Source organism: Eschrichtius robustus, chromosome 19, assembly GCF_028021215.1.
Source record: "Eschrichtius robustus isolate mEscRob2 chromosome 19, mEscRob2.pri, whole genome shotgun sequence".
NCBI lineage: Eukaryota > Metazoa > Chordata > Mammalia > Artiodactyla > Eschrichtiidae > Eschrichtius > Eschrichtius robustus.
In genome coordinates, this window is record NC_090842.1 from 41,096,261 (window position 1) to 41,384,618 (window position 288,358).

The window sequence follows — 288,358 nt, forward strand, 5'->3', positions numbered from 1 at the left end:
CAGTCATATTCCCAGGCCACAGGGTTCCAGAATCAACCCGATATCATGTTCCCTGGCCACATTCTTCCATAATCAAACCTCAGTCATGTTGCCAGGCCATAGGTTTCCACCATCAAACCTCAGACATATTCCCAAGCCACAGGGTTCTAGAATAAAACCATTCTCATGTTCCCAGGCCACAGGGTTCCAGAATCCACCGATGACATGTTCCCAGGCAACAGGGATCCAGAATCAATCCTCAGTTAGGTTCCCAGGCTACAGGGTTCCAGAATAAAACCTCAGTCATGTTCCCAGTCCACAGGGTTCCAGAACCAAGGCTCAGTCAGGTTCCCAGGGCAAAGTATTCCACAATCTAAACAGATGTCATGTTCCCAGGCCACAGTTTTCCAGAATCACGCCTCAGTCATGTACCCAGGCCTCAGGGATCCAGAATCAAACCTCAGTCATGTTGCCAGGCCATAGGGTTCCAGAATCAAGGCTCAGTCAGGTTCCCAGGGCACAGTATTCCACAATCTAAACAGATGTCATGTTCCCAAGCCACAATTTTCAAGAATCACGCCTCAGTCATTTTCCCAGGCCACAGGGATCAAGAATCAAACCTCAGTCATTTTGCCAGGCCACAGGTTTCCACCATCAAACCTTAGACATGTTCCCAGTCCACAAGGCTCCAGAATAAAACCGTTCTCATGTTCCCAGGCCACAGGATTCCACAAGCAAACCTCAGTCTTTTTCCCAGGCCACAGGGTTCCAGAATCCACCGATGTCATGTTCCCAGGCCACAGGGTTCCAGAATCAATCCTCAGTTATGTTCCCAGGCTACAGGGTTCCAGAATAAAACCTCAGTCATGTTCCCAGTCCACAGGGTTCCAGAACCAAAGCTCAGCCAGTTTCCCAGGGCAGAGTATTCCACAATCTAAACAGATGTCATGTTCCCCGCCACAGTTTTCCAGAATCACGCCTCAGTCATGTTCCCAGGCCACAGGGATCCAGAATCAAACCTCAGTCATGTTGCCAGGCCGTAGGGTACCACCAGCAAACCTCAGTCATATTACCATGCCACAAGTTTCCAGAATCAAACCGATGTCATGTTCCCAGGCCACAGGGTTCCAGAATCCACCGATGTCATGTTCCCAGTCCACAGGGTTCCAGAACCAAGGCTCAGTCAGGTTCCCAGGGCACAGTATTCCACAATCTAAACAGATGTCATGTTCCCAGGCCACAGTTTTCCAGAATCACGTCTGAGTCATGTTCCCAGGCCACAGTGATCCAGAATCAAACCTCAGTCATGTTGCCATGACATAGGGTACCACCATCAAACCTCAGTCATATTCCCAGGCCACAATTTTCCAGAATCAAGCCTGAGTCATGTTCCCAGGCCGAAGGGATCCAGAATCAAACCTCAGTCATATTCCCAGGCCACAGGTTTCCAGAATCCACCGATGTCTTGTTCCCAGGCCACAGGTTTCCCGAATCAATCCTCAGTCAGGTTCCCAGTCTACAGGGTTCCAGAATAAAACCTCAGTCATGTTCCAAGTCCACAGGGTTCCAGAATGAATCCTCAGTTAGGTTCCCAGGCTACAGGGTTCAAGAATAAAACCTCAGTCATGTTCCCAGTCCACAGTGTTCCAGAACCTAGGCTCAGTCAGATTCCCAGGGCACAGTTTTCCACAATCTACACAGATGTCATGTTCCCAGGCCACAGTTTTCCAGAAACACGCCTCAGTTATGTTCCCAGGCCACAGGGATCCTGAATCAAACCTCAGTCATGTTGCCAGGCCATAGGGTACCACCATCAAACCTCAGTCATATTCCCAGGCCACAAGTTTCCAGAATCAAACCGATGTCATGTTCCCAGGCAACAGGTTTCCACAATCTAACATCAGTCATGTTCCCAGGCCAATGGTTTCCAGAATCAAACCTCAGTCATATTCCCAGGGCACAGGGTTCCAGAATCAACCCGATATCATGTTCCCTGGCCACATTCTTCCATAATCAAACCTCAGTCATGTTGCCAGGCCATAGGTTTCCACCATCAAACCTCAGACATGTTCCCAGGCCACAGGGTTCTAGAATAAAACCGTTCTCATGTTCCCAGGCCACAGGGTTCCAGAATCCACCGATGACATGTTTCCAGGCAACAGGGATCCAGAATCAATCCTCAGTTAGGTTCCCAGGCTACAGGGTTCCAGAATAAAACCTCAGTCATGTTCCAAGTCCACAGGGTTCCAGAACCAAGGCTCAGTCAGTTTCCCAGGGCAAAGTATTCCACAATCTAAACAGATGTCATGTTCCCAGGCCACAGTTTTCCAGAATCCACCGATGTCTTGTTCCCAGGCCACAGGGTTCCAGAATCAATCCTCAGTCAGGTTCCCAGTCTACAGGGTTCCAGAATAAAACCTCAGTCATGTTCCAAGTCCACAGGTTTCCAGAATGAATCCTCAGTTAGGTTCCCAGTCTACAGGGTTCAAGAATAAAACCTCAGTCAAGTTCCCAGTCCACAGTGTTCCAGAACCTAGGCTCAGTCAGATTCCCAGGGCACAGTATTCCACAATCTAAACAGATGTCATATTCCCAAGCCACAGTTCTCCAGAATCTCGCCTCAGTCATGTTCCCAGGCCACAGGGATCCAGAATCAAACCTCAGTCATGTTCCCAGGCCATAGGGTACCACCATCAAACCTCAGTCATATTCCCACGCCTCAGGCTTCCAGAATCAAACGGATTTCATGTTCCCAGGCAACACGGTTCCACAATCCAAACCAATGTCATGTTCCCAGGCCACAGGATTCCACAATCTAACCTCAGTCATGTTCCCAGGTCAATGGTTTCCAGAATCAAACATCAGTCATATTCCCAGGGCACAGGGTTCCAGAATCCACCGATGTCATGTTCCCAGGCCACAGGGTTCCAGAATCAATACTCAGTTATGTTCCCAGGCTACAGGGTTCCAGAATAAAACCTCCGTCATGTTCCCAGTCCACAGGGTTCCAGAGCCAAGGCTCAGTCAGTTTCCCAGGGCATAGTATTCCACAATCTAAACAGATGTCATGTTCCCAGGCCACAGTTTTCCAGAATCACGCCTCAGTCATGTTCCCAGACCACAGAGATCCAGAATCAAACCTCAGTCATGTTGCCAGGCCATAGGGTACCACCATCAAACCTCAGTCATATTCCCAGGCCACAAGTTTCCAGAATCAAACCGATGTCACGTTCCCAGGCCACAGGTTTCCACAATCTATCATCAGTCATGTTCCCAGGCCACAGGATTCCAGAAGCAAACCTCAGTATTTTTCCCAGGACACAGGTTTCCAGAATCAACCAGATATCATGTTCCCTGGCCACAGTCTTCCAGAATCAAACCTCAGTCATGTTCCAGGCCACAGGGTTCCAGAACCTAGAATCAGTCAGGTTCCCAGGGCACAGTATTCCACAATCTACACAGATGTCATGTTCCCAGGCCACAGTTTTCCAGAAACACGCCTCAGTTATGTTCCCAGGCCACAGGGATCCTGAATCAAACCTCAGTCATGTTGCCAGGCCATAGGGTACCACCATCAAACCTCAGTCATATTCCCAGGCCACAAGTTTCCAGAATCAAACCGATGTCATGTTCCCAGGCCGCAGGTTTCCACAATCTAACATCAGTCATGTTCCCAGGCCACAGGATTCCAGAATCAAACCTCAGTCATATTCCCAGGCCACAGGGTTCCAGAATCAACCCGATATCATGTTCCCTGGACACATTCTTCCATAATCAAACCTCAGTCATGTTGCCAGGCCACAGGTTTCCACCATCAAACCTCAGACATGTTCCCAGGCCACAGGGTTCTAGAATAAAACCGTTTTCATGTTCCCAGGCCACAGGGTTCCAGAATCCACCGATGACATGTTCCCAGGCAACAGGGATCCAGAATCAATCCTCAGTTAGGTTCCCAGGCTACAGGGTTCCAGAATAAAACCTCAGTCATGTTCCCAGTCCACAGGGTTCCAGAACCAAGGCTCAGTCAGGTTCCCAGGGCAAAATATTCCACAATCTAAAAAGATGTTATGTTCCCAGGCCACAGTTTTCCAGAATCACGCCTCAGTCATGTACCCAGGCCACAGGGATCCAGAATCAAACCTCAGTCATGTTGCCAGGCCATAGGGTTCCAGAATCAAGGCTCAGTCAGGTTCCCAGGGCACAGTATTCCACAATCTAAACAGATGTCATGTTCCCAAGCCACAATTTTCCAGAATCACGCCTCAGTCATGTTCCCAGGCCACAGGGATCAAGAATCAAACCTCAGTCATGTTGCCAGGCCACAGGTTTCCACCATCAAACCTTAGACATGTTCCCAGTCCACAAGGCTCCAGAATAAAACCGTTCTCATGTTTCCAGGCCTCAGGGTACCAGAATCCACCGATGACATGTTCCCAGGCAAAAGGGTTCCAGAATCAATCCTCAGTTAGGTTCCCAGGCTACAGGGTTCCAGAATAAAACCTCAGTCATGTTCCCAGTCCACAGGGTTCCAGAACCTAGGCTCAGTCAGGTTCCCAGGGCACAGTATTCCACAATGTAAACAGATGTCATTTTCCCAAGCCACAGTTTTCCAGAATCTCGCCTCAGACTTGTTCCCAGGCCACAGGGATGCAGAATCAAACCTCAGTCATGTTGCCAGGCCACAGGTTTCCACCATCAAACCTCAGACATGTTCCCAGGCCACAGGGTTCCAGAATAAAACCGTTCTCATGTTCCCAGGCCACAGGATTCCACAAGCAAACCTCAGTCTTTTTCCCAGGCCACAGGGTTCCCGAATCCACCGATGACATGTTCCCAGGCAACAGGGTTCCAGAGTCAATCCTCAGTTAGGTTCCCAGGCTACAGGGTTCCAGAATAAAACCTCAGTCATGTTCCACGTCCACAGGGTTCCAGAATCAATCCTCAGTTAGGTTCCCAGGCTACAGGGTTCCCGAATAATACCTCAGTCATGTTCCCTGTCCACAGGGTTCCACAACTAAGGCTCAGTCAGGTTCCCAGGGCACAGTATTCCACAATCTAAACAGATGTCATGTTCCCAGGCCCCAGTTTTCCAGAATCAGGTCTGAGTCATTATTCCAGGCCACAGGGATCCAGAATCAAACCTCAGTCATGTTGCCATGCCATAGGGTACCACCATCAAACCTCAGTCATATTCCCAGGCACATTTTTCCAGAATCACGCCTGAGTCATGTTCTCAGGCCAGAGGGATCCAGAATCAAACCTCAGTCATGTTGCCAGGCCATAGGCTAACATCATCAAACCTCAGTCATATTCCCAGGCCACAGGATTCCAGAATCAAACCGATTTCATGTTCCCAAGCAACAGGGTACCAGAATCCAAAACGATGTCATGTTCCTAGGCCACAGGATTCCACAATCTAACCTCAGTCATGTTCCCAGGCAAATGGCTTCCAGAATCAAACCTCAGACATGTTCCCAGGCCACAGGGTTCCAGAATAAAACCGTTCTCATGTTCCCAGGCCACAGGATTCCACAAGCAAACCTCAGTCTTTTTCCCAGGCCACAGGGTTCCAGAATCCACCGATGTCATGTTCCCAGGCCACAGGGTTCCAGAATCAATCCTCAGTTATGTTCCCAGGCTACAGGGTTCCAGAATAAAACCTCAGTCATGTTCCCAGTCCACAGGGTTCCAGAACCAAAGCTCAGCCAGTTTCCCAGGGCAGAGTATTCCACAATCTAAACAGATGTCATGTTCCCCGCCACAGTTTTCCAGAATCACGCCTCAGTCATGTTCCCAGGCCACAGGGATCCAGAATCAAACCTCAGTCATGTTGCCAGGCCGTAGGTTACCACCAGCAAACCTCAGTCATATTCCCAGGCCACAAGTTTCCAGAATCAAACCGATGTCACGTTCCCAGGCCACAGGTTTCCACAATCTATCATCAGTCATGTTCCCAGGCCAATGGTTTCCAGAATCAAACCTCAGTCATATTCCCAGGCCACAGTGTTCCAGAATCCAACCGATGTCGTGTTCCCAGGCCACAGGATTCCACAAGCAAACCTCAGTCGTGTTCCCAGGACACAGGTTTCCAGAATCAACCAGATATCATGTTCCCTGGCCACAGTCTTCCAGAATCAAACCTCAGTCATGTTCCAGGCCACAGGGTTCCAGAACCTAGAATCAGTCAGGTTCCCAGGGCACAGTATTCCACAATCTACACAGATGTCATGTTCCCAGGCCACAGTTTTCCAGAAACACGCCTCAGTTATGTTCCCAGGCCACAGGGATCCTGAATCAAACCTCAGTCATGTTGCCAGGCCATAGGGTACCACCATCAAACCTCAGTCATATTCCCAGGCCACAAGTTTCCAGAATCAAACCGATGTCATGTTCCCAGGCCGCAGGTTTCCACAATCTAACATCAGTCATGTTCCCAGGCCACAGGATTCCAGAATCAAACCTCAGTCATATTCCCAGGCCGCAGGCTTCCAGAATCAACCCGATATCATGTTCCCTGGCCACATTCTTCCATAATCAAACCTCAGTCATGTTGCCAGGCCACAGGTTTCCACCATCAAACCTCAGACATGTTCCCAGGCCACAGGGTTCCAGAATCCACCGATGACATGTTCCCAGGCAACAGGGATCCAGAATCAATCCTCAGTTAGGTTCCCAGGCTACAGGGTTCCAGAATAAAACCTCAGTCATGTTCCCAGTCCACAGGGTTCCAGAACCAAGGCTCAGTCAGGTTCCCAGGGCAAAGTAGTCCACAATCTAAACAGATGTCATGTTCCCAGGCCACAGTTTTCCAGAATCACGCCTCAGTCATGTACCCAGGCCAGAGGGATCCAGAATCAAACCTCAGTCATGTTGCCAGGCCATAGCGTTCCAGAATCAAGGCTCAGTCAGGTTCCCAGGGCACAGTATTCCACAATCTAAACAGATGTCATGTTCCCAAGCCACAATTTTCCAGAATCACGCCTCAGTCATGTTCCCAGGCCACAGGGATCAAGAATCAAACCTCAGTCATGTTGCCAGGCCACAGGTTTCCACCATCAAACCTTAGACATGTTCCCAGTCCACAAGGCTCCAGAATAAAACCGTTCTCATGTTTCCAGGCCTCAGGGTACCAGAATCCACCGATGACATGTTCCCAGGAAAAAGGGTTCCAGAATCAATCCTCAGTTAGGTTCCCAGGCTACAGGGTTCCAGAATAAAACCTCAGTCATGTTCCCAGTCCACAGGGTTCCAGAACCTAGGCTCAGTCAGGTTCCCAGGGCACAGTATTCCACAATCTAAACAGATGTCATTTTCCCAAGCCACAGTTTTCCAGAATCTCGCCTCAGACTTGTTCCCAGGCCACAGGGATGCAGAATCAAACCTCAGTCATGTTGCCAGGCCACAGGTTTCCACCATCAAACTTCAGACATGTTCCCAGGCCACAGGGTTCCAGAATAAAACCGTTCTCATGTTCCCAGGCCACAGGATTCCACAAGCAAACCTCAGTCTTTTTCCCAGGCCACAGGGTTCCAGAATCCACCGATGACATGTTCCCAGGCAACAGGGTTCCAGAGTCAATCCTCAGTTATGTTCACAGGCTACAGGGTTCCAGAATAAAACCTCAGTCATGTTCCCAGTCCACAGGGTTCCAGAACCAAGGCTCAGTCAGTTTCCCAGGGCACAGTATTCCACAATCTAAACAGATGTCATGTTCCCAGGCCACAGTTTTCCAGAATCACACTTCAGTTATGTTCCAAGGCCACAGGGATCCAGAATCAAACCTCAGTCATGTTGCCAGGCCATACGGTATCACCATCAAACATCAGTCATATTCCCAGGCCACAAGATTCCAGAATCAAACCGATGTCATGTTCCCAGGCCACAGGTTTCCACAATCTAACATCAGTCATGTTCCCAGGCCACAGGATTCCAGAAGCAAACCTCAGTCTTGTTCCCAGGACACAGGTTTCCAGAATAAACCCGATATCATGTTCCCTGGCCACAGTCTTCCAGAATCAAACCTCAGTCATTTTACCAGGCCACAGGTTTCCACCATCAAACCTCAGACATGTTCCCAGGCCACAGGGTTCCAGAATAAAACCGTTCTCATGTTCCCAGGCAAAAAGATTCCAGAATCCACCGATGACATGTTCCCAGGCAACAGGGTTCCAGAATCAATCCTCAGTCAGGTTCCCAGGCTACAGGGTTCCAGAATAAAACCTCAGTCATGTTCCAAGTCCACAGGGTTCCAGAATCAATCCTCAGTTAGGTTCCCAGGCTACAGGGTTCCAGAATAAAACCTCAGTCATGTTCCCAGTCCACAGGGTTCCAGAACCTAGGCTCAGTTAGATTCTCAGGGCACAGTATTCCACAATCTAAACAGATGTCATGTTCCCAAGCCACAATTTTCCAGAATCACGCCTCAGTCATGTACCCAGGCCACAGGGATCCAGAATCAAACTTCAGTCATGTTGCCAGGCCATAGGGTACCACCATCAAACCTCAGTCATATTCCCAGGCCACAGGCTACCAGAATCAAACGGATTTCATGTTCCCAGGCAACAGGGTTCCAGAATCCAAACCGATGTCATGTTCCCAGGCCACAGGATTCCACAATCTAACCTCAGTCATGTTCCCTGGTCAAAGGTTTCCAGAATCAAACCTCAGTCATATTCCCAGGCCACAGGGTTCCAGAATCCACCGATGTCATGTTCCCAGGCCACAGGGTTAGAGAATCAATCCTCAGTTATGTTCCCAGGCTACAGGTATCCAGAATAAAACCTCAGTCATGTTCCCAGTCCACAGGGTTCCAGAACCAAGGCTCAGTCACGTTCCCAGGGCACATTATTCCACAATCTACACAGATGTCATGTTCCCAGTCCACAGTTTTCCAGAAACACGCCTCAGTTATGTTCCCAGGCCACAGGGAACCTGAATCAAACCTCAGTCATGTTGCCAGGCCATAGGGAACCACCATCAAACCTCAGTCATATTCCCAGGCCACAAGTTTCCAGAATCAAACCGATGTCATGTTCCCAGGCAACAGGTTTCCACAATCTAACATCAGTCATGTTCCCAGGCCAATGGTTTCCAGAATCAAACCTCAGTCATATTCCCAGGCCACAGGGTTCCAGAATCAACCCGGTATCATGTTCCCTGGCCACATTCTTCCATAAACAAACCTCAGTCATGTTGCCAGGCCACAGGTTTCCACCATCAAACCTCAGACATGTTCCCAGGCCACAGGGTTCTAGAATAAAACCGTTCTCATGTTCCCAGGCCACAGGGTCCCAGAATCCACCGATGACATGTTCCCAGGCAACAGGGATCCAGAATCTATCCTCAGTTAGATTCCCAGGCTACAGGGTTCCAGAATAAAACCTCATTCATGTTCCAAGTACACAGGGTTCCAGAATGAATCCTCAGTTAGGTTCCCAGGCTACAGGGTTCCAGAATAAAACCTCAGTCATGTTCCCAGGCCACAGAGTTCCAGAATCCACCGATGTCATGTTCCCAGTCCACAGGATTCCAGAATCAATCCTCAGTCATGTACCCAGGCCACAGGGGTCCAGAATCAAACCTCAGTCATGTTGCCAGGCCATAGGGTACCACCATCAAACCTGAGTCATATTCCCAGGCCACAGGCTTCCAGAATCAAACGGATTTCATGTTCCCAGTACACAGGGTTCCAGAATCAATCCTCAGTTATGTTCCCAGGCTACAGGGTTCCAGAATAAAACCTCAGTCATGTTCCCAGTCCACAGGGTTCCAGAACCAAGGCTCAGTCAGTTTCCCAGGGCACAGTATTCCACAATCTAAACAGATGTCATGTTCCCAGGCCACAGTTTTCCAGAATCACACTTCAGTCTTGTTCCAAGGCCACAGGGATCCAGAATCAAACCTCAGTCATGTTGCCAGGCCATACGGTATCACCATCAAATCTCAGTCATATTCCCAGGCCACAAGTTTCCAGAATCAAACCGATGTCATGTTCCCAGGCCACAGGTTTCCACAATCTAACATCAGTCATGTTCCCAGGCCACAGGATTCCAGAAGCAAACCTCAGTCTTGTTCCCAGTACACAGGTTTCCAGAATCAACCCGATATCATGTTCCCTGGCCACAGTCTTCCAGAATCAAACCTCAGTCATGTTACCAGGCCACAGGTTTCCACCATCAAACCTCAGACATGTTCCCAGGCCACAGGGTTCCAGAATAAAACCGTTCTCATGTTCCCAGGCCACAGGTTTCCAGAATAAAACCGTTCTCATGTTCCCAGGCAAAAAGATTCCAGAATCCACCGATGACATGTTCCCAGGCAACAGGGTTCCAGAATCAATCCTCAGTCAGGTTCCCAGGCTACAGGGTTCCAGAATGAAACCTCAGTCATGTTCCAAGTCCACAGGGTTCGAGAATCAATCCTCAGTTAGGTTCCCAGGCCACAGGGTTCCAGAATAAAAACGTTCTCATGTTCCCAGGCCACAGGATTCCACAAGCAAACCTCAGTCTTTTTCCCAGGCCACAGGGTTCCAGAATCCACCGATGTCATGTTCCCAGGCCACAGGGTTCCAGAATCAATCCTCAGTTATGTTCCCAGGCTACAGGGTTCCTGAATAAAACCTCAGTCATGTTCCCAGTCCACAGGGTTCCAGAACCAAAGCTCAGCCAGTTTCCCAGGGCAGAGTATTCCACAATCTAAACAGATGTCATGTTCCCCGCCACAGTTTTCCAGAATCACGCCTCAGTCATGTTCCCAGGCCACAGGGATCCAGAATCAAACCTCAGTCATATTGCCAGGCCATAGGGTACCACCAGCAAACCTCAGTCATATTACCAGGCCACAAGTTTCCAGAATCAAACCGATGTCATGTTCCCAGGCCACAGGGTTCCAGAATCCACCGATGTCATGTTCCCAGTCCACAGGGTCCCAGAACCAAGGCTCAGTCAGGTTCCCAGGGTACAGTATTCCACAATCTAAACAGATGTCATGTTCCCAGGCCACAGTTTTCCAGAATCACGTCTGAGTCATGTTCCCAGGCCACAGGGATCCAGAATCAAACCTCAGTCATGTTGCCATGACATAGGGTAACACCATCAAACCTCAGTCATATTCCCAGGCCACAATTTTCCAGAATGAAGCCTGAGTCATGTTCCCAGGCCGAAGGGATCCAGAATCAAACCTCAGTCATATTCCCAGGCCACAGGTTTCCAGAATCCACCGATGTCTTGTTCCCAGGCCACAGGGTTCCAGAATCAATCCTCAGTCAGGTTCCCAGTCTACAGGGTTCCAGAATAAAACCTCAGTCATGTTCCAAGTCCACAGGGTTCCAGAATGAATCCTCACTTAGGTTCCCAGGCCACAGGGTTCAAGAATAAAACCTCAGTCATGTTCCCAGTCCACAGTGTTCCAGAACCTAGGCTCAGTCAGATTCCCAAGGCACAGTATTCCACAATCTACACAGATGTCATGTTCCCAGGCCACAGTTTTCCAGAAACACGCCTCAGTTATGTTCCCAGGCCACAGGGATCCTGAATCAAACCTCAGTCATGTTGCCAGGCCATAGGGTACCACCATCAAACCTCAGTCATATTCCCAGGCCACAAGTTTCCAGAATCAAACCGATGTCATGTTCCCAGGCAACAGGTTTCCACAATCTAACATCAGTCATGTTCCCAGGCCAACGGTTTCCAGAATCAAACCTCAGTTATATTCCCAGGCCACAGGGTTCCAGAATCAACCCGATATCATGTTCCCTGGCCACATTCTTCCATAATCAAACCTCAGTCATGTTGCCAGGCCATAGGTTTCCACCATCAAACCTCAGACATGTTCCCAGGCCACAGGGTTCTAGAATAAAACCGTTCTCATGTTCCCAGGCAACACGGTTCCAGAATCCAAACCAATGTCATGTTCCCAGGCCACAGGATTCCACAATCTAACCTCAGTCATGTTCCCAGGTCAATGGTTTCCAGAATCAAACCTCAGTCATATTCCCAGGGCACAGGGTTCCAGAATCCACCGATGTCATGTTCCCAGGCCACAGGGTTCCAGAATCAATAATCAGTTATGTTCCCAGGCTACAGGGTTCCAGAATAAAACCTCCATCATGTTCCCAGTCCACAGGGTTCCAGAGCCAAGGCTCAGTCAGTTTCCCAGGGCACAGTATTCCACAATCTAAACAGATGTCATGTTCCCAGGCCACAGTTTTCCAGAATCACGCCTCAGTCATGTTCCCAGACCACAGAGATCCAGAATCAAACCTCATTCATGTTGCCAGGCCATAGGGTACCACCATCAAACCTCAGTCATATTCCCAGGCCACAAGTTTCCAGAATCAAACCGATGTCACGTTCCCAGGCCACAGGTTTCCACAATCTATCATCAGTCATGTTCCCAGGCCACAGGATTCCAGAAGCAAACCTCAGTCTTGTTCCCAGGACACAGGTTTCCAGAATCAACCAGATATCATGTTCCCTGGCCACAGTCTTCCAGAATCAAACCTCAGTCATGTTCCAGGCCACAGGGTTCCAGAACCTAGAATCAGTCAGGTTCCCAGGGCACAGTATTCCACAATCTACACAGATGTCATGTTCCCAGGCCACATTTTTCCAGAAACACGCCTCAGTTATGTTCCCAGGCCACAGGGATCCTGAATCAAACTTCAGTCATGTTGCCAGGCCATAGCGTACCACCATCAAACCTCAGTCATATTCCCAGGCCACAATTTTCCAGAATCAAACCGATGTCATGTTCCCAGGCCCCAGGTTTCCACTATCTAACATCAGTCATGTTCCCAGGTCACAGGATTCCAGAATCAAACCTCAGTCATATTCCCAGGCCACAGGGTTCCAGAATCAACCCGATATCATGTTCCCTGGCCACATTCTTCCATAATCAAACCTCAGTCATGTTGCCAGGCCATAGGTTTCCACCATCAAACCTCAGACATGTTCCCAGGCCACAGGGTTCTAGAATAAAACCGTTCTCATGTTCCCAGGCCACAGGGTTCCAGAATCCACCGATGACATGTTCCCAGGCAAAAGGGATCCAGAATCAATCCTCAGTTAGGTTCCCAGGCTACAGGGTTCCAGAATAAAATCTCAGTCATGTTCCCAGTCCACAGGGTTCCAGAACCAAGGCTCAGTCAGGTTCCCAGGGCAAAGTATTCCACAATCTAAACAGATGTCATGTTCCCAGGCCACAGTTTTCCAGAATAACGCCTCAGTCATGTACCCAGGCCACAGGGATCCAGAATCAAACCTCAGTCATGTTGCCAGGCCATAGGGTTCCAGAATCAAGGCTCAGTCATGTTCCCAGGGCACAGTATTCCACAATCTAAACAGATGTCATGTTCCCAAGCCACAATTTTCAAGAATCACGCCTCAGTCATGTTCCCAGGCCACAGGGATCAAGAATCAAACCTCAGTCATGTTGCCAGGCCACAGGTTTCCACCATCAAACCTTAGACATGTTCCCAGTCCACAAGGCTCCAGAATAAAACCGTTCTCATTTTCCCAGGCCTCAGGGTACCAGAATCCACCGATGACATGTTCCCAGGCAAAAGGGTTCCAGAATCAATTCTCAGTTAGGTTCCCAGGCTACAGGGTTCCAGAATAAAACCTCAGTCATGTTCCCAGTCCACAGGGTTCCAGAACCTAGGCTCAGTCAGGTTCCCAGGGCACAGTATTCCACAATGTAAACAGATGTCATTTTCCCAAGCCACAGTTTTCCAGAATCTCGCCTCAGACTTGTTCCCAGGCCACAGGGATGCAGAATCAAACCTCAGTCATGTTGCCAGGTCACAGGTTTCCACCATCAAACCTCAGACATGTTCCCAGGCCACAGGGTTCCAGAATAAAACCGTTCTCATGTTCCCAGGCCACAGGATTCCACAAGCAAACCTCAGTCTTTTTCCCAGGCCACAGGGTTCCAGAATCCACCGATGTCATGTTCCCAGGCCACAGGGTTCCAGAATCAATCCTCAGTTATGTTCCCAGGCTACAGGGTTCCAGAATAAAACCTCAGTCATGTTCCCAGTCCACAGGGTTCCAGAACCAAAGCTCAGCCAGTTTCCCAGGGCAGAGTATTCCACAATCTAAACAGATGTCATGTTCCCCGCCACAGTTTTCCAGAATCACGCCTCAGTCATGTTCCCAGGCCACAGGGATCCAGAATCAAACCTCAGTCATGTTGCCAGGCCGTAGGGTACCACCAGCAAACCTCAGTCATATTACCAGGCCACAAGTTTCCAGAATCAAACCGATGTCATGTTCCCAGGCCACAGGGTTCCAGAATCCACCGATGTCATGTTCCCAGTCCACAGGGTTCCAGAACCAAGGCTCAGTAAGGTTCCCAGGGCACAGTATTCCACAATCTAAACAGATGTCATGTTCCCAGGCCACAGTTTTCCAGAATCACGTCTGAGTCATGTTCCCAGGCCACAGTGATCCAGAATCAAACCTCAGTCATGTTGCCATGACATAGGGTACCACCATCAAACCTCAGTCATATTCCCAGGCCACAATTTTCCAGAATCAAGCCTGAGTCATGTTCCCAGGCCGAAGGGATCCAGAATCAAACCTCAGTCATATTCCCAGGCCACAGGTTTCCAGAATCCACCGATGTCTTGTTCCCAGGCCACAGGTTTCCAGAATCAATCCTCAGTCAGGTTCCCAGTGTACAGGGTTCAAGAATAAAACCTCAGTCATGTTCCAAGTCCACAGGGTTCCAGAATGAATCCTCAGTTAGGTTCCCAGGCTACAGGGTTCAAGAATAAAACCTCAGTCATGTTCCCAGTCCACAGTGTTCCAGAACCTAGGCTCAGTCAGATTCCCAGGGCACAGTATTCCACAATCTACACAGATGTCATGTTCCCAGGCCACAGTTTTCCAGAAACACGCCTCAGTTATGTTCCCAGGCCACAGGGATCCTGAATCAAACCTCAGTCATGTTGCCAGGCCATAGGGTACCACCATCAAACCTCAGTCATATTCCCAGGCCACAAGTTTCCAGAATCAAACCGATGTCATGTTCCCAGGCAACAGGTTTCCACAATCTAACATCAGTCATGTTCCCAGGCCAATGGTTTCCAGAATCAAACCTCAGTCATATTCCCAGGCCACAGGGTTCCAGAATCAACCCGATATCATGTTCACTGGCCACATTCTTCCATAATCAAACCTCAGTCATGTTGCCAGGCCATAGGTTTCCACCATCAAACCTCAGACATGTTCCCAGGCCACAGGGTTCTAGAATAAAACCGTTCTCATGTTCCCAGGCCACAGGGTTCCAGAATCCACCGATGACATGTTTCCAGGCAACAGGGATCCAGAATCAATCCTCAGTTAGGTTCCCAGGCTACAGGGTTCCAGAATAAAACCTCAGTCATGTTCCCAGTCCACAGGGTTCCAGAACCAAGGCTCAGTCAGGTTCCCAGGGCAAAGTATTCCACAATCTAAACAGATGTCATGTTCCCAGGCCACAGTTTTCCAGAATCCACCGATGTCTTGTTCCCAGGCCACAGGGTTCCAGAATCAATCCTCAGTCAGGTTCCCAGTCTACAGGGTTCCAGAATAAAACCTCAGTCATGTTCCAAGTCCACAGGGTTCCAGAATGAATCCTCAGTTAGGTTCCCAGTCTACAGGGTTCAAGAATAAAACCTCAGTCATGTTCCCAGTCCACAGTGTTCCAGAACCTAGGCTCAGTCAGATTCCCAGGGCACAGTATTCCACAATCTAAACAGATGTCATGTTCCCAAGCCACAGTTCTCCAGAATCTCGCCTCAGTCATGTTCCCAGGCCACAGGGATCCAGAATCAAACCTCAGTCATGTTCCCAGGCCATAGGGTACCACCATCAAACCTCAGTCATATTCCCACGCCTCAGGCTTCCAGAATCAAACGGATTTCATGTTCCCAGGCAACACGGTTCCAGAATCCAAACCAATGTCATGTTCCCAGGCCACAGGATTCCACAATCTAACCTCAGTCATGTTCCCAGGTCAATGGTTTCCAGAATCAAACATCAGTCATATTCCCAGGGCACAGGGTTACAGAATCCACCGATGTCATGTTCCCAGACCACAGGGTTCCAGAATCAATACTCAGTTATGTTCCCAGGCTACAGGGTTCCAGAATAAAACCTCCGTCATGTTCCCAGTCCACAGGGTTCCAGAGCCAAGGCTCAGTCAGTTTCCCAGGGCATAGTATTCCACAATCTAAACAGATGTCATGTTCCCAGGCCACAGTTTTCCAGAATCACGCCTCAGTCATGTTCCCAGACCACAGAGATCTAGAATCAAACCTCAGTCATGTTGCCAGGCCATAGGGTACCACCATCAAACCTCAGTCATATTCCCAGGCCACAAGTTTCCAGAATCAAACCGATGTCACGTTCCCAGGCCACAGGTTTCCACAATCTATCATCAGTCATGTTCCCAGGCCACAGGATTCCAGAAGCAAACCTCAGTATTGTTCCCAGGACACAGGTTTCCAGAATCAACCAGATATCATGTTCCCTGGCCACAGTCTTCCAGAATCAAACCTCAGTCATGTACCAGGCCACAGGGTTCCAGAACCTAGAATCAGTCAGGTTCCCAGGGCACAGTATTCCACAATCTACACAGATGTCATGTTCCCAGTCCACAGTTTTCCAGAAACACGCCTCAGTTATGTTCCCAGGCCACAGGGAACCTGAATCAAACCTCAGTCATGTTGCCAGGACATAGGGAACCACCATCATACCTCAGTCATATTCCCAGGCCACAAGTTTCCAGAATCAAACCGATGTCATGTTCCCAGGCAACAGGTTTCCACAATCTAACATCAGTCATGTTCCCAGGCCAATGGTTTCCAGATTCAAACCTCAGTCATATTCCCAGGCCACAGGGTTCCAGAATCAACCCGATATCATGTTCCCTGGCCACATTCTTCCATAAACAAACCTCAGTCATGTTGCCAGGCCACAGGGTTCTAGAATAAAACCGTTCTCATGTTCCCAGGCCACAGGGTCCCAGAATCCACCGATGACATGTTCCCAGGCAACAGGGATCCAGAATCTATCCTCAGTTAGATTCCCAGGCTACAGGGTTCCAGAATAAAACCTCATTCATGTTCCAAGTACACAGGGTTCCAGAATGAATCCTCAGTTAGGTTCCCAGGCTACAGGGTTCCAGAATAAAACCTCAGTCATGTTCCCAGGCCACAGAGTTCCAGAATCCACCGATGTCATGTTCCCAGTCCACAGGGTTCCAGAATCAATCCTCAGTTATGTTCCCAGGCTACAGGTTTCCAGAATAAAACCTCAGTCATGTTCCCAGTCCACAGGGTTCCAATACCAAGGCTCAGTCAGGTTCCCAGGGCACAGTATTCCACAATCTAAACAGATGTCATGTTCCCAGGCCACAGTTTTCCAGAATCACGCCTCCGTCATGTACCCAGGCCACAGGGATCCAGAATCAAACCTCAGTCATGTTGCCAGGCCATAGGGTACCACCATCAAACCTGAGTCATATTCCCAGGCCACAGGCTTCCAGAATCAAACGGATTTCATGTTCCCAGGCCACAGGGTTCCAGAATCCAACCGATGTCGTGTTCCCAGGACACAGGTTTCCACAAGAAAACCTCAGTCGTGTTCCCAGGACACAGCTTTCCAGAATCAACCCGGTATCATGTTCCCTGGCGACAGTCTTCCAGAATCTAACCTCAGTCATATTGCCAGGCCACAGGTTTCCACCATCAAACCTCAGACATGATCCCAGGCCACAGGGTTCCAGAATAAAACCGTTCTCATGTTCCCAGGCAAAATGATTCCAGAATCCACCGATGACATGTTCCCAGGCAACAGGGTTCCAGAATCAATCCTCAGTCAGGTTCCCAGGCTACAGGGTTCCAGAATAAAACCTCAGTCATGTTCCAAGTCCACAGGGTTCCAGAATCAATCCTCAGTTATGTTCCCAGGCTACAGGGATCCAGAATAAAACCTCAGTCATGTTCCCAGTCCACAGGGTTCCATAACCTAGGCTCAGTTAGATTCTCAGGGCACAGTATTCCACAATCTAAACAGATGTCATGTTCCCAGGCCACAGTTTTCCAGAATCACACTTCAGTCATGTTCCAAGGCCACAGGGATCCAGAATCAAACCTCAGTCATGTTGCCAGGCCATACGGTATCACCATCAAACCTCAGTCATATTCCCAGGACACAGGCTTCCAGAATCAAACGGATTTCATGTTCCCAGGCAACAGGTTTCCAGAATCCAAACCGATGTCATGTTCCCAGGCCACAAGATTCCACAATCTAACCTCAGTCATGTTCCCTAGCAAATGGCTTCCAGAATCAAACCTCAGTCATATTCCCAGGCCACAGGGTTCCAGAATCCACCGATGTCATGTTCCCAGGCCACAGGGTTACAGAATCAATCCTCAGTTATGTTCCCAGGCTACAGGTATCCAGAATAAAACCTCAGTCATGTTCCCAGTCCACAGGGTTCCAGAACCAAGGCTCAGTCCGGTTCCCAGGGCACAGTATTACACAATCTACACAGATGTCATGTTCCCAGGCCACAGTTTTCCAGAAACACGCCTCAGTTATGTTCCCAGGCACAGGGATCCTGAATCAAACCTCAGTCATGTTGCCAGGCCATAGGGGACCACCATCAAACCTCAGTCATATTCCCAGGCCACAAGTTTCCAGAATCAAACCGATGTCATATTCCCAGGCAACAGGTTTCCACAATCTAACATCAGTCATGTTCCCAGGCCAATGGTTTCCAGAATCAAACCTCAGTCATATTCCCAGGCCACAGGGTTCCAGAATCAACCCGATATCATGTTCCCTGGCCACATTCTTCCATAAACAAACCTCAGTCATGTTGCCAGGCCACAGGTTTCCACCATCAAACCTCAGACATGTTCCCAGGCCACAGGGTTCTAGAATAAAACCGTTCTCATGTTCCCAGGCCACAGGGTCCCAGAATCCACCGATGACATGTTCCCAGGCAACAGGGATCCAGAATCAATCCTCAGTTAGGTTCCCAGGCTACAGGGTTCCAGAATAAAACCTCATTCATGTTCCAAGTCCACAGGGTTCCAGAATGAATCCTCAGTTAGGTTCCCAGGCTACAGGGTTCCAGAATAAAACCTCAGTCATGTTCCCAGGCCACAGAGTTCCAGAATCCACCGATGTCATGTTCCCAGTACACAGGGTTCCAGAATCAATCCTCAGTTATGTTCCCAGGCTACAGGGTTCCAGAATAAAACCTCAGTCATGTTCCCAGTCCACAGGGTTCCAGAACCAAGGCTCAGTCAGTTTCCCAGGGCACAGTATTCCACAATCTAAACAGATGTCATGTTCCCAGGCCACAGTTTTCCAGAATCACACTTCAGTCATGTTCCAAGGCCACAGGGATCCAGAATCAAACCTCAGTCATGTTGCCAGGCCATACGGTATCACCATCAAACCTCAGTCATATTCCCAGGCCACAAGTTTCCAGAATCAAACCGATGTCATGTTCCCAGGCCACAGGTTTCCACAATCTAACATCAGTCATGTTCCCAGGCCACAGGATTCCAGAAGCAAACCTCAGTCTTGTTCCCAGGACACAGGTTTCCAGAATCAACCCGATATCATGTTCCCTGGCCACAGTCTTCCAGAATCAAACCTCAGTCATGTTACCAGGCCACAGGTTTCCACCATCAAACCTCAGACATGTTCCCAGGCCACAGGGTTCCAGAATAAAACCGTTCTCATGTTCCCAGGCCACAGGTTTCCAGAATAAAACCGTTCTCATGTTCCCAGGCAAAAAGATTCCAGAATCCACCGATGACATGTTCCCAGGCAACAGGGTTCCAGAATCAATCCTCAGTCAGGTTCCCAGGCTACAGGGTTCCAGAATAAAACCTCAGTCATGTTCCAAGTCCACAGGGTTCCAGAATCAATCCTCAGTTAGGTTCCCAGGCCACAGGGTTCCAGAATAAAAACGTTCTCATGTTCCCAGGCCACAGGATTCCACAAGCAAACCTCAGTCTTTTTCCCAGGCCACAGGGTTCCAGAATCCACCGATGTCATGTTCCCAGGCCACAGGGTTCCAGAATCAATCCTCAGTTATGTTCCCAGGCTACAGGGTTCCAGAATAAAACCTCAGTCATGTTCCCAGTCCACAGGGTTCCAGAACCAAAGCTCAGCCAGTTTCCCAGGGCACAGTATTCCACAATCTAAACAGATGTCATGTTCCCCGCCACAGTTTTCCAGAATCACGCCTCAGTCATGTTCCCAGGCCACAGGGATCCAGAATCAAACCTCAGTCATATTGCCAGGCCATACGGTACCACCAGCAAACCTCAGTCATATTACCAGGCCACAAGTTTCCAGAATCAAACCGATGTCATGTTCCCAGGCCACAGGGTTCCAGAATCCACCGATGTCATGTTCCCAGTCCACAGGGTTCCAGAACCAAGGCTCAGTCAGGTTCCCAGGGCACAGTATTCCACAATCTAAACAGATGTCATGTTCCCAGGCCACAGTTTTCCAGAATCACGTCTGAGTCATGTTCCCAGGCCACAGGGATCCAGAATCAAACCTCAGTCATGTTGCCATGACATAGGGTAACACCATCAAACCTCAGTCATATTCCCAGGCCACAATTTTCCAGAATGAAGCCTGAGTCATGTTCCCAGGCCGAAGGGATCCAGAATCAAACCTCAGTCATATTCCCAGGCCACAGGTTTCCAGAATCCACCGATGTCTTGTTCCCAGGCCACAGGGTTCCAGAATCAATCCTCAGTCAGGTTCCCAGTCTACAGGGTTCCAGAATAAAACCTCAGTCATGTTCCAAGTCCACAGGGTTCCAGAATGAATCCTCACTTAGGTTCCCAGGCCACAGGGTTCAAGAATAAAACCTCAGTCATGTTCCCAGTCCACAGGGTTCCAGAACCTAGGCTCAGTCAGATTCCCAAGGCACAGTATTCCACAATCTACACAGATGTCATGTTCCCAGGCCACAGTTTTCCAGAAACACGCCTCAGTTATGTTCCCAGGCCACAGGGATCCTGAATCAAACCTCAGTCATGTTGCCAGGCCATAGGGTACCACCATCAAACCTCAGTCATATTCCCAGGCCACAAGTTTCCAGAATCAAACCGATGTCATGTTCCCAGGCAACAGGTTTCCACAATCTAACATCAGTCATGTTCCCAGGCCAATGGTTTCCAGAATCAAACCTCAGTTATATTCCCAGGCCACAGGGTTCCATAATCAACCCGATATCATGTTCCCTGGCCACATTCTTCCATAATCAAACCTCAGTCATGTTGCCAGGCCATAGGTTTCCACCATCAAACCTCAGACATGTTCCCAGGCCACAGGGTTCTAGAATAAAACCGTTCTCATGTTCCCAGGCAACACGGTTCCAGAATCCAAACCAATGTCATGTTCCCAGGCCACAGGATTCCACAATCTAACCTCAGTCATGTTCCCAGGTCAATGGTTTCCAGAATCAAACCTCAGTCATATTCCCAGGGCACAGGGTTCCAGAATCCACCGATGTCATGTTCCCAGGCCACAGGGTTCCAGAATCAATAATCAGTTATGTTCCCAGGCTACAGGGTTCCAGAATAAAACCTCCGTCATGTTCCCAGTCCACAGGGTTCCAGAGCCAAGGCTCAGTCAGTTTCCCAGGGCACAGTATTCCACAATCTAAACAGATGTCATGTTCCCAGGCCACAGTTTTCCAGAATCACGCCTCAGTCATGTTCCCAGACCACAGAGATCCAGAATCAAACCTCATTCATGTTGCCAGGCCATAGGGTACCACCATCAAACCTCAGTCATATTCCCAGGCCACAAGTTTCCAGAATCAAACCGATGTCACGTTCCCAGGCCACAGGTTTCCACAATCTATCATCAGTCATGTTCCCAGGCCACAGGATTCCAGAAGCAAACCTCAGTCTTGTTCCCAGGACACAGGTTTCCAGAATCAACCAGATATCATGTTCCCTGGCCACAGTCTTCCAGAATCAAACCTCAGTCATGTTCCAGGCCACAGGGTTCCAGAACCTAGAATCAGTCAGGTTCCCAGGGCACAGTATTCCACAATCTACACAGATGTCATGTTCCCAGGCCACATTTTTCCAGAAACACGCCTCAGTTATGTTCCCAGGCCACAGGGATCCTGAATCAAATCTCAGTCATGTTGCCAGGCCATAGCGTACCACCATCAAACCTCAGTCATATTCCCAGGCCAAAATTTTCCAGAATCAAACCGATGTCATGTTCCCAGGCCGCAGGTTTCCACAATCTAACATCAGTCATGTTCCCAGGCCACAGGATTCCAGAATCAAACCTCAGTCATATTCCCAGGCCACAGGGTTCCAGAATCAACCCGATATCATGTTCCCTGGCCACATTCTTCCATAATCAAACCTCAGTCATGTTGCCAGGCCATAGGTTTCCACCATCAAACCTCAGACATGTTCCCAGGCCACAGGGTTCTAGAATAAAACCGTTCTCATGTTCCCAGGCCACAGGGTTCCAGAATCCACCGATGACATGTTCCCAGGCAAAAGGGATCCAGAATCAATCCTCAGTTAGGTTCCCAGGCTACAGGGTTCCAGAATAAAATCTCAGTCATGTTCCCAGTCCACAGGGTTCCAGAACCAAGGCTCAGTCAGGTTCCCAGGGCAAAGTATTCCACAATCTAAACAGATGTCATGTTCCCAGGCCACAGTTTTCCAGAATCACGCCTCAGTCATGTACCCAGGCCACAGGGATCCAGAATCAAACCTCAGTCATGTTGCCAGGCCATAGGGTTCCAGAATCAAGGCTCAGTCAGGTTCCCAGGGCACAGTATTCCACAATCTAAACAGATGTCATGTTCCCAAGCCAGAATTTTCAAGAATCACGCCTCAGTCATGTTCCCAGGCCACAGGGATCAAGAATCAAACCTCAGTCATGTTGCCAGGCCACAGGTTTCCACCATCAAACCTTAGACATGTTCCCAGTCCACAAGGCTCCAGAATAAAACCGTTCTCATGTTCCCAGGCCTCAGGGTACCAGAATCCACCGATGACATGTTCCCAGGCAAAAGGGTTCCAGAATCAATTCTCAGTTAGGTTCCCAGGCTACAGGGTTCCAGAATAAAACCTCAGTCATGTTCCCAGTCCACAGGGTTCCAGAACCTAGGCTCAGTCAGGTTCCCAGGGCACAGTATTCCACAACGTAAACAGATGTCATTTTCCCAAGCCACAGTTTTCTAGAATCTCGCCTCAGACTTGTTCCCAGGCCACAGGGATGCAGAATCAAACCTCAGTCATGTTGCCAGGCCACAGGTTTCCACCATCAAACCTCAGACATGTTCCCAGGCCACAGGGTTCCAGAATAAAACCGTTCTCATGTTCCCAGGCCACAGGATTCCACAAGCAAACCTCAGTCTTTTTCCCAGGCCACAGGGTTCCAGAATCCACCGATGTCATGTTCCCAGGCCACAGGGTTCCAGAATCAATCCTCAGTTATGTTCCCAGGCTACAGGGTTCCAGAATAAAACCTCAGTCATGTTCCCAGTCCACAGGGTTCCAGAACCAAAGCTCAGCCAGTTTCCCAGGGCAGAGTATTCCACAATCTAAACAGATGTCATGTTCCCCGCCACAGTTTTCCAGAATCACGCCTCAGTCATGTTCCCAGGCCACAGGGATCCAGAATCAAACCTCAGTCATGTTGCCAGGCCGTAGGTTACCACCAGCAAACCTCAGTCATATTACCAGGCCACAAGTTTCCAGAATCAAACCGATGTCATGTTCCCAGGCCACAGGGTTCCAGAATCCACCGATGTCATATTCCCAGTCCACAGGGTTCCAGAACCAAGGCTCAGTCAGGTTCCCAGGGCACAGTATTCCACAATCTAAACAGATGTCATGTTCCCAGGCCACAGTTTTCCAGAATCACGTCTGAGTCATGTTCCCAGGCCACAGTGATCCAGAATCAAACCTCAGTCATGTTGCCATGACATAGGGTACCACCATCAAACCTCAGTCATATTCCCAGGCCACAATTTTCCAGAATCAAGCCTGAGTCATGTTCCCAGGCCGAAGGGATCCAGAATCAAACCTCAGTCATATTCCCAGGCCACAGGTTTCCAGAATCCACCGATGTCTTGTTCCCAGGCCACAGGTTTCCAGAATCAATCCTCAGTCAGGTTCCCAGTGTACAGGGTTCCAGAATAAAACCTCAGTCATGTTCCAAGTCCACAGGGTTCCAGAATGAATCCTCAGTTAGGTTCCCAGGCTACAGGGTTCAAGAATAAAACCTCAGTCATGTTCCCAGTCCACAGTGTTCCAGAACCTAGGCTCATTCAGATTCCCAGGGCACAGTATTCCACAATCTACACAGATGTCATGTTCCCAGGCCACAGTTTTCCAGAAACGCGCCTCAGTTATGTTCCCAGGCCACAGGGATCCTGAATCAAACCTCAGTCATGTTGCCAGGCCATAGGGTACCACCATCAAACCTCAGTCATATTCCCAGGCCACAAGTTTCCAGAATCAAACCGATGTCATGTTCCCAGGCAACAGGTTTCCACAATCTAACATCAGTCATGTTCCCAGGCCAATGGTTTCCAGAATCAAACCTCAGTCATATTCCCAGGCCACAGGGTTCCAGAATCAACCCGATATCATGTTCCCTGGCCACATTCTTCCATAAACAAACCTCAGTCATGTTGCCAGGCCACAGGTTTCCACCATCAAACCTCAGACATGTTCCCAGGCCACAGGGTTCTAGAATAAAACCGTTCTCATGTTCCCAGGCCACAGGGTTCCAGAATCCACCGATGACATGTTTCCAGGCAACAGGGATCCAGAATCAATCCTCAGTTAGGTTCCCAGGCTACAGGGTTCCAGAATAAAACCTCAGTCATGTTCCCAGTCCACAGGGTTCCAGAACCAAGGCTCAGTCAGGTTCCCAGGGCAAAGTATTCCACAATCTAAACAGATGACATGTTCCCAGGCCACAGTTTTCCAGAATCCACCGATGTCTTGTTCCCAGGCCACAGGGTTCCAGAATCAATCCTCAGTCAGGTTCCCAGGCTACAGGGTTCCAGAATAAAACCTCAGTCATGTTCCAAGTCCACAGGGTTCCAGAATGAATCCTCAGTTAGGTTCCCAGTCTACAGGGTTCAAGAATAAAACCTCAGTCATGTTCCCAGTCCACAGTGTTCCAGAACCTAGGCTCAGTCAGATTCCCAGGGCACAGTATTCCACAATCTAAACAGATGTCATGTTCCCAAGCCACAGTTCTCCAGAATCTCGCCTCAGTCATGTTCCCAGGCCACAGGGATCCAGAATCAAACCTCAGTCATGTTCCCAGGCCATAGGGTACCACCATCAAACCTCAGTCATATTCCCACGCCTCAGGCTTCCAGAATCAAACGGATTTCATGTTCCCAGGCAACACGGTTCCAGAATCCAAACCAATGTCATGTTCCCAGGCCACAGGATTCCACAATCTAACCTCAGTCATGTTCCCAGGTCAATGGTTTCCAGAATCAAACATCAGTCATATTCCCAGGGCACAGGGTTCCAGAATCCACCGATGTCATATTCCCAGACCACAGGGTCCCAGAATCATTACTCAGTTATGTTCCCAGGCTACAGGGTTCCAGAATAAAACCTCCGTCATGTTCCCAGTCCACAGGGTTCCAGAGCCAAGGCTCAGTCAGTTTCCCAGGGCATAGTATTCCACAATCTAAACAGATGTCATGTTCCCAGGCCACAGTTTTCCAGAATCACGCCTCAGTCATGTTCCCAGACCACAGAGATCCAGAATCAAACCTCAGTCATGTTGCCAGGCCATAGCGTACCACCATCAAACCTCTGTCATATTCCCAGGCCACAAGTTTCCAGAATCAAACCGATGTCACGTTCCCAGGCCACAGGTTTCCACAATCTATCATCAGTCATGTTCCCAGGCCACAGGATTCCAGAAGCAAACCTCAGTATTGTTCCCAGGACACAGGTTTCCAGAATCAACCAGATATCATGTTCCCTGGCCACAGTCTTCCAGAATCAAACCTCAGTCATGTTCCAGGCCACAGGGTTCCAGAACCTAGAATCAGTCAGGTTCCCAGGGCACAGTATTCCACAATCTACACAGATGTCATGTTCCCAGGCCACAGTTTTCCAGAAACACGCCTCAGTTATGTTCCCAGGCCACAGGGATCCTGAATCAAACCTCAGTCATGTTGCCAGGCCATAGGGTACCACCATCAAACCTCAGTCATATTCCCAGGCCACAAGTTTCCAGAATCAAACCGATGTCATGTTCCCAGGCAACAGGTTTCCACAATCTAACATCAGTCATGTTCCCAGGCCACAGGATTCCAGAATCAAACCTCAGTCATATTCCCAGGCCACAGGGTTCCAGAATCAACCCGATATCATGTTCCCTGGCCACATTCTTCCATAAACAAACCTCAGTCATGTTGCCAGGCCACAGGTTTCCACCATCAAACCTCAGACATGTTCCCAGGCCACAGGTTTCTAGAATAAAACCGTTCTCATGTTCCCAGGCCACAGGTTTCCAGAATCCACCGATGACATGTTTCCAGGCAACAGGAATCCAGAATCAATCCTCAGTTAGGTTCCCAGGCTACAGGGTTCCAGAATAAAACCTCAGTCATGTTCCCAGTCCACAGGGTTCCAGAACCAAGGCTCAGTCAGGTTCCCAGGGCAAAGTATTCCACAATCTAAACAGATGACATGTTCCCAGCCACAGTTTTCCAGAATCCACCGATGTCTTGTTCCCAGGCCACAGGGTTCCAGAATCAATCCTCAGTCAGGTTCCCAGTCTACAGGGTTCCAGAATAAAACCTCAGTCATGTTCCAAGTCCACAGGGTTCCAGAATGAATCCTCAGTTAGGTTCCCAGTCTACAGGGTTCAAGAATAAAACCTCAGTCATGTTCCCAGTCCACAGTGTTCCAGAACCTAGGCTCAGTCAGATTCCCAGGGCACAGTATTCCACAATCTAAACAGATGTCATGTTCCCAAGCCACAGTTCTCCAGAATCTCGCCTCAGTCATGTTCCCAGGCCACAGGGATCCAGAATCAAACCTCCGTCATGTTCCCAGGCCATAGGGTACCACCATCAAACCTCAGTCATATTCCCACGCCTCAGGCTTCCAGAATCAAACGGATTTCATGTTCCCAGGCAACACGGTTCCAGAATCCAAACCAATGTCATGTTCCCAGGCCACAGGATTCCACAATCTAACCGCAGTCATGTTCCCAGGTCAATGGTTTCCAGAATCAAACATCAGTCATATTCCCAGGGCACAGGGTTCCAGAATCCACCGATGTCATATTCCCAGACCACAGGGTCCCAGAATCATTACTCAGTTATGTTCCCAGGCTACAGGGTTCCAGAATAAAACCTCCGTCATGTTCCCAGTCCACAGGGTTCCAGAGCCAAGGCTCAGTCAGTTTCCCAGGGCATAGTATTCCACAATCTAAACAGATGTCATGTTCCCAGGCCACAGTTTTCCAGAATCACGCCTCAGTCATGTTCCCAGACCACAGAGATCCAGAATCAAACCTCAGTCATGTTGCCAGGCCATAGCGTACCACCATCAAACCTCTGTCATATTCCCAGGCCACAAGTTTCCAGAATCAAACCGATGTCACGTTCCCAGGCCACAGGTTTCCACAATCTATCATCAGTCATGTTCCCAGGCCACAGGATTCCAGAAGCAAACCTCAGTATTGTTCCCAGGACACAGGTTTCCAGAATCAACCAGATATCATGTTCCCTGGCCACAGTCTTCCAGAATCAAACCTCAGTCATGTTCCAGGCCACAGGGTTCCAGAACCTAGAATCAGTCAGGTTCCCAGGGCACAGTATTCCACAATCTACACAGATGTCATGTTCCCAGGCCACAGTTTTCCAGAAACACTCCTCAGTTATGTTCCCAGGCCACAGGGATCCTGAATCAAACCTCAGTCATGTTGCCAGTCCATAGGGTACCACCATCAAACCTCAGTCATATTCCCAGGCCACAAGTTTCCAGAATCAAACCGATGTCATGTTCCCAGGCCGCAGGTTTCCACAATCTACCATCAGTCATGTTCCCAGGCCACAGGATTCCAGAATCAAACCTCAGTCATATTCCCAGGCCACAGGGTTCCAGAATCAACCCGATATCATGTTCCCTGGCCACATTCTTCCATAATCAAACCTCAGTCATGTTGCCAGGCCACAGGTTTCCACCATCAAACCTCAGACATGTTCCCAGGCCACAGGGTTCTAGAATAAAACCGTTTTCATATTCCCAGGCCACAGGGTTCCAGAATCCACCGATGACATGTTCCCAGGCAACAGGGATCCAGAATCAATCCTCAGTTAGGTTCCCAGGCTACAGGGTTCAGAATAAATCCTCAGTCATGTTCCCAGTCCACAGGGTTCCAGAACTAAGGCTCAGTCAGGTTCCCAGGGCAAAGTATTCCACAATCTAAACAGATGTCATGTTCCCAGGCCACAGTTTTCCAGAATCACGCCTCAGTCATGTACCCAGGCCACAGGGATCCAGAATCAAACCTCAGTCATGTTGCCAGGCCATAGGGTTCCAGAATCAAGGCTCAGTCAGGTTCCCAGGGCACAGTATTCCACAATCTAAACAGATGTCATGTTCCCAAGCCACAATTTTCCAGAATCACGCCTCAGTCATGTTCCCAGGCCACAGGGATCAAGAATCAAACCTCAGTCATGTTGCCAGGCCACAGGTTTCCACCATCAAACCTTAGACATGTTCCCAGTCCACAAGGCTCCAGAATAAAACCGTTCTCATGTTTCCAGGCCTCAGGGTACCAGAATCCACCGATGACATGTTCCCAGGCAAAAGGGTTCCAGAATCAATCCTCAGTTAGGTTCCCAGGCTACAGGGTTCCAGAATAAAACCTCAGTCATGTTCCCAGTCCACAGGGTTCCAGAACCTAGGCTCAGTCAGGTTCCCAGGGCACAGTATTCCACAATGTAAACAGATGTCATTTTCCCAAGCCACAGTTTTCCAGAATCTCGCCTCAGACTTGTTCCCAGGCCACAGGGATGCAGAATCAAACCTCAGTCATGTTGCCAGGCCACAGGTTTCCACCATCAAACCTCAGACATGTTCCCAGGACACAGGGTTCCAGAATAAAACCGTTCTCATGTTCCCAGGCCACAGGATTCCACAAGCAATCCTCAGTCTTTTTCCCAGGCCACAGGGTTCCCGAATCCACCGATGACATGTTCCCAGGCAACAGGGTTCCAGAGTCAATCCTCAGTCAGGTTCCCAGGCTACAGGGTTACAGAATAAAACCTCAGTCATGTTCCCAGTACACAGGGTTCCAGAACCTAGGCTCAGTCAGATTCCCAGGGCACCTTATTCCACAATCTAAACAGATGTCATGTTCCCAGGCCACAATTTTCCAGAATCACGCCTCAGTCATGTACCCAGGCCACAGGGATTCAGAATCAAACTTCAGTCATGTTGCCAGGCCATAGGGTACCACCATCAAACCTCAGTCATATTCCCAGGCCACAGTTTTCCAGAATCAAGCCTGAGTCATGTTCCTAGGCCGAAGGGATCCAGAATCAAACCTCAGTCATATTCCCAGGCCACAGGTTTCCAGAATCCACCGATGTCTTGTTCCCAGGCCACAGGGTTCCAGAATCAATCCTCAGTCAGGTTCCCAGTCTACAGGGTTCCAGAATAAAACCTCAGTCATGTTCCAAGTCCACAGGGTTCCAGAATGAATCCTCAGTTAGGTTCCCAGGCTACAGGGTTCAAGAATAAAACCTCAGTCATGTTCCCAGTCCACAGTGTTCCAGAACCTAGGCTCAGTCAGATTCCCAGGGCACAGTATTCCACAATCTAAACAGATGTCATGTTCCCAAGCCACAGTTCTCCAGAATCTCGCCTCAGTCATGTTCCCAGGCCACAGGGATCCAGAATCAAACCTCAGTCATGTTCCCAGGCCATAGGGTACCACCATCAAACCTCAGTCATATTCCCACGCCTCAGGCTTCCAGAATCAAACGGATTTCATGTTCCCAGGCAACACGGTTCCAGAATCCAAACCAATGTCATGTTCCCAGGCCACAGGATTCCACAATCTAACCTCAGTCATGTTCCCAGGTCAATGGTTTCCAGAATCAAACCTCAGTCATATTCCCAGGGCACAGGGTTCCAGAATCCACCGATGTCATGTTCCCAGGCCACAGGGTTCCATCATCAATACTCAGTTATGTTCCCAGGCTACAGGGTTCCAGAATAAAACCTCCATCATGTTCCCAGTCCACAGGGTTCCAGAGCCAAGGCTCAGTCAGTTTCCCAGGGCATAGTATTCCACAATCTAAACAGATGTCATGTTCCCAGGCCACAGTTTTCCAGAATCACGCCTCAGTCATGTTCCCAGACCACAGAGATCCAGAATCAAACCTCAGTCATGTTGCCAGGCCACAGGGTACCACCATCAAACCTCAGTCATATTCCCAGGCCACAAGTTTCCAGAATCAAAACCGATGTCACGTTCCCAGGCCACAGGTTTCCACAATCTATCATCAGTCATGTTCCCAGGCCAATGGTTTCCAGAATCAAACCTCAGTCATATTCCCAGGCCACAGTGTTCTAGAATCCAACCGATGTCGTGTTCCCAGGCCACAGGATTCCACAAGCAAACCTCAGTCGTGTTCCCAGGACACAGGTTTCCAGAATCAACCAGATATCATGTTCCCTGGCCACAGTCTTCCAGAATCAAACCTCAGTCATGTTCCAGGCCACAGGGTTCCAGAACCTAGAATCAGTCAGGTTCCCAGGGCACAGTATTCCACAATCTACACAGATGTCATGTTCCCAGGCCACAGTTTTCCAGAAACACGCCTCAGTTATGTTCCCAGGCCACAGGGATCCTGAATCAAATCTCAGTCATGTTGCCAGGCCATAGGGTACCACCATCAAACCTCAGTCATATTCCCAGGCCACAAGTTTCCAGAATCAAACCGATGTCATGTTCCCAGGCCGCAGGTTTCCACAATCTAACATCAGTCATGTTCCCAGGCCACAGGATTCCAGAATCAAACCTCAGTCATATTCCCAGGCCACAGGGTTCCAGAATCAACCCGATATCATGTTCCCTGGCCACATTCTTCCATAATCAAACCTCAGTCATGTTGCCAGGCCACAGGTTTCCACCATCAAACCTCAGACATGTTCCCAGGCCACAGGGTTCCAGAATCCACCGATGACATGTTCCCAGGCAACAGGGATCCAGAATCAATCCTCAGTTAGGTTCCCAGGCTACAGGGTTCCAGAATAAAACCTCAGTCATGTTCCCAGTCCACAGGGTTCCAGAACCAAGGCTCAGTCAGGTTCCCAGGGCAAAGTATTCCACAATCTAAACAGATGTCATGTTCCCAGGCCACAGTTTTCCAGAATCACGCCTCAGTCATGTACCCAGGCCAGAGGGATCCAGAATCAAACCTCAGTCATGTTGCCAGGCCATAGCGTTCCAGAATCAAGGCTCAGTCAGGTTCCCAGGGCACAGTATTCCACAATCTAAACAGATGTCATGTTCCCAAGCCACAATTTTCCAGAATCACGCCTCAGTCATGTTCCCAGGCCACAGGGATCAAGAATCAAACCTCAGTCATGTTGCCAGGCCACAGGTTTCCACCATCAAACCTTAGACATGTTCCCAGTCCACAAGGCTCCAGAATAAAACCGTTCTCATGTTTCCAGGCCTCAGGGTACCAGAATCCACCGATGACATGTTCCCAGGAAAAAGGGTTCCAGAATGAATCCTCAGTTAGGTTCCCAGGCTACAGGGTTCCAGAATAAAACCTCAGTCATGTTCCCAGTCCACAGGGTTCCAGAACCTAGGCTCAGTCAGGTTCCCAGGGCACAGTATTCCACAATGTAAACAGATGTCATTTTCCCAAGCCACAGTTTTCCAGAATCTCGCCTCAGACTTGTTCCCAGGCCACAGGGATGCAGAATCAAACCTCAGTCATGTTGCCAGGCCACAGGTTTCCACCATCAAACTTCAGACATGTTCCCAGGCCACAGGGTTCCAGAATAAAACCGTTCTCATGTTCCCAGGCCACAGGATTCCACAAGCAAACCTCAGTCTTTTTCCCAGGCCACAGGGTTCCAGAATCCACCGATGACATGTTCCCAGGCAACAGGGTTCCAGAGTCAATCCTCAGTTAGGTTCCCAGGCTACAGGGTTCCAGAATAAAACCTCAGTCATGTTCCCAGTCCACAGGGTTCCAGAACCAAGGCTCAGTCAGTTTCCCAGGGCACAGTATTCCACAATCTAAACAGATGTCATGTTACCAGGCCACAGTTTTCCAGAATCACACTTCAGTCATGTTCCAAGGCCACAGTGATCCAGAATCAAACCTCAGTCATGTTGCCAGGCCATACGGTATCACTATCAAACCTCAGTCATATTCCCAGGCCACAAGTTTCCAGAATCAAACCGATGTCATGTTCCCAGGCCACAGGTTTCCACAATCTAACATCAGTCATGTTCCCAGGCCACAGGATTCCAGAAGCAAACCTCAGTCTTGTTCCCAGGACACAGGTTTCCAGAATCAACCCGATATCATGTTCCCTGGCCACAGTCTTCCAGAATCAAACCTCAGTCAGGTTACCAGGACACAGGTTTCCACCATCAAACCTCAGACATGTTCCCAGGCCACAGGTTTCCAGAATAAAACCGTTCTCATGTTCCCAGGCCACAGGTTTCCAGAATAAAACCGTTCTCATGTTCCCAGGCAAAAAGATTCCAGAATCCACCGATGACATGTTCCCAGGCAACAGGGTTCCAAAATCAATCCTCAGTCAGGTTCCCAGGCTACAGGGTTCCAGAATAAAACCTCAGTCATGTTCCAAGTCCACAGGGTTCCAGAATCAATCCTCAGTTAGGTTCCCAGGCTACAGGGTTCCAGAATAAAACCTCAGTCATATTCCCAGTCCACAGGGTTCCAGAACCTAGGCTCAGTTAGATTCTCAGGGCACAGTATTCCACAATCTAAACAGATGTCATGTTCCCAAGCCACAATTTTCCAGAATCACGCCTCAGTCATGTACCCAGGCCACAGGGATCCAGAATCAAACTTCAGTCATGTTGCCAGGCCATAGGGTACCACCATCAAACCTCAGTCATATTCCCAGGCCACAGGCTACCAGAATCAAACGGATTTCATGTTCCCAGGCAACAGGGTTCCAGAATCCAAACCGATGTCATGTTCCCAGGCCACAGGATTCCACAATCTAACCTCAGTCATGTTCCCTGGTCAAAGGTTTCCAGAATCAAACCTCAGTCATATTCCCAGGCCACAGGGTTCCAGAATCCACCGATGTCATGTTCCCAGGCCACAGGGTTACAGAATCAATCCTCAGTTATGTTCCCAGGCTACAGGTATCCAGAATAAAACCTCAGTCATGTTCCCAGTCCACAGGGTTCCAGAACCAAGGCTCAGTCACGTTCCCAGGGCACAGTATTCCACAATCTACACAGATGTCATGTTCCCAGTCCACAGTTTTCCAGAAACACGCCTCAGTTATGTTCCCAGGCCACAGGGAACCTGAATAAAACCTCAGTCATGTTGCCAGGCCATAGGGAACCACCATCAAACCTCAGTCATATTCCCAGGCCACAAGTTTCCAGAATCAAACCGATGTCATGTTCCCAGGCAACAGGTTTCCACAATCTAACATCAGTCATGTTCCCAGGCCAATGGTTTCCAGAATCAAACCTCAGTCATATTCCCAGGCCACAGGGTTCCAGAATCAACCCGATATCATGTTCCCTGGCCACATTCTTCCATAAACAAACCTCAGTCATGTTGCCAGGCCACAGGTTTCCACCATCAAACCTCAGACATGTTCCCAGGCCACAGGGTTCTAGAATAAAACCGTTCTCATGTTCCAAGGCCACAGGGTCCCAGAATCCACCGATGGCATGTTCCCAGGCAACAGGGATCCAGAATCTATCCTCAGTTAGATTCCCAGGCTACAGGGTTCCAGAATAAAACCTCATTCATGTTCCAAGTACACAGGGTTCCAGAATGAATCCTCAGTTAGGTTCCCAGGCTACAGGGTTCCAGAATAAAACCTCAGTCATGTTCCCAGGCCACAGAGTTCCAGAATCCACCGATGTCATGTTCCCAGTCCACAGGGTTCCAGAATCAATCCTCAGTTATGTTCCCAGGCTACAGGGTTCCAGAATAAAACCTCAGTCATGTTCCCAGTCCACAGGGTTCCAATACCAAGGCTCAGTCAGGTTCCCAGGGCACAGTATTCCACAATCTAAACAGATGTCATGTTCCCAGGCCACAGTTTTCCAGAATCACGCCTCCGTCATGTACCCAGGCCACAGGGATCCAGAATCAAACCTCAGTCAGGTTGCCAGGCCATAGGGTACCACCATCAAACCTGAGTCATATTCCCAGGCCACAGGCTTCCAGAATCAAACGGATTTCATGTTCCCAGGCCACAGGGTTCCAGAATCCAACCGATGTCGTGTTCCCAGGCCACAGGTTTCCACAAGAAAACCTCAGTCGTGTTCCCAGGACACAGCTTTCCAGAATCAACCCGGTATCATGTTCCCTGGCGACAGTCTTCCAGAATCTAACCTCAGTCATGTTGCCAGGCCACAGGTTTCCACCATCAAACCTCAGACATGTTCCCAGGCCACAGGGTTCCAGAATAAAACCGTTCTCATGTTCCCAGGCAAAAAGATTCCAGAATCCACCGATGACATGTTCCCAGGCAACAGGGTTCCAGAATCAATCCTCAGTCAGGTTCCCAGGCTACAGGGTTCCAGAATAAAACCTCAGTCATGTTCCAAGTCCACAGGGTTCCAGAATCAATCCTCAGTTAGGTTCCCAGGCTACAGGGTTCCAGAATAAAATCTCAGTCATGTTCCCAGTCCACAGGGTTCCAGAACCTAGGCTCAGTTAGATTCTCAGGGCACAGTATTCCACAATCTAATCAGATGTCATGTTCCCAGGCCACAGTTTTCCAGAATCACACTTCAGTCATGTTCCAAGGCCACAGGGATCCAGAATCAAACCTCAGTCATGTTGCCAGGCCATACGGTATCACCATCAAACCTCAGTCATATTCCCAGGCCACAAGTTTCCAGAATCAAACCGATGTCATGTTCCCAGGCCACAGGTTTCCACAATCTAACATCAGTCATGTTCCCAGGCCACAGGATTCCAGAAGCAAACCTCAGTCTTGTTCCCAGGACACAGGTTTCCAGAATCAACCCGATATCATGTTCCCTGGCCACAGACTTCCAGAATCAAACCTCAGTCATGTTACCAGGCCACAGGTTTCCACCATCAAACCTCATACATGTTCCCAGGCCACAGGGTTCCAGAATAAAACCGTTCTCATGTTCCCAGGCCACAGGGTTCCAGAATAAAACCGTTCTCATGTTCCCAGGGCACAGGTTTCCAGAATCCACCGATGACATGTTCCCAGGCAACAGGGTTCCACAATGAATCCTCAGTTAGGTTCCCAGGCTACAGGGTTCCAGAATAAAACCTCAGTCATGTTCCAAGTCCACAGGGTTCCAGAATCAATCCTCTGTTAGGTTCCCAGGCTACAGGTTTCCAGAATAAAACCTCAGTCATGTTCCCAGTCCACAGGGTTCCAGAACCTAGGCTCAGTCAGATTCCCAGGGCACCTTATTCCACAATCTAAACAGATGTCATGTTCCCAAGCCACAGTTTTCCAGAATCTCACCTCAGTCATGTTCCCAGGCCACAAGGATCCAGAATCAAACCTCAGTCATGTTGCCAGGCCATAGGGTACCAGCATCAAACCTCAGTCATATTCCCAGGCCACAGGCTTCCAGAATCAAACGGATTTCATGTTCCCAGGCAACAGGTTTCCAGAATCCAAACCGATGTCATGTTCCCAGGCCACAAGATTCCACAATCTAACCTCAGTCTTGTTCCCCGGCAAATGGCTTCCAGAATCAAACCTCAGTCATATTCCCAGGCCACAGGGTTCCAGAATCCACCGATGTCATGTTCCCAGGCCACAGGGTTACAGAATCAATCCTCAGTTATGTTCCCAGGCTACAGGTATCCAGAATAAAACCTCAGTCATGTTCCCAGTCCACAGGGTTCCAGAACCAAGGCTCAGTCAGGTTCCCAGGGCACAGTATTCCACAATCTACACAGATGTCATGTTCCCAGGCCACAGTTTTCCAGAAACACGCCTCAGTTATGTTCCCAGGCACAGGGATCCTGAATCAAACCTCAGTCATGTTGCCAGGCCATAGGGTACCACCATCAAACCTCAGTCATATTCCCAGGCCACAAGTTTCCAGAATCAAACCGATGTCATATTCCCAGGCAACAGGTTTCCACAATCTAACATCAGTCATGTTCCCAGGCCAATGGTTTCCAGAATCAAACCTCAGTCATATTCCCAGGCCACAGGGTTCCAGAATCAACCCGATATCATGTTCCCTGGCCACATTCTTCCATAAACAAACCTCAGTCATGTTGCCAGGCCACAGGTTTCCACCATCAAACCTCAGACATGTTCCCAGGCCACAGGGTTCTAGAATAAAACCGTTCTCATGTTCCCAGGCCACAGGGTCCCAGAATCCACCGATGACATGTTCCCAGGCAACAGGGATCCAGAATCAATCCTCAGTTAGGTTCCCAGGCTACAGGGTTCCAGAATAAAACCTCATTCATGTTCCAAGTCCACAGGGTTCCAGAATGAATCCTCAGTTAGGTTCCCAGGCTACAGGGTTCCAGAATAAAACCTCAGTCATGTTCCCAGGCCACAGAGTTTCAGAATCCACCGATGTCATGTTCCCAGTCCACAGGGTTCCAGAATCAATCCTCAGTTATGTTCCCAGGCTACAGGGTTCCAGAATAAAACCTCAGTCATGTTCCCAGTCCACAGGGTTCCAGAACCAAGGCTCATTCAGTTTCCCAGGGCACATTATTCCACAATCTAAATAGATGTCATGTTCCCAGGCCACAGTTTTCCAGAATCACACTTCAGTCATGTTCCAAGGCCACAGGGATCCAGAATCAAACCTCAGTCATTTTGCCAGGATATACGGTATCACCATCAAACCTCAGTCATATTCCCAGGCCACAAGTTTCCAGAATCAAACCGATGTCATGTTCCCAGGCCACAGGTTTCCACAATCTAACATCAGTCATGTTCCCAGGCCACAGGATTCCAGAAGCAAACCTCAGTCTTGTTCCCAGGACACAGGTTTCCAGAATCAACCCGATATCATGTTCCCTGGCCACAGTCTTCCAGAATCAAACCTCAGTCATGTTACCAGGCCACAGGTTTCCACCATCAAACCTCAGACATGTTCCCAGGCCACAGGGTTCCAGAATAAAACCGTTCTCATGTTCCCAGGCCACAGGTTTCCAGAATAAAACCGTTCTCATGTTCCCAGGCAAAAAGATTCCAGAATCCACCGATGACATGTTCCCAGGCAACAGGGTTCCAGAATCAATCCTCAGTCAAGTTCCCAGGCTACAGGGTTCCAGAATAAAACCTCAGTCATGTTCCAAGTCCACAGGGTTCCAGAATCAATCCTCAGTTAGGTTCCCAGGACACAGGGTTCCAGAATAAAACCGTTCTCATGTTCCCAGGCCACAGGATTTCACAAGCAAACCTCAGTCTTTTTCCCAGGCCACAGGGTTCCAGAATCCACCGATGTCATGTTCCCAGGCCACAGGGTTCCAGAATCAATCCTCAGTTATGTTCCCAGGCTACAGGGTTCCAGAATAAAACCTCAGTCATGTTCCCAGTCCACAGGGTTCCAGAACAAAAGCTCAGCCAGTTTCCCAGGGCAGAGTATTCCACAATCTAAACAGATGTCATGTTCCCCGCCACAGTTTTCCAGAATCACGCCTCAGTCATGTTCCCAGGCCACAGGGATCCAGAATCAAACCTCAGTCATGTTGCCAGGCCATAGGGTACCACCAGCAAACCTCAGTCATATTACCAGGCCACAAGTTTCCAGAATCAAACCGATGTCATGTTCCCAGGCCACAGGGTTCCAGAATCCACCGATGTCATGTTCCCAGTCCACAGGGTTCCAGAACCAAGGCTCAGTCAGGTTCCCAGGGCACAGTATTCCACAATCTAAACAGATGTCATGTTCCCAGGCCACAGTTTTCCAGAAACACGCCTCAGTCATGTTGCCAGCCCACAGGGTCCCACCATCAAATCTCAGTCATATTCCCAGACCACAATTTTCCAGAATGAAGCCTGAGTCATGTTCCCAGGCCGAAGGGATCCAGAATCAAACCTCAGTCATATTCCCAGGCCACAGGTTTCCAGAATCCACCGATGTCTTGTTCCCAGGCCACAGGGTTCCAGAATCAATCCTCAGTCAGGTTCCCAGTCTACAGGGTTCCAGAATAAAACCTCAGTCATGTTCCAAGTCCACAGGGTTCCAGAATGAATCCTCACTTAGGTTCCCAGGCCACAGGGTTCAAGAATAAAACCTCAGTCATGTTCCCAGTCCACAGTGTTCCAGAACCTAGGCTCAGTCAGATTCCCAGGGCACAGTATTCCACAATCTACACAGATGTCATGTTCCCAGGCCACAGTTTTCCAGAAACACGCCTCAGTTATGTTCCCAGGCCACAGGGATCCTGAATCAAACCTCAGTCATGTTGCCAGGCCATAGGGTACCACCATCAAACCTCAGTCATATTCCCAGGCCACAAGTTTCCAGAATCAAACCGATGTCATGTTCCCAGGCAACAGGTTTCCACAATCTAACATCAGTCATGTTCCCAGGCCAATGGTTTCCAGAATCAAACCTCAGTCATATTCCCAGGCCACAGGGTTCCAGAATCAACCCGATATCATGTTCCCTGGCCACATTCTTCCATAATCAAACCTCAGTCATGTTGCCAGGCCATAGGTTTCCACCATCAAACCTCAGACATGTTCCCAGGCCACAGGGTTCTAGAATAAAACCGTTCTCATGTTCCCAGGCAACACGGTTCCAGAATCCAAACCAATGTCATGTTCCCAGGCCACAGGATTCCACAATCTAACCTCAGTCATGTTCCCAGGTCAATGGTTTCGAGAATCAAACCTCAGTCATATTCCCAGGGAACAGGGTTCCAGAATCCACCGATGTCATGTTCCCAGGCCACAGGGTTCCAGAATCAATACTCAGTTATGTTCCCAGGTTACAGGGTTCCAGAATAAAACCTCAGTCATTTTCCCAGTCCACAGGGTTCCAGAACCAAGGCTCAGTCAGGTTCCCATGGCACAGTATTCCACAATCTACACAGATGTCATGTTCCCAGGCCACAGTTTTCCAGAATCACGCCTCAGTCATGTACCCAGGCCACAGGGATCCAGAATCAAACCTCAGTCATGTTACCAGGCCATAGGGTACCACCATCAAACCTCAGTCATATTCCCAGGCCACAAGTTTCCAGAATCAAACCGATGTCATGTTCCCAGGCAACAGGTGTCCACAATCTAACATCAGTCATGTTCCCAGGCCAATGGTTTCCAGAATCAAACCTCAGTCATATTCCCAGGCCACAGGGTTCCAGAATCAACCCGATATCATGTTCCCTGGCCACATTCTTCCATAAACAAACCTCAGTCATGTTGCCAGGCCACAGGTTTCCACCATCAAACCTCAGACATGTTCCCAGGCCACAGGGTTCCAGAATAAAACCGTTCTCATGTTCCCAGGCCACAGGGTTCCAGAATCCACCGATGACATGTTCCCAGGCAACAGGGATCCAGAATCAATCCTCAGTTAGGGTCCCAGGCTACAGGGTTCCAGAATAAAACCTCAGTCATGTTCCCAGTCCACAGGGTTCCAGAACCAAGGCTCAGTCAGGTTCCCAGGGCAAAGTATTCCACAGTCTAAACAGATGTCATGTTCCCAGGCCACAGTTTTCCGGAATCACGCCTCAGTCATGTACCCAGGCCACAGTGATCGAGAATCAAACCTCAGTCATGTTGCCAGGACATAGGGTTCCAGAATCAAGGCTCAGTCAGGTTCCCAGGGCACGGTATTCCACAATCTAAACAGATGTCATGTTCCCAAGCCACAATTTTCCAGAATCACGCCTCAGTCATGTTCCCAGGCCACAGGGATCAAGAATCAAACCTCAGTCATGTTGCCAGGCCACAGGTTTCCACCATCAAACCTTAGACATGTTCCCAGTCCACAAGGCTCCAGAATAAAACCGTTCTCATGTTTCCAGGCCTCAGGGTACCAGAATCCACCGATGACATGTTCCCAGGCAAAAGGGTTCCAGAATCAATCCTCAGTTAGGTTCCCAGGCTACAGGGTTCCAGAATAAAACCTCAGTCATGTTCCCAGTCCACAGGGTTCCAGAACCTAGGCTCAGTCAGGTTCCCAGGGCACAGTATTCCACAATCTAAACAGATGTCATTTTCCCAAGCCACAGTTTTCCAGAATCTCGCCTCAGACTTGTTCCCAGGCCACAGGGATGCAGAATCAAACCTCAGTCATGTTGCCAGGCCACAGGTTTCCACCATCAAACTTCAGACATGTTCCCAGGCCACAGGGTTCCAGAATAAAACCGTTCTCATGTTCCCAGGCCACAGGATTCCACAAGCAAACCTCAGTCTTTTTCCCAGGCCACAGGGTTCCAGAATCCACCGATGACATGTTCTCAGGCAACAGGGTTTCAGAGTCAATCCTCAGTTAGGTTCCCAGGCTACAGGGTTCCAGAATAAAACCTCAGTCATGTTCCACGTCCACAGGGTTCCAGAATCAATTCTCAGTTAGGTTCCCAGGCTACAGGGTTCCCGAATAATACCTCAGTCATGTTCCCTGTCCACAGGGTTCCACAACCAAGGCTCAGTCAGGTTCCCAGGGCACAGTATTCCACAATCTAAACAGATGTCATGTTCCCAGGCCCCAGTTTTCCAGAATCAGGTTTGAGTCATTATTCCAGGCCACAGGGATCCAGAATCAAACCTCAGTCATGTTGCCATGCCATAGGGTACCACCATCAAACCTCAGTCATATTCCCAGGCACATTTTTCCAGAATCACGCCTGAGTCATGTTCTCAGGCCACAGGGATCCAGAATCAAACCTCAGTCATGTTGCCAGGCCATAGGCTAACATCATCAAACCTCAGTCATATTCCCAGGCCACAGGATTCCAGAATCAAACCGATTTCATGTTCCCAGGCAACAGGGTACCAGAATCCAAAACGATGTCATGTTCCTAGGCCACAGGATTCCACAATCAAACCTCAGTCATGTTCCCAGGCAAATGGCTTCCAGAATCAAACCTCAGTCATGTTGCCAGGCCACAGGTTTCCACCATCAAACCTTAGACATGTTCCCAGTCCACAAGGCTCCAGAATAAAACCGTTCTCATGTTTCCAGGCCTCAGGGTACCAGAATCCACCGATGACATGTTCCCAGGCAAAAGGGTTCCAGAATCAATCCTCAGTTAGGTTCCCAGGCTACAGGGTTCCAGAATAAAACCTCAGTCATGTTCCCAGTCCACAGGGTTCCAGAACCAAGGCTCAGTCAGTTTCCCAGGGCACAGTATTCCACAATCTAAACAGATGTCATGTTCCCAGGCCACAGTTTTCCAGAATCACACTTCAGTCATGTTCCAAGGCCACAGGGATCCAGAATCAAACCTCAGTCATGTTGCCAGGCCATACGGTATCACCATCAACCTCAGTCATATTACCAGGCAACAAGTTTCCAGAATCAAACCGATGTCATGTTCCCAGGCCACAGGTTTCCACAATCTAACATCAGTCATGTTCCCAGGCCACAGGATTCCAGAAGCAAACCTCAGTCTTGTTCCCAGGACACAGGTTTCCAGAATCAACCCGATATCATGTTCCCTGGCCACAGTCTTCCAGAATCAAACCTCAGTCATGTTACCAGGCCACAGGTTTCCACCATCAAACCTCAGACATGTTCCCAGGCCACAGGGTTCCAGAATAAAACCGTTCTCATGTTCCCAGGCCACAGGGTTCCAGAATAAAACTATTCTCATGTTCCCAGGCAAAAAGATTCCAGAATCCACCGATGACATGTTCCCAGGCAACAGGGTTCCAGAATCAATCCTCAGTCAGGTTCCCAGGCTACAGGGTTCCAGAATAAAACCTCAGTCATGTTCCAAGTCCACAGGGTTCCAGAATCAATCCTCAGTTAGGTTCCCAGGCTACAGGGTTCCAGAATAAAACCTCAGTCATGTTCCCAGTCCACAGGGTTCCAGAACCTAGGCTCAGTTAGATTCTCAGGGCACATTATTCCACAATCTAAACAGATGTCATGTTCCCAAGCCACAATTTTCCAGAATCACGCCTCAGTCATGTACCCAGGCCACAGGGATCCAGAATCAAACTTCAGTCATGTTCCCAGGTCAAAGGTTTCCAGAATCAAACCTCAGTCATATTCCCAGGCCACAGGGTTCCAGAATCCACCGATGTCATGTTCCCAGGCCACAGGGTTACAGAATCAATCCTCAGTTATGTTCCCAGGCTACAGGTATCCAGAATAAAACCTCAGTCATGTTCCCAGTCCACAGGATTCCAGAACCAAGGCTCAGTCACGTTCCCAGGGCACAGTATTCCACAATCTACACAGATGTCATGTTCCCAGTCCACAGTTTTCCAGAAACACGCCTCAGTTATGTTCCCAGGCCACAGGGAACCTGAATCAAACCTCAGTCATGTTGCCAGGCCATAGGGAACCACCATCAAACCTCAGTCATATTCCCAGGCCACAAGTTTCCAGAATCAAACCGATGTCATGTTCCCAGGCAACAGGTTTCCACAATCTAACATCAGTCATGTTCCCAGGCCAATGGTTTCCAGAAACAAACCTCAGTCATATTCCCAGGCCACAGGGTTCCAGAATCAACCCGATATCATGTTCCCTGGCCACATTCTTCCATAAACAAACCTCAGTCATGTTGCCAGGCCACAGGTTTCCACCATCAAACCTCAGACATGTTCCCAGGCCACAGGGTCCCAGAATCCACCGATGACATGTTCCCAGGCAACAGGGATCCTGAATCAATCCTCAGTTAGGTTCCCAGGCTACAGGGTTCCAGAATAAAACCTCATTCATGTTCCAAGTCCACAGGGTTCCAGAATGAATCCTCAGTTAGGTTCCCAGGCTACAGGGTTCCAGAATAAAACCTCAGTCATGTTCCCAGGCCACAGAGTTCCAGAAATCACCGATGTCATGTTCCCAGTCCTCAGGGTTCCAGAATCAATCCTCAGTTATGTTCCCAGGCTACAGGGTTCCAGAATGAAACCTCAGTCATGTTCCCAGTCCACAGGGTTCCAAAACCAAGGCTCAGTCAGGTTCCCAGGGCACAGTATTCCACAATCTAAACAGATGTCATGTTCCCAGGCCACAGTTTTCCAGAATCACGCCTCAGTCATGTACCCAGGCCACAGGGATCCAGAATCAAACCTCAGTCATGTTGCCAGGCCATAGGGTACCACCATCAAACCTGAGTCATATTCCCAGGCCACAGGCTTCCAGAATCAAACGGATTTCATGTTCCCAGGCCACAGGGTTCCAGAATCCAACCGATGTCGTGTTCCCAGGCCACAGGTTTCCCAAGAAAACCTCAGTCGTGTTCCCAGGACACAGCTTTCCAGAATCAACCCGGTATCATGTTCCCTGGGGACAGTCTTCCAGAATCTAACCTCAGTCATGTTGCCAGGACACAGGTTTCCACCATCAAACCTCAGACATGTTCCCAGGCCACAGGGTTCCAGAATAAAACCGTTCTCATGTTCCCAGGCCACAGGGTTCCAGAATCCACCGATGACATGTTCCCAGGCAACAGGGTTCCAGAATCAATCCTCAGTCAGGTTCCCAGGCTACAGGGTTCCAGAATAAAACCTCAGTCATGTTCCCAGTCCACAGGGTTCCAGAACCTAGGCTCAGTCAGATTCCCAGGGCACCTTATTCCACAATCTAAACAGATGTCATTTTCCCAAGCCACAGTTTTCCAGAATCTCACCTCAGTCATGTTCCCAGGCCACAAGGATCCAGAATCAAACCTCAGTCATGTTGCCAGGCCATAGGGTACCAGCATCAAACCTCAGTCATATTCCCAGGCCACAGGCTTCCAGAATCAAACGGATTTCATGTTCCCAGGCAACAGGTTTCCAGAATCCAAACCGATGTCATGTTCCCAGGCCACAAGATTCCACAATCTAACCTCAGTCTTGTTCCCCGGCAAATGGCTTCCAGAATCAAACCTCAGTCATATTCCCAGGCCACAGGGTTCCAGAATCCACCGATGTCATGTTCCCAGGCCACAGGGTTACAGAATCAATCCTCAGTTATGTTCCCAGGCTACAGGTATCCAGAATAAAACCTCAGTCATGTTTCCAGTCCACAGGGTTCCAGAACCAAGGCTCAGTCAGGTTCCCAGGGCACAGTATTCCACAATCTACACAGATGTCATGTTCCCAGGCCACAGTTTTCCAGAAACACGCCTCAGTTATGTTCCCAGGCACAGGGATCCTGAATCAAACCTCAGTCATGTTGCCAGGCCATAGGGTACCACCATCAAACCTCAGTCATATTCCCAGGCCACAAGTTTCCAGAATCAAACCGATGTCATATTCCCAGGCAACAGGTTTCCACAATCTAACATCAGTCATGTTCCCAGGCCAATGGTTTCCAGAATCAAACCTCAGTCATATTCCCAGGCCACAGGGTTCCAGAATCAACCCGATATCATGTTCCCTGGCCACATTCTTCCATAAACAAACCTCAGTCATGTTGCCAGGCCACAGGTTTCCACCATCAAACCTCAGACATGTTCCCAGGCCACAGGGTTCTAGAATAAAACCGTTCTCATGTTCCCAGGCCACAGGGTCCCAGAATCAATCCTCAGTTAGGTTCCCAGGCTACAGGGTTCCAGAATAAAACCTCATTCATGTTCCAAGTCCACAGGGTTCCAGAATGAATCCTCAGTTAGGTTCCCAGGCTACAGGGTTCCAGAATAAAACCTCAGTCATGTTCCCAGGCCACAGAGTTTCAGAATCCACCGATGTCATGTTCCCAGTCCACAGGGTTCCAGAATCAATCCTCAGTTATGTTCCCAGGCTACAGGGTTCCAGAATAAAACCTCAGTCATGTTCCCAGTCCACAGGGTTCCAGAACCAAGGCTCATTCAGTTTCCCAGGGCACATTATTCCACAATCTAAATAGATGTCATGTTCCCAGGCCACAGTTTTCCAGAATCACACTTCAGTCATGTTCCAAGGCCACAGGGATCCAGAATCAAACCTCAGTCATTTTGCCAGGATATACGGTATCACCATCAAACCTCAGTCATATTCCCAGGCCACAAGTTTCCAGAATCAAACCGATGTCATGTTCCCAGGCCACAGGTTTCCACAATCTAACATCAGTCATGTTCCCAGGCCACAGGATTCCAGAAGCAAACCTCAGTCTTGTTCCCAGGACACAGGTTTCCAGAATCAACCCGATATCATGTTCCCTGGCCACAGTCTTCCAGAATCAAACCTCAGTCATGTTACCAGGCCACAGGTTTCCACCATCAAACCTCAGACATGTTCCCAGGCCACAGGGTTCCAGAATAAAACCGTTCTCATGTTCCCAGGCCACAGGTTTCCAGAATAAAACCGTTCTCATGTTCCCAGGCAAAAAGATTCCAGAATCCACCGATGACATGTTCCCAGGCAACAGGGTTCCAGAATCAATCCTCAGTCAAGTTCCCAGGCTACAGGGTTCCAGAATAAAACCTCAGTCATGTTCCAAGTCCACAGGGTTCCAGAATCAATCCTCAGTTAGGTTCCCAGGACACAGGGTTCCAGAATAAAACCGTTCTCATGTTCCCAGGCCACAGGATTTCACAAGCAAACCTCAGTCTTTTTCCCAGGCCACAGGGTTCCAGAATCCACCGATGTCATGTTCCCAGGCCACAGGGTTCCAGAATCAATCCTCAGTTATGTTCCCAGGCTACAGGGTTCCAGAATAAAACCTCAGTCATGTTCCCAGTCCACAGGGTTCCAGAACAAAAGCTCAGCCAGTTTCCCAGGGCAGAGTATTCCACAATCTAAACAGATGTCATGTTCCCCGCCACAGTTTTCCAGAATCACGCCTCAGTCATGTTCCCAGGCCACAGGGATCCAGAATCAAACCTCAGTCATGTTGCCAGGCCATAGGGTACCACCAGCAAACCTCAGTCATATTACCAGGCCACAAGTTTCCAGAATCAAACCGATGTCATGTTCCCAGGCCACAGGGTTCCAGAATCCACCGATGTCATGTTCCCAGTCCACAGGGTTCCAGAACCAAGGCTCAGTCAGGTTCCCAGGGCACAGTATTCCACAATCTAAACAGATGTCATGTTCCCAGGCCACAGTTTTCCAGAAACACGCCTCAGTCATGTTGCCAGCCCACAGGGTCCCACCATCAAATCTCAGTCATATTCCCAGACCACAATTTTCCAGAATGAAGCCTGAGTCATGTTCCCAGGCCGAAGGGATCCAGAATCAAACCTCAGTCATATTCCCAGGCCACAGGTTTCCAGAATCCACCGATGTCTTGTTCCCAGGCCACAGGGTTCCAGAATCAATCCTCAGTCAGGTTCCCAGTCTACAGGGTTCCAGAATAAAACCTCAGTCATGTTCCAAGTCCACAGGGTTCCAGAATGAATCCTCACTTAGGTTCCCAGGCCACAGGGTTCAAGAATAAAACCTCAGTCATGTTCCCAGTCCACAGTGTTCCAGAACCTAGGCTCAGTCAGATTCCCAGGGCACAGTATTCCACAATCTACACAGATGTCATGTTCCCAGGCCACAGTTTTCCAGAAACACGCCTCAGTTATGTTCCCAGGCCACAGGGATCCTGAATCAAACCTCAGTCATGTTGCCAGGCCATAGGGTACCACCATCAAACCTCAGTCATATTCCCAGGCCACAAGTTTCCAGAATCAAACCGATGTCATGTTCCCAGGCAACAGGTTTCCACAATCTAACATCAGTCATGTTCCCAGGCCAATGGTTTCCAGAATCAAACCTCAGTCATATTCCCAGGCCACAGGGTTCCAGAATCAACCCGATATCATGTTCCCTGGCCACATTCTTCCATAATCAAACCTCAGTCATGTTGCCAGGCCATAGGTTTCCACCATCAAACCTCAGACATGTTCCCAGGCCACAGGGTTCTAGAATAAAACCGTTCTCATGTTCCCAGGCAACACGGTTCCAGAATCCAAACCAATGTCATGTTCCCAGGCCACAGGATTCCACAATCTAACCTCAGTCATGTTCCCAGGTCAATGGTTTCGAGAATCAAACCTCAGTCATATTCCCAGGGAACAGGGTTCCAGAATCCACCGATGTCATGTTCCCAGGCCACAGGGTTCCAGAATCAATACTCAGTTATGTTCCCAGGTTACAGGGTTCCAGAATAAAACCTCAGTCATTTTCCCAGTCCACAGGGTTCCAGAACCAAGGCTCAGTCAGGTTCCCATGGCACAGTATTCCACAATCTACACAGATGTCATGTTCCCAGGCCACAGTTTTCCAGAATCACGCCTCAGTCATGTACCCAGGCCACAGGGATCCAGAATCAAACCTCAGTCATGTTACCAGGCCATAGGGTACCACCATCAAACCTCAGTCATATTCCCAGGCCACAAGTTTCCAGAATCAAACCGATGTCATGTTCCCAGGCAACAGGTGTCCACAATCTAACATCAGTCATGTTCCCAGGCCAATGGTTTCCAGAATCAAACCTCAGTCATATTCCCAGGCCACAGGGTTCCAGAATCAACCCGATATCATGTTCCCTGGCCACATTCTTCCATAAACAAACCTCAGTCATGTTGCCAGGCCACAGGTTTCCACCATCAAACCTCAGACATGTTCCCAGGCCACAGGGTTCCAGAATAAAACCGTTCTCATGTTCCCAGGCCACAGGGTTCCAGAATCCACCGATGACATGTTCCCAGGCAACAGGGATCCAGAATCAATCCTCAGTTAGGGTCCCAGGCTACAGGGTTCCAGAATAAAACCTCAGTCATGTTCCCAGTCCACAGGGTTCCAGAACCAAGGCTCAGTCAGGTTCCCAGGGCAAAGTATTCCACAGTCTAAACAGATGTCATGTTCCCAGGCCACAGTTTTCCGGAATCACGCCTCAGTCATGTACCCAGGCCACAGGGATCGAGAATCAAACCTCAGTCATGTTGCCAGGACATAGGGTTCCAGAATCAAGGCTCAGTCAGGTTCCCAGGGCACGGTATTCCACAATCTAAACAGATGTCATGTTCCCAAGCCACAATTTTCCAGAATCACGCCTCAGTCATGTTCCCAGGCCACAGGGATCAAGAATCAAACCTCAGTCATGTTGCCAGGCCACAGGTTTCCACCATCAAACCTTAGACATGTTCCCAGTCCACAAGGCTCCAGAATAAAACCGTTCTCATGTTTCCAGGCCTCAGGGTACCAGAATCCACCGATGACATGTTCCCAGGCAAAAGGGTTCCAGAATCAATCCTCAGTTAGGTTCCCAGGCTACAGGGTTCCAGAATAAAACCTCAGTCATGTTCCCAGTCCACAGGGTTCCAGAACCTAGGCTCAGTCAGGTTCCCAGGGCACAGTATTCCACAATCTAAACAGATGTCATTTTCCCAAGCCACAGTTTTCCAGAATCTCGCCTCAGACTTGTTCCCAGGCCACAGGGATGCAGAATCAAACCTCAGTCATGTTGCCAGGCCACAGGTTTCCACCATCAAACTTCAGACATGTTCCCAGGCCACAGGGTTCCAGAATAAAACCGTTCTCATGTTCCCAGGCCACAGGATTCCACAAGCAAACCTCAGTCTTTTTCCCAGGCCACAGGGTTCCAGAATCCACCGATGACATGTTCTCAGGCAACAGGGTTTCAGAGTCAATCCTCAGTTAGGTTCCCAGGCTACAGGGTTCCAGAATAAAACCTCAGTCATGTTCCACGTCCACAGGGTTCCAGAATCAATTCTCAGTTAGGTTCCCAGGCTACAGGGTTCCCGAATAATACCTCAGTCATGTTCCCTGTCCACAGGGTTCCACAACCAAGGCTCAGTCAGGTTCCCAGGGCACAGTATTCCACAATCTAAACAGATGTCATGTTCCCAGGCCCCAGTTTTCCAGAATCAGGTTTGAGTCATTATTCCAGGCCACAGGGATCCAGAATCAAACCTCAGTCATGTTGCCATGCCATAGGGTACCACCATCAAACCTCAGTCATATTCCCAGGCACATTTTTCCAGAATCACGCCTGAGTCATGTTCTCAGGCCACAGGGATCCAGAATCAAACCTCAGTCATGTTGCCAGGCCATAGGCTAACATCATCAAACCTCAGTCATATTCCCAGGCCACAGGATTCCAGAATCAAACCGATTTCATGTTCCCAGGCAACAGGGTACCAGAATCCAAAACGATGTCATGTTCCTAGGCCACAGGATTCCACAATCAAACCTCAGTCATGTTCCCAGGCAAATGGCTTCCAGAATCAAACCTCAGTCATATTCCCAGGCCACAGGGTTCCAGAATCCACCGATGTCATGTTCCCAGGGCACAGGGTTCCAGAATCAATCCTCAGTTATGTTCACAGGCTACAGGGTTCCAGAATAAAACCTCAGTCATGTTCCCAGTCCACAGGGTTCCAGAACCAAGGCTCAGTCAGTTTCCCAGGGCACAGTATTCCACAATCTAAACAGATGTCATGTTCCCAGGCCACAGTTTTCCAGAATCACACTTCAGTCATGTTCCAAGGCCACAGGGATCCAGAATCAAACCTCAGTCATGTTGCCAGGCCATACGGTATCACCATCAACCTCAGTCATATTACCAGGCAACAAGTTTCCAGAATCAAACCGATGTCATGTTCCCAGGCCACAGGTTTCCACAATCTAACATCAGTCATGTTCCCAGGCCACAGGATTCCAGAAGCAAACCTCAGTCTTGTTCCCAGGACACAGGTTTCCTGAATCAACCCGATATCATGTTCCCTGGCCACAGTCTTCCAGAATCAAACCTCAGTCATGTTACCAGGCCACAGGTTTCCACCATCAAACCTCAGACATGTTCCCAGGCCACAGGGTTCCAGAATAAAACCGTTCTCATGTTCCCAGGCCACAGGGTTCCAGAATAAAACCATTCTCATGTTCCCAGGCAAAAAGATTCCAGAATCCACCGATGACATGTTCCCAGGCAACAGGGTTCCAGAATCAATCCTCAGTCAGGTTCCCAGGCTACAGGGTTCCAGAATAAAACCTCAGTCATGTTCCAAGTCCACAGGGTTCCAGAATCAATCCTCAGTTAGGTTCCCAGGCTACAGGGTTCCAGAATAAAACCTCAGTCATGTTCCCAGTCCACAGGGTTCCAGAACCTAGGCTCAGTTAGATTCTCAGGGCACATTATTCCACAATCTAAACAGATGTCATGTTCCCAAGCCACAATTTTCCAGAATCACGCCTCAGTCATGTACCCAGGCCACAGGGATCCAGAATCAAACTTCAGTCATGTTCCCAGGTCAAAGGTTTCCAGAATCAAACCTCAGTCATATTCCCAGGCCACAGGGTTCCAGAATCCACCGATGTCATGTTCCCAGGCCACAGGGTTACAGAATCAATCCTCAGTTATGTTCCCAGGCTACAGGTATCCAGAATAAAACCTCAGTCATGTTCCCAGTCCACAGGATTCCAGAACCAAGGCTCAGTCACGTTCCCAGGGCACAGTATTCCACAATCTACACAGATGTCATGTTCCCAGTCCACAGTTTTCCAGAAACACGCCTCAGTTATGTTCCCAGGCCACAGGGAACCTGAATCAAACCTCAGTCATGTTGCCAGGCCATAGGGAACCACCATCAAACCTCAGTCATATTCCCAGGCCACAAGTTTCCAGAATCAAACCGATGTCATGTTCCCAGGCAACAGGTTTCCACAATCTAACATCAGTCATGTTCCCAGGCCAATGGTTTCCAGAAACAAACCTCAGTCATATTCCCAGGCCACAGGGTTCCAGAATCAACCCGATATCATGTTCCCTGGCCACATTCTTCCATAAACAAACCTCAGTCATGTTGCCAGGCCACAGGTTTCCACCATCAAACCTCAGACATGTTCCCAGGCCACAGGGTCCCAGAATCCACCGATGACATGTTCCCAGGCAACAGGGATCCTGAATCAATCCTCAGTTAGGTTCCCAGGCTACAGGGTTCCAGAATAAAACCTCATTCATGTTCCAAGTCCACAGGGTTCCAGAATGAATCCTCAGTTAGGTTCCCAGGCTACAGGGTTCCAGAATAAAACCTCAGTCATGTTCCCAGGCCACAGAGTTCCAGAAATCACCGATGTCATGTTCCCAGTCCTCAGGGTTCCAGAATCAATCCTCAGTTATGTTCCCAGGCTACAGGGTTCCAGAATAAAACCTCAGTCATGTTCCCAGTCCACAGGGTTCCAAAACCAAGGCTCAGTCAGGTTCCCAGGGCACAGTATTCCACAATCTAAACAGATGTCATGTTCCCAGGCCACAGTTTTCCAGAATCACGCCTCAGTCATGTACCCAGGCCACAGGGATCCAGAATCAAACCTCAGTCATGTTGCCAGGCCATAGGGTACCACCATCAAACCTGAGTCATATTCCCAGGCCACAGGCTTCCAGAATCAAACGGATTTCATGTTCCCAGGCCACAGGGTTCCAGAATCCAACCGATGTCGTGTTCCCAGGCCACAGGTTTCCCAAGAAAACCTCAGTCGTGTTCCCAGGACACAGCTTTCCAGAATCAACCCGGTATCATGTTCCCTGGGGACAGTCTTCCAGAATCTAACCTCAGTCATGTTGCCAGGACACAGGTTTCCACCATCAAACCTCAGACATGTTCCCAGGCCACAGGGTTCCAGAATAAAACCGTTCTCATGTTCCCAGGCCACAGGGTTCCAGAATCCACCGATGACATGTTCCCAGGCAACAGGGTTCCAGAATCAATCCTCAGTCAGGTTCCCAGGCTACAGGGTTCCAGAATAAAACCTCAGTCATGTTCCCAGTCCACAGGGTTCCAGAACCTAGGCTCAGTCAGATTCCCAGGGCACCTTATTCCACAATCTAAACAGATGTCATTTTCCCAAGCCACAGTTTTCCAGAATCTCACCTCAGTCATGTTCCCAGGCCACAAGGATCCAGAATCAAACCTCAGTCATGTTGCCAGGCCATAGTGTACCAGCATCAAACCTCAGTCATATTCCCAGGCCACAGGCTTCCAGAATCAAACGGATTTCATGTTCCCAGGCAACAGGTTTCCAGAATCCAAACCGATGTCATGTTCCCAGGCCACAAGATTCCACAATCTAACCTCAGTCATGTTCCCCGGCAAATGGCTTCCAGAATCAAACCTCAGTCATATTCCCAGGCCACAGGGTTCCAGAATCCACCGATGTCATGTTCCCAGGCCACAGGGTTACAGAATCAATCCTCAGTTATATTCCCAGGCTACAGGTATCCAGAATAAAACCTCAGTCATGTTCCCAGTCCACAGGGTTCCAGAACCAAGGCTCAGTCAGGTTCCCAGGGCACAGTATTCCACAATCTACACAGATGTCATGTTCCCAGGCCACAGTTTTCCAGAAACACGCCTCAGTTATGTTCCCAGGCACAGGGATCCTGAATCAAACCTCAGTCATGTTGCCAGGCCATAGGGTACCACCATCAAACCTCAGTCATATTCCCAGGCCACAAGTTTCCAGAATCAAACCGATGTCATATTCCCAGGCAACAGGTTTCCACAATCTAACATCAGTCATGTTCCCAGGCCAATGGTTTCCAGAATCAAACCTCAGTCATATTCCCAGGCCACAGGGTTCCAGAATCAACCCGATATCATGTTCCCTGGCCACATTCTTCCATAAACAAACCTCAGTCATGTTGCCAGGCCACAGGTTTCCACCATCAAACCTCAGACATGTTCCCAGGCCACAGGGTTCTAGAATAAAACCGTTCTCATGTTCCCAGGCCACAGGGTCCCAGAATCCACCGATGACATGTTCCCAGGCAACAGGGATCCAGAATCAATCCTCAGTTAGGTTCCCAGGCTACAGGGTTCCAGAATAAAACCTCATTCATGTTCCAAGTCCACAGGGTTCCAGAATGAATCCTCAGTTAGGTTCCCAGGCTACAGGGTTCCAGAATAAAACCTCAGTCATGTTCCCAGGCCACAGAGTTCCAGAATCCACCGATGTCATGTTCCCAGTCCACAGGGTTCCACAATCAATCCTCAGTTAGGTTCCCAGTCTACAGGGTGCCAGAATAAAACCTCAGTCATGTTCCAAGTCCACAGGGTTCCAGAATCAATCCTCTGTTAGGTTCCCAGGCTACAGGGTTCCAGAATAAAACCTCAGTCATGTTCCCAGTCCACAGGGTTCCAGAACCTAGGCTCAGTCAGATTCCCAGGGCACCTTATTCCACAATCTAAAGAGATGTCATGTTCCCAAGCCACAGTTTTCCAGAATCTCACCTCAGTCATGTTCCCAGGCCACAAGGATACAGAATCAAACCTCAGTCATGTTGCCAGGCCATAGGGTACCAGCATCAAACCTCAGTCATATTCCCAGGCCACAGGCTTCCAGAATCAAACGGATTTCATGTTCCCAGGCAACAGGTTTCCAGAATCCAAACCGATGTCATGTTCCCAGGCCACAAGATTCCACAATCTAACCTCAGTCATGTTCCCCGGCAAATGGCTTCCAGAATCAAACCTCAGTCATATTCCCAGGCCACAGGGTTCCAGAATCCACCGATGTCATGTTCCCAGGCCACAGGGTTACAGAATCAATCCTCAGTTATGTTCCCAGGCTACAGGTATCCAGAATAAAACCTCAGTCATGTTCCCAGTCCACAGGGTTCCAGAACCAAGGCTCAGTCAGGTTCCCAGGGCACAGTATTCCACAATCTACACAGATGTCATGTTCCCAGGCCACAGTTTTCCAGAAACACGCCTCAGTTATGTTCCCAGGCACAGGGATCCTGAATCAAACCTCAGTCATGTTGCCAGGCCATAGGGTACCACCATCAAACCTCAGTCATATTCCCAGGCCACAAGTTTCCAGAATCAAACCGATGTCATGTTCCCAGGCAACAGGTTTCCACAATCTAACATCAGTCATGTTCCCAGGCCAATGGTTTCCAGAATCAAACCTCAGTCATATTCCCAGGCCACAGGGTTCCAGAATCAACCCGATATCATGTTCCCTGGCCACATTCTTCCATAAACAAACCTCAGTCATGTTGCCAGGCCACAGGTTTCCACCATCAAACCTCAGACATGTTCCCAGGCCACAGGGTTCTAGAATAAAACCGTTCTCATGTTCCCAGGCCACAGGGTCCCAGAATCCACCGATGACATGTTCCCAGGCAACAGGGATCCAGAATCAATCCTCAGTTAGGTTCCCAGGCTACAGGGTTCCAGAATAAAACCTCATTCATGTTCCAAGTCCACAGGGTTCCAGAATGAATCCTCAGTTAGGTTCCCAGGCTACAGGGTTCCAGAATAAAACCTCAGTCATGTTCCCAGGCCACAGAGTTCCAGAATCCACCGATGTCATGTTCCCAGTCCACAGGGTTCCACAATCAATCCTCAGTTAGGTTCCCAGTCTACAGGGTGCCAGAATAAAACCTCAGTCATGTTCCAAGTCCACAGGGTTCCAGAATCAATCCTCTGTTAGGTTCCCAGGCTACAGGGTTCCAGAATAAAACCTCAGTCATGTTCCCAGTCCACAGGGTTCCAGAACCTAGGCTCAGTCAGATTCCCAGGGCACCTTATTCCACAATCTAAAGAGATGTCATGTTCCCAAGCCACAGTTTTCCAGAATCTCACCTCAGTCATGTTCCCAGGCCACAAGGATCCAGAATCAAACCTCAGTCATGTTGCCAGGCCATAGGGTACCAGCATCAAACCTCAGTCATATTCCCAGGCCACAGGCTTCCAGAATCAAACGGATTTCATGTTCCCAGGCAACAGGTTTCCAGAATCCAAACCGATGTCATGTTCCCAGGCCACAAGATTCCACAATCTAACCTCAGTCATGTTCCCCGGCAAATGGCTTCCAGAATCAAACCTCAGTCATATTCCCAGGCCACAGGGTTCCAGAATCCACCGATGTCATGTTCCCAGGCCACAGGGTTACAGAATCAATCCTCAGTTATGTTCCCAGGCTACAGGTATCCAGAATAAAACCTCAGTCATGTTCCCAGTCCACAGGGTTCCAGAACCAAGGCTCAGTCAGGTTCCCAGGGCACAGTATTCCACAATCTACACAGATGTCATGTTCCCAGGCCACAGTTTTCCAGAAACACGCCTCAGTTATGTTCCCAGGCACAGGGATCCTGAATCAAACCTCAGTCATGTTGCCAGGCCATAGGGTACCACCATCAAACCTCAGTCATATTCCCAGGCCACAAGTTTCCAGAATCAAACCGATGTCATGTTCCCAGGCAACAGGTTTCCACAATCTAACATCAGTCATGTTCCCAGGCCAATGGTTTCCAGAATCAAACCTCAGTCATATTCCCAGGCCACAGGGTTCCAGAATCAACCCGATATCATGTTCCCTGGCCACATTCTTCCATAAACAAACCTCAGTCATGTTGCCAGGCCACAGGTTTCCACCATCAAACCTCAGACATGTTCCCAGGCCACAGGGTTCTAGAATAAAACCGTTCTCATGTTCCCAGGCCACAGGGTCCCAGAATCCACCGATGACATGTTCCCAGGCAACAGGGATCCAGAATCAATCCTCAGTTAGGTTCCCAGGCTACAGGGTTCCAGAATAAAACCTCATTCATGTTCCAAGTCCACAGGGTTCCAGAATGAATCCTCAGTTAGGTTCCCAGGCTACAGGGTTCCAGAATAAAACCTCAGTCATGTTCCCAGGCCACAGAGTTCCAGAATCCACCGATGTCATGTTCCCAGTCCACAGGGTTCCACAATCAATCCTCAGTTAGGTTCCCAGGCTACAGGGTGCCAGAATAAAACCTCAGTCATGTTCCAAGTCCACAGGGTTCCAGAATCAATCCTCTGTTAGGTTCCCAGGCTACAGGGTTCCAGAATAAAACCTCAGTCATGTTCCCAGTCCACAGGGTTCCAGAACCTAGGCTCAGTCAGATTCCCAGGGCACCTTATTCCACAATCTAAAGAGATGTCATGTTCCCAAGCCACAGTTTTCCAGAATCTCACCTCAGTCATGTTCCCAGGCCACAAGGATCCAGAATCAAACCTCAGTCATGTTGCCAGGCCATAGGGTACCAGCATCAAACCTCAGTCATATTCCCAGGCCACAGGCTTCCAGAATCAAACGGATTTCATGTTCCCAGGCAACAGGTTTCCAGAATCCAAACCGATGTCATGTTCCCAGGCCACAAGATTCCACAATCTAACCTCAGTCATGTTCCCCGGCAAATGGCTTCCAGAATCAAACCTCAGTCATATTCCCAGGCCACAGGGTTCCAGAATCCACCGATGTCATGTTCCCAGGCCACAGGGTTACAGAATCAATCCTCAGTTATGTTCCCAGGCTACAGGTATCCAGAATAAAACCTCAGTCATGTTCCCAGTCCACAGGGTTCCAGAACCAAGGCTCAGTCAGGTTCCCAGGGCACAGTATTCCACAATCTACACAGATGTCATGTTCCCAGGCCACAGTTTTCCAGAAACACGCCTCAGTTATGTTCCCAGGCACAGGGATCCTGAATCAAACCTCAGTCATGTTGCCAGGCCATAGGGTACCACCATCAAACCTCAGTCATATTCCCAGGCCACAAGTTTCCAGAATCAAACCGATGTCATGTTCCCAGGCAACAGGTTTCCACAATCTAACATCAGTCATGTTCCCAGGCCAATGGTTTCCAGAATCAAACCTCAGTCATATTCCCAGGCCACAGGGTTCCAGAATCAACCCGATATCATGTTCCCTGGCCACATTCTTCCATAAACAAACCTCAGTCATGTTGCCAGGCCACAGGTTTCCACCATCAAACCTCAGACATGTTCCCAGGCCACAGGGTTCTAGAATAAAACCGTTCTCATGTTCCCAGGCCACAGGGTCCCAGAATCCACCGATGACATGTTCCCAGGCAACAGGGATCCAGAATCAATCCTCAGTTAGGTTCCCAGGCTACAGGGTTCCAGAATAAAACCTCATTCATGTTCCAAGTCCACAGGGTTCCAGAATGAATCCTCAGTTAGGTTCCCAGGCTACAGGGTTCCAGAATAAAACCTCAGTCATGTTCCCAGGCCACAGAGTTCCAGAATCCACCGATGTCATGTTCCCAGTCCACAGGGTTCCAGAATCAATCCTCAGTTATGTTCCCAGGCTACAGGGTTCCAGAATAAAACCTCAGTCATGTTCCCAGTCCACAGGGTTGCAGAACCAAGGCTCAGTCAGTTTCCCAGGGCACAGTATTCCACAATCTAAACAGATGTCATGTTCCCAGGCCACAGTTTTCCAGAATCACACTTCAGTCATGTTCCAAGGCCACAGGGATCCAGAATCAAACCTCAGTCATGTTGCCAGGATATACGGTATCACCATTAAACCTCAGTCATATTCCCAGGCCACAAGTTTCCAGAATCAAACCGATGTCATGTTCCCAGGCCACAGGTTTCCACAATCTAACATCAGTCATGTTACCAGGCCACAGGATTCCAGAAGCAAACCTCAGTCTTGTTCCCAGGACACAGGTTTCCAGAATCAACCCGATATCATGTTCCCTGGCCACAGTCTTCCAGAATCAAACCTCAGTCATGTTACCAGGACACAGGTTTCCACCATTAAACCTCAGACATGTTCCCAGGCCACAGGGTTCCAGAATAAAACCGTTCTCATGTTCCCAGGCCACAGGGTTCCAGAATCCACCGATGACATGTTCCCAGGCAACAGGGATCCAGAATCAATCCTCAGTTAGGTTCCCAGGCTACAGGGTTCCAGAATAAAACCTCATTCATGTTCCAAGTCCACAGGGTTCCAGAATGAATCCTCAGTTAGGTTCCCAGGCTACAGGGTTCCAGAATAAAACCTCAGTCATGTTCCCAGGCCACAGAGTTCCAGAATCCACCGATGTCATGTTCCCAGTCCACAGGGTTCCACAATCAATCCTCAGTTAGGTTCCCAGTCTACAGGGTGCCAGAATAAAACCTCAGTCATGTTCCAAGTCCACAGGGTTCCAGAATCAATCCTCTGTTAGGTTCCCAGGCTACAGGGTTCCAGAATAAAACCTCAGTCATGTTCCCAGTCCACAGGGTTCCAGAACCTAGGCTCAGTCAGATTCCCAGGGCACCTTATTCCACAATCTAAAGAGATGTCATGTTCCCAAGCCACAGTTTTCCAGAATCTCACCTCAGTCATGTTCCCAGGCCACAAGGATCCAGAATCAAACCTCAGTCATGTTGCCAGGCCATAGGGTACCAGCATCAAACCTCAGTCATATTCCCAGGCCACAGGCTTCCAGAATCAAACGGATTTCATGTTCCCAGGCAACAGGTTTCCAGAATCCAAACCGATGTCATGTTCCCAGGCCACAAGATTCCACAATCTAACCTCAGTCATGTTCCCCGGCAAATGGCTTCCAGAATCAAACCTCAGTCATATTCCCAGGCCACAGGGTTCCAGAATCCACCGATGTCATGTTCCCAGGCCACAGGGTTACAGAATCAATCCTCAGTTATGTTCCCAGGCTACAGGTATCCAGAATAAAACCTCAGTCATGTTCCCAGTCCACAGGGTTCCAGAACCAAGGCTCAGTCAGGTTCCCAGGGCACAGTATTCCACAATCTACACAGATGTCATGTTCCCAGGCCACAGTTTTCCAGAAACACGCCTCAGTTATGTTCCCAGGCACAGGGATCCTGAATCAAACCTCAGTCATGTTGCCAGGCCATAGGGTACCACCATCAAACCTCAGTCATATTCCCAGGCCACAAGTTTCCAGAATCAAACCGATGTCATGTTCCCAGGCAACAGGTTTCCACAATCTAACATCAGTCATGTTCCCAGGCCAATGGTTTCCAGAATCAAACCTCAGTCATATTCCCAGGCCACAGGGTTCCAGAATCAACCCGATATCATGTTCCCTGGCCACATTCTTCCATAAACAAACCTCAGTCATGTTGCCAGGCCACAGGTTTCCACCATCAAACCTCAGACATGTTCCCAGGCCACAGGGTTCTAGAATAAAACCGTTCTCATGTTCCCAGGCCACAGGGTCCCAGAATCCACCGATGACATGTTCCCAGGCAACAGGGATCCAGAATCAATCCTCAGTTAGGTTCCCAGGCTACAGGGTTCCAGAATAAAACCTCATTCATGTTCCAAGTCCACAGGGTTCCAGAATGAATCCTCAGTTAGGTTCCCAGGCTACAGGGTTCCAGAATAAAACCTCAGTCATGTTCCCAGGCCACAGAGTTCCAGAATCCACCGATGTCATGTTCCCAGTCCACAGGGTTCCAGAATCAATCCTCAGTTATGTTCCCAGGCTACAGGGTTCCAGAATAAAACCTCAGTCATGTTCCCAGTCCACAGGGTTGCAGAACCAAGGCTCAGTCAGTTTCCCAGGGCACAGTATTCCACAATCTAAACAGATGTCATGTTCCCAGGCCACAGTTTTCCAGAATCACACTTCAGTCATGTTCCAAGGCCACAGGGATCCAGAATCAAACCTCAGTCATGTTGCCAGGATATACGGTATCACCATTAAACCTCAGTCATATTCCCAGGCCACAAGTTTCCAGAATCAAACCGATGTCATGTTCCCAGGCCACAGGTTTCCACAATCTAACATCAGTCATGTTACCAGGCCACAGGATTCCAGAAGCAAACCTCAGTCTTGTTCCCAGGACACAGGTTTCCAGAATCAACCCGATATCATGTTCCCTGGCCACAGTCTTCCAGAATCAAACCTCAGTCATGTTACCAGGACACAGGTTTCCACCATTAAACCTCAGACATGTTCCCAGGCCACAGGGTTCCAGAATAAAACCGTTCTCATGTTCCCAGGCCACAGGGTTCCAGAATCCACCGATGACATGTTCCCAGGCAACAGGGATCCAGAATCAATCCTCAGTTAGGGTCCCAGGCTACAGGGTTCCAGAATAAAACCTCAGTCATGTTCCCAGTCCACAGGGTTCCAGAACCAAGGCTCAGTCAGGTTCCCAGGGCAAAGTATTCCACAGTCTAAACAGATGTCATGTTCCCAGGCCACAGTTTTCCGGAATCACGCCTCAGTCATGTACCCAGGCCACAGGGATCGAGAATCAAACCTCAGTCATGTTGCCAGGACATAGGGTTCCAGAATCAAGGCTCAGTCAGGTTCCCAGGGCACGGTATTCCACAATCTAAACAGATGTCATGTTCCCAAGCCACAATTTTCCAGAATCACGCCTCAGTCATGTTCCCAGGCCACAGGGATCAAGAATCAAACCTCAGTCATGTTGCCAGGCCACAGGTTTCCACCATCAAACCTTAGACATGTTCCCAGTCCACAAGGCTCCAGAATAAAACCGTTCTCATGTTTCCAGGCCTCAGGGTACCAGAATCCACCGATGACATGTTCCCAGGCAAAAGGGTTCCAGAATCAATCCTCAGTTAGGTTCCCAGGCTACAGGGTTCCAGAATAAAACCTCAGTCATGTTCCCAGTCCACAGGGTTCCAGAACCTAGGCTCAGTCAGGTTCCCAGGGCACAGTATTCCACAATCTAAACAGATGTCATTTTCCCAAGCCACAGTTTTCCAGAATCTCGCCTCAGACTTGTTCCCAGGCCACAGGGATGCAGAATCAAACCTCAGTCATGTTGCCAGGCCACAGGTTTCCACCATCAAACTTCAGACATGTTCCCAGGCCACAGGGTTCCAGAATAAAACCGTTCTCATGTTCCCAGGCCACAGGATTCCACAAGCAAACCTCAGTCTTTTTCCCAGGCCACAGGGTTCCAGAATCCACCGATGACATGTTCTCAGGCAACAGGGTTCCAGAGTCAATCCTCAGTTAGGTTCCCAGGCTACAGGGTTCCAGAATAAAACCTCAGTCATGTTCCACGTCCACAGGGTTCCAGAATCAATTCTCAGTTAGGTTCCCAGGCTACAGGGTTCCCGAATAATACCTCAGTCATGTTCCCTGTCCACAGGGTTCCACAACAAAGGCTCAGTCAGGTTCCCAGGGCACAGTATTCCACAATCTAAACAGATGTCATGTTCCCAGGCCCCAGTTTTCCAGAATCAGGTTTGAGTCATTATTCCAGGCCACAGGGATCCAGAATCAAACCTCAGTCATGTTGCCATGCCATAGGGTACCACCATCAAACCTCAGTCATATTCCCAGGCACATTTTTCCAGAATCACGCCTGAGTCATGTTCTCAGGCCACAGGGATCCAGAATCAAACCTCAGTCATGTTGCCAGGCCATAGGCTAACATCATCAAACCTCAGTCATATTCCCAGGCCACAGGATTCCAGAATCAAACCGATTTCATGTTCCCAGGCAACAGGGTACCAGAATCCAAAACGATGTCATGTTCCTAGGCCACAGGATTCCACAATCAAACCTCAGTCATGTTCCCAGGCAAATGGCTTCCAGAATCAAACCTCAGTCATATTCCCAGGCCACAGGGTTCCAGAATCCACCGATGTCATGTTCCCAGGGCACAGGGTTCCAGAATCAATCCTCAGTTATGTTCACAGGCTACAGGGTTCCAGAATAAAACCTCAGTCATGTTCCCAGTCCACAGGGTTCCAGAACCAAGGCTCAGTCAGTTTCCCAGGGCACAGTATTCCACAATCTAAACAGATGTCATGTTCCCAGGCCACAGTTTTCCAGAATCACACTTCAGTCATGTTCCAAGGCCACAGGGATCCAGAATCAAACCTCAGTCATGTTGCCAGGCCATACGGTATCACCATCAACCTCAGTCATATTACCAGGCAACAAGTTTCCAGAATCAAACCGATGTCATGTTCCCAGGCCACAGGTTTCCACAATCTAACATCAGTCATGTTCCCAGGCCACAGGATTCCAGAAGCAAACCTCAGTCTTGTTCCCAGGACACAGGTTTCCAGAATCAACCCGATATCATGTTCCCTGGCCACAGTCTTCCAGAATCAAACCTCAGTCATGTTACCAGGCCACAGGTTTCCACCATCAAACCTCAGACATGTTCCCAGGCCACAGGGTTCCAGAATAAAACCGTTCTCATGTTCCCAGGCCACAGGGTTCCAGAATAAAACCATTCTCATGTTCCCAGGCAAAAAGATTCCAGAATCCACCGATGACATGTTCCCAGGCAACAGGGTTCCAGAATCAATCCTCAGTCAGGTTCCCAGGCTACAGGGTTCCAGAATAAAACCTCAGTCATGTTCCAAGTCCACAGGGTTCCAGAATCAATCCTCAGTTAGGTTCCCAGGCTACAGGGTTCCAGAATAAAACCTCAGTCATGTTCCCAGTCCACAGGGTTCCAGAACCTAGGCTCAGTTAGATTCTCAGGGCACATTATTCCACAATCTAAACAGATGTCATGTTCCCAAGCCACAATTTTCCAGAATCACGCCTCAGTCATGTACCCAGGCCACAGGGATCCAGAATCAAACTTCAGTCATGTTCCCAGGTCAAAGGTTTCCAGAATCAAACCTCAGTCATATTCCCAGGCCACAGGGTTCCAGAATCCACCGATGTCATGTTCCCAGGCCACAGGGTTACAGAATCAATCCTCAGTTATGTTCCCAGGCTACAGGTATCCAGAATAAAACCTCAGTCATGTTCCCAGTCCACAGGATTCCAGAACCAAGGCTCAGTCACGTTCCCAGGGCACAGTATTCCACAATCTACACAGATGTCATGTTCCCAGTCCACAGTTTTCCAGAAACACGCCTCAGTTATGTTCCCAGGCCACAGGGAACCTGAATCAAACCTCAGTCATGTTGCCAGGCCATAGGGAACCACCATCAAACCTCAGTCATATTCCCAGGCCACAAGTTTCCAGAATCAAACCGATGTCATGTTCCCAGGCAACAGGTTTCCACAATCTAACATCAGTCATGTTCCCAGGCCAATGGTTTCCAGAAACAAACCTCAGTCATATTCCCAGGCCACAGGGTTCCAGAATCAACCCGATATCATGTTCCCTGGCCACATTCTTCCATAAACAAACCTCAGTCATGTTGCCAGGCCACAGGTTTCCACCGTCAAACCTCAGACATGTTCCCAGGCCACAGGGTCCCAGAATCCACCGATGACATGTTCCCAGGCAACAGGGATCCTGAATCAATCCTCAGTTAGGTTCCCAGGCTACAGGGTTCCAGAATAAAACCTCATTCATGTTCCAAGTCCACAGGGTTCCAGAATGAATCCTCAGTTAGGTTCCCAGGCTACAGGGTTCCAGAATAAAACCTCAGTCATGTTCCCAGGCCACAGAGTTCCAGAAATCACCGATGTCATGTTCCCAGTCCTCAGGGTTCCAGAATCAATCCTCAGTTATGTTCCCAGGCTACAGGGTTCCAGAATAAAACCTCAGTCATGTTCCCAGTCCACAGGGTTCCAAAACCAAGGCTCAGTCAGGTTCCCAGGGCACAGTATTCCACAATCTAAACAGATGTCATGTTCCCAGGCCACAGTTTTCCAGAATCACGCCTCAGTCATGTACCCAGGCCACAGGGATCCAGAATCAAACCTCAGTCATGTTGCCAGGCCATAGGGTACCACCATCAAACCTGAGTCATATTCCCAGGCCACAGGCTTCCAGAATCAAACGGATTTCATGTTCCCAGGCCACAGGGTTCCAGAATCCAACCGATGTCGTGTTCCCAGGCCACAGGTTTCCCAAGAAAACCTCAGTCGTGTTCCCAGGACACAGCTTTCCAGAATCAACCCGGTATCATGTTCCCTGGGGACAGTCTTCCAGAATCTAACCTCAGTCATGTTGCCAGGACACAGGTTTCCACCATCAAACCTCAGACATGTTCCCAGGCCACAGGGTTCCAGAATAAAACCGTTCTCATGTTCCCAGGCCACAGGGTTCCAGAATCCACCGATGACATGTTCCCAGGCAACAGGGTTCCAGAATCAATCCTCAGTCAGGTTCCCAGGCTACAGGGTTCCAGAATAAAACCTCAGTCATGTTCCCAGTCCACAGGGTTCCAGAACCTAGGCTCAGTCAGATTCCCAGGGCACCTTATTCCACAATCTAAACAGATGTCATTTTCCCAAGCCACAGTTTTCCAGAATCTCACCTCAGTCATGTTCCCAGGCCACAAGGATCCAGAATCAAACCTCAGTCATGTTGCCAGGCCATAGTGTACCAGCATCAAACCTCAGTCATATTCCCAGGCCACAGGCTTCCAGAATCAAACGGATTTCATGTTCCCAGGCAACAGGTTTCCAGAATCCAAACCGATGTCATGTTCCCAGGCCACAAGATTCCACAATCTAACCTCAGTCATGTTCCCCGGCAAATGGCTTCCAGAATCAAACCTCAGTCATATTCCCAGGCCACAGGGTTCCAGAATCCACCGATGTCATGTTCCCAGGCCACAGGGTTACAGAATCAATCCTCAGTTATATTCCCAGGCTACAGGTATCCAGAATAAAACCTCAGTCATGTTCCCAGTCCACAGGGTTCCAGAACCAAGGCTCAGTCAGGTTCCCAGGGCACAGTATTCCACAATCTACACAGATGTCATGTTCCCAGGCCACAGTTTTCCAGAAACACGCCTCAGTTATGTTCCCAGGCACAGGGATCCTGAATCAAACCTCAGTCATGTTGCCAGGCCATAGGGTACCACCATCAAACCTCAGTCATATTCCCAGGCCACAAGTTTCCAGAATCAAACCGATGTCATATTCCCAGGCAACAGGTTTCCACAATCTAACATCAGTCATGTTCCCAGGCCAATGGTTTCCAGAATCAAACCTCAGTCATATTCCCAGGCCACAGGGTTCCAGAATCAACCCGATATCATGTTCCCTGGCCACATTCTTCCATAAACAAACCTCAGTCATGTTGCCAGGCCACAGGTTTCCACCATCAAACCTCAGACATGTTCCCAGGCCACAGGGTTCTAGAATAAAACCGTTCTCATGTTCCCAGGCCACAGGGTCCCAGAATCCACCGATGACATGTTCCCAGGCAACAGGGATCCAGAATCAATCCTCAGTTAGGTTCCCAGGCTACAGGGTTCCAGAATAAAACCTCATTCATGTTCCAAGTCCACAGGGTTCCAGAATGAATCCTCAGTTAGGTTCCCAGGCTACAGGGTTCCAGAATAAAACCTCAGTCATGTTCCCAGGCCACAGAGTTCCAGAATCCACCGATGTCATGTTCCCAGTCCACAGGGTTCCACAATCAATCCTCAGTTAGGTTCCCAGTCTACAGGGTGCCAGAATAAAACCTCAGTCATGTTCCAAGTCCACAGGGTTCCAGAATCAATCCTCTGTTAGGTTCCCAGGCTACAGGGTTCCAGAATAAAACCTCAGTCATGTTCCCAGTCCACAGGGTTCCAGAACCTAGGCTCAGTCAGATTCCCAGGGCACCTTATTCCACAATCTAAAGAGATGTCATGTTCCCAAGCCACAGTTTTCCAGAATCTCACCTCAGTCATGTTCCCAGGCCACAAGGATCCAGAATCAAACCTCAGTCATGTTGCCAGGCCATAGGGTACCAGCATCAAACCTCAGTCATATTCCCAGGCCACAGGCTTCCAGAATCAAACGGATTTCATGTTCCCAGGCAACAGGTTTCCAGAATCCAAACCGATGTCATGTTCCCAGGCCACAAGATTCCACAATCTAACCTCAGTCATGTTCCCCGGCAAATGGCTTCCAGAATCAAACCTCAGTCATATTCCCAGGCCACAGGGTTCCAGAATCCACCGATGTCATGTTCCCAGGCCACAGGGTTACAGAATCAATCCTCAGTTATGTTCCCAGGCTACAGGTATCCAGAATAAAACCTCAGTCATGTTCCCAGTCCACAGGGTTCCAGAACCAAGGCTCAGTCAGGTTCCCAGGGCACAGTATTCCACAATCTACACAGATGTCATGTTCCCAGGCCACAGTTTTCCAGAAACACGCCTCAGTTATGTTCCCAGGCACAGGGATCCTGAATCAAACCTCAGTCATGTTGCCAGGCCATAGGGTACCACCATCAAACCTCAGTCATATTCCCAGGCCACAAGTTTCCAGAATCAAACCGATGTCATGTTCCCAGGCAACAGGTTTCCACAATCTAACATCAGTCATGTTCCCAGGCCAATGGTTTCCAGAATCAAACCTCAGTCATATTCCCAGGCCACAGGGTTCCAGAATCAACCCGATATCATGTTCCCTGGCCACATTCTTCCATAAACAAACCTCAGTCATGTTGCCAGGCCACAGGTTTCCACCATCAAACCTCAGACATGTTCCCAGGCCACAGGGTTCTAGAATAAAACCGTTCTCATGTTCCCAGGCCACAGGGTCCCAGAATCCACCGATGACATGTTCCCAGGCAACAGGGATCCAGAATCAATCCTCAGTTAGGTTCCCAGGCTACAGGGTTCCAGAATAAAACCTCATTCATGTTCCAAGTCCACAGGGTTCCAGAATGAATCCTCAGTTAGGTTCCCAGGCTACAGGGTTCCAGAATAAAACCTCAGTCATGTTCCCAGGCCACAGAGTTCCAGAATCCACCGATGTCATGTTCCCAGTCCACAGGGTTCCACAATCAATCCTCAGTTAGGTTCCCAGGCTACAGGGTGCCAGAATAAAACCTCAGTCATGTTCCAAGTCCACAGGGTTCCAGAATCAATTCTCTGTTAGGTTCCCAGGCTACAGGGTTCCAGAATAAAACCTCAGTCATGTTCCCAGTCCACAGGGTTCCAGAACCTAGGCTCAGTCAGATTCCCAGGGCACCTTATTCCACAATCTAAAGAGATGTCATGTTCCCAAGCCACAGTTTTCCAGAATCTCACCTCAGTCATTTTCCCAGGCCACAAGGATCCAGAATCAAACCTCAGTCATGTTGCCAGGCCATAGGGTACCAGCATCAAACCTCAGTCATATTCCCAGGCCACAGGCTTCCAGAATCAAACGGATTTCATGTTCCCAGGCAACAGGTTTCCAGAATCCAAACCGATGTCATGTTCCCAGGCCACAAGATTCCACAATCTAACCTCAGTCATGTTCCCCGGCAAATGGCTTCCAGAATCAAACCTCAGTCATATTCCCAGGCCACAGGGTTCCAGAATCCACCGATGTCATGTTCCCAGGCCACAGGGTTACAGAATCAATCCTCAGTTATGTTCCCAGGCTACAGGTATCCAGAATAAAACCTCAGTCATGTTCCCAGTCCACAGGGTTCCAGAACCAAGGCTCAGTCAGGTTCCCAGGGCACAGTATTCCACAATCTACACAGATGTCATGTTCCCAGGCCACAGTTTTCCAGAAACACGCCTCAGTTATGTTCCCAGGCACAGGGATCCTGAATCAAACCTCAGTCATGTTGCCAGGCCATAGGGTACCACCATCAAACCTCAGTCATATTCCCAGGCCACAAGTTTCCAGAATCAAACCGATGTCATGTTCCCAGGCAACAGGTTTCCACAATCTAACATCAGTCATGTTCCCAGGCCAATGGTTTCCAGAATCAAACCTCAGTCATATTCCCAGGCCACAGGGTTCCAGAATCAACCCGATATCATGTTCCCTGGCCACATTCTTCCATAAACAAACCTCAGTCATGTTGCCAGGCCACAGGTTTCCACCATCAAACCTCAGACATGTTCCCAGGCCACAGGGTTCTAGAATAAAACCGTTCTCATGTTCCCAGGCCACAGGGTCCCAGAATCCACCGATGACATGTTCCCAGGCAACAGGGATCCAGAATCAATCCTCAGTTAGGTTCCCAGGCTACAGGGTTCCAGAATAAAACCTCATTCATGTTCCAAGTCCACAGGGTTCCAGAATGAATCCTCAGTTAGGTTCCCAGGCTACAGGGTTCCAGAATAAAACCTCAGTCATGTTCCCAGGCCACAGAGTTCCAGAATCCACCGATGTCATGTTCCCAGTCCACAGGGTTCCAGAATCAATCCTCAGTTATGTTCCCAGGCTACAGGGTTCCAGAATAAAACCTCAGTCATGTTCCCAGTCCACAGGGTTGCAGAACCAAGGCTCAGTCAGTTTCCCAGGGCACAGTATTCCACAATCTAAACAGATGTCATGTTCCCAGGCCACAGTTTTCCAGAATCACACTTCAGTCATGTTCCAAGGCCACAGGGATCCAGAATCAAACCTCAGTCATGTTGCCAGGATATACGGTATCACCATTAAACCTCAGTCATATTCCCAGGCCACAAGTTTCCAGAATCAAACCGATGTCATGTTCCCAGGCCACAGGTTTCCACAATCTAACATCAGTCATGTTACCAGGCCACAGGATTCCAGAAGCAAACCTCAGTCTTGTTCCCAGGACACAGGTTTCCAGAATCAACCCGATATCATGTTCCCTGGCCACAGTCTTCCAGAATCAAACCTCAGTCATGTTACCAGGACACAGGTTTCCACCATTAAACCTCAGACATGTTCCCAGGCCACAGGGTTCCAGAATAAAACCGTTCTCATGTTCCCAGGCCACAGGGTTCCAGAATCCACCGATGACATGTTCCCAGGCAACAGGGATCCAGAATCAATCCTCAGTTAGGGTCCCAGGCTACAGGGTTCCAGAAAAAAACCTCAGTCATGTTCCCAGTCCACAGGGTTCCAGAACCAAGGCTCAGTCAGGTTCCCAGGGCAAAGTATTCCACAGTCTAAACAGATGTCATGTTCCCAGGCCACAGTTTTCCGGAATCACGCCTCAGTCATGTACCCAGGCCACAGGGATCGAGAATCAAACCTCAGTCATGTTGCCAGGACATAGGGTTCCAGAATCAAGGCTCAGTCAGGTTCCCAGGGCACGGTATTCCACAATCTAAACAGATGTCATGTTCCCAAGCCACAATTTTCCAGAATCACGCCTCAGTCATGTTCCCAGGCCACAGGGATCAAGAATCAAACCTCAGTCATGTTGCCAGGCCACAGGTTTCCACCATCAAACCTTAGACATGTTCCCAGTCCACAAGGCTCCAGAATAAAACCGTTCTCATGTTTCCAGGCCTCAGGGTACCAGAATCCACCGATGACATGTTCCCAGGCAAAAGGGTTCCAGAATCAATCCTCAGTTAGGTTCCCAGGCTACAGGGTTCCAGAATAAAACCTCAGTCATGTTCCCAGTCCACAGGGTTCCAGAACCTAGGCTCAGTCAGGTTCCCAGGGCACAGTATTCCACAATCTAAACAGATGTCATTTTCCCAAGCCACAGTTTTCCAGAATCTCGCCTCAGACTTGTTCCCAGGCCACAGGGATGCAGAATCAAACCTCAGTCATGTTGCCAGGCCACAGGTTTCCACCATCAAACTTCAGACATGTTCCCAGGCCACAGGGTTACAGAATAAAACCGTTCTCATGTTCCCAGGCCACAGGATTCCACAAGCAAACCTCAGTCTTTTTCCCAGGCCACAGGGTTCCAGAATCCACCGATGACATGTTCTCAGGCAACAGGGTTCCAGAGTCAATCCTCAGTTAGGTTCCCAGGCTACAGGGTTCCAGAATAAAACCTCAGTCATGTTCCACGTCCACAGGGTTCCAGAATCAATTCTCAGTTAGGTTCCCAGGCTACAGGGTTCCCGAATAATACCTCAGTCATGTTCCCTGTCCACAGGGTTCCACAACAAAGGCTCAGTCAGGTTCCCAGGGCACAGTATTCCACAATCTAAACAGATGTCATGTTCCCAGGCCCCAGTTTTCCAGAATCAGGTTTGAGTCATTATTCCAGGCCACAGGGATCCAGAATCAAACCTCAGTCATGTTGCCATGCCATAGGGTACCACCATCAAACCTCAGTCATATTCCCAGGCACATTTTTCCAGAATCACGCCTGAGTCATGTTCTCAGGCCACAGGGATCCAGAATCAAACCTCAGTCATGTTGCCAGGCCATAGGCTAACATCATCAAACCTCAGTCATATTCCCAGGCCACAGGATTCCAGAATCAAACCGATTTCATGTTCCCAGGCAACAGGGTACCAGAATCCAAAACGATGTCATGTTCCTAGGCCACAGGATTCCACAATCAAACCTCAGTCATGTTCCCAGGCAAATGGCTTCCAGAATCAAACCTCAGTCATATTCCCAGGCCACAGGGTTCCAGAATCCACCGATGTCATGTTCCCAGGGCACAGGGTTCCAGAATCAATCCTCAGTTATGTTCACAGGCTACAGGGTTCCAGAATAAAACCTCAGTCATGTTCCCAGTCCACAGGGTTCCAGAACCAAGGCTCAGTCAGTTTCCCAGGGCACAGTATTCCACAATCTAAACAGATGTCATGTTCCCAGGCCACAGTTTTCCAGAATCACACTTCAGTCATGTTCCAAGGCCACAGGGATCCAGAATCAAACCTCAGTCATGTTGCCAGGCCATACGGTATCACCATCAACCTCAGTCATATTACCAGGCAACAAGTTTCCAGAATCAAACCGATGTCATGTTCCCAGGCCACAGGTTTCCACAATCTAACATCAGTCATGTTCCCAGGCCACAGGATTCCAGAAGCAAACCTCAGTCTTGTTCCCAGGACACAGGTTTCCAGAATCAACCCGATATCATGTTCCCTGGCCACAGTCTTCCAGAATCAAACCTCAGTCATGTTACCAGGCCACAGGTTTCCACCATCAAACCTCAGACATGTTCCCAGGCCACAGGGTTCCAGAATAAAACCGTTCTCATGTTCCCAGGCCACAGGGTTCCAGAATAAAACCATTCTCATGTTCCCAGGCAAAAAGATTCCAGAATCCACCGATGACATGTTCCCAGGCAACAGGGTTCCAGAATCAAGCCTCAGTCAGGTTCCCAGGCTACAGGGTTCCAGAATAAAACCTCAGTCATGTTCCAAGTCCACAGGGTTCCAGAATCAATCCTCAGTTAGGTTCCCAGGCTACAGGGTTCCAGAATAAAACCTCAGTCATGTTCCCAGTCCACAGGGTTCCAGAACCTAGGCTCAGTTAGATTCTCAGGGCACATTATTCCACAATCTAAACAGATGTCATGTTCCCAAGCCACAATTTTCCAGAATCACGCCTCAGTCATGTACCCAGGCCACAGGGATCCAGAATCAAACTTCAGTCATGTTCCCAGGTCAAAGGTTTCCAGAATCAAACCTCAGTCATATTCCCAGGCCACAGGGTTCCAGAATCCACCGATGTCATGTTCCCAGGCCACAGGGTTACAGAATCAATCCTCAGTTATGTTCCCAGGCTACAGGTATCCAGAATAAAACCTCAGTCATGTTCCCAGTCCACAGGATTCCAGAACCAAGGCTCAGTCACGTTCCCAGGGCACAGTATTCCACAATCTACACAGATGTCATGTTCCCAGTCCACAGTTTTCCAGAAACACGCCTCAGTTATGTTCCCAGGCCACAGGGAACCTGAATCAAACCTCAGTCATGTTGCCAGGCCATAGGGAACCACCATCAAACCTCAGTCATATTCCCAGGCCACAAGTTTCCAGAATCAAACCGATGTCATGTTCCCAGGCAACAGGTTTCCACAATCTAACATCAGTCATGTTCCCAGGCCAATGGTTTCCAGAAACAAACCTCAGTCATATTCCCAGGCCACAGGGTTCCAGAATCAACCCGATATCATGTTCCCTGGCCACATTCTTCCATAAACAAACCTCAGTCATGTTGCCAGGCCACAGGTTTCCACCATCAAACCTCAGACATGTTCCCAGGCCACAGGGTCCCAGAATCCACCGATGACATGTTCCCAGGCAACAGGGATCCTGAATCAATCCTCAGTTAGGTTCCCAGGCTACAGGGTTCCAGAATAAAACCTCATTCATGTTCCAAGTCCACAGGGTTCCAGAATGAATCCTCAGTTAGGTTCCCAGGCTACAGGGTTCCAGAATAAAACCTCAGTCATGTTCCCAGGCCACAGAGTTCCAGAAATCACCGATGTCATGTTCCCAGTCCTCAGGGTTCCAGAATCAATCCTCAGTTATGTTCCCAGGCTACAGGGTTCCAGAATAAAACCTCAGTCATGTTCCCAGTCCACAGGGTTCCAAAACCAAGGCTCAGTCAGGTTCCCAGGGCACAGTATTCCACAATCTAAACAGATGTCATGTTCCCAGGCCACAGTTTTCCAGAATCACGCCTCAGTCATGTACCCAGGCCACAGGGATCCAGAATCAAACCTCAGTCATGTTGCCAGGCCATAGGGTACCACCATCAAACCTGAGTCATATTCCCAGGCCACAGGCTTCCAGAATCAAACGGATTTCATGTTCCCAGGCCACAGGGTTCCAGAATCCAACCGATGTCGTGTTCCCAGGCCACAGGTTTCCCAAGAAAACCTCAGTCGTGTTCCCAGGACACAGCTTTCCAGAATCAACCCGGTATCATGTTCCCTGGGGACAGTCTTCCAGAATCTAACCTCAGTCATGTTGCCAGGACACAGGTTTCCACCATCAAACCTCAGACATGTTCCCAGGCCACAGGGTTCCAGAATAAAACCGTTCTCATGTTCCCAGGCCACAGGGTTCCAGAATCCACCGATGACATGTTCCCAGGCAACAGGGTTCCAGAATCAATCCTCAGTCAGGTTCCCAGGCTACAGGGTTCCAGAATAAAACCTCAGTCATGTTCCCAGTCCACAGGGTTCAAGAACCTAGGCTCAGTCAGATTCCCAGGGCACCTTATTCCACAATCTAAACAGATGTCATTTTCCCAAGCCACAGTTTTCCAGAATCTCACCTCAGTCATGTTCCCAGGCCACAAGGATCCAGAATCAAACCTCAGTCATGTTGCCAGGCCATAGTGTACCAGCATCAAACCTCAGTCATATTCCCAGGCCACAGGCTTCCAGAATCAAACGGATTTCATGTTCCCAGGCAACAGGTTTCCAGAATCCAAACCGATGTCATGTTCCCAGGCCACAAGATTCCACAATCTAACCTCAGTCATGTTCCCCGGCAAATGGCTTCCAGAATCAAACCTCAGTCATATTCCCAGGCCACAGGGTTCCAGAATCCACCGATGTCATGTTCCCAGGCCACAGGGTTACAGAATCAATCCTCAGTTATATTCCCAGGCTACAGGTATCCAGAATAAAACCTCAGTCATGTTCCCAGTCCACAGGGTTCCAGAACCAAGGCTCAGTCAGGTTCCCAGGGCACAGTATTCCACAATCTACACAGATGTCATGTTCCCAGGCCACAGTTTTCCAGAAACACGCCTCAGTTATGTTCCCAGGCACAGGGATCCTGAATCAAACCTCAGTCATGTTGCCAGGCCATAGGGTACCACCATCAAACCTCAGTCATATTCCCAGGCCACAAGTTTCCAGAATCAAACCGATGTCATATTCCCAGGTAACAGGTTTCCACAATCTAACATCAGTCATGTTCCCAGGCCAATGGTTTCCAGAATCAAACCTCAGTCATATTCCCAGGCCACAGGGTTCCAGAATCAACCCGATATCATGTTCCCTGGCCACATTCTTCCATAAACAAACCTCAGTCATGTTGCCAGGCCACAGGTTTCCACCATCAAACCTCAGACATGTTCCCAGGCCACAGGGTTCTAGAATAAAACCGTTCTCATGTTCCCAGGCCACAGGGTCCCAGAATCCACCGATGACATGTTCCCAGGCAACAGGGATCCAGAATCAATCCTCAGTTAGGTTCCCAGGCTACAGGGTTCCAGAATAAAACCTCATTCATGTTCCAAGTCCACAGGGTTCCAGAATGAATCCTCAGTTAGGTTCCCAGGCTACAGGGTTCCAGAATAAAACCTCAGTCATGTTCCCAGGCCACAGAGTTCCAGAATCCACCGATGTCATGTTCCCAGTCCACAGGGTTCCACAATCAATCCTCAGTTAGGTTCCCAGTCTACAGGGTGCCAGAATAAAACCTCAGTCATGTTCCAAGTCCACAGGGTTCCAGAATCAATCCTCTGTTAGGTTCCCAGGCTACAGGGTTCCAGAATAAAACCTCAGTCATGTTCCCAGTCCACAGGGTTCCAGAACCTAGGCTCAGTCAGATTCCCAGGGCACCTTATTCCACAATCTAAAGAGATGTCATGTTCCCAAGCCACAGTTTTCCAGAATCTCACCTCAGTCATGTTCCCAGGCCACAAGGATCCAGAATCAAACCTCAGTCATGTTGCCAGGCCATAGGGTACCAGCATCAAACCTCAGTCATATTCCCAGGCCACAGGCTTCCAGAATCAAACGGATTTCATGTTCCCAGGCAACAGGTTTCCAGAATCCAAACCGATGTCATGTTCCCAGGCCACAAGATTCCACAATCTAACCTCAGTCATGTTCCCCGGCAAATGGCTTCCAGAATCAAACCTCAGTCATATTCCCAGGCCACAGGGTTCCAGAATCCACCGATGTCATGTTCCCAGGCCACAGGGTTACAGAATCAATCCTCAGTTATGTTCCCAGGCTACAGGTATCCAGAATAAAACCTCAGTCATGTTCCCAGTCCACAGGGTTCCAGAACCAAGGCTCAGTCAGGTTCCCAGGGCACAGTATTCCACAATCTACACAGATGTCATGTTCCCAGGCCACAGTTTTCCAGAAACACGCCTCAGTTATGTTCCCAGGCACAGGGATCCTGAATCAAACCTCAGTCATGTTGCCAGGCCATAGGGTACCACCATCAAACCTCAGTCATATTCCCAGGCCACAAGTTTCCAGAATCAAACCGATGTCATGTTCCCAGGCAACAGGTTTCCACAATCTAACATCAGTCATGTTCCCAGGCCAATGGTTTCCAGAATCAAACCTCAGTCATATTCCCAGGCCACAGGGTTCCAGAATCAACCCGATATCATGTTCCCTGGCCACATTCTTCCATATACAAACCTCAATCATGTTGCCAGGCCACAGGTTTCCACCATCAAACCTCAGACATGTTCCCAGGCCACAGGGTTCTAGAATAAAACCGTTCTCATGTTCCCAGGCCACAGGGTCCCAGAATCCACCGATGACATGTTCCCAGGCAACAGGGATCCAGAATCAATCCTCAGTTAGGTTCCCAGGCTACAGGGTTCCAGAATAAAACCTCATTCATGTTCCAAGTCCACAGGGTTCCAGAATGAATCCTCAGTTAGGTTCCCAGGCTACAGGGTTCCAGAATAAAACCTCAGTCATGTTCCCAGGCCACAGAGTTCCAGAATCCACCGATGTCATGTTCCCAGTCCACAGGGTTCCACAATCAATCCTCAGTTATGTTCCCAGGCTACAGGGTTCCAGAATAAAACCTCAGTCATGTTCCAAGTCCACAGGGTTCCAGAATCAATCCTCTGTTAGGTTCCCAGGCTACAGGGTTCCAGAATAAAACCTCAGTCATGTTCCCAGTCCACAGGGTTCCAGAACCTAGGCTCAGTCAGATTCCCAGGGCACCTTATTCCACAATCTAAAGAGATGTCATGTTCCCAAGCCACAGTTTTCCAGAATCTCACCTCAGTCATGTTCCCAGGCCACAAGGATCCAGAATCAAACCTCAGTCATGTTGCCAGGCCATAGGGTACCAGCATCAAACCTCAGTCATATTCCCAGGCCACAGGCTTCCAGAATCAAACGGATTTCATGTTCCCAGGCAACAGGTTTCCAGAATCCAAACCGATGTCATGTTCCCAGGCCACAAGATTCCACAATCTAACCTCAGTCATGTTCCCCGGCAAATGGCTTCCAGAATCAAACCTCAGTCATATTCCCAGGCCACAGGGTTCCAGAATCCACCGATGTCATGTTCCCAGGCCACAGGGTTACAGAATCAATCCTCAGTTATGTTCCCAGGCTACAGGTATCCAGAATAAAACCTCAGTCATGTTCCCAGTCCACAGGGTTCCAGAACCAAGGCTCAGTCAGGTTCCCAGGGCACAGTATTCCACAATCTACACAGATGTCATGTTCCCAGGCCACAGTTTTCCAGAAACACGCCTCAGTTATGTTCCCAGGCACAGGGATCCTGAATCAAACCTCAGTCATGTTGCCAGGCCATAGGGTACCACCATCAAACCTCAGTCATATTCCCAGGCCACAAGTTTCCAGAATCAAACCGATGTCATGTTCCCAGGCAACAGGTTTCCACAATCTAACATCAGTCATGTTCCCAGGCCAATGGTTTCCAGAATCAAACCTCAGTCATATTCCCAGGCCACAGGGTTCCAGAATCAACCCGATATCATGTTCCCTGGCCACATTCTTCCATAAACAAACCTCAGTCATGTTGCCAGGCCACAGGTTTCCACCATCAAACCTCAGACATGTTCCCAGGCCACAGGGTTCTAGAATAAAACCGTTCTCATGTTCCCAGGCCACAGGGTCCCAGAATCCACCGATGACATGTTCCCAGGCAACAGGGATCCAGAATCAATCCTCAGTTAGGTTCCCAGGCTACAGGGTTCCAGAATAAAACCTCATTCATGTTCCAAGTCCACAGGGTTCCAGAATGAATCCTCAGTTAGGTTCCCAGGCTACAGGGTTCCAGAATAAAACCTCAGTCATGTTCCCAGGCCACAGAGTTCCAGAATCCACCGATGTCATGTTCCCAGTCCACAGGGTTCCAGAATCAATCCTCAGTTATGTTCCCAGGCTACAGGGTTCCAGAATAAAACCTCAGTCATGTTCCCAGTCCACAGGGTTGCAGAACCAAGGCTCAGTCAGTTTCCCAGGGCACAGTATTCCACAATCTAAACAGATGTCATGTTCCCAGGCCACAGTTTTCCAGAATCACACTTCAGTCATGTTCCAAGGCCACAGGGATCCAGAATCAAACCTCAGTCATGTTGCCAGGATATACGGTATCACCATCAAACCTCAGTCATATTCCCAGGCCACAAGTTTCCAGAATCAAACCGATGTCATGTTCCCAGGCCACAGGTTTCCACAATCTAACATCAGTCATGTTACCAGGCCACAGGATTCCAGAAGCAAACCTCAGTCTTGTTCCCAGGACACAGGTTTCCAGAATCAACCCGATATCATGTTCCCTGGCCACAGTCTTCCAGAATCAAACCTCAGTCATGTTACCAGGACACAGGTTTCCACCATTAAACCTCAGACATGTTCCCAGGCCACAGGGTTCCAGAATAAAACCATTCTCATGTTCCCAGGCCACAGGGTTCCAGAATAAAACCGTTCTCATGTTCCCAGGGCATAGGTTTCCAGAATCCACCGATGACATGTTCCCAGGCAACAGGGTTCCACAATCAATCCTCAGTTAGGTTCCCAGGCTACAGGGTTCCAGAATAAAACCTCAGTCATGTTCCAAGTCCACAGGGTTCCAGAATCAATCCTCTGTTAGGTTCCCAGGCTACAGGGTTCCAGAATAAAACCTCAGTCATGTTCCCAGTCCACAGGGTTCCAGAACCTAGGCTCAGTCAGATTCCCAGGGCACCTTATTCCACAATCTAAACAGATGTCATGTTCCCAAGCCACAGTTTTCCAGAATCTCACCTCAGTCATGTTCCCAGGCCACAAGTATCCAGAATCAAACCTCAGTCATGTTGCCAGGCCATAGGGTACCAGCATCAAACCTCAGTCATATTCCCAGGCCACAGGCTTCCAGAATCAAACGGATTTCATGTTCCCAGGCAACAGGTTTCCAGAATCCAAACCGATGTCATGTTCCCAGGCCACAAGACACCACAATCTAACCTCAGTCATGTTCCCCAGCAAATGGCGTCCAGAATCAAACCTCAGTCTTGTTCCCAGGACACAGGTTTCCAGAATCAAACCTCAGACATGTTCCCAGGCCACAGGGTTCCAGAATCCCCCGATGTCATGTTCCCAGGCCACAGGGTTACAGAATCAAACCTCAGTTATGTTCCCAGGCTACAGGTATCCAGAATAAAACCTCAGTCATGTTCCCAGTCCACAGGGTTCCAGAACCAAGGCTCAGTCAGGTTCCCAGGGCACAGTATTCCATAATCTACACAGATGTCATGTTCCCAGGCCACAGTTTTCCAGAAACACGCCTCAGTTATGTTCCCAGGCCACAGGGATCCTGAATCAAACCTCAGTCATGTTGCCAGGCCATAGGGTACCACCATCAAACCTCAGTCATATTCCCAGGCCACAAGTTTCCAGAATCAAACCGATGTCATGTTCCCAGGCAACAGGTTTCCACAATCTAACATCAGTCATGTTCCCAGGCCAATGGTTTCCAGAATCAAACCTCAGTCATATTCCCAGGCCACAGGGTTCCAGAATCAACCCGATATCATGTTCCCTGGCCACATTCTTCCATAAACAAACCTCAGTCATGTTGCCAGGCCACAGGTTTCCACCATCAAACCTCAGACATGTTCCCAGGCCACAGGGTTCTAGAATAAAACCGTTCTCATGTTCCCAGGCCACAGGGTCCCAGAATCCACCGATGACATGTTCCCAGGCAACAGGGATCCAGAATCAATCCTCAGTTAGGTTCCCAGGCTAAAGGGTTCCAGAATAAAACCTCATTCATGTTCCAAGTCCACAGGGTTCCAGAATGAATCCTCAGTTAGGTTCCCAGGCTACAGGGTTCCAGAATAAAACCTCAGTCATGTTCCCAGGCCACAGAGTTCCAGAATCCACCGATGTCATGTTCCCAGTCCACAGGGTTCAAGAATCAATCCTCAGTTATGTTCCCAGGCTACAGGGTTCCAGAATAAAACCTCAGTCATGTTCCCAGTCCACAGGGTTCCAAAACCAAGGCTCAGTCAGGTTCCCAGGGCACAGTATTCCACAATCTAAACAGATGTCATGTTCCCAGGCCACAGTTTTCCAGAATCACGCCTCAGTCATGTACCCAGGCCACAGGGATCCAGAATCAAACCTCAGTCATGTTGCCAGGCCATAGGGTACCACCATCAAACCTGAGTCATATTCCCAGGCCACAGGCTTCCAGAATCAAACGGATTTCATGTTCCCAGGCCACAGGGTTCCAGAATCCAACCGATGTCGCGTTCCCAGGCCACAGGTTTCCACAAGCAAACCTCAGTCGTGTTCCCAGGACACAGCTTTCCAGAATCAACCCGGTATCATGTTCCCTGGCGACAGTCTTCCAGAATCTAACCTCAGTCATGTTGCCAGGCCACAGGTTTCCACCATCAAACCTCAGACATGTTCCCAGGCCACAGGGTTCCAGAATAAAACCGTTCTCATGTTCCCAGGCAAAAAGATTCCAGAATCCACCGATGACATGTTCCCAGGCAACAGGGTTCCAGAATCAATCCTCAGTCAGGTTCCCAGGCTACAGGGTTCCAGAATAAAACCTCAGTCATGTTCCAAGTCCACAGGGTTCCAGAATCGATCCTCAGTTAGGTTCCCAGGCTACAGGGTTCCAGAATAAAACCTCAGTCATGTTCCCAGTCCACAGGGTTCCAGAACCTAGGCTCAGTTAGATTCTCAGGGCACAGTATTCCAGAATCTAAACACATGTCAGGTTCCCAAGCCACAATTTTCCAGAATCACGCCTCAGTCATGTACCCAGGCCACAGGGATCCAGAATCAAACTTCAGTCATGTTGCCAGGCCATAGGGTACCACCATCAAACCTCGGTCATATTCCCAGGCCTCAGGCTACCAGAATCAAACGGATTTCATGTTCCCAGGCAACAGGGTTCCAGAATCCAAACCGATGTCATGTTCCCAGGCCACAGGATTCCACAATCTAACCTCAGTCATGTTCCCAGGTCAAAGGTTTCCAGAATCAAACCTCAGTCATATTCCCAGGCCACAGGGTTCCAGAATCCAACGATGTCATGTTCCCAGGCCACAGGGTTACAGAATCAATCCTCAGTTATGTTCCCAGGCTACAGGTATCCAGAATAAAACCTCAGTCATGTTTCCAGTCCACAGGGTTACAGAACCAAGGCTCAGTCACGTTCCCAGGGCACAGTATTCCACAATCTACACAGATGTCATGTTCCCAGGCCACAGTTTTCCAGAAACACGCCTCAGTTTTGTTCCCAGGCCACAGGGATCCTGAATCAAACCTCAGTCATGTTGCCAGGCCATAGGGTACCACCATCAAACCTCAGTCATATTCCCAGGCCACAAGTTTCCAGAATCAAACTGATGTCATGTTCCCAGGCAACAGGTTTCCACAATCTAACATCAGTCATGTTCCCAGGCCAATGGTTTCCAGAATCAAACCTCAGTCATATTCCCAGGCCACAGGGTTCCAGAATCAACCCGATATCATGTTCCCTGGCCACATTCTTCCATAATCAAACCTCAGTCATGTTGCCAGGCCATAGGTTTCCACCATCAAACTTCAGACATGTTCCCAGTCCACAGGGTTCTAGAATAAAACCGTTCTCATCATCCCAGGCCACAGGGTTCCAGAATCCACCGATGACATGTTCCCAGGCAACAGGGATCCAGAATCAATCCTCAGTTAGGTTCCCAGCCTACAGGGTTCCAGAATAAAACCTCAGTCATGTTCCCAGTACACAGGGTTCCAGAACCTAGGCTCAGTTAGATTCTCAGGGCACAGTACTCCACAATCTAAACAGATGTCATGTTCTCAGGCCACAGTTTTCCAGAATCACACTTCAGTCATGTTCCAAGGCCACAGGGATCCAGAATCAAACCTCAGTCATGTTGCCAGGCCATACGGTATCACCATCAAACCTCAGTCATATTCCCAGGCCACAAGTTTCCAGAATCAAACCGATGTCATGTTCCCAGGCCACAGGTTTCCACAATCTAACATCAGTCATGTTCCCAGGCCACAGGATTCCAGAAGCAAACCTCAGTCTTGTTCCCAGGACACAGGTTTCCAGAATCAACCCGATATCATGTTCCCTGGCCACAGTCTTCCAGAATCAAACCTCAGTCAAGTTACCAGGCCACAGGTTTCCACCATCAAACCTCAGACATGTTCCCAGGCCACAGGGTTCCACAATAAAACCGTTCTCATGTTCCCAGGCCACAGGTTTCCAGAATAAAACCGTTCTCATGTTCCCAGGGCACAGGGTTCCAGAATCCACCGATGACATGTTCCCAGGCAACAGGGTTCCACAATCAATCCTCAGTTAGGTTCCCAGGCTACAGGGTTCCAGAATAAAACCTCAGTCATGTTCCAAGTCCACAGGGTTCCAGAATCAATCCTCTGTTAGGTTCCCAGGCTACAGGGTTCCAGAATAAATCCTCAGTCATGTTCCCAGTCCACAGGGTTCCAGAACCTAGGCTCAGTCATATTCCCAGGGCACCTTATTCCACAATCTAAACAGATGTCATGTTCCCAAGCCACAGTTTTCCAGAATCTCACCTCAGTCATGTTCCCAGGCCACAAGGATCCAGAATCAAACCTCAGTCATGTTGCCAGGCCATAGGATACCAGCATCAAACCTCAGTCATATTCCCAGGCCGCAGGCTTCCAGAATCAAACGGATTTCATGTTCCCAGGCAACAGGTTTCCAGAATCCAAACCGATGTCATGTTCCCAGGCCACAAGATACCACAATCTAACCTTAGTCATGTTCCCCGGCAAATGGCTTCCAGAATCAAACCTCAGTCATATTCCCAGGCCACAGGGTTCCAGAATCCACCGATGTCATGTTCCCAGGCCACAGGGTTACAGAATCAATCCTCAGTTATGTTCCCAGGCTACAGGTATCCAGAATAAAACCTCAGTCATGTTCCCAATCCACAGGGTTCCAGAACCAAGGCTCAGTCAGGTTCCCAGGGCACAGTATTCCACAATCTACACAGATGTCATGTTCCCAGGCCACAGTTTTCCAGAAACACGCCTCAGTTATGTTCCCAGGCCACAGGGATCCTGAATCAAACCTCAGTCATGTTGCCAGGCCATAGGGTACCACCATCAAACCTCAGTCATATTCCCAGGCCACAAGTTTCCAGAATCAAACCGATGTCATGTTCCCAGGCAACAGGTTTCCACAATCTAACATCAGTCATGTTCCCAGGCCAATGGTTTCCAGAATCAAACCTCAGTCATATTCCCAGGCCACAGGGTTCCAGAATCAACCCGATATCATGTTCCCTGGCCACATTCTTCCATAAACAAACCTCAGTCATGTTGCCAGGCCACAGGTTTCCACCATCAAACCTCAGACATGTTCCCAGGCCACAGGGTTCCAGAATAAAACCGTTCTCATGTTCCCAGGCAAAAAGATTCCAGAATCCACCGATGACATGTTCCCAGGCAACAGGGTTCCAGAATCAATCCTCAGTCAGGTTCCCAGGCTACAGGGTTCCAGAATAAAACCTCAGTCATGTTCCAAGTCCACAGGGTTCCAGAATCGATCCTCAGTTAGGTTCCCAGGCTACAGGGTTCCAGAATAAAACCTCAGTCATGTTCCCAGTCCACAGGGTTCCAGAACCTAGGCTCAGTTAGATTCTCAGGGCACATTATTCCAGAATCTAAACACATGTCAGGTTCCCAAGCCACAATTTTCCAGAATCACGCCTCAGTCATGTACCCAGGCCACAGGGATCCAGAATCAAACTTCAGTCATGTTGCCAGGCCATAGGGTACCACCATCAAACCTCAGTCATATTCCCAGGCCTCAGGCTACCAGAATCAAACGGATTTCATGTTCCCAGGCAACAGGGTTCCAGAATCCAAACCGATGTCATGTTCCCAGGCCACAGGATTCCACAATCTAACCTCAGTCATGTTCCCAGGTCAAAGGTTTCCAGAATCAAACCTCAGTCATATTCCCAGGCCACAGGGTTCCAGAATCCAACGATGTCATGTTCCCAGGCCACAGGGTTACAGAATCAATCCTCAGTTATGTTCCCAGGCTACATGTATCCAGAATGAAACCTCAGTCATGTTCCCAGTCCACAGGGTTACAGAACCAAGGCTCAGTCACGTTCCCAGGGCACAGTATTCCACAATCTACACAGATGTCATGTTCCCAGGCCACAGTTTTCCAGAAACACGCCTCAGTTATGTTCCCAGGCCACAGGGATCCTGAATCAAACCTCAGTCATGTTGCCAGGCCATAGGGTACCACCATCAAACCTCAGTCATATTCCCAGGCCACAAGTTTCCAGAATCAAACCGATGTCATGTTCCCAGGCAACAGGTTTCCACAATCTAACATCAGTCATGTTCCCAGGCCAATGGTTTCCAGAATCAAACCTCAGTCATATTCCCAGGCCACAGGGTTCCAGAATCAACCCGATATCATGTTCCCTGGCCACATTCTTCCATAATCAAACCTCAGTCATGTTGCCAGGCCATAGGTTTCCACCATCAAACTTCAGACATGTTCCCAGTCCACAGGGTTCTAGAATAAAACCGTTCTCATGATCCCAGGCCACAGGGTTCCAGAATCCACCGATGACATGTTCCCAGGCAACAGGGATCCAGAATCAATCCTCAGTTAGGTTCCCAGCCTACAGGGTTCCAGAATAAAACCTCAGTCATGTTCCCAGTACACAGGGTTCCAGAACCTAGGCTCAGTTAGATTCTCAGGGCACAGTACTCCACAATCTAAACAGATGTCATGTTCTCAGGCCACAGTTTTCCAGAATCACACTTCAGTCATGTTCCAAGGCCACAGGGATCCAGAATCAAACCTCAGTCATGTTGCCAGGCCATACCGTATCACCATCAAACCTCAGTCATATTCCCAGGCCACAAGTTTCCAGAATCAAACCGATGTCATGTTCCCAGGCCACAGGTTTCCACAATCTAACATCAGTCATGTTCCCAGGCCACAGGATTCCAGAAGCAAACCTCAGTCTTGTTCCCAGGACACAGGTTTCCAGAATCAACCCGATATCATGTTCCCTGGCCACAGTCTTCCAGAATCAAACCTCAGTCAAGTTACCAGGCCACAGGTTTCCACCATCAAACCTCAGACATGTTCCCAGGCCACAGGGTTCCAGAATAAAACCGTTCTCATGTTCCCAGGCCACAGGTTTCCAGAATAAAACCGTTCTCATGTTCCCAGGGCACAGGGTTCCAGAATCCACCGATGACATGTTCCCAGGCAACAGGGTTCCACAATCAATCCTCAGTTAGGTTCCCAGGCTACAGGGTTCCAGAATAAAACCTCAGTCATGTTCCAAGTCCACAGGGTTCCAGAATCAATCCTCTGTTAGGTTCCCAGGCTACAGGGTTCCAGAATAAATCCTCAGTCATGTTCCCAGTCCACAGGGTTCCAGAACCTAGGCTCAGTCATATTCCCAGGGCACCTTATTCCACAATCTAAACAGATGTCATGTTCCCAAGCCACAGTTTTCCAGAATCTCACCTCAGTCATGTTCCCAGGCCACAAGGATCCAGAATCAAACCTCAGTCATGTTGCCAGGCCATAGGATACCAGCATCAAACCTCAGTCATATTCCCAGGCCACAGGCTTCCAGAATCAAACGGATTTCATGTTCCCAGGCAACAGGTTTCCAGAATCCAAACCGATGTCATGTTCCCAGGCCACAAGATACCACAATCTAACCTTAGTCATGTTCCCCGGCAAATGGCTTCCAGAATCAAACCTCAGTCATATTCCCAGGCCACAGGGTTCCAGAATCCACCGATGTCATGTTCCCAGGCCACAGGGTTACAGAATCAATCCTCAGTTATGTTCCCAGGCTACAGGTATCCAGAATAAAACCTCAGTCATGTTCCCAATCCACAGGGTTCCAGAACCAAGGCTCAGTCAGGTTCCCAGGGCACAGTATTCCACAATCTACACAGATGTCATGTTCCCAGGCCACAGTTTTCCAGAAACACGCCTCAGTTATGTTCCCAGGCCACAGGGATCCTGAATCAAACCTCAGTCATGTTGCCAGGCCATAGGGTACCACCATCAAACCTCAGTCATATTCCCAGGCCACAAGTTTCCAGAATCAAACCGATGTCATGTTCCCAGGCAACAGGTTTCCACAATCTAACATCAGTCATGTTCCCAGGCCAATGGTTTCCAGAATCAAACCTCAGTCATATTCCCAGGCCACAGGGTTCCAGAATCAACCCGATATCATGTTCCCTGGCCACATTCTTCCATAAACAAACCTCAGTCATGTTGCCAGGCCACAGGTTTCCACCATCAAACCTCAGACATGTTCCCAGGCCACAGGGTTCCAGAATAAAACCGTTCTCATGTTCCCAGGCCACAGGGTCCCAGAATCCACCGATGACATGTTCCCAGGCAACAGGGATCCAGAATCAATCCTCAGTTAGGTTCCCAGGCTACAGGGTTCCAGAATAAAACCTCATTCATGTTCCAAGTCCACAGGGTTCCAGAATGAATCCTCAGTTAGGTTCCCAGGCTACAGGGTTCCAGAATAAAACCTCAGTCATGTTCCCAGGCCACAGAGTTCCAGAATCCACCGATGTCATGTTCCCAGTCCACAGGGTTCCAGAATCAATCCTCAGTTATGTTCCCAGGCTACAGGGTTGCAGAATAAAACCTCAGTCATGTTCCCAGTCCACAGGGTTCCAAAACCAAGGCTCAGTCAGGTTCCCAGGGCACAGTATTCCACAATCTAAACAGATGTCATGTTCCCAGGCCACAGTTTTCCAGAATCACGCCTCAGTCATGTACCCAGGCCACAGGGATCCAGAATCAAACCTCAGTCATGTTGCCAGGCCATAGGGTACCACCATCAAACCTGAGTCATATTCCCAGGCCACAGGCTTCCAGAATCAAACGGATTTCATGTTCCCAGGCCACAGGGTTCCAGAATCCAACCGATGTCGTGTTCCCAGGCCACAGGATTCCACAAGCAAACCTCAGTCGTGTTCCCAGGACACAGCTTTCCAGAATCAACCCGGTATTATGTTCCCTGGCGACAGTCTTCCAGAATCTAACCTCAGTCATGTTGCCAGGCCACAGGTTTCCACCATCAAACCTCAGACATGTTCCCAGGCCACAGGGTTCCAGAATAAAACCGTTCTCATGTTCCCAGGCAAAAAGATTCCAGAATCCACCGATGACATGTTCCCAGGCAACAGGGTTCCAGAATCAATCCTCAGTCAGGTTCCCAGGCTACAGGGTTCCAGAATAAAACCTCAGTCATGTTCCAAGTCCACACGGTTCCAGGATCAATCCTCAGTTAGGTTCCCAGGCTACAGGGTTCCAGAATAAAACCTCAGTCATGTTCCCAGTCCACAGGGTTCCAGAACCTAGGCTCAGTTAGATTCTCAGGGCACAGTATTCCAGAATCTAAACACATGTCATGTTCCCAAGCCACAATTTTCCAGAATCACGCCTCAGTCATGTACCCAGGCCACAGGGATCCAGAATCAAACTTCAGTCATGTTGCCAGGCCATAGGGTACCACCATCAAACCTCAGTCATATTCCCAGGCCACAGGCTACCAGAATCAAACGGATTTCATGTTCCCAGGCAACAGGGTTCCAGAATCCAAACCGATGTCATGTTCCCAGGCCATAGGATTCCACAATCTAACCTCAGTCATGTTCCCAGGTCAAAGGTTTCCAGAATCAAACCTCAGTCATATTCCCAGGCCACAGGGTTCCAGAATCCACCGATGTCATGTTCCCAGGCCACAGGGTTACAGAATCAATCCTCACTTATGTTCCCAGGCTACAGGTATCCAGAATAAAACCTCAGTCATGTTCCCAGTCCACAGGGTTCCAGAACCAAGGCTCAGTCACATTCCCAGGGCACAGTATTCCACAATCTACACAGATGTCATGTTCCCAGGCCACAGTTTTCCAGAAACACGCCTCAGTTATGTTCCCAGGCCACAGGGATCCTGAATCAAACCTCAGTCATGTTGCCAGGCCATAGGGTACCACCATCAAACCTCAGTCATATTCCCAGGCCACAAGTTTCCAGAATCAAACCGATGTCATGTTCCCAGGCAACAGGTTTCCACAATCTAACATCAGTCATGTTCCCAGGCCAATGGTTTCCAGAATCAAACCTCAGTCATATTCCCAGGTCACAGGGTTCCAGAATCAACCCGATATCATGTTCCCTGGCCACATTCTTCCATAATCAAACCTCAGTCATGTTGCCAGGCCATAGGTTTCCACCATCAAACCTCAGACATGTTCCCATGCCACAGGGTTCTAGAATAAAACCGTTCTCATGATCCCAGGCCACAGGGTTCCAGAATCCACCGATGACATGTTCCCAGGCAACAGGGATCCAGAATCAATCCTCAGTTAGGTTCCCAGCCTACAGGGTTCCAGAATAAAACCTCAGTCATGTTCCCAGTCCACAGGGTTCCAGAACCTAGGCTCAGTTAGATTCTCAGGGCACAGTACTCCACAATCTAAACAGATGTCATGTTCCCAGGCCACAGTTTTCCAGAATCACACTTCAGTCATGTTCCAAGGCCACAGGGATCCAGAATCAAACCTCAGTCATGTTGCCAGGCCATACGGTATCACCATCAAACCTCAGTCATATTCCCAGGCCACAAGTTTCCAGAATCAAACCGATGTCATGTTCCCAGGCCACAGGTTTCCACAATCTAACATCAGTCATGTTCCCAGGCCACAGGATTCCAGAAGCAAACCTCAGTCTTGTTCCCAGGACACAGGTTTCCAGAATCAACCCGATATCATGTTCCCTGGCCACAGTCTTCCAGAATCAAACCTCAGTCATGTTACCAGGCCACAGGTTTCCACCATCAAACCTCAGACATGTTCCCAGGCCACAGGGTTCCAGAATAAAACCGTTCTCATGTTTCCAGGCCACAGGGTTCCAGAATAAAACTGTTCTCATGTTCCCAGGGCACAGGGTTCCAGAATCCACCGATGACATGTTCCCAGGCAACAGGGTTCCACAATCAATCCTCATTAGGTTCCTAGGCTACAGGGTTCCAGAATAAAACCTCAGTCATGTTCCAAGTCCACAGGGTTCCAGAATCAATCCTCTGTTAGGTTCCCAGGCTACAGGGTTCCAGAATAAAACCTCAGTCATGTTCCCAGGCCACAGAGTTCCAGAATCCACCGATGTCATGTTCCCAGTCCACAGGGTTCCAGAATCAATCCTCAGTTATGTTCCCAGGCTACAGGGTTCCAGAATAAAACCTCAGTCATGTTCCCAGTCCACAGGGTTCCAAAACCAAGGCTCAGTCAGGTTCCCAGGGCACAGTATTCCACAATCTAAACAGATGTCATGTTCCCAGGCCACAGTTTTTCAGAATCACGCCTCAGTCATGTACCCAGGCCACAGGGATCCAGAATCAAACCTCAGTCATGTTGCCAGGCCATAGGGTACCACCATCAAACCTGAGTCATATTCCCAGGCCACAGGCTACCAGAATCAAACGGATTTCATGTTCCCAGGCCACAGGGTTCCAGAATCCAACCGATGTCGCGTTCCCAGGCCACAGGTTTCCACAAGCAAACCTCAGTCGTGTTCCCAGGACACAGCTTTCCAGAATCAACCAGGTATCATGTTCCCTGGCGACAGTCTTCCAGAATCTAACCTCAGTCATGTTGCCAGGCCACAGGTTTCCACCATCAAACCTCAGACATGTTCCCAGGCCACAGGGTTCCAGAATAAAACCGTTCTCATGTTCCCAGGCAAAAAGATTCCAGAATCCACCGATGACATGTTCCCAGGCAACAGGGTTCCAGAATCAATCCTCAGTCAGGTTCCCAGGCTACAGGGTTCCAGAATAAAACCTCAGTCATGTTCCAAGTCCACAGGGTTCCAGAATCAATCCTCAGTTAGGTTCCCAGGCTACAGGGTTCCAGAATAAAACCTCAGTCATGTTCCCAGTCCACAGGGTTCCCGAACATAGGCTCAGTTAGATTCTCAGGGCACAGTGTTCCAGAATCTAAACACATGTCATGTTCCCAAGCCACAATTTTCCAGAATCACGCCTCAGTCATGTACCCAGGCCACAGGGATCCAGAATCAAACTTCAGTCATGTTGCCAGGCCATAGGGTACCACCATCAAACCTCAGTCATATTCCCAGGCCACAGGCTACCAGAATCAAACGGATTTCATGTTCCCAGGCAACAGGGTTCCAGAATTCAAACCGATGTCATCTTCCCAGGCCACAGGATTCCACAATCTAACCTCAGTCATGTTCCCAGGTCAAAGGTTTCCAGAATCAAACCTCAGTCATATTCCCAGGCCAAAGGGTTCCAGAATCCACCGATGTCATGTTCCCAGGCCACAGGGTTACAGAATCAATCCTCAGTTATGTTCCCAGGCTACAGGTATCCAGAATAAAACCTCAGTCATGTTCCCAGTCCACAGGGTTCCAGAACCAAGGCTCAGTCAGGTTCCCAGGGCACAGTATTCCACAATCTACACAGATGTCATGTTCCCAGGCCACAGTTTTCCAGAAACACGCCTCAGTTATGTTCCCAGGCACAGGGATCCTGAATCAAACCTCAGTCATGTTGCCAGGCCATAGGGTACCACCATCAAACCTCAGTCATATTCCCAGGCCACAAGTTTCCAGAATCAAACCGATGTCATGTTCCCAGGCAACAGGTTTCCACAATCTAACATCAGTCATGTTCCCAGGCCAATGGTTTCCAGAATCAAACCTCAGTCATATTCCCAGGCCACAGGGTTCCAGAATCAACCCGATATCATGTTCCCTGGCCACATTCTTCCATAAACAAACCTCAGTCATGTTGCCAGGCCACAGGTTTCCACCATCAAACCTCAGACATGTTCCCAGGCCACAGGGTTCTAGAATAAAACCGTTCTCATGTTCCCAGGCCACAGGGTCCCAGAATCCACCGATGACATGTTCCCAGGCAACAGGGATCCAGAATCAATCCTCAGTTAGGTTCCCAGGCTACAGGGTTCCAGAATAAAACCTCATTCATGTTCCAAGTCCACAGGGTTCCAGAATGAATCCTGAGTTAGGTTCCCAGGCTACAGGGTTCCAGAATAAAACCTCAGTCATGTTCCCAGGCCACAGAGTTCCAGAATCCACCGATGTCATGTTCCCAGTCCACAGGGTTCCAGAATCAATCCTCAGTTATGTTCCCAGGCTACAGGGTTCCAGAATAAAACCTCAGTCATGTTCCCAGTCCACAGGGTTGCAGAACCAAGGCTCAGTCAGTTTCCCAGGGCACAGTATTCCACAATCTAAACAGATGTCATGTTCCCAGGCCACAGTTTTCCAGAATCACACTTCAGTCATGTTCCAAGGCCACAGGGATCCAGAATCAAACCTCAGTCATGTTGCCAGGATATACGGTATCACCATCAAACCTCAGTCATATTCCCAGGCCACAAGTTTCCAGAATCAAACCGATGTCATGTTCCCAGGCCACAGGTTTCCACAATCTAACATCAGTCATGTTACCAGGCCACAGGATTCCAGAAGCAAACCTCAGTCTTGTTCCCAGGACACAGGTTTCCAGAATCAACCCGATATCATGTTCCCTGGCCACAGTCTTCCAGAATCAAACCTCAGTCATGTTACCAGGACACAGGTTTCCACCATTAAACCTCAGACATGTTCCCAGGCCACAGGGTTCCAGAATAAAACCGTTCTCATGTTCCCAGGCCACAGGGTTCCAGAATAAAACCGTTCTCATGTTCCCAGGGCATAGGTTTCCAGAATCCACCGATGACATGTTCCCAGGCAACAGGGTTCCACAATCAATCCTCAGTTAGGTTCCCAGGCTACAGGGTTCCAGAATAAAACCTCAGTCATGTTCCAAGTCCACAGGGTTCCAGAATCAATCCTCTGTTAGGTTCCCAGGCTACAGGGTTCCAGAATAAAACCTCAGTCATGTTCCCAGTCCACAGGGTTCCAGAACCTAGGCTCAGTCAGATTCCCAGGGCACCTTATTCCACAATCTAAACAGATGTCATGTTCCCAAGCCACAGTTTTCCAGAATCTCACCTCAGTCATGTTCCCAGGCCACAAGGATCCAGAATCAAACCTCAGTCATGTTGCCAGGCCATAGGGTACCAGCATCAAACCTCAGTCATATTCCCAGGCCACAGGCTTCCAGAATCAAACGGATTTCATGTTCCCAGGCAACAGGTTTCCAGAATCCAAACCGATGTCATGTTCCTAGGCCACAAGATTCCACAATCTAACCTCAGTCATGTTCCCCGGCAAATGGCTTCCAGAATCAAACCTCAGTCATATTCCCAGGCCACAGGGTTCCAGAATCCACCGATGTCATGTTCCCAGGCCACAGGGTTACAGAATCAATCCTCAGTTATGTTCCCAGGCTACAGGTATCCAGAATAAAACCTCAGTCATGTTCCCAGTCCACAGGGTTCCAGAACCAAGGCTCAGTCAGGTTCCCAGGGCACAGTATTCCATAATCTACACAGATGTCATGTTCCCAGGCCACAGTTTTCCAGAAACACGCCTCAGTTATGTTCCCAGGCCACAGGGATCCTGAATCAAACCTCAGTCATGTTGCCAGGCCATAGGGTACCACCATCAAACCTCAGTCATATTCCCAGGCCACAAGTTTCCAGAATCAAACCGATGTCATGTTCCCAGGCAACAGGTTTCCACAATCTAACATCAGTCATGTTCCCAGGCCAATGGTTTCCAGAATCAAACCTCAGTCATATTCCCAGGCCACAGGGTTCCAGAATCAACCCGATATCATGTTCCCTGGCCACATTCTTCCATAAACAAACCTCAGTCATGTTGCCAGGCCACAGGTTTCCACCATCAAACCTCAGACATGTTCCCAGGCCACAGGGTTCTAGAATAAAACCGTTCTCATGTTCCCAGGCCACAGGGTCCCAGAATCCACCGATGACATGTTCCCAGGCAACAGGGATCCAGAATCAATCCTCAGTTAGGTTCCCAGGCTAAAGGGTTCCAGAATAAAATCTCATTCATGTTCCAAGTCCACAGGGTTCCAGAATGAATCCTCAGTTAGGTTCCCAGGCTACAGGGTTCCAGAATAAAACCTCAGTCATGTTCCCAGGCCACAGAGTTCCAGAATCCACCGATGTCATGTTCCCAGTCCACAGGGTTCAAGAATCAATCCTCAGTTATGTTCCCAGGCTACAGGGTTCCAGAATAAAACCTCAGTCATGTTCCCAGTCCACAGGGTTCCAAAACCAAGGCTCAGTCAGGTTCCCAGGGCACAGTATTCCACAATCTAAACAGATGTCATGTTCCCAGGCCACAGTTTTCCAGAATCACGCCTCAGTCATGTACCCAGGCCACAGGGATCCAGAATCAAACCTCAGTCATGTTGCCAGGCCATAGGGTACCACCATCAAACCTGAGTCATATTCCCAGGCCACAGGCTTCCAGAATCAAACGGATTTCATGTTCCCAGGCCACAGGGTTCCAGAATCCAACCGATGTCGCGTTCCCAGGCCACAGGTTTCCACAAGCAAACCTCAGTCGTGTTCCCAGGACACAGCTTTCCAGAATCAACCCGGTATCATGTTCCCTGGCGACAGTCTTCCAGAATCTAACCTCAGTCATGTTGCCAGGCCACAGGTTTCCACCATCAAACCTCAGACATGTTCCCAGGCCACAGGGTTCCAGAATAAAACCGTTCTCATGTTCCCAGGCAAAAAGATTCCAGAATCCACCGATGACATGTTCCCAGGCAACAGGGTTCCAGAATCAATCCTCAGTCAGGTTCCCAGGCTACAGGGTTCCAGAATAAAACCTCAGTCATGTTCCACGTCCACAGGGTTCCAGAATCGATCCTCAGTTAGGTTCCCAGGCTACAGGGTTCCAGAATAAAACCTCAGTCATGTTCCCAGTCCACAGGGTTCCAGAACCTAGGCTCAGTTAGATTCTCAGGGCACAGTATTCCAGAATCTAAACACATGTCAGGTTCCCAAGCCACAATTTTCCAGAATCACGCCTCAGTCATGTACCCAGGCCACAGGGATCCAGAATCAAACTTCAGTCATGTTGCCAGGCCATAGGGTACCACCATCAAACCTCAGTCATATTCCCAGGCCTCAGGCTACCAGAATCAAACGGATTTCATGTTCCCAGGCAACAGGGTTCCAGAATCCAAACCGATGTCATGTTCCCAGGCCACAGGATTCCACAATCTAACCTCAGTCATGTTCCCAGGTCAAAGGTTTCCAGAATCAAACCTCAGTCATATTCCCAGGCCACAGGGTTCCAGAATCCACCGATGTCATGTTCCCAGGCCACAGGGTTACAGAATCAATCCTCAGTTATGTTCCCAGGCTACAGGTATCCAGAATAAAACCTCAGTCATGTTCCCAGTCCACAGGGTTACAGAACCAAGGCTCAGTCACGTTCCCAGGGCACAGTATTCCACAATCTACACAGATGTCATGTTCCCAGGCCACAGTTTTCCAGAAACACGCCTCAGTTATGTTCCCAGGCCACAGGGATCCTGAATCAAACCTCAGTCATGTTGCCAGGCCATAGGGTACCACCATCAAACCTCAGTCATATTCCCAGGCCACAAGTTTCCAGAATCAAACCGATGTCATGTTCCCAGGCAACAGGTTTCCACAATCTAACATCAGTCATGTTCCCAGGCCAATGGTTTCCAGAATCAAACCTCAGTCATATTCCCAGGCCACAGGGTTCCAGAATCAAACCGATATCATGTTCCCTGGCCACATTCTTCCATAATCAAACCTCAGTCATGTTGCCAGGCCATAGGTTTCCACCATCAAACTTCAGACATGTTCCCAGTCCACAGGGTTCTAGAATAAAACCGTTCTCATGATCCCAGGCCACAGGGTTCCAGAATCCACCGATGACATGTTCCCAGGCAACAGGGATCCAGAATCAATCCTCAGTTAGGTTCCCAGCCTACAGGGTTCCAGAATAAAACCTCAGTCATGTTCCCAGTACACAGGGTTCCAGAACCTAGGCTCAGTTAGATTCTCAGGGCACAGTACTCCACAATCTAAACAGATGTCATGTTCTCTGGCCACAGTTTTCCAGAATCACACTTCAGTCATGTTCCAAGGCCACAGGGATCCAGAATCAAACCTCAGTCATGTTGCCAGGCCATACGGTATCACCATCAAACCTCAGTCATATTCCCAGGCCACAAGTTTCCAGAATCAAACCGATGTCATGTTCCCAGGCCACAGGTTTCCACAATCTAACATCAGTCATGTTCCCAGGCCACAGGATTCCAGAAGCAAACCTCAGTCTTGTTCCCAGGACACAGGTTTCCAGAATCAACCCGATATCATGTTCCCTGGCCACAGTCTTCCAGAATCAAACCTCAGTCAAGTTACCAGGCCACAGGTTTCCACCATCAAACCTCAGACATGTTCCCAGGCCACAGGGTTCCAGAATAAAACCGTTCTCATGTTCCCAGGCCACAGGGTTCAAGAATAAAACCGTTCTCATGTTCCCAGGGCACAGGGTTCCAGAATCCACCGATGACATGTTCCCAGGCAACAGGGTTCCACAATCAATTCTCAGTTAGGTTCCCAGGCTACAGGGTTCCAGAATAAAACCTCAGTCATGTTCCAAGTCCACAGGGTTCCAGAATCAATCCTCTGTTAGGTTCCCAGGCTACAGGGTTCCAGAATAAATCCTCAGTCATGTTCCCAGTCCACAGGGTTCCAGAACCTAGGCTCAGTCAGATTCCCAGGGCACCTTATTCCACAATCTAAACAGATGTCATGTTCCCAAGCCACAGTTTTCCAGAATCTCACCTCAGTCATGTTCCCAGGCCACAAGGATCCAGAATCAAACCTCAGTCATGTTGCCAGGCCATAGGATACCAGCATCAAACCTCAGTCATATTCCCAGGCCACAGGCTTCCAGAATCAAACGGATTTCATGTTCCCAGGCAACAGGTTTCCAGAATCCAAACCGATGTCATGTTCCCAGGCCACAAGATACCACAATCTAACCTTAGTCATGTTCCCCGGCAAATGGCTTCCAGAATCAAACCTCAGTCATATTCCCAGGCCACAGGGTTCCAGAATCCACCGATGTCATGTTCCCAGGCCACAGGGTTACAGAATCAATCCTCAGTTATGTTCCCAGGCTACAGGTATCCAGAATAAAACCTCAGTCATGTTCCCAGTCCACAGGGTTCCAGAACCTAGGCTCAGTTAGATTCTCAGGGCACAGTATTCCAGAATCTAAACACATGTCATGTTCCCAAGCCACAATTTTCCAGAATCACGCCTCAGTCATGTACCCAGGCCACAGGGATCCAGAATCAAACTTCAGTCATATTGCCAGGCCATAGGGTACCACCATCAAACCTCAGTCATATTCCCAGGCCACAGGCTACCAGAATCAAACGGATTTCATGTTCCCAGGCAACAGGGTTCCAGAATCCAAACCGATGTCATGTTCCCAGGCCATAGGATTCCACAATCTAACCTCAGTCATGTTCCCAGGTCAAAGGTTTCCAGAATCAAACCTCAGTCATATTCCCAGGCCACAGGGTTCCAGAATCCACCGATGTCATGTTCCCAGGCCACAGGGTTACAGAATCAATCCTCACTTATGTTCCCAGGCTACAGGTATCCAGAATAAAACCTCAGTCATGTTCCCAGTCCACAGGGTTCCAGAACCAAGGCTCAGTCACATTCCCAGGGCACAGTATTCCACAATCTACACAGATGTCATGTTCCCAGGCCACAGTTTTCCAGAAACACGCCTCAGTTATGTTCCCAGGCCACAGGGATCCTGAATCAAACCTCAGTCATGTTGCCAGGCCATAGGGTACCACCATCAAACCTCAGTCATATTCCCAGGCCACAAGTTTCCAGAATCAAACCGATGTCATGTTCCCAGGCAACAGGTTTCCACAATCTAACATCAGTCATGTTCCCAGGCCAATGGTTTCCAGAATCAAACCTCAGTCATATTCCCAGGTCACAGGGTTCCAGAATCAACCCGATATCATGTTCCCTGGCCACATTCTTCCATAATCAAACCTCAGTCATGTTGCCAGGCCATAGGTTTCCACCATCAAACCTCAGACATGTTCCCATGCCACAGGGTTCTAGAATAAAACCGTTCTCATGATCCCAGGCCACAGGGTTCCAGAATCCACCGATGACATGTCCCCAGGCAACAGGGATCCAGAATCAATCCTCAGTTAGGTTCCCAGCCTACAGGGTTCCAGAATAAAACCTCAGTCATGTTCCCAGTCCACAGGGTTCCAGAACCTAGGCTCAGTTAGATTCTCAGGGCACAGTACTCCACAATCTAAACAGATGTCATGTTCCCAGGCCACAGTTTTCCAGAATCACACTTCAGTCATGTTCCAAGGCCACAGGGATCCAGAATCAAACCTCAGTCATGTTGCCAGGCCATACGGTATCACCATCAAACCTCAGTCATATTCCCAGGCCACAAGTTTCCAGAATCAAACCGATGTCATGTTCCCAGGCCACAGGTTTCCACAATCTAACATCAGTCATGTTCCCAGGCCACAGGATTCCAGAAGCAAACCTCAGTCTTGTTCCCAGGACACAGGTTTCCAGAATCAACCCGATATCATGTTCCCTGGCCACAGTCTTCCAGAATCAAACCTCAGTCATGTTACCAGGCCACAGGTTTCCACCATCAAACCTCAGACATGTTCCCAGGCCACAGGGTTCCAGAATAAAACCGTTCTCATGTTTCCAGGCCACAGGGTTCCAGAATAAAACTGTTCTCATGTTCCCAGGGCACAGGGTTCCAGAATCCACCGATGACATGTTCCCAGGCAACAGGGTTCCACAATCAATCCTCATTTAGGTTCCTAGGCTACAGGGTTCCAGAATAAAACCTCAGTCATGTTCCAAGTCCACAGGGTTCCAGAATCAATCCTCTGTTAGGTTCCCAGGCTACAGGGTTCCAGAATAAAACCTCAGTCATGTTCCCAGGCCACAGAGTTCCAGAATCCACCGATGTCATGTTCCCAGTCCACAGGGTTCCAGAATCAATCCTCAGTTATGTTCCCAGGCTACAGGGTTCCAGAATAAAACCTCAGTCATGTTCCCAGTCCACAGGGTTCCAAAACCAAGGCTCAGTCAGGTTCCCAGGGCACAGTATTCCACAATCTAAACAGATGTCATGTTCCCAGGCCACAGTTTTTCAGAATCACGCCTCAGTCATGTACCCAGGCCACAGGGATCCAGAATCAAACCTCAGTCATGTTGCCAGGCCATAGGGTACCACCATCAAACCTGAGTCATATTCCCAGGCCACAGGCTTCCAGAATCAAACGGATTTCATGTTCCCAGGCCACAGGGTTCCAGAATCCAACCGATGTCGCGTTCCCAGGCCACAGGTTTCCACAAGCAAACCTCAGTCGTGTTCCCAGAACACAGCTTTCCAGAATCAACCAGGTATCATGTTCCCTGGCGACAGTCTTCCAGAATCTAACCTCAGTCATGTTGCCAGGCCACAGGTTTCCACCATCAAACCTCAGACATGTTCCCAGGCCACAGGGTTCCAGAATAAAACCGTTCTCATGTTCCCAGGCAAAAAGATTCCAGAATCCACCGATGACATGTTCCCAGGCAACAGGGTTCCAGAATCAATCCTCAGTCAGGTTCCCAGGCTACAGGGTTCCAGAATAAAACCTCAGTCATGTTCCAAGTCCACAGGGTTCCAGAATCAATCCTCAGTTAGGTTCCCAGGCTACAGGGTTCCAGAATAAAACCTCAGTCATGTTCCCAGTCCACAGGGTTCCCGAACATAGGCTCAGTTAGATTCTCAGGGCACAGTGTTCCAGAATGTAAACACATGTCATGTTCCCAAGCCACAATTTTCCAGAATCACGCCTCAGTCATGTACCCAGGCCACAGGGATCCAGAATCAAACTTCAGTCATGTTGCCAGGCCATAGGGTACCACCATCAAACCTCAGTCATATTCCCAGGCCACAGGCTACCAGAATCAAACGGATTTCATGTTCCCAGGCAACAGGGTTCCAGAATTCAAACCGATGTCATGTTCCCAGGCCACAGGATTCCACAATCTAACCTCAGTCATGTTCCCAGGTCAAAGGTTTCCAGAATCAAACCTCAGTCATATTCCCAGGCCAAAGGGTTCCAGAATCCACCGATGTCATGTTCCCAGGCCACAGGGTTACAGAATCAATCCTCAGTTATGTTCCCAGGCTACAGGTATCCAGAATAAAACCTCAGTCATGTTCCCAGTCCACAGGGTTCCAGAACCAAGGCTCAGTCAGGTTCCCAGGGCACAGTATTCCACAATCTACACAGATGTCATGTTCCCAGGCCACAGTTTTCCAGAAACACGCCTCAGTTATGTTCCCAGGCACAGGGATCCTGAATCAAACCTCAGTCATGTTGCCAGGCCATAGGGTACCACCATCAAACCTCAGTCATATTCCCAGGCCACAAGTTTCCAGAATCAAACCGATGTCATGTTCCCAGGCAACAGGTTTCCACAATCTAACATCAGTCATGTTCCCAGGCCAATGGTTTCCAGAATCAAACCTCAGTCATATTCCCAGGCCACAGGGTTCCAGAATCAACCCGATATCATGTTCCCTGGCCACATTCTTCCATAAACAAACCTCAGTCATGTTGCCAGGCCACAGGTTTCCACCATCAAACCTCAGACATGTTCCCAGGCCACAGGGTTCTAGAATAAAACCGTTCTCATGTTCCCAGGCCACAGGGTCCCAGAATCCACCGATGACATGTTCCCAGGCAACAGGGATCCAGAATCAATCCTCAGTTAGGTTCCCAGGCTACAGGGTTCCAGAATAAAACCTCATTCATGTTCCAAGTCCACAGGGTTCCAGAATGAATCCTCAGTTAGGTTCCCAGGCTACAGGGTTCCAGAATAAAACCTCAGTCATGTTCCCAGGCCACAGAGTTCCAGAATCCACCGATGTCATGTTCCCAGTCCACAGGGTTCCAGAATCAATCCTCAGTTATGTTCCCAGGCTACAGGGTTCCAGAATAAAACCTCAGTCATGTTCCCAGTCCACAGGGTTGCAGAACCAAGGCTCAGTCAGTTTCCCAGGGCACAGTATTCCACAATCTAAACAGATGTCATGTTCCCAGGCCACAGTTTTCCAGAATCACACTTCAGTCATGTTCCAAGGCCACAGGGATCCAGAATCAAACCTCAGTCATGTTGCCAGGATATACGGTATCACCATCAAACCTCAGTCATATTCCCAGGCCACAAGTTTCCAGAATCAAACCGATGTCATGTTCCCAGGCCACAGGTTTCCACAATCTAACATCAGTCATGTTACCAGGCCACAGGATTCCAGAAGCAAACCTCAGTCTTGTTCCCAGGACACAGGTTTCCAGAATCAACCCGATATCATGTTCCCTGGCCACAGTCTTCCAGAATCAAACCTCAGTCATGTTACCAGGACACAGGTTTCCACCATTAAACCTCAGACATGTTCCCAGGCCACAGGGTTCCAGAATAAAACCGTTCTCATGTTCCCAGGCCACAGGGTTCCAGAATAAAACCGTTCTCATGTTCCCAGGGCATAGGTTTCCAGAATCCACCGATGACATGTTCCCAGGCAACAGGGTTCCACAATCAATCCTCAGTTAGGTTCCCAGGCTACAGGGTTCCAGAATAAAACCTCAGTCATGTTCCAAGTCCACAGGGTTCCAGAATCAATCCTCTGTTAGGTTCCCAGGCTACAGGGTTCCAGAATAAAACCTCAGTCATGTTCCCAGTCCACAGGGTTCCAGAACCTAGGCTCAGTCAGATTCCCAGGGCACCTTATTCCACAATCTAAACAGATGTCATGTTCCCAAGCCACAGTTTTCCAGAATCTCACCTCAGTCATGTTCCCAGGCCACAAGGATCCAGAATCAAACCTCAGTCATGTTGCCAGGCCATAGGGTACCAGCATCAAACCTCAGTCATATTCCCAGGCCACAGGCTTCCAGAATCAAACGGATTTCATGTTCCCAGGCAACAGGTTTCCAGAATCCAAACCGATGTCATGTTCCTAGGCCACAAGATTCCACAATCTAACCTCAGTCATGTTCCCCGGCAAATGGCTTCCAGAATCAAACCTCAGTCATATTCCCAGGCCACAGGGTTCCAGAATCCACCGATGTCATGTTCCCAGGCCACAGGGTTACAGAATCAATCCTCAGTTATGTTCCCAGGCTACAGGTATCCAGAATAAAACCTCAGTCATGTTCCCAGTCCACAGGGTTCCAGAACCAAGGCTCAGTCAGGTTCCCAGGGCACAGTATTCCATAATCTACACAGATGTCATGTTCCCAGGCCACAGTTTTCCAGAAACACGCCTCAGTTATGTTCCCAGGCCACAGGGATCCTGAATCAAACCTCAGTCATGTTGCCAGGCCATAGGGTACCACCATCAAACCTCAGTCATATTCCCAGGCCACAAGTTTCCAGAATCAAACCGATGTCATGTTCCCAGGCAACAGGTTTCCACAATCTAACATCAGTCATGTTCCCAGGCCAATGGTTTCCAGAATCAAACCTCAGTCATATTCCCAGGCCACAGGGTTCCAGAATCAACCCGATATCATGTTCCCTGGCCACATTCTTCCATAAACAAACCTCAGTCATGTTGCCAGGCCACAGGTTTCCACCATCAAACCTCAGACATGTTCCCAGGCCACAGGGTTCTAGAATAAAACCGTTCTCATGTTCCCAGGCCACAGGGTCCCAGAATCCACCGATGACATGTTCCCAGGCAACAGGGATCCAGAATCAATCCTCAGTTAGGTTCCCAGGCTAAAGGGTTCCAGAATAAAATCTCATTCATGTTCCAAGTCCACAGGGTTCCAGAATGAATCCTCAGTTAGGTTCCCAGGCTACAGGGTTCCAGAATAAAACCTCAGTCATGTTCCCAGGCCACAGAGTTCCAGAATCCACCGATGTCATGTTCCCAGTCCACAGGGTTCAAGAATCAATCCTCAGTTATGTTCCCAGGCTACAGGGTTCCAGAATAAAACCTCAGTCATGTTCCCAGTCCACAGGGTTCCAAAACCAAGGCTCAGTCAGGTTCCCAGGGCACAGTATTCCACAATCTAAACAGATGTCATGTTCCCAGGCCACAGTTTTCCAGAATCACGCCTCAGTCATGTACCCAGGCCACAGGGATCCAGAATCAAACCTCAGTCATGTTGCCAGGCCATAGGGTACCACCATCAAACCTGAGTCATATTCCCAGGCCACAGGCTTCCAGAATCAAACGGATTTCATGTTCCCAGGCCACAGGGTTCCAGAATCCAACCGATGTCGCGTTCCCAGGCCACAGGTTTCCACAAGCAAACCTCAGTCGTGTTCCCAGGACACAGCTTTCCAGAATCAACCCGGTATCATGTTCCCTGGCGACAGTCTTCCAGAATCTAACCTCAGTCATGTTGCCAGGCCACAGGTTTCCACCATCAAACCTCAGACATGTTCCCAGGCCACAGGGTTCCAGAATAAAACCGTTCTCATGTTCCCAGGCAAAAAGATTCCAGAATCCACCGATGACATGTTCCCAGGCAACAGGGTTCCAGAATCAATCCTCAGTCAGGTTCCCAGGCTACAGGGTTCCAGAATAAAACCTCAGTCATGTTCCACGTCCACAGGGTTCCAGAATCGATCCTCAGTTAGGTTCCCAGGCTACAGGGTTCCAGAATAAAACCTCAGTCATGTTCCCAGTCCACAGGGTTCCAGAACCTAGGCTCAGTTAGATTCTCAGGGCACAGTATTCCAGAATCTAAACACATGTCAGGTTCCCAAGCCACAATTTTCCAGAATCACGCCTCAGTCATGTACCCAGGCCACAGGGATCCAGAATCAAACTTCAGTCATGTTGCCAGGCCATAGGGTACCACCATCAAACCTCAGTCATATTCCCAGGCCTCAGGCTACCAGAATCAAACGGATTTCATGTTCCCAGGCAACAGGGTTCCAGAATCCAAACCGATGTCATGTTCCCAGGCCACAGGATTCCACAATCTAACCTCAGTCATGTTCCCAGGTCAAAGGTTTCCAGAATCAAACCTCAGTCATATTCCCAGGCCACAGGGTTCCAGAATCCACCGATGTCATGTTCCCAGGCCACAGGGTTACAGAATCAATCCTCAGTTATGTTCCCAGGCTACAGGTATCCAGAATAAAACCTCAGTCATGTTCCCAGTCCACAGGGTTACAGAACCAAGGCTCAGTCACGTTCCCAGGGCACAGTATTCCACAATCTACACAGATGTCATGTTCCCAGGCCACAGTTTTCCAGAAACACGCCTCAGTTATGTTCCCAGGCCACAGGGATCCTGAATCAAACCTCAGTCATGTTGCCAGGCCATAGGGTACCACCATCAAACCTCAGTCATATTCCCAGGCCACAAGTTTCCAGAATCAAACCGATGTCATGTTCCCAGGCAACAGGTTTCCACAATCTAACATCAGTCATGTTCCCAGGCCAATGGTTTCCAGAATCAAACCTCAGTCATATTCCCAGGCCACAGGGTTCCAGAATCAACCCGATATCATGTTCCCTGGCCACATTCTTCCATAATCAAACCTCAGTCATGTTGCCAGGCCATAGGTTTCCACCATCAAACTTCAGACATGTTCCCAGTCCACAGGGTTCTAGAATAAAACCGTTCTCATGATCCCAGGCCACAGGGTTCCAGAATCCACCGATGACATGTTCCCAGGCAACAGGGATCCAGAATCAATCCTCAGTTAGGTTCCCAGCCTACAGGGTTCCAGAATAAAACCTCAGTCATGTTCCCAGTACACAGGGTTCCAGAACCTAGGCTCAGTTAGATTCTCAGGGCACAGTACTCCACAATCTAAACAGATGTCATGTTCTCTGGCCACAGTTTTCCAGAATCACACTTCAGTCATGTTCCAAGGCCACAGGGATCCAGAATCAAACCTCAGTCATGTTGCCAGGCCATACGGTATCACCATCAAACCTCAGTCATATTCCCAGGCCACAAGTTTCCAGAATCAAACCGATGTCATGTTCCCAGGCCACAGGTTTCCACAATCTAACATCAGTCATGTTCCCAGGCCACAGGATTCCAGAAGCAAACCTCAGTCTTGTTCCCAGGACACAGGTTTCCAGAATCAACCCGATATCATGTTCCCTGGCCACAGTCTTCCAGAATCAAACCTCAGTCAAGTTACCAGGCCACAGGTTTCCACCATCAAACCTCAGACATGTTCCCAGGCCACAGGGTTCCAGAATAAAACCGTTCTCATGTTCCCAGGCCACAGGGTTCCAGAATAAAACTGTTCTCATGTTCCCAGGGCACAGGGTTCCAGAATCCACCGATGACATGTTCCCAGGCAACAGGGTTCCACAATCAATCCTCAGTTAGGTTCCCAGGCTACAGGGTTCCAGAATAAAACCTCAGTCATGTTCCAAGTCAACAGGGTTCCAGAATCAATCCTCTGTTAGGTTCCCAGGCTACAGGGTTCCAGAATAAATCCTCAGTCATGTTCCCAGTCCACAGGGTTCCAGAACCTAGGCTCAGTCAGATTCCCAGGGCACCTTATTCCACAATCTAAACAGATTTCATGTTCCCAAGCCACAGTTTTCCAGAATCTCACCTCAGTCATGTTCCCAGGCCACAAGGATCCAGAATCAAACCTCAGTCATGTTGCCAGGCCATAGGATACCAGCATCAAACCTCAGTCATATTCCCAGGCCACAGGCTTCCAGAATCAAACGGATTTCATGTTCCCAGGCAACAGGTTTCCAGAATCCAAACCGATGTCATGTTCCCAGGCCACAAGATACCACAATCTAACCTTAGTCATGTTCCCCGGCAAATGGCTTCCAGAATCAAACCTCAGTCATATTCCCAGGCCACAGGGTTCCAGAATCCACCGATGTCATGTTCCCAGGCCACAGGGTTACAGAATCAATCCTCAGTTATGTTCCCAGGCTACAGGTATCCAGAATAAAACCTCAGTCATGTTCCCAATCCACAGGGTTCCAGAACCAAGGCTCAGTCAGGTTCCCAGGGCACAGTATTCCACAATCTACACAGATGTCATGTTCCCAGGCCACAGTTTTCCAGAATCACGCCTCAGTTATGTTCCCAGGCCACAGGGATCCTGAATCAAACCTCAGTCATGTTGCCAGGCCATAGGGTACCACCATCAAACCTCAGTCATATTCCCAGGCCACAAGTTTCCAGAATCAAACCGATGTCATGTTCCCAGGCAACAGGTTTCCACAATCTAACATCAGTCATGTTCCCAGGCCAATGGTTTCCAGAATCAAACCTCAGTCATATTCCCAGGCCACAGGGTTCCAGAATCAACCCGATATCATGTTCCCTGGCCACATTCTTCCATAAACAAACCTCAGTCATGTTGCCAGGCCACAGGTTTCCACCATCAAACCTCAGACATGTTCCCAGGCCACAGGGTTCCAGAATAAAACCGTTCTCATGTTCCCAGGCCACAGGGTCCCAGAATCCACCGATGACATGTTCCCAGGCAACAGGGATCCAGAATCAATCCTCAGTTAGGTTCCCAGGCTACAGGGTTCCAGAATAAAACCTCATTCATGTTCCAAGTCCACAGGGTTCCAGAATGAATCCTCAGTTAGGTTCCCAGGCTACAGGGATCCAGAATAAAACCTCAGTCATGTTCCCAGGCCACAGAGTTCCAGAATCCACCGATGTCATGTTCCCAGTCCACAGGGTTCCAGAATCAATCCTCAGTTATGTTCCCAGGCTACAGGGTTCCAGAATAAAACCTCAGTCATGTTCCCAGTCCACAGGGTTCCAAAACCAAGGCTCAGTCAGGTTCCCAGGGCACAGTATTCCACAATCTAAACAGATGTCATGTTCCCAGGCCACAGTTTTCCAGAATCACGCCTCAGTCATGTACCCAGGCCACAGGGATCCAGAATCAAACCTCAGTCATGTTGCCAGGCCATAGGGTACCACCATCAAACCTGAGTCATATTCCCAGGCCACAGGCTTCCAGAATCAAACGGATTTCATGTTCCCAGGCCACAGGGTTCCAGAATCCAACCGATGTCGTGTTCCCAGGCCACAGGATTCCACAAGCAAACCTCAGTCGTGTTCCCAGGACACAGCTTTCCAGAATCAACCCGGTATTATGTTCCCTGGCGACAGTCTTCCAGAATCTAACCTCAGTCATGTTGCCAGGCCACAGGTTTCCACCATCAAACCTCAGACATGTTCCCAGGCCACAGGGTTCCAGAATAAAACCGTTCTCATGTTCCCAGGCAAAAAGATTCCAGAATCCACCGATGACATGTTCCCAGGCAACAGGGTTCCAGAATCAATCCTCAGTCAGGTTCCCAGGCTACAGGGTTCCAGAATAAAACCTCAGTCATGTTCCAAGTCCACAGGGTTCCAGAACCTAGGCTCAGTTAGATTCTCAGGGCACAGTATTCCAGAATCTAAACACATGTCATGTTCCCAAGCCACAATTTTCCAGAATCACGCCTCAGTCATGTACCCAGGCCACAGGGATCCAGAATCAAACTTCAGTCATATTGCCAGGCCATAGGGTACCACCATCAAACCTCAGTCATATTCCCAGGCCACAGGGTTCCAGAATCCACCGATGTCATGTTCCCAGGCCACAGGGTTACAGAATCAATCCTCACTTATGTTCCCAGGCTACAGGTATCCAGAATAAAACCTCAGTCATGTTCCCAGTCCACAGGGTTCCAGAACCAAGGCTCAGTCACGTTCCCAGGGCACAGTATTCCACAATCTACACAGATGTCATGTTCCCAGGCCACAGTTTTCCAGAAACACGCCTCAGTTATGTTCCCAGGCCACAGGGATCCTGAATCAAACCTCAGTCATGTTGCCAGGCCATAGGGTACCACCATCAAACCTCAGTCATATTCCCAGGCCACAAGTTTCCAGAATCAAACCGATGTCATGTTCCCAGGCAACAGGTTTCCACAATCTAACATCAGTCATGTTCCCAGGCCAATGGTTTCCAGAATCAAACCTCAGTCATATTCCCAGGTCACAGGGTTCCAGAATCAACCCGATATCATGTTCCCTGGCCACAGTCTTCCAGAATCAAACCTCAGTCATGTTACCAGGACACAGGTTTCCACCATTAAACCTCAGACATGTTCCCAGGCCACAGGGTTCCAGAATAAAACCGTTCTCATGTTCCCAGGCCACAGGTTTCCAGAATAAAACCGTTCTCATGTTCCCAGGGCATAGGTTTCCAGAATCCACCGATGACATGTTCCCAGGCAACAGGGTTCCACAATCAATCCTCAGTTAGGTTCCCAGGCTACAGGGTTCCAGAATAAAACCTCAGTCATGTTCCAAGTCCACAGGGTTCCAGAATCAATCCTCTGTTAGGTTCCCAGGCTACAGGGTTCCAGAATAAAACCTCAGTCATGTTCCCAGTCCACAGGGTTCCAGAACCTAGGCTCAGTCAGATTCCCAGGGCACCTTATTCCACAATCTAAACAGATGTCATGTTCCCAAGCCACAGTTTTCCAGAATCTCACCTCAGTCATGTTCCCAGGCCACAAGGATCCAGAATCAAACCTCAGTCATGTTGCCAGGCCATAGGGTACCAGCATCAAACCTCAGTCATATTCCCAGGCCACAGGCTTCCAGAATCAAACGGATTTCATGTTCCCAGGCAACAGGTTTCCAGAATCCAAACCGATGTCATGTTCCTAGGCCACAAGATTCCACAATCTAACCTCAGTCATGTTCCCCGGCAAATGGCTTCCAGAATCAAACCTCAGTCATATTCCCAGGCCACAGGGTTCCAGAATCCACCGATGTCATGTTCCCAGGCCACAGGGTTACAGAATCAATCCTCAGTTATGTTCCCAGGCTACAGGTATCCAGAATAAAACCTCAGTCATGTTCCCAGTCCACAGGGTTCCAGAACCAAGGCTCAGTCAGGTTCCCAGGGCACAGTATTCCATAATCTACACAGATGTCATGTTCCCAGGCCACAGTTTTCCAGAAACACGCCTCAGTTATGTTCCCAGGCCACAGGGATCCTGAATCAAACCTCAGTCATGTTGCCAGGCCATAGGGTACCACCATCAAACCTCAGTCATATTCCCAGGCCACAAGTTTCCAGAATCAAACCGATGTCATGTTCCCAGGCAACAGGTTTCCACAATCTAACATCAGTCATGTTCCCAGGCCAATGGTTTCCAGAATCAAACCTCAGTCATATTCCCAGGCCACAGGGTTCCAGAATCAACCCGATATCATGTTCCCTGGCCACATTCTTCCATAAACAAACCTCAGTCATGTTGCCAGGCCACAGGTTTCCACCATCAAACCTCAGACATGTTCCCAGGCCACAGGGTTCTAGAATAAAACCGTTCTCATGTTCCCAGGCCACAGGGTCCCAGAATCCACCGATGACATGTTCCCAGGCAACAGGGATCCAGAATCAATCCTCAGTTAGGTTCCCAGGCTAAAGGGTTCCAGAATAAAATCTCATTCATGTTCCAAGTCCACAGGGTTCCAGAATGAATCCTCAGTTAGGTTCCCAGGCTACAGGGTTCCAGAATAAAACCTCAGTCATGTTCCCAGGCCACAGAGTTCCAGAATCCACCGATGTCATGTTCCCAGTCCACAGGGTTCAAGAATCAATCCTCAGTTATGTTCCCAGGCTACAGGGTTCCAGAATAAAACCTCAGTCATGTTCCCAGTCCACAGGGTTCCAAAACCAAGGCTCAGTCAGGTTCCCAGGGCACAGTATTCCACAATCTAAACAGATGTCATGTTCCCAGGCCACAGTTTTCCAGAATCACGCCTCAGTCATGTACCCAGGCCACAGGGATCCAGAATCAAACCTCAGTCATGTTGCCAGGCCATAGGGTACCACCATCAAACCTGAGTCATATTCCCAGGCCACAGGCTTCCAGAATCAAACGGATTTCATGTTCCCAGGCCACAGGGTTCCAGAATCCAACCGATGTCGCGTTCCCAGGCCACAGGTTTCCACAAGCAAACCTCAGTCGTGTTCCCAGGACACAGCTTTCCAGAATCAACCCGGTATCATGTTCCCTGGCGACAGTCTTCCAGAATCTAACCTCAGTCATGTTGCCAGGCCACAGGTTTCCACCATCAAACCTCAGACATGTTCCCAGGCCACAGGGTTCCAGAATAAAACCGTTCTCATGTTCCCAGGCAAAAAGATTCCAGAATCCACCGATGACATGTTCCCAGGCAACAGGGTTCCAGAATCAATCCTCAGTCACGTTCCCAGGCTACAGGGTTCCAGAATAAAACCTCAGTCATGTTCCACGTCCACAGGGTTCCAGAATCGATCCTCAGTTAGGTTCCCAGGCTACAGGGTTCCAGAATAAAACCTCAGTCATGTTCCCAGTCCACAGGGTTCCAGAACCTAGGCTCAGTTAGATTCTCAGGGCACAGTATTCCAGAATCTAAACACATGTCAGGTTCCCAAGCCACAATTTTCCAGAATCACGCCTCAGTCATGTACCCAGGCCACAGGGATCCAGAATCAAACTTCAGTCATGTTGCCAGGCCATAGGGTACCACCATCAAACCTCAGTCATATTCCCAGGCCTCAGGCTACCAGAATCAAACGGATTTCATGTTCCCAGGCAACAGGGTTCCAGAATCCAAACCGATGTCATGTTCCCAGGCCACAGGATTCCACAATCTAACCTCAGTCATGTTCCCAGGTCAAAGGTTTCCAGAATCAAACCTCAGTCATATTCCCAGGCCACAGGGTTCCAGAATCCACCGATGTCATGTTCCCAGGCCACAGGGTTACAGAATCAATCCTCACTTATGTTCCCAGGCTACAGGTATCCAGAATAAAACCTCAGTCATGTTCCCAGTCCACAGGGTTACAGAACCAAGGCTCAGTCACGTTCCCAGGGCACAGTATTCCACAATCTACACAGATGTCATGTTCCCAGGCCACAGTTTTCCAGAAACACGCCTCAGTTATGTTCCCAGGCCACAGGGATCCTGAATCAAACCTCAGTCATGTTGCCAGGCCATAGGGTACCACCATCAAACCTCAGTCATATTCCCAGGCCACAAGTTTCCAGAATCAAACCGATGTCATGTTCCCAGGCAACAGGTTTCCACAATCTAACATCAGTCATGTTCCCAGGCCAATGGTTTCCAGAATCAAACCTCAGTCATATTCCCAGGCCACAGGGTTCCAGAATCAACCCGATATCATGTTCCCTGGCCACATTCTTCCATAATCAAACCTCAGTCATGTTGCCAGGCCATAGGTTTCCACCATCAAACTTCAGACATGTTCCCAGTCCACAGGGTTCTAGAATAAAACCGTTCTCATGATCCCAGGCCACAGGGTTCCAGAATCCACCGATGACATGTTCCCAGGCAACAGGGATCCAGAATCAATCCTCAGTTAGGTTCCCAGCCTACAGGGTTCCAGAATAAAACCTCAGTCATGTTCCCAGTACACAGGGTTCCAGAACCTAGGCTCAGTTAGATTCTCAGGGCACAGTACTCCACAATCTAAACAGATGTCATGTTCTCTGGCCACAGTTTTCCAGAATCACACTTCAGTCATGTTCCAAGGCCACAGGGATCCAGAATCAAACCTCAGTCATGTTGCCAGGCCATACGGTATCACCATCAAACCTCAGTCATATTCCCAGGCCACAAGTTTCCAGAATCAAACCGATGTCATGTTCCCAGGCCACAGGTTTCCACAATCTAACATCAGTCATGTTCCCAGGCCACAGGATTCCAGAAGCAAACCTCAGTCTTGTTCCCAGGACACAGGTTTCCAGAATCAACCCGATATCATGTTCCCTGGCCACAGTCTTCCAGAATCAAACCTCAGTCAAGTTACCAGGCCACAGGTTTCCACCATCAAACCTCAGACATGTTCCCAGGCCACAGGGTTCCAGAATAAAACCGTTCTCATGTTCCCAGGCCACAGGGTTCCAGAATAAAACCGTTCTCATGTTCCCAGGGCACAGGGTTCCAGAATCCACCGATGACATGTTCCCAGGCAACAGGGTTCCACAATCAATCCTCAGTTAGGTTCCCAGGCTACAGGGTTCCAGAATAAAACCTCAGTCATGTTCCAAGTCAACAGGGTTCCAGAATCAATCCTCTGTTAGGTTCCCAGGCTACAGGGTTCCAGAATAAATCCTCAGTCATGTTCCCAGTCCACAGGGTTCCAGAACCTAGGCTCAGTCAGATTCCCAGGGCACCTTATTCCACAATCTAAACAGATGTCATGTTCCCAAGCCACAGTTTTCCAGAATCTCACCTCAGTCATGTTCCCAGGCCACAAGGATCCAGAATCAAACCTCAGTCATGTTGCCAGGCCATAGGATACCAGCATCAAACCTCAGTCATATTCCCAGGCCACAGGCTTCCAGAATCAAACGGATTTCATGTTCCCAGGCAACAGGTTTCCAGAATCCAAACCGATGTCATGTTCCCAGGCCACAAGATACCACAATCTAACCTTAGTCATGTTCCCCGGCAAATGGCTTCCAGAATCAAACCTCAGTCATATTCCCAGGCCACAGGGTTCCAGAATCCACCGATGTCATGTTCCCAGGCCACAGGGTTACAGAATCAATCCTCAGTTATGTTCCCAGGCTACAGGTATCCAGAATAAAACCTCAGTCATGTTCCCAATCCACAGGGTTCCAGAACCAAGGCTCAGTCAGGTTCCCAGGGCACAGTATTCCACAATCTACACAGATGTCATGTTCCCAGGCCACAGTTTTCCAGAATCACGCCTCAGTTATGTTCCCAGGCCACAGGGATCCTGAATCAAACCTCAGTCATGTTGCCAGGCCATAGGGTACCACCATCAAACCTCAGTCATATTCCCAGGCCACAAGTTTCCAGAATCAAACCGATGTCATGTTCCCAGGCAACAGGTTTCCACAATCTAACATCAGTCATGTTCCCAGGCCAATGGTTTCCAGAATCAAACCTCAGTCATATTCCCAGGCCACAGGGTTCCAGAATCAACCCGATATCATGTTCCCTGGCCACATTCTTCCATAAACAAACCTCAGTCATGTTGCCAGGCCACAGGTTTCCACCATCAAACCTCAGACATGTTCCCAGGCCACAGGGTTCCAGAATAAAACCGTTCTCATGTTCCCAGGCCACAGGGTCCCAGAATCCACCGATGACATGTTCCCAGGCAACAGGGATCCAGAATCAATCCTCAGTTAGGTTCCCAGGCTACAGGGTTCCAGAATAAAACCTCATTCATGTTCCAAGTCCACAGGGTTCCAGAATGAATCCTCAGTTAGGTTCCCAGGCTACAGGGATCCAGAATAAAACCTCAGTCATGTTCCCAGGCCACAGAGTTCCAGAATCCACCGATGTCATGTTCCCAGTCCACAGGGTTCCAGAATCAATCCTCAGTTATGTTCCCAGGCTACAGGGTTCCAGAATAAAACCTCAGTCATGTTCCCAGTCCACAGGGTTCCAAAACCAAGGCTCAGTCAGGTTCCCAGGGCACAGTATTCCACAATCTAAACAGATGTCATGTTCCCAGGCCACAGTTTTCCAGAATCACGCCTCAGTCATGTACCCAGGCCACAGGGATCCAGAATCAAACCTCAGTCATGTTGCCAGGCCATAGGGTACCACCATCAAACCTGAGTCATATTCCCAGGCCACAGGCTTCCAGAATCAAACGGATTTCATGTTCCCAGGCCACAGGGTTCCAGAATCCAACCGATGTCGTGTTCCCAGGCCACAGGATTCCACAAGCAAACCTCAGTCGTGTTCCCAGGACACAGCTTTCCAGAATCAACCCGGTATTATGTTCCCTGGCGACAGTCTTCCAGAATCTAACCTCAGTCATGTTGCCAGGCCACAGGTTTCCACCATCAAACCTCAGACATGTTCCCAGGCCACAGGGTTCCAGAATAAAACCGTTCTCATGTTCCCAGGCAAAAAGATTCCAGAATCCACCGATGACATGTTCCCAGGCAACAGGGTTCCAGAATCAATCCTCAGTCAGGTTCCCAGGCTACAGGGTTCCAGAATAAAACCTCAGTCATGTTCCAAGTCCACACGGTTCCAGGATCAATCCTCAGTTAGGTTCCCAGGCTACAGGGTTCCAGAATAAAACCTCAGTCATGTTCCCAGTCCACAGGGTTCCAGAACCTAGGCTCAGTTAGATTCTCAGGGCACAGTATTCCAGAATCTAAACACATGTCATGTTCCCAAGCCACAATTTTCCAGAATCACGCCTCAGTCATGTACCCAGGCCACAGGGATCCAGAATCAAACTTCAGTCATATTGCCAGGCCATAGGGTACCACCATCAAACCTCAGTCATATTCCCAGGCCACAGGGTTCCAGAATCCACCGATGTCATGTTCCCAGGCCACAGGGTTACAGAATCAATCCTCACTTATGTTCCCAGGCTACAGGTATCCAGAATAAAACCTCAGTCATGTTCCCAGTCCACAGGGTTCCAGAACCAAGGCTCAGTCACGTTCCCAGGGCACAGTATTCCACAATCTACACAGATGTCATGTTCCCAGGCCACAGTTTTCCAGAAACACGCCTCAGTTATGTTCCCAGGCCACAGGGATCCTGAATCAAACCTCAGTCATGTTGCCAGGCCATAGGGTACCACCATCAAACCTCAGTCATATTCCCAGGCCACAAGTTTCCAGAATCAAACCGATGTCATGTTCCCAGGCAACAGGTTTCCACAATCTAACATCAGTCATGTTCCCAGGCCAATGGTTTCCAGAATCAAACCTCAGTCATATTCCCAGGTCACAGGGTTCCAGAATCAACCCGATATCATGTTCCCTGGCCACATTCTTCCATAATCAAACCTCAGTCATGTTACCAGGACACAGGTTTCCACCATTAAACCTCAGACATGTTCCCAGGCCACAGGGTTCCAGAATAAAACCGTTCTCATGTTCCCAGGCCACAGGGTTCCAGAATAAAACCGTTCTCATGTTCCCAGGGCATAGGTTTCCAGAATCCACCGATGACATGTTCCCAGGCAACAGGGTTCCACAATCAATCCTCAGTTAGGTTCCCAGGCTACAGGGTTCCAGAATAAAACCTCAGTCATGTTCCAAGTCCACAGGGTTCCAGAATCAATCCTCTGTTAGGTTCCCAGGCTACAGGGTTCCAGAATAAAACCTCAGTCATGTTCCCAGTCCACAGGGTTCCAGAACCTAGGCTCAGTCAGATTCCCAGGGCACCTTATTCCACAATCTAAACAGATGTCATGTTCCCAAGCCACAGTTTTCCAGAATCTCACCTCAGTCATGTTCCCAGGCCACAAGGATCCAGAATCAAACCTCAGTCATGTTGCCAGGCCATAGGGTACCAGCATCAAACCTCAGTCATATTCCCAGGCCACAGGCTTCCAGAATCAAACGGATTTCATGTTCCCAGGCAACAGGTTTCCAGAATCCAAACCGATGTCATGTTCCTAGGCCACAAGATTCCACAATCTAACCTCAGTCATGTTCCCCGGCAAATGGCTTCCAGAATCAAACCTCAGTCATATTCCCAGGCCACAGGGTTCCAGAATCCACCGATGTCATGTTCCCAGGCCACAGGGTTCCAGAATCAATCCTCAGTTATGTTCCCAGGCTACAGGTATCCAGAATAAAACCTCAGTCATGTTCCCAGTCCACAGGGTTCCAGAACCAAGGCTCAGTCAGGTTCCCAGGGCACAGTATTCCATAATCTACACAGATGTCATGTTCCCAGGCCACAGTTTTCCAGAAACACGCCTCAGTTATGTTCCCAGGCCACAGGGATCCTGATTCAAACCTCAGTCATGTTGCCATGCCATAGGGTACCACCATCAAACCTCAGTCATATTCCCAGGCCACAAGTTTCCAGAATCAAACCGATGTCATGTTCCCAGGCAACAGGTTTCCACAATCTAACATCAGTCATGTTCCCAGGCCAATGGTTTCCAGAATCAAACCTCAGTCATATTCCCAGGCCACAGGGTTCCAGAATCAACCCGATATCATGTTCCCTGGCCACATTCTTCCATAAACAAACCTCAGTCATGTTGCCAGGCCACAGGTTTCCACCATCAAACCTCAGACATGTTCCCAGGCCACAGGGTTCTAGAATAAAACCGTTCTCATGTTCCCAGGCCACAGGGTCCCAGAATCCACCGATGACATGTTCCCAGGCAACAGGGATCCAGAATCAATCCTCAGTTAGGTTCCCAGGCTAAAGGGTTCCAGAATAAAATCTCATTCATGTTCCAAGTCCACAGGGTTCCAGAATGAATCCTCAGTTAGGTTCCCAGGCTACAGGGTTCCAGAATAAAACCTCAGTCATGTTCCCAGGCCACAGAGTTCCAGAATCCACCGATGTCATGTTCCCAGTCCACAGGGTTCAAGAATCAATCCTCAGTTATGTTCCCAGGCTACAGGGTTCCAGAATAAAACCTCAGTCATGTTCCCAGTCCACAGGGTTCCAAAACCAAGGCTCAGTCAGGTTCCCAGGGCACAGTATTCCACAATCTAAACAGATGTCATGTTCCCAGGCCACAGTTTTCCAGAATCACGCCTCAGTCATGTACCCAGGCCACAGGGATCCAGAATCAAACCTCAGTCATGTTGCCAGGCCATAGGGTACCACCATCAAACCTGAGTCATATTCCCAGGCCACAGGCTTCCAGAATCAAACGGATTTCATGTTCCCAGGCCACAGGGTTCCAGAATCCAACCGATGTCGCGTTCCCAGGCCACAGGTTTCCACAAGCAAACCTCAGTCGTGTTCCCAGGACACAGCTTTCCAGAATCAACCCGGTATCATGTTCCCTGGCGACAGTCTTCCAGAATCTAACCTCAGTCATGTTGCCAGGCCACAGGTTTCCACCATCAAACCTCAGACATGTTCCCAGGCCACAGGGTTCCAGAATAAAACCGTTCTCATGTTCCCAGGCAAAAAGATTCCAGAATCCACCGATGACATGTTCCCAGGCAACAGGGTTCCAGAATCAATCCTCAGTCAGGTTCCCAGGCTACAGGGTTCCAGAATAAAACCTCAGTCATGTTCCACGTCCACAGGGTTCCAGAATCGATCCTCAGTTAGGTTCCCAGGCTACAGGGTTCCAGAATAAAACCTCAGTCATGTTCCCAGTCCACAGGGTTCCAGAACCTAGGCTCAGTTAGATTCTCAGGGCACAGTATTCCAGAATCTAAACACATGTCAGGTTCCCAAGCCACAATTTTCCAGAATCACGCCTCAGTCATGTACCCAGGCCACAGGGATCCAGAATCAAACTTCAGTCATGTTGCCAGGCCATAGGGTACCACCATCAAACCTCAGTCATATTCCCAGGCCTCAGGCTACCAGAATCAAACGGATTTCATGTTCCCAGGCAACAGGGTTCCAGAATCCAAACCGATGTCATGTTCCCAGGCCACAGGATTCCACAATCTAACCTCAGTCATGTTCCCAGGTCAAAGGTTTCCAGAATCAAACCTCAGTCATATTCCCAGGCCACAGGGTTCCAGAATCCAACGATGTCATGTTCCCAGGCCACAGGGTTACAGAATCAATCCTCAGTTATGTTCCCAGGCTACAGGTATCCAGAATAAAACCTCAGTCATGTTCCCAGTCCACAGGGTTACAGAACCAAGGCTCAGTCACGTTCCCAGGGCACAGTATTCCACAATCTACACAGATGTCATGTTCCCAGGCCACAGTTTTCCAGAAACACGCCTCAGTTATGTTCCCAGGCCACAGGGATCCTGAATCAAACCTCAGTCATGTTGCCAGGCCATAGGGTACCACCATCAAACCTCAGTCATATTCCCAGGCCACAAGTTTCCAGAATCAAACCGATGTCATGTTCCCAGGCAACAGGTTTCCACAATCTAACATCAGTCATGTTCCCAGGCCAATGGTTTCCAGAATCAAACCTCAGTCATATTCCCAGGCCACAGGGTTCCAGAATCAACCCGATATCATGTTCCCTGGCCACATTCTTCCATAATCAAACCTCAGTCATGTTGCCAGGCCATAGGTTTCCACCATCAAACCTCAGACATGTTCCCAGGCCACAGGGTTCTAGAATAAAACCGTTCTCATGTTCCCAGGCAACAGGGATCCAGAATCAATCCTCAGTTAGGTTCCCAGGCTACAGGGTTCCAGAATAAAACCTCAGTCATGTTCCCAGTCCACAGGGTTCCAGAACCTAGGCTCAGTCAGGTTCCCAGGGCAAAGTATTCCACAATCTAAACAGATGTCATGTTGCCATGCCATAGGGTACCACCATCAAACCTCAGTCATATTGCCAGGCACATTTTTCCAGAATCACGCCTGAGTCATGTTCTCAGGCCACAGGGATACAGAATCAAACCTCAGTCATGTTGCCAGGCCATAGGCTAACATCATCAAACCTCAGTCATATTCCCAGGCCACAGGATTCCAGAATCAAACCGATTTCATGTTCCCAGGCAACAGGGTACCAGAATCCAAAACGATGTCATGTTCCTAGGCCACAGGATTCCACAATCTAACCTTAGTCATGTTCTCAGGCAAATGGCTTCCAGAATCAAACCTCAGTCATATTCCCAGGCCACAGGGTTCCAGATTCCACCGATGTCATGTTCCCAGGGCACAGGGTTCCAGAATCAATCCTCAGTTATGTTCACAGGCTACAGAGTTCCAGAATAAAACCTCAGTCATGTTCCCAGTCCACAGGTTTCCAGAACCAAGGCTCAGTCAGGTTCCCAGGGCACAGTATTCCACAATTTAAACAGATGTCATGTTCCCAGGCCACAGTTTTCCAGAATCACACTTCAGTCATGTTCCAAGGCCACAGGGATCCAGAATCAAACCTCAGTCATGTTGCCAGGCCATACGGTATCACCATCAAACCTCAGTCATATTCCCAGGCCACAAGTTTCCAGAATCAAACCGATGTCATGTTCCCAGGCCACAGGTTTCCACAATCTAACATCAGTCATGTTCCCAGGCCACAGGATTCCAGAAGCAAACCTCAGTCTTGTTCCCAGGACACAGGTTTCCAGAATCAACCCGATATCATGTTCCCTGGCCACAGTCTTCCAGAATCAAACCTCAGTCATGTTACCAGGCCACAGGTTTCCACCATCAAACCTCAGACATGTTCCCAGGCCACAGGGTTCCAGAATAAAACCGTTCTCATGTTCCCAGGCCACAGGATTACAGAATAAAACCGTTCTCATGTTCCCAGGGCACAGGGTTCCAGAATCCACCGATGACATGTTCCCAGGCAACAGGGTTCCACAATCAATCCTCAGTTAGGTTCCCAGGCTACAGGGTTCCAGAATAAAACCTCAGTCATGTTCCAAGTCCACAGGGTTCCAGAATCAATCCTCTGTTAGGTTCCCAGGCCACAGGCTTCCAGAATCAAACGGATTTCATGTTCCCAGGCAACAGGTTTCCAGAATCCAAACCGATGTCATGTTCCCAGGCCACAAGACACCACAATCTAACCTCAGTCATGTTCCCCAGCAAATGGCGTCCAGAATCAAACCTCAGTCATATTCCCAGGCCACAGGGTTCCAGAATCCACCGATGTCATGTTCCCAGGCCACAGGGTTACAGAATCAATCCTCAGTTATGTTCCCAGGCTACAGGTATCCAGAATAAAACCTCAGTCATGTTCCCAGTCCACAGGGTTCCAGAACCAAGGCTCAGTCAGGTTCCCAGGGCACAGTATTCCACAATCTACACAGATGTCATGTTCCCAGGCCACAGTTTTCCAGAAACACGCCTCAGTTATGTTCCCAGGCCACAGGGATCCTGAATCAAACCTCAGTCATGTTGCCAGGCCATAGGGTACCACCATCAAACCTCAGTCATATTCCCAGGCCACAAGTTTCCAGAATCAAACCGATGTCATGTTCCCAGGCAACAGGTTTCCACAATCTAACATCAGTCATGTTCCCAGGCCAATGGTTTCCAGAATCAAACCTCAGTCATATTCCCAGGGCACAGGGTTCCAGAATCAACCCGATATCATGTTCCCTGGCCACATTCTTCCATAAACAAACCTCAGTCATGTTGCCAGGCCACAGGTTTCCACCATCAAACCTCAGACATGTTCCCAGGCCACAGGGTTCCAGAATAAAACCGTTCTCATGTTCCCAGGCCACAGGGTCCCAGAATCCACCGATGACATGTTCCCAGGCAACAGGGATCCAGAATCAATCCTCAGTTAGGTTCCCAGGCTACAGGGTTCCAGAATAAAACCTCATTCATGTTCCAAGTCCACAGGGTTCCAGAATGAATCCTCAGTTAGGTTCCCAGTCTACAGGGTTCCAGAATAAAACCTCAGTCATATTCCCAGGCCACAGAGTTCCAGAATCCACCGATGTCATGTTCCCAGTCCACAGGGTTCCAGAATCAATCCTCAGTTATGTTCCCAGGCTACAGGGTTCCAGAATAAAACCTCAGTCATGTTCCCAGTCCACAGGGTTCCAAAACCATGGCTCAGTCAGGTTCCCAGGGCACAGTATTCCACAATCTAAACAGATGTCCTGTTCCCAGGCCACAGTTTTCCAGAATCACGCCTCAGTCATGTACCCAGGCCACAGGGATCCAGAATCAAACCTCAGTCATGTTGCCAGGCCATAGGGTACCACCATCAAACCTGAGTCATATTCCCAGGCCACAGGCTTCCAGAATCAAACGGATTTCATGTTCCCAGGCCACAGGGTTCCAGAATCCAACCGATGTCGTGTTCCCAGGCCACAGGTTTCCACAAGCAAACCTCAGTCGTGTTCCCAGGACACAGCTTTCCAGAATCAACCCGGTATCATGTTCCCTGGCGACAGCCTTCCAGAATCTAACCTCAGTCATGTTGCCAGGCCACAGGTTTCCACCATCAAACCTCAGACATGTTCCCAGGCCACAGGGTTCCAGAATAAAACCGTTCTCATGTTCCCAGGCAAAAAGATTCCAGAATCCACCGATGACATGTTCCCAGGCAACAGGGTTCCAGAATCAATCCTCAGTCAGGTTCCCAGGCTACAGGGTTCCAGAATAAAACCTCAGTCATGTTCCAAGTCCACAGGGTTCCAGAATCGATCCTCAGTTAGGTTCCCAGGCTACAGGGTTCCAGAATAAAACCTCAGTCATGTTCCCAGTCCACAGGGTTCCAGAACCTAGGCTCAGTTAGATTCTCAGGGCACAGTATTCCAGAATCTAAACACATGTCAGGTTCCCAAGCCACAATTTTCCAGAATCACGCCTCAGTCATGTACCCAGGCCACAGGGATCCAGAATCAAACTTCAGTCATGTTGCCAGGCCATAGGGTACCACCATCAAACCTCAGTCATATTCCCAGGCCTCAGGCTACCAGAATCAAACGGATTTCATGTTCCCAGGCAACAGGGTTCCAGATTCCAAACCGATGTCATGTTCCCAGGCCACAGGATTCCACAATCTAACCTCAGTCATGTTCCCAGGTCAAAGGTTTCCAGAATCAAACCTCAGTCATATTCCCAGGCCACAGGGTTCCAGAATCCACCGATGTCATGTTCCCAGGCCACAGGGTTACAGAATCAATCCTCAGTTATGTTCCCAGGCTACAGGTATCCAGAATAAAACCTCAGTCATGTTCCCAGTCCACAGGGTTACAGAACCAAGGCTCAGTCACGTTCCCAGGGCACAGTATTCCACAATCTACACAGATGTCATGTTCCCAGGCCACAGTTTTCCAGAAACACGCCTCAGTTATGTTCCCAGGCCACAGGGATCCTGAATCAAACCTCAGTCATGTTGCCAGGCCATAGGGTACCACCATCAAACCTCAGTCATATTCCCAGGCCACAAGTTTCCAGAATCAAACCGATGTCATGTTCCCAGGCAACAGGTTTCCACAATCTAACATCAGTCATGTTCCCAGGCCAATGGTTTCCAGAATCAAACCTCAGTCATATTCCCAGGCCACAGGGTTCCAGAATCAACCCGATATCATGTTCCCTGGCCACATTCTTCCATAAACAAACCTCAGTCATGTTGCCAGGCCATAGGTTTCCACCATCAAACTTCAGACATGTTCCCAGTCCACAGGGTTCTAGAATAAAACCGTTCTCATGATCCCAGGCCACAGGGTTCCAGAATCCAACGATGACATGTTCCCAGGCAACAGGGATCCAGAATCAATCCTCAGTTAGGTTCCCAGCCTACAGGGTTCCAGAATAAAACCTCAGTCATGTTCCCAGTACACAGGGTTCCAGAACCTAGGCTCAGTTAGATTCTCAGGGCACAGTACTCCACAATCTAAACAGATGTCATGTTCTCAGGCCACAGTTTTCCAGAATCACACTTCAGTCATGTTCCAAGGCCACAGGGATCCAGAATCAAACCTCAGTCATGTTGCCAGGCCATACGGTATCACCATCAAACCTCAGTCATATTCCCAGGCCACAAGTTTCCAGAATCAAACCGATGTCATGTTCCCAGGCCACAGGTTTCCACAATCTAACATCAGTCATGTTCCCAGGCCACAGGATTCCAGAAGCAAACCTCAGTCTTGTTCCCAGGACACAGGTTTCCAGAATCAACCCGATATCATGTTCCCTGGCCACAGTCTTCCAGAATCAAACCTCAGTCAAGTTACCAGGCCACAGGTTTCCACCATCAAACCTCAGACATGTTCCCAGGCCACAGGGTTCCAGAATAAAACCGTTCTCATGTTCCCAGGCCACAGGGTTCCAGAATAAAACCGTTCGCATGTTCCCAGGGCACAGGGATCCAGAATCCACCGATGACATGTTCCCAGGCAACAGGGTTCCACAATCAATCCTCAGTTAGGTTCCCAGGCTACAGGGTTCCAGAATAAAACCTCAGTCATGTTCCAAGTCCACAGGGTTCCAGAATCAATCCTCTGTTAGGTTCCCAGGCTACAGGGTTCCAGAATAAATCCTCAGTCATGTTCCCAGTCCACAGGGTTCCAGAACCTAGGCTCAGTCATATTCCCAGGGCACCTTATTCCACAATCTAAACAGATGTCATGTTCCCAAGCCACAGTTTTCCAGAATCTCACCTCAGTCATGTTCCCAGGCCACAAGGATCCAGAATCAAACCTCAGTCATGTTGCCAGGCCATAGGATACCAGCATCAAACCTCAGTCATATTCCCAGGCCACAGGCTTCCAGAATCAAACGGATTTCATGTTCCCAGGCAACAGGTTTCCAGAATCCAAACCGATGTCATGTTCCCAGGCCACAAGATACCACAATCTAACCTTAGTCATGTTCCCCGGCAAATGGCTTCCAGAATCAAACCTCAGTCATATTCCCAGGCCACAGGGTTCCAGAATCCACCGATGTCATGTTCCCAGGCCACAGGGTTCCAGAATCAATCCTCAGTTATGTTCCCAGGCTACAGGTATCCAGAATAAAACCTCAGTCATGTTCCCAATCCACAGGGTTCCAGAACCAAGGCTCAGTCAGGTTCCCAGGGCACAGTATTCCACAATCTACACAGATGTCATGTTCCCAGGCCACAGTTTTCCAGAATCACGCCTCAGTTATGTTCCCAGGCCACAGGGATCCTGAATCAAACCTCAGTCATGTTGCCAGGCCATAGGGTACCACCATCAAACCTCAGTCATATTCCCAGGCCACAAGTTTCCAGAATCAAACCGATGTCATGTTCCCAGGCAACAGGTTTCCACAATCTAACATCAGTCATGTTCCCAGGCCAATGGTTTCCAGAATCAAACCTCAGTCATATTCCCAGGCCACAGGGTTCCAGAATCAACCCGATATCATGTTCCCTGGCCACATTCTTCCATAAACAAACCTCAGTCATGTTGCCAGGCCACAGGTTTCCACCATCAAACCTCAGACATGTTCCCAGGCCACAGGGTTCCAGAATAAAACCGTTCTCATGTTCCCAGGCCACAGGGTCCCAGAATCCACCGATGACATGTTCCCAGGCAACAGGGATCCAGAATCAATCCTCAGTTAGGTTCCCAGGCTACAGGGTTCCAGAATAAAACCTCATTCATGTTCCAAGTCCACACGGTTCCAGAATGAATCCTCAGTTAGGTTCCCAGGCTACAGGGTTCAAGAATAAAACCTCAGTCATATTCCCAGGCCACAGAGTTCCAGAATCCACCGATGTCATGTTCCCAGTCCACAGGGTTCCAGAATCAATCCTCAGTTATGTTCCCAGGCTACAGGGTTCCAGAATAAAAACTCAGTCATGTTCCCAGTCCACAGGGTTCCAAAACCAAGGCTCAGTCAGGTTCCCAGGGCACAGTATTCCACAATCTAAACAGATGTCATGTTCCCAGGCCACAGTTTTCCAGAATCACGCCTCAGTCATGTACCCAGTCCACAGGGATCCAGAATGAAACCTCAGTCAAGTTGCCAGGCCATAGGGTACCACCATCAAACCTGAGTCATATTCCCAGGCCACAGGCTTCCAGAATCAAACGGATTTCATGTTCCCAGGCCACAGGGTTCCAGAATCCAACCGATGTCGTGTTCCCAGGCCACAGGATTCCACAAGCAAACCTCAGTCGTGTTCCCAGGACACAGCTTTCCAGAATCAACACGGTATCATGTTCCCTGGCGACAGTCTTCAAGAATCTAACCTCAGTCATGTTGCCAGGCCACAGGTTTCCACCATCAAACCTCAGACATGTTCCCAGGCCACAGGGTTCCAGAATAAAACCGTTCTCATGTTCCCAGGCAAAAAGATTCCAGAATCCACCGATGACATGTTCCCAGGCAACAGGGTTCCAGAATCAATCCTCAGTCAGGTTCCCAGGCTACAGGGTTCCAGAATAAAACCTCAGTCATGTTCCAAGTCCACAGGGTTCCAGAATCGATCCTCAGTTAGGTTCCCAGGCTACAGGGTTCCAGAATAAAACCTCAGTCATGTTCCCAGTCCACAGGGTTCCAGAACCTAGGCTCAGTTAGATTCTCAGGGCACAGTATTCCAGAATCTAAACACATGTCAGGTTCCCAAGCCACAATTTTCCAGAATCACGCCTCAGTCATGTACCCAGGCCACAGGGATCCAGAATCAAACTTCAGTCATGTTGCCAGGCCATAGGGTACCACCATCAAACCTCAGTCATATTCCCAGGCCTCAGGCTACCAGAATCAAACGGATTTCATGTTCCCAGGCAACAGGGTTCCAGAATCCAAACCGATGTCATGTTCCCAGGCCACAGGATTCCACAATCTAACCTCAGTCATGTTCCCAGGTCAAAGGTTTCCAGAATCAAACCTCAGTCATATTCCCAGGCCACAGGGTTCCAGAATCCACCGATGTCATGTTCCCAGGCCACAGGGTTACAGAATCAATCCTCAGTTATGTTCCCAGGCTACAGGTATCCAGAATAAAACCTCAGTCATGTTCCCAGTCCACAGGGTTACAGAACCAAGGCTCAGTCACGTTCCCAGGGCACAGTATTCCACAATCTACACAGATGTCATGTTCCCAGGCCACAGTTTTCCAGAAACACGCCTCAGTTATGTTCCCAGGCCACAGGGATCCTGAATCAAACCTCAGTCATGTTGCCAGGCCATAGGGTACCACCATCAAACCTCAGTCATATTCCCAGGCCACAAGTTTCCAGAATCAAACCGATGTCATGTTCCCAGGCAACAGGTTTCCACAATCTAACATCAGTCATGTTCCCAGGCCAATGGTTTCCAGAATCAAACCTCAGTCATATTCCCAGGCCACAGGGTTCCAGAATCAACCCGATATCATGTTCCCTGGCCACATTCTTCCATAATCAAACCTCAGTCATGTTGCCAGGCCATAGGTTTCCACCATCAAACTTCAGACATGTTCCCAGTCCACAGGGTTCTAGAATAAAACCGTTCTCATGATCCCAGGCCACAGGGTTCCAGAATCCACCGATGACATGTTCCCAGGCAACAGGGATCCAGAATCAATCCTCAGTTAGGTTCCCAGCCTACAGGGTTCCAGAATAAAACCTCAGTCATGTTCCCAGTACACAGGGTTCCAGAACCTAGGCTCAGTTAGATTCTCAGGGCACAGTACTCCACAATCTAAACAGATGTCATGTTCTCAGGCCACAGTTTTCCAGAATCACACTTCAGTCATGTTCCAAGGCCACAGGGATCCAGAATCAAACCTCAGTCATGTTGCCAGGCCATACGGTATCACCATCAAACCTCAGTCATATTCCCAGGCCACAAGTTTCCAGAATCAAACCGATGTCATGTTCCCAGGCCACAGGTTTCCACAATCTAACATCAGTCATGTTCCCAGGCCACAGGATTCCAGAAGCAAACCTCAGTCTTGTTCCCAGGACACAGGTTTCCAGAATCAACCCGATATCATGTTCCCTGGCCACAGTCTTCCAGAATCAAACCTCAGTCAAGTTACCAGGCCACAGGTTTCCACCATCAAACCTCAGACATGTTCCCAGGCCACAGGGTTCCAGAATAAAACCGTTCTCATGTTCCCAGGCCACAGGGTTCCAGAATAAAACCGTTCGCATGTTCCCAGGGCACAGGGATCCAGAATCCACCGATGACATGTTCCCAGGCAACAGGGTTCCACAATCAATCCTCAGTTAGGTTCCCAGGCTACAGGGTTCCAGAATAAAACCTCAGTCATGTTCCAAGTCCACAGGGTTCCAGAATCAATCCTCTGTTAGGTTCCCAGGCTACAGGGTTCCAGAATAAATCCTCAGTCATGTTCCCAGTCCACAGGGTTCCAGAACCTAGGCTCAGTCATATTCCCAGGGCACCTTATTCCACAATCTAAACAGATGTCATGTTCCCAAGCCACAGTTTTCCAGAATCTCACCTCAGTCATGTTCCCAGGCCACAAGGATCCAGAATCAAACCTCAGTCATGTTGCCAGGCCATAGGATACCAGCATCAAACCTCAGTCATATTCCCAGGCCACAGGCTTCCAGAATCAAACGGATTTCATGTTCCCAGGCAACAGGTTTCCAGAATCCAAACCGATGTCATGTTCCCAGGCCACAAGATACCACAATCTAACCTTAGTCATGTTCCCCGGCAAATGGCTTCCAGAATCAAACCTCAGTCATATTCCCAGGCCACAGGGTTCCAGAATCCACCGATGTCATGTTCCCAGGCCACAGGGTTCCAGAATCAATCCTCAGTTATGTTCCCAGGCTACAGGTATCCAGAATAAAACCTCAGTCATGTTCCCAATCCACAGGGTTCCAGAACCAAGGCTCAGTCAGGTTCCCAGGGCACAGTATTCCACAATCTACACAGATGTCATGTTCCCAGGCCACAGTTTTCCAGAATCACGCCTCAGTTATGTTCCCAGGCCACAGGGATCCTGAATCAAACCTCAGTCATGTTGCCAGGCCATAGGGTACCACCATCAAACCTCAGTCATATTCCCAGGCCACAAGTTTCCAGAATCAAACCGATGTCATGTTCCCAGGCAACAGGTTTCCACAATCTAACATCAGTCATGTTCCCAGGCCAATGGTTTCCAGAATCAAACCTCAGTCATATTCCCAGGCCACAGGGTTCCAGAATCAACCCGATATCATGTTCCCTGGCCACATTCTTCCATAAACAAACCTCAGTCATGTTGCCAGGCCACAGGTTTCCACCATCAAACCTCAGACATGTTCCCAGGCCACAGGGTTCCAGAATAAAACCGTTCTCATGTTCCCAGGCCACAGGGTACCAGAATCCACCGATGACATGTTCCCAGGCAACAGGGATCCAGAATCAATCCTCAGTTAGGTTCCCAGGCTACAGGGTTCCAGAATAAAACCTCATTCATGTTCCAAGTCCACAGGGTTCCAGAATGAATCCTCAGTTAGGTTCCCAGGCTACAGGGTTCCAGAATAAAACCTCAGTCATATTCCCAGGCCACAGAGTTCCAGAATCCACCGATGTCATTTTCCCAGTCCACAGGGTTCCAGAATCAATCCTCAGTTATGTTCCCAAGCTACAGGGTTCCAGAATAAAAACTCAGTCATGTTCCCAGTCCACAGGGTTCCAAAACCAAGGCTCAGTCAGGTTCCCAGGGCACAGTATTCCACAATCTAAACAGATGTCATGTTCCCAGGCCACAGTTTTCCAGAATCACGCCTCAGTCATGTACCCAGTCCACAGGGATCCAGAATGAAACCTCAGTCAAGTTGCCAGGCCATAGGGTACCACCATCAAACCTGAGTCATATTCCCAGGCCACAGGCTTCCAGAATCAAACGGATTTCATGTTCCCAGGCCACAGGGTTCCAGAATCCAACCGATGTCGTGTTCCCAGGCCACAGGATTCCACAAGCAAACCTCAGTCGTGTTCCCAGGACACAGCTTTCCAGAATCAACACGGTATCATGTTCCCTGGCGACAGTCTTCAAGAATCTAACCTCAGTCATGTTGCCAGGCCACAGGTTTCCACCATCAAACCTCAGACATGTTCCCAGGCCACAGGGTTCCAGAATAAAACCGTTCTCATGTTCCCAGGCAAAAAGATTCCAGAATCCACCGATGACATGTTCCCAGGCAACAGGGTTCCAGAATCAATCCTCAGTCAGGTTCCCAGGCTACAGGGTTCCAGAATAAAACCTCAGTCATGTTCCAAGTCCACAGGGTTCCAGAATCGATCCTCAGTTAGGTTCCCAGGCTACAGGGTTCCAGAATAAAACCTCAGTCATGTTCCCAGTCCACAGGGTTCCAGAACCTAGGCTCAGTTAGATTCTCAGGGCACAGTATTCCAGAATCTAAACACATGTCAGGTTCCCAAGCCACAATTTTCCAGAATCACGCCTCAGTCATGTACCCAGGCCACAGGGATCCAGAATCAAACTTCAGTCATGTTGCCAGGCCATAGGGTACCACCATCAAACCTCAGTCATATTCCCAGGCCACAGGCTACCAGAATCAAACGGATTTCATGTTCCCAGGCAACAGGGTTCCAGAATCCAAACCGATGTCATGTTCCCAGGCCATAGGATTCCACAATCTAACCTCAGTCATTTTCCCAGGTCAAAGGTTTCCAGAATCAAACCTCAGTCATATTCCCAGGCCACAGGGTTCCAGAATCCACCGATGTCATGTTCCCAGGCCACAGGGTTACAGAATCAATCCTCACTTATGTTCCCAGGCTACAGGTATCCAGAATAAAACCTCAGTCATGTTCCCAGTCCACAGGGTTCCAGAACCAAGGCTCAGTCACGTTCCCAGGGCACAGTATTCCACAATCTACACAGATGTCATGTTCCCAGGCCACAGTTTTCCAGAAACACGCCTCAGTTATGTTCCCAGGCCACAGGGATCCTGAATCAAACCTCAGTCATGTTGCCAGGCCATAGGGTACCACCATCAAACCTCAGTCATATTCCCAGGCCACAAGTTTCCAGAATCAAACCGATGTCATGTTCCCAGGCAACAGGTTTCCACAATCTAACATCAGTCATGTTCCCAGGCCAATGGTTTCCAGAATCAAACCTCAGTCATATTCCCAGGCCACAGGGTTCCAGAATCAACCCGATATCATGTTCCCTGGCCACATTCTTCCATAATCAAACCTCAGTCATGTTGCCAGGCCATAGGTTTCCACCATCAAACCTCAGACATGTTCCCAGTCCACAGGGTTCTAGAATAAAACCGTTCTCATGATCCCAGGCCACAGGGTTCCAGAATCCACCGATGACATGTTCCCAGGCAACAGGGATCCAGAATCAATCCTCAGTTAGGTTCCCAGCCTACAGGGTTCCAGAATAAAACCTCAGTCATGTTCCCAGTCCACAGGGTTCCAGAACCTAGGCTCAGTTAGATTCTCAGGGCACAGTACTCCACAATCTAAACAGATGTCATGTTCCCAGGCCACAGTTTTCCAGAATCACACTTCAGTCATGTTCCAAGGCCACAGGGATCCAGAATCAAACCTCAGTCATGTTGCCAGGCCATACGGTATCACCATCAAACCTCAGTCATATTCCCAGGCCACAAGTTTCCAGAATCAAACCGATGTCATGTTCCCAGGCCACAGGTTTCCACAATCTAACATCATTCATGTTCCCAGGCCACAGGATTCCAGAAGCAAACCTCAGTCTTGTTCCCAGGACACAGGTTTCCAGAATCAACCCGATATCATGTTCCCTGGCCACAGTCTTCCAGAATCAAACCTCAGTCATGTTACCAGGCCACAGGTTTCCACCATCAAACCTCAGACATGTTCCCAGGCCACAGGGTTCCAGAATAAACCTTTCTCATGTTTCCAGGCCACAGGGTTCCAGAATAAAACTGTTCTCATGTTCCCAGGGCACAGGGTTCCAGAATCCACCGATGACATGTTCCCAGGCAACAGGGTTCCACAATCAATCCTCAGTTAGGTTCCTAGGCTACAGGGTTCCAGAATAAAACCTCAGTCATGTTCCAAGTCCACAGGGTTCCAGAATCAATCCTCTGTTAGGTTCCCAGGCTACAGGGTTCCAGAATAAAACCTCAGTCATGTTCCCAGGCCACAGAGTTCCAGAATCCACCGATGTCATGTTCCCAGTCCACAGGGTTCCAGAATCAATCCTCAGTTATGTTCCCAGGCTACAGGGTTCCAGAATAAAACCTCAGTCATGTTCCCAGTCCACAGGGTTCCAGAACCTAGGCTCAGTCATATTCCCAGGGCACCTTATTCCACAATCTAAACAGATGTCATGTTCCCAAGCCACAGTTTTCCAGAATCTCACCTCAGTCATGTTCCCAGGCCACAAGGATCCAGAATCAAACCTCAGTCATGTTGCCAGGCCATAGGATACCAGCATCAAACCTCAGTCATATTCCCAGGCCACAGGCTTCCAGAATCAAACGGATTTCATGTTCCCAGGCAACAGGTTTCCAGAATCCAAACCGATGTCATGTTCCCAGGCCACAAGATACCACAATCTAACCTTAGTCATGTTCCCCGGCAAATGGCTTCCAGAATCAAACCTCAGTCATATTCCCAGGCCACAGGGTTCCAGAATCCACCGATGTCATGTTCCCAGGCCACAGGGTTCCAGAATCAATCCTCAGTTATGTTCCCAGGCTACAGGTATCCAGAATAAAACCTCAGTCATGTTCCCAATCCACAGGGTTCCAGAACCAAGGCTCAGTCAGGTTCCCAGGGCACAGTATTCCACAATCTACACAGATGTCATGTTCCCAGGCCACAGTTTTCCAGAATCACGCCTCAGTTATGTTCCCAGGCCACAGGGATCCTGAATCAAACCTCAGTCATGTTGCCAGGCCATAGGGTACCACCATCAAACCTCAGTCATATTCCCAGGCCACAAGTTTCCAGAATCAAACCGATGTCATGTTCCCAGGCAACAGGTTTCCACAATCTAACATCAGTCATGTTCCCAGGCCAATGGTTTCCAGAATCAAACCTCAGTCATATTCCCAGGCCACAGGGTTCCAGAATCAACCCGATATCATGTTCCCTGGCCACATTCTTCCATAAACAAACCTCAGTCATGTTGCCAGGCCACAGGTTTCCACCATCAAACCTCAGACATGTTCCCAGGCCACAGGGTTCCAGAATAAAACCGTTCTCATGTTCCCAGGCCACAGGGTCCCAGAATCCACCGATGACATGTTCCCAGGCAACAGGGATCCAGAATCAATCCTCAGTTAGGTTCCCAGGCTACAGGGTTCCAGAATAAAACCTCATTCATGTTCCAAGTCCACAGGGTTCCAGAATGAATCCTCAGTTAGGTTCCCAGGCTACAGGGTTCCAGAATAAAACCTCAGTCATGTTCCCAGGCCACAGAGTTCCAGAATCCACCGATGTCATGTTCCCAGTCCACAGGGTTCCAGAATCAATCCTCAGTTATGTTCCCAGGCTACAGGTATCCAGAATAAAACCTCAGTCATGTTCCCAGTCCACAGGGTTCCAAAACCAAGGCTCAGTCAGGTTCCCAGGGCACAGTATTCCACAATCTAAACAGATGTCATGTTCCCAGGCCACAGTTTTCCAGAATCACGCCTCAGTCATGTACCCAGGCCACAGGGATCCAGAATCAAACCTCAGTCATGTTGCCAGGCCATAGGGTACCACCATCAAACCTGAGTCATATTCCCAGGCCACAGGCTTCCAGAATCCAACGGATTTCATGTTCCCAGGCCACAGGGTTCCAGAATCCAACCGATGTCGTGTTCCCAGGCCACAAGATTCCACAAGCAAACCTCAGTCGTGTTCCCAGGACACAGCTTTCCAGAATCAACCCGGTATCATGTTCTCTGGCGACAGTCTTCCAGAATCTAACCTCAGTCATGTTGCCAGGCCACAGGTTTCCACCATCAAACCTCAGACATGTTCCCAGGCCACAGGGTTCCAGAATAAAACCGTTCTCATGTTCCCAGGCAAAAAGATTCCAGAATCCACCGATGACATGTTCCCAGGCAACAGGGTTCCAGAATCAATCCTCAGTCAGGTTCCCAGGCTACAGGGTTCCAGAATAAAACCTCAGTCATGTTCCAAGTCCACACGGTTCCAGGATCAATCCTCAGTTAGGTTCCCAGGCTACAGGGTTCCAGAATAAAACCTCAGTCATGTTCCCAGTCCACAGGGTTCCAGAACTTGGGCTCAGTTAGATTCTCAGGGCACAGTATTCCAGAATCTAAACACATGTCATGTTCCCAAGCCACAATTTTCCAGAATCACGCCTCAGTCATGTACCCAGGCCACAGGGATCCAGAATCAAACTTCAGTCATATTGCCAGGCCATAGGGTACCACCATCAAACCTCAGTCATATTCCCAGGCCACAGGCTACCAGAATCAAACGGATTTCATGTTCCCAGGCAACAGGGTTCCAGAATCCAAACCGATGTCATGTTCCCAGGCCATAGGATTCCACAATCTAACCTCAGTCATGTTCCCAGGTCAAAGGTTTCCAGAATCAAACCTCAGTCATATTCCCAGGCCACAGGGTTCCAGAATCCACCGATGTCATGTTCCCAGGCCACAGGGTTACAGAATCAATCCTCACTTATGTTCCCAGGCTACAGGTATCCAGAATAAAACCTCAGTCATGTTCCCAGTCCACAGGGTTCCAGAACCAAGGCTCAGTCACGTTCCCAGGGCACAGTATTCCACAATCTACACAGATGTCATGTTCCCAGGCCACAGTTTTCCAGAAACACGCCTCAGTTATGTTCCCAGGCCACAGGGATCCTGAATCAAACCTCAGTCATGTTGCCAGGCCATAGGGTACCACCATCAAACCTCAGTCATATTCCCAGGCCACAAGTTTCCAGAATCAAACCGATGTCATGTTCCCAGGCAACAGGTTTCCACAATCTAACATCAGTCATGTTCCCAGGCCAATGGTTTCCAGAATCAAACCTCAGTCATATTCCCAGGCCACAGGGTTCCAGAATCAACCCGATATCATGTTCCCTGGCCACATTCTTCCATAATCAAACCTCAGTCATGTTGCCAGGCCATAGGTTTCCACCATCAAACCTCAGACATGTTCCCAGTCCACAGGGTTCTAGAATAAAACCGTTCTCATGATCCCAGGCCACAGGGTTCCAGAATCCACCGATGACATGTTCCCAGGCAACAGGGATCCAGAATCAATCCTCAGTTAGGTTCCCAGCCTACAGGGTTCCAGAATAAAACCTCAGTCATGTTCCCAGTCCACAGGGTTCCAGAACCTAGGCTCAGTTAGATTCTCAGGGCACAGTACTCCACAATCTAAACAGATGTCATGTTCCCAGGCCACAGTTTTCCAGAATCACACTTCAGTCATGTTCCAAGGCCACAGGGATCCAGAATCAAACCTCAGTCATGTTGCCAGGCCATACGGTATCACCATCAAACCTCAGTCATATTCCCAGGCCACAAGTTTCCAGAATCAAACCGATGTCATGTTCCCAGGCCACAGGTTTCCACAATCTAACATCATTCATGTTCCCAGGCCACAGGATTCCAGAAGCAAACCTCAGTCTTGTTCCCAGGACACAGGTTTCCAGAATCAACCCGATATCATGTTCCCTGGCCACAGTCTTCCAGAATCAAACCTCAGTCATGTTACCAGGCCACAGGTTTCCACCATCAAACCTCAGACATGTTCCCAGGCCACAGGGTTCCAGAATAAAACTGTTCTCATGTTCCCAGGGCACAGGGTTCCAGAATCCACCGATGACATGTTCCCAGGCAACAGGGTTCCACAATCAATCCTCAGTTAGGTTCCTAGGCTACAGGGTTCCAGAATAAAACCTCAGTCATGTTCCAAGTCCACAGGGTTCCAGAATCAATCCTCTGTTAGGTTCCCAGGCTACAGGGTTCCAGAATAAAACCTCAGTCATGTTCCCAGGCCACAGAGTTCCAGAATCCACCGATGTCATGTTCCCAGTCCACAGGGTTCCAGAATCAATCCTCAGTTATGTTCCCAGGCTACAGGGTTCCAGAATAAAACCTCAGTCATGTTCCCAGTCCACAGGGTTCCAAAACCAAGGCTCAGTCAGGTTCCCAGGGCACAGTATTCCACAATCTAAACAGATGTCATGTTCCCAGGCCACAGTTTTTCAGAATCACGCCTCAGTCATGTACCCAGGCCACAGGGATCCAGAATCAAACCTCAGTCATGTTGCCAGGCCATAGGGTACCACCATCAAACCTGAGTCATATTCCCAGGCCACAGGCTTCCAGAATCAAACGGATTTCATGTTCCCAGGCCAAAGGGTTCCAGAATCCAACCGATGTCGCGTTCCCAGGCCACAGGTTTCCACAAGCAAACCTCAGTCGTGTTCCCAGGACACAGCTTTCCAGAATCAACCCGGTATCATGTTCCCTGGCGACAGTCTTCCAGAATTTAACCTCAGTCATGTTGCCAGGCCACAGGTTTCCACCATCAAACCTCAGACATGTTCCCAGGCCACAGGGTTCCAGAATAAAACCGTTCTCATGTTCCCAGGCAAAAAGATTCCAGAATCCACCGATGACATGTTCCCAGGCAACAGGGTTCCAGAATCAATCCTCAGTCAGGTTCCCAGGCTACAGGGTTCCAGAATAAAACCTCAGTCATGTTCCAAGTCCACAGGGTTCCAGAATCAATCCTCAGTTAGGTTCCCAGGCTACAGGGTTCCAGAATAAAACCTCAGTCATGTTCCCAGTCCACAGTGTTCCCGAACATAGGCTCAGTTAGATTCTCAGGGCACAGTATTCCAGAATCTAAACACATGTCATGTTCCCAAGCCACAATTTTCCAGAATCACGCCTCAGTCATGTACCCAGGCCACAGGGATCCAGAATCAAACTTCAGTCATGTTGCCAGGCCATAGGGTACCACCATCAAACCTCAGTCATATTCCCAGGCCACAGGCTACCAGAATCAAACGGATTTCATGTTCCCAGGCAACAGGGTTCCAGAATTCAAACCGATGTCATGTTCCCAGGCCACAGGATTCCACAATCTAACCTCAGTCATGTTCCCAGGTCAAAGGTTTCCAGAATCAAACCTCAGTCATATTCCCAGGCCACAGGGTTCCAGAATCCACCGATGTCATGTTCCCAGGCCACAGGGTTACAGAATCAATCCTCAGTTATGTTCCCAGGCTACAGGTATCCAGAATAAAACCTCAGTCATGTTCCCAGTCCACAGGGTTCCAGAACCAAGGCTCAGTCACGTTCCCAGGGCACAGTATTCCACAATCTACACAGATGTCATGTTCCCAGGCCACAGTTTTCCAGAAACACGCCTCAGTTATGTTCCCAGGCCACAGGGATCCTGAATCAAACCTCAGTCATGTTGCCAGGCCATAGGGTACCACCATCAAACCTCAGTCATATTCCCAGGCCACAAGTGTCCAGAATCAAACCGATGTCATGTTCCCAGGCAACAGGTTTCCACAATCTAACATCAGTCATGTTCCCAGGCCAATGGTTTCCAGAATCAAACCTCAGTCATATTCCCAGGCCACAGGGTTCCAGAATCAACCCGATATCATGATCCCTGGCCACATTCTTCCATAATCAAACCTCAGTCATGTTGCCAGGCCATAGGTTTCCACCATCAAACCTCAGACATGTTCCCAGTCCACAGGGTTCTAGAATAAAACCGTTCTCATGTTCCCAGGCAACAGGGATCCAGAATCAATCCTCAGTTAGGTTCCCAGGCTACAGGGTTCCAGAATAAAACCTCAGTCATGTTCCCAGTGCACAGGGTTCCAGAACCAAGGCTCAGTCAGGTTCCCAGGGCAAAGTATTCCACAATCTAAACAGATGTCATGTTCCCAGGCCACAGTTTTCCAGAATCACGCCTCAGTCATGTACCCAGGCCACAGGGATCCAGAATCAAACCTCAGTCATGTTGCCAGGCCATAGGGTTCCAGAATCAAGGCTCAGTCAGGTTCCCAGGGCACAGTATTCCACAATCTAAACAGATGTCATGTTCCCAAGCCACAATTTTCCAGAATCACGCCTCAGTCATGTTCCCAGGCCACAGGGATCAAGAATCAAACCTCAGTCATGTTGCCAGGCCACAGGTTTCCACCATCAAACCTTAGACATGTTCCCAGTCCCCAAGGCTCCAGAATAAAACCGTTCTCATGTTTCTAGGCCTCAGGGTACCAGAATCCACCGATGACATGTTCCCAGGCAAAAGGGTTCCAGAATCAATCCTCAGTTAGGTTCCCAGGCTACAGGGTCCCAGAATAAAACCTCAGTCATGTTCCCAGTCCACAGGGTTCCAGAACCTAGGCTCAGTCAGGTTCCCAGGGCACAGTATTCCACAATCTGAACAGATGTCATTTTCCCAAGCCACAGTTTTCCATAATCTCGCCTCAGACTTGTTCCCAGGCCACAGGGATGCAGAATCAAACCTCAGTCATGTTGCCAGGCCACAGGTTTCCACCATCAAACCTCAGACATGTTCCCAGGCCACAGGGTTCCAGAATAAAACCGTTCTCATGTTCCCAGGCCACAGGATTCCACAAGCAAACCTCAGTCTTTTTCCCAGGCCACAGGGTTCCAGAATCCACTGATGACATGTTCCCAGGCAACAGGGTTCCAGAGTCAATCCTCAGTTAGGTTCCCAGGCTACAGGGTTCCAGAATAAAACCTCAGTCATGTTCCACGTCCACAGGGTTCCAGAATCAATCCTCAGTTAGGTTCCCAGGCTACAGGGTTCCAGAATAATACCTCAGTCATGTTCCCTTTCCACAGGGTTCCACAACCAAGGCTCAGTCAGGTTCCCAGGGCACAGTATTCCACAATCTAAACAGATGTCATGTTCCCAGGCCCCAGTTTTCCAGAATCAGGTCTGAGTCATTATTCCAGGCCACAGGGATCCAGAATCAAACCTCAGTCATGTTGCCATGCCATAGGGTACCACCATCAAACCTCAGTCATATTCCCAGGCACATTTTTCCAGAATCACGCCTGAGTCATGTTCTCAGGCCACAGGGATCCAGAATCAAACCTCAGTCATGTTGCCAGGCCATAGGCTAACATCATCAAACCTCAGTCATATTCCCAGGCCACAGGATTCCAGAATCAAACCGATTTCATGTTCCCAGGCAACAGGGTACCAGAATCCAAAACGATGTCATGTTCCTAGGCCACAGGATTCCACAATCTAACCTCAGTCATGTTCCCAGGCAAATGGCTTCCAGAATCAAACCTCAGTCATATTCCCAGGCCACAGGGTTCCAGATTCCACCGATGTCATGTTCCCAGGGCACAGGGTTCCAGAATCAATCCTCAGTTATGTTCACAGGCTACAGGGTTCCAGAATAAAACCTCAGTCATGTTCCCAGTCCACAGGGTTCCAGAACCAAGGCTCAGTCAGGTTCCCAGGGCACAGTATTCCACAATTTAAACAGATGTCATGTTCCCAGGCCACAGTTTTCCAGAATCACACTTCAGTCATGTTCCAAGGCCACAGGGATCCAGAATCAAACCTCAGTCATGTTGCCAGGCCATACGGTATCACCATCAAACCTCAGTCATATTCCCAGGCCACAAGTTTCCAGAATCAAACGGATTTCATGTTCCCAGGCAACAGGTTTCCACAATCTAACATCAGTCATGTTCCCAGGCCACAGGATTCCAGAAGCAAACCTCAGTCATATTCCCAGGACACAGGTTTCCAGAATCAACCCGATATCATGTTCCCTGGCGACAGCCTTCCAGAATCTAACCTCAGTCATGTTGCCAGGCCACAGGTTTCCACCATCAAACCTCAGACATGTTCCCAGGCCACAGGGTTCCAGAATAAAACCGTTCTCATGTTCCCAGGCAAAAAGTTTCCAGAATCCACCGATGACATGTTCCCAGGCAACAGGGTTCCAGAATCAATCCTCAGTCCGGTTCCCAGGCTACAGGGTTCCAGAATAAAACCTCAGACATGTTCCCAGGCCACAGGGTTCCAGAATAAAACCGTTCTCATGTTCCCAGGCAAAAAGATTCCAGAATCCACCGATGACATGTTCCCAGGCAACAGGGTTCCAGAATCAATCCTCAGACATGTTCCCAGGCCACAGGTTTCCAGAATAAAACCGTTCTCATGTTCCCAGGCCACAGGATTCCAGAAAAAAACCGTTCTCATGTTCCCAGGGCACAGGGTTCCAGAATCCACCGATGACAGGTTCCCAGGCAACAGGGTTCCACAATCAATCCTCAGTTAGGTTCCCAGGCTACAGGGTTCCAGAATAAAACCTCAGTCATGTTCCAAGTCCACAGGGTTCCAGAATCAATCCTCTGTTAGGTTCCCAGGCTACAGGGTTCCAGAATAAAACCTCAGTCATGTTCCCAGTCCACAGGGTTCGAGAACCTAGGCTCAGTCAGATTCCCAGGGCACCTTATTCCACAATCTAAACAGATGTCATGTTCCCAAGCCACAGTTTTCCAGAATCTCACCTCAGTCATGTTCCCAGGCCACAAGGATCCAGAATCAAACCTCAGTCATGTTGCCAGGCCATAGGGTACCAGCATCAAACCTCAGTCATATTCCCAGGCCACAGGCTTCCAGAATCAAACGGATTTCATGTTCCCAGGCAACAGGTTTCCAGAATCCAAACCGATGTCATGTTCCCAGGCCACAAGACACCACAATCTAACCTCAGTCATGTTCCCCAGCAAATGGCGTCCAGAATCAAACCTCAGTCATATTCCCAGGCCACAGGGTTCCAGAATCCACCGATGTCATGTTCCCAGGCCACAGGGTTACAGAATCAATCCTCAGTTATGTTCCCAGACTACAGGTATCCAGAATAAAACCTCAGTCATGTTCCCAGTCCACAGGGTTCCAGAACCAAGGCTCAGTCAGGTTCCCAGGGCACAGTATTCCACAATCTACACAGATGTCATGTTCCCAGGCCACAGTTTTCCAGAAACACGCCTCAGGTATGTTCCCAGGCCACAGGGATCCTGAATCAAACCTCAGTCATGTTGCCAGGCCATAGGGTACCACCATCAAACCTCAGTCATATTCCCAGGCCACAAGTTTCCAGAATCAAACCGATGTCATGTTCCCAGGCAACAGGTTTCCACAATCTAACATCAGTCATGTTCCCAGGCCAATGGTTTCCAGAATCAAACGTCAGTCATATTCCCAGGCCACAGGGTTCCAGAATCAACCCGATATCATGTTCCCTGGCCACATTCTTCCATAAACACACCTCAGTCATGTTGCCAGGCCACAGGTTTCCACCATCAAACCTCAGACATGTTCCCAGGCCACAGGGTTCTAGAATAAAACCGTTCTCATGTTCCCAGGCCACAGGGGCCCAGAATCCACCAATGACATGTTCCCAGGTAACAGGGATCCAGAATCAATCCTCAGTTAGGTTCCCAGGCTACAGGGTTCCAGAATAAAACCTCAGTCATGTTCCAAGTCCACAGGGTTCCAGAATGAATCCTCAGTTAGGTTCCCAGGCTACAGGGTTCCAGAATAAAACCTCAGTCATGTTCCCAGGCCACAGAGTTCCAGAATCCACCGATGTCATGTTCCCAGTCCACAGGGTTCCAGAATCAATCCTCAGTTATGTTCCCAGGCTACAGGGTTCCAGAATAAAACCTCAGTCATGTTCCCAGTCCACAGGGTTCCAAAACCAAGGCTCAGTCAGGTTCCCAGGGCACAGTATTCCACAATCTAAACAGATGTCATGTTCCCAGGCCACAGTTTTCCAGAATCACGCCTCAGTCATGTACCCAGGCCACAGGGATCCAGAATCAAACCTCAGTCATGTTGCCAGGCCATAGGGTACCACCATCAAACCTGAGTCATATTCCCAGGCCACAGGCTTCCAGAATCAAACGGATTTCATGTTCCCAGACCACAGGGTTCCAGAATCCAACCGATGTCGTGTTCCCAGGCCACAGGTTTCCACAAGCAAACCTCAGTCGTGTTCCCAGGACACAGCTTTCCAGAATCAACCCGGTATCATGTTCCCTGGCGACAGTCTTCCAGAATCTAACCTCAGTCATGTTGCCAGGCCACAGGTTTCCACCATCAAACCTCAGACATGTTCCCAGGCCACAGGGTTCCAGAATAAAACCGTTCTCATGTTCCCAGGCAAAAAGATTCCAGAATCCACCGATGACATGTTCCCAGGCAACAGGGTTCCAGAATCAATCCTCAGTCAGGTTCCCAGGCTACAGGGTTCCAGAATAAAACCTCAGTCATGTTCGAGGTCCACAGGGTTCCAGAATCAATCCTCTGTTAGGTTCCCAGGCTACAGGGTTCCAGAATAAAACCTCAGTCATGTTCCCAGTCCACAGGGTTCCAGAACCTAGGCTCAGTTAGATTCTCAGGGCTCAGTATTCCAGAATCTAAACACATGTCATGTTCCCAAGCCACAATTTTCCAGAATCACGCCCCAGTCATGTACCCAGGCCACAGGGATCCAGAATCAAACTTCAGTCATGTTGCCAGGCCATAGGGTACCACCATCAAACCTCAGTCATATTCCCAGGCCACAGGCTACCAGAATCAAACGGATTTCATGTTCCCAGGCAACAGGGTTCCAGAATCCAAACCGATGTCATGTTCCCAGGCCACAGGATTCCACAATCTAACCTCAGTCATGTTCCCAGGTCAAAGGTTTCCAGAATCAAACCTCAGTCATATTCCCAGGCCACAGGGTTCCAGAATCCACCGATGTCATGTTCCCAGGCCACAGGGTTACAGAATCAATCCTCAGTTATGTTCCCAGGCTACAGGTATCCAGAATAAAACCTCAGTCATGTTCCCAGTCCACAGGGTTCCAGAACCAAGGCTCAGTCACGTTCCCAGGGCACAGTATTCCACAATCTACACAGATGTCATGTTCCCAGGCCACAGTTTTCCAGAAACACGCCTCAGTTATGTTCCCAGGCCACAGGGATCCTGAATCAAACCTCAGTCATGTTGCCAGGCCATAGGGTACCACCATCAAACCTCAGTCATATTCCCAGGCCACAAGTTTCCAGAATCAAACCGATGTCATGTTCCCAGGCAACAGGTTTCCACAATCTAACATCAGTCATGTTCCCAGGCCAATGGTTTCCAGAATCAAACCTCAGTCATATTCCCAGGCCACAGGGTTCCAGAATCAACCCGATATCATGTTCCCTGGCCACATTCTTCCATAATCAAACCTCAGTCATGTTGCCAGGCCACAGGTTTCCACCATCAAACCTCAGACATGTTCCCAGGCCACAGGGTTCTAGAATAAAATTGTTCTCATGATCCCAGGCCACAGGGTTCCAGAATCCACCGATGACATGTTCCCAGGCAACAGGGATCCAGAATCAATCCTCAGTTAGGTTCCCAGGCTACAGGGTTCCAGAATAAAACCTCAGTCATGTTCCAAGTCCACAGGGTTCCAGAATGAATCCTCAGTTAGGTTCCCAGGCTACAGGGTTCCAGAATAAAACCTCAGTCATGTTCCCAGGCCACAGAGTTCCAGAATCCACCGATGTCATGTTCCCAGTCCACAGGGTTCCAGAATCAATCCTCAGTTATGTTCCCAGGCTACAGGGTTCCAGAATAAAACCTCAGTCATGTTCCCAGTCCACAGGGTTCCAAAACCAAGGCTCAGTCAGGTTCCCAGGGCACAGTATTCCACAATCTAAACAGATGTCATGTTCCCAGGCCACAGTTTTCCAGAATCACGCCTCAGTCATGTACCCAGGCCACAGGGATCCAGAATCAAACCTCAGTCATGTTGCCAGGCCATAGGGTACCACCATCAAACCTGAGTCATATTCCCAGGCCACAGGCTTCCAGAATCAAACGGATTTCATGTTCCCAGGCCACAGGGTTCCAGAATCCAACCGATGTCGCGTTCCCAGGCCACAGGTTTCCACAAGCAAACCTCAGTCGTGTTCCCAGGACACAGCTTTCCAGAATCAACCCGGTATCATGTTCCCTGGCGACAGTCTTCCAGAATCTAACCTCAGTCATGTTGCCAGGCCACAGGTTTCCACCATCAAACCTCAGACATGTTCCCAGGCCACAGGGTTCCAGAATTAAACCGTTCTCATGTTCCCAGGCAAAAAGATTCCAGAATCCACCGATGACATGTTCCCAGGCAACAGGGTTCCAGAATCAATCCTCAGTCAGGTTCCCAGGCTACAGGGTTCCAGAATAAAACCTCAGTCATGTTCCAAGTCCACAGGGTTCCAGAATCGATCCTCAGTTAGGTTCCCAGGCTACAGGGTTCCAGAATAAAACCTCAGTCATGTTCCCAGTCCACAGGGTTCCAGAACCTAGGCTCAGTTAGATTCTCAGGGCACAGTATTCCAGAATCTAAACACATGTCAGGTTCCCAAGCCACAATTTTCCAGAATCACGCCTCAGTCATGTACCCAGGCCACAGGGATCCAGAATCAAACTTCAGTCATGTTGCCAGGCCATAGGGTACCACCATCAAACCTCAGTCATATTCCCAGGCCTCAGGCTACCAGAATCAAACGGATTTCATGTTCCCAGGCAACAGGGTTCCAGAATCCAAACCGATGTCATGTTCCCAGGCCACAGGATTCCACAATCTAACCTCAGTCATGTTCCCAGGTCAAAGGTTTCCAGAATCAAACCTCAGTCATATTCCCAGGCCACAGGGTTCCAGAATCCACCGATGTCATGTTCCCAGGCCACAGGGTTACAGAATCAATCCTCAGTTATGTTCCCAGGCTACAGGTATCCAGAATAAAACCTCAGTCATGTTCCCAGTCCACAGGGTTACAGAACCATGGCTCAGTCACGTTCCCAGGGCACAGTATTCCACAATCTACACAGATGTCATGTTCCCAGGCCACAGTTTTCCAGAAACACGCCTCAGTTATGTTCCCAGGCCACAGGGATCCTGAATCAAACCTCAGTCATGTTGCCAGGCCATAGGGTACCACCATCAAACCTCAGTCATATTCCCAGGCCACAAGTTTCCAGAATCAAACCGATGTCATGTTCCCAGGCAACAGGTTTCCACAATCTAACATCAGTCATGTTCCCAGGCCAATGGTTTCCAGAATCAAACCTCAGTCATATTCCCAGGCCACAGGGTTCCAGAATCAACCCGATATCATGTTCCCTGGCCACATTCTTCCATAATCTAACCTCAGTCATGTTGCCAGGCCATAGGTTTCCACCATCAAACCTCAGACATGTTCCCAGTCCACAGGGTTCTAGAATAAAACCGTTCTCATGATCCCAGGCCACAGGGTTCCAGAATCCACCGATGACATGTTCCCAGGCAACAGGGATCCAGAATCAATCCTCAGTTAGGTTCCCAGCCTACAGGGTTCCAGAATAAACCCTCAGTCATGTTCCCAGTACACAGGGTTCCAGAACCTAGGCTCAGTTAGATTCTCAGGGCACAGTACTCCACAATCTAAACAGATGTCATGTTCTCAGGCCACAGTTTTCCAGAATCACACTTCAGTCATGTTCCAAGGCCACAGGGATCCAGAATCAAACCTCAGTCATGTTGCCAGGCCATACGGTATCACCATCAAACCTCAGTCATATTCCCAGGCCACAAGTTTCCAGAATCAAACCGATGTCATGTTCCCAGGCCACAGGTTTCCACAATCTAACATCAGTCATGTTCCCAGGCCACAGGATTCCAGAAGCAAACCTCAGTCTTGTTCCCAGGACACAGGTTTCCAGAATCAACCCGATATCATGTTCCCTGGCCACAGTCTTCAAGAATCAAACCTCAGTCAAGTTACCAGGCCACAGGTTTCCACCATCAAACCTCAGACATGTTCCCAGGCCACAGGGTTCCAGAATAAAACCGTTCTCATGTTCCCAGGCCACAGGGTTCCAGAATAAAACCGTTCTCATGTTCCCAGGGCACAGGGTTCCAGAATCCACCGATGACATGTTCCCAGGCAACAGGGTTCCACAATCAATCCTCAGTTAGGTTCCCAGGCTACAGGGTTCCAGAATAAAACCTCAGTCATGTTCCAAGTCCACAGGGTTCCAGAATCAATCCTCTGTTAGGTTCCCAGGCTACAGGGTTCCAGAATAAAACCTCAGTCATGTTCCCAGTCCACAGGGTTCCAGAACCTAGGCTCAGTCATATTCCCAGGGCACCTTATTCCACAATCTAAACAGATGTCATGTTCCCAAGCCACAGTTTTCCAGAATCTCACCTCAGTCATGTTCCCAGGCCACAAGGATCCAGAATCAAACCTCAGTCATGTTGCCAGGCCATAGGATACCAGCATCAAACCTCAGTCATATTCCCAGGCCACAGGCTTCCAGAATCAAACGGATTTCATGTTCCCAGGCAACAGGTTTCCAGAATCCAAACCGATGTCATGTTCCCAGGCCACAAGATACCACAATCTAACCTTAGTCATGTTCCCCGGCAAATGGCTTCCAGAATCAAACCTCAGTCATATTCCCAGGCCACAGGGTTCCAGAATCCACCGATGTCATGTTCCCAGGCCACAGGGTTCCAGAATCAATCCTCAGTTATGTTCCCAGGCTACAGGTATCCAGAATAAAACCTCAGTCATGTTCCCAGTCCACAGGGTTCCAGAACCAAGGCTCAGTCAGGTTCCCAGGGCACAGTATTCCACAATCTACACAGATGTCATGTTCCCAGGCCACAGTTTTCCAGAATCACGCCTCAGTTATGTTCCCAGGCCACAGGGATCCTGAATCAAACCTCAGTCATGTTGCCAGGCCATAGGGTACCACCATCAAACCTCAGTCATATTCCCAGGCCACAAGTTTCCAGAATCAAACCGATGTCATGTTCCCAGGCAACAGGTTTCCACAATCTAACATCAGTCATGTTCCCAGGCCAATGGTTTCCAGAATGAAACCTCAGTCATATTCCCAGGCCACAGGGTTCCAGAATCAACCCGATATCATGTTCCCTGGCCACATTCTTCCATAAACAAACCTCAGTCATGTTGCCAGGCCACAGGTTTCCACCATCAAACCTCAGACATGTTCCCAGGCCACAGGGTTCCAGAATAAAACCGTTCTCATGTTCCCAGGCCACAGGGTCCCAGAATCCACCGATGACATGTTCCCAGGCAACAGGGATCCAGAATCAATCCTCAGTTAGGTTCCCAGGCTACAGGGTTCCAGAATAAAACCTCATTCATGTTCCAAGTCCACAGGGTTCCAGAATGAATCCTCAGTTAGGTTCCCAGGCTACAGGGTTCCAGAATAAAACCTCAGTCATGTTCCCAGGCCACAGAGTTCCAGAATCCACCGATGTCATGTTCCCAGTCCACAGGGTTCCAGAATCAATCCTCAGTTATGTTCCCAGGCTACAGGGTTCCAGAATAAAACCTCAGTCATGTTCCCAGTCCACAGGGTTCCAAAACCAAGGCTCAGTCAGGTTCCCAGGGCACAGTATTCCACAATCTAAACAGATGTCATGTTCCCAGGCCACAGTTTTCCAGAATCACGCCTCAGTCATGTACCCAGGCCACAGGGATCCAGAATCAAACCTCAGTCATGTTGCCAGGCCATAGGGTACCACCATCAAACCTGAGTCATATTCCCAGGCCACAGGCTTCCAGAATCAAACGGATTTCATGTTCCCAGGCCACAGGGTTCCAGAATCCAACCGATGTCGTGTTCCCAGGCCACAGGATTCCACAAGCAAACCTCAGTCGTGTTCCCAGGACACAGCTTTCCAGAATCAACCCGGTATCATGTTCCCTGGCGACAGTCTTCCAGAATCTAACCTCAGTCATGTTGCCAGGCCACAGGTTTCCACCATCAAACCTCAGACATGTTCCCAGGCCACAGGGTTCCAGAATAAAACCGTTCTCATGTTCCCAGGCAAAAAGATTCCAGAATCCACCGATGACATGTTCCCAGGCAACAGGGTTCCAGAATCAATCCTCAGTCAGGTTCCCAGGCTACAGGGTTCCAGAATAAAACCTCAGTCATGTTCCAAGTCCACACGGTTCCAGGATCAATCCTCAGTTAGGTTCCCAGGCTACAGGGTTCCAGAATAAAACCTCAGTCATGTTCCCAGTCCACAGGGTTCCAGAACCTAGGCTCAGTTAGATTCTCAGGGCACAGTATTACAGAATCTAAACACATGTCATGATCCCAAGCCACAATTTTCCAGAGTCACGCCTCAGTCATGTACCCAGGCCACAGGGATCCAGAATCAAACTTCAGTCATATTGCCAGGCCATAGGGTACCACCATCAAACCTCAGTCATATTCCCAGGCCACAGGCTACCAGAATCAAACGGATTTCATGTTCCCAGGCAACAGGGTTCCAGAATCCAAACCGATGTCATGTTCCCAGGCCATAGGATTCCACAATCTAACCTCAGTCATGTTCCCAGGTCAAAGGTTTCCAGAATCAAACCTCAGTCATATTCCCAGGCCACAGGGTTCCAGAATCCACCGATGTCATGTTCCCAGGCCACAGGGTTACAGAATCAATCCTCAGTTATGTTCCCAGGCTACAGGTATCCAGAATAAAACCTCAGTCATGTTCCCAGTCCACAGGGTTCCAGAACCAAGGCTCAGTCACGTTCCCAGGGCACAGTATTCCACAATCTACACAGATGTCATGTTCCCAGGCCACAGTTTTCCAGAAACACGCCTCAGTTATGTTCCCAGGCCACAGGGATCCTGAATCAAACCTCAGTCATGTTGCCAGGCCATAGGGTACCACCATCAAACCTCAGTCATATTCCCAGGCCACAAGTTTCCAGAATCAAACCGATGTCATGTTCCCAGGCAACAGGTTTCCACAATCTAACATCAGTCATGTTCCCAGGCCAATGGTTTCCAGAATCAAACCTCAGTCATATTCCCAGGCCACAGGGTTCCAGAATCAACCCGATATCATGTTCCCTGGCCACATTCTTCCATAATCAAACCTCAGTCATGTTGCCAGGCCATAGGTTTCCACCATCAAACCTCAGACATGTTCCCATGCCACAGGGTTCTAGAATAAAACCGTTCTCATGATCCCAGGCCACAGGGTTCCAGAATCCACCGATGACATGTTCCCAGGCAACAGGGATCCAGAATCAATCCTCAGTTAGGTTCCCAGCCTACAGGGTTCCAGAATAAAACCTCAGTCATGTTCCCAGTCCACAGGGTTCCAGAACCTAGGCTCAGTTAGATTCTCAGTGCACAGTACTCCACAATCTAAACAGATGTCATGTTCCCAGGCCACAGTTTTCCAGAATCACACTTCAGTCATGTTCCAAGGCCACAGGGATCCAGAATCAAACCTCAGTCATGTTGCCAGGCCATACGGTATCACCATCAAACCTCAGTCATATTCCCAGGCCACAAGTTTCCAGAATCAAACCGATGTCATGTTCCCAGGCCACAGGTTTCCACAATCTAACATCATTCATGTTCCCAGGCCACAGGATTCCAGAAGCAAACCTCAGTCTTGTTCCCAGGACACAGGTTTCCAGAATCAACCCGATATCATGTTCCCTGGCCACAGTCTTCCAGAATCAAACCTCAGTCATGTTACCAGGCCACAGGTTTCCACCATCAAACCTCAGACATGTTCCCAGGCCACAGGGTTCCAGAATAAAACCGTTCTCATGTTTCCAGGCCACAGGGTTCCAGAATAAAACTGTTCTCATGTTCCCAGGGCACAGGGTTCCAGAATCCACCGATGACATGTTCCCAGGCAACAGGGTTCCACAATCAATCCTCAGTTAGGTTCCTAGGCTACAGGGTTCCAGAATAAAACCTCAGTCATGTTCCAAGTCCACAGGGTTCCAGAATCAATCCTCTGTTAGGTTCCCAGGCTACAGGGTTCCAGAATAAAACCTCAGTCATGTTCCCAGGCCACAGAGTTCCAGAATCCACCGATGTCATGTTCCCAGTCCACAGGGTTCCAGAATCAATCCTCAGTTATGTTCCCAGGCTACAGGGTTCCAGAATAAAACCTCAGTCATGTTCCCAGTCCACAGGGTTCCAAAACCAAGGCTCAGTCAGGTTCCCAGGGCACAGTATTCCACAATCTAAACAGATGTCATGTTCCCAGGCCACAGTTTTTCAGAATCACGCCTCAGTCATGTACCCAGGCCACAGGGATCCAGAATCAAACCTCAGTCATGTTGCCAGGCCATAGGGTACCACCATCAAACCTGAGTCATATTCCCAGGCCACAGGCTTCCAGAATCAAACGGATTTCATGTTCCCAGGCCACAGGGTTCCAGAATCCAACCGATGTCGCGTTCCCAGGCCACAGGTTTCCACAAGCAAACCTCAGTCGTGTTCCCAGGACACAGCTTTCCAGAATCAACCAGGTATCATGTTCCCTGGCGACAGTCTTCCAGAATCTAACCTCAGTCATGTTGCCAGGCCACAGGTTTCCACCATCAAACCTCAGACATGTTCCCAGGCCACAGGGTTCCAGAATAAAACCGTTCTCATGTTCCCAGGCAAAAAGATTCCAGAATCCACCGATGACATGTTCCCAGGCAACAGGGTTCCAGAATCAATCCTCAGTCAGGTTCCCAGGCTACAGGGTTCCAGAATAAAACCTCAGTCATGTTCCAAGTCCACAGTGTTCCAGAATCAATCCTCAGTTAGGTTCCCAGGCTACAGGGTTCCAGAATAAAACCTCAGTCATGTTCCCAGTCCACAGGGTTCCCGAACATAGGCTCAGTTAGATTCTCAGGGCACAGTATTCCAGAATCTAAACACATGTCATGTTCCCAAGCCACAATTTTCCAGAATCACGCCTCAGTCATGTACCCAGGCCACAGGGATCCAGAATCAAACTTCAGTCATGTTGCCAGGCCATAGGGTACCACCATCAAACCTCAGTCATATTCCCAGGCCACAGGCTACCAGAATCAAACGGATTTCATGTTCCCAGGCAACAGGGTTCCAGAATTCAAACCGATGTCATGTTCCCAGGCCACAGGATTCCACAATCTAACCTCAGTCATGTTCCCAGGTCAAAGGTTTCCAGAATCAAACCTCAGTCATATTCCCAGGCCTCAGGGTTCCAGAATCCACCGATGTCATGTTCCCAGGCCACAGGGTTACAGAATCAATCCTCAGTTATGTTCCCAGGCTACAGGTATCCAGAATAAAACCTCAGTCATGTTCCCAGTCCACAGGGTTCCAGAACCAAGGCTCAGTCACGTTCCCAGGGCACAGTATTCCACAATCTACACAGATGTCATGTTCCCAGGCCACAGTTTTCCAGAAACACGCCTCAGTTATGTTCCCAGGCCACAGGGATCCTGAATCAAACCTCAGTCATGTTGCCAGGCCATAGGGTACCACCATCAAACCTCAGTCATATTCCCAGGCCACAAGTGTCCAGAATCAAACCGATGTCATGTTCCCAGGCAACAGGTTTCCACAATCTAACATCAGTCATGTTCCCAGGCCAATGGTTTCCAGAATCAAACCTCAGTCATATTCCCAGGCCACAGGGTTCCAGAATCAACCCGATATCATGATCCCTGGCCACATTCTTCCATAATCAAACCTCAGTCATGTTGCCAGGCCATAGGTTTCCACCATCAAACCTCAGACATGTTCCCAGTCCACAGGGTTCTAGAATAAAACCGTTCTCATGTTCCCAGGCAACAGGGATCCAGAATCAATCCTCAGTTAGGTTCCCAGGCTACAGGGTTCCAGAATAAAACCTCAGTCATGATCCCAGTCCACAGGGTTCCAGAACCAAGGCTCAGTCAGGTTCCCAGGGCAAAGTATTCGACAATCTAAACAGATGTCATGTTCCCAGGCCACAGTTTTCCAGAATCACGCCTCAGTCATGTACCCAGGCCACAGGGATCCAGAATCAAACCTCAGTCATGTTGCCAGGCCATAGGGTTCCAGAATCAAGGCTCAGTCAGGTTCCCAGGGCACAGTATTCCACAATCTAAACAGATGTCATGTTCCCAAGCCACAATTTTCCAGAATCACGCCTCAGTCATGTTCCCAGGCCACAGGGATCAAGAATCAAACCTCAGTCATGTTGCCAGGCCACAGGTTTCCACCATCAAACCTTAGACATGTTCCCAGTCCACAAGGCTCCAGAATAAAACCGTTCTCATGTTTCTAGGCCTCAGGGTACCAGAATCCACCGATGACATGTTCCCAGGCAAAAGGGTTCCAGAATCAATCCTCAGTTAGGTTCCCAGGCTACAGGGTCCCAGAATAAAACCTCAGTCATGTTCCCAGTCCACAGGGTTCCAGAACCTAGGCTCAGTCAGGTTCCCAGGGCACAGTATTCCACAATCTAAACAGATATCATTTTCCCAAGCCACAGTTTTCCATAATCTCGCCTCAGACTTGTTCCCAGGCCACAGGGATGCAGAATCAAACCTCAGTCATGTTGCCAGGCCACAGGTTTCCACCATCAAACCTCAGACATGTTCCCAGGCCACAGGGTTCCAGAATAAAACCGTTCTCATGTTCCCAGGCCACAGGATTCCACAAGCAAACCTCAGTCTTTTTCCCAGGCCACAGGGTTCCAGAATCCACTGATGACATGTTCCCAGGCAACAGGGTTCCAGAGTCAATCCTCAGTCAGGTTCCCAGGCTACAGGGTTCCAGAATAAAACCTCAGTCATGTTCCACGTCCACAGGGTTCCAGAATCAATCCTCAGTTAGGTTCCCAGGCTACAGGGTTCCAGAATAATACCTCAGTCATGTTCCCTTTCCACAGGGTTCCACAACCAAGGCTCAGTCAGGTTCCCAGGGCACAGTATTCCACAATCTAAACAGATGTCATGTTCCCAGGCCCCAGTTTTCCAGAATCAGGTCTGAGTCATTATTCCAGGCCACAGGGATCCAGAATCAAACCTCAGTCATGTTGCCATGCCATAGGGTACCACCATCAAACCTCAGTCATATTCCCAGGCACATTTTTCCAGAATCACGCCTGAGTCATGTTCTCAGGCCACAGGGATCCAGAATCAAACCTCAGTCATGTTGCCAGGCCATAGGCTAACATCATCAAACCTCAGTCATATTCCCAGGCCACAGGATTCCAGAATCAAACCGATTTCATGTTCCCAGGCAACAGGGTACCAGAATCCAAAACGATGTCATGTTCCTAGGCCACAGGATTCCACAATCTAACCTCAGTCATGTTCCCAGGCAAATGGCTTCCAGAATCAAACCTCAGTCATATTCCCAGGCCACAGGGTTCCAGATTCCACCGATGTCATGTTCCCAGGGCACAGGGTTCCAGAATCAATCCTCAGTTATGTTCACAGGCTACAGGGTTCCAGAATAAAACCTCAGTCATGTTCCCAGTCCACAGGGTTCCAGAACCAAGGCTCAGTCAGGTTCCCAGGGCACAGTATTCCACAATTTAAACAGATGTCATGTTCCCAGGCCACAGTTTTCCAGATTCACACTTCAGTCATGTTCCAAGGCCACAGGGATCCAGAATCAAACCTCAGTCATGTTGCCAGGCCATACGGTATCACCATCAAACCTCAGTCATATTCCCAGGCCACAAGTTTCCAGAATCAAACCGATGTCATGTTCCCAGGCCACAGGTTTCCACAATCTAACATCAGTCATGTTCCCAGGCCACAGGATTCCAGAAGCAAACCTCAGTCTTGTTCCCAGGACACAGGTTTCCAGAATCAACCCGATATCATGTTCCCTGGCCACAGTCTTCCAGAATCAAACCTCAGTCATGTTACCAGGCCACAGGTTTCCACCATCAAACCTCAGACATGTTCCCAGGCCACAGGGTTCCAGAATAAAACCGTTCTCATGTTCCCAGGCCACAGGATTACAGAAAAAAACCGTTCTCATGTTCCCAGGGCACAGGGTTCCAGAATCCACCGATGACAGGTTCCCAGGCAACAGGGTTCCACAATCAATCCTCAGTTAGGTTCCCAGGCTACAGGGTTCCAGAATAAAACCTCAGTCATGTTCCAAGTCCACAGGGTTCCAGAATCAATCCTCTGTTAGGTTCCCAGGCTACAGGGTTCCAGAATAAAACCTCAGTCATGTTCCCAGTCCACAGGGTTCGAGAACCTAGGCTCAGTCAGATTCCCAGGGCACCTTATTCCACAATCTAAACAGATGTCATGTTCCCAAGCCACAGTTTTCCAGAATCTCACCTCAGTCATGTTCCCAGGCCACAAGGATCCAGAATCAAACCTCAGTCATGTTGCCAGGCCATAGGGTACCAGCATCAAACCTCAGTCATATTCCCAGGCCACAGGCTTCCAGAATCAAACGGATTTCATGTTCCCAGGCAACAGGTTTCCAGAATCCAAACCGATGTCATGTTCCCAGGCCACAAGACACCACAATCTAACCTCAGTCATGTTCCCCAGCAAATGGCGTCCAGAATCAAACCTCAGTCATATTCCCAGGCCACAGGGTTCCAGAATCCACCGATGTCATGTTCCCAGGCCACAGGGTTACAGAATCAATCCTCAGTTATGTTCCCAGGCTACAGGTATCCAGAATAAAACCTCAGTCATGTTCCCAGTCCACAGGGTTCCAGAACCAAGGCTCAGTCAGGTTCCCAGGGCACAGTATTCCACAATCTACACAGATGTCATGTTCCCAGGCCACAGTTTTCCAGAAACACGCCTCAGTTATGTTCCCAGGCCACAGGGATCCTGAATCAAACCTCAGTCATGTTGCCAGGCCATAGGGTACCACCATCAAACCTCAGTCATATTCCCAGGCCACAAGTTTCCAGAATCAAACCGATGTCATGTTCCCAGGCAACAGGTTTCCACAATCTAACATCAGTCATGTTCCCAGGCCAATGGTTTCCAGAATCAAACCTCAGTCATATTCCCAGGCCACAGGGTTCCAGAATCAACCCGATATCATGTTCCCTGGCCAAATTCTTCCATAAACACACCTCAGTCATGTTGCCAGGCCACAGGTTTCCACCATCAAACCTCAGACATGTTCCCAGGCCACAGGGTTCTAGAATAAAACCGTTCTCATGTTCCCAGGCCACAGGGTCCCAGAATCCACCGATGACATGTTCCCAGGTAACAGGGATCCAGAATCAATCCTCAGTTAGGTTCCCAGGCTACAGGGTTCCAGAATAAAACCTCAGTCATGTTCCAAGTCCACAGGGTTCCAGAATGAATCCTCAGTTAGGTTCCCAGGCTACAGGGTTCCAGAATAAAACCTCAGTCATGTTCCCAGGCCACAGAGTTCCAGAATCCACCGATGTCATGTTCCCAGTCCACAGGGTTCCAGAATCAATCCTCAGTTATGTTCCCAGGCTACAGGGTTCCAGAATAAAACCTCAGTCATGTTCCCAGTCCACAGGGTTCCAAAACCAAGGCTCAGTCAGGTTCCCAGGGCACAGTATTCCACAATCTAAACAGATGTCATGTTCCCAGGCCACAGTTTTCCAGAATCACGCCTCAGTCATGTACCCAGGCCACAGGGATCCAGAATCAAACCTCAGTCATGTTGCCAGGCCATAGGGTACCACCATCAAACCTGAGTCATATTCCCAGGCCACAGGCTTCCAGAATCAAACGGATTTCATGTTCCCAGGCCACAGGGTTCCAGAATCCAACCGATGTCGTGTTCCCAGGCCACAGGTTTCCACAAGCAAACCTCAGTCGTGTTCCCAGGACACAGCTTTCCAGAATCAACCCGGTATCATGTTCCCTGGCGACAGTCTTCCAGAATCTAACCTCAGTCATGTTGCCAGGCCACAGGTTTCCACCATCAAACCTCAGACATGTTCCCAGGCCACAGGGTTCCAGAATAAAACCGTTCTCATGTTCCCAGGCAAAAAGATTCCAGAATCCACCGATGACATGTTCCCAGGCAACAGGGTTCCAGAATCAATCCTCAGTCAGGTTCCCAGGCTACAGGGTTCCAGAATAAAACCTCAGTCATGTTCGAGGTCCACAGGGTTCCAGAATCAATCCTCTGTTAGGTTCCCAGGCTACAGGGTTCCAGAATAAAACCTCAGTCATGTTCCCAGTCCACAGGGTTCCAGAACCTAGGCTCAGTTAGATTCTCAGGGCTCAGTATTCCAGAATCTAAACACATGTCATGTTCCCAAGCCACAATTTTCCAGAATCACGCCCCAGTCATGTACCCAGGCCACAGGGATCCAGAATCAAACTTCAGTCATGTTGCCAGGCCATAGGGTACCACCATCAAACCTCAGTCATATTCCCAGGTCACAGGCTACCAGAATCAAACGGATTTCATGTTCCCAGGCAACAGGGTTCCAGAATCCAAACCGATGTCATGTTCCCAGGCCACAGGATTCCACAATCTAACCTCAGTCATGTTCCCATGTCAAAGGTTTCCAGAATCAAACCTCAGTCATATTCCCAGGCCACAGGGTTCCAGAATCCACCGATGTCATGTTCCCAGGTCACAGGGTTACAGAATCAATCCTCAGTTATGTTCCCAGGCTACAGGTATCCAGAATAAAACCTCAGTCATGTTCCCAGTCCACAGGGTTCCAGAACCAAGGCTCAGTCACGTTCCCAGGGCACAGTATTCCACAATCTACACAGATGACATGTTCCCAGGCCACAGTTTTCCAGAAACACGCCTCAGTTATGTTCCCAGGCCACAGGGATCCTGAATCAAACCTCAGTCATGTTGCCAGGCCATAGGGTACCACCATCAAACCTCAGTCATATTCCCAGGCCACAAGTTTCCAGAATCAAACCGATGTCATGTTCCCAGGCAACAGGTTTCCACAATCTAACATCAGTCATGTTCCCAGGCCAATGGTTTCCAGAATCAAACCTCAGTCATATTCCCAGGCCACAGGGTTCCAGAATCAACCCGATATCATGTTCCCTGGCCACATTCTTCCATAATCAAACCTCAGTCATGTTGCCAGGCCACAGGTTTCCACCATCAAACCTCAGACATGTTCCCAGGCCACAGGGTTCTAGAATAAAATTGTTCTCATGATCCCAGGCCACAGGGTTCCAGAATCCACCGATGACATGTTCCCAGGCAACAGGGATCCAGAATCAATCCTCAGTTAGTTTCTCAGGCTACAGGGTTCCAGAATAAAACCTCAGTCATGTTCCAAGTCCACAGGGTTCCAGAATGAATCCTCAGTTAGGTTCCCAGGCTACAGGGTTCCAGAATAAAACCTCAGTCATGTTCCCAGGCCACAGAGTTCCAGAATCCACCGATATCTTGTTCCCAGTCCACAGGGTTCCAGAATCAATCCTCAGTTATGTTCCCAGGCTACAGGGTTCCAGAATAAAACCTCAGTCATGTTCCCAGTCCACAGGGTTCCAAAACCAAGGCTCAGTCAGGTTCCCAGGGCACAGTATTCCACAATCTAAACAGATGTCATGTTCCCAGGCCACAGTTTTTCAGAATCACGCCTCAGTCATGTACCCAGGCCACAGGGATCCAGAATCAAACCTCAGTCATGTTGCCAGGCCATAGGGTACCACCATCAAACCTGAGTCATATTCCCAGGCCACAGGCTTCCAGAATCAAACGGATTTCATGTTCCCAGGCCACAGGGTTCCAGAATCCAACCGATGTCGCGTTCCCAGGCCACAGGTTTCCACAAGCAAACCTCAGTCGTGTTCCCAGGACACAGCTTTCCAGAATCAACCCGGTATCATGTTCCCTGGCGACAGTCTTCCAGAATCTAACCTCAGTCATGTTGCCAGGCCACAGGTTTCCACCATCAAATCTCAGACATGTTCCCAGGCCACAGGGTTCCAGAATAAAACCGTTCTCATGTTCCCAGGCAAAAAGATTCCAGAATCCACCGATGACATGTTCCCAGGCAACAGGGTTCCAGAATCAATCCTCAGTCAGGTTCCCAGGCTACAGGGTTCCAGAATAAAACCTCAGTCATGTTCCAAGTCCACAGGGTTCCAGAATCAATCCTCAGTTAGGTTCCCAGGCTACAGGGTTCCAGAATAAAACCTCAGTCATGTTCCCAGTCCACAGGGTTCCAGAACCTAGGCTCAGTTAGATTCTCAGGGCACAGTATTCCAGAATCTAAACACATGTCATGTTCCCAAGCCACAATTTTCCAGAATCACGCCTCAGTCATGTACCCAGGCCACAGGGATCCAGAATCAAACTTCAGTCATGTTGCCAGGCCATAGGGTACCACCATCAAACCTCAGTCATATTCCCAGGCCACAGGCTACCAGAATCAAACGGATTTCATGTTCCCAGGCAACAGGGTTCCAGAATTCAAACCGATGTCATGTTCCCAGGCCACAGGATTCCACAATCTAACCTCAGTCATGTTCCCAGGTCAAAGGTTTCCAGAATCAAACCTCAGTCATATTCCCAGGCCACAGGGTTCCAGAATCCACCGATGTCATGTTCCCAGGCCACAGGGTTACAGAATCAATCCTCAGTTATGTTCCCAGGCTACAGGTATCCAGAATAAAACCTCAGTCATGTTCCCAGTCCACAGGGTTCCAGAACCAAGGCTCAGTCACGTTCCCAGGGCACAGTATTCCACAATCTACACAGATGTCATGTTCCCAGGCCACAGTTTTCCAGAAACACGCCTCAGTTATGTTCCCAGGCCACAGGGATGCTGAATCAAACCTCAGTCATGTTGCCAGGCCATAGGGAACCACCATCAAACCTCAGTCATATTCCCAGGCCACAAGTTTCCAGAATCAAACCGATGTCATGTTCCCAGGCCACAGGTTTCCACAATCTAACATCAGTCATGTTCCCAGGCCAATGGTTTCCAGAATCAAACCTCAGTCATATTCCCAGGCCACAGGGTTCCAGAATCAACCCGATATCATGTTCCCTGGCCACATTCTTCCATAATCAAACCTCAGTCATGTTGCCAGGCCATAGGTTTCCACCATCAAACCTCAGACATGTTCCCAGGCCACAGGGTTCTAGAATAAAACCGTTCTCATGTTCCCAGGCAACAGGGATCCAGAATCAATCCTCAGTTAGGTTCCCAGGCTACAGGGTTCCAGAATAAAACCTCAGTCATGTTCCCAGTCCACAGGGTTCCAGAACCAAGGCTCAGTCAGGTTCCCAGGGCAAAGTATTCCACAATCTAAACAGATGTCATGTTCCCAGGCCACAGTTTTCCAGAATCACGCCTCAGTCATGTACCCAGGCCACAGGGATCCAGAATCAAACCTCAGTCATGTTGCCAGGCCATAGGGTTCCAGAATCAAGGCTCAGTCAGGTTCCCAGGGCACAGTATTCCACAATCTAAACAGATGTCATGTTCCCAAGCCACAATTTTCCAGAATCACGCCTCAGTCATGTTCCCAGGCCACAGGGATCAAGAATCAAACCTCAGTCATGTTGCCAGGCCACAGGTTTCCACCATCAAACCTTAGACATGTTCCCAGTCCACAAGGCTCCAGAATAAAACCGTTCTCATGTTTCTAGGCCTCAGGGTACCAGAATCCACCGATGACATGTTCCCAGGCAAAAGGGTTCCAGAATCAATCCTCAGTTAGGTTCCCAGGCTACAGGGTCCCAGAATAAAACCTCAGTCATGTTCCCAGTCCACAGGGTTCCAGAACCTAGGCTCAGTCAGGTTCCCAGGGCACAGTATTCCACAATCTGAACAGATGTCATTTTCCCAAGCCACAGTTTTCCATAATCTCGCCTCAGACTTGTTCCCAGGCCACAGGGATGCAGAATCAAACCTCAGTCATGTTGCCAGGCCACAGGTTTCCACCATCAAACCTCAGACATGTTCCCAGGCCACAGGGTTCCAGAATAAAACCGTTCTCATGTTCCCAGGCCACAGGATTCCACAAGCAAACCTCAGTCTTTTCCCAGGCCACAGGGTTCCAGAATCCACCGATGACATGTTCCCAGGCAACAGGGTTCCAGAGTCAATCCTCAGTTAGGTTCCCAGGCTACAGGGTTCCAGAATAAAACCTCAGTCATGTTCCACGTCCACAGGGTTCCAGAATCAATCCTCAGTTAGGCTCCCAGGCTACAGGTTTCCAGAATAATACCTCAGTCATGTTCCCTTTCCACAGGGTTCCACAACCAAGGCTCAGTCAGGTTCCCAGGGCACAGTATTCCACAATCTAAACAGATGTCATGTTCCCAGGCCCCAGTTTTCCAGAATCAGGTCTGAGTCATTATTCCAGGCCACAGGGATCCAGAATCAAACCTCAGTCATGTTGCCATGCCATAGGGTACCACCATCAAACCTCAGTCATATTCCCAGGCACATTTTTCCAGAATCACGCCTGAGTCATGTTCTCAGGCCACAGGGATCCAGAATCAAACCTCAGTCATTTTGCCAGGCCATAGGCTAACATCATCAAACCTCAGTCATATTCCCAGGCCACAGGATTCCAGAATCAAACCGATTTCATGTTCCCAGGCAACAGGGTACCAGAATCCAAAACGATGTCATGTTCCTAGGCCACAGGATTCCACAATCTAACCTCAGTCATGTTCCCAGGCAAATGGCTTCCAGAATCAAACCTCAGTCATATTCCCAGGCCACAGGGTTCCAGATTCCACCGATGTCATGTTCCCAGGGCACAGGGTTCCAGAATCAATCCTCAGTTATGTTGACAGGCTACAGGGTTCCAGAATAAAACCTCAGTCATGTTCCCAGTCCACAGGGTTCCAAAACCAAGGCTCAGTCAGGTTCCCAGGGCACAGTATTCCACAATTTAAACAGATGTCATGTTCCCAGGCCACAGTTTTCCAGAATCACACTTCAGTCATGTTCCAAGGCCACAGGGATCCAGAATCAAACCTCAGTCATGTTGCCAGGCCATACGGTATCACCATCAAACCTCAGTCATATTCCCAGGCCACAAGTTTCCAGAATCAAACCGATGTCATGTTCCCAGGCCACAGGTTTCCACAATCTAACATCAGTCATGTTCCCAGGCCACAGGATTCCAGAAGCAAACCTCAGTCTTGTTCCCAGGACACAGGTTTCCAGAATCAACCCGATATCATGTTCCCTGGCCACAGTCTTCCAGAATCAAACCTCAGTCATGTTACCAGGCCACAGGTTTCCACCATCAAACCTCAGACATGTTCCCAGGCCACAGGGTTCCAGAATAAAACCGTTCTCATGTTCCCAGGCCACAGGATTACAGAAAAAAACCGTTCTCATGTTCCCAGGGCACAGGGTTCCAGAATCCACCGATGACAGGTTCCCAGGCAACAGGGTTCCACAATCAATCCTCAGTTAGGTTCCCAGGCTACAGGGTTCCAGAATAAAACCTCAGTCATGTTCCAAGTCCACAGGGTTCCAGAATCAATCCTCTGTTAGGTTCCCAGGCTACAGGGTTCCAGAATAAAACCTCAGTCATGTTCCCAGTCCACAGGGTTCGAGAACCTAGGCTCAGTCAGATTCCCAGGGCACCTTATTCCACAATCTAAACAGATGTCATGTTCCCAAGCCACAGTTTTCCAGAATCTCACCTCAGTCATGTTCCCAGGCCACAAGGATCCAGAATCAAACCTCAGTCATGTTGCCAGGCCATAGGGTACCAGCATCAAACCTCAGTCATATTCCCAGGCCACAGGCTTCCAGAATCAAACGGATTTCATGTTCCCAGGCAACAGGTTTCCAGAATCCAAACCGATGTCATGTTCCCAGGCCACAAGACACCACAATCTAACCTCAGTCATGTTCCCCAGCAAATGGCGTCCAGAATCAAACCTCAGTCATATTCCCAGGCCACAGGGTTCCAGAATCCACCGATGTCATGTTCCCAGGCCACAGGGTTACAGAATCAATCCTCAGTTATGTTCCCAGGCTACAGGTATCCAGAATAAAACCTCAGTCATGTTCCCAGTCCACAGGGTTCCAGAACCAAGGCTCAGTCAGGTTCCCAGGGCACAGTATTCCACAATCTACACAGATGTCATGTTCCCAGGCCACAGTTTTCCAGAAACACGCCTCAGTTATGTTCCCAGGCCACAGGGATCCTGAATCAAACCTCAGTCATGTTGCCAGGCCATAGGGTACCACCATCAAACCTCAGTCATATTCCCAGGCCACAAGTTTCCAGAATCAAACCGATGTCATGTTCCCAGGCAACAGGTTTCCACAATCTAACATCAGTCATGTTCCCAGGCCAATGGTTTCCAGAATCAAACCTCAGTCATATTCCCAGGCCACAGGGTTCCAGAATCAACCCGATATCATGTTCCCTGGCCAAATTCTTCCATAAACACACCTCAGTCATGTTGCCAGGCCACAGGTTTCCACCATCAAACCTCAGACATGTTCCCAGGCCACAGGGTTCTAGAATAAAACCGTTCTCATGTTCCCAGGCCACAGGGTCCCAGAATCCACCGATGACATGTTCCCAGGTAACAGGGATCCAGAATCAATCCTCAGTTAGGTTCCCAGGCTACAGGGTTCCAGAATAAAACCTCAGTCATGTTCCAAGTCCACAGGGTTCCAGAATGAATCCTCAGTTAGGTTCCCAGGCTACAGGGTTCCAGAATAAAACCTCAGTCATGTTCCCAGGCCACAGAGTTCCAGAATCCACCGATGTCATGTTCCCAGTCCACAGGGTTCCAGAATCAATCCTCAGTTATGTTCCCAGGCTACAGGTTTCCAGAATAAAACCTCAGTCATGTTCCCAGTCCACAGGGTTCCAGAACCTAGGCTCAGTCAGGTTCCCAGGGCACAGTATTCCACAATCTAAACAGATGTCATGTTCCCAGGCCACAGTTTTCCAGAATCACGCCTCAGTCATGTACCCAGGCCACAGGGATCCAGAATCAAACCTCAGTCATGTTGCCAGGCCATAGGGTACCACCATCAAACCTGAGTCATATTCCCAGGCCACAGGCTTCCAGAATCAAACGGATTTCATGTTCCCAGGCCACAGGGTTCCAGAATCCAACCGATGTCGTGTTCCCAGGCCACAGGTTTCCACAAGCAAACCTCAGTCGTGTTCCCAGGACACAGCTTTCCAGAATCAACCCGGTATCATGTTCCCTGGCGACAGTCTTCCAGAATCTAACCTCAGTCATGTTGCCAGGCCACAGGTTTCCACCATCAAACCTCAGACATGTTCCCAGGCCACAGGGTTCCAGAATAAAACCGTTCTCATGTTCCCAGGCAAAAAGATTCCAGAATCCACCGATGACATGTTCCCAGGCAACAGGGTTCCAGAATCAATCCTCAGTCAGGTTCCCAGGCTACAGGGTTCCAGAATAAAACCTCAGTCATGTTCGAGGTCCACAGGGTTCCAGAATCAATCCTCTGTTAGGTTCCCAGGCTACAGGTTTCCAGAATAAAACCTCAGTCATGTTCCCAGTCCACAGGGTTCCAGAACCTAGGCTCAGTTAGATTCTCAGGGCTCAGTATTCCAGAATCTAAACACATGTCATGTTCCCAAGCCACAATTTTCCAGAATCACGCCCCAGTCATGTACCCAGGCCACAGGGATCCAGAATCAAACTTCAGTCATGTTGCCAGGCCATAGGGTACCACCATCAAACCTCAGTCATATTCCCAGGCCACAGGCTACCAGAATCAAACGGATTTCATGTTCCCAGGCAACAGGGTTCCAGAATCCAAACCGATGTCATGTTCCCAGGCCACAGGATTCCACAATCTAACCTCAGTCATGTTCCCAGGTCAAAGGTTTCCAGAATCAAACCTCAGTCATATTCCCAGGCCACAGGGTTCCAGAATCCACCGATGTCATGTTCCCAGGCCACAGGGTTACAGAATCAATCCTCAGTTATGTTCCCAGGCTACAGGTATCCAGAATAAAACCTCAGTCATGTTCCCAGTCCACAGGGTTCCAGAACCAAGGCTCAGTCACGTTCCCAGGGCACAGTATTCCACAATCTACACAGATGTCATGTTCCCAGGCCACAGTTTTCCAGAAACACGCCTCAGTTATGTTCCCAGGCCACAGGGATCCTGAATCAAACCTCAGTCATGTTGCCAGGCCATAGGGTACCACCATCAAACCTCAGTCATATTCCCAGGCCACAAGTTTCCAGAATCAAACCGATGTCATGTTCCCAGGCAACAGGTTTCCACAATCTAACATCAGTCATGTTCCCAGGCCAATGGTTTCCAGAATCAAACCTCAGTCATATTCCCAGGCCACAGGGTTCCAGAATCAACCCGATATCATGTTCCCTGGCCACATTCTTCCATAATCAAACCTCAGTCATGTTGCCAGGCCACAGGTTTCCACCATCAAACCTCAGACATGTTCCCAGGCCACAGGGTTCTAGAATAAAATTGTTCTCATGATCCCAGGCCACAGGGTTCCAGAATCCACCGATGACATGTTCCCAGGCAACAGGGATCCAGAATCAATCCTCAGTTAGGTTCCCAGGCTACAGGGTTCCAGAATAAAACCTCAGTCATGTTCCAAGTCCACAGGGTTCCAGAATGAATCCTCAGTTAGGTTCCCAGGCTACAGGGTTCCAGAATAAAACCTCAGTCATGTTCCCAGGCCACAGAGTTCCAGAATCCACCGATATCATGTTCCCAGTCCACAGGGTTCCAGAATCAATCCTCAGTTATGTTCCCAGGCTACAGGGTTCCAGAATAAAACCTCAGTCATGTTCCCAGTCCACAGGGTTCCAAAACCAAGGCTCAGTCAGGTTCCCAGGGCACAGTATTCCACAATCTAAACAGATGTCATGTTCCCAGGCCACAGTTTTTCAGAATCACGCCTCAGTCATGTACCCAGGCCACAGGGATCCAGAATCAAACCTCAGTCATGTTGCCAGGCCATAGGGTACCACCATCAAACCTGAGTCATATTCCCAGGCCACAGGCTTCCAGAATCAAACGGATTTCATGTTCCCAGGCCACAGGGTTCCAGAATCCAACCGATGTCGCGTTCCCAGGCCACAGGTTTCCACAAGCAAACCTCAGTCGTGTTCCCAGGACACAGCTTTCCAGAATCAACCAGGTATCATGTTCCCTGGCGACAGTCTTCCAGAATCTAACCTCAGTCATGTTGCCAGGCCACAGGTTTCCACCATCAAACCTCAGACATGTTCCCAGGTCACAGGGTTCCAGAATAAAACCGTTCTCATGTTCCCAGGCAAAAAGATTCCAGAATCCACCGATGACATGTTCCCAGGCAACAGGGTTCCAGAATCAATCCTCAGTCAGGTTCCCAGGCTACAGGGTTCCAGAATAAAACCTCAGTCATGTTCCAAGTCCACAGGGTTCCAGAATCAATCCTCAGTTAGGTTCCCAGGCTACAGGGTTCCAGAATAAAACCTCAGTCATGTTCCCAGTCCACAGGGTTCCAGAACCTAGGCTCAGTTAGATTCTCAGGGCACAGTATTCCAGAATCTAAACACATGTCATGTTCCCAAGCCACAATTTTCCAGAATCACGCCTCAGTCATGTACCCAGGCCACAGGGATCCAGAATCAAACTTCAGTCATGTTGCCAGGCCATAGGGTACCACCATCAAACCTCAGTCATATTCCCAGGCCACAGGCTACCAGAATCAAACGGATTTCATGTTCCCAGGCAACAGGGTTCCAGAATTCAAACCGATGTCATGTTCCCAGGCCACAGGATTCCACAATCTAACCTCAGTCATGTTCCCAGGTCAAAGGTTTCCAGAATCAAACCTCAGTCATATTCCCAGGCCACAGGGTTCCAGAATCCACCGATGTCATGTTCCCAGGCCACAGGGTTACAGAATCAATCCTCAGTTATGTTCCCAGGCTACAGGTATCCAGAATAAAACCTCAGTCATGTTCCCAGTCCACAGGGTTCCAGAACCAAGGCTCAGTCACGTTCCCAGGGCACAGTATTCCACAATCTACACAGATGTCATGTTCCCAGGCCACAGTTTTCCAGAAACACGCCTCAGTTATGTTCCCAGGCCACAGGGATGCTGAATCAAACCTCAGTCATGTTGCCAGGCCATAGGGAACCACCATCAAACCTCAGTCATATTCCCAGGCCACAAGTTTCCAGAATCAAACCGATGTCATGTTCCCAGGCAACAGGTTTCCACAATCTAACATCAGTCATGTTCCCAGGCCAATGGTTTCCAGAATCAAACCTCAGTCATATTCCCAGGCCACAGGGTTCCAGAATCAACCCGATATCATGTTCCCTGGCCACATTCTTCCATAATCAAACCTCAGTCATGTTGCCAGGCCATAGGTTTCCACCATCAAACCTCAGACATGTTCCCAGGCCACAGGGTTCTAGAATAAAACCGTTCTCATGTTCCCAGGCAACAGGGATCCAGAATCAATCCTCAGTTAGGTTCCCAGGCTACAGGGTTCCAGAATAAAACCTCAGTCATGTTCCCAGTCCACAGGGTTCCAGAACCAAGGCTCAGTCAGGTTCCCAGGGCAAAGTATTCCACAATCTAAACAGATGTCATGTTCCCAGGCCACAGTTTTCCAGAATCACGCCTCAGTCATGTACCCAGGCCACAGGGATCCAGAATCAAACCTCAGTCATTTTGCCAGGCCATAGGGTTCCAGAATCAAGGCTCAGTCAGGTTCCCAGGGCACAGTATTCCACAATCTAAACAGATGTCATGTTCCCAAGCCACAATTTTCCAGAATCACGCCTCAGTCATGTTCCCAGGCCACAGGGATCAAGAATCAAACCTCAGTCATGTTGCCAGGCCACAGGTTTCCACCATCAAACCTTAGACATGTTCCCAGTCCACAAGGCTCCAGAATAAAACCGTTCTCATGTTTCTAGGCCTCAGGGTACCAGAATCCACCGATGACATGTTCCCAGGCAAAAGGGTTCCAGAATCAATCCTCAGTTAGGTTCCCAGGCTACAGGGTCCCAGAATAAAACCTCAGTCATGTTCCCAGTCCACAGGGTTCCAGAACCTAGGCTCAGTCAGGTTCCCAGGGCACAGTATTCCACAATCTGAACAGATGTCATTTTCCCAAGCCACAGTTTTCCATAATCTCGCCTCAGACTTGTTCCCAGGCCACAGGGATGCAGAATCAAACCTCAGTCATGTTGCCAGGCCACAGGTTTCCACCATCAAACCTCAGACATGTTCCCAGGCCACAGGGTTCCAGAATAAAACCGTTCTCATGTTCCCAGGCCACAGGATTCCACAAGCAAACCTCAGTCTTTTCCCAGGCCACAGGGTTCCAGAATCCACTGATGACATGTTCCCAGGCAACAGGGTTCCAGAGTCAATCCTCAGTTAGGTTCCCAGGCTACAGGGTTCCAGAATAAAACCTCAGTCATGTTCCACGTCCACAGGGTTCCAGAATCAATCCTCAGTTAGGTTCCCAGGCTACAGGGTTCCAGAATAATACCTCAGTCATGTTCCCTTTCCACAGGGTTCCACAACCAAGGCTCAGTCAGGTTCCCAGGGCACAGTATTCCACAATCTAAACAGATGTCATGTTCCCAGGCCCCAGTTTTCCAGAATCAGGTCTGAGTCATTATTCCAGGCCACAGGGATCCAGAATCAAACCTCAGTCATGTTGCCATGCCATAGGGTACCACCATCAAACCTCAGTCATATTCCCAGGCACATTTTTCCAGAATCACGCCTGAGTCATGTTCTCAGGCCACAGGGATCCAGAATCAAACCTCAGTCATGTTGCCAGGCCATAGGCTAACATCATCAAACCTCAGTCATATTCCCAGGCCACAGGATTCCAGAATCAAACCGATTTCATGTTCCCAGGCAACAGGGTACCAGAATCCAAAACGATGTCATGTTCCTAGGCCACAGGATTCCACAATCTAACCTCAGTCATGTTCCCAGGCAAATGGCTTCCAGAATCAAACCTCAGTCATATTCCCAGGCCACAGGGTTCCAGATTCCACCGATGTCATGTTCCCAGGGCACAGGGTTCCAGAATCAATCCTCAGTTATGTTCACAGGCTACAGGGTTCCAGAATAAAACCTCAGTCATGTTCCCAGTCCACAGGGTTCCAGAACCAAGGCTCAGTCAGGTTCCCAGGGCACAGTATTCCACAATTTAAACAGATGTCATGTTCCCAGGCCACAGTTTTCCAGAATCACACTTCAGTCATGTTCCAAGACCACAGGGATCCAGAATCAAACCTCAGTCATGTTGCCAGGCCATACGGTATCACCATCAAACCTCAGTCATATTCCCAGGCCACAAGTTTCCAGAATCAAACCGATGTCATGTTCCCAGGCCACAGGTTTCCACAATCTAACATCAGTCATGTTCCCAGGCCACAGGATTCCAGAAGCAAACCTCAGTCTTGTTCCCAGGACACAGGTTTCCAGAATCAACCCGATATCATGTTCCCTGGCGACAGCCTTCCAGTATCTAACCTCAGTCATGTTGCCAGGCCACAGGTTTCCACCATCAAACCTCAGACATGTTCCCAGGCCACAGGGTTCCAGAATAAAACCGTTCTCATGTTCCCAGGCAAAAAGATTCCAGAATCCACCGATGACATGTTCCCAGGCAACAGGGTTCCAGAATCAATCCTCAGTCAGGTTCCCAGGCTACAGGGTTCCATAATAAAACCTCAGTCATGTTCCAAGTCCACAGGGTTCCAGAATCAATCCTCAGTTAGGTTCCCAGGCTACAGGGTTCCAGAATAAAACCTCAGTCATGTTCCCAGTCCACAGGGTTCCCGAACATAGGCTCAGTTAGATTCTCAGGGCACAGTATTCCAGAATCTAAACACATGTCATGTTCCCAAGCCACAATTTTCCAGAATCACGCCTCAGTCATGTACCCAGGCCACAGGGATCCAGAATCAAACTTCAGTCATGTTGCCAGGCCATAGGGTACCACCATCAAACCTCAGTCATATTCCCAGGCCACAGGCTACCAGAATCAAACGGATTTCATGTTCCCAGGCAACAGGGTTCCAGAATTCAAACCGATGTCATGTTCCCAGGCCACAGGATTCCACAATCTAACCTCAGTCATGTTCCCAGGTCAAAGGTTTCCAGAATCAAACCTCAGTCATATTCCCAGGCCACAGGGTTCCAGAATCCACCGATGTCATGTTCCCAGGCCACAGGGTTACAGAATCAATCCTCAGTTATGTTCCCAGGCTACAGGTATCCAGAATAAAACCTCAGTCATGTTCCCAGTCCACAGGGTTCCAGAACCAAGGCTCAGTCACGTTCCCAGGGCACAGTATTCCACAATCTACACAGATGTCATGTTCCCAGGCCACAGTTTTCCAGAAACACGCCTCAGTTATGTTCCCAGGCCACAGGGATCCTGAATCAAACCTCAGTCATGTTGCCAGGCCATAGGGTACCACCATCAAACCTCAGTCATATTCCCAGGCCACAAGTGTCCAGAATCAAACCGATGTCATGTTCCCAGGCAACAGGTTTCCACAATCTAACATCAGTCATGTTCCCAGGCCAATGGTTTCCAGAATCAAACCTCAGTCATATTCTCAGGCCACAGGGTTCCAGAATCAACCCGATATCATGATCCCTGGCCACATTCTTCCATAATCAAACCTCAGTCATGTTGCCAGGCCATAGGTTTCCACCATCAAACCTCAGACATGTTCCCAGGCCACAGGGTTCTAGAATAAAACCGTTCTCATGTTCCCAGGTAACAGGGATCCAGAATGAATCCTCAGTTAGGTTCCCAGGCTACAGGGTTCCAGAATAAAACCTCAGTCATGTTCCCAGTCCACAGGGTTCCAGAACCAAGGCTCAGTCAGGTTCCCAGGGCAAAGTATTCCACAATCTAAACAGATGTCATGTTCCCAGGCCACAGTTTTCCAGAATCACGCCTCAGTCATGTACCCAGGCCACAGGGATCCAGAATCAAACCTCAGTCATGTTGCCAGGCCATAGGGTTCCAGAATCAAGGCTCAGTCAGGTTCCCAGGGCACAGTATTCCACAATCTAAACAGATGTCATGTTCCCAAGCCACAATTTTCCAGAATCACGCCTCAGTCATGTTCCCAGGCCACAGGGATCAAGAATCAAACCTCAGTCATGTTGCCAGGCCACAGGTTTCCACCATCAAACCTTAGACATGTTCCCAGTCCACAAGGCTCCAGAATAAAACCGTTCTCATGTTTCTAGGCCTCAGGGTACCAGAATCCACCGATGACATGTTCCCAGGCAAAAGGGTTCCAGAATCAATCCTCAGTTAGGTTCCCAGGCTACAGGGTCCCAGAATAAAACCTCAGTCATGTTCCCAGTCCACAGGGTTCCAGAACCTAGGCTCAGTCAGGTTCCCAGGGCACAGTATTCCACAATCTGAACAGATGTCATTTTCCCAAGCCACAGTTTTCCATAATCTCGCCTCAGACTTGTTCCCAGGCCACAGGGATGCAGAATCAAACCTCAGTCATGTTGCCAGGCCACAGGTTTCCACCATCAAACCTCAGACATGTTCCCAGGCCACAGGGTTCCAGAATAAAACCGTTCTCATGTTCCCAGGCCACAGGATTCCACAAGCAAACCTCAGTCTTTTCCCAGGCCACAGGGTTCCAGAATCCACTGATGACATGTTCCCAGGCAACAGGGTTCCAGAGTCAATCCTCAGTTAGGTTCCCAGGCTACAGGGTTCCAGAATAAAACCTCAGTCATGTTCCACGTCCACAGGGTTCCAGAATCAATCCTCAGTTAGGCTCCCAGGCTACAGGGTTCCAGAATAATACCTCAGTCATGTTCCCTTTCCACAGGGTTCCACAACCAAGGCTCAGTCAGGTTCCCAGGGCACAGTATTCCACAATCTAAACAGATGTCATGTTCCCAGGCCCCAGTTTTCCAGAATCAGGTCTGAGTCATTATTCCAGGCCACAGGGATCCAGAATCAAACCTCAGTCATGTTGCCATGCCATAGGGTACCACCATCAAACCTCAGTCATATTCCCAGGCACATTTTTCCAGAATCACGCCTGAGTCATGTTCTCAGGCCACAGGGATCCAGAATCAAACCTCAGTCATGTTGCCAGGCCATAGGCTAACATCATCAAACCTCAGTCATATTCCCAGGCCACAGGATTCCAGAATCAAACCGATTTCATGTTCCCAGGCAACAGGGTACCAGAATCCAAAACGATGTCATGTTCCTAGGCCACAGGATTCCACAATCTAACCTCAGTCATGTTCCCAGGCAAATGGCTTCCAGAATCAAACCTCAGTCATATTCCCAGGCCACAGGGTTCCAGATTCCACCGATGTCATGTTCCCAGGGCACAGGGTTCCAGAATCAATCCTCAGTTATGTTGACAGGCTACAGGGTTCCAGAATAAAACCTCAGTCATGTTCCCAGTCCACAGGGTTCCAAAACCAAGGCTCAGTCAGGTTCCCAGGGCACAGTATTCGACAATTTAAACAGATGTCATGTTCCCAGGCCACAGTTTTCCAGAATCACACTTCAGTCATGTTCCAAGGCCACAGGGATCCAGAATCAAACCTCAGTCATGTTGCCAGGCCATACGGTATCACCATCAAACCTCAGTCATATTCCCAGGCCACAAGTTTCCAGAATCAAACCGATGTCATGTTCCCAGGCCACAGGTTTCCACAATCTAACATCAGTCATGTTCCCAGGCCACAGGATTCCAGAAGCAAACCTCAGTCTTGTTCCCAGGACACAGGTTTCCAGAATCAACCCGATATCATGTTCCCTGGCCACAGTCTTCCAGAATCAAACCTCAGTCATGTTACCAGGCCACAGGTTTCCACCATCAAACCTCAGACATGTTCCCAGGCCACAGGGTTCCAGAATAAAACCGTTCTCATGTTCCCAGGCCACAGGATTCCAGAAAAAAAACCGTTCTCATGTTCCCAGGGCACAGGGTTCCAGAATCCACCGATGACAGGTTCCCAGGCAACAGGGTTCCACAATCAATCCTCAGTTAGGTTCCCAGGCTACAGGGTTCCAGAATAAAACCTCAGTCATGTTCCAAGTCCACAGGGTTCCAGAATCAATCCTCTGTTAGGTTCCCAGGCTACAGGGTTCCAGAATAAAACCTCAGTCATGTTCCCAGTCCACAGGGTTCGAGAACCTAGGCTCAGTCAGATTCCCAGGGCACCTTATTCCACAATCTAAACAGATGTCATGTTCCCAAGCCACAGTTTTCCAGAATCTCACCTCAGTCATGTTCCCAGGCCACAAGGATCCAGAATCAAACCTCAGTCATGTTGCCAGGCCATAGGGTACCAGCATCAAACCTCAGTCATATTCCCAGGCCACAGGCTTCCAGAATCAAACGGATTTCATGTTCCCAGGCAACAGGTTTCCAGAATCCAAACCGATGTCATGTTCCCAGGCCACAAGACACCACAATCTAACCTCAGTCATGTTCCCCAGCAAATGGCGTCCAGAATCAAACCTCAGTCATATTCCCAGGCCACAGGGTTCCAGAATCCACCGATGTCATGTTCCCAGGCCACAGGGTTACAGAATCAATCCTCAGTTATGTTCCCAGGCTACAGGTATCCAGAATAAAACCTCAGTCATGTTCCCAGTCCACAGGGTTCCACAACCAAGGCTCAGTCAGGTTCCCAGGGCACAGTATTCCACAATCTAAACAGATGTCATGTTCCCAGGCCCCAGTTTTCCAGAATCAGGTCTGAGTCATTATTCCAGGCCACAGGGATCCAGAATCAAACCTCAGTCATGTTGCCATGCCATAGGGTACCACCATCAAACCTCAGTCATATTCCCAGGCACATTTTTCCAGAATCACGCCTGAGTCATGTTCTCAGGCCACAGGGATCCAGAATCAAACCTCAGTCATGTTGCCAGGCCATAGGCTAACATCATCAAACCTCAGTCATATTCCCAGGCCACAGGATTCCAGAATCAAACCGATTTCATGTTCCCAGGCAACAGGGTACCAGAATCCAAAACGATGTCATGTTCCTAGGCCACAGGATTCCACAATCTAACCTCAGTCATGTTCCCAGGCAAATGGCTTCCAGAATCAAACCTCAGTCATATTCCCAGGCCACAGGGTTCCAGATTCCACCGATGTCATGTTCCCAGGGCACAGGGTTCCAGAATCAATCCTCAGTTATGTTCACAGGCTACAGGGTTCCAGAATAAAACCTCAGTCATGTTCCCAGTCCACAGGGTTCCAGAACCAAGGCTCAGTCAGGTTCCCAGGGCACAGTATTCCACAATTTAAACAGATGTCATGTTCCCAGGCCACAGTTTTCCAGAATCACACTTCAGTCATGTTCCAAGACCACAGGGATCCAGAATCAAACCTCAGTCATGTTGCCAGGCCATACGGTATCACCATCAAACCTCAGTCATATTCCCAGGCCACAAGTTTCCAGAATCAAACCGATGTCATGTTCCCAGGCCACAGGTTTCCACAATCTAACATCAGTCATGTTCCCAGGCCACAGGATTCCAGAAGCAAACCTCAGTCTTGTTCCCAGGACACAGGTTTCCAGAATCAACCCGATATCATGTTCCCTGGCGACAGCCTTCCAGTATCTAACCTCAGTCATGTTGCCAGGCCACAGGTTTCCACCATCAAACCTCAGACATGTTCCCAGGCCACAGGGTTCCAGAATAAAACCGTTCTCATGTTCCCAGGCAAAAAGATTCCAGAATCCACCGATGACATGTTCCCAGGCAACAGGGTTCCAGAATCAATCCTCAGTCAGGTTCCCAGGCTACAGGGTTCCATAATAAAACCTCAGTCATGTTCCAAGTCCACAGGGTTCCAGAATCAATCCTCAGTTAGGTTCCCAGGCTACAGGGTTCCAGAATAAAACCTCAGTCATGTTCCCAGTCCACAGGGTTCCCGAACATAGGCTCAGTTAGATTCTCAGGGCACAGTATTCCAGAATCTAAACACATGTCATGTTCCCAAGCCACAATTTTCCAGAATCACGCCTCAGTCATGTACCCAGGCCACAGGGATCCAGAATCAAACTTCAGTCATGTTGCCAGGCCATAGGGTACCACCATCAAACCTCAGTCATATTCCCAGGCCACAGGCTACCAGAATCAAACGGATTTCATGTTCCCAGGCAACAGGGTTCCAGAATTCAAACCGATGTCATGTTCCCAGGCCACAGGATTCCACAATCTAACCTCAGTCATGTTCCCAGGTCAAAGGTTTCCAGAATCAAACCTCAGTCATATTCCCAGGCCACAGGGTTCCAGAATCCACCGATGTCATGTTCCCAGGCCACAGGGTTACAGAATCAATCCTCAGTTATGTTCCCAGGCTACAGGTATCCAGAATAAAACCTCAGTCATGTTCCCAGTCCACAGGGTTCCAGAACCAAGGCTCAGTCACGTTCCCAGGGCACAGTATTCCACAATCTACACAGATGTCATGTTCCCAGGCCACAGTTTTCCAGAAACACGCCTCAGTTATGTTCCCAGGCCACAGGGATCCTGAATCAAACCTCAGTCATGTTGCCAGGCCATAGGGTACCACCATCAAACCTCAGTCATATTCCCAGGCCACAAGTGTCCAGAATCAAACCGATGTCATGTTCCCAGGCAACAGGTTTCCACAATCTAACATCAGTCATGTTCCCAGGCCAATGGTTTCCAGAATCAAACCTCAGTCATATTCTCAGGCCACAGGGTTCCAGAATCAACCCGATATCATGATCCCTGGCCACATTCTTCCATAATCAAACCTCAGTCATGTTGCCAGGCCATAGGTTTCCACCATCAAACCTCAGACATGTTCCCAGGCCACAGGGTTCTAGAATAAAACCGTTCTCATGTTCCCAGGTAACAGGGATCCAGAATGAATCCTCAGTTAGGTTCCCAGGCTACAGGGTTCCAGAATAAAACCTCAGTCATGTTCCCAGTCCACAGGGTTCCAGAACCAAGGCTCAGTCAGGTTCCCAGGGCAAAGTATTCCACAATCTAAACAGATGTCATGTTCCCAGGCCACAGTTTTCCAGAATCACGCCTCAGTCATGTACCCAGGCCACAGGGATCCAGAATCAAACCTCAGTCATGTTGCCAGGCCATAGGGTTCCAGAATCAAGGCTCAGTCAGGTTCCCAGGGCACAGTATTCCACAATCTAAACAGATGTCATGTTCCCAAGCCACAATTTTCCAGAATCACGCCTCAGTCATGTTCCCAGGCCACAGGGATCAAGAATCAAACCTCAGTCATGTTGCCAGGCCACAGGTTTCCACCATCAAACCTTAGACATGTTCCCAGTCCACAAGGCTCCAGAATAAAACCGTTCTCATGTTTCTAGGCCTCAGGGTACCAGAATCCACCGATGACATGTTCCCAGGCAAAAGGGTTCCAGAATCAATCCTCAGTTAGGTTCCCAGGCTACAGGGTCCCAGAATAAAACCTCAGTCATGTTCCCAGTCCACAGGGTTCCAGAACCTAGGCTCAGTCAGGTTCCCAGGGCACAGTATTCCACAATCTGAACAGATGTCATTTTCCCAAGCCACAGTTTTCCATAATCTCGCCTCAGACTTGTTCCCAGGCCACAGGGATGCAGAATCAAACCTCAGTCATGTTGCCAGGCCACAGGTTTCCACCATCAAACCTCAGACATGTTCCCAGGCCACAGGGTTCCAGAATAAAACCGTTCTCATGTTCCCAGGCCACAGGATTCCACAAGCAAACCTCAGTCTTTTCCCAGGCCACAGGGTTCCAGAATCCACTGATGACATGTTCCCAGGCAACAGGGTTCCAGAGTCAATCCTCAGTTAGGTTCCCAGGCTACAGGGTTCCAGAATAAAACCTCAGTCATGTTCCACGTCCACAGGGTTCCAGAATCAATCCTCAGTTAGGCTCCCAGGCTACAGGGTTCCAGAATAATACCTCAGTCATGTTCCCTTTCCACAGGGTTCCACAACCAAGGCTCAGTCAGGTTCCCAGGGCACAGTATTCCACAATCTAAACAGATGTCATGTTCCCAGGCCCCAGTTTTCCAGAATCAGGTCTGAGTCATTATTCCAGGCCACAGGGATCCAGAATCAAACCTCAGTCATGTTGCCATGCCATAGGGTACCACCATCAAACCTCAGTCATATTCCCAGGCACATTTTTCCAGAATCACGCCTGAGTCATGTTCTCAGGCCACAGGGATCCAGAATCAAACCTCAGTCATGTTGCCAGGCCATAGGCTAACATCATCAAACCTCAGTCATATTCCCAGGCCACAGGATTCCAGAATCAAACCGATTTCATGTTCCCAGGCAACAGGGTACCAGAATCCAAAACGATGTCATGTTCCTAGGCCACAGGATTCCACAATCTAACCTCAGTCATGTTCCCAGGCAAATGGCTTCCAGAATCAAACCTCAGTCATATTCCCAGGCCACAGGGTTCCAGATTCCACCGATGTCATGTTCCCAGGGCACAGGGTTCCAGAATCAATCCTCAGTTATGTTGACAGGCTACAGGGTTCCAGAATAAAACCTCAGTCATGTTCCCAGTCCACAGGGTTCCAAAACCAAGGCTCAGTCAGGTTCCCAGGGCACAGTATTCCACAATTTAAACAGATGTCATGTTCCCAGGCCACAGTTTTCCAGAATCACACTTCAGTCATGTTCCAAGGCCACAGGGATCCAGAATCAAACCTCAGTCATGTTGCCAGGCCATACGGTATCACCATCAAACCTCAGTCATATTCCCAGGCCACAAGTTTCCAGAATCAAACCGATGTCATGTTCCCAGGCCACAGGTTTCCACAATCTAACATCAGTCATGTTCCCAGGCCACAGGATTCCAGAAGCAAACCTCAGTCTTGTTCCCAGGACACAGGTTTCCAGAATCAACCCGATATCATGTTCCCTGGCCACAGTCTTCCAGAATCAAACCTCAGTCATGTTACCAGGCCACAGGTTTCCACCATCAAACCTCAGACATGTTCCCAGGCCACAGGGTTCCAGAATAAAACCGTTCTCATGTTCCCAGGCCACAGGATTCCAGAAAAAAAACCGTTCTCATGTTCCCAGGGCACAGGGTTCCAGAATCCACCGATGACAGGTTCCCAGGCAACAGGGTTCCACAATCAATCCTCAGTTAGGTTCCCAGGCTACAGGGTTCCAGAATAAAACCTCAGTCATGTTCCAAGTCCACAGGGTTCCAGAATCAATCCTCTGTTAGGTTCCCAGGCTACAGGGTTCCAGAATAAAACCTCAGTCATGTTCCCAGTCCACAGGGTTCGAGAACCTAGGCTCAGTCAGATTCCCAGGGCACCTTATTCCACAATCTAAACAGATGTCATGTTCCCAAGCCACAGTTTTCCAGAATCTCACCTCAGTCATGTTCCCAGGCCACAAGGATCCAGAATCAAACCTCAGTCATGTTGCCAGGCCATAGGGTACCAGCATCAAACCTCAGTCATATTCCCAGGCCACAGGCTTCCAGAATCAAACGGATTTCATGTTCCCAGGCAACAGGTTTCCAGAATCCAAACCGATGTCATGTTCCCAGGCCACAAGACACCACAATCTAACCTCAGTCATGTTCCCCAGCAAATGGCGTCCAGAATCAAACCTCAGTCATATTCCCAGGCCACAGGGTTCCAGAATCCACCGATGTCATGTTCCCAGGCCACAGGGTTACAGAATCAATCCTCAGTTATGTTCCCAGGCTACAGGTATCCAGAATAAAACCTCAGTCATGTTCCCAGTCCACAGGGTTCCAGAACCAAGGCTCAGTCAGGTTCCCAGGGCACAGTATTCCACAATCTACACAGATGTCATGTTCCCAGGCCACAGTTTTCCAGAAACACGCCTCAGTTATGTTCCCAGGCCACAGGGATCCTGAATCAAACCTCAGTCATGTTGCCAGGCCATAGGGTACCACCATCAAACCTCAGTCATATTCCCAGGCCACAAGTTTCCAGAATCAAACCGATGTCATGTTCCCAGGCAACAGGTTTCCACAATCTAACATCAGTCATGTTCCCAGGCCAATGGTTTCCAGAATCAAACCTCAGTCATATTCCCAGGCCACAGGGTTCCAGAATCAACCCGATATCATGTTCCCTGGCCACATTCTTCCATAAACACACCTCAGTCATGTTGCCAGGCCACAGGTTTCCACCATCAAACCTCAGACATGTTCCCAGGCCACAGGGTTCTAGAATAAAACCGTTCTCATGTTCCCAGGCCACAGGGTCCCAGAATCCACCGATGACATGTTCCCAGGTAACAGGGATCCAGAATCAATCCTCAGTTAGGTTCCCAGGCTACAGGGTTCCAGAATAAAACCTCAGTCATGTTCCAAGTCCACAGGGTTCCAGAATGAATCCTCAGTTAGGTTCCCAGGCTACAGGGTTCCAGAATAAAACCTCAGTCATGTTCCCAGGCCACAGAGTTCCAGAATCCACCGATGTCATGTTCCCAGTCCACAGGGTTCCAGAATCAATCCTCAGTTATGTTCCCAGGCTACAGGGTTCCAGAATAAAACCTCAGTCATGTTCCCAGTCCACAGGGTTCCAAAACCAAGGCTCAGTCAGGTTCCCAGGGCACAGTATTCCACAATCTAAACAGATGTCATGTTCCCAGGCCACAGTTTTCCAGAATCACGCCTCAGGCATGTACCCAGGCCACAGTTTTCCAGAATCACGCCTCAGTCATGTACCCAGGCCACAGGGATCCAGAATCAAACCTCAGTTATGTTGCCAGGCCATAGGGTACCACCATCAAACCTGAGTCATATTCCCAGGCCACAGGCTTCCAGAATCAAACGGATTTCATGTTCCCAGGCCACAGCGTTCCAGAATCCAACCGATGTCGTGTTCCCAGGCCACAGGTTTCCACAAGCAAACCTCAGTCGTGTTCCCAGGACACAGCTTTCCAGAATCAACCCGGTATCATGTTCCCTGGCGACAGTCTTCCAGAATCTAACCTCAGTCATGTTGCCAGGCCACAGGTTTCCACCATCAAACCTCAGACATGTTCCCAGGCCACAGGGTTCCAGAATAAAACCGTTCTCATGTTCCCAGGCAAAAAGATTCCAGAATCCACCGATGACATGTTCCCAGGCAACAGGGTTCCAGAATCAATCCTCAGTCAGGTTCCCAGGCTACAGGGTTCCAGAATAAAACCTCAGTCATGTTCGAGGTCCACAGGGTTCCAGAATCAATCCTCTGTTAGGTTCCCAGGCTACAGGGTTCCAGAATAAAACCTCAGTCATGTTCCCAGTCCACAGGGTTCCAGAACCTAGGCTCAGTCAGATTCCCAGGGCACCTTATTCCACAATCTAAACAGATGTCATGTTCCCAAGCCACAGTTTTCCAGAATCTCACCTCAGTCATGTTCCCAGGCCACAAGGATCCAGAATCAAACCTCAGTCATGTTGCCAGGCCATAGGGTACCAGCATCAAACCTCAGTCATATTCCCAGGCCACAGGCTACCAGAATCAAACGGATTTCATGTTCCCAGGCAACAGGTTTCCAGAATCCAAACCGATGTCATGTTCCCAGGCCACAAGATTCCACAATCTAACCTCAGTCATGTTCCCCGGCAAATGGCTTCCAGAATCAAACCTCAGTCATATTCCCAGGCCACAGGGTTCCAGAATCCATCGATGTCATGTTCCCAGGCCACAGGGATCCAGAATCAAACCTCAGTCATGTTGCCAGGCCATACGGTATCACCATCAAACCTCAGTCATATTCCCAGGCCACAAGTTTCCAGAATCAAACCGATGTCATGTTCCCAGGCAACAGGTTTCCACAATCTAACATCAGTCATGTTCCCAGGCCAATGGTTTCCAGAATCAAACCTCAGTCATATTCCCAGGCCACAGGGTTCCAGAATCAACCCGATATCATGTTCCCTGGCCACATTCTTCCATAAACAAACCTCAGTCATGTTGCCAGGCCACAGGTTTCCACCATCAAACCTCAGACATGTTCCCAGGCCACAGGGTTCCAGAATAAAACCGTTCTCATGTTCCCAGGCCACAGGGTCCCAGAATCCACCGATGACATGTTCCCAGGCAACAGGGATCCAGAATCAATCCTCAGTTAGGTTCCCAGGCTACAGGGTTCCAGAATAAAACCTCAGTCATGTTCCTAGTCCACAGGGTTCCAGAATGAATCCTCAGTTAGGTTCCCAGGCTACAGGGTTCCAGAATAAAACCTCAGTCATGTTCCCAGGCCACAGAGTTCCAGAATCCACCGATATCATGTTCCCAGTCCTCAGGGTTCCAGAATCAATCCTCAGTTATGTTCCCAGGCTACAGGGTTCCAGAATAAAACCTCAGTCATGTTCCCAGTCCACAGGGTTCCAAAACCAAGGCTCAGTCAGGTTCCCAGGGCACAGTATTCCACAATCTAAACAGATGTCATGTTCCCAGGCCACAGTTTTCCAGAATCACGCCTCAGTCATGTACCCAGGCCAAAGGGATCCAGAATCAAACCTCAGTCATGTTGCCAGGCCATAGGGTACCACCATCAAACCTGAGTCATATTCCCAGGCCACAGGCTTCCAGAATCAAACGGATTTCATGTTCCCAGGCCACAGGGTTCCAGAATCCAACCGATGTCGTGTTCCCAGGCCACAGGATTCCACAAGCAAACCTCAGTCGTGTTCCCAGGACACAGCTTTCCAGAATCAACCAGGTATCATGTTCCCTGGCGACAGTCTTCCAGAATCTAACCTCAGTCATGTTGCCAGGCCACAGGTTTCCACCATCAAACCTCAGACATGTTCCCAGGCCACAGGGTTCCAGAATAAAACCGTTCTCATGTTCCCAGGCAAAAAGATTCCAGAATCCACCGATGACATGTTCCCAGGCAACAGGGTTCCAGAATCAATCCTCAGTCAGGTTCCCAGGCTACAGGGTTCCAGAATAAAACCTCAGTCATGTTCCAAGTACACAGGGTTCCAGGATTAATCCTCAGTTAGGTTCCCAGGCTACAGGGTTCCAGAATAAAACCTCAGTCATGTTCCCAGTCCACAGGGTTCCAGAACCTAGGCTCAGTTAGATTCTCAGGGCACAGTATTCCAGAATCTAAACACATGTCATGTTCCCAAGCCACAATTTTCCAGAATCACGCCTCAGTCATGTACCCAGGCCACAGGGATCCAGAATCAAACTTCAGTCATGTTGCCAGGCCATAGGGTACCACCATCAAACCTCAGTCATATTCCCAGGCCACAGGCTACCAGAATCAAACGGATTTCATGTTCCCAGGCAACAGGGTTCCAGAATTCAAACCGATGTCATGTTCCCAGGCCACAGGATTCCACAATCTAACCTCAGTCATGTTCCCAGGTCAAAGGTTTCCAGAATCAAACCTCAGTCATATTCCCAGGCCACAGGGTTCCAGAATCCACCGATGTCATGTTCCCAGGCCACAGGGTTACAGAATCAATCCTCAGTTATGTTCCCAGGCTACAGGTATCCAGAATAACACCTCAGTCATGTTCCCAGTCCACAGGGTTCCAGAACCAAGGCTCAGTCACGTTCCCAGGGCACAGTATTCCACAATCTACACAGATGTCATGTTCCCAGGCCACAGTTTTCCAGAAACACGCCTCAGTTATGTTCCCAGGCCACAGGGATGCTGAATCAAACCTCAGTCATGTTGCCAGGCCATAGGGTACCACCATCAAACCTCAGTCATATTCCCAGGCCACAAGTTTCCAGAATCAAACCGATGTCATGTTCCCAGGCAACAGGTTTCCACAATCTAACATCAGTCATGTTCCCAGGCCAATGGTTTCCAGAATCAAACCTCAGTCATATTCCCAGGCCACAGGGTTCCAGAATCAACCCGATATCATGTTCCCTGGCCACATTCTTCCATAATCAAACCTCAGTCATGTTGCCAGGCCATAGGTTTCCACCATCAAACCTCAGACATGTTCCCAGGCCATAGGGTTCCAGAATCAAGGCTCAGTCAGGTTCCCAGGGCACAGTATTCCACAATCTAAACAGATGTCATGTTCCCAAGCCACAATTTTCCAGAATCACGCCTCAGTCATGTTCCCAGGCCACAGGGATCAAGAATCAAACCTCAGTCATGTTGCCAGGCCACAGGTTTCCACCATCAAACCTTAGACATGTTCCCAGTCCACAAGGCTCCAGAATAAAACCGTTCTCATGTTTCTAGGCCTCAGGGTACCAGAATCCACCGATGACATGTTCCCAGGCAAAAGGATTCCAGAATCAATCCTCAGTTAGGTTCCCAGGCTACAGGTTCCCAGAATAAAACCTCAGTCATGTTCCCAGTCCACAGGGTTCCAGAACCTAGGCTCAGTCAGGTTCCCAGGGCACAGTATTCCACAATCTGAACAGATGTCATTTTCCCAAGCCACAGTTTTCCATAATCTCGCCTCAGACTTGTTCCCAGGCCACAGGGATGCAGAATCAAACCTCAGTCATGTTGCCAGGCCACAGGTTTCCACCATCAAACCTCAGACATGTTCCCAGGCCACAGGGTTCCAGAATAAAACCGTTCTCATGTTCCCAGGCCACAGGATTCCACAAGCAAACCTCAGTCTTTTTCCCAGGCCACAGGGTTCCAGAATCCACTGATGACATGTTCCCAGGCAACAGGGTTCCAGAGTCAATCCTCAGTTAGGTTCCCAGGCTACAGGGTTCCAGAATAAAACCTCAGTCATGTTCCACGTCCACAGGGTTCCAGAATCAATCCTCAGTTATGTTCCCAGGCTACAGGGTTCCAGAATAATACCTCAGTCATGTTCCCTTTCCACAGGGTTCCACAACCAAGGCTCAGTCAGGTTCCCAGGGCACAGTATTCCACAATCTAAACAGATGTCATGTTCCCAGGCCCCAGTTTTCCAGAATCAGGTCTGAGTCATTATTCCAGGCCACAGGGATCCAGAATCAAACCTCAGTCATGTTGCCATGCCATAGGGTACCACCATCAAACCTCAGTCATATTCCCAGGCACATTTTTCCAGAATCACGCCTGAGTCATGTTCTCAGGCCACAGGGATCCAGAATCAAACCTCAGTCATGTTGCCAGGCCATAGGCTAACATCATCAAACCTCAGTCATATTCCCAGGCCACAGGATTCCAGAATCAAACCGATTTCATGTTCCCAGGCAACAGGGTACCAGAATCCAAAACGATGTCATGTTCCTAGGCCACAGGATTCCACAATCTAACCTCAGTCATGTTCCCAGGCAAATGGCTTCCAGAATCAAACCTCAGTCATATTCCCAGGCCACAGTGTTCCAGATTCCACCGATGTCATGTTCCCAGGGCACAGGGTTCCAGAATCAATCCTCAGTTATGTTCACAGGCTACAGGGTTCCAGAATAAAACCTCAGTCATGTTCCCAGTCCACAGGGTTCCAGAACCAAGGCTCAGTCAGGTTCCCAGGGCACAGTATTCCACAATTTAAACAGATGTCATGTTCCCAGGCCACAGTTTTCCAGAATCACACTTCAGTCATGTTCCCAGGCCACAGGATTCCAGAAGCAAACCTCAGTCTTGTTCCCAGGACACAGGTTTCCAGAATCAACCCGATATCATGTTCCCTGGCCACAGTCTCCCAGAATCAAACCTCAGTCATGTTACCAGGCCACAGGTTTCCACCATCAAACCTCAGACATGTTCCCAGGCCACAGGGATCCAGAATAAAACCGTTCTCATGTTCCCAGGCCACAGGGTTCCAGAATAAAACCGTTCGCATGTTCCCAGGCCACAGGGTTCCAGAATCCACCGATGACATGTTCCCAGGCAACAGGGATCCAGAATCAATCCTCAGTTAGGTTCCCAGCCTACAGGGTTCCAGAATAAAACCTCAGTCATGTTCCCAGTCCACAGGGTTCCAGAACCTAGGCTCAGTTAGATTCTCAGGGCACAGTACTCCACAATCTAAACAGATGTCATGTTCCCAGGCCACAGTTTTCCAGAATCACACTTCAGTCATGTTCCAAGGCCACAGGGATCCAGAATCAAACCTCAGTCATGTTGCCAGGCCATACGGTATCACCATCAAACCTCAGTCATATTCCCAGGCCACAAGTTTCCAGAATCAAACCGATGTCATGTTCCCAGGCCACAGGTTTCCACAATCTAACATCAGTCATGTTCCCAGGCCACAGGATTCCAGAAGCAAACCTCAGGCTTGTTCCCAGGACACAGGTTTCCAGAATCAACCCGATATCATGTTCCCTGGCCACAGTCTTCCAGAATCAAACCTCAGTCATGTTACCAGGCCACAGGTTTCCACCATCAAACCTCAGACATATTCCCAGGCCACAGGGTTCCAGAATAAAACCGTTCTCATGTTCCCAGGCCACAGGGTTCCAGAATAAAACTGTTCTCATGTTCCCAGGGCACAGGGTTCCAGAATCCACCGATGACATGTTCCCAGGCAACAGGGTTCCACAATCAATCCTCAGTTAGGTTCCTAGGCTACAGGGTTCCAGAATAAAACCTCAGTCATGTTCCAAGTCCACAGGGTTCCAGAATCAATCCTCTGTTAGGTTCCCAGGCTACAGGGTTCCAGAATAAAACCTCAGTCATGTTCCCAGTCCACAGGGTTCCAGAACCTAGGCTCAGTCAGATTCCCAGGGCACCTTATTCCACAATCTAAACAGATGTCATGTTCCCAAGCCACAGTTTTCCAGAATCTCACCTCAGTCATGTTCCCAGGCCACAAGTATCCAGAATCAAAGCTCAGTCATGTTTCCAGGCCATAGGGTACCAGCATCAAACCTCAGTCATATTCCCAGGCCACAGGCTTCCAGAATCAAACGGATTTCATGTTCCCAGGCAACAGGTTTCCAGAATCCAAACCGATGTCATGTTCCCAGGCCACAAGATACCACAATCTAACCTCAGTCATGTTCCCCGGCAAATGGCTTCCAGAATCAAACCTCAGTTATATTCCCAGGCCACAGGGTTCCAGAATCAACCCGATATCATGTTCCCTGGCCACATTCTTCCATAAACAAACCTCAGTCATGTTGCCAGGCCATAGGTTTCCACCATCAAACCTCAGACATGTTCCCAGGCCACAGGGTTCTAGAATAAAACCGTTCTCATGTTCCCAGGCCACAGGGTCCCAGAATCCACCGATGACATGTTCCCAGGTAACAGGGATCCAGAATCAATCCTCAGTTAGGTTCCCAGGCTACAGGGTTCCAGAATAAAACCTCAGTCATGTTCCAAGTCCACAGGGTTCCAGAATGAATCCTCAGTTAGGTTCCCAGGCTACAGGGTTCCAGAGTAAAACCTCAGTCATGTTCCCAGGCCACAGAGTTCCAGAATCCACCGATGTCATGTTCCCAGTCCACAGGGTTCCAGAATCAATCCTCAGTTATGTTCCCAGGCTACAGGGTTCCAGAATAAAACCTCAGTCATGTTCCCAGTCCACAGGGTTCCAAAACCAAGGCTCAGTCAGGTTCCCAGGGCACAGTATTCCACAATCTAAACAGATGTCATGTTCCCAGGCCACAGTTTTCCAGAATCACGCCTCAGTCATGTACCCAGGCCACAGGGATCCAGAATCAAACCTCAGTCATGTTGCCAGGCCATAGGGTACCACCATCAAACCTGAGTCATATTCCCAGGCCACAGGCTTCCAGAATCAAACGGATTTCATGTTCCCAGGCCACAGGGTTCCAGAATCCAACCGATGTCGTGTTCCCAGGACACAGGTTTCCACAAGCAAACCTCAGTCGTGTTCCCAGGACACAGCTTTCCAGAATCAACCCGGTATCATGTTCCCTGGCGACAGTCTTCCAGAATCTAACCTCAGTCATGTTGCCAGGCCACAGGTTTCCACCATCAAACCTCAGACATGTTCCCAGGCCACAGGGTTCCAGAATAAAACCGTTCTCATGTTCCCAGGCAAAAAGATTCCAGAATCCACCGATGACATGTTCCCAGGCCACAGGGATCCAGAATCAAACTTCAGTCATGTTGCCAGGCCATAGGGTACCACCATCAAACCTCAGTCATATTCCCAGGCCACAGGCTACCAGAATCAAACGGATTTCATGTTCCCAGGCAACAGGGTTCCAGAATTCAAACCGATGTCATGTTCCCAGGCCACAGGATTCCACAATCTAACCTCAGTCATGTTCCCAGGTCAAAGGTTTCCAGAATCAAACCTCAGTCATATTCCCAGGCCACAGGGTTCCAGAATCCACCGATGTCATGTTCCCAGGCCACAGGGTTACAGAATCAATCCTCAGTTATGTTCCCAGGCTACAGGTATCCAGAATAAAACCTCAGTCATGTTCCCAGTCCACTGGGTTCCAGAACCAAGGCTCAGTCACGTTCCCAGGGCACAGTATTCCACAATCTACACAGATGTCATGTTCCCAGGCCACAGTTTTCCAGAAACACGCCTCAGTTATGTTCCCAGGCCACAGGGATCCTGAATCAAACCTCAGTCATATTACCAGGCCATAGGGTACCACCATCAAACCTCAGTCATATTCCCAGGCCACAAGTTTCCAGAATCAAACCGATGTCATGTTCCCAGGCAACAGGTTTCCACAATCTAACATCAGTCATGTTCCCAGGCCAATGGTTTCCAGAATCAAACCTCAGTCATATTCCCAGGCCACAGGGTTCCAGAATCCAACCGATGTAGTGTTCCCAGGCCACAGGATTCCACAAGCAAACCTCAGTCGTGTTCCCAGGACACAGCTATCCAGAATCAACCCGATATCATGTTCCCAGGCGACAGTCTTCCATAATCAAACCTCAGTCATGTTGCCAGGCCACAGGTTTCCACCATCAAACCTCAGACATGTTCCCAGGCCACAGGGTTCCAGAATAAAACCGTTCTCATGATCCCAGGCCACAGGGTTCCTGAATCCACCGATGACATATTCCCAGGCAACAGGGTTCCAGAATCAATCCTCAGTTAGGTTCCCAGGCTACAGGGTTCCAGAATAAAACCTCAGTCATATTCCCAGGCCACAGGGATCCAGAATCAAACCTCAGTCATTTTGCCAGGCCATAGGGTACCACCATCAAACCTCAATCATATTCCCAGGCCACAAGTTTCCAGAATCAAACCTATGTCACGTTCCCAGGCCACAGGTTTCCACAATCTATCATCAGTCATGTTCCCAGGCCACAGGATTCCAGAAGCAAACCTCAGTCTTATTCCCAGGACACAGGTTTCCAGAATCAAACCGATATCATGTTCCCTGGCCACAGTCTTCCAGAATCAAACCTCAGTCATGTTCCAGGCCACAGGGTTCCAGAACCTAGGCTCAGTCAGGTTCCCAGGGCACAGTATTCCACAATCTAAACAGATGTCATGTTCCCAAGCCACAGTTTTCCAGAATCTCGCCTCAGTCATATTCCCAGGGCACAAGGATCCAGAATCAAACTTAAGTCATGTTGCCAGGCCATAGGGTACCACCATCAAACCTCAGTCATATTCCCAGGCCACAGGCTTCCAGAATCAAACGGATTTCATGTTCCCAGGCAACAGGTTTCAAGAATCCAAACCGATGTCATGTTCCCAGGCCACAGGATTCCACAATCTCACCTCAGTCATGTTCCCAGGCAAATGGCTTCCCGAATCAAACCTCAGTCATATTCCCAGGCCACAGGGTTCCAGAATCCACCGATGACATGTTCCCAGGCAAAAGGGTTCCAGAATCAATCCTCAGTTAGGTTCCCAGGCTACAGGTTCCCAGAATAAAACCTCAGTCATGTTCCCAGTCCACAGGGTTCCAGAACCTAGGCTCAGTCAGGTTCCCAGGGCACAGTATTCCACAATCTGAACAGATGTCATTTTCCCAAGCCACAGTTTTCCATAATCTCGCCTCAGACTTGTTCCCAGGCCACAGGGATGCAGAATCAAACCTCAGTCATGTTGCCAGGCCACAGGTTTCCACCATCAAACCTCAGACATGTTCCCAGGCCACAGGGTTCCAGAATAAAACCGTTCTCATGTTCCCAGGCCACAGGATTCCACAAGCAAACCTCAGTCTTTTTCCCAGGCCACAGGGTTCCAGAATCCACTGATGACATGTTCCCAGGCAACAGGGTTCCAGAGTCAATCCTCAGTTAGGTTCCCAGGCTACAGGGTTCCAGAATAAAACCTCAGTCATGTTCCACGTCCACAGGGTTCCAGAATCAATCCTCAGTTATGTTCCCAGGCTACAGGGTTCCAGAATAATACCTCAGTCATGTTCCCTTTCCACAGGGTTCCACAACCAAGGCTCAGTCAGGTTCCCAGGGCACAGTATTCCACAATCTAAACAGATGTCATGTTCCCAGGCCCCAGTTTTCCAGAATCAGGTCTGAGTCATTATTCCAGGCCACAGGGATCCAGAATCAAACCTCAGTCATGTTGCCATGCCATAGGGTACCACCATCAAACCTCAGTCATATTCCCAGGCACATTTTTCCAGAATCACGCCTGAGTCATGTTCTCAGGCCACAGGGATCCAGAATCAAACCTCAGTCATGTTGCCAGGCCATAGGCTAACATCATCAAACCTCAGTCATATTCCCAGGCCACAGGATTCCAGAATCAAACCGATTTCATGTTCCCAGGCAACAGGGTACCAGAATCCAAAACGATGTCATGTTCCTAGGCCACAGGATTCCACAATCTAACCTCAGTCATGTTCCCAGGCAAATGGCTTCCAGAATCAAACCTCAGTCATATTCCCAGGCCACAGGGTTCCAGATTCCACCGATGTCATGTTCCCAGGGCACAGGGTTCCAGAATCAATCCTCAGTTATGTTCACAGGCTACAGGGTTCCAGAATAAAACCTCAGTCATGTTCCCAGTCCACAGGGTTCCAGAACCAAGGCTCAGTCAGGTTCCCAGGGCACAGTATTCCACAATTTAAACAGATGTCATGTTCCCAGGCCACAGTTTTCCAGAATCACACTTCAGTCATGTTCCCAGGCCACAGGATTCCAGAAGCAAACCTCAGTCTTGTTCCCAGGACACAGGTTTCCAGAATCAACCCGATATCATGTTCCCTGGCCACAGTCTCCCAGAATCAAACCTCAGTCATGTTACCAGGCCACAGGTTTCCACCATCAAACGTCAGACATGTTCCCAGGCCACAGGGTTCCAGAATAAAACCGTTCTCATGTTCCCAGGCCACAGGGTTCCAGAATAAAACCGTTTGCATGTTCCCAGGCCACAGGGTTCCAGAATCCACCGATGACATGTTCCCAGGCAACAGGGATCCAGAATCAATCCTCAGTTAGGTTCCCAGCCTACAGGGTTCCAGAATAAAACCTCAGTCATGTTCCCAGTCCACAGGGTTCCAGAACCTAGGCTCAGTTAGATTCTCAGGGCACAGTACTCCACAATCTAAACAGATGTCATGTTCCCAGGCCACAGTTTTCCAGAATCACACTTCAGTCATGTTCCAAGGCCACAGGGATCCAGAATCAAACCTCAGTCATGTTGCCAGGCCATACGGTATCACCATCAAACCTCAGTCATATTCCCAGGCCACAAGTTTCCAGAATCAAACCGATGTCATGTTCCCAGGCCACAGGTTTCCACAATCTAACATCAGTCATGTTCCCAGGCCACAGGATTCCAGAAGCAAACCTCAGTCTTGTTCCCAGGACACAGGTTTCCAGAATCAACCCGATATCATGTTCCCTGGCCACAGTCTTCCAGAATCAAACCTCAGTCATGTTACCAGGCCACAGGTTTCCACCATCAAACCTCAGACATATTCCCAGGCCACAGGGTTCCAGAATAAAACCGTTCTCATGTTCCCAGGCCACAGGGTTCCAGAATAAAACTGTTCTCATGTTCCCAGGGCACAGGGTTCCAGAATCCACCGATGACATGTTCCCAGGCAACAGGGTTCCACAATCAATCCTCAGTTAGGTTCCTAGGCTACAGGGTTCCAGAATAAAACCTCAGTCATGTTCCAAGTCCACAGGGTTCCAGAATCAATCCTCTGTTAGGTTCCCAGGCTACAGGGTTCCAGAATAAAACCTCAGTCATGTTCCCAGTCCACAGGGTTCCAGAACCTAGGCTCAGTCAGATTCCCAGGGCACCTTATTCCACAATCTAAACAGATGTCATGTTCCCAAGCCACAGTTTTCCAGAATCTCACCTCAGTCATGTTCCCAGGCCACAAGTATCCAGAATCAAAGCTCAGTCATGTTTCCAGGCCATAGGGTACCAGCATCAAACCTCAGTCATATTCCCAGGCCACAGGCTTCCAGAATCAAACGGATTTCATGTTCCCAGGCAACAGGTTTCCAGAATCCAAACCGATGTCATGTTCCCAGGCCACAAGATACCACAATCTAACCTCAGTCATGTTCCCCGGCAAATGGCTTCCAGAATCAAACCTCAGTCATATTCCCAGGCCACAGGGTTCCAGAATCAACCCGATATCATGTTCCCTGGCCACATTCTTCCATAAACAAACCTCAGTCATGTTGCCAGGCCACAGGTTTCCACCATCAAACCTCAGACATGTTCCCAGGCCACAGGGTTCTAGAATAAAACCGTTCTCATGTTCCCAGGCCACAGGGTCCCAGAATCCACCGATGACATGTTCCCAGGTAACAGGGATCCAGAATCAATCCTCAGTTAGGTTCCCAGGCTACAGGGTTCCAGAATAAAACCTCAGTCATGTTCCAAGTCCACAGGGTTCCAGAATGAATCCTCAGTTAGGTTCCAAGGCTACAGGGTTCCAGAGTAAAACCTCAGTCATGTTCCCAGGCCACAGAGTTCCAGAATCCACCGATGTCATGTTCCCAGTCCACAGGGTTCCAGAATCAATCCTCAGTTATGTTCCCAGGCTACAGGGTTCCAGAATAAAACCTCAGTCATGTTCCCAGTCCACAGGGTTCCAAAACCAAGGCTCAGTCAGGTTCCCAGGGCACAGTATTCCACAATCTAAACAGATGTCATGTTCCCAGGCCACAGTTTTCCAGAATCACGCCTCAGTCATGTACCCAGGCCACAGGGATCCAGAATCAAACCTCAGTCATGTTGCCAGGCCATAGGGTACCACCATCAAACCTGAGTCATATTCCCAGGCCACAGGCTTCAAGAATCAAACGGATTTCATGTTCCCAGGCCACAGGGTTCCAGAATCCAACCGATGTCGTGTTCCCAGGACACAGGTTTCCACAAGCAAACCTCAGTCGTGTTCCCAGGACACAGCTTTCCAGAATCAACCCGGTATCATGTTCCCTGGCGACAGTCTTCCAGAATCTAACCTCAGTCATGTTGCCAGGCCACAGGTTTCCACCATCAAACCTCAGACATGTTCCCAGGCCACAGGGTTCCAGAATAAAACCGTTCTCATGTTCCCAGGCAAAAAGATTCCAGAATCCACCGATGACATGTTCCCAGGCCACAGGGATCCAGAATCAAACTTCAGTCATGTTGCCAGGCCATAGGGTACCACCATCAAACCTCAGTCATATTCCCAGGCCACAGGCTACCAGAATCAAACGGATTTCATGTTCCCAGGCAACAGGGTTCCAGAATTCAAACCGATGTCATGTTCCCAGGCCACAGGATTCCACAATCTAACCTCAGTCATGTTCCCAGGTCAAAGGTTTCCAGAATCAAACCTCAGTCATATTCCCAGGCCACAGGGTTCCAGAATCCACCGATGTCATGTTCCCAGGCCACAGGGTTACAGAATCAATCCTCAGTTATGTTCCCAGGCTACAGGTATCCAGAATAAAACCTCAGTCATGTTCCCAGTCCACAGGGTTCCAGAACCAAGGCTCAGTCACGTTCCCAGGGCACAGTATTCCACAATCTACACAGATGTCATGTTCCCAGGCCACAGTTTTCCAGAAACACGCCTCAGTTATGTTCCCAGGCCACAGGGATCCTGAATCAAACCTCAGTCATATTACCAGGCCATAGGGTACCACCATCAAACCTCAGTCATATTCCCAGGCCACAAGTTTCCAGAATCAAACCGATGTCATGTTCCCAGGCAACAGGTTTCCACAATCTAACATCAGTCATGTTCCCAGGCCAATGGTTTCCAGAATCAAACCTCAGTCATATTCCCAGGCCACAGGGTTCCAGAATCCAACCGATGTAGTGTTCCCAGGCCACAGGATTCCACAAGCAAACCTCAGTCGTGTTCCCAGGACACAGCTATCCAGAATCAACCCGATATCATGTTCCCAGGCGACAGTCTTCCAGAATCAAACCTCAGTCATGTTGCCAGGCCACAGGTTTCCACCATCAAACCTCAGACATGTTCCCAGGCCACAGGGTTCCAGAATAAAACCGTTCTCATGATCCCAGGCCACAGGTTTCCTGAATCCACCGATGACATATTCCCAGGCAACAGGGTTCCAGAATCAATCCTCAGTTAGGTTCCCAGGCTACAGGGTTCCAGAATAAAACCTCAGTCATATTCCCAGGCCACAGGGATCCAGAATCAAACCTCAGTCATTTTGCCAGGCCATAGGGTACCACCATCAAACCTCAATCATATTCCCAGGCCACAAGTTTCCAGAATCAAACCTATGTCACGTTCCCAGGCCACAGGTTTCCACAATCTATCATCAGTCATGTTCCCAGGCCACAGGATTCCAGAAGCAAACCTCAGTCTTATTCCCAGGACACAGGTTTCCAGAATCAAACCGATATCATGTTCCCTGGCCACAGTCTTCCAGAATCAAACCTCAGTCATGTTCCAGGCCACAGGGTTCCAGAACCTAGGCTCAGTCAGGTTCCCAGGGCACAGTATTCCACAATCTAAACAGATGTCATGTTCCCAAGCCACAGTTTTCCAGAATCTCGCCTCAGTCATATTCCCAGGGCACAAGGATCCAGAATCAAACTTAAGTCATGTTGCCAGGCCATAGGGTACCACCATCAAACCTCAGTCATATTCCCAGGCCACAGGCTTCCAGAATCAAACGGATTTCATGTTCCCAGGCAACAGGTTTCCAGAATCCAAACCGATGTCATGTTCCCAGGCCACAGGATTCCACAATCTCACCTCAGTCATGTTCCCAGGCAAATGGCTTCCCGAATCAAACCTCAGTCATATTCCCAGGCCACAGGGTTCCAGAATCCACCGATGACATGTTCCCAGGCAAAAGGGTTCCAGAATCAATCCTCAGTTAGGTTCCCAGGCTACAGGTTCCCAGAATAAAACCTCAGTCATGTTCCCAGTCCACAGGGTTCCAGAACCTAGGCTCAGTCAGGTTCCCAGGGCACAGTATTCCACAATCTGAACAGATGTCATTTTCCCAAGCCACAGTTTTCCATAATCTCGCCTCAGACTTGTTCCCAGGCCACAGGGATGCAGAATCAAACCTCAGTCATGTTGCCAGGCCACAGGTTTCCACCATCAAACCTCAGACATGTTCCCAGGCCACAGGGTTCCACAACCAAGGCTCAGTCAGGTTCCCAGGGCACAGTATTCCACAATCTAAACAGATGTCATGTTCCCAGGCCCCAGTTTTCCAGAATCAGGTCTGAGTCATTATTCCAGGCCACAGGGATCCAGAATCAAACCTCAGTCATGTTGCCATGCCATAGGGTACCACCATCAAACCTCAGTCATATTCCCAGGCACATTTTTCCAGAATCACGCCTGAGTCATGTTCTCAGGCCACAGGGATCCAGAATCAAACCTCAGTCATGTTGCCAGGCCATAGGCTAACATCATCAAACCTCAGTCATATTCCCAGGCCACAGGATTCCAGAATCAAACCGATTTCATGTTCCCAGGCAACAGGGTACCAGAATCCAAAACGATGTCATGTTCCTAGGCCACAGGATTCCACAATCTAACCTCAGTCATGTTTCCAGGCAAATGGCTTCCAGAATCAAACCTCAGTCATCTTCCCAGGCCACAGGGTTCCAGATTCCACCGATGTCATGTTCCCAGGGCACAGGGTTCCAGAATCAATCCTCAGTTATGTTCACAGGCTACAGGGTTCCAGAATAAAACCTCAGTCATGTTCCCAGTCCACAGGGTTCCAGAACCAAGGCTCAGTCAGGTTCCCAGGGCACAGTATTCCACAATTTAAACAGATGTCATGTTCCCAGGCCACAGTTTTCCAGAATCACACTTCAGTCATGTTCCCAGGCCACAGGATTCCAGAAGCAAACCTCAGTCTTGTTCCCAGGACACAGGTTTCCAGAATCAACCCGATATCATGTTCCCTGGCCACAGTCTCCCAGAATCAAACCTCAGTCATGTTACCAGGCCACAGGTTTCCACCATCAAACCTCAGACATGTTCCCAGGCCACAGGGTTCCAGAATAAAACCGTTCTCATGTTCCCAGGCCACAGGGTTCCAGAATAAAACCGTTCGCATGTTCCCAGGCCACAGGGTTCCAGAATCCACCGATGACATGTTCCCAGGCAACAGGGATCCAGAATCAATCCTCAGTTAGGTTCCCAGCCTACAGGGTTCCAGAATAAAACCTCAGTCATGTTCCCAGTCCACAGGGTTCCAGAACCTAGGCTCAGTTAGATTCTCAGGGCACAGTACTCCACAATCTAAACAGATGTCATGTTCCCAGGCCACAGTTTTCCAGAATCACACTTCAGTCATGTTCCAAGGCCACAGGGATCCAGAATCAAACCTCAGTCATGTTGCCAGGCCATACGGTATCACCATCAAACCTCAGTCATATTCCCAGGCCACAAGTTTCCAGAATCAAACCGATGTCATGTTCCCAGGCCACAGGTTTCCACAATCTAACATCAGTCATGTTCCCAGGCCACAGGATTCCAGAAGCAAACCTCAGTCTTGTTCCCAGGACACAGGTTTCCAGAATCAACCCGATATCATGTTCCCTGGCCACAGTCTTCCAGAATCAAACCTCAGTCATGTTACCAGGCCACAGGTTTCCACCATCAAACCTCAGACATATTCCCAGGCCACAGGGTTCCAGAATAAAACCGTTCTCATGTTCCCAGGCCACAGGGTTCCAGAATAAAACTGTTCTCATGTTCCCAGGGCACAGGGTTCCAGAATCCACCGATGACATGTTCCCAGGCAACAGGGTTCCACAATCAATCCTCAGTTAGGTTCCTAGGCTACAGGGTTCCAGAATAAAACCTCAGTCATGTTCCAAGTCCACAGGGTTCCAGAATCAATCCTCTGTTAGGTTCCCAGGCTACAGGGTTCCAGAATAAAACCTCAGTCATGTTCCCAGTCCACAGGGTTCCAGAACCTAGGCTCAGTCAGATTCCCAGGGCACCTTATTCCACAATCTAAACAGATGTCATGTTCCCAAGCCACAGTTTTCCAGAATCTCACCTCAGTCATGTTCCCAGGCCACAAGTATCCAGAATCAAAGCTCAGTCATGTTTCCAGGCCATAGGGTACCAGCATCAAACCTCAGTCATATTCCCAGGCCACAGGCTTCCAGAATCAAACGGATTTCATGTTCCCAGGCAACAGGTTTCCAGAATCCAAACCGATGTCATGTTCCCAGGCCACAAGATACCACAATCTAACCTCAGTCATGTTCCCCGGCAAATGGCTTCCAGAATCAAACCTCAGTCATATTCCCAGGCCACAGGGTTCCAGAATCAACCCGATATCATGTTCCCTGGCCACATTCTTCCATAAACAAACCTCAGTCATGTTGCCAGGCCACAGGTTTCCACCATCAAACCTCAGACATGTTCCCAGGCCACAGGGTTCTAGAATAAAACCGTTCTCATGTTCCCAGGCCACAGGGTCCCAGAATCCACCGATGACATGTTCCCAGGTAACAGGGATCCAGAATCAATCCTCAGTTAGGTTCCCAGGCTACAGGGTTCCAGAATAAAACCTCAGTCATGTTCCAAGTCCACAGGGTTCCAGAATGAATCCTCAGTTAGGTTCCCAGGCTACAGGGTTCCAGAGTAAAACCTCAGTCATGTTCCCAGGCCACAGAGTTCCAGAATCCACCGATGTCATGTTCCCAGTCCACAGGGTTCCAGAATCAATCCTCAGTTATGTTCCCAGGCTACAGGGTTCCAGAATAAAACCTCAGTCATGTTCCCAGTCCACAGGGTTCCAAAACCAAGGCTCAGTCAGGTTCCCAGGGCACAGTATTCCACAATCTAAACAGATGTCATGTTCCCAGGCCACAGTTTTCCAGAATCACGCCTCAGTCATGTACCCAGGCCACAGGGATCCAGAATCAAACCTCAGTCATGTTGCCAGGCCATAGGGTACCACCATCAAACCTGAGTCATATTCCCAGGCCACAGGCTTCAAGAATCAAACGGATTTCATGTTCCCAGGCCACAGGGTTCCAGAATCCAACCGATGTCGTGTTCCCAGGCCACAGGTTTCCACAAGCAAACCTCAGTCGTGTTCCCAGGACACAGCTTTCCAGAATCAACCCGGTATCATGTTCCCTGGCGACAGTCTTCCAGAATCTAACCTCAGTCATGTTGCCAGGCCACAGGTTTCCACCATCAAACCTCAGACATGTTCCCAGGCCACAGGGTTCCAGAATAAAACCGTTCTCATGTTCCCAGGCAAAAAGATTCCAGAATCCACCGATGACATGTTCCCAGGCCACAGGGATCCAGAATCAAACTTCAGTCATGTTGCCTGGCCATAGGGTACCACCATCAAACCTCAGTCATATTCCCAGGCCACAGGCTACCAGAATCAAACGGATTTCATGTTCCCAGGCAACAGGGTTCCAGAATTCAAACCGATGTCATGTTCCCAGGCCACAGGATTCCACAATCTAACCTCAGTCATGTTCCCAGGTCAAAGGTTTCCAGAATCAAACCTCAGTCATATTCCCAGGCCACAGGGTTCCAGAATCCACCGATGTCATGTTCCCAGGCCACACGGTTACAGAATCAATCCTCAGTTATGTTCCCAGGCTACAGGTATCCAGAATAAAACCTCAGTCATGTTCCCAGTCCACAGGGTTCCAGAACCAAGGCTCAGTCACGTTCCCAGGGCACAGTATTCCACAATCTACACAGATGTCATGTTCCCAGGCCACAGTTTTCCAGAAACACGCCTCAGTTATGTTCCCAGGCCACAGGGATCCTGAATCAAACCTCAGTCATATTACCAGGCCATAGGGTACCACCATCAAACCTCAGTCATATTCCCAGGCCACAAGTTTCCAGAATCAAACCGATGTCATGTTCCCAGGCAACAGGTTTCCACAATCTAACATCAGTCATGTTCCCAGGCCAATGGTTTCCAGAATCAAACCTCAGTCATATTCCCAGGCCACAGGGTTCCAGAATCCAACCGATGTAGTGTTCCCAGGCCACAGGATTCCACAAGCAAACCTCAGTCGTGTTCCCAGGACACAGCTATCCAGAATCAACCCGATATCATGTTCCCAGGCGACAGTCTTCCAGAATCAAACCTCAGTCATGTTGCCAGGCCACAGGTTTCCACCATCAAACCTCAGACATGTTCCCAGGCCACAGGGTTCCAGAATAAAACCGTTCTCATGATCCCAGGCCACAGGGTTCCTGAATCCACCGATGACATATTCCCAGGCAACAGGGTTCCAGAATCAATCCTCAGTTAGGTTCCCAGGCTACAGGGTTCCAGAATAAAACCTCAGTCATATTCCCAGGCCACAGGGATCCAGAATCAAACCTCAGTCATTTTGCCAGGCCATAGGGTACCACCATCAAACCTCAATCATATTCCCAGGCCACAAGTTTCCAGAATCAAACCTATGTCACGTTCCCAGGCCACAGGTTTCCACAATCTATCATCAGTCATGTTCCCAGGCCACAGGATTCCAGAAGCAAACCTCAGTCTTATTCCCAGGACACAGGTTTCCAGAATCAAACCGATATCATGTTCCCTGGCCACAGTCTTCCAGAATCAAACCTCAGTCATGTTCCAGGCCACAGGGTTCCAGAACCTAGGCTCAGTCAGGTTCCCAGGGCACAGTATTCCACAATCTAAACAGATGTCATGTTCCCAAGCCACAGTTTTCCAGAATCTCGCCTCAGTCATATTCCCAGGGCACAAGGATCCAGAATCAAACTTAAGTCATGTTGCCAGGCCATAGGGTACCACCATCAAACCTCAGTCATATTCCCAGGCCACAGGCTTCCAGAATCAAACGGATTTCATGTTCCCAGGCAACAGGTTTCCAGAATCCAAACCGATGTCATGTTCCCAGGCCACAGGATTCCACAATCTCACCTCAGTCATGTTCCCAGGCAAATGGCTTCCCGAATCAAACCTCAGTCATATTCCCAGGCCACAGGGTTCCAGAATCCACCGATGACATGTTCCCAGGCAAAAGGGTTCCAGAATCAATCCTCAGTTAGGTTCCCAGGCTACAGGTTCCCAGAATAAAACCTCAGTCATGTTCCCAGTCCACAGGGTTCCAGAACCTAGGCTCAGTCAGGTTCCCAGGGCACAGTATTCCACAATCTGAACAGATGTCATTTTCCCAAGCCACAGTTTTCCATAATCTCGCCTCAGACTTGTTCCCAGGCCACAGGGATGCAGAATCAAACCTCAGTCATGTTGCCAGGCCACAGGTTTCCACCATCAAACCTCAGACATGTTCCCAGGCCACAGGGTTCCAGAATAAAACCGTTCTCATGTTCCCAGGCCACAGGATTCCACAAGCAAACCTCAGTCTTTTTCCCAGGCCACAGGGTTCCAGAATCCACTGATGACATTTTCCCAGGCAACAGGGTTCCAGAGTCAATCCTCAGTTAGGTTCCCAGGCTACAGGGTTCCAGAATAAAACCTCAGTCATGTTCCACGTCCACAGGGTTCCAGAATCAATCCTCAGTTATGTTCCCAGGCTACAGGGTTCCAGAATAATACCTCAGTCATGTTCCCTTTCCACAGGGTTCCACAACCAAGGCTCAGTCAGGTTCCCAGGGCACAGTATTCCACAATCTAAACAGATGTCATGTTCCCAGGCCCCAGTTTTCCAGAATCAGGTCTGAGTCATTATTCCAGGCCACAGGGATCCAGAATCAAACCTCAGTCATGTTGCCATGCCATAGGGTACCACCATCAAACCTCAGTCATATTCCCAGGCACATTTTTCCAGAATCACGCCTGAGTCATGTTCTCAGGCCACAGGGATCCAGAATCAAACCTCAGTCATGTTGCCAGGCCATAAGCTAACATCATCAAACCTCAGTCATATTCCCAGGCCACAGGATTCCAGAATCAAACCGATTTCATGTTCCCAGGCAACAGGGTACCAGAATCCAAAACGATGTCATGTTCCTAGGCCACAGGATTCCACAATCTAACCTCAGTCATGTTTCCAGGCAAATGGCTTCCAGAATCAAACCTCAGTCATATTCCCAGGCCACAGGGTTCCAGATTCCACCGATGTCATGTTCCCAGGGCACAGGGTTCCAGAATCAATCCTCAGTTATGTTCACAGGCTACAGGGTTCCAGAATAAAACCTCAGTCATGTTCCCAGTCCACAGGGTTCCAGAACCAAGGCTCAGTCAGGTTCCCAGGGCACAGTATTCCACAATTTAAACAGATGTCATGTTCCCAGGCCACAGTTTTCCAGAATCACACTTCAGTCATGTTCCCAGGCCACAGGATTCCAGAAGCAAACCTCAGTCTTGTTCCCAGGACACAGGTTTCCAGAATCAACCCGATATCATGTTCCCTGGCCACAGTCTCCCAGAATCAAACCTCAGTCATGTTACCAGGCCACAGGTTTCCACCATCAAACCTCAGACATGTTCCCAGGCCACAGGGTTCCAGAATAAAACCGTTCTCATGTTCCCAGGCCACAGGGTTCCAGAATAAAACCGTTCGCATGTTCCCAGGCCACAGGGTTCCAGAATCCACCGATGACATGTTCCCAGGCAACAGGGATCCAGAATCAATCCTCAGTTAGGTTCCCAGCCTACAGGGTTCCAGAATAAAACCTCAGTCATGTTCCCAGTCCACAGGGTTCCAGAACCTAGGCTCAGTTAGATTCTCAGGGCACAGTACTCCACAATCTAAACAGATGTCATGTTCCCAGGCCACAGTTTTCCAGAATCACACTTCAGTCATGTTCCAAGGCCACAGGGATCCAGAATCAAACCTCAGTCATGTTGCCAGGCCATACGGTATCACCATCAAACCTCAGTCATATTCCCAGGCCACAAGTTTCCAGAATCAAACCGATGTCATGTTCCCAGGCCACAGGTTTCCACAATCTAACATCAGTCATGTTCCCAAGCCACAGGATTCCAGAAGCAAACCTCAGTCTTGTTCCCAGGACACAGGTTTCCAGAATCAACCCGATATCATGTTCCCTGGCCACAGTCTTCCAGAATCAAACCTCAGTCATGTTACCAGGCCACAGGTTTCCACCATCAAACCTCAGACATGTTCCCAGGCCACAGGGTTCCAGAATAAAACCGTTCTCATGTTCCCAGGCCACAGGGTTCCAGAATAAAACTGTTCTCATGTTCCCAGGGCACAGGGTTCCAGAATCCACCGATGACATGTTCCCAGGCAACAGGGTTCCACAATCAATCCTCAGTTAGGTTCCTAGGCTACAGGGTTCCAGAATAAAACCTCAGTCATGTTCCAAGTCCACAGGGTTCCAGAATCAATCCTCTGTTAGGTTCCCAGGCTACAGGGTTCCAGAATAAAACCTCAGTCATGTTCCCAGTCCACAGGGTTCCAGAACCTAGGCTCAGTCAGATTCCCAGGGCACCTTATTCCACAATCTAAACAGATGTCATGTTCCCAAGCCACAGTTTTCCAGAATCTCACCTCAGTCATGTTCCCAGGCCACAAGTATCCAGAATCAAAGCTCAGTCATGTTTCCAGGCCATAGGGTACCAGCATCAAACCTCAGTCATATTCCCAGGCCACAGGCTTCCAGAATCAAACGGATTTCATGTTCCCAGGCAACAGGTTTCCAGAATCCAAACCGATGTCATGTTCCCAGGCCACAAGATACCACAATCTAACCTCAGTCATGTTCCCCGGCAAATGGCTTCCAGAATCAAACCTCAGTCATATTCCCAGGCCACAGGGTTCCAGAATCAACCCGATATCATGTTCCCTGGCCACATTCTTCCATAAACAAACCTCAGTCATGTTGCCAGGCCACAGGTTTCCACCATCAAACCTCAGACATGTTCCCAGGCCACAGGGTTCTAGAATAAAACCGTTCTCATGTTCCCAGGCCACAGGGTCCCAGAATCCACCGATGACATGTTCCCAGGTAACAGGGATCCAGAATCAATCCTCAGTTAGGTTCCCAGGCTACAGGGTTCCAGAATAAAACCTCAGTCATGTTCCAAGTCCACAGGGTTCCAGAATGAATCCTCAGTTAGGTTCCCAGGCTACAGGGTTCCAGAGTAAAACCTCAGTCATGTTCCCAGGCCACAGAGTTCCAGAATCCACCGATGTCATGTTCCCAGTCCACAGGGTTCCAGAATCAATCCTCAGTTATGTTCCCAGGCTACAGGGTTCCAGAATAAAACCTCAGTCATGTTCCCAGTCCACAGGGTTCCAAAACCAAGGCTCAGTCAGGTTCCCAGGGCACAGTATTCCACAATCTAAACAGATGTCATGTTCCCAGGCCACAGTTTTCCAGAATCACGCCTCAGTCATGTACCCAGGCCACAGGGATCCAGAATCAAACCTCAGTCATGTTGCCAGGCCATAGGGTACCACCATCAAACCTGAGTCATATTCCCAGGCCACAGGCTTCCAGAATCAAACGGATTTCATGTTCCCAGGCCACAGGGTTCCAGAATCCAACCGATGTCGTGTTCCCAGGACACAGGTTTCCACAAGCAAACCTCAGTCGTGTTCCCAGGACACAGCTTTCCAGAATCAACCCGGTATCATGTTCCCTGGCGACAGTCTTCCAGAATCTAACCTCAGTCATGTTGCCAGGCCACAGGTTTCCACCATCAAACCTCAGACATGTTCCCAGGCCACAGGGTTCCAGAATAAAACCGTTCTCATGTTCCCAGGCAAAAAGATTCCAGAATCCACCGATGACATGTTCCCAGGCCACAGGGATCCAGAATCAAACTTCAGTCATGTTGCCAGGCCATAGGGTACCACCATCAAACCTCAGTCATATTCCCAGGCCACAGGCTACCAGAATCAAACGGATTTCATGTTCCCAGGCAACAGGGTTCCAGAATTCAAACCGATGTCATGTTCCCAGGCCACAGGATTCCACAATCTAACCTCAGTCATGTTCCCAGGTCAAAGGTTTCCAGAATCAAACCTCAGTCATATTCCCAGGCCACAGGGTTCCAGAATCCACCGATGTCATGTTCCCAGGCCACAGGGTTACAGAATCAATCCTCAGTTATGTTCCCAGGCTACAGGTATCCAGAATAAAACCTCAGTCATGTTCCCAGTCCACTGGGTTCCAGAACCAAGGCTCAGTCACGTTCCCAGGGCACAGTATTCCACAATCTACACAGATGTCATGTTCCCAGGCCACAGTTTTCCAGAAACACGCCTCAGTTATGTTCCCAGGCCACAGGGATCCTGAATCAAACCTCAGTCATATTACCAGGCCATAGGGTACCACCATCAAACCTCAGTCATATTCCCAGGCCACAAGTTTCCAGAATCAAACCGATGTCATGTTCCCAGGCAACAGGTTTCCACAATCTAACATCAGTCATGTTCCCAGGCCAATGGTTTCCAGAATCAAACCTCAGTCATATTCCCAGGCCACAGGGTTCCAGAATCCAACCGATGTAGTGTTCCCAGGCCACAGGATTCCACAAGCAAACCTCAGTCGTGTTCCCAGGACACAGCTATCCAGAATCAACCCGATATCATGTTCCCAGGCGACAGTCTTCCATAATCAAACCTCAGTCATGTTGCCAGGCCACAGGTTTCCACCATCAAACCTCAGACATGTTCCCAGGCCACAGGGTTCCAGAATAAAACCGTTCTCATGATCCCAGGCCACAGGGTTCCTGAATCCACCGATGACATATTCCCAGGCAACAGGGTTCCAGAATCAATCCTCAGTTAGGTTCCCAGGCTACAGGGTTCCAGAATAAAACCTCAGTCATATTCCCAGGCCACAGGGATCCAGAATCAAACCTCAGTCATTTTGCCAGGCCATAGGGTACCACCATCAAACCTCAATCATATTCCCAGGCCACAAGTTTCCAGAATCAAACCTATGTCACGTTCCCAGGCCACAGGTTTCCACAATCTATCATCAGTCATGTTCCCAGGCCACAGGATTCCAGAAGCAAACCTCAGTCTTATTCCCAGGACACAGGTTTCCAGAATCAAACCGATATCATGTTCCCTGGCCACAGTCTTCCAGAATCAAACCTCAGTCATGTTCCAGGCCACAGGGTTCCAGAACCTAGGCTCAGTCAGGTTCCCAGGGCACAGTATTCCACAATCTAAACAGATGTCATGTTCCCAAGCCACAGTTTTCCAGAATCTCGCCTCAGTCATATTCCCAGGGCACAAGGATCCAGAATCAAACTTAAGTCATGTTGCCAGGCCATAGGGTACCACCATCAAACCTCAGTCATATTCCCAGGCCACAGGCTTCCAGAATCAAACGGATTTCATGTTCCCAGGCAACAGGTTTCCAGAATCCAAACCGATGTCATGTTCCCAGGCCACAGGATTCCACAATCTCACCTCAGTCATGTTCCCAGGCAAATGGCTTCCCGAATCAAACCTCAGTCATATTCCCAGGCCACAGGGTTCCAGAATCCACCGATGACATGTTCCCAGGCAAAAGGGTTCCAGAATCAATCCTCAGTTAGGTTCCCAGGCTACAGGTTCCCAGAATAAAACCTCAGTCATGTTCCCAGTCCACAGGGTTCCAGAACCTAGGCTCAGTCAGGTTCCCAGGGCACAGTATTCCACAATCTGAACAGATGTCATTTTCCCAAGCCACAGTTTTCCATAATCTCGCCTCAGACTTGTTCCCAGGCCACAGGGATGCAGAATCAAACCTCAGTCATGTTGCCAGGCCACAGGTTTCCACCATCAAACCTCAGACATGTTCCCAGGCCACAGGGTTCCAGAATAAAACCGTTCTCATGTTCCCAGGCCACAGGATTCCACAAGCAAACCTCAGTCTTTTTCCCAGGCCACAGGGTTCCAGAATCCACTGATGACATGTTCCCAGGCAACAGGGTTCCAGAGTCAATCCTCAGTTAGGTTCCCAGGCTACAGGGTTCCAGAATAAAACCTCAGTCATGTTCCACGTCCACAGGGTTCCAGAATCAATCCTCAGTTATGTTCCCAGGCTACAGGGTTCCAGAATAATACCTCAGTCATGTTCCCTTTCCACAGGGTTCCACAACCAAGGCTCAGTCAGGTTCCCAGGGCACAGTATTCCACAATCTAAACAGATGTCATGTTCCCAGGCCCCAGTTTTCCAGAATCAGGTCTGAGTCATTATTCCAGGCCACAGGGATCCAGAATCAAACCTCAGTCATGTTGCCATGCCATAGGGTACCACCATCAAACCTCAGTCATATTCCCAGGCACATTTTTCCAGAATCACGCCTGAGTCATGTTCTCAGGCCACAGGGATCCAGAATCAAACCTCAGTCATGTTGCCAGGCCATAGGCTAACATCATCAAACCTCAGTCATATTCCCAGGCCACAGGATTCCAGAATCAAACCGATTTCATGTTCCCAGGCAACAGGGTACCAGAATCCAAAACGATGTCATGTTCCTAGGCCACAGGATTCCACAATCTAACCTCAGTCATGTTCCCAGGCAAATGGCTTCCAGAATCAAACCTCAGTCATATTCCCAGGCCACAGGGTTCCAGATTCCACCGATGTCATGTTCCCAGGGCACAGGGTTCCAGAATCAATCCTCAGTTATGTTCACAGGCTACAGGGTTCCAGAATAAAACCTCAGTCATGTTCCCAGTCCACAGGGTTCCAGAACCAAGGCTCAGTCAGGTTCCCAGGGCACAGTATTCCACAATTTAAACAGATGTCATGTTCCCAGGCCACAGTTTTCCAGAATCACACTTCAGTCATGTTCCCAGGCCACAGGATTCCAGAAGCAAACCTCAGTCTTGTTCCCAGGACACAGGTTTCCAGAATCAACCCGATATCATGTTCCCTGGCCACAGTCTCCCAGAATCAAACCTCAGTCATGTTACCAGGCCACAGGTTTCCACCATCAAACGTCAGACATGTTCCCAGGCCACAGGGTTCCAGAATAAAACCGTTCTCATGTTCCCAGGCCACAGGGTTCCAGAATAAAACCGTTTGCATGTTCCCAGGCCACAGGGTTCCAGAATCCACCGATGACATGTTCCCAGGCAACAGGGATCCAGAATCAATCCTCAGTTAGGTTCCCAGCCTACAGGGTTCCAGAATAAAACCTCAGTCATGTTCCCAGTCCACAGGGTTCCAGAACCTAGGCTCAGTTAGATTCTCAGGGCACAGTACTCCACAATCTAAACAGATGTCATGTTCCCAGGCCACAGTTTTCCAGAATCACACTTCAGTCATGTTCCAAGGCCACAGGGATCCAGAATCAAACCTCAGTCATGTTGCCAGGCCATACGGTATCACCATCAAACCTCAGTCATATTCCCAGGCCACAAGTTTCCAGAATCAAACCGATGTCATGTTCCCAGGCCACAGGTTTCCACAATCTAACATCAGTCATGTTCCCAGGCCACAGGATTCCAGAAGCAAACCTCAGTCTTGTTCCCAGGACACAGGTTTCCAGAATCAACCCGATATCATGTTCCCTGGCCACAGTCTTCCAGAATCAAACCTCAGTCATGTTACCAGGCCACAGGTTTCCACCATCAAACCTCAGACATATTCCCAGGCCACAGGGTTCCAGAATAAAACCGTTCTCATGTTCCCAGGCCACAGGGTTCCAGAATAAAACTGTTCTCATGTTCCCAGGGCACAGGGTTCCAGAATCCACCGATGACATGTTCCCAGGCAACAGGGTTCCACAATCAATCCTCAGTTAGGTTCCTAGGCTACAGGGTTCCAGAATAAAACCTCAGTCATGTTCCAAGTCCACAGGGTTCCAGAATCAATCCTCTGTTAGGTTCCCAGGCTACAGGGTTCCAGAATAAAACCTCAGTCATGTTCCCAGTCCACAGGGTTCCAGAACCTAGGCTCAGTCAGATTCCCAGGGCACCTTATTCCACAATCTAAACAGATGTCATGTTCCCAAGCCACAGTTTTCCAGAATCTCACCTCAGTCATGTTCCCAGGCCACAAGTATCCAGAATCAAAGCTCAGTCATGTTTCCAGGCCATAGGGTACCAGCATCAAACCTCAGTCATATTCCCAGGCCACAGGCTTCCAGAATCAAACGGATTTCATGTTCCCAGGCAACAGGTTTCCAGAATCCAAACCGATGTCATGTTCCCAGGCCACAAGATACCACAATCTAACCTCAGTCATGTTCCCCGGCAAATGGCTTCCAGAATCAAACCTCAGTCATATTCCCAGGCCACAGGGTTCCAGAATCAACCCGATATCATGTTCCCTGGCCACATTCTTCCATAAACAAACCTCAGTCATGTTGCCAGGCCACAGGTTTCCACCATCAAACCTCAGACATGTTCCCAGGCCACAGGGTTCTAGAATAAAACCGTTCTCATGTTCCCAGGCCACAGGGTCCCAGAATCCACCGATGACATGTTCCCAGGTAACAGGGATCCAGAATCAATCCTCAGTTAGGTTCCCAGGCTACAGGGTTCCAGAATAAAACCTCAGTCATGTTCCAAGTCCACAGGGTTCCAGAATGAATCCTCAGTTAGGTTCCAAGGCTACAGGGTTCCAGAGTAAAACCTCAGTCATGTTCCCAGGCCACAGAGTTCCAGAATCCACCGATGTCATGTTCCCAGTCCACAGGGTTCCAGAATCAATCCTCAGTTATGTTCCCAGGCTACAGGGTTCCAGAATAAAACCTCAGTCATGTTCCCAGTCCACAGGGTTCCAAAACCAAGGCTCAGTCAGGTTCCCAGGGCACAGTATTCCACAATCTAAACAGATGTCATGTTCCCAGGCCACAGTTTTCCAGAATCACGCCTCAGTCATGTACCCAGGCCACAGGGATCCAGAATCAAACCTCAGTCATGTTGCCAGGCCATAGGGTACCACCATCAAACCTGAGTCATATTCCCAGGCCACAGGCTTCAAGAATCAAACGGATTTCATGTTCCCAGGCCACAGGGTTCCAGAATCCAACCGATGTCGTGTTCCCAGGACACAGGTTTCCACAAGCAAACCTCAGTCGTGTTCCCAGGACACAGCTTTCCAGAATCAACCCGGTATCATGTTCCCTGGCGACAGTCTTCCAGAATCTAACCTCAGTCATGTTGCCAGGCCACAGGTTTCCACCATCAAACCTCAGACATGTTCCCAGGCCACAGGGTTCCAGAATAAAACCGTTCTCATGTTCCCAGGCAAAAAGATTCCAGAATCCACCGATGACATGTTCCCAGGCCACAGGGATCCAGAATCAAACTTCAGTCATGTTGCCAGGCCATAGGGTACCACCATCAAACCTCAGTCATATTCCCAGGCCACAGGCTACCAGAATCAAACGGATTTCATGTTCCCAGGCAACAGGGTTCCAGAATTCAAACCGATGTCATGTTCCCAGGCCACAGGATTCCACAATCTAACCTCAGTCATGTTCCCAGGTCAAAGGTTTCCAGAATCAAACCTCAGTCATATTCCCAGGCCACAGGGTTCCAGAATCCACCGATGTCATGTTCCCAGGCCACAGGGTTACAGAATCAATCCTCAGTTATGTTCCCAGGCTACAGGTATCCAGAATAAAACCTCAGTCATGTTCCCAGTCCACAGGGTTCCAGAACCAAGGCTCAGTCACGTTCCCAGGGCACAGTATTCCACAATCTACACAGATGTCATGTTCCCAGGCCACAGTTTTCCAGAAACACGCCTCAGTTATGTTCCCAGGCCACAGGGATCCTGAATCAAACCTCAGTCATATTACCAGGCCATAGGGTACCACCATCAAACCTCAGTCATATTCCCAGGCCACAAGTTTCCAGAATCAAACCGATGTCATGTTCCCAGGCAACAGGTTTCCACAATCTAACATCAGTCATGTTCCCAGGCCAATGGTTTCCAGAATCAAACCTCAGTCATATTCCCAGGCCACAGGGTTCCAGAATCCAACCGATGTAGTGTTCCCAGGCCACAGGATTCCACAAGCAAACCTCAGTCGTGTTCCCAGGACACAGCTATCCAGAATCAACCCGATATCATGTTCCCAGGCGACAGTCTTCCAGAATCAAACCTCAGTCATGTTGCCAGGCCACAGGTTTCCACCATCAAACCTCAGACATGTTCCCAGGCCACAGGGTTCCAGAATAAAACCGTTCTCATGATCCCAGGCCACAGGTTTCCTGAATCCACCGATGACATATTCCCAGGCAACAGGGTTCCAGAATCAATCCTCAGTTAGGTTCCCAGGCTACAGGGTTCCAGAATAAAACCTCAGTCATATTCCCAGGCCACAGGGATCCAGAATCAAACCTCAGTCATTTTGCCAGGCCATAGGGTACCACCATCAAACCTCAATCATATTCCCAGGCCACAAGTTTCCAGAATCAAACCTATGTCACGTTCCCAGGCCACAGGTTTCCACAATCTATCATCAGTCATGTTCCCAGGCCACAGGATTCCAGAAGCAAACCTCAGTCTTATTCCCAGGACACAGGTTTCCAGAATCAAACCGATATCATGTTCCCTGGCCACAGTCTTCCAGAATCAAACCTCAGTCATGTTCCAGGCCACAGGGTTCCAGAACCTAGGCTCAGTCAGGTTCCCAGGGCACAGTATTCCACAATCTAAACAGATGTCATGTTCCCAAGCCACAGTTTTCCAGAATCTCGCCTCAGTCATATTCCCAGGGCACAAGGATCCAGAATCAAACTTAAGTCATGTTGCCAGGCCATAGGGTACCACCATCAAACCTCAGTCATATTCCCAGGCCACAGGCTTCCAGAATCAAACGGATTTCATGTTCCCAGGCAACAGGTTTCCAGAATCCAAACCGATGTCATGTTCCCAGGCCACAGGATTCCACAATCTCACCTCAGTCATGTTCCCAGGCAAATGGCTTCCCGAATCAAACCTCAGTCATATTCCCAGGCCACAGGGTTCCAGAATCCACCGATGACATGTTCCCAGGCAAAAGGGTTCCAGAATCAATCCTCAGTTAGGTTCCCAGGCTACAGGTTCCCAGAATAAAACCTCAGTCATGTTCCCAGTCCACAGGGTTCCAGAACCTAGGCTCAGTCAGGTTCCCAGGGCACAGTATTCCACAATCTGAACAGATGTCATTTTCCCAAGCCACAGTTTTCCATAATCTCGCCTCAGACTTGTTCCCAGGCCACAGGGATGCAGAATCAAACCTCAGTCATGTTGCCAGGCCACAGGTTTCCACCATCAAACCTCAGACATGTTCCCAGGCCACAGGGTTCCACAACCAAGGCTCAGTCAGGTTCCCAGGGCACAGTATTCCACAATCTAAACAGATGTCATGTTCCCAGGCCCCAGTTTTCCAGAATCAGGTCTGAGTCATTATTCCAGGCCACAGGGATCCAGAATCAAACCTCAGTCATGTTGCCATGCCATAGGGTACCACCATCAAACCTCAGTCATATTCCCAGGCACATTTTTCCAGAATCACGCCTGAGTCATGTTCTCAGGCCACAGGGATCCAGAATCAAACCTCAGTCATGTTGCCAGGCCATAGGCTAACATCATCAAACCTCAGTCATATTCCCAGGCCACAGGATTCCAGAATCAAACCGATTTCATGTTCCCAGGCAACAGGGTACCAGAATCCAAAACGATGTCATGTTCCTAGGCCACAGGATTCCACAATCTAACCTCAGTCATGTTTCCAGGCAAATGGCTTCCAGAATCAAACCTCAGTCATCTTCCCAGGCCACAGGGTTCCAGATTCCACCGATGTCATGTTCCCAGGGCACAGGGTTCCAGAATCAATCCTCAGTTATGTTCACAGGCTACAGGGTTCCAGAATAAAACCTCAGTCATGTTCCCAGTCCACAGGGTTCCAGAACCAAGGCTCAGTCAGGTTCCCAGGGCACAGTATTCCACAATTTAAACAGATGTCATGTTCCCAGGCCACAGTTTTCCAGAATCACACTTCAGTCATGTTCCCAGGCCACAGGATTCCAGAAGCAAACCTCAGTCTTGTTCCCAGGACACAGGTTTCCAGAATCAACCCGATATCATGTTCCCTGGCCACAGTCTCCCAGAATCAAACCTCAGTCATGTTACCAGGCCACAGGTTTCCACCATCAAACCTCAGACATGTTCCCAGGCCACAGGGTTCCAGAATAAAACCGTTCTCATGTTCCCAGGCCACAGGGTTCCAGAATAAAACCGTTCGCATGTTCCCAGGCCACAGGGTTCCAGAATCCACCGATGACATGTTCCCAGGCAACAGGGATCCAGAATCAATCCTCAGTTAGGTTCCCAGCCTACAGGGTTCCAGAATAAAACCTCAGTCATGTTCCCAGTCCACAGGGTTCCAGAACCTAGGCTCAGTTAGATTCTCAGGGCACAGTACTCCACAATCTAAACAGATGTCATGTTCCCAGGCCACAGTTTTCCAGAATCACACTTCAGTCATGTTCCAAGGCCACAGGGATCCAGAATCAAACCTCAGTCATGTTGCCAGGCCATACGGTATCACCATCAAACCTCAGTCATATTCCCAGGCCACAAGTTTCCAGAATCAAACCGATGTCATGTTCCCAGGCCACAGGTTTCCACAATCTAACATCAGTCATGTTCCCAGGCCACAGGATTCCAGAAGCAAACCTCAGTCTTGTTCCCAGGACACAGGTTTCCAGAATCAACCCGATATCATGTTCCCTGGCCACAGTCTTCCAGAATCAAACCTCAGTCATGTTACCAGGCCACAGGTTTCCACCATCAAACCTCAGACATATTCCCAGGCCACAGGGTTCCAGAATAAAACCGTTCTCATGTTCCCAGGCCACAGGGTTCCAGAATAAAACTGTTCTCATGTTCCCAGGGCACAGGGTTCCAGAATCCACCGATGACATGTTCCCAGGCAACAGGGTTCCACAATCAATCCTCAGTTAGGTTCCTAGGCTACAGGGTTCCAGAATAAAACCTCAGTCATGTTCCAAGTCCACAGGGTTCCAGAATCAATCCTCTGTTAGGTTCCCAGGCTACAGGGTTCCAGAATAAAACCTCAGTCATGTTCCCAGTCCACAGGGTTCCAGAACCTAGGCTCAGTCAGATTCCCAGGGCACCTTATTCCACAATCTAAACAGATGTCATGTTCCCAAGCCACAGTTTTCCAGAATCTCACCTCAGTCATGTTCCCAGGCCACAAGTATCCAGAATCAAAGCTCAGTCATGTTTCCAGGCCATAGGGTACCAGCATCAAACCTCAGTCATATTCCCAGGCCACAGGCTTCCAGAATCAAACGGATTTCATGTTCCCAGGCAACAGGTTTCCAGAATCCAAACCGATGTCATGTTCCCAGGCCACAAGATACCACAATCTAACCTCAGTCATGTTCCCCGGCAAATGGCTTCCAGAATCAAACCTCAGTCATATTCCCAGGCCACAGGGTTCCAGAATCAACCCGATATCATGTTCCCTGGCCACATTCTTCCATAAACAAACCTCAGTCATGTTGCCAGGCCACAGGTTTCCACCATCAAACCTCAGACATGTTCCCAGGCCACAGGGTTCTAGAATAAAACCGTTCTCATGTTCCCAGGCCACAGGGTCCCAGAATCCACCGATGACATGTTCCCAGGTAACAGGGATCCAGAATCAATCCTCAGTTAGGTTCCCAGGCTACAGGGTTCCAGAATAAAACCTCAGTCATGTTCCAAGTCCACAGGGTTCCAGAATGAATCCTCAGTTAGGTTCCCAGGCTACAGGGTTCCAGAGTAAAACCTCAGTCATGTTCCCAGGCCACAGAGTTCCAGAATCCACCGATGTCATGTTCCCAGTCCACAGGGTTCCAGAATCAATCCTCAGTTATGTTCCCAGGCTACAGGGTTCCAGAATAAAACCTCAGTCATGTTCCCAGTCCACAGGGTTCCAAAACCAAGGCTCAGTCAGGTTCCCAGGGCACAGTATTCCACAATCTAAACAGATGTCATGTTCCCAGGCCACAGTTTTCCAGAATCACGCCTCAGTCATGTACCCAGGCCACAGGGATCCAGAATCAAACCTCAGTCATGTTGCCAGGCCATAGGGTACCACCATCAAACCTGAGTCATATTCCCAGGCCACAGGCTTCAAGAATCAAACGGATTTCATGTTCCCAGGCCACAGGGTTCCAGAATCCAACCGATGTCGTGTTCCCAGGCCACAGGTTTCCACAAGCAAACCTCAGTCGTGTTCCCAGGACACAGCTTTCCAGAATCAACCCGGTATCATGTTCCCTGGCGACAGTCTTCCAGAATCTAACCTCAGTCATGTTGCCAGGCCACAGGTTTCCACCATCAAACCTCAGACATGTTCCCAGGCCACAGGGTTCCAGAATAAAACCGTTCTCATGTTCCCAGGCAAAAAGATTCCAGAATCCACCGATGACATGTTCCCAGGCCACAGGGATCCAGAATCAAACTTCAGTCATGTTGCCTGGCCATAGGGTACCACCATCAAACCTCAGTCATATTCCCAGGCCACAGGCTACCAGAATCAAACGGATTTCATGTTCCCAGGCAACAGGGTTCCAGAATTCAAACCGATGTCATGTTCCCAGGCCACAGGATTCCACAATCTAACCTCAGTCATGTTCCCAGGTCAAAGGTTTCCAGAATCAAACCTCAGTCATATTCCCAGGCCACAGGGTTCCAGAATCCACCGATGTCATGTTCCCAGGCCACACGGTTACAGAATCAATCCTCAGTTATGTTCCCAGGCTACAGGTATCCAGAATAAAACCTCAGTCATGTTCCCAGTCCACAGGGTTCCAGAACCAAGGCTCAGTCACGTTCCCAGGGCACAGTATTCCACAATCTACACAGATGTCATGTTCCCAGGCCACAGTTTTCCAGAAACACGCCTCAGTTATGTTCCCAGGCCACAGGGATCCTGAATCAAACCTCAGTCATATTACCAGGCCATAGGGTACCACCATCAAACCTCAGTCATATTCCCAGGCCACAAGTTTCCAGAATCAAACCGATGTCATGTTCCCAGGCAACAGGTTTCCACAATCTAACATCAGTCATGTTCCCAGGCCAATGGTTTCCAGAATCAAACCTCAGTCATATTCCCAGGCCACAGGGTTCCAGAATCCAACCGATGTAGTGTTCCCAGGCCACAGGATTCCACAAGCAAACCTCAGTCGTGTTCCCAGGACACAGCTATCCAGAATCAACCCGATATCATGTTCCCAGGCGACAGTCTTCCAGAATCAAACCTCAGTCATGTTGCCAGGCCACAGGTTTCCACCATCAAACCTCAGACATGTTCCCAGGCCACAGGGTTCCAGAATAAAACCGTTCTCATGATCCCAGGCCACAGGGTTCCTGAATCCACCGATGACATATTCCCAGGCAACAGGGTTCCAGAATCAATCCTCAGTTAGGTTCCCAGGCTACAGGGTTCCAGAATAAAACCTCAGTCATATTCCCAGGCCACAGGGATCCAGAATCAAACCTCAGTCATTTTGCCAGGCCATAGGGTACCACCATCAAACCTCAATCATATTCCCAGGCCACAAGTTTCCAGAATCAAACCTATGTCACGTTCCCAGGCCACAGGTTTCCACAATCTATCATCAGTCATGTTCCCAGGCCACAGGATTCCAGAAGCAAACCTCAGTCTTATTCCCAGGACACAGGTTTCCAGAATCAAACCGATATCATGTTCCCTGGCCACAGTCTTCCAGAATCAAACCTCAGTCATGTTCCAGGCCACAGGGTTCCAGAACCTAGGCTCAGTCAGGTTCCCAGGGCACAGTATTCCACAATCTAAACAGATGTCATGTTCCCAAGCCACAGTTTTCCAGAATCTCGCCTCAGTCATATTCCCAGGGCACAAGGATCCAGAATCAAACTTAAGTCATGTTGCCAGGCCATAGGGTACCACCATCAAACCTCAGTCATATTCCCAGGCCACAGGCTTCCAGAATCAAACGGATTTCATGTTCCCAGGCAACAGGTTTCCAGAATCCAAACCGATGTCATGTTCCCAGGCCACAGGATTCCACAATCTCACCTCAGTCATGTTCCCAGGCAAATGGCTTCCCGAATCAAACCTCAGTCATATTCCCAGGCCACAGGGTTCCAGAATCCACCGATGACATGTTCCCAGGCAAAAGGGTTCCAGAATCAATCCTCAGTTAGGTTCCCAGGCTACAGGTTCCCAGAATAAAACCTCAGTCATGTTCCCAGTCCACAGGGTTCCAGAACCTAGGCTCAGTCAGGTTCCCAGGGCACAGTATTCCACAATCTGAACAGATGTCATTTTCCCAAGCCACAGTTTTCCATAATCTCGCCTCAGACTTGTTCCCAGGCCACAGGGATGCAGAATCAAACCTCAGTCATGTTGCCAGGCCACAGGTTTCCACCATCAAACCTCAGACATGTTCCCAGGCCACAGGGTTCCAGAATAAAACCGTTCTCATGTTCCCAGGCCACAGGATTCCACAAGCAAACCTCAGTCTTTTTCCCAGGCCACAGGGTTCCAGAATCCACTGATGACATTTTCCCAGGCAACAGGGTTCCAGAGTCAATCCTCAGTTAGGTTCCCAGGCTACAGGGTTCCAGAATAAAACCTCAGTCATGTTCCACGTCCACAGGGTTCCAGAATCAATCCTCAGTTATGTTCCCAGGCTACAGGGTTCCAGAATAATACCTCAGTCATGTTCCCTTTCCACAGGGTTCCACAACCAAGGCTCAGTCAGGTTCCCAGGGCACAGTATTCCACAATCTAAACAGATGTCATGTTCCCAGGCCCCAGTTTTCCAGAATCAGGTCTGAGTCATTATTCCAGGCCACAGGGATCCAGAATCAAACCTCAGTCATGTTGCCATGCCATAGGGTACCACCATCAAACCTCAGTCATATTCCCAGGCACATTTTTCCAGAATCACGCCTGAGTCATGTTCTCAGGCCACAGGGATCCAGAATCAAACCTCAGTCATGTTGCCAGGCCATAAGCTAACATCATCAAACCTCAGTCATATTCCCAGGCCACAGGATTCCAGAATCAAACCGATTTCATGTTCCCAGGCAACAGGGTACCAGAATCCAAAACGATGTCATGTTCCTAGGCCACAGGATTCCACAATCTAACCTCAGTCATGTTTCCAGGCAAATGGCTTCCAGAATCAAACCTCAGTCATATTCCCAGGCCACAGGGTTCCAGATTCCACCGATGTCATGTTCCCAGGGCACAGGGTTCCAGAATCAATCCTCAGTTATGTTCACAGGCTACAGGGTTCCAGAATAAAACCTCAGTCATGTTCCCAGTCCACAGGGTTCCAGAACCAAGGCTCAGTCAGGTTCCCAGGGCACAGTATTCCACAATTTAAACAGATGTCATGTTCCCAGGCCACAGTTTTCCAGAATCACACTTCAGTCATGTTCCCAGGCCACAGGATTCCAGAAGCAAACCTCAGTCTTGTTCCCAGGACACAGGTTTCCAGAATCAACCCGATATCATGTTCCCTGGCCACAGTCTCCCAGAATCAAACCTCAGTCATGTTACCAGGCCACAGGTTTCCACCATCAAACCTCAGACATGTTCCCAGGCCACAGGGTTCCAGAATAAAACCGTTCTCATGTTCCCAGGCCACAGGGTTCCAGAATAAAACCGTTCGCATGTTCCCAGGCCACAGGGTTCCAGAATCCACCGATGACATGTTCCCAGGCAACAGGGATCCAGAATCAATCCTCAGTTAGGTTCCCAGCCTACAGGGTTCCAGAATAAAACCTCAGTCATGTTCCCAGTCCACAGGGTTCCAGAACCTAGGCTCAGTTAGATTCTCAGGGCACAGTACTCCACAATCTAAACAGATGTCATGTTCCCAGGCCACAGTTTTCCAGAATCACACTTCAGTCATGTTCCAAGGCCACAGGGATCCAGAATCAAACCTCAGTCATGTTGCCAGGCCATACGGTATCACCATCAAACCTCAGTCATATTCCCAGGCCACAAGTTTCCAGAATCAAACCGATGTCATGTTCCCAGGCCACAGGTTTCCACAATCTAACATCAGTCATGTTCCCAAGCCACAGGATTCCAGAAGCAAACCTCAGTCTTGTTCCCAGGACACAGGTTTCCAGAATCAACCCGATATCATGTTCCCTGGCCACAGTCTTCCAGAATCAAACCTCAGTCATGTTACCAGGCCACAGGTTTCCACCATCAAACCTCAGACATGTTCCCAGGCCACAGGGTTCCAGAATAAAACCGTTCTCATGTTCCCAGGCCACAGGGTTCCAGAATAAAACTGTTCTCATGTTCCCAGGGCACAGGGTTCCAGAATCCACCGATGACATGTTCCCAGGCAACAGGGTTCCACAATCAATCCTCAGTTAGGTTCCTAGGCTACAGGGTTCCAGAATAAAACCTCAGTCATGTTCCAAGTCCACAGGGTTCCAGAATCAATCCTCTGTTAGGTTCCCAGGCTACAGGGTTCCAGAATAAAACCTCAGTCATGTTCCCAGTCCACAGGGTTCCAGAACCTAGGCTCAGTCAGATTCCCAGGGCACCTTATTCCACAATCTAAACAGATGTCATGTTCCCAAGCCACAGTTTTCCAGAATCTCACCTCAGTCATGTTCCCAGGCCACAAGTATCCAGAATCAAAGCTCAGTCATGTTTCCAGGCCATAGGGTACCAGCATCAAACCTCAGTCATATTCCCAGGCCACAGGCTTCCAGAATCAAACGGATTTCATGTTCCCAGGCAACAGGTTTCCAGAATCCAAACCGATGTCATGTTCCCAGGCCACAAGATACCACAATCTAACCTCAGTCATGTTCCCCGGCAAATGGCTTCCAGAATCAAACCTCAGTCATATTCCCAGGCCACAGGGTTCCAGAATCAACCCGATATCATGTTCCCTGGCCACATTCTTCCATAAACAAACCTCAGTCATGTTGCCAGGCCACAGGTTTCCACCATCAAACCTCAGACATGTTCCCAGGCCACAGGGTTCTAGAATAAAACCGTTCTCATGTTCCCAGGCCACAGGGTCCCAGAATCCACCGATGACATGTTCCCAGGTAACAGGGATCCAGAATCAATCCTCAGTTAGGTTCCCAGGCTACAGGGTTCCAGAATAAAACCTCAGTCATGTTCCAAGTCCACAGGGTTCCAGAATGAATCCTCAGTTAGGTTCCCAGGCTACAGGGTTCCAGAGTAAAACCTCAGTCATGTTCCCAGGCCACAGAGTTCCAGAATCCACCGATGTCATGTTCCCAGTCCACAGGGTTCCAGAATCAATCCTCAGTTATGTTCCCAGGCTACAGGGTTCCAGAATAAAACCTCAGTCATGTTCCCAGTCCACAGGGTTCCAAAACCAAGGCTCAGTCAGGTTCCCAGGGCACAGTATTCCACAATCTAAACAGATGTCATGTTCCCAGGCCACAGTTTTCCAGAATCACGCCTCAGTCATGTACCCAGGCCACAGGGATCCAGAATCAAACCTCAGTCATGTTGCCAGGCCATAGGGTACCACCATCAAACCTGAGTCATATTCCCAGGCCACAGGCTTCCAGAATCAAACGGATTTCATGTTCCCAGGCCACAGGGTTCCAGAATCCAACCGATGTCGTGTTCCCAGGACACAGGTTTCCACAAGCAAACCTCAGTCGTGTTCCCAGGACACAGCTTTCCAGAATCAACCCGGTATCATGTTCCCTGGCGACAGTCTTCCAGAATCTAACCTCAGTCATGTTGCCAGGCCACAGGTTTCCACCATCAAACCTCAGACATGTTCCCAGGCCACAGGGTTCCAGAATAAAACCGTTCTCATGTTCCCAGGCAAAAAGATTCCAGAATCCACCGATGACATGTTCCCAGGCCACAGGGATCCAGAATCAAACTTCAGTCATGTTGCCAGGCCATAGGGTACCACCATCAAACCTCAGTCATATTCCCAGGCCACAGGCTACCAGAATCAAACGGATTTCATGTTCCCAGGCAACAGGGTTCCAGAATTCAAACCGATGTCATGTTCCCAGGCCACAGGATTCCACAATCTAACCTCAGTCATGTTCCCAGGTCAAAGGTTTCCAGAATCAAACCTCAGTCATATTCCCAGGCCACAGGGTTCCAGAATCCACCGATGTCATGTTCCCAGGCCACAGGGTTACAGAATCAATCCTCAGTTATGTTCCCAGGCTACAGGTATCCAGAATAAAACCTCAGTCATGTTCCCAGTCCACAGGGTTCCAGAACCAAGGCTCAGTCACGTTCCCAGGGCACAGTATTCCACAATCTACACAGATGTCATGTTCCCAGGCCACAGTTTTCCAGAAACACGCCTCAGTTATGTTCCCAGGCCACAGGGATCCTGAATCAAACCTCAGTCATATTACCAGGCCATAGGGTACCACCATCAAACCTCAGTCATATTCCCAGGCCACAAGTTTCCAGAATCAAACCGATGTCATGTTCCCAGGCAACAGGTTTCCACAATCTAACATCAGTCATGTTCCCAGGCCAATGGTTTCCAGAATCAAACCTCAGTCATATTCCCAGGCCACAGGGTTCCAGAATCCAACCGATGTAGTGTTCCCAGGCCACAGGATTCCACAAGCAAACCTCAGTCGTGTTCCCAGGACACAGCTATCCAGAATCAACCCGATATCATGTTCCCAGGCGACAGTCTTCCAGAATCAAACCTCAGTCATGTTGCCAGGCCACAGGTTTCCACCATCAAACCTCAGACATGTTCCCAGGCCACAGGGTTCCAGAATAAAACCGTTCTCATGATCCCAGGCCACAGGGTTCCTGAATCCACCGATGACATATTCCCAGGCAACAGGGTTCCAGAATCAATCCTCAGTTAGGTTCCCAGGCTACAGGGTTCCAGAATAAAACCTCAGTCATATTCCCAGGCCACAGGGATCCAGAATCAAACCTCAGTCATGTTGCCAGGCCATAGGGTACCACCATCAAACCTCAATCATATTCCCAGGCCACAAGTTTCCAGAATCAAACCTATGTCACGTTCCCAGGCCACAGGTTTCCACAATCTATCATCAGTCATGTTCCCAGGCCACAGGATTCCAGAAGCAAACCTCAGTCTTATTCCCAGGACACAGGTTTCCAGAATCAAACCGATATCATGTTCCCTGGCCACAGTCTTCCAGAATCAAACCTCAGTCATGTTCCAGGCCACAGGGTTCCAGAACCTAGGCTCAGTCAGGTTCCCAGGGCACAGTATTCCACAATCTAAACAGATGTCATGTTCCCAAGCCACAGTTTTCCAGAATCTCGCCTCAGTCATATTCCCAGGGCACAAGGATCCAGAATCAAACTTAAGTCATGTTGCCAGGCCATAGGGTACCACCATCAAACCTCAGTCATATTCCCAGGCCACAGGCTTCCAGAATCAAACGGATTTCATGTTCCCAGGCAACAGGTTTCCAGAATCCAAACCGATGTCATGTTCCCAGGCCACAGGATTCCACAATCTCACCTCAGTCATGTTCCCAGGCAAATGGCTTCCCGAATCAAACCTCAGTCATATTCCCAGGCCACAGGGTTCCAGAATCCACCGATGTCATGTTCCCAGGCCACAGGCTTCCCGAATCAATCCTCAGTTATGTTCCCAGGCTACAGGGTTCCAGAATAAAACCTCAGTTATGTTCCCAGTCCACAGGGTTCCAGAACCAAGGCTCAGTCAGTTTCCCAGGGCACAATATTCCACAATCTAAACAGATGTCATGTTCCCAGGCCACAGTTTTCTAGAATCTCGCCTCAGTCATGTTCCCAGGTCAATGGTTTCCAGAATCAAACCTCAGTCATATTCCCAGGCCACAGGCTTCCAGAATCCTCCGATGTCATGTTCCCAGGCCACAGGGTTCCAGAATCAATCCTCAGTTATGTTCCCAGGCTACAGGGTTCCAGAATAAAACCTCAGTCATGTTCCCAGTCCACAGGGTTCCAGAACCAAGGCTCAGTCAGGTTCCCAGTGCACAGTATTCCACAATCTAAACAGATGTCATGTTCCCAGTCCACATTTTTCCAGAATCCCGCCTGAGTCATGTTCCCAGGCCACAGGGATCTAGAATCAAACCTCAGTCATGTTGCCAGGCCATAGGCTAACATCATCAAACCTCAGTCATATTCCCAGGCCACAGGATTCCAGAATCAAACCGATTTCATGTTCCCAGGCAACAGGGTACCAGAATCCAAAACGATGTCATGTTCCTAGGCCACAGGATTCCACAATCTAACCTCAGTCATGTTCCCAGGACAAAGGTTTCCAGAATCAATCCTCAGTCAGGTTCCCAGTCTACAGGGTTCCAGAATAAAACCTCAGTCATGTTCCAAGTCCACAGGGTTCCAGAATGAATCCTCAGTTAGGTTCCCAGGCTACAGGGTTCCAGAATAAAACCTCAGTCATATTCCCAGGCCACAGGGTTCCAGAATCCACCGATGTCATGTTCCCAGGCCACAGGGTTCCAGAATCAATCCTCAGTTATGTTCCCAGGCTACAGGGTTCCAGAATAAAACCTCAGTCATGTTCCCAGTCCACAGGGTTCCAAAACCAAGGCTCAGTCAGGTTCCCAAGGCACAGTATTCCACAATCTAAACAGATGTCATGTTCAGAGGCCACAGTTTTCCAGAATAACGCCTCAGTCATGTACCCAGTCCACAGGGATCCAGAATCAAACCTCAGTCATGTTGCCAGGCCTTAGGGTACCACCATCAAACCTGAGTCAAATTCCCAGGCCACAGGCTTCCAGAATCAAACGGATTTCATGTTCCCAGGCCACAGGGTTCCAGAATCCAACCGATGTCGTGTTCCCAGACCACAGGATTCCACAATCTAACCTCAGTCATGTTCCCAGGCAAATGGCTTCCAGAATCAAACCTCAGTCATATTCCCAGGCCACAGGGTTCCAGAATCCACCGATGTCATGTTCCCAGGGCACAGGGTTCTAGAATCAATCCTCAGTTATGTTCACAGGCTACAGGGTTCCAGAATAAAACCTCAGTCATGTTCCCAGTCCACAGGGTTCCAGAACCAAGGCTCAGTCAGGTTCCCAGGGCACAGTATTCCACAATTTAAACAGATGTCATGTTCCCAGGCTACAGTTTTCCAGAATCACACTTCAGTCATGTTCCAAGGCCACAGGGATCCAGAATCAAACCTCAGTCATGTTGCCAGGCCATACGGTATCACCATCAAACCTCAGTCATATTCCCAGGCCACAAGTTTCCAGAATCAAACCGATGTCATGTTCCCAGGCCACAGGTTTCCACAATCTAACATCAGTCATGTTCCCAGGCCACAGGATTCCAGAAGCAAACCTCAGTCTTGTTCCCAGGACACAGGTTTCCAGAATCAACCCGATATCATGTTCCCTGGCCACAGTCTTCCAGAATCAAACCTCAGTCATGTTACCAGGCCACAGGTTTCCACCATCAAACCTCAGACATGTTCCCAGGCCACAGGGTTCCAGAATAAAACCGTTCTCATGTTCCCAGGCCACAGGGTTCCAGAATAAAACCGTTCTCATGTTCCCAGGGCACAGGGTTCCAGAATCCACCGATGACATGTTCCCAGGCAACAGGGTTTCACAATCAATCCTCAGTTAGGTTCCCAGGCTACAGGGTTCCAGAATAAAACCTCAGTCATGTTCCAAGTCCACAGGGTTCCAGAATCAATCCTCTGTTCGGTTCCCAGGCTACAGGGTTCCAGAATAAAACCTCAGTCATGTTCCCAGTCCACAGGGTTCCAGAATCTAGGCTCAGTCAGATTCCCAATGTAGAGTATTCCACAATCTAAACAGATGTCATGTTCCCAAGCCACAGTTTTCCAGAATCACGCCTCAGTCATGTTCCCATGCCACAGGGATCCAGAATCAAACCTCAGTCATGTTGCCATGACATAGGGTACCACCATCAAACCTCAGTCATATTCCCAGGCCACAGGCTTCCAGAATAAAACGGATTTCATGTTTCCAGGCAACAGGTTTCCAGAATCCAAACCGATGTCATGTTCCCAGGCCACAAGTTTCCACAATCTAACCTCAGTCATGTTCCCCGGCAAATGGCTTCCAGAATCAAACCTCAGTCATATTCCCAGGCCACAGGGTTCCAGAATCCACCAATGTCATGTTCCCAGGCCACAGGGTTACAGAATCAATCCTCAGTTATGTTCCCAGGCTACAGGTATCCAGAATAAAACCTCAGTCATGTTCCCAGTCCACAGGGTTCCAGAACCAAAGCTCAGTCACGTTCCCAGGGCACAGTATTCCACAATCTACACAGATGTCATGTTCCCAGGCCACAGTTTTCCAGAAACACGCCTCAGTTATGTTCCCAGGCCACAGGGATCCTGAATCAAACCTCAGTCATGTTGCCAGGCCATAGGGTACCACCATCAAACCTCAGTCATATTCCCAGGCCACAAGTTTCCAGAATCAAACCGATGTCATGTTCCCAGGCAACAGGTTTCCACAATCTAACATCAGTCATGTTCCCAGGCCAATGGTTTCCAGAATCAAACCTCAGTCATATTCCCAGGCCACAGGGTTCCAGAATCAACCTGATATCATGTTCCCTGGCCACATTCTTCCATAATCAAACCTCAGTCATGTTGCCAGGCCACAGGTTTCCACCATCAAACCTCAGACATGTTCCCAGGCCACAGGGTTCTAGAATAAAACCGTTCTCATGATCCCAGGCCACAGGGTTCCAGAATCCACCGATGACATGTTCCCAGGCAACAGGGATCCAGGATCAATCCTCAGTTAGGTTCCCAGGCTACAGGGTTCCAGAATAAAACCTCAGACATGTTCCAAGTCCACAGGGTTCCAGAATGAATCCTCAGTTAGGTTCCCAGGCTACAGGGTTCCAGAATAAAACCTCAGTCATGTTCCCAGGCCACAGAGTTCCAGAATCCACCGATGTCATGTTCCCAGTCCACAGGGTTCCAGAATCAATCCTCAGTTATGTTCCCAGGCTACAGGGTTCCAGAATAAAACCTCAGTCATGTTCCCAGTCCACAGGGTTCCAAAACCAAGGCTCAGTCAGGTTCCCAGGGCACAGTATTCCACAATCTAAACAGATGTCATGTTCCCAGGCCACAGTTTTCCAGAATCACGCCTCAGTCATGTACCCAGGCCACAGGGATCCAGAATCAAACCTCAGTCATGTTGCCAGGCCATAGGGTACCACCATCAAACCTGAGTCATATTCCCAGGCCACAGGCTTCCAGAATCAAACGGATTTCATGTTCCCAGGCCACAGGGTTCCAGAATCCAACCGATGTCGTGTTCCCAGGCCACAGGTTTCCACAAGCAAACCTCAGTCGTGTTCCCAGGACACAGCTTTCCAGAATCAACCCGGTATCATGTTCCCTGGCGACAGTCTTCCAGAATCTAACCTCAGTCATGTTGCCAGGCCACAGGTTTCCACCATCAAACCTCAGACATGTTCCCAGGCCACAGGGTTCCAGAATAAAACCGTTCTCATGTTCCCAGGCAAAAAGATTCCAGAATCCACCGATGACATGTTCCCAGGCAACAGGGTTCCAGAATCAATCCTCAGTCAGGTTCCCAGGCTACAGGGTTCCAGAATAAAACCTCAGTCATGTTCCAAGTCCACAGGGTTCCAGAATCAATCCTCAGTTAGGTTCCCAGGCTACAGGGTTCCAGAATAAAACCTCAGTCATGTTCCCAGTCCACAGGGTTCCAGAACCTAGGCTCAGTTAGATTCTCAGGGCACAGTATTCCACAATCTAAACAGATGTCATGTTCCCAAGCCACAATTTTCCAGAATCACGCCTCAGTCATGTACCCAGGCCACAGGGATCCAGAATCAAACTTCAGTCATGTTGCCAGGCCATAGGGTACCACCATCAAACCTCAGTCATATTCCCAGGCCACAGGCTACCAGAATCAAACGGATTTCATGTTCCCAGGCAACAGGGTTCCAGAATCCAAACCGATGTCATGTTCCCAGGCCACAGGATTCCACAATCTAACCTCAGTCATGATCCCAGGTCAAAGGTTTCCAGAATCTAACCTCAGTCATATTCCCAGGCCACAGGGTTCCAGAATCCACCGATGTCATGTTCCCAGGCCACAGGGTTACAGAATCAATCCTCAGTTATGTTCCCAGGCTACAGGTATCCAGAATAAAACCTCAGTCATGTTCCCAGTCCACAGGGTTCCAGAACCAAGGCTCAGTCACGTTCCCAGGGCACAGTATTCCACAATCTACACAGATGTCATGTTCCCAGGCCACAGTTTTCCAGAAACACGCCTCAGTTATGTTCCCAGGCCACAGGGATCCTGAATCAAACCTCAGTCATGTTGCCAGGCCATAGGGTACCACCATCAAACCTCAGTCATATTCCCAGGCCACAAGTTTCCAGAATCAAACCGATGTCATGTTCCCAGGCAACAGGTTTCCACAATCTAACATCAGTCATGTTCCCAGGCCAATGGTTTCCAGAATCAAACCTCAGTCATATTCCCAGGCCACAGGGTTCCAGAATCAACCCGATATCATGTTCCCTGGCCACATTCTTCCATAATCAAACCTCAGTCATGTTGCCAGGCCATAGGTTTCCACCATCAAACCTCAGACATGTTCCCAGGCCACAGGGTTCTAGAATAAAACCGTTCTCATGTTCCCAGGCAACAGGGATCCAGAATCAATCCTCAGTTAGGTTCCCAGGCTACAGGGTTCCAGAATAAAACCTCAGTCATGTTCCCAGTCCACAGGGTTCCAGAACCAAGGCTCAGTCAGGTTCCCAGGGCAAAGTATTCCACAATCTAAACAGATGTCATGTTCCCCGCCACAGTTTTCCAGAATCACGCCTCAGTCATGTACCCAGGCCACAGGGATCCAGAATCAAACCTCAGTCATGTTGCCAGGCCATAGGGTACCACCATCAAACCTGAGTCATATTCCCAGTCCACAGGCTTCCAGAATCAAACGGATTTCATGTTCCCAGGCAACAGGTTTCCAGAATCCAAGCCGATGTCATGTTCCCAGGCCACAAGACACCACAATCTAACCTCAGTCATGTTCCCCAGCAAATGGCGTCCAGAATCAAACCTCAGTCATATTCCCAGGCCACAGGGTTCCAGAATCCACCGATGTCATGTTCCCAGGCCACAGGGTTCCAGAATCAATCCTCAGTTATGTTTCCAGGCTACATGGTTCCAGAATAAAACCTCAGTCAGGTTCCCAGTCCACAGGGTTCCAGAACCAAGGCTCAGTCAGGTTCCCAGGGCACAGTATTCCACAATCTAAACAGATGTCATGTTCCCAAGCCACAATTTTCCAGAATCACGCCTCAGTCATGTTCCCAGGCCACAGGGATCAAGAATCAAACCTCAGTCATGTTGCCAGGCCATAGGTTTCCACCATCAAACCTTAGACATGTTCCCAGTCCACAAGGCTCCAGAATAAAACCGTTCTCATGTTTCTAGGCCTCAGGGTACCAGAATCCACCGATGACATGTTCCCAGGCAAAAGGGTTCCAGAATCAATCCTCAGTTAGGTTCCCAGGCTACAGGGTCCCAGAATAAAACCTCAGTCATGTTCCCAGTCCACAGGGTTCCAGAACCTAGGCTCAGTCAGGTTCCCAGGGCACAGTATTCCACAATCTGAACAGATGTCATTTTCCCAAGCCACAGTTTTCCATAATCTCGCCTCAGACTTGTTCCCAGGCCACAGGGATGCAGAATCAAACCTCAGTCATGTTGCCAGGCCACAGGTTTCCACCATCAAACCTCAGACATGTTCCCAGGCCACAGGGTTCCAGAATAAAACCGTTCTCATGTTCCCAGGCCACAGGATTCCACAAGCAAACCTCAGTCTTTTTCCCAGGCCACAGGGTTCCAGAATCCACTGATGACATTTTCCCAGGCAACAGGGTTCCAGAGTCAATCCTCAGTTAGGTTCCCAGGCTACAGGGTTCCAGAATAAATCCTCAGTCATGTTCCACGTCCACAGGGTTCCAGAATCAATCCTCAGTTAGGTTCCCAGGCTACAGGGTTCCAGAATAATACCTCAGTCATGTTCCCTTTCCACAGGGTTCCACAACCAAGGCTCAGTCAGGTTCCCAGGGCACAGTATTCCACAATCTAAACAGATGTCATGTTCCCAGGCCCCAGTTTTCCAGAATCAGGTCTGAGTCATTATTCCAGGCCACAGGGATCCAGAATCAAACCTCAGTCATGTTGCCATGCCATAGGGTACCACCATCAAACCTCAGTCATATTCCCAGGCACATTTTTCCAGAATCACGCCTGAGTCATGTTCTCAGGCCACAGGGATCCAGAATCAAACCTCAGTCATGTTGCCAGGCCATAGGCTAACATCATCAAACCTCAGTCATATTCCCAGGCCACAGGATTCCAGAATCAAACCGATTTCATGTTCCCAGGCAACAGGGTACCAGAATCCAAAACGATGTCATGTTCCTAGGCCACAGGATTCCACAATCTAACCTCAGTCATGTTCCCAGGCAAATGGCTTCCAGAATCAAACCTCAGTCATATTCCCAGGCCACAGGGTTCCAGATTCCACCGATGTCATGTTCCCAGGGCACAGGGTTCCAGAATCAATCCTCAGTTATGTTCACAGGCTACAGGGTTCCAGAATAAAACCTCAGTCATGTTCCCAGTCCACAGGGTTCCAGAACCAAGGCTCAGTCAGGTTCCCAGGGCACAGTATTCCACAATTTAAACAGATGTCATGTTCCCAGGCCACAGTTTTCCAGAATCACACTTCAGTCATGTTCCAAGGCCACAGGGATCCAGAATCAAACCTCAGTCATGTTGCCAGGCCATACGGTATCACCATCAAACCTCAGTCATATTCCCAGGCCACAAGTTTCCAGAATCAAACCGATGTCATGTTCCCAGGCCACAGGTTTCCACAATCTAACATCAGTCATGTTCCCAGGCCACAGGATTCCAGAAGCAAACCTCAGTCTTGTTCCCAGGACACAGGTTTCCAGAATCAACCCGATATCATGTTCCCTGGCCACAGTCTTCCAGAATCAAACCTCAGTCATGTTACCAGGCCACAGGTTTCCACCATCAAACCTCAGACATGTTCCCAGGCCACAGGGTTCCAGAATAATACCGTTCTCATGTTCCCAGGCCACAGGATTCCAGAAAAAAACCGTTCTCATGTTCCCAGGGCACAGGGTTCCAGAATCCACCGATGACATGTTCCCAGGCAACAGGGTTCCACAATCAATCCTCAGTTAGGTTCCCAGGCTACAGGGTTCCAGAATAAAACCTCAGTCATGTTCCAAGTCCACAGGGTTCCAGAATCAATCCTCTGTTAGGTTCCCAGGCTACAGGGTTCCAGAATAAAACCTCAGTCATGTTCCCAGTCCACAGGGTTCGAGAACCTAGGCTCAGTCAGATTCCCAGGGCACCTTATTCCACAATCTAAACAGATGTCATGTTCCCAAGCCACAGTTTTCCAGAATCTCACCTCAGTCATGTTCCCAGGCCACAAGGATCCAGAATCAAACCTCAGTCATGTTGCCAGGCCATAGGGTACCAGCATCAAACCTCAGTCATATTCCCAGGCCACAGGCTTCCAGAATCAAACGGATTTCATGTTCCCAGGCAACAGGTTTCCAGAATCCAAACCGATGTCATGTTCCCAGGCCACAAGACACCACAATCTAACCTCAGTCATGTTCCCCAGCAAATGGCGTCCAGAATCAAACCTCAGTCATATTCCCAGGCCACAGGGTTCCAGAATCCACCGATGTCATGTTCCCAGGCCACAGGGTTACAGAATCAATCCTCAGTTATGTTCCCAGGCTACAGGTATCCAGAATAAAACCTCAGTCATGTTCCCAGTCCACAGGGTTCCAGAACCAAGGCTCAGTCAGGTTCCCAGGGCACAGTATTCCACAATCTACACAGATGTCATGTTCCCAGGCCACAGTTTTCCAGAATCACGCCTCAGTTATGTTCCCAGGCCACAGGGATCCTGAATCAAACCTCAGTCATGTTGCCAGGCCATAGGGTACCACCATCAAACCTCAGTCATATTCCCAGGCCACAAGTTTCCAGAATCAAACCGATGTCATGTTCCCAGGCAACAGGTTTCCACAATCTAACATCAGTCATGTTCCCAGGCCAATGGTTTCCAGAATCAAACCTCAGTCATATTCCCAGGCCACAGGGTTCCAGAATCAACCCGATATCATGTTCCCTGGCCACATTCTTCCATAAACAAACCTCAGTCATGTTGCCAGGCCACAGGTTTCCACCATCAAACCTCAGACATGTTCCCAGGCCACAGGGTTCCAGAATAAAACCGTTCTCATGTTCCCAGGCCACAGGGTCCCAGAATCCACCGATGACATGTTCCCAGGCAACAGGGATCCAGAATCAATCCTCAGTTAGGTTCCCAGGCTACAGGGTTCCAGAATAAAACCTCATTCATGTTCCAAGTCCACAGGGTTCCAGAATGAATCCTCAGTTAGGTTCCCAGGCTACAGGGTTCCAGAATAAAACCTCAGTCATGTTCCCAGGCCACAGAGTTCCAGAATCCACCGATGTCATGTTCCCAGTCCACAGGGTTCCAGAATCAATCCTCAGTTATGTTCCCAGGCTACAGGGTTCCAGAATAAAACCTCAGTCATGTTCCCAGTCCACAGGGTTCCAAAACCAAGGCTCAGTCAGGTTCCCAGGGCACAGTATTCCACAATCTAAACAGATGTCATGTTCCCAGGCCACAGTTTTCCAGAATCACGCCTCAGTCATGTACCCAGGCCACAGGGATCCAGAATCAAACCTCAGTCATGTTGCCAGGCCATAGGGTACCACCATCAAACCTGAGTCATATTCCCAGGCCACAGGCTTCCAGAATCAAACGGATTTCATGTTCCCAGGCCACAGGGTTCCAGAATCCAACCGATGTCGTGTTCCCAGGCCACAGGATTCCACAAGCAAACCTCAGTCGTGTTCCCAGGACACAGCTTTCCAGAATCAACCCGGTATCATGTTCCCTGGCGACAGTCTTCCAGAATCTAACCTCAGTCATGTTGCCAGGCCACAGGTTTCCACCATCAAACCTCAGACATGTTCCCAGGCCACAGGGTTCCAGAATAAAACCGTTCTCATGTTCCCAGGCAAAAAGATTCCAGAATCCACCGATGACATGTTCCCAGGCAACAGGGTTCCAGAATCAATCCTCAGTCAGGTTCCCAGGCTACAGGGTTCCAGAATAAAACCTCAGTCATGTTCCAAGTCCACACGGTTCCAGGATCAATCCTCAGTTAGGTTCCCAGGCTACAGGGTTCCAGAATAAAACCTCAGTCATGTTCCCAGTCCACAGGGTTCCAGAACCTAGGCTCAGTTAGATTCTCAGGGCACAGTATTCCAGAATCTAAACACATGTCATGTTCCCAAGCCACAATTTTCCAGAATCACGCCTCAGTCATGTACCCAGGCCACAGGGATCCAGAATCAAACTTCAGTCATGTTGCCAGGCCATAGGGTACCACCATCAAACCTCAGTCATATTCCCAGGCCACAGGCTACCAGAATCAAACGGATTTCATGTTCCCAGGCAACAGGGTTCCAGAATCCAAACCGATGTCATGTTCCCAGGCCATAGGATTCCACAATCTAACCTCAGTCATGTTCCCAGGTCAAAGGTTTCCAGAATCAAACCTCAGTCATATTCCCAGGCCACAGGGTTCCAGAATCCACCGATGTCATGTTCCCAGGCCACAGGGTTCCAGAATCAATCCTCAGTTATGTTCCCAGGCTACGGGTATCCAGAATAAAACCTCAGTCATGTTCCCATTCCACAGGGTTCCAGAACCAAGGCTCAGTCAGGTTCCCAGGGCACAGTATTCCACAATCTACACAGATGTCATGTTCCCAGGCCACAGTTTTCCAGAAACACGCCTCAGTTATGTTCCCAGGCCACAGGGATCCTGAATCAAACCTCAGTCATGTTGCCAGGCCATAGGGTACCACCATCAAACCTCAGTCATATTCCCAGGCCACAAGTTTCCAGAATCAAACCGATGTCATGTTCCCAGGCAACAGGTTTCCACAATCTAACATCAGTCATGTTCCCAGGCCAATGGTTTCCAGAATCAAACCTCAGTCATATTCCCAGGCCACAGGGTTCCAGAATCAACCCGATATCATGTTCCCTGGCCACATTCTTCCATAATCAAACCTCAGTCATGTTGCCAGGCCATAGGTTTCCACCATCAAACCTCAGACATGTTCCCATGCCACAGGGTTCTAGAATAAAACCGTTCTCATGATCCCAGGCCACAGGGTTCCAGAATCCACCGATGACATGTTCCCAGGCAACAGGGATCCAGAATCAATCCTCAGTTAGGTTCCCAGCCTACAGGGTTCCAGAATAAAACCTCAGTCATGTTCCCAGTCCACAGGGTTCCAGAACCTAGGCTCAGTTAGATTCTCAGGGCACAGTACTCCACAATCTAAACAGATATCATGTTCCCAGGCCACAGTTTTCCAGAATCACACTTCAGTCATGTTCCAAGGCCACAGGGATCCAGAATCAAACCTCAGTCATGTTGCCAGGCCATAAGGTATCACCATCAAACCTCAGTCATATTCCCAGGCCACAAGTTTCCAGAATCAAACCGATGTCATGTTCCCAGGCCACAGGTTTCCACAATCTAACATCAGTCATGTTCCCAGGCCACAGGATTCCAGAAGCAAACCTCAGTCTTGTTCCCAGGACACAGGTTTCCAGAATCAACCCGATATCATGTTCCCTGGCCACAGTCTTCCAGAATCAAACCTCAGTCATGTTACCAGGCCACAGGTTTCCACCATCAAACCTCAGACATGTTCCCAGGCCACAGGGTTCCAGAATAAAACCGTTCTCATGTTCCCAGGCCACAGGGTTCCAGAATAAAACTGTTCTCATGTTCCCAGGGCACAGGGTTCCAGAATCCACCGATGACATGTTCCCAGGCAACAGGGTTCCACAATCAATCCTCAGTTAGGTTCCTAGGCTACAGGGTTCCAGAATAAAACCTCAGTCATGTTCCAAGACCACAGGGTTCCAGAATCAATCCTCTGTTAGGTTCCCAGGCTACAGGGTTCCAGAATAAAACCTCAGTCATGTTCCCAGTCCACAGGGTTCCAGAACCTAGGCTCAGTCAGATTCCCAGGGCACCTTATTCCACAATCTAAACAGATGTCATGTTCCCAAGCCACAGTTTTCCAGAATCTCACCTCAGTCATGTTCCCAGGCCGCAAGTATCCAGAATCAAAGCTCAGTCATGTTTCCAGGCCATAGGGTACCAGCATCAAACCTCAGTCATATTCCCAGGCCACAGGCTTCCAGAATCAAACGGATTTCATGTTCCCAGGCAACAGGTTTCCAGAATCCAAACCGATGTCATGTTCCCAGGCCACAAGATACCACAATCTAACCTCAGTCATGTTCCCCGGCAAATGGTTTCCAGAATCAAACCTCAGTCATATTCCCAGGCCACAGGGTTCCAGAATCCAACCGATGTAGTGTTCCCAGGCCACAGGATTCCACAAGCAAACCTCAGTCGTGTTCCCAGGACACAGCTATCCAGAATCAACCCGATATCATGTTCCCAGGCGACAGTCTTCCAGAATCAAACCTCAGTCATGTTGCCAGGCCACAGGTTTCCACCATCAAACCTCAGACATGTTCCCAGGCCACAGGGTTCCAGAATAAAACCGTTCTCATGATCCCAGGCCACAGGGTTCCTGAATCCACCGATGACATATTCCCAGGCAACAGGGTTCCAGAATCAATCCTCAGTTAGGTTCCCAGGCTACAGGGTTCCAGAATAAAACCTCAGTCATGTTCCCAGGCCACAGGGATCCAGAATCAAACCTCAGTCATGTTGCCAGGCCATCGGGTACCACCATCAAACCTCAATCATATTCCCAGGCCACAAGTTTCCAGAATCAAACCTATGTCACGTTCCCAGGCCACAGGTTTCCACAATCTATCATCAGTCATGTTCCCAGGCCACAGGATTCCAGAAGCAAACCTCAGTCTTATTCCCAGGACACAGGTTTCCAGAATCAACCCGATATCATGTTCCCTGGCCACAGTCTTCCAGAATCAAACCTCAGTCATGTTCCAGGCCACAGGGTTCCAGAACCTAGGCTCAGTCAGGTTCCCAGGGCACAGTATTCCACAATCTAAACAGATGTCATGTTCCCAAGCCACAGTTTTCCAGAATCTCGCCTCAGTCATATTCCCAGGGCACAGGGATCCAGAATCAAACTTAAGTCATGTTGCCAGGCCATAGGGTACCACCATCAAACCTCAGTCATATTCCCAGGCCACAGGCTTCCAGAATCAAACGGATTTCATGTTCCCAGGCAACAGGTTTCCAGAATTCAAACCGATGTCATGTTCCCAGGCCACAGGATTCCACAATCTCACCTCAGTCATGTTCCCAGGCAAATGGCTTCCCGAATCAAACCTCAGTCATATTCCCAGGCCACAGGGTTCCAGAATCCACCGATGTCATGTTCCCAGGCCACAGGCTTCCCGAATCAATCCTCAGTTATGTTCCCAGGCTACAGGGTTCCAGAATAAAACCTCAGTTATGTTCCCAGTCCACAGGGTTCCAGAACCAAGGCTCAGTCAGGTTCCCAGTGCACAGTATTCCACAATCTAAACAGATGTCATGTTCCCAGGCCACAGTTTTCTAGAATCTCGCCTCAGTCATGTTCCCAGGTCAATGGTTTCCAGAATCAAACCTCAGTCATATTCCCAGGCCACAGGCTTCCAGAATCCTCCGATGTCATGTTCCCAGGCCACAGGGTTCCAGAATCAATCCTCAGTTATGTTCCCAGGTTACAGGGTTCCAGAATAAAACCTCAGTCATGCTCCCAGTCCACAGGGTTCCAGAACCAAGGCTCAGTCAGGTTCCCAGTGCACAGTATTCCACAATCTAAACAGATGTCATGTTCCCAGTCCACATTTTTCCAGAATCCCGCCTGAGTCATGTTCCCAGGCCACAGGGATCTAGAATCAAACCTCAGTCATGTTGCCAGGCCATAGGCTAACATCATCAAACCTCAGTCATATTCCCAGGCCACAGGATTCCAGAATCAAACCGATTTCATGTTCCCAGGCAACAGGGTACCAGAATCCAAAACGATGTCATGTTCCTAGGCCACAGGATTCCACAATCTAACCTCAGTCATGTTCCCAGGACAAAGGTTTCCAGAATCAATCCTCAGTCAGGTTCCCAGTCTACAGGGTTCCAGAATAAAACCTCAGTCATGTTCCAAGTCCACAGGGTTCCAGAATGAATCCTCAGTTAGGTTCCCAGGCTACAGGGTTCCAGAATAAAACCTCAGTCATATTCCCAGGCCACAGGGTTCCAGAATCCACCGATGTCATGTTCCCAGGCCACAGGGTTCCAGAATCAATCCTCAGTTATGTTCCCAGGCTACAAGGTTCCAGAATAAAACCTCAGTCATGTTCCCAGTCCACAGGGTTCCAAAACCAAGGCTCAGTCAGGTTCCCAAGGCACAGTATTCCACAATCTAAACAGATGTCATGTTCCCAGGCCACAGTTTTCCAGAATCACGCCTCAGTCATGTACCCAGTCCACAGGGATCCAGAATCAAACCTCAGTCATGTTGCCAGGCCATAGGGTACCACCATCAAACCTGAGTCAAATTCCCAGGCCACAGGCTTCCAGAATCAAACGGATTTCATGTTCCCAGGCCACAGGGTTCCAGAATCCAACCGATGTCGTGTTCCCAGGCCACAGGATTCCACAATCTAACCTCAGTCATGTTCCCAGGCAAATGGCTTCCAGAATCAAACCTCAGTCATATTCCCAGGCCACAGGGTTCCAGAATCCACCGATGTCATGTTCCCAGGGCACAGGGTTCTAGAATCAATCCTCAGTTATGTTCACAGGCTACAGGGTTCCAGAATAAAACCTCAGTCATGTTCCCAGTCCACAGGGTTCCAGAACCAAGGCTCAGTCAGGTTCCCAGGGCACAGTATTCCACAATTTAAACAGATGTCATGTTCCCAGGCCACAGTTTTCCAGAATCACACTTCAGTCATGTTCCAAGGCCACAGGGATCCAGAATCAAACCTCAGTCATGTTGCCAGGCCATACGGTATCACCATCAAACCTCAGTCATATTCCCAGGCCACAAGTTTCCAGAATCAAACCGATGTCATGTTCCCAGGCCACAGGTTTCCACAATCTAACATCAGTCATGTTCCCAGGCCACAGGATTCCAGAAGCAAACCTCAGTCTTGTTCCCAGGACACAGGTTTCCAGAATCAACCCGATATCATGTTCCCTGGCCACAGTCTTCCAGAATCAAACCTCAGTCATGTTACCAGGCCACAGGTTTCCACCATCAAACCTCAGACATGTTCCCAGGCCACAGGGTTCCAGAATAAAACCGTTCTCATGTTCCCAGGCCACAGGGTTCCAGAATAAAACCGTTCTCATGTTCCCAGGGCACAGGGTTCCAGAATCCACCGATGACATGTTCCCAGGCAACAGGGTTCCACAATCAATCCTCAGTTAGGTTCCCAGGCTACAGGGTTCCAGAATAAAACCTCAGTCATGTTCCAAGTCCACAGGGTTCCAGAATCAATCCTCTGTTAGGTTCCCAGGCTACAGGGTTCCAGAATAAAACCTCAGTCATGTTCCCAGGCCACAGAGTTCCAGAATCCACCGATGTCATGTTCCCAGTCCACAGGGTTCCAGAATCAATCCTCAGTTATGTTCCCAGGCTACAGGGTTCCAGAATAAAACCTCAGTCATGTTCCCAGTCCACAGGGTTCCAAAACCAAGGCTCAGTCAGGTTCCCAGGGCACAGTATTCCACAATCTAAACAGATGTCATGTTCCCAGGCCACAGTTTTCCAGAATCACGCCTCAGTCATGTACCCAGGCCACAGGGATCCAGAATCAAACCTCAGTCATGTTGCCAGGCCATAGGGTACCACCATCAAACCTGAGTCATATTCCCAGGCCACAGGCTTCCAGAATCAAACGGATTTCATGTTCCCAGGCCACAGGGTTCCAGAATCCAACCGATGTCGTGTTCCCAGGCCACAGGTTTCCACAAGCAAACCTCAGTCGTGTTCCCAGGACACAGCTTTCCAGAATCAACCCGGTATCATGTTCCCTGGCGACAGTCTTCCAGAATCTAACCTCAGTCATGTTGCCAGGCCACAGGTTTCCACCATCAAACCTCAGACATGTTCCCAGGCCACAGGGTTCCAGAATAAAACCGTTCTCATGTTCCCAGGCAAAAAGATTCCAGAATCCACCGATGACATGTTCCCAGGCAACAGGGTTCCAGAATCAATCCTCAGTCAGGTTCCCAGGCTACAGGGTTCCAGAATAAAACCTCAGTCATGTTCCAAGTCCACAGGGTTCCAGAATCAATCCTCAGTTAGGTTCCCAGGCTACAGGGTTCCAGAATAAAACCTCAGTCATGTTCCCAGTCCACAGGGTTCCAGAACCTAGGCTCAGTTAGATTCTCAGGGCACAGTATTCCACAATCTAAACAGATGTCATGTTCCCAAGCCACAATTTTCCAGAATCACGCCTCAGTCATGTACCCAGGCCACAGGGATCCAGAATCAAACTTCAGTCATTTTGCCAGGCCATAGGGTACCACCATCAAACCTCAGTCATATTCCCAGGCCACAGGCTACCAGAATCAAACGGATTTCATGTTCCCAGGCAACAGGGTTCCAGAATCCAAACCGATGTCATGTTCCCAGGCCACAGGATTCCACAATCTAACCTCAGTCATGATCCCAGGTCAAAGGTTTCCAGAATCTAACCTCAGTCATATTCCCAGGCCACAGGGTTCCAGAATCCACCGATGTCATGTTCCCAGGCCACAGGGTTACAGAATCAATCCTCAGTTATGTTCCCAGGCTACAGGTATCCAGAATAAAACCTCAGTCATGTTCCCAGTCCACAGGGTTCCAGAACCAAGGCTAAGCCACGTTCCCAGGGCACAGTATTCCACAATCTACACAGATGTCATGTTCCCAGGCCACAGTTTTCCAGAAACACGCCTCAGTTATGTTCCCAGGCCACAGGGATCCTGAATCAAACCTCAGTCATGTTACCAGGCCATAGGGTACCACCATCAAACCTCAGTCATATTCCCATGACACAAGTTTCCAGAATCAAACCGATGTCATGTTCCCAGGCAACAGGTTTCCACAATCTAACATCAGTCATGTTCCCAGGCCAATGGTTTCCGGAATCAAACCTCAGTCATATTCCCAGGCCACAGGGTTCCAGAATCAACCCGATATCATGTTCCCTGGCCACATTCTTCCATAATCAAACCTCTGTCATGTTGCCAGGCCATAGGTTTCCACCATCAAACCTCAGACATGTTCCCAGGCCACAGGGTTCTAGAATAAAACCGTTCTCATGTTCCCAGGCCACAGGGTTCCAGAATCCACCGATGACATGTTCCCAGGCAACAGGGATCCAGAATCAATCCTCAGTTAGGTTCCCAGGCTACAGGGTTCCAGAATAAAACCTCAGTCATGTTCCCAGTCCACAGGGTTCCAGAACCAAGGCTCAGTCAGGTTCCCAGGGCAAAGTATTCCACAATCTAAACAGATGTCATGTTCCCAGGCCACAGTTTTCCAGAATCACGCCTCAGTCATGTACCCAGGCCACAGGGATCCAGAATCAAACCTCAGTCATGTTGCCAGGCCATAGGGTTCCAGAATCAAGGCTCAGTCAGGTTCCCAGGGAACAGTATTCCACAATCTATACAGATGTCATTTTCCCAAGCCACAGTTTTCCAGAATCTCGCCTCAGACTTGTTCCCAGGCCACAGGGATGCAGAATCAAACCTCAGTCATGTTCCCAGGCCACAGGGTTCCAGAATAAAACCGTTCTCATGTTCCCAGGCCACAGGATTCCACAAGCAAACTTCAGTCTTTTTCCCAGTCCACAGGGTTCCAGAATCCACCGATGACATGTTCCCAGGCAACAGGGTTCCAGAGTCAATCCTCAGTTAGGTTCCCAGGCTACAGGGTTCCAGAATAAAACCTCAGTCATGTTCCAAGTCCACAGGGTTCCAGAATCAATCCTCAGTTAGGTTCCCAGGCTACAGGGTTCCCGAATAATACCTCAGTCATGTTCCCTGTCCACAGGGTTCCACAACCAAGGCTCAGTCAGGTTCCCAGGGCACAGTATTCCACAATCTAAACAGATGTCATGTTCCCAGGCCACAGTTTTCCAGAATCAGGTCTGAGTCATTATTCCAGGCCACAGGGATCCAGAATCAAACCTCAGTCATGTTGCCATGCCATAGGGTACCACCATCAAACCTCAGTCATATTCCCAGGCACATTTTTCCAGAATCACGCCTGAGTCATGTTCTCAGGCCACAGGGATCCAGAATCAAACCTCAGTCATGTTGCCAGGCCATAGGCTAACATCATCAAACCTCAGTCATATTCCCAGGCCACAGGATTCCAGAATCAAACCGATTTCATGTTCCCAGGCAACAGGGTACCAGAATCCAAAACGATGTCATGTTCATGGGCCACAGGATTCCACAATCTAAGCTCAGTCATGTTCCCAGGCAAATGGCTTCCAGAATCAAACCTCAGTCATATTCCCAGGCCACAGGGTTCCAGAATCCACCGATGTCATGTTCCCAGGGCACAGGGTTCCAGAATCAATCCTCAGTTATGTTCACAGGCTACAGGGTTCCAGAATAAAACCTCAGTCATGTTCCCAGTCCACAGGGTTCCAGAACCAAGGCTCAGTCAGGTTCCCAGGGCACAGTATTCCACAATCTAAACAGATGTCATGTTCCCAGGCCACAGTTTTCCAGAATCAGGTCTGAGTCATTATTCCAGGCCACAGGGATCCAGAATCAAACCTCAGTCATGTTGCCATGCCATAGGGTACCACCATCAAACCTCAGTCATATTCCCAGGCACATTTTTCCAGAATCACGCCTGAGTCATGTTCTCAGGCCACAGGGATCCAGAATCAAACCTCAGTCATGTTGCCAGGCCATAGGCTAAAATCATCAAACCTCAGTCATATTCCCAGGCCACAGGATTCCAGAATCAAACCGATTTCATGTTCCCAGGCAACAGGGTACCAGAATCCAAAACGATGTCATGTTCCTAGGCCACAGGATTCCACAATCTAACCTCAGTCATGTTCCCAGGCAAATGGCTTCCAGAATCAAACCTCAGTCATATTCCCAGGCCACAGGGTTCCAGATTCCACCGATGTCATGTTCCCAGGGCACAGGGTTCCAGAATCAATCCTCAGTTATGTTCACAGGCTACAGGGTTCCAGAATAAAACCTCAGTCATGTTCCCAGTCCACAGGGTTCCAGAACCAAGGCTCAGTCAGGTTCCCAGGGCACAGTATTCCACAATTTAAACAGATGTCATTTTCCCAGGCCACAGTTTTCCAGAATCACACTTCAGTCATGTTCCAAGGCCACAGGGACCCAGAATCAAACCTCAGTCATGTTGCCAGGCCATACGGTATCACCATCAAACCTCAGTCATATTCCCAGGCCACAAGTTTCCAGAATCAAACCGATGTCATGTTCCCAGGCCACAGGTTTCCACAATCTAACATCAGTCATGTTCCCAGGCCACAGGATTCCAGAAGCAAACCTCAGTCTTGTTCCCAGGACACAGGTTTCCAGAATCAACCCGATATCACGTTCCCTGGCCACAGTCTTCCAGAATCAAACCTCAGTCATGTTACCAGGCCACAGGTTTCCACCATCAAACCTCAGACATGTTCCCAGGCCACAGGGTTCCAGAATAAAACCGTTCTCATGTTCCCAGGCCACAGGATTCCAGAAAAAAACCGTTCTCATGTTCCCAGGGCACAGGGTTCCAGAATCCACCGATGACATGTTCCCAGGCAACAGGGTTCCACAATCAATCCTCAGTTAGGTTCCCAGGCTACAGGGTTCCAGAATAAAACCTCAGTCATGTTCCAAGTCCACAGTGTTCCAGAATCAATCCTCTGTTAGGTTCCCAGGCTACAGGGTTCCAGAATAAAACCTCAGTCATGTTCCCAGTCCACAGGGTTCGAGAACCTAGGCTCAGTCAGATTCCCAGGGCACCTTATTCCACAATCTAAACAGATGTCATGTTCCCAAGCCACAGTTTTCCAGAATCTCACCTCAGTCATGTTCCCAGGCCACAAGGATCCAGAATCAAACCTCAGTCATGTTGCCAGGCCATAGGGTACCAGCATCAAACCTCAGTCATATTCCCAGGCCACAGGCTTCCAGAATCAAACGGATTTCATGTTCCCAGGCAACAGGTTTCCAGAATCCAAACCGATGTCATGTTCCCAGGCCACAAGACACCACAATCTAACCTCAGTCATGTTCCCCAGCAAATGGCGTCCAGAATCAAACCTCAGTCATATTCCCAGGCCACAGGGTTCCAGAATCCACCGATGTCATGTTCCCAGGCCACAGGGTTACAGAATCAATCCTCAGTTATGTTCCCAGGCTACAGGTATCCAGAATAAAACCTCAGTCATGTTCCCAGTCCACAGGGTTCCAGAACCAAGGCTCAGTCAGGTTCCCAGGGCACAGTATTCCACAATCTACACAGATGTCATGTTCCCAGGCCACAGTTTTCCAGAAACACGCCTCAGTTATGTTCCCAGGCCACAGGGATCCTGAATCAAACCTCAGTCATGTTGCCAGGCCATAGGGTACCACCATCAAACCTCAGTCATATTCCCAGGCCACAAGTTTCCAGAATCAAACCGATGTCATGTTCCCAGGCAACAGGTTTCCACAATCTAACATCAGTCATGTTCCCAGGCCAATGGTTTCCAGAATCAAACCTCAGTCATATTCCCAGGCCACAGGGTTCCAGAATCAACCCGATATCATGTTCCCTGGCCACATTCTTCCATAAACAAACCTCAGTCATGTTGCCAGGCCACAGGTTTCCACCATCAAACCTCAGACATGTTCCCAGGCCACAGGGTTCCAGAATAAAACCGTTCTCATGTTCCCAGGCCACAGGGTCCCAGAATCCACCGATGACATGTTCCCAGGCAACAGGGATCCAGAATCAATCCTCAGTTAGGTTCCCAGGCTACAGGGTTCCAGAATAAAACCTCATTCATGTTCCAAGTCCACAGGGTTCCAGAATGAATCCTCAGTTAGGTTCCCAGGCTACAGGGTTCCAGAATAAAACCTCAGTCATGTTCCCAGGCCACAGAGTTCCAGAATCCACCGATGTCATGTTCCCAGTCCACAGGGTTCCAGAATCAATCCTCAGTTATGTTCCCAGGCTACAGGGTTCCAGAATAAAACCTCAGTCATGTTCCCAGTCCACAGGGTTCCAAAACCAAGGCTCAGTCAGGTTCCCAGGGCACAGTATTCCACAATCTAAACAGATGTCATGTTCCCAGGCCACAGTTTTCCAGAATCACGCCTCAGTCATGTACCCAGGCCACAGGGATCCAGAATCAAACCTCAGTCATGTTGCCAGGCCATAGGGTACCACCATCAAACCTGAGTCATATTCCCAGGCCACAGGCTTCCAGAATCAAACGGATTTCATGTCCCCAGGCCACAGGGTTCCAGAATCCAACCGATGTCGTGTTCCCAGGCCACAGGATTCCACAAGCAAACCTCAGTCGTGTTCCCAGGACACAGCTTTCCAGAATCAACCCGGTATCATGTTCCCTGGCGACAGTCTTCCAGAATCTAACCTCAGTCATGTTGCCAGGCCACAGGTTTCCACCATCAAACCTCAGACATGTTCCCAGGCCACAGGGTTCCAGAATAAAACCGTTCTCATGTTCCCAGGCAAAAAGTTTCCAGAATCCACCGATGACATGTTCCCAGGCAACAGGGTTCCAGAATCAATCCTCAGTCAGGTTCCCAGGCTACAGGGTTCCAGAATAAAACCTCAGTCATGTTCCAAGTCCACAGGGTTCCAGGATTAATCCTCAGTTAGGTTCCCAGGCTACAGGGTTCCAGAATAAAACCTCAGTCATGTTCCCAGTCCACAGGGTTCCAGAACCTAGGCTCAGTTAGATTCTCAGGGCACAGTATTCCAGAATCTAAACACATGTCATGTTCCCAAGCCACAATTTTCCAGAATCACGCCTCAGTCATGTACCCAGGCCACAGGGATCCAGAATCAAACCTCAGTCATGTTGCCAGGCCATAAGGTATCACCATCAAACCTCAGTCATATTCCCAGGCCACAAGTTTCCAGAATCAAACCGATGTCATGTTCCCAGGCCACAGGTTTCCACAATCTAACATCAGTCATGTTCCCAGGCCACAGGATTCCAGAAGCAAACCTCAGTCTTGTTCCCAGGACACAGGTTTCCAGAATCAACCCGATATCATGTTCCCTGGCCACAGTCTTCCAGAATCAAACCTCAGTCATGTTACCAGGCCACAGGTTTCCACCATCAAACCTCAGACATGTTCCCAGGCCACAGGGTTCCAGAATAAAACCGTTCTCATGTTCCCAGGCCACAGGGTTCCAGAATAAAACTGTTCTCATGTTCCCAGGGCACAGGGTTCCAGAATCCACCGATGACATGTTCCCAGGCAACAGGGTTCCACAATCAATCCTCAGTTAGGTTCCTAGGCTACAGGGTTCCAGAATAAAACCTCAGTCATGTTCCAAGTCCACAGGGTTCCAGAATCAATCCTCTGTTAGGTTCCCAGGCTACAGGGTTCCAGAATAAAACCTCAGTCATGTTCCCAGTCCACAGGGTTCCAGAACCTAGGCTCAGTCAGATTCCCAGGGCACCTTATTCCACAATCTAAACAGATGTCATGTTCCCAAGCCACAGTTTTCCAGAATCTCACCTCAGTCATGTTCCCAGGCCACAAGTATCCAGAATCAAAGCTCAGTCATGTTTCCAGGCCATAGGGTACCAGCATCAAACCTCAGTCATATTCCCAGGCCACAGGCTTCCAGAATCAAACGGATTTCATGTTCCCAGGCAACAGGTTTCCAGAATCCAAACCGATGTCATGTTCCCAGGCCACAAGATACCACAATCTAACCTCAGTCATGTTCCCCGGCAAATGGTTTCCAGAATCAAACCTCAGTCATATTCCCAGGCCACAGGGTTCCAGAATCCAACCGATGTAGTGTTCCCAGGCCACAGGATTCCACAAGCAAACCTCAGTCGTGTTCCCAGGACACAGCTATCCAGAATCAACCCGATATCATGTTCCCAGGCGACAGTCTTCCAGAATCAAACCTCAGTCATGTTGCCAGGCCACAGGTTTCCACCATCAAACCTCAGACATGTTCCCAGGCCACAGGGTTCCAGAATAAAACCGTTCTCATGATCCCAGGCCACAGGGTTCCTGAATCCACCGATGACATATTCCCAGGCAACAGGGTTCCAGAATCAATCCTCAGTTAGGTTCCCAGGCTACAGGGTTCCAGAATAAAACCTCAGTCATGTTCCCAGGCCACAGGGATCCAGAATCAAACCTCAGTCATGTTGCCAGGCCGTAGGGTACCACCATCAAACCTCAATCATATTCCCAGGCCACAAGTTTCCAGAATCAAACCTATGTCACGTTCCCAGGCCACAGGTTTCCACAATCTATCATCAGTCATGTTCCCAGGCCACAGGATTCCAGAAGCAAACCTCAGTCTTATTCCCAGGACACAGGTTTCCAGAATCAACCCGATATCATGTTCCCTGGCCACAGTCTTCCAGAATCAAACCTCAGTCATGTTCCAGGCCACAGGGTTCCAGAACCTAGGCTCAGTCAGGTTCCCAGGGCACAGTATTCCACAATCTAAACAGATGTCATGTTCCCAAGCCACAGTTTTCCAGAATCTCGCCTCAGTCATATTCCCAGGGCACAGGGATCCAGAATCAAACTTAAGTCATGTTGCCAGGCCATAGGGTACCACCATCAAACCTCAGTCATATTCCCAGGCCACAGGCTTCCAGAATCAAACGGATTTCATGTTCCCAGGCAACAGGTTTCCAGAATCCAAACCGATGTCATGTTCCCAGGCCACAGGATTCCACAATCTCACCTCAGTCATGTTCCCAGGCAAATGGCTTCCCGAATCAAACCTCAGTCATATTCCCAGGCCACAGGGTTCCAGAATCCACCGATGTCATGTTCCCAGGCCACAGGCTTCCCGAATCAATCCTCAGTTATGTTCCCAGGCTACAGGGTTCCAGAATAAAACCTCAGTTATGTTCCCAGTCCACAGGGTTCCAGAACCAAGGCTCAGTCAGTTTCCCAGGGCACAATATTCCACAATCTAAACAGATGTCATGTTCCCAGGCCACAGTTTTCTAGAATCTCGCCTCAGTCATGTTCCCAGGTCAATGGTTTCCAGAATCAAACCTCAGTCATATTCCCAGGCCACAGGCTTCCAGAATCCTCCGATGTCATGTTCCCAGGCCACAGGGTTCCAGAATCAATCCTCAGTTATGTTCCCAGGCTACAGGGTTCCAGAATAAAACCTCAGTCATGCTCCCAGTCCACAGGGTTCCAGAACCAAGGCTCAGTCAGGTTCCCAGTGCACAGTATTCCACAATCTAAACAGATGTCATGTTCCCAGTCCACATTTTTCCAGAATCCCGCCTGAGTCATGTTCCCAGGCCACAGGGATCTAGAATCAAACCTCAGTCATGTTGCCAGGCCATAGGCTAACATCATCAAACCTCAGTCATATTCCCAGGCCACAGGATTCCAGAATCAAACCGATTTCATGTTCCCAGGCAACAGGGTACCAGAATCCAAAACGATATCATGTTCCTAGGCCACAGGATTCCACAATCTAACCTCAGTCATGTTCCCAGGACAAAGGTTTCCAGAATCAATCCTCAGTCAGGTTCCCAGTCTACAGGGTTCCAGAATAAAACCTCAGTCATGTTCCAAGTCCACAGGGTTCCAGAATGAAGCCTCAGTTAGGTTCCCAGGCTACAGGGTTCCAGAATAAAACCTCAGTCATATTCCCAGGCCACAGGGTTCCAGAATCCACCGATGTCATGTTCCCAGGCCACAGGGTTCCAGAATCAATCCTCAGTTATGTTCCCAGGCTACAGGGTTCCAGAATAAAACCTCAGTCATGTTCCCAGTCCACAGGGTTCCAAAACCAAGGCTCAGTCAGGTTCCCAAGGCACAGTATTCCACAATCTAAACAGATGTCATGTTCCCAGGCCACAGTTTTCCAGAATCACGCCTCAGTCATGTACCCAGTCCACAGGGATCCAGAATCAAACCTCAGTCATGTTGCCAGGCCATAGGGTACCACCATCAAACCTGAGTCAAATTCCCAGGCCACAGGCTTCTAGAATCAAACGGATTTCATGTTCCCAGGCCACAGGGTTCCAGAATCCAACCGATGTCGTGTTCCCAGGCCACAGGATTCCACAATCTAACCTCAGTCATGTTCCCAGGCAAATGGCTTCCAGAATCAAACCTCAGTCATATTCCCAGGCCACAGGGTTCCAGAATCCACCGATGTCATGTTCCCAGGGCACAGGGTTCTAGAATCAATCCTCAGTTATGTTCACAGGCTACAGGGTTCCAGAATAAAACCTCAGTCATGTTCCCAGTCCACAGGGTTCCAGAACCAAGGCTCAGTCAGGTTCCCAGGGCACAGTATTCCACAATTTAAACAGATGTCATGTTCCCAGGCCACAGTTTTCCAGAATCACACTTCAGTCATGTTCCAAGGCCACAGGGATCCAGAATCAAACCTCAGTCATGTTGCCAGGCCATACGGTATCACCATCAAACCTCAGTCATATTCCCAGGCCACAAGTTTCCAGAATCAAACCGATGTCATGTTCCCAGGCCACAGGTTTCCACAATCTAACATCAGTCATGTTCCCAGGCCACAGGATTCCAGAAGCAAACCTCAGTCTTGTTCCCAGGACACAGGTTTCCAGAATCAACCCGATATCATGTTCCCTGGCCACAGTCTTCCAGAATCAAACCTCAGTCATGTTACCAGGCCACAGGTTTCCACCATCAAACCTCAGACATGTTCCCAGGCCACAGGGTTCCAGAATAAAACCGTTCTCATGTTCCCAGGCCACAGGGTTCCAGAATAAAACCGTTCTCATGTTCCCAGGGCACAGGGTTCCAGAATCCACCGATGACATGTTCCCAGGCAACAGGGTTCCACAATCAATCCTCAGTTAGGTTCCCAGGCTACAGGGTTCCAGAATAAAACCTCAGTCATGTTCCAAGTCCACAGGGTTCCAGAATCAATCCTCTGTTAGGTTCCCAGGCTACAGGGTTCCAGAATAAAACCTCAGTCATGTTCCCAGTCCACAGGGTTCCAGAATCTAGGCTCAGTCAGATTCCCAATGTAGAGTATTCCACAATCTAAACAGATGTCATGTTCCCAAGCCACAGTTTTCCAGAATCACGCCTCAGTCATGTTCCCAGGCCACAGGGATCCAGAATCAAACCTCAGTCATGTTGCCATGACATAGGGTACCACCATCAAACCTCAGTCATATTCCCAGGCCACAGGTTTCCAGAATAAAACGGATTTCATGTTTCCAGGCAACAGGTTTCCAGAATCCAAACCGATGTCATGTTCCCAGGCCACAAGTTTCCACAATCTAACCTCAGTCATGTTCCCCGGCAAATGGCTTCCAGAATCAAACCTCAGTCATATTCCCAGGCCACAGGGTTCCAGAATCCACCAATGTCATGTTCCCAGGCCACAGGGTTACAGAATCAATCCTCAGTTATGTTCCCAGGCTACAGGTATCCAGAATAAAACCTCAGTCATGTTCCCAGTCCACAGGGTTCCAGAACCAAAGCTCAGTCACGTTCCCAGGGCACAGTATTCCACAATCTACACAGATGTCATGTTCCCAGGCCACAGTTTTCCAGAAACACGCCTCAGTTATGTTCCCAGGCCACAGGGATCCTGAATCAAACCTCAGTCATGTTGCCAGGCCATAGGGTACCACCATCAAACCTCAGTCATATTCCCAGGCCACAAGTTTCCAGAATCAAACCGATGTCATGTTCCCAGGCAACAGGTTTCCACAATCTAACATCAGTCATGTTCCCAGGCCAATGGTTTCCAGAATCAAACCTCAGTCATATTCCCAGGCCACAGGGTTCCAGAATCAACCTGATATCATGTTCCCTGGCCACATTCTTCCATAATCAAACCTCAGTCATGTTGCCAGGCCACAGGTTTCCACCATCAAACCTCAGACATGTTCCCAGGCCACAGGGTTCTAGAATAAAACCGTTCTCATGATCCCAGGCCACAGGGTTCCAGAATCCACCGATGACATGTTCCCAGGCAACAGGGATCCAGAATCAATCCTCAGTTAGGTTCCCAGGCTACAGGGTTCCAGAATAAAACCTCAGACATGTTCCAAGTCCACAGGGTTCCAGAATGAATCCTCAGTTAGGTTCCCAGGCTACAGGGTTCCAGAATAAAACCTCAGTCATGTTCCCAGGCCACAGAGTTCCAGAATCCACCGATGTCATGTTCCCAGTCCACAGGGTTCCAGAATCAATCCTCAGTTATGTTCCCAGGCTACAGGGTTCCAGAATAAAACCTCAGTCATGTTCCCAGTCCACAGGGTTCCAAAACCAAGGCTCAGTCAGTTTCCCAGGGCACAGTATTCCACAATCTAAACAGATGTCATGTTCCCAGGCCACAGTTTTCCAGAATCACGCCTCAGTCATGTACCCAGGCCACAGGGATCCAGAATCAAACCTCAGTCATGTTGCCAGGCCATAGGGTACCACCATCAAACCTGAGTCATATTCCCAGGCCACAGGCTTCCAGAATCAAACGGATTTCATGTTCCCAGGCCACAGGGTTCCAGAATCCAACCGATGTCGTGTTCCCAGGCCACAGGTTTCCACAAGCAAACCTCAGTCGTGTTCCCAGGACACAGCTTTCAAGAATCAACCCGGTATCATGTTCCCTCGCGACAGTCTTCCAGAATCTAACCTCAGTCATGTTGCCAGGCCACAGGTTTCCACCATCAAACCTCAGACATGTTCCCAGGCCACAGGGTTCCAGAATAAAACCGTTCTCATGTTCCCAGGCAAAAAGATTCCAGAATCCACCGATGACATGTTCCCAGGCAACAGGGTTCCAGAATCAATCCTCAGTCAGGTTCCCAGGCTACAGGGTTCCAGAATAAAACCTCAGTCATGTTCCAAGTCCACAGGGTTCCAGAATCAATCCTCAGTTAGGTTCCCAGGCTACAGGGTTCCAGAATAAAACCTCAGTCATGTTCCCAGTCCACAGGGTTCCAGAACCTAGGCTCAGTTAGATTCTCAGGGCACAGTATTCCACAATCTAAACAGATGTCATGTTCCCAAGCCACCATTTTCCAGAATCACGCCTCAGTCATGTACCCAGGCCACAGGGATCCAGAATCAAACTTCAGTCATTTTGCCAGGCCATAGGGTACCACCATCAAACCTCAGTCATATTCCCAGGCCACAGGCTACCAGAATCAAACGGATTTCATGTTCCCAGGCAACAGGGTTCCAGAATCCAAACCGATGTCATGTTCCCAGGCCACAGGATTCCACAATCTAACCTCAGTCATGATCCCAGGTCAAAGGTTTCCAGAATCTAACCTCAGTCATATTCCCAGGCCACAGGGTTCCAGAATCCACCGATGTCATGTTCCCAGGCCACAGGGTTACAGAATCAATCCTCAGTTATGTTCCCAGGCTACAGGTATCCAGAATAAAACCTCAGTCATGTTCCCAGTCCACAGGGTTCCAGAACCAAGGCTAAGCCACGTTCCCAGGGCACAGTATTCCACAATCTACACAGATGTCATGTTCCCAGGCCACAGTTTTCCAGAAACACGCCTCAGTTATGTTCCCAGGCCACAGGGATCCTGAATCAAACCTCAGTCATGTTACCAGGCCATAGGGTACCACCATCAAACCTCAGTCATATTCCCAGGCCACAAGTTTCCAGAATCAAACCGATGTCATGTTCCCAGGCAACAGGTTTCCACAATCTAACATCAGTCATGTTCCCAGGCCAATGGTTTCCGGAATCAAACCTCAGTCATATTCCCAGGCCACAGGGTTATAGAATCAACCCGATATCATGTTCCCTGGCCACATTCTTCCATAATCAAACCTCAGTCATGTTGCCAGGCCATAGGTTTCCACCATCAAACCTCAGACATGTTCCCAGGCCACAGGGTTCTAGAATAAAACCGTTCTCATGTTCCCAGGCCACAGGGTTCCAGAATCCACCGATGACATGTTCCCAGGCAACAGGGATCCAGAATCAATCCTCAGTTAGGTTCCCAGGCTACAGGGTTCCAGAATAAAACCTCAGTCATGTTCCCAGTCCACAGGGTTCCAGAACCAAGGCTCAGTCAGGTTCCCAGGGCAAAGTATTCCACAATCTAAACAGATGTCATGTTCCCAGGCCACAGTTTTCCAGAATCACGCCTCAGTCATGTACCCAGGCCACAGGGATCCAGAATCATACCTCAGTCATGTTGCCAGGCCATAGGGTTCCAGAATCAAGGCTCAGTCAGGTTCCCAGGGAACAGTATTCCACAATCTATACAGATGTCATTTTCCCAAGCCACAGTTTTCCAGAATCTCGCCTCACACTTGTTCCCAGGCCACAGGGATGCAGAATCAAACCTCAGTCATGTTCCCAGGCCACAGGGTTCCAGAATAAAACCGTTCTCATGTTCCCAGGCCACAGGATTCCACAAGCAAACTTCAGTCTTTTTCCCAGTCCACAGGGTTCCAGAATCCACCGATGACATGTTCCCAGGCAACAGGGTTCCAGAGTCAATCCTCAGTTAGGTTCCCAGGCTACAGGGTTCCAGAATAAAACCTCAGTCATGTTCCACGTCCACAGGGTTCCAGAATCAATCCTCAGTTAGGTTCCCAGGCTACAGGGTTCCCGAATAATACCTCAGTCATGTTCCCTGTCCACAGGGTTCCACAACCAAGGCTCAGTCAGGTTCCCAGGGCACAGTATTCCACAATCTAAACAGATGTCATGTTCCCAGGCCACAGTTTTCCAGAATCAGGTCTGAGTCATTATTCCAGGCCACAGGGATCCAGAATCAAACCTCAGTCATGTTGCCATGCCATAGGGTACCACCATCAAACCTCAGTCATATTCCCAGGCACATTTTTCCAGAATCACGCCTGAGTCATGTTCTCAGGCCACAGGGATCCAGAATCAAACCTCAGTCATGTTACCAGGCCTCAGGTTTCCACCATCAAACCTCAGACATGTTCCCAGGCCACAGGGTTCCAGAATAAAAACGTTCTCATGTTCCCAAGCCACAGGGTTCCAGAATAAAACCGTTCGCATGTTCCCAGGGCACAGGGTTCCAGAATCCACCGATGACATGTTCCCAGGCAACAGGGTTCCACAATCAATCCTCAGTTAGGTTCCAAGGCTACAGGGTTCCAGAATAAAACCTCAGTCATGTTCCAAGTCCACAGGGTTCCAGAATCAATCCTCTGTTAGGTTCCCAGGCTACAGGGTTCCAGAATAAATCCTCAGTCATGTTCCCAGTCCACAGGGTTCCAGAACCTAGGCTCAGTCAGATTCCCATGGCACCTTATTCCACAATCTAAACAGATGTCATGTTCCCAAGCCACAGTTTTCCAGAATCTCACCTCAGTCATGTTCCCAGGCCACAAGGATCCAGAATCAAACCTCAGTCATGTTGCCAGGCCATAGGGTACCAGCATCAAACCTCAGTCATATTCCCAGGCCACAGGCTACCAGAATCAAACGGATTTCATGTTCCCAGGCAACAGGGTTTCAGAATCCAAACCGATGTCATGTTCCCAGGCCACAGGATTCCACAATCTAACCTCAGTCATGATCCCAGGTCAAAGGTTTCCAGAATCTAACCTCAGTCATATTCCCAGGCCACAGGGTTCCAGAATCCACCGATGTCATGTTCCCAGGCCACAGGGTTCCAGAATCAATCCTCAGTTATGTTCCCAGGCTACAGGGTTCCAGAATAAAACCTCAGTCATGTTCCCAGTCCACAGGGTTCCAGAACCAAGGCTCAGTCAGTTTCCCAGGGCACAGTATTCCACAATTTAAACAGATGTCATGTTCCCAGGCCACAGTTTTCCAGAATCACACTTCAGTCATGTTCCAAGGCCACAGGGATCCAGAATCAAACCTCAGTCATGTTGCCAGGCCATACGGTATCACCATCAAACCTCAGTCATATTCCCAGGCCACAAGTTTCCAGAATCAAACCGATGTCATGTTCCCAGGCCACAGGTTTCCACAATCTAACATCAGTCATGTTCCCAGGCCACAGGATTCCAGAAGCAAACCTCAGTCTTGTTCCCAAGACACAGGTTTCCAGAATCAACCCGATATCATGTTCCCTGGCCACAGTCTTCCAGAATCAAACCTCAGTCATGTTACCAGGCCTCAGGTTTCCACCATCAAACCTCAGACATGTTCCCAGGCCACAGGGTTCCAGAATAAAACCGTTCTCATGTTCCCAAGCCACAGGGTTCCAGAATAAAACCGTTCGCATGTTCCCAAGCCACAGGGTTCCAGAATAAAACCGTTCGCATGTTCCCAGGGCACAGGGTTCCAGAATCCACCGATGACATGTTCCCAGGCAACAGGGTTCCACAATCAATCCTCAGTTAGGTTCCAAGGCTACAGGGTTCCAGAATAAAACCTCAGTCATGTTCCAAGTCCACAGGGTTCCAGAATCAATCCTCTGTTAGGTTCCCAGGCTACAGGGTTCCAGAATAAATCCTCAGTCATGTTCCCAGTCCACAGGGTTCCAGAACCTAGGCTCAGTCAGATTCCCATGGCACCTTATTCCACAATCTAAACAGATGTCATGTTCCCAAGCCACAGTTTTCCAGAATCTCACCTCAGTCATGTTCCCAGGCCACAAGGATCCAGAATCAAACCTCAGTCATGTTGCCAGGCCATAGGGTACCAGCATCAAACCTCAGTCATATTCCCAGGCCACAGGCTACCAGAATCAAACGGATTTCATGTTCCCAGGCAACAGGGTTTCAGAATCCAAACCGATGTCATGTTCCCAGGCCACAGGATTCCACAATCTAACCTCAGTCATGATCCCAGGTCAAAGGTTTCCAGAATCTAACCTCAGTCATATTCCCAGGCCACAGGGTTCCAGAATCCACCGATGTCATGTTCCCAGGCCACAGGGTTCCAGAATCAATCCTCAGTTATGTTCCCAGGCTACAGGGTTCCAGAATAAAACCTCAGTCATGTTCCCAGTCCACAGGGTTCCAGAACCAAGGCTCAGTCAGGTTCCCAGGGCACAGTATTCCACAATCTAAACAGATGTCATGTTCCCAGGCCACAGTTTTCCAGAATCACGCCTCAGTCATATCCCCAGGCCACAGGGATCCAGAATCTAACCTCAGTCATGTTGCCAGGCCATAGGGTACCACCATCAAACCTCAGTCATATTCCCGGGCCACAAGTTTCCGGAATCAAACCGATGTCATGTTCCCAGGCCGCAGGTTTCCACAATCTAACATCAGTAATGTTCCCAGGCCACAGGATTCCAGAAGCAAACCTCAGTCTTGTTCCCAGGACACAAGTTTCCAAAATCAACCCGATATTATGTTCCCTGGCCACAGTCTTTCCCAATCAAACCTCAGTCAAGTTGCCAGGCCACAGGGTTCCAGAACCTAGGCTCAGTCAGGATCCCTGGCACAGTGTTCCACAATCTAAACAGATGTCATGTTCCCAAGCCACAGTTTTCTAGAATCTCGCCTCAGTCATGTTTCCAGGCCACAGGGATCCAGAATCAAACCTCAGTCATGTTGCCAGTCATAGGTTACCAGCATCAAACCTCAGTCATATTCCCAGGCCACAGGCTTCCAGAATCAAACGGATTTCATGTTCCCAGGCAACAGGTTTCCAGAATCCAAACCGATGTCATGTTCCCAGGCCACAAGATACCACAATCTAACCTCAGTCATGTTCCCCGGCAAATGGTTTCCAGAATCAAACCTCAGTCATATTCCCAGGCCACAGGGTTCCAGAATCCAACCGATGTAGTGTTCCCAGGCCACAGGATTCCACAAGCAAACCTCAGTCGTGTTCCCAGGACACAGCTATCCAGAATCAACCCGATATCATGTTCCCAGGCGACAGTCTTCCAGAATCAAACCTCAGTCATGTTGCCAGGCCACAGGTTTCCACCATCAAACCTCAGACATGTTCCCAGGCCACAGGGTTCCAGAATAAAACCGTTCTCATGATCCCAGGCCACAGGGTTCCTGAATCCACCGATGACATATTCCCAGGCAACAGGGTTCCAGAATCAATCCTCAGTTAGGTTCCCAGGCTACAGGGTTCCAGAATAAAACCTCAGTCATGTTCCCAGGCCACAGGGATCCAGAATCAAACCTCAGTCATGTTGCCAGGCCGTAGGGTACCACCATCAAACCTCAATCATATTCCCAGGCCACAAGTTTCCAGAATCAAACCTATGTCACGTTCCCAGGCCACAGGTTTCCACAATCTATCATCAGTCATGTTCCCAGGCCACAGGATTCCAGAAGCAAACCTCAGTCTTATTCCCAGGACACAGGTTTCCAGAATCAACCCGATATCATGTTCCCTGGCCACAGTCTTCCAGAATCAAACCTCAGTCATGTTCCAGGCCACAGGGTTCCAGAACCTAGGCTCAGTCAGGTTCCCAGGGCACAGTATTCCACAATCTAAACAGATGTCATGTTCCCAAGCCACAGTTTTCCAGAATCTCGCCTCAGTCATATTCCCAGGGCACAGGGATCCAGAATCAAACTTAAGTCATGTTGCCAGGCCATAGGGTACCACCATCAAACCTCAGTCATATTCCCAGGCCACAGGCTTCCAGAATCAAACGGATTTCATGTTCCCAGGCAACAGGTTTCCAGAATCCAAACCGATGTCATGTTCCCAGGCCACAGGATTCCACAATCTCACCTCAGTCATGTTCCCAGGCAAATGGCTTCCCGAATCAAACCTCAGTCATATTCCCAGGCCACAGGGTTCCAGAATCCACCGATGTCATGTTCCCAGGCCACAGGCTTCCCGAATCAATCCTCAGTTATGTTCCCAGGCTACAGGGTTCCAGAATAAAACCTCAGTTATGTTCCCAGTCCACAGGGTTCCAGAACCAAGGCTCAGTCAGTTTCCCAGGGCACAATATTCCACAATCTAAACAGATGTCATGTTCCCAGGCCACAGTTTTCTAGAATCTCGCCTCAGTCATGTTCCCAGGTCAATGGTTTCCAGAATCAAACCTCAGTCATATTCCCAGGCCACAGGCTTCCAGAATCCTCCGATGTCATTTTCCCAGGCCACAGGGTTCCAGAATCAATCCTCAGTTATGTTCCCAGGCTACAGGGTTCCAGAATAAAACCTCAGTCATGCTCCCAGTCCACAGGGTTCCAGAACCAAGGCTCAGTCAGGTTCCCAGTGCACAGTATTCCACAATCTAAACAGATGTCATGTTCCCAGTCCACATTTTTCCAGAATCCCGCCTGAGTCATGTTCCCAGGCCACAGGGATCTAGAATCAAACCTCAGTCATGTTGCCAGGCCATAGGCTAACATCATCAAACCTCAGTCATATTCCCAGGCCACAGGATTCCAGAATCAAACCGATTTCATGTTCCCAGGCAACAGGGTACCAGAATCCAAAACGATGTCATGTTCCTAGGCCACAGGATTCCACAATCTAACCTCAGTCATGTTCCCAGGACAAAGGTTTCCAGAATCAATCCTCAGTCAGGTTCCCAGTCTACAGGGTTCCAGAATAAAACCTCAGTCATGTTCCAAGTCCACAGGGTTCCAGAATGAATCCTCAGTTAGGTTCCCAGGCTACAGGGTTCCAGAATAAAACCTCAGTCATATTCCCAGGCCACAGGGTTCCAGAATCCACCGATGTCATGTTCCCAGGCCACAGGGTTCCAGAATCAATCCTCAGTTATGTTCCCAGGCTACAGGGTTCCAGAATAAAACCTCAGTCATGTTCCCAGTCCACAGGGTTCCAAAACCAAGGCTCAGTCAGGTTCCCAAGGCACAGTATTCCACAATCTAAACAGATGTCATGTTCCCAGGCCACAGTTTTCCAGAATCACGCCACAGTCATGTACCCAGTCCACAGGGATCCAGAATCAAACCTCAGTGATGTTGCCAGGCCATAGGGTACCACCATCAAACCTGAGTCAAATTCCCAGGCCACAGGCTTCTAGAATCAAACGGATTTCATGTTCCCAGGCCACAGGGTTCCAGAATCCAACCGATGTCGTGTTCCCAGGCCACAGGATTCCACAATCTAACCTCAGTCATGTTCCCAGGCAAATGGCTTCCAGAATCAAACCTCAGTCATATTCCCAGGCCACAGGGTTCCAGAATCCACCGATGTCATGTTCCCAGGGCACAGGGTTCTAGAATCAAATCTCAGTTATGTTCACAGGCTACAGGGTTCCAGAATAAAACCTCAGTCATGTTCCCAGTCCACAGGGTTCCAGAACCAAGGCTCAGTCAGGTTCCCAGGGCACAGTATTCCACAATTTAAACAGATGTCATGTTCCCAGGCCACAGTTTTCCAGAATCACACTTCAGTCATGTTCCAAGGCCACAGGGATCCAGAATCAAACCTCAGTCATGTTGCCAGGCCATACGGTATCACCATCAAACCTCAGTCATATTCCCAGGCCACAAGTTTCCAGAATCAAACCGATGTCATGTTCCCAGGCCACAGGTTTCCACAATCTAACATCAGTCATGTTCCCAGGCCACAGGATTCCAGAAGCAAACCTCAGTCTTGTTCCCAGGACACAGGTTTCCAGAATCAACCCGATATCATGTTCCCTGGCCACAGTCTTCCAGAATCAAACCTCAGTCATGTTACCAGGCCACAGGTTTCCACCATCAAACCTCAGACATGTTCCCAGGCCACAGGTTTCCAGAATAAAACCGTTCTCATGTTCCCAGGCCACAGGGTTCCAGAATAAAACCGTTCTCATGTTCCCAGGGCACAGGGTTCCAGAATCCACCGATGACATGTTCCCAGGCAACAGGGTTCCACAATCAATCCTCAGTTAGGTTCCCAGGCTACAGGGTTCCAGAATAAAACCTCAGTCATGTTCCAAGTCCACAGGGTTCCAGAATCAATCCTCTGTTAGGTTCCCAGGCTACAGGGTTCCAGAATAAAACCTCAGTCATGTTCCCAGTCCACAGGGTTCCAGAATCTAGGCTCAGTCAGATTCCCAATGTAGAGTATTCCACAATCTAAACAGATGTCATGTTCCCAAGCCACAGTTTTCCAGAATCACGCCTCAGTCATGTTCCCAGGCCACAGGGATCCAGAATCAAACCTCAGTCATGTTGCCATGACATAGGGAACCACCATCAAACCTCAGTCATATTCCCAGGCCACAGGCTTCCAGAATAAAACGGATTTCATGTTTCCAGGCAACAGGTTTCCAGAATCCAAACCGATGTCATGTTCCCAGGCCACAAGTTTCCACAATCTAACCTCAGTCATGTTCCCCGGCAAATGGCATCCAGAATCAAACCTCAGTCATATTCCCAGGCCACAGGGTTCCAGAATCCACCAATGTCATGTTCCCAGGCCACAGGGTTACAGAATCAATCCTCAGTTATGTTCCCAGGCTACAGGTATCCAGAATAAAACCTCAGTCATGTTCCCAGTCCACAGGGTTCCAGAACCAAAGCTCAGTCACGTTCCCAGGGCACAGTATTCCACAATCTACACAGATGTCATGTTCCCAGGCCACAGTTTTCCAGAAACACGCCTCAGTTATGTTCCCAGGCCACAGGGATCCTGAATCAAACCTCAGTCATGTTGCCAGGCCATAGGGTACCACCATCAAACCTCAGTCATATTCCCAGGCCACAAGTTTCCAGAATCAAACCGATGTCATGTTCCCAGGCAACAGGTTTCCACAATCTAACATCAGTCATGTTCCCAGGCCAATGGTTTCCAGAATCAAACCTCAGTCATATTCCCAGGCCACAGGGTTCCAGAATCAACCTGATATCATGTTCCCTGGCCACATTCTTCCATAATCAAACCTCAGTCATGTTGCCAGGCCACAGGTTTCCACCATCAAACCTCAGACATGTTCCCAGGCCACAGGGTTCTAGAATAAAACCGTTCTCATGATCCCAGGCCACAGGGTTCCAGAATCCACCGATGACATGTTCCCAGGCAACAGGGATCCAGAATCAATCCTCAGTTAGGTTCCCAGGCTACAGGGTTCCAGAATAAAACCTCAGACATGTTCCAAGTCCACAGGGTTCCAGAATGAATCCTCAGTTAGGTTCCCAGGCTACAGGGTTCCAGAATAAAACCTCAGTCATGTTCCCAGGCCACAGAGTTCCAGAATCCACCGATGTCATGTTCCCAGTCCACAGGGTTCCAGAATCAATCCTCAGTTATGTTCCCAGGCTACAGGGTTCCAGAATAAAACCTCAGTCATGTTCCCAGTCCACAGGGTTCCAAAACCAAGGCTCAGTCAGGTTCCCAGGGCACAGTATTCCCCAATCTAAACAGATGTCATGTTCCCAGGCCACAGTTTTCCAGAATCACGCTTCAGTCATGTACCCAGGCCACAGGGATCCAGAATCAAACCTCAGTCATGTTGCCAGGCCATAGGGTACCACCATCAAACCTGAGTCATATTCCCAGGCCACAGGCTTCCAGAATCAAACGGATTTCATGTTCCCAGGCCACAGGGTTCCAGAATCCAACCGATGTCGTGTTCCCAGGCCACAGGTTTCCACAAGCAAACCTCAGTCGTGTTCCCAGGACACAGCTTTCCAGAATCAACCCGGTATCATGTTCCCTCGCGACAGTCTTCCAGAATCTAACCTCAGTCATGTTGCCAGGCCACAGGTTTCCACCATCAAACCTCAGACATGTTCCCAGGCCACAGGGTTCCAGAATAAAACCGTTCTCATGTTCCCAGGCAAAAAGATTCCAGAATCCACCGATGACATGTTCCCAGGCAACAGGGTTCCAGAATCAATCCTCAGTCAGGTTCCCAGGCTACAGGGTTCCAGAATAAAACCTCAGTCATGTTCCAAGTCCACAGGGTTCCAGAATCAATCCTCAGTTAGGTTCCCAGGCTACAGGGTTCCAGAATAAAACCTCAGTCATGTTCCCAGTCCACAGGGTTCCAGAACCTAGGCTCAGTTAGATTCTCAGGGCACAGTATTCCACAATCTAAACAGATGTCATGTTCCCAAGCCACAATTTTCCAGAATCACGCCTCAGTCATGTACCCAGGCCACAGGGATCCAGAATCAAACTTCAGTCATGTTGCCAGGCCATAGGGTACCACCATCAAACCTCAGTCATATTCCCAGGCCACAGGCTACCAGAATCAAACGGATTTCATGTTCCCAGGCAACAGGGTTCCAGAATCCAAACCGATGTCATGTTCCCAGGCCACAGGATTCCACAATCTAACCTCAGTCATGATCCCAGGTCAAAGGTTTCCAGAATCTAACCTCAGTCATATTCCCAGGCCACAGGGTTCCAGAATCCACCGATGTCATGTTCCCAGGCCACAGGGTTACAGAATCAATCCTCAGTTATGTTCCCAGGCTACAGGTATCCAGAATAAAACCTCAGTCATGTTCCCAGTCCACAGGGTTCCAGAACCAAGGCTAAGCCACGTTCCCAGGGCACAGTATTCCACAATCTACACAGATGTCATGTTCCCAGGCCACAGTTTTCCAGAAACACGCCTCAGTTATGTTCCCAGGCCACAGGGATCCTGAATCAAACCTCAGTCATGTTACCAGGCCATAGGGTACCACCATCAAACCTCAGTCATATTCCCAGGCCACAAGTTTCCAGAATCAAACCGATGTCATGTTCCCAGGCAACAGTTTTCCACAATCTAACATCAGTCATGTTCCCAGGCCAATGGTTTCCGGAATCAAACCTCAGTCATATTCCCAGGCCACAGGGTTCCAGAATCAACCCGATATCATGTTCCCTGGCCACATTCTTCCATAATCAAACCTCAGTCATGTTGCCAGGCCATAGGTTTCCACCATCAAACCTCAGACATGTTCCCAGGCCACAGGGTTCTAGAATAAAACCGTTCTCATGTTCCCAGGCCACAGGGTTCCAGAATCCACCGATGACATGTTCCCAGGCAACAGGGATCCAGAATCAATCCTCAGTTAGGTTCCCAGGCTACAGGGTTCCAGAATAAAACCTCAGTCATGTTCCCAGTCCACAGGGTTCCAGAACCAAGGCTCAGTCAGGTTCCCAGGGCAACGTATTCCACAATCTAAACAGATGTCATGTTCCCAGGCCACAGTTTTCCAGAATCACGCCTCAGTCATGTACCCAGGCCACAGGGATCCAGAATCATACCTCAGTCATGTTGCCAGGCCATAGGGTTCCAGAATCAAGGCTCAGTCAGGTTCCCAGGGAACAGTATTCCACAATCTATACAGATGTCATTTTCCCAAGCCACAGTTTTCCAGAATCTCGCCTCAGACTTGTTCCCAGGCCACAGGGATGCAGAATCAAACCTCAGTCATGTTCCCAGGCCACAGGGTTCCAGAATAAAACCGTTCTCATGTTCCCAGGCCACAGGATTCCACAAGCAAACTTCAGTCTTTTTCCCAGTCCACAGGGTTCCAGAATCCACCGATGACATGTTCCCAGGCAACAGGGTTCCAGAGTCAATCCTCAGTTAGGTTCCCAGGCTACAGGGTTCCAGAATAAAACCTCAGTCATGTTCCACGTCCACAGGGTTCCAGAATCAATCCTCAGTTAGGTTCCCAGGCTACAGGGTTCCCGAATAATACCTCAGTCATGTTCCCTGTCCACAGGGTTCCACAACCAAGGCTCAGTCAGGTTCCCAGGGCACAGTATTCCACAATCTAAACAGATGTCATATTCCCAGGCCACAGTTTTCCAGAATCAGGTCTGAGTCATTATTCCAGGCCACAGGGATCCAGAATCAAACCTCAGTCATGTTGCCATGCCATAGGGTACCACCATCAAACCTCAGTCATATTCCCAGGCACATTTTTCCAGAATCACGCCTGAGTCATGTTCTCAGGCCACAGGGATCCAGAATCAAACCTCAGTCATGTTGCCAGGCCATAGGCTAACATCATCAAACCTCAGTCATATTCCCAGGCCACAGGATTCCAGAATCAAACCGATTTCATGTTCCCAGGCAACAGGGTACCAGAATCCAAAACGATGTCATTTTCATAGGCCACAGGATTCCACAATCTAAGCTCAGTCATGTTCCCAGGCAAATGGCTTCCAGAATCAAACCTCAGTCATATTCCCAGGCCACAGGGTTCCAGAATCCACCGATGTCATGTTCCCAGGGCACAGGGTTCCAGAATCAATCCTCAGTTATGTTCACAGGCTACAGGGTTCCAGAATAAAACCTCAGTCATGTTCCCAGTCCACAGGGTTCCAGAACCAAGGCTCAGTCAGTTTCCCAGGGCACAGTATTCCACAATTTAAACAGATGTCATGTTCCCAGGCCACAGTTTTCCAGAATCACACTTCAGTCATGTTCCAAGGCCACAGGGATCCAGAATCAAACCTCAGTCATGTTGCCAGGCCATACGGTATCACCATCAAACCTCAGTCATATTCCCAGGCCACAAGTTTCCAGAATCAAACCGATGTCATGTTCCCAGGCCACAGGTTTCCACAATCTAACATCAGTCATGTTCCCAGGCCACAGGATTCCAGAAGCAAACCTCAGTCTTGTTCCCAAGACACAGGTTTCCAGAATCAACCCGATATCATGTTCCCTGGCCACAGTCTTCCAGAATCAAACCTCAGTCATGTTACCAGGCCACAGGTTTCCACCATCAAACCTCAGACATGTTCCCAGGCCACAGGGTTCCAGAATAAAACCGTTCTCATGTTCCCAGGCCACAGGGTTCCAGAATAAAACCGTTCGCATGTTCCCAGGGCACAGGGTTCCAGAATCCACCGATGACATGTTCCCAGGCAACAGGGTTCCACAATCAATCCTCAGTTAGGTTCCCAGGCTACAGGGTTCCAGAATAAAACCTCAGTCATGTTCCAAGTCCACAGGGTTCCAGAATCAATCCTCTGTTAGGTTCCCAGTCTACAGGGTTCCAGAATAAATCCTCAGTCATGTTCCCAGTCCACAGGGTTCCAGAACCTAGGCTCAGTCAGATTCCCAGGGCACCTTATTCCACAATCTAAACAGATGTCATGTTCCCAAGCCACAGTTTTCCAGAATCTCACCTCAGTCATGTTCCCAGGCCACAAGGATCCAGAATCAAACCTCAGTCATGTTGCCAGGCCATAGGGTACCAGCATCAAACCTCAGTCATATTCCCAGGCCACAGGCTACCAGAATCAAACGGATTTCATGTTCCCAGGCAACAGGGTTCCAGAATCCAAACCGATGTCATATTCCCAGGCCACAGGATTCCACAATCTAACCTCAGTCATGATCCCAGGTCAAAGGTTTCCAGAATCTAACCTCAGTCATATTCCCAGGCCACAGGGTTCCAGAATCCACCGATGTCATGTTCCCAGGCCACAGGGTTACAGAATCAATCCTCAGTTATGTTCCCAGGCTACAGGTATCCAGAATAAAACCTCAGTCATGTTCCCAGTCCACAGGGTTCCAGAACCAAGGCTAAGCCACGTTCCCAGGGCACAGTATTCCACAATCTACACAGATGTCATGTTCCCAGGCCACAGTTTTCCAGAAACACGCCTCAGTTATGTTCCCAGGCCACAGGGATCCTGAATCAAACCTCAGTCATGTTGCCAGGCCATAGGGTACCACCATCAAACCTCAGTCATCTTCCCAGGCCACAAGTTTCCAGAATCAAACCGATGTCATGTTCCCAGGCAACAGGTTTCCACAATCTAACATCAGTCATGTTCCCAGGCCACAGGATTCCAGAAGCAAACCTCAGTCATATTCCCAGGCCACAGGGTTCCAGAATCAACCCGATATCATGTTCCCTGGCCACATTCTTCCATAATCAAACCTCAGTCATGTTGCCAGGCCATAGGTTTCCACCATCAAACCTCAGACATGTTCCCAGGCCACAGGGTTCTAGAATAAAACCGTTCTCATGTTCCCAGGCCACAGGGTTCCAGAATCCACCGATGACATGTTCCCAGGCAACAGGGATCCAGAATCAATCCTCAGTTAGGTTCCCAGGCTACAGGGTTCCAGAATAAAACCTCAGTCATGTTCCCAGTCCACAGGGTTGCAGAACCAAGGCTCAGTCAGGTTCCCAGGGCAAAGTATTCCACAATCTAAACAGATGTCATGTTCCCAGGCCACAGTTTTCCAGAATCACGCCTCAGTCATGTACCCAGGCCACAGGGATCCAGAATCATACCTCAGTCATGTTGCCAGGCCATAGGGTTCCAGAATCAAGGCTCAGTCAGGTTCCCAGGGAACAGTATTCCACAATCTATACAGATGTCATTTTCCCAAGCCACAGTTTTCCAGAATCTCGCCTCAGACTTGTTCCCAGGCCACAGGGATGCAGAATCAAACCTCAGTCATGTTCCCAGGCCACAGGGTTCCAGAATAAAACCGTTCTCATGTTCCCAGGCCACAGGATTCCACAAGCAAACTTCAGTCTTTTTCCCAGTCCACAGGGTTCCAGAATCCACCGATGACATGTTCCCAGGCAACAGGGTTCCAGAGTCAATCCTCAGTTAGGTTCCCAGGCTACAGGGTTCCAGAATAAAACCTCAGTCATGTTCCACGTCCACAGGGTTCCAGAATCAAACCGATTTCATGTTCCCAGGCAACAGGGTACCAGAATCCAAAACGATGTCATGTTCATAGGCCACAGGATTCCACAATCTAAGCTCAGTCATGTTCCCAGGCAAATGGCTTACAGAATCAAACCTCAGTCATATTCCCAGGCCACAGGGTTCCAGAATCCACCGATGTCATGTTCACAGGGCACAGGGTTCCAGAATCAATCCTCAGTTATGTTCACAGGCTACAGGGTTCCAGAATAAAACCTCAGTCATGTTCCCAGTCCACAGGGTTCCAGAACCAAGGCTCAGTCAGTTTCCCAGGGCACAGTATTCCACAATTTAAACAGATGTCATGTTCCCAGGCCACAGTTTTCCAGAATCACACTTCAGTCATGTTCCAAGGCCACAGGGATCCAGAATCAAACCTCAGTCATGTTGCCAGGCCATACGGTATCACCATCAAACCTCAGTCATATTCCCAGGCCACAAGTTTCCAGAATCAAACCGATGTCATGTTCCCAGGCCACAGGTTTCCACAATCTAACATCAGTCATGTTCCCAGGCCACAGGATTCCAGAAGCAAACCTCAGTCTTGTTCCCAAGACGCAGGTTTCTAGAATCAACCCGATATCATGTTCCCTGGCCACAGTCTTCCAGAATCAAACCTCAGTCATGTTACCAGGCCACAGGTTTCCACCATCAAACCTCAGACATGTTCCCAGGCCACAGGGTTCCAGAATAAAACCGTTCTCATGTTCCCAGGCCACAGGGTTCCAGAATAAAACCGTTCGCATGTTCCCAGGGCACAGGGTTCCAGAATCCACCGATGACATGTTCCCAGGCAACAGGGTTCCACAATCAATCCTCAGTTAGGTTCCAAGGCTACAGGGTTCCAGAATAAAACCTCAGTCATGTTCCAAGTCCACAGGGTTCCAGAATCAATCCTCTGTTAGGTTCCCAGGCTACAGGGTTCCAGAATAAATCCTCAGTCATGTTCCCAGTCCACAGGGTTCCAGAACCTAGGCTCAGTCAGATTCCCAGGGCACCTTATTCCACAATCTAAACAGATGTCATGTTCCCAAGCCACAGTTTTCCAGAATCTCACCTCAGTCATGTTCCCAGGCCACAAGGATCCAGAATCAAACCTCAGTCATGTTGCCAGGCCATAGGGTACCAGCATCAAACCTCAGTCATATTCCCAGGCCACAGGCTACCAGAATCAAACGGATTTCATGTTCCCAGGCAACAGGGTTCCAGAATCCAAACCGATGTCATGTTCCCAGGCCACAGGATTCCACAATCTAACCTCAGTCATGATCCCAGGTCAAAGGTTTCCAGAATCTAACCTCAGTCATATTCCCAGGCCACAGGGTTCCAGAATCCACCGATGTCATGTTCCCAGGCCACAGGGTTACAGAATCAATCCTCAGTTATGTTCCCAGGCTACAGGTATCCAGAATAAAACCTCAGTCATGTTCCCAGTCCACAGGGTTCCAGAACCAAGGCTAAGCCACGTTCCCAGGGCACAGTATTCCACAATCTACACAGATGTCATGTTCCCAGGCCACAGTTTTCCAGAAACACGCCTCAGTTATGTTCCCAGGCCACAGGGATCCTGAATCAAACCTCAGTCATGTTACCAGGCCATAGGGTACCACCATCAAACCTCAGTCATATTCCCAGGCCACAAGTTTCCAGAATCAAACCGATGTCATGTTCCCAGGCAACAGGTTTCCACAATCTAACATCAGTCATGTTCCCAGGCCAATGGTTTCCGGAATCAAACCTCAGTCATATTCCCAGGCCACAGGGTTCCAGAATCAACCCGATATCATGTTCCCTGGCCACATTCTTCCATAATCAAACCTCAGTCATTTTGCCAGGCCATAGGTTTCCACCATCAAACCTCAGACATGTTCCCAGGCCACAGGGTTCTAGAATAAAACCGTTCTCATGTTCCCAGGCCACAGGGTTCCAGAATCCACCGATGACATGTTCCCAGGCAACAGGGATCCAGAATCAATCCTCAGTTAGGTTCCCAGGCTACAGGGTTCCAGAATAAAACCTCAGTCATGTTCCCAGTCCACAGGGTTCCAGAACCAAGGCTCAGTCAGGTTCCCAGGGCAAAGTATTCCACAATCTAAACAGATGTCATGTTCCCAGGCCACAGTTTTCCAGAATCACGCCTCAGTCATGTACCCAGGCCACAGGGATCCAGAATCATACCTCAGTCATGTTGCCAGGCCATAGGGTTCCAGAATCAAGGCTCAGTCAGGTTCCCAGGGAACAGTATTCCACAATCTATACAGATGTCATTTTCCCAAGCCACAGTTTTCCAGAATCTCGCCTCAGACTTGTTCCCAGGCCACAGGGATGCAGAATCAAACCTCAGTCATGTTCCCAGGCCACAGGGTTCCAGAATAAAACCGTTCTCATGTTCCCAGGCCACAGGATTCCACAAGCAAACTTCAGTCTTTTTCCCAGTCCACAGGGTTCCAGAATAAACCGATGACATGTTCCCAGGCAACAGGGTTCCAGAGTCAATCCTCAGTTAGGTTCCCAGGCTACAGGGTTCCAGAATAAAACCTCAGTCATGTTCCACGTCCACAGGGTTCCAGAATCAATCCTCAGTTAGGTTCCCAGGCTACAGGGTTCCCGAATAATACCTCAGTCATGTTCCCTGTCCACAGGGTTCCACAACCAAGGCTCAGTCAGGTTCCCAGGGCACAGTATTCCACAATCTAAACAGATGTCATGTTCCCAGGCCACAGTTTTCCAGAATCAGGTCTGAGTCATTATTCCAGGCCACAGGGATCCAGAATCAAACCTCAGTCATGTTGCCATGCCATAGGGTACCACCATCAAACCTCAGTCATATTCCCAGGCACATTTTTCCAGAATCACGCCTGAGTCATGTTCTCAGGCCACAAGGATCCAGAATCAAACCTCAGTCATGTTGCCAGGCCATAGGCTAACATCATCAAACCTCAGTCATATTCCCAGGCCACAGGATTCCAGAATCAAACCGATTTCATGTTCCCAGGCAACAGGGTACCAGAATCCAAAACGATGTCATGTTCATAGGCCACAGGATTCCACAATCTAAGCTCAGTCATGTTCCCAGGCAAATGGCTTCCAGAATCAAACCTCAGTCATATTCCCAGGCCACAGGGTTCCAGAATCCACCGATGTCATGTTCCCAGGGCACAGGGTTCCAGAATCAATCCTCAGTTATGTTCACAGGCTACAGGGTTCCAGAATAAAACCTCAGTCATGTTCCCAGTCCACAGGGTTCCAGAACCAAGGCTCAGTCAGTTTCCCAGGGCACAGTATTCCACAATTTAAACAGATGTCATGTTCCCAGGCCACAGTTTTCCAGAATCACACTTCAGTCATGTTCCAAGGCCACAGGGATCCAGAATCAAACCTCAGTCATGTTGCCAGGCCATACGGTATCACCATCAAACCTCAGTCATATTCCCAGGCCACAAGTTTCCAGAATCAAACCGATGTCATGTTCCCAGGCCACAGGTTTCCACAATCTAACATCAGTCATGTTCCCAGGCCACAGGATTCCAGAAGCAAACCTCAGTCTTGTTCCCAAGACACAGGTTTCCAGAATCAACCCGATATCATGTTCCCTGGCCACAGTCTTCCAGAATCAAACCTCAGTCATGTTACCAGGCCACAGGTTTCCACCATCAAACCTCAGACATGTTCCCAGGCCACAGGGTTCCAGAATAAAACCGTTCTCATGTTCCCAGGCCACAGGGTTCCAGAATAAAACCGTTCGCATGTTCCCAGGGCACAGGGTTCCAGAATCCACCGATGACATGTTCCCAGGCAACAGGGTTCCACAATCAATCCTCAGTTAGGTTCCCAGGCTACAGGGTTCCAGAATAAAACCTCAGTCATGTTCCAAGTCCACAGGGTTCCAGAATCAATCCTCTGTTAGGTTCCCAGGCTACAGGGTTCCAGAATAAATCCTCAGTCATGTTCCCAGTCCACAGGGTTCCAGAACCTAGGCTCAGTCAGATTCCCAGGGCACCTTTTTCCACAATCTAAACAGATGTCATGTTCCCAAGCCACAGTTTTCCAGAATCTCACCTCAGTCATGTTCCCAGGCCACAAGGATCCAGAATCAAACCTCAGTCATGTTGCCAGGCCATAGGGTACCAGCATCAAACCTCAGTCATATTCCCAGGCCACAGGCTTCCAGAATCAAACGGATTTCATGTTCCCAGGCAACAGGTTTCCAGAATCCAAACCGATGTCATGTTCCCAGGCCACAAGATTCCACAATCTAACCTCAGTCATGTTCCCCGGCAAATGGCTTCCAGAATCAAACCTCAGTCATATTCCCAGGCCACAGGGTTCCAGAATCCACCGATGTCATGTTCCCAGGCCACAGGGTTCCAGAATCAATCCTCAGTTATGTTCCCAGGCTACAGGTATCCAGAATAAAACCTCAGTCATGTTCCCAGTCCACAGGGTTCCAGAACCAAGGCTCAGTCAGGTTCCCAGGGCACAGTATTCCACAATCTACACAGATGTCATGTTCCCAGGCCACAGTTTTCCAGAAACACGCCTCAGTTATGTTCCCAGGCCACAGGGATCCTGAATCAAACCTCAGTCATGTTGCCAGGCCATAGGGTACCACCATCAAACCTCAGTCATATTCCCAGGCCACAAGTTTCCAGAATCAAACCGATGTCATGTTCCCAGGCAACAGGTTTCCACAATCTAACATCAGTCATGTTCCCAGGCCAATGGTTTCCAGAATCAAACCTCAGTCATATTCCCAGGCCACAGGGTTCCAGAATCAACCCGATATCATGTTCCCTGGCCACATTCTTCCATAATCAAACCTCAGTCATGTTGCCAGGCCATAGGTTTCCACCATCAAACCTCAGACATGTTCCCAGGCCACAGGGTTCTAGAATAAAACCGTTCTCATGTTCCCAGGCCACAGGGTTCCAGAATCCACCGATGACATGTTCCCAGGCAACAGGGATCCAGAATCAATCCTCAGTTAGGTTCCCAGGCTACAGGGTTCCAGAATAAAACCTCAGTCATGTTCCCAGTCCACAGGGTTCCAGAACCAAGGCTCAGTCAGGTTCCCAGGGCAAAGTATTCCACAATCTAAACAGATGTCATGTTCCCAGGCCACAGTTTTCCAGAATCACGCCTCAGTCATGTACCCAGGCCACAGGGATCCAGAATCAAACCTCAGTCATGTTGCCAGGCCATAGGGTTCCAGAATCAAGGCTCAGTCAGGTTCCCAGGGCACAGTATTCCACAATCTAAACAGATGTCATGTTCCCAGGACACAGTTTTCCAGAATCACGCCTCAGTCATGTTCCCAGGCCACAGGGATCAAGAATCAAACCTCAGTCATGTTGCCAGGCCACAGGTTTCCACCATCAAACCTTAGACATGTTCCCAGTCCACAAGGCTCCAGAATAAAACCGTTCTCATGTTTCCAGGCCTCAGGGTACCAGAATCCACCAATGACATGTTCCCAGGCCAAAGGGTTCCAGAATCAATCCTCAGTTAGGTTCTCAGGCTACAGGGTTCCAGAATAAAACCTCAGTCATGTTCCCAGTCCACAGGGTTCCAGAACCTAGGCTCAGTCAGGTTCCCAGGGAACAGTATTCCACAATCTATACAGATGTCATTTTCCCAAGCCACAGTTTTCCAGAATCTCGCCTCAGACTTGTTCCCAGGCCACAGGGATGCAGAATCAAACCTCAGTCATGTTCCCAGGCCACAGGGTTCCAGAATAAAACCGTTCTCATGTTCCCAGGCCACAGGATTCCACAAGCAAACCTCAGACTTTTTCCCAGGCCACAGGGTTCCAGAATCCACCGATGACATGTTCCCAGGCAACAGGGTTCCAGAGTCAATCCTCAGTTAGGTTCCCAGGCTACAGGGTTCCAGAATAAAACCTCAGTCATGTTCCACGTCCACAGGGTTCCAGAATCAATCCTCAGTTAGGTTCCCAGGCTACAGGGTTCCCGAATAATACCTCAGTCATGTTCCCTGTCCACAGGGTTCCACAACCAAGGCTCAGTCAGGTTCCCAGGGCACAGTATTCCACAATCTAAACAGATGTCATGTTCCCAGGCCCCAGTTTTCCAGAATCAGGTCTGAGTCATTATTCCAGGCCACAGGGATCCAGAATCAAACCTCAGTCATGTTGCCATGCCATAGGGTACCACCATCAAACCTCAGTCATATTCCCAGGCACATTTTTCCAGAATCACGCCTGAGTCATGTTCTCAGGCCACAGGGATCCAGAATCAAACCTCAGTCATGTTGTCAGGCCATAGGCTAACATCATCAAACCTCAGTCATATTCCCAGGCCACAGGATTCCAGAATCAAACCGATTTCATGTTCCCAGGCAACAGGGTACCAGAATCCAAAACGATGTCATGTTCCTAGGCCACAGGATTCCACAATCTACCCTCAGTCATGTTCCCAGGCAAATGGCTTCCAGAATCAAACCTCAGTCATATTCCCAGGCCACAGGGTTCCAGAATCCACCGATGTCATGTTCCCAGGGCACAGGGTTCCAGAATCAATCCTCAGTTATGTTCACAGGCTACAGGGTTCCAGAATAAAACCTCAGTCATGTTCCCAGTCCACAGGGTTCCAGAACCAAGGCTCAGTCAGGTTCCCAGGGCACAGTATTCCACAATTTAAACAGATGTCATGTTCCCAGGCCACAGTTTTCCAGAATCACACTTCAGTCATGTTCCAAGGCCACAGGGATCCAGAATCAAACCTCAGTCATGTTGCCAGGCCATACGGTATCACCATCAAACCTCAGTCATATTCCCAGGCCACAAGTTTCCAGAATCAAACCGATGTCATGTTCCCAGGCCACAGGTTTCCACAATCTAACATCAGTCATGTTCCCAGGCCACAGGATTCCAGAAGCAAACCTCAGTCTTGTTCCCAGGACACAGGTTTCCAGAATCAACCCGATATCATGTTCCCTGGCCACAGTCTTCCAGAATCAAACCTCAGTCATGTTACCAGGCCACAGGTTTCCACCATCAAACCTCAGACATGTTCCCAGGCCACAGGTTTCCAGAATAAAACCGTTCTCATGTTCCCAGGCCACAGGGTTCCAGAATAAAACCGTTCTCATGTTCCCAGGGCACAGGGTTCCAGAATCCACCGATGACATGTTCCCAGGCAACAGGGTTCCACAATCAATCCTCAGTTAGGTTCCCAGGCTACAGGGTTCCAGAATAAAACCTCAGTCATGTTCCAAGTCCACAGGGTTCCAGAATCAATCCTCTGTTAGGTTCCCAGGCTACAGGGTTCCAGAATAAAACCTCAGTCATGTTCCCAGTCCACAGGGTTCCAGAATCTAGGCTCAGTCAGATTCCCAATGTAGAGTATTCCACAATCTAAACAGATGTCATGTTCCCAAGCCACAGTTTTCCAGAATCACGCCTCAGTCATGTTCCCAGGCCACAGGGATCCAGAATCAAACCTCAGTCATGTTGCCATGACATAGGGAACCACCATCAAACCTCAGTCATATTCCCAGGCCACAGGCTTCCAGAATAAAACGGATTTCATGTTTCCAGGCAACAGGTTTCCAGAATCCAAACCGATGTCATGTTCCCAGGCCACAAGTTTCCACAATCTAACCTCAGTCATGTTCCCCGGCAAATGGCATCCAGAATCAAACCTCAGTCATATTCCCAGGCCACAGGGTTCCAGAATCCACCAATGTCATGTTCCCAGGCCACAGGGTTACAGAATCAATCCTCAGTTATGTTCCCAGGCTACAGGTATCCAGAATAAAACCTCAGTCATGTTCCCAGTCCACAGGGTTCCAGAACCAAAGCTCAGTCACGTTCCCAGGGCACAGTATTCCACAATCTACACAGATGTCATGTTCCCAGGCCACAGTTTTCCAGAAACACGCCTCAGTTATGTTCCCAGGCCACAGGGATCCTGAATCAAACCTCAGTCATGTTGCCAGGCCATAGGGTACCACCATCAAACCTCAGTCATATTCCCAGGCCACAAGTTTCCAGAATCAAACCGATGTCATGTTCCCAGGCAACAGGTTTCCACAATCTAACATCAGTCATGTTCCCAGGCCAATGGTTTCCAGAATCAAACCTCAGTCATATTCCCAGGCCACAGGGTTCCAGAATCAACCTGATATCATGTTCCCTGGCCACATTCTTCCATAATCAAACCTCAGTCATGTTGCCAGGCCACAGGTTTCCACCATCAAACCTCAGACATGTTCCCAGGCCACAGGGTTCTAGAATAAAACCGTTCTCATGATCCCAGGCCACAGGGTTCCAGAATCCACCGATGACATGTTCCCAGGCAACAGGGATCCAGAATCAATCCTCAGTTAGGTTCCCAGGCTACAGGGTTCCAGAATAAAACCTCAGACATGTTCCAAGTCCACAGGGTTCCAGAATGAATCCTCAGTTAGGTTCCCAGGCTACAGGGTTCCAGAATAAAACCTCAGTCATGTTCCCAGGCCACAGAGTTCCAGAATCCACCGATGTCATGTTCCCAGTCCACAGGGTTCCAGAATCAATCCTCAGTTATGTTCCCAGGCTACAGGGTTCCAGAATAAAACCTCAGTCATGTTCCCAGTCCACAGGGTTCCAAAACCAAGGCTCAGTCAGGTTCCCAGGGCACAGTATTCCCCAATCTAAACAGATGTCATGTTCCCAGGCCACAGTTTTCCAGAATCACGCTTCAGTCATGTACCCAGGCCACAGGGATCCAGAATCAAACCTCAGTCATGTTGCCAGGCCATAGGGTACCACCATCAAACCTGAGTCATATTCCCAGGCCACAGGCTTCCAGAATCAAACGGATTTCATGTTCCCAGGCCACAGGGTTCCAGAATCCAACCGATGTCGTGTTCCCAGGCCACAGGTTTCCACAAGCAAACCTCAGTCGTGTTCCCAGGACACAGCTTTCCAGAATCAACCCGGTATCATGTTCCCTCGCGACAGTCTTCCAGAATCTAACCTCAGTCATGTTGCCAGGCCACAGGTTTCCACCATCAAACCTCAGACATGTTCCCAGGCCACAGGGTTCCAGAATAAAACCGTTCTCATGTTCCCAGGCAAAAAGATTCCAGAATCCACCGATGACATGTTCCCAGGCAACAGGGTTCCAGAATCAATCCTCAGTCAGGTTCCCAGGCTACAGGGTTCCAGAATAAAACCTCAGTCATGTTCCAAGTCCACAGGGTTCCAGAATCAATCCTCAGTTAGGTTCCCAGGCTACAGGGTTCCAGAATAAAACCTCAGTCATGTTCCCAGTCCACAGGGTTCCAGAACCTAGGCTCAGTTAGATTCTCAGGGCACAGTATTCCACAATCTAAACAGATGTCATGTTCCCAAGCCACAATTTTCCAGAATCACGCCTCAGTCATGTACCCAGGCCACAGGGATCCAGAATCAAACTTCAGTCATGTTGCCAGGCCATAGGGTACCACCATCAAACCTCAGTCATATTCCCAGGCCACAGGCTACCAGAATCAAACGGATTTCATGTTCCCAGGCAACAGGGTTCCAGAATCCAAACCGATGTCATGTTCCCAGGCCACAGGATTCCACAATCTAACCTCAGTCATGATCCCAGGTCAAAGGTTTCCAGAATCTAACCTCAGTCATATTCCCAGGCCACAGGGTTCCAGAATCCACCGATGTCATGTTCCCAGGCCACAGGGTTACAGAATCAATCCTCAGTTATGTTCCCAGGCTACAGGTATCCAGAATAAAACCTCAGTCATGTTCCCAGTCCACAGGGTTCCAGAACCAAGGCTAAGCCACGTTCCCAGGGCACAGTATTCCACAATCTACACAGATGTCATGTTCCCAGGCCACAGTTTTCCAGAAACACGCCTCAGTTATGTTCCCAGGCCACAGGGATCCTGAATCAAACCTCAGTCATGTTACCAGGCCATAGGGTACCACCATCAAACCTCAGTCATATTCCCAGGCCACAAGTTTCCAGAATCAAACCGATGTCATGTTCCCAGGCAACAGTTTTCCACAATCTAACATCAGTCATGTTCCCAGGCCAATGGTTTCCGGAATCAAACCTCAGTCATATTCCCAGGCCACAGGGTTCCAGAATCAACCCGATATCATGTTCCCTGGCCACATTCTTCCATAATCAAACCTCAGTCATGTTGCCAGGCCATAGGTTTCCACCATCAAACCTCAGACATGTTCCCAGGCCACAGGGTTCTAGAATAAAACCGTTCTCATGTTCCCAGGCCACAGGGTTCCAGAATCCACCGATGACATGTTCCCAGGCAACAGGGATCCAGAATCAATCCTCAGTTAGGTTCCCAGGCTACAGGGTTCCAGAATAAAACCTCAGTCATGTTCCCAGTCCACAGGGTTCCAGAACCAAGGCTCAGTCAGGTTCCCAGGGCAACGTATTCCACAATCTAAACAGATGTCATGTTCCCAGGCCACAGTTTTCCAGAATCACGCCTCAGTCATGTACCCAGGCCACAGGGATCCAGAATCATACCTCAGTCATGTTGCCAGGCCATAGGGTTCCAGAATCAAGGCTCAGTCAGGTTCCCAGGGAACAGTATTCCACAATCTATACAGATGTCATTTTCCCAAGCCACAGTTTTCCAGAATCTCGCCTCAGACTTGTTCCCAGGCCACAGGGATGCAGAATCAAACCTCAGTCATGTTCCCAGGCCACAGGGTTCCAGAATAAAACCGTTCTCATGTTCCCAGGCCACAGGATTCCACAAGCAAACTTCAGTCTTTTTCCCAGTCCACAGGGTTCCAGAATCCACCGATGACATGTTCCCAGGCAACAGGGTTCCAGAGTCAATCCTCAGTTAGGTTCCCAGGCTACAGGGTTCCAGAATAAAACCTCAGTCATGTTCCACGTCCACAGGGTTCCAGAATCAATCCTCAGTTAGGTTCCCAGGCTACAGGGTTCCCGAATAATACCTCAGTCATGTTCCCTGTCCACAGGGTTCCACAACCAAGGCTCAGTCAGGTTCCCAGGGCACAGTATTCCACAATCTAAACAGATGTCATATTCCCAGGCCACAGTTTTCCAGAATCAGGTCTGAGTCATTATTCCAGGCCACAGGGATCCAGAATCAAACCTCAGTCATGTTGCCATGCCATAGGGTACCACCATCAAACCTCAGTCATATTCCCAGGCACATTTTTCCAGAATCACGCCTGAGTCATGTTCTCAGGCCACAGGGATCCAGAATCAAACCTCAGTCATGTTGCCAGGCCATAGGCTAACATCATCAAACCTCAGTCATATTCCCAGGCCACAGGATTCCAGAATCAAACCGATTTCATGTTCCCAGGCAACAGGGTACCAGAATCCAAAACGATGTCATTTTCATAGGCCACAGGATTCCACAATCTAAGCTCAGTCATGTTCCCAGGCAAATGGCTTCCAGAATCAAACCTCAGTCATATTCCCAGGCCACAGGGTTCCAGAATCCACCGATGTCATGTTCCCAGGGCACAGGGTTCCAGAATCAATCCTCAGTTATGTTCACAGGCTACAGGGTTCCAGAATAAAACCTCAGTCATGTTCCCAGTCCACAGGGTTCCAGAACCAAGGCTCAGTCAGTTTCCCAGGGCACAGTATTCCACAATTTAAACAGATGTCATGTTCCCAGGCCACAGTTTTCCAGAATCACACTTCAGTCATGTTCCAAGGCCACAGGGATCCAGAATCAAACCTCAGTCATGTTGCCAGGCCATACGGTATCACCATCAAACCTCAGTCATATTCCCAGGCCACAAGTTTCCAGAATCAAACCGATGTCATGTTCCCAGGCCACAGGTTTCCACAATCTAACATCAGTCATGTTCCCAGGCCACAGGATTCCAGAAGCAAACCTCAGTCTTGTTCCCAAGACACAGGTTTCCAGAATCAACCCGATATCATGTTCCCTGGCCACAGTCTTCCAGAATCAAACCTCAGTCATGTTACCAGGCCACAGGTTTCCACCATCAAACCTCAGACATGTTCCCAGGCCACAGGGTTCCAGAATAAAACCGTTCTCATGTTCCCAGGCCACAGGGTTCCAGAATAAAACCGTTCGCATGTTCCCAGGGCACAGGGTTCCAGAATCCACCGATGACATGTTCCCAGGCAACAGGGTTCCACAATCAATCCTCAGTTAGGTTCCCAGGCTACAGGGTTCCAGAATAAAACCTCAGTCATGTTCCAAGTCCACAGGGTTCCAGAATCAATCCTCTGTTAGGTTCCCAGTCTACAGGGTTCCAGAATAAATCCTCAGTCATGTTCCCAGTCCACAGGGTTCCAGAACCTAGGCTCAGTCAGATTCCCAGGGCACCTTATTCCACAATCTAAACAGATGTCATGTTCCCAAGCCACAGTTTTCCAGAATCTCACCTCAGTCATGTTCCCAGGCCACAAGGATCCAGAATCAAACCTCAGTCATGTTGCCAGGCCATAGGGTACCAGCATCAAACCTCAGTCATATTCCCAGGCCACAGGCTACCAGAATCAAACGGATTTCATGTTCCCAGGCAACAGGGTTCCAGAATCCAAACCGATGTCATATTCCCAGGCCACAGGATTCCACAATCTAACCTCAGTCATGATCCCAGGTCAAAGGTTTCCAGAATCTAACCTCAGTCATATTCCCAGGCCACAGGGTTCCAGAATCCACCGATGTCATGTTCCCAGGCCACAGGGTTACAGAATCAATCCTCAGTTATGTTCCCAGGCTACAGGTATCCAGAATAAAACCTCAGTCATGTTCCCAGTCCACAGGGTTCCAGAACCAAGGCTAAGCCACGTTCCCAGGGCACAGTATTCCACAATCTACACAGATGTCATGTTCCCAGGCCACAGTTTTCCAGAAACACGCCTCAGTTATGTTCCCAGGCCACAGGGATCCTGAATCAAACCTCAGTCATGTTGCCAGGCCATAGGGTACCACCATCAAACCTCAGTCATCTTCCCAGGCCACAAGTTTCCAGAATCAAACCGATGTCATGTTCCCAGGCAACAGGTTTCCACAATCTAACATCAGTCATGTTCCCAGGCCACAGGATTCCAGAAGCAAACCTCAGTCATATTCCCAGGCCACAGGGTTCCAGAATCAACCCGATATCATGTTCCCTGGCCACATTCTTCCATAATCAAACCTCAGTCATGTTGCCAGGCCATAGGTTTCCACCATCAAACCTCAGACATGTTCCCAGGCCACAGGGTTCTAGAATAAAACCGTTCTCATGTTCCCAGGCCACAGGGTTCCAGAATCCACCGATGACATGTTCCCAGGCAACAGGGATCCAGAATCAATCCTCAGTTAGGTTCCCAGGCTACAGGGTTCCAGAATAAAACCTCAGTCATGTTCCCAGTCCACAGGGTTGCAGAACCAAGGCTCAGTCAGGTTCCCAGGGCAAAGTATTCCACAATCTAAACAGATGTCATGTTCCCAGGCCACAGTTTTCCAGAATCACGCCTCAGTCATGTACCCAGGCCACAGGGATCCAGAATCATACCTCAGTCATGTTGCCAGGCCATAGGGTTCCAGAATCAAGGCTCAGTCAGGTTCCCAGGGAACAGTATTCCACAATCTATACAGATGTCATTTTCCCAAGCCACAGTTTTCCAGAATCTCGCCTCAGACTTGTTCCCAGGCCACAGGGATGCAGAATCAAACCTCAGTCATGTTCCCAGGCCACAGGGTTCCAGAATAAAACCGTTCTCATGTTCCCAGGCCACAGGATTCCACAAGCAAACTTCAGTCTTTTTCCCAGTCCACAGGGTTCCAGAATCCACCGATGACATGTTCCCAGGCAACAGGGTTCCAGAGTCAATCCTCAGTTAGGTTCCCAGGCTACAGGGTTCCAGAATAAAACCTCAGTCATGTTCCACGTCCACAGGGTTCCAGAATCAAACCGATTTCATGTTCCCAGGCAACAGGGTACCAGAATCCAAAACGATGTCATGTTCATAGGCCACAGGATTCCACAATCTAAGCTCAGTCATGTTCCCAGGCAAATGGCTTACAGAATCAAACCTCAGTCATATTCCCAGGCCACAGGGTTCCAGAATCCACCGATGTCATGTTCACAGGGCACAGGGTTCCAGAATCAATCCTCAGTTATGTTCACAGGCTACAGGGTTCCAGAATAAAACCTCAGTCATGTTCCCAGTCCACAGGGTTCCAGAACCAAGGCTCAGTCAGTTTCCCAGGGCACAGTATTCCACAATTTAAACAGATGTCATGTTCCCAGGCCACAGTTTTCCAGAATCACACTTCAGTCATGTTCCAAGGCCACAGGGATCCAGAATCAAACCTCAGTCATGTTGCCAGGCCATACGGTATCACCATCAAACCTCAGTCATATTCCCAGGCCACAAGTTTCCAGAATCAAACCGATGTCATGTTCCCAGGCCACAGGTTTCCACAATCTAACATCAGTCATGTTCCCAGGCCACAGGATTCCAGAAGCAAACCTCAGTCTTGTTCCCAAGACGCAGGTTTCTAGAATCAACCCGATATCATGTTCCCTGGCCACAGTCTTCCAGAATCAAACCTCAGTCATGTTACCAGGCCACAGGTTTCCACCATCAAACCTCAGACATGTTCCCAGGCCACAGGGTTCCAGAATAAAACCGTTCTCATGTTCCCAGGCCACAGGGTTCCAGAATAAAACCGTTCGCATGTTCCCAGGGCACAGGGTTCCAGAATCCACCGATGACATGTTCCCAGGCAACAGGGTTCCACAATCAATCCTCAGTTAGGTTCCAAGGCTACAGGGTTCCAGAATAAAACCTCAGTCATGTTCCAAGTCCACAGGGTTCCAGAATCAATCCTCTGTTAGGTTCCCAGGCTACAGGGTTCCAGAATAAATCCTCAGTCATGTTCCCAGTCCACAGGGTTCCAGAACCTAGGCTCAGTCAGATTCCCAGGGCACCTTATTCCACAATCTAAACAGATGTCATGTTCCCAAGCCACAGTTTTCCAGAATCTCACCTCAGTCATGTTCCCAGGCCACAAGGATCCAGAATCAAACCTCAGTCATGTTGCCAGGCCATAGGGTACCAGCATCAAACCTCAGTCATATTCCCAGGCCACAGGCTACCAGAATCAAACGGATTTCATGTTCCCAGGCAACAGGGTTCCAGAATCCAAACCGATGTCATGTTCCCAGGCCACAGGATTCCACAATCTAACCTCAGTCATGATCCCAGGTCAAAGGTTTCCAGAATCTAACCTCAGTCATATTCCCAGGCCACAGGGTTCCAGAATCCACCGATGTCATGTTCCCAGGCCACAGGGTTACAGAATCAATCCTCAGTTATGTTCCCAGGCTACAGGTATCCAGAATAAAACCTCAGTCATGTTCCCAGTCCACAGGGTTCCAGAACCAAGGCTAAGCCACGTTCCCAGGGCACAGTATTCCACAATCTACACAGATGTCATGTTCCCAGGCCACAGTTTTCCAGAAACACGCCTCAGTTATGTTCCCAGGCCACAGGGATCCTGAATCAAACCTCAGTCATGTTACCAGGCCATAGGGTACCACCATCAAACCTCAGTCATATTCCCAGGCCACAAGTTTCCAGAATCAAACCGATGTCATGTTCCCAGGCAACAGGTTTCCACAATCTAACATCAGTCATGTTCCCAGGCCAATGGTTTCCGGAATCAAACCTCAGTCATATTCCCAGGCCACAGGGTTCCAGAATCAACCCGATATCATGTTCCCTGGCCACATTCTTCCATAATCAAACCTCAGTCATTTTGCCAGGCCATAGGTTTCCACCATCAAACCTCAGACATGTTCCCAGGCCACAGGGTTCTAGAATAAAACCGTTCTCATGTTCCCAGGCCACAGGGTTCCAGAATCCACCGATGACATGTTCCCAGGCAACAGGGATCCAGAATCAATCCTCAGTTAGGTTCCCAGGCTACAGGGTTCCAGAATAAAACCTCAGTCATGTTCCCAGTCCACAGGGTTCCAGAACCAAGGCTCAGTCAGGTTCCCAGGGCAAAGTATTCCACAATCTAAACAGATGTCATGTTCCCAGGCCACAGTTTTCCAGAATCACGCCTCAGTCATGTACCCAGGCCACAGGGATCCAGAATCATACCTCAGTCATGTTGCCAGGCCATAGGGTTCCAGAATCAAGGCTCAGTCAGGTTCCCAGGGAACAGTATTCCACAATCTATACAGATGTCATTTTCCCAAGCCACAGTTTTCCAGAATCTCGCCTCAGACTTGTTCCCAGGCCACAGGGATGCAGAATCAAACCTCAGTCATGTTCCCAGGCCACAGGGTTCCAGAATAAAACCGTTCTCATGTTCCCAGGCCACAGGATTCCACAAGCAAACTTCAGTCTTTTTCCCAGTCCACAGGGTTCCAGAATAAACCGATGACATGTTCCCAGGCAACAGGGTTCCAGAGTCAATCCTCAGTTAGGTTCCCAGGCTACAGGGTTCCAGAATAAAACCTCAGTCATGTTCCACGTCCACAGGGTTCCAGAATCAATCCTCAGTTAGGTTCCCAGGCTACAGGGTTCCCGAATAATACCTCAGTCATGTTCCCTGTCCACAGGGTTCCACAACCAAGGCTCAGTCAGGTTCCCAGGGCACAGTATTCCACAATCTAAACAGATGTCATGTTCCCAGGCCACAGTTTTCCAGAATCAGGTCTGAGTCATTATTCCAGGCCACAGGGATCCAGAATCAAACCTCAGTCATGTTGCCATGCCATAGGGTACCACCATCAAACCTCAGTCATATTCCCAGGCACATTTTTCCAGAATCACGCCTGAGTCATGTTCTCAGGCCACAAGGATCCAGAATCAAACCTCAGTCATGTTGCCAGGCCATAGGCTAACATCATCAAACCTCAGTCATATTCCCAGGCCACAGGATTCCAGAATCAAACCGATTTCATGTTCCCAGGCAACAGGGTACCAGAATCCAAAACGATGTCATGTTCATAGGCCACAGGATTCCACAATCTAAGCTCAGTCATGTTCCCAGGCAAATGGCTTCCAGAATCAAACCTCAGTCATATTCCCAGGCCACAGGGTTCCAGAATCCACCGATGTCATGTTCCCAGGGCACAGGGTTCCAGAATCAATCCTCAGTTATGTTCACAGGCTACAGGGTTCCAGAATAAAACCTCAGTCATGTTCCCAGTCCACAGGGTTCCAGAACCAAGGCTCAGTCAGTTTCCCAGGGCACAGTATTCCACAATTTAAACAGATGTCATGTTCCCAGGCCACAGTTTTCCAGAATCACACTTCAGTCATGTTCCAAGGCCACAGGGATCCAGAATCAAACCTCAGTCATGTTGCCAGGCCATACGGTATCACCATCAAACCTCAGTCATATTCCCAGGCCACAAGTTTCCAGAATCAAACCGATGTCATGTTCCCAGGCCACAGGTTTCCACAATCTAACATCAGTCATGTTCCCAGGCCACAGGATTCCAGAAGCAAACCTCAGTCTTGTTCCCAAGACACAGGTTTCCAGAATCAACCCGATATCATGTTCCCTGGCCACAGTCTTCCAGAATCAAACCTCAGTCATGTTACCAGGCCACAGGTTTCCACCATCAAACCTCAGACATGTTCCCAGGCCACAGGGTTCCAGAATAAAACCGTTCTCATGTTCCCAGGCCACAGGGTTCCAGAATAAAACCGTTCGCATGTTCCCAGGGCACAGGGTTCCAGAATCCACCGATGACATGTTCCCAGGCAACAGGGTTCCACAATCAATCCTCAGTTAGGTTCCCAGGCTACAGGGTTCCAGAATAAAACCTCAGTCATGTTCCAAGTCCACAGGGTTCCAGAATCAATCCTCTGTTAGGTTCCCAGGCTACAGGGTTCCAGAATAAATCCTCAGTCATGTTCCCAGTCCACAGGGTTCCAGAACCTAGGCTCAGTCAGATTCCCAGGGCACCTTTTTCCACAATCTAAACAGATGTCATGTTCCCAAGCCACAGTTTTCCAGAATCTCACCTCAGTCATGTTCCCAGGCCACAAGGATCCAGAATCAAACCTCAGTCATGTTGCCAGGCCATAGGGTACCAGCATCAAACCTCAGTCATATTCCCAGGCCACAGGCTTCCAGAATCAAACGGATTTCATGTTCCCAGGCAACAGGTTTCCAGAATCCAAACCGATGTCATGTTCCCAGGCCACAAGATTCCACAATCTAACCTCAGTCATGTTCCCCGGCAAATGGCTTCCAGAATCAAACCTCAGTCATATTCCCAGGCCACAGGGTTCCAGAATCCACCGATGTCATGTTCCCAGGCCACAGGGTTCCAGAATCAATCCTCAGTTATGTTCCCAGGCTACAGGTATCCAGAATAAAACCTCAGTCATGTTCCCAGTCCACAGGGTTCCAGAACCAAGGCTCAGTCAGGTTCCCAGGGCACAGTATTCCACAATCTACACAGATGTCATGTTCCCAGGCCACAGTTTTCCAGAAACACGCCTCAGTTATGTTCCCAGGCCACAGGGATCCTGAATCAAACCTCAGTCATGTTGCCAGGCCATAGGGTACCACCATCAAACCTCAGTCATATTCCCAGGCCACAAGTTTCCAGAATCAAACCGATGTCATGTTCCCAGGCAACAGGTTTCCACAATCTAACATCAGTCATGTTCCCAGGCCAATGGTTTCCAGAATCAAACCTCAGTCATATTCCCAGGCCACAGGGTTCCAGAATCAACCCGATATCATGTTCCCTGGCCACATTCTTCCATAATCAAACCTCAGTCATGTTGCCAGGCCATAGGTTTCCACCATCAAACCTCAGACATGTTCCCAGGCCACAGGGTTCTAGAATAAAACCGTTCTCATGTTCCCAGGCCACAGGGTTCCAGAATCCACCGATGACATGTTCCCAGGCAACAGGGATCCAGAATCAATCCTCAGTTAGGTTCCCAGGCTACAGGGTTCCAGAATAAAACCTCAGTCATGTTCCCAGTCCACAGGGTTCCAGAACCAAGGCTCAGTCAGGTTCCCAGGGCAAAGTATTCCACAATCTAAACAGATGTCATGTTCCCAGGCCACAGTTTTCCAGAATCACGCCTCAGTCATGTACCCAGGCCACAGGGATCCAGAATCAAACCTCAGTCATGTTGCCAGGCCATAGGGTTCCAGAATCAAGGCTCAGTCAGGTTCCCAGGGCACAGTATTCCACAATCTAAACAGATGTCATGTTCCCAGGACACAGTTTTCCAGAATCACGCCTCAGTCATGTTCCCAGGCCACAGGGATCAAGAATCAAACCTCAGTCATGTTGCCAGGCCACAGGTTTCCACCATCAAACCTTAGACATGTTCCCAGTCCACAAGGCTCCAGAATAAAACCGTTCTCATGTTTCCAGGCCTCAGGGTACCAGAATCCACCAATGACATGTTCCCAGGCCAAAGGGTTCCAGAATCAATCCTCAGTTAGGTTCTCAGGCTACAGGGTTCCAGAATAAAACCTCAGTCATGTTCCCAGTCCACAGGGTTCCAGAACCTAGGCTCAGTCAGGTTCCCAGGGAACAGTATTCCACAATCTATACAGATGTCATTTTCCCAAGCCACAGTTTTCCAGAATCTCGCCTCAGACTTGTTCCCAGGCCACAGGGATGCAGAATCAAACCTCAGTCATGTTCCCAGGCCACAGGGTTCCAGAATAAAACCGTTCTCATGTTCCCAGGCCACAGGATTCCACAAGCAAACCTCAGACTTTTTCCCAGGCCACAGGGTTCCAGAATCCACCGATGACATGTTCCCAGGCAACAGGGTTCCAGAGTCAATCCTCAGTTAGGTTCCCAGGCTACAGGGTTCCAGAATAAAACCTCAGTCATGTTCCACGTCCACAGGGTTCCAGAATCAATCCTCAGTTAGGTTCCCAGGCTACAGGGTTCCCGAATAATACCTCAGTCATGTTCCCTGTCCACAGGGTTCCACAACCAAGGCTCAGTCAGGTTCCCAGGGCACAGTATTCCACAATCTAAACAGATGTCATGTTCCCAGGCCCCAGTTTTCCAGAATCAGGTCTGAGTCATTATTCCAGGCCACAGGGATCCAGAATCAAACCTCAGTCATGTTGCCATGCCATAGGGTACCACCATCAAACCTCAGTCATATTCCCAGGCACATTTTTCCAGAATCACGCCTGAGTCATGTTCTCAGGCCACAGGGATCCAGAATCAAACCTCAGTCATGTTGTCAGGCCATAGGCTAACATCATCAAACCTCAGTCATATTCCCAGGCCACAGGATTCCAGAATCAAACCGATTTCATGTTCCCAGGCAACAGGGTACCAGAATCCAAAACGATGTCATGTTCCTAGGCCACAGGATTCCACAATCTACCCTCAGTCATGTTCCCAGGCAAATGGCTTCCAGAATCAAACCTCAGTCATATTCCCAGGCCACAGGGTTCCAGAATCCACCGATGTCATGTTCCCAGGGCACAGGGTTCCAGAATCAATCCTCAGTTATGTTCACAGGCTACAGGGTTCCAGAATAAAACCTCAGTCATGTTCGCAGTCCACAGGGTTCCAGAACCAAGGCTCAGTCAGTTTCCCAGGGCACAGTATTCCACAATTTAAACAGATGTCATGTTCCCAGGCCACAGTTTTCCAGAATCACACTTCAGTCATGTTCCAAGGCCACAGGGATCCAGAATCAAACCTCAGTCATGTTGTCAGGCCATACGGTATCACCATCAAACCTCAGTCATATTCCCAGGCCACAAGTTTCCAGAATCAAACCGATGTCATGTTCCCAGGCCACAGGTTTCCAAAATCTAACATCAGTCATGTTCCCAGGCCACAGGATTCCAGAAGCAAACCTCAGTCTTGTGCCCAGGACACAGGTTTCCAGAATCAACCCGATATCATGTTCCCTGGCCACAGTCTTCCAGAATCAAACCTCAATCATGTTACCAGGCCACAGGTTTCCACCATCAAACCTCAGACATGTTCCCAGGCCAAAGGGTTCCAGAATAAAACCGTTCTCATGTTCCCAGGGCACAGGGTTCCAGAATCCACCGATGACATGTTCCCAGGCAACAGGGTTCCACAATCAATCCTCAGTTAGGTTCCCAGGCTACAGGGTTCCAGAATAAAACCTCAGTCATGTTCCCAGTCCACAGGGTTCCAGAACCTAGGCTCAGTCAGATTCCCAGGGCACCTTATTCCACAATCTAAACAGATGTCATGTTCCCAAGGCACAGTTTTCCAGAATCTCACCTCAGTCATGTTCCCAGGCCACAAGGATCCAGAATCAAACCTCAGTCATGTTGCCAGGCCATAGGTTACCAGCATCAAACCTCAGTCATATTCCCAGGCCACAGGCTTCCAGAATCAAACGGATTTCATGTTCCCAGGCAACAGGTTTCCAGAATCCAAACCGATGTCATGTTCCCAGGCCACAAGATTCCACAATCTAACCTCAGTCATGTTCCCCGGCAAATGGCTTCCAGAATCAAACCTCAGTCATATTCCCAGGCCACAGGGTTCCAGAATCCACCGATGTCATGTTCCCAGGCCACAGGGTTCCAGAATCAATCCTCAGTTATGTTCCCAGGCTACAGGTATCCAGAATAAAACCTCAGTCATGTTCCCAGTCCACAGGGTTCCAGAAACAAGGCTCAGTCAGGTTCCCAGGGCACAGTATTCCACAATCTACACAGATGTCATGTTCCCAGGCCACAGTTTCCAGAAACACGCCTCAGTTATGTTCCCAGGCCACAGGGATCCTGAATCAAACCTCAGTCATGTTGCCAGGCCATAGGGTACCACCATCAAACGTCAGTCATATTCCCAGGCCACAAGTTTCCAGAATCAAACCGATGTCATGTTCCCAGGCAACAGGTTTCCACAATCAAACATCAGTCATGTTCCCAGGCCAATGGTTTCCAGAATCAAACCTCAGTCATATTCCCAGGCCACAGGGTTCCAGAATCCAACCGATGTCGTGTTCCCAGGCCACAGGTTTCCACAAGCAAACCTCAGTCGTGTTCCCAGGACACAGCTTTCCAGAATCAACCCGATATCATGTTCCCTGGCGACAGTCTTCCAGAATCTAACCTCAGTCATGTTGCCAGGCCACAGGTTTCCACCATCAAACCTCAGACATGTTCCCAGGCCACAGGGTTCCAGAATAAAACCGTTCTCATGTTCCCAGGCAAAAAGATTCCAGAATCCACCGATGACATGTTCCCAGGCAACAGGGTTCCAGAATCAATCCTCAGTCAGGTTCCCAGGCTACAGGGTTCCAGAATAAAACCTCAGTCATGTTCCAAGTCCACAGGGTTCCAGAATCAAACCTCAGTTAGGTTCCCAGGCTACAGGGATCCAGAATAAAACCTCAGTCATGTTCCCAGTCCACAGGGTCCCAGAACCTAGGCTCAGTTAGATTCTCAGGGCACAGTATTCCACAATCTAAACAAATGTCATGTTCCCAAGCCACAATTTTCCAGAATCATGCCTCAGTCATGTACCCAGGCAACAGGGATCCAGAATCAAACTTCAGTCATGTTGCCAGGCCATAGGGTACCACCATCAAACCTCAGTCATATTCCCGGGCCACAAGTTTCCGGAATCAAACCGATGTCATGTTCCCAGGCCGCAGGTTTCCACAATCTAACATCAGTCATGTTCCCAGGCCACAGGATTCCAGAAGCAAACCTCAGTCTTGTTCCCAGGACACAAGTTTCCAGAATCAACCCGATATCATGTTCCCTGGCCACAGTCTTTCCCAATCAAACCTCAGTCAAGTTGCCAGGCCACAGGGTTCCAGAACCTAGGCTCAGTCAGGATCCCTGGGCACAGTATTCCACAATTTAAACAGATGTCATGTTCCCAGGCCACAGTTTTCTAGAATCTCGCCTCAATCATGTTCCCAGGCCACAGGGATCCTGAATCAAACCTCAGTCATGTCGCCAGGCCATAGGGTACCACCATCAAACCTCAGTCATATTCCCAGTCCACAGGCTTCCAGAATCAAACGGATTTCATGTTCCCAGGCAACAGGGTTCCAGAATCCAAACCGATGTCATGTTCCCAGGCCACAGGATTCCACAATCTAATGTCAGTCTTGTTCCCAGGCCACAGGTTTCCACAATCTAACATCAGTCATGTTCCCAGGCCAATGGTTTCCAGAATCAAACCTCAGTCATATTCCCAGGCCACAGGGTTCCAGAATCCAACCGATGTCGTGTTCCCAGGCCACAGGATTCCACAAGCAAACCTCAGTCGTGTTCCCAGGACACAGCTATCCAGAATCAACCCGATATCATGTTCCCAGGCGACAGTCTTCCAGAATCAAACCTCAGTCATGTTGCGAGGCCACAGGTTTCCACCATCAAACCTCAGACATGTTCCCAGGCCACAGGGTTCCAGAATAAAACCTTTCTCATGATCCCAGGACACAGGGTTCCTGAATCCACCGATGACATATTCCCAGGCAACAGGGTTCCAGAATCAATCCTCAGTTAGGTTCCCAGGCTATAGGGTTCCAGAATAAAACCTCAGTCATGTTCCCAGGCCACAGGGATCCAGAATCAAACCTCAGTCATGTTGCCAGGCCATACGGTATCACCATCAAACCTCAGTCATATTCCCAGGCCACAAGTTTCCAGAATCAAACCGATGTCACGTTCCCAGGCCACAGGTTTCCACAATCTATCATCAGTCATGTTCCCAGGCCACAGGATTCCAGAAGCAAACCTCAGTCTTATTCCCAGGACACAGGTTTCCAGAATCAACCCGATATCATGTTCCCTGGCCACAGTCTTCCAGAATCAAACCTCAGTCATGTTCCAGGCCACAGGGTTCCAGAACCTAGGCTCAGTCAGGTTCCCAGAGCACAGTATTCCACAATCTAAACAGATGTCATGTTCCCAAGCCACAGTTTTCCAGAATCTCGCCTCAGTCATATTCCCAGGGCACAGGGATCCAGAATCAAACTTAAGTCATGTTGCCAGGCCATAGGGTACCACCATCAAACCTCAGTCATATTCCCAGGCCACAGGCTTCCAGAATCAAACGGATTTCATGTTCCCAGGCAACAGGTTTCCAGAATCCAAACCGATGTCATGTTCCCAGGCCACAGGATTCCACAATCTCACCTCAGTCATTTTCCCAGGCAAATGGCTTCCAGAATCAAACCTCAGTCATATTCCCAGGCCACAGGGTTCCAGAATCCACCGATGTCATGTTCCCAGGCCACAGGCTTCCCGAATCAATCCTCAGTTATGTTCCCAGGCTACAGGGTTCCAGAATAAAACCTCAGTTATGATCCCAGTCCACAGGGTTCCAGAACCAAGGCTCAGTCAGTTTCCCAGGGCACAGTATTCCACAATCTAAACAGATGTCATGTTCCCAGGCCACAGTTTTCTAGAATCTCGCCTCAGTCATGTTCCCAGGTCAATGGTTTCCAGAATCAAACCTCAGTCATATTCCCAGGCCACAGGCTTCCAGAATCCTCCGATGTCATGTTCCCAGGCCACAGGGTTCCAGAATCAATCCTCAGTTATGTCCCCAGGCTACAGGGTTCCAGAATAAAACCTCAGTCATGCTCGAGTCCACAGGGTTCCAGAACCAAGGCTCAGTCAGGTTCCCAGTGCACAGTATTCCACAATCTAAACAGATGTCATGTTCCCAGTCCACATTTTTTCAGAATCCCGCCTGAGTCATGTTCCCAGGCCACAGGGATTTAGAATGAAACCTCAATCATGTTGCCAAGCCGTAGGCTACCACAATCAAACCTCAGTCATATTCCCAGGCCACAGGTTTCCAGAATCAAACCGATTTCATGTTCCCAGGCAACAGGGTACCAGAATCCAAACCGATGTCATGTTCCCAGGCCACAGGATTCCACAATCTAACCTCAGTCATGTTCCCAGGCCAAAGGTTTCCAGAATCAAACCTCAGTCATATTCCCAGTCTACAGGGTTCCAGAATCCACCGATGTCATGTTCCCAGGCCACAGGGATCCAGAATCAAACCTCAGTTATGTTGCCTTGCCATAGGGTACCACCATCAAACCTCTGTCATATTCCCAGTCCACATTTTTCCAGAATCACGCCTGAGTCATGTACCCAGGCCACAGGGATCCAGAATCAAACCTCAGTCATGTTGCCAGGCCATAGGCTACCACCATCAAACCTCAGTCATATTCCCGAGCCACAAGTTTCCAGAATCAAACCGATGTCATGTTCCCAGGCCACAGGTTTCCACAATCCAACATCAGTCATGTTCCCAGGCCACAGGATTCCAGAAGCAAACCTCAGTCTTGTTCCCAGGACACAAGTTTCCAGAATCAACCCGATATCATGTTCCCTGGCCACAGTCTTTCCCAATCAAACCTCAGTCAAGTTGCCAGGCCACAGGGTTCCAGAATCTAGGCTCAGTCAGGTTCCCAGGGCACAGTATTCCACAATCTAAACAGATGTCATGTTCCCAAGCCACAGTTTTCCAGAATCTCGCCTCAGTCATGTTCCCAGGCCACAGGGATCCAGAATCAAACCTCAGTCATGTCGGCAGGCCATAGGGTACCTCCATCAAACCTCAGTCATATTCCCAGTCCACAGGCTTCCAGAATCAAACGGATTTCATGTTCCCAGGCAACAGGGTTCCAGAATCCAAACCGATGTCATGTTCCCAGGCCACAGGATTCCACAATCTAATGTCAGTCTTGTTCCCAGGCCACAGGTTTCCACAATCTAACATCAGTCATGTTCCCAGGCCAATGGTTTCCAGAATCAAACCTCAGTCATATTCCCAGGCCACAGGGTTCCAGAATCCAACCGATGTCGTGTTCCCAGGCCACAGGATTCCACAAGCAAACCTCAGTCGTGTTCCCAGGACACAGCTTTCCAGAATCAACCCGATATCATGTTCCCTGGCGACCGTCTTCCAGAATCAAACCTCAGTCATGTTGCCAGGCCACAGGTTTCCACCATCAAACCTCAGACATGTTCCCAGGCCACAGGGTTCCAGAATAAAACCGTTCTCATGTTCCCAGGCCACAGGGTTCCAGAATCCACCGATGACATGTTCCCAGGCAACAGGGTTCCAGAATCAATCCTCAGTCAGGTTCCCAGGCTACAGGGTTCCAGAATAAAACCTCAGTCATGTTCCAAGTCCACAGGGTTCCAGAATCAATCCTCAGTTAGGTTCCCAGTCTACAGGGTTCCAGAATAAAACCTCAGTCATGTTCCCAGTCCACAGGGTTCCAGAATCTAGGCTCAGTCAGATTCCCAATGTAGAGTATTCCACAATCTAAACAGATGTCATGTTCCCAAGCCACAGTTTTCCAGAATCTCGCCTCAGTCATATTCCCAGGCCACAGGGATCCAGAATCAAACCTCAGTCATGTTGCCAGGCCATAGGGTACCACCATCAAACCTCAGTCATATTCCCAGGCCACAGGCTAGCAGAATCAAACGGATTTCATGTTCCCAGGCAACAGGGTTCCAGAATCCAAACCGATGTCATATTCCCAGGCCACAGGATTCCACAATCTAACCTCAGTCATGTTCCCAGGCCAGTGGTTTCCAGAATCAAACCTCAGTCATATTCCCAGGCCACAGGGTTCCAGAATCCACCGATGTCATGTTCCCAGGCCACAGGCTTCCCGAATCAATCCTCAGTTATGTTCCCAGGCTACAGGGTTCCAGAATAAAACCTCAGTTATGATCCCAGTCCACAGGGTTCCAGAACCAAGGCTCAGTCAGTTTCCCAGGGCACAGTATTCCACAATCTAAACAGATGTCATGTTCCCAGGCCACAGTTTTCTAGAATCTCGCCTCAGTCATGTTCCCAGGTCAATGGTTTCCAGAATCAAACCTCAGTCATATTCCCAGGCCACAGGCTTCCAGAATCCTCCGATGTCATGTTCCCAGGCCACAGGGTTCCAGAATCAATCCTCAGTTATGTTCCCAGGCTACAGGGTTCCAGAATAAAACCTCAGTCATGCTCGAGTCCACAGGGTTCCAGAACCAAGGCTCAGTCAGGTTCCCAGTGCACAGTATTCCACAATCTAAACAGATGTCATGTTCCCAGTCCACATTTTTTCAGAATCCCGCCTGAGTCATGTTCCCAGGCCACAGGGATCTAGAATGAAACCTCAATCATGTTGCCAGGCCGTAGGCTACCACAATCAAACCTCAGTCATATTCCCAGGCCACAGGTTTCCAGAATCAAACCGATTTCATGTTCCCAGGCAACAGGGTACCAGAATCCAAACCGATGTCATGTTCCCAGGCCACAGGATTCCACAATCTAACCTCAGTCATGTTCCCAGGCCAAAGGTTTCCAGAATCAAACCTCAGTCATATTCCCAGTCTACAGGGTTCCAGAATCCACCGATGTCATGTTCCCAGGCCACAGGGATCCAGAATCAAACCTCAGTTATGTTGCCTTGCCATAGGGTACCACCATCAAACCTCTGACATATTCCCAGTCCACATTTTTCCAGAATCACGCCTGAGTCATGTACCCAGGCCACAGGGATCCAGAATCAAACCTCAGTCATGTTGCCAGGCCATAGGCTACCACCATCAAACCTCTGTCATATTCCCGAGCCACAAGTTTCCAGAATCAAACCGATGTCATGTTCCCAGGCCACAGGTTTCCACAATCCAACATCAGTCATGTTCCCAGGCCACAGGATTCCAGAAGCAAACCTCAGTCTTGTTCCCAGGACACAAGTTTCCAGAATCAACCCGATAACATGTTCCCTGGCCACAGTCTTTCCCAATCAAACCTCAGTCAAGTTGCCAGGCCACAGGGTTCCAGAATCTAGGCTCAGTCAGGTTCCCAGGGCACAGTATTCCACAATCTAAACAGATGTCATGTTCCCAAGCCACAGTTTTCCAGAATCTCGCCTCAGTCATGTTCCCAGGCCACAGGGATCCAGAATCAAACCTCAGTCATGTCGGCAGGCCATAGGGTACCTCCATCAAACCTCAGTCATATTCCCAGTCCACAGGCTTCCAGAATCAAACGGATTTCATGTTCCCAGGCAACAGGGTTCCAGAATCCAAACCGATGTCATGTTCCCAGGCCACAGGATTCCACAATCTAATGTCAGTCTTGTTCCCAGTCCACAGGTTTCCACAATCTAACATCAGTCATGTTCCCAGGCCAATGGTTTCCAGAATCAAACCTCAGTCATATTCCCAGGCCACAGGGTTCCAGAATCCAACCGATGTCGTGTTCCCAGGCCACAGGATTCCACAAGCAAACCTCAGTCGTGTTCCCAGGACACAGCTTTCCAGAATCAACCCGATATCATGTTCCCTGGCGACCGTCTTCCAGAATCAAACCTCAGTCATGTTGCCAGGCCACAGGTTTCCACCATCAAACCTCAGACATGTTCCCAGGCCACAGGGTTCCAGAATAAAACCGTTCTCATGTTCCCAGGCCACAGGGTTCCAGAATCCACCGATGACATGTTCCCAGGCAACAGGGTTCCAGAATCAATCCTCAGTCAGGTTCCCAGGCTACAGGGTTCCAGAATAAAACCTCAGTCATGTTCCAAGTCCACAGGGTTCCAGAATCAATCCTCAGTTAGGTTCCCAGTCTACAGGGTTCCAGAATAAAACCTCAGTCATGTTCCCAGTCCACAGGGTTCCAGAATCTAGGCTCAGTCAGATTCCCAATGTAGAGTATTCCACAATCTAAACAGATGTCATGTTCCCAAGCCACAGTTTTCCAGAATCTCGCCTCAGTCATATTCCCAGGCCACAGGGATCCAGAATCAAACCTCAGTCATGTTGCCAGGCCATAGGGTACCACCATCAAACCTCAGTCATATTCCCAGGCCACAGGCTAGCAGAATCAAACGGATTTCATGTTCCCAGGCAACAGGGTTCCAGAATCCAAACCGATGTCATATTCCCAGGCCACAGGATTCCACAATCTAACCTCAGTCATGTTCCCAGGCCAGTGGTTTCCAGAATCAAACCTCAGTCATATTTCCAGGCCACAGGGTTCCAGAATCCACCGATGTCATGTTCCCAGGCCACAAGATTCCACAATCTAACCTCAGTCATGTTCCCCGGCAAATGGCTTCCAGAATCAAACCTCAGTCATATTCCCAGGCCACAGGGTTCCAGAATCCACCGATGTCATGTTCCCAGGCCACAGGGTTCCAGAATCAATCCTCAGTTATGTTCCCAGGCTACAGGTATCCAGAATAAAACCTCAGTCATGTTCCCAGTCCACAGGGTTCCAGAACCAAGGCTCAGTCAGGTTCCCAGGGCACAGTATTCCACAATCTACACAGATGTCATGTTCCCAGGCCACAGTTTTCCAGAAACACGCCTCAGTTATGTTCCCAGGCCACAGGAATCCTGAATCAAACCTCAGTCATGTTGCCAGGCCATAGGGTACCACCATCAAACCTCAGTCATATTCCCAGGCCACAAGTTTCCAGAATCAAACCGATGTCATGTTCCCAGGCAACAGGTTTCCACAATCTAACATCAGTCATGTTCCCAGGCCAATGGTTTCCAGAATCAAACCTCAGTCATATTCCCAGGCCACAGGGTTCCAGAATCAACCCGATATCATGTTCCCTGGCCACATTCTTCCATAATCAAACCTCAGTCATGTTGCCAGGCCATAGGTTTCCACCATCAAACCTCAGACATGTTCCCAGGCCACAGGGTTCTAGAATAAAACCGTTCTCATGTTCCCAGGCCACAGGGTTCCAGAATCCACCGATGACATGTTCCCAGGCAACAGGGATCCAGAATCAATCCTCAGTTAGGTTCCCAGGCTACAGGGTTCCAGAATAAAACCTCAGTCATGTTCCCAGTCCACAGGGTTCCAGAACCAAGGCTCAGTCAGGTTCCCAGGGCAAAGTATTCCACAATCTAAACAGATGTCATGTTCCCAGGCCACAGTTTTCCAGAATCACGCCTCAGTCATGTTCCAAGGCCACAGGGATCCAGAATCAAACCTCAGTCATGTTGCCAGGCCATACGGTATCACCATCAAACCTCAGTCATATTCCCAGGCCACAAGTTTCCAGAATCAAACCGATGTCATGTTCCCAGGCCACAGGTTTCCACAATCTAACATCAGTCATGTTCCCAGGCCACAGGATTCCAGAAGCAAACCTCAGTCTTGTTCCCAAGACACAGGTTTCTAGAATCAACCCGATATCATGTTCCCTGGCCACAGTCTTCCAGAATCAAACCTCAGTCATGTTACCAGGCCACAGGTTTCCACCATCAAACC